The sequence below is a fragment of the Rhamphochromis longiceps genome, linkage group LG16, assembly GCF_057381845.1.
Source record: "Rhamphochromis longiceps isolate RC_006_pf linkage group LG16, R_longiceps_female_GT1.1, whole genome shotgun sequence".
NCBI classification, from domain to species: Eukaryota; Metazoa; Chordata; class Actinopteri; order Cichliformes; family Cichlidae; genus Rhamphochromis; species Rhamphochromis longiceps.
Window position 1 is genome coordinate 37,151,311 of NC_140572.1, and position 288,358 is coordinate 37,439,668.

The 288,358-nt window shown below is 40.5% G+C and overlaps 4 protein-coding genes and 1 long non-coding RNA gene across 6 annotated transcripts; 2 read left to right on the forward strand and 3 right to left on the reverse strand.

Moving 5' to 3' along the window:
- Positions 1 to 3,484: 3,484 nt before the first annotated feature.
- On the reverse strand, positions 3,485 to 12,098 carry acmsd (aminocarboxymuconate semialdehyde decarboxylase). Its single transcript, XM_085385443.1, has 10 exons — positions 11,960 to 12,098; positions 10,972 to 11,016; positions 7,518 to 7,614; positions 7,379 to 7,428; positions 6,970 to 7,206; positions 6,736 to 6,829; positions 6,472 to 6,567; positions 6,126 to 6,298; positions 5,810 to 5,908; positions 3,485 to 5,429 (listed from the first exon to the last, which is right to left on the reverse strand). Exons 1-10 carry the CDS (start codon positions 12,014 to 12,016, stop codon positions 5,367 to 5,369), a joined length of 1,011 nt encoding a protein of 336 aa, XP_085241569.1. The 5' UTR covers positions 12,017 to 12,098; the 3' UTR covers positions 3,485 to 5,366.
- A 764-nt stretch (positions 12,099 to 12,862) lies between these two features.
- tmem163a (transmembrane protein 163a) lies at positions 12,863 to 79,414 on the forward strand. Its single transcript, XM_085383871.1, has 8 exons — positions 12,863 to 13,364; positions 21,845 to 21,964; positions 61,124 to 61,167; positions 62,220 to 62,311; positions 66,759 to 66,855; positions 73,389 to 73,500; positions 75,881 to 76,022; positions 76,203 to 79,414. Exons 1-8 carry the CDS (start codon positions 13,163 to 13,165, stop codon positions 76,261 to 76,263), a joined length of 870 nt encoding a protein of 289 aa, XP_085239997.1. The 5' UTR covers positions 12,863 to 13,162; the 3' UTR covers positions 76,264 to 79,414.
- A 17,919-nt stretch (positions 79,415 to 97,333) lies between these two features.
- LOC146651627 (uncharacterized) lies at positions 97,334 to 119,220 on the reverse strand. The gene is made up of 3 exons (XR_014907988.1): positions 117,525 to 119,220; positions 99,878 to 100,037; positions 97,334 to 97,445 (listed from the first exon to the last, which is right to left on the reverse strand). It is a non-coding gene; the product is annotated as an uncharacterized LOC146651627 (long non-coding RNA).
- Positions 119,221 to 132,017: 12,797 nt separating this feature from the next.
- On the forward strand, positions 132,018 to 170,830 carry LOC146651628 (polycystin-1-like protein 2). Of its 2 annotated transcripts, XM_085384368.1 has the most exons (40): positions 132,018 to 132,343; positions 132,919 to 133,077; positions 133,162 to 133,347; positions 138,539 to 138,649; positions 140,982 to 141,129; positions 144,709 to 144,938; positions 145,098 to 145,288; positions 146,785 to 147,001; positions 147,630 to 147,772; positions 147,917 to 148,979; positions 149,761 to 149,906; positions 150,007 to 150,168; positions 150,775 to 150,912; positions 151,174 to 151,305; positions 151,483 to 151,607; positions 152,673 to 152,793; positions 152,916 to 153,047; positions 153,695 to 153,808; positions 154,352 to 154,466; positions 154,562 to 154,752; positions 154,836 to 155,066; positions 155,533 to 155,634; positions 157,868 to 158,046; positions 158,370 to 158,516; positions 159,355 to 159,554; positions 159,647 to 159,858; positions 160,049 to 160,235; positions 161,318 to 161,558; positions 163,305 to 163,545; positions 163,717 to 163,813; positions 163,905 to 164,027; positions 164,210 to 164,395; positions 165,483 to 165,813; positions 165,948 to 166,081; positions 166,286 to 166,413; positions 167,479 to 167,639; positions 167,762 to 167,972; positions 169,147 to 169,248; positions 169,371 to 169,502; positions 170,311 to 170,830. In XM_085384368.1, the coding sequence occupies exons 1-40, from the start codon at positions 132,061 to 132,063 to the stop codon at positions 170,512 to 170,514; spliced, it is 7,656 nt and encodes a 2,551-aa protein (XP_085240494.1). In that variant the 5' UTR covers positions 132,018 to 132,060; the 3' UTR covers positions 170,515 to 170,830. The 2 variants fall into 2 exon arrangements, with proteins under 2 accessions (XP_085240494.1, XP_085240493.1); XM_085384367.1 differs by lacking the exons at positions 132,018 to 132,343; positions 132,919 to 133,077; positions 133,162 to 133,347 and adding an exon at positions 135,210 to 136,112 and having other exon boundaries at positions 170,311 to 170,824.
- A 28,572-nt stretch (positions 170,831 to 199,402) lies between these two features.
- Positions 199,403 to 265,831, reverse strand: pth2ra (parathyroid hormone 2 receptor a). The gene is made up of 13 exons (XM_085385066.1): positions 265,532 to 265,831; positions 256,325 to 256,430; positions 254,386 to 254,496; positions 253,589 to 253,713; positions 249,989 to 250,086; positions 242,685 to 242,868; positions 236,796 to 236,949; positions 229,348 to 229,408; positions 227,617 to 227,683; positions 216,027 to 216,121; positions 207,809 to 207,947; positions 204,878 to 204,919; positions 199,403 to 202,478 (listed from the first exon to the last, which is right to left on the reverse strand). The coding sequence occupies exons 1-13, from the start codon at positions 265,616 to 265,618 to the stop codon at positions 202,092 to 202,094; spliced, it is 1,656 nt and encodes a 551-aa protein (XP_085241192.1). The 5' UTR covers positions 265,619 to 265,831; the 3' UTR covers positions 199,403 to 202,091.
- Positions 265,832 to 288,358: the final 22,527 nt, after the last annotated feature.

Genomic DNA, 288,358 nt, shown 5'->3' on the forward strand with positions numbered 1-288,358 from the left:
GTACATTCTATCAAACATTCACACCCCTACAAGAGCATCTTGGGGTTAGTATCTTGCCCAAGCATGTTTGGCATCCAGGGATCAAACCACCAACCTTCCAGTTAGTAGATGACCTGCTCTACCTCCTGAGCTAAAGAACAGGCTTGTGGATGTAGTGAAAAAGGACACGTGGAGGGTTGTTGTGGCAGAGAGGATGCAAGGGATACCAGATGGAGGCAGATAAAATACTTTGGCCACTGCGGCAAACCTTAAACAGACTAGCCAAAAGAAGAAGGAGTCAACAGTAGCAGTGGGTGAGTGTATGTCTTGTTCAGGAGTCTGATTGCTTGTGGAAGAATATTCTGGGGTCTTTTAGTCCTGAATTTCAGACTCTTTTAACTTCTGCTCAAGAGAAGAAGCATAAACAGACTGTGTTATGGGTGTGTATTGTCCTTAATGTTGTTGTGGGTTCTCCTAACAACCCTTGTGGCTTAGCTGTCCTGTACTGATGAGAAGGCTGCTCAAGTGATATATTGGAGCTTTTGAACAGTCCAGCTTCCATGCCACACTGTGACTGAGGACCTGAAGACACTCTAACACTAACTGTATCTGTAGAAGCTGCTGAGGATTGTAGTTGACATGCCAAATGTCCTCCGTCATCTCAAGTCTTTCCTCAAGTACAGTCTTTGTCGTGTTTTCTTGAGTAACCTCTAGGTGTTATGAGATCAGGTGAGATCCTCACTGATGTGTTTCCAAATAAATTAAAGGTTTTCAACCTCTCTCCCTGGGTACACCAATGTATATTGGAGTTATATTGAGGTCTTATCACGGCCTGTTGCTCCTAAAGTCAAAAAAGATGCTTTAAAACTACATTGTAATTTACATTTATTAATGTTTTAAAGACTGCTAATGATTTAAAATTGAAGTTAATACATTTATCTTCTATTCCTCAGAGGCCGGAACCACTGATTGCCTACAATAATCTCCGCTTTGGATGGCTAGATGTCCTACTTTTTATGGAACTAAACAGGATTTTATCTCTCGTTCCTTTGTCTCACACACCTGGACAGTGTCCCACATTTCGTAAAAATGAACATGTCAGGAATGCGTGGCTCACAAACTACTGATATGCTCATCTATGAATGGCTCACTGATGAGATCCAGAAAAATGAAGAGACAGAAAGCAGTTAAAATAACAGTCCTTCTGAGAGAAAGGGGAAATACACTGAACAAAAATATAAACGCAACACTTTTGTTTTTGCTCCCATTCCCCATGGGATGGACGTAGAGACCTAAAATTCATTCCAGATACACAATATAACCATCCCTCCCAGACAGTGGTCACAAATCAGTCCAAATGTGTGGTAGTGGGCACATCTGCTATATTGAGATAATCCATCCCACCTCACAGGTGTGCCACATCAGGATGCTGATCTGACATCATGAGTAGTGCACAGGTGTACCTCAGACTGCCCACAACAAAAGGCCACCCTGGAATGTGCAGTTTTGTCTCACAGCAAAATGCCACAGATTCCACAAGCAATGAGGGAGCGTGCAATTGGCATGCTGACAGCAGGAATGTCAACCAGATCTGTCGCCCGTGCATTGAATGTTCATTTCTCAACCATAAGCCATCTCCACAGGCGTTTCAGAGAATATGGCAGCACATCCAACCGGCCTCACAACCGCAGACCTCGTGTAACCACACCAGCCCAGGACCTCCACATCCAGCAGGTTCACCTCCAAGATCGTCTGAGAACAGCCACCCAGACAGCTGCTGGAACAATTGGTTTGCACAACCAAACAATTTCTGCACAAACTGTCAGAAACCGTCTCAGGGACGCTCAACTGCATGCCCGTCGTCCTCATCGGGGTCTTGACCTGACTCCAGCTCGTCGCTGTAACAGACTTGTGTGGGCAAATGCTCACATTCGATGGCGTCTGGCACGTTGGAGAGGTGTGCGCTTCACGGATGAATCATGGTTCACATTGTTCAGGGCAGATGGCAGCTGAGAATGTCCCAGTTCTTGCATGGCCAGCATACTCACCGGACATGTCACCCATTGAGCATGTTCGGGATGTGCTTGACCGGCGTATACGACAGCGTGTACCAGTTCCCATGAATATCCAACAACCTCGCACAGCCATTGAAGTGGAGTGGACCAACATTCCACAGGCCACAATTGACAATCTGATAGACTCCATGCGACGATATGTTGCACTGCACGAGGCAAATGGTGGTCACACCAGATACTGACCGGTTCTGGGTCCCCAGACCCCCAATAGCGCAAAAAACTGCACATTCCAGGGTGGCCTTTTGTTGTGGGCAGTCTGAGGTACACCTGTGCACTACTCATGATGTCAGATCAGCATCCTGATGTGGCACACCTGTGAGGTGGGATGGATTATCTCAATATAGCAGATGTGCCCACTACCACACATTTGGACTGATTTGTGACCACTGTTTGGGAGGGATGTTATATTGTGTATCTGGAATGAATTTTAGGTCTCTACGTCCATCCCATGGGGAATGGGAGCAAAAACAAAAGTGTTGCGTTTATATTTTTGTTCAGTGTACATAAAGAGACACAAAGACCATTGAGCCATAAGAACAAACTTTAGCTTCCATTGAGTAAGTAAAATTGTATTTATACAGCACTTCTTAAAATGAGAACAGCCACAAATTGCTTTAGATTCAGTAAGAAACAATCAATATTATAACAATGACACAAGATGCATATAAGCAACCAAAATGAACATAAAACACAAAGCACGACCCAAATATCGTCACAATCACTTCGTTTTCTGACAGGTATGCAGAATCATAAGAAGGCCCTGATCTGTGGCCCTAAAAACCTGACTTGTAATGTAGGATGTGAAGCCATTCAATCATGTAAGTGGGGGCTTCACCCTCTAAGGCTGTAAGAGTAAAATGCAAACATTATAAATGAAATCTAAGCATGACAGGTAGCTGTTGCAAAACTTTAACAGCAGACTGTACTGTCATTTTGAGAAGTGGTCTTTCATCATAGTTCTCCAGACCTTTGAAGGTTTTCAAAGTTTTTCTTTGGACATTGGCTGCTTGTTCTGTCCTTGGTCCAGTCGTTTTACCTGACCATTTGTATCTACCCAAAGAGATGAACCAGTGTCGTGTCCACACATAACAACAAAAAGCTATTTTTAAATTGTATCTTTAGGCACTTTCGTACTTGCAGCTTTTCACAAAAACACACAATTTCTTCCCACTTTAGTTGAAGCTGTGCTAAAAAGGAAACAATAACACAGTTTGACAGAGATGGAATGATATTTTTGTATCAACAAGTGGATTCCCAAAGAGTTATTAGCTGCAGTCCAATGCAGTGTGTCCTTATAAACAATGAGGAAACTGGACAAGTAACGAACAAAAGAAGTCGCAGGCCGAAAACTCCTATCTGTATTATGTCCAGTGTTGGGCAAGTTACTTTGAAAAAGTAATTAATTATAGTTACTAGTTACTTCTTCAAAAAAGTAACTGAGTTAGTAACTGAGTTACAAGATTCTAAAAGTAATTAATTACTTGAAAAGTAACTATTGCGTTACTTAAAAAAAAAAAAGTTTAACCCTCTGGGGTCCAGGGTATAATTGGCCATTTTTAACTACTTTTGATTTTACCTTTAAAAACTATTTACTTTGCCTTGTTTGGTATCATTCTTTTCAGCACAACCTCACGTGTCTGAATTTACAGTTATGTTTTCATTTTGACATACTCTATTAACACAATTGACCTAAAATCAGACAAAAAACATAAACTCCGAGTAGAAAAAGTTATATTTTTTACTGTAACAACCACAAACATGTTTAATGAATCATATTTCATAACTTCAAATGCAAATATAAATTGTCAATTTTAAAATCATAAGCACAAGTTTTGCAAACAACAAAGTTATTTGCAGCCATTTACATTTTACCCTTATTAAATAACCATTTCAAACTATTTACAGAACAATCAGCTGTTCTGCATTCAATAAGATGCCACACAAATTATTTGTGCCACTCCAAATATTTTTGTCCACTATAAAGGAGAACATCACAGCCTGATACCTGCAGGTCTGACAGCAGCAGGTGTATCACTCCTGTTTCTACCTGGAGACAGCAGTCGCCTCATTGTTCTGACACACAACACAAAACTATCCACAACACTACACACTAACCACACAAGACAACACCTAACTACACACTCCAAACACACTAAACGTCACAAATCTCTCACATCTCAAAACTCGCTCTTTCTCTTTTTCTGCTGTCTTTATCTCTCTCTCTCGCTGTCACTCCTAAAACTTCCCCCTCTTCCTAAACAACCGAATGTCATGTTGCCATATCATTTTTTGATTGGTTGACATTTTTCACCAAAACAACGGGCTGTTTTTTGTTTTGTTTTGTTTTGTTTTTTAAATTTTTTGCTCATAAGCAGAGAGTGCTTGCTGCGCTGTCCTTAGACAGTAAACGTGACAAAACTATTGAGGAAAAAACGCTGCGTATATATTGTTTATCATGACTCTTTTATGTGGCCTATCAACACAATTTAAAAACTGGTATATATCACCTTGTTGTTTTGTCATCTTGAAGTGGTCATGTGATTGGCTTACCACGACTACTTTATTCTTCCTCAGTCAAACAGCAGCACTCATATGATTGTTTTGCCCCTTAGCTCCAGGTGTTGTGCCAAAAAGTGATGGTCGGACAGAAAGTGATTGCTGCCCGCGGGAGATTACTTACAGCTACTTCCGTGCAACTGATATAAGATGCGGTAAGCTGCGGACAGCTTCAACCACTTGTTTGCACTGCATTTTCTTGTTAGTAATGGTAACGGCGTTGTAACGATAGGAATAGTAATTAGTTAGATTACTCGTAACTGAAAAAAGTAACACCGTTAGTAACACCGTTACTTGTAACGCCGTTATTCCCATCACTGATTATGTCCATGTCAGCAAAGACCCGAGAGATGAATCTGTCCAAAGCTATTTTACTATAAGAAAGAAGAATACTGCTTCAAAACAAGTGACGAAGAAGCAAAGCAGCAGAGCGGCCTATTGCATCATATTAACATTTTTATTTAGAGCCTACTGAAATGCTGCAACTTCAAACAGATGGAAAAACCTGTTACATTTACAACATTACAATTACTATACCGTAATTACTCTAACTTAGAGTGATAACATTACATTTTTACATTCTGAAAATAGCAACATCAGCTGTCTCTTCTATGAGTACAATGCTTACCTTCTGATGATAAACATGAATAACAATGTTCCATAATTAGAATCTTTAAAAAAAATCATTCAAACACAAATATTTGCAAAAAAAAATCCTTTGTACTTAATGACCATTGGTGGTATTTCAGTATCATGTTACATAAAAAGCTCCCGTTTCAGTCCTAAGAATTCTAGTGCGTTTCCAGCAAGCAGTTTATCCTGTAACACAAAAGAGAGAGTCATTATTTTGAAGATATTAAAAAAATCTGTCATTAAAATATACAAAAAAACTGTAATGCCAAGTATATCATATTGGATACATGAGTTTTTGGGGGGCCTCTATATCATCAGTGTGATTTGTTTTTTAAATCTAAAGAAAAATACACACATACACAAATGAAAACACATATATTTGTTAAATTTGTTTTAGAGTTTTCTTTGGTTTTGTTTTCTTTGTTAAGTGTTCAATAAACATGGTTCAGGATTTACATGATGTACAATGGCTGGCTTTCCTTTCTTTCCATGTGTGGTAGAGTCCACCATGATGACAAACCCTTTCTCCTGTGCTGCTTAAGTAAATGAGAGGAAAATAATGCTACCTTTAGTGTATCATCAAACACATCCATCGACTCGATGAGTGATCCTGGCTGTAGCTCACCAAGTGGGAATGGATAATCTGTTCCCAGCATCACTTTATCCTGGAACAGGAAAATGTGAACTTAGCACATGAAGATTTGGTGAAAGCAGGAATAACTCCATCCTGAAAACATCAGTGTTTCCACACATCAGCATACACTCTCACAGTCCACATTCTCTGTGTTTAGTCAGTACTCTTCAGTGTGTTTTGAATCTATCCTCTCTCGCCACCAAAGAGGTGTGACTCGTGGAATGAATGAATGTTGGACACCAGCTCACTTTTCCAATGATGTCAATGAGCAGCTTCAGGGAGGCGGGATCGTGAACCAGGGAGTCGGTGTAAAAAGAACCGAGGTATTTCCGTGGACTGACATCGTTGTCAGCTGCACAAAGGTCAGGGCGGACTTTGTGGCCGTGTTCAATTCTGCCAACAGTGAATGGGAAAGAGCCACCTGGATACACGTGAACACAGGCACTAAACGTCAAATATCAACACACTTATTTCATCTTAAGGGAAGAGCATAAAGGAAGAATACATTGAAAATTTGGCTGCCTAATGTTTTCTATATACTGCTGTGATATTAATAGTAAACTAAATGATAAGCATGGTGTTATCTTTTTATACCTCCATGAGCAAAGCAGACTTTCAGTTTTGGAAATCTCTCAAAGATACCACCAAATATCATCGAGCAAATGGCCATGGTTGTCTCAGATGGCATACCTAAGGAAAGAAAAACATTTAAAAACATATAAACATTATTATTTTTCCATCACAATGCACTAAATAGCACATGAAAGCTGGCTTGTTTTAATATTAGTGTTGTTTTTAGTTGGCTGGACCAGATGTAATAGTCAGTATGTTCTGTTCCCACTCCAGTATCCTCCTCACCCACTAGCCAGGGTAGCCAATACTTTGCCATCCTCCCATCTGTCTGCATGTCCCATGGGTGGACAAATATGGAACAGCCCAGCTCCTCTGCTTCCTGTAGTGTTTATCAGAATAAGAAATGAATAAGAAATTAGGCCATAATTATAAAGAAAAATGATTGGAACCAATGTAGGCATAATTAAAAAACACTATCACAATAACCCCATGTTATTATGCAAGTGTGTAAAGTCTTACAGCATAGAAGGGATACAGTTCAGAGGCATTGAGGTCCCAGTTGTTGATATGCGACCCAATCTGGACCCCAGGGAAGCCTAGCTCCTTCACACAGCGCCTCATCTCCATCACAGCTAAATCAGGGGCCTGCATGGGCAGCGTGCCCAGGCCCACAAACCTCTTGGGTTGGCTACGCACTGTCTTAGCCAAGTCGTCATTCAAAAGGACACAGAGATCGAGTGTGTCGTGAGGCTTAGCCTGCAATCAAAAGACACGATGAATATACACAAATATATCTGTGAAGATCATTAAGCAGCTTGTAGTATTGCAAAGTTTAGTGGTAGGCACAACTCAGTTATCTGACACACAGTAGACACCACTTTGTCACACAGCTTTTGACCAAATCTGCTGTGACTGGCTGTGCATTTACCCAATAACTGAACATCACAGGAACGGTCGAAAGGGCCTGCAGCGTGACACCTGCAGGCCGTGAAAAGAAATGCTGCTTTTAGTCACTGATTAAAGGATGAAACTACCAAACTTTGTGTCATTTGTGTCTGCGCATGTACCGTGTTTATCCATGTCCTTTATGCGAGCATTTGGATCCCAGCAGTTTTCCTGTATTACCCGGAAAACCTTCCCATCCTTCATCATCTTTGCTTCACCCTAAAACACAACATTAAGACCACTATCAGCTCTAGTTTCTTTTAATATCTTTGGACAGATTTTCTTTGTGTTATTGGTCAGTTACAACCTTACTTTTGAAAAGCTGTGATGCTGTGAGACTTGCAAATAACTGACTGCAATGATCCCAGAAACATACAGGGAGTGCAGAATTATTAGGCAAGTTGTATTTTTGAGGAATAATTTTATTATTGAACAACAACCATGTTCTCAATGAACCCAAAAAACTCATTAATATCAAAGCTGAATGTTTTTGGAAGTAGTTTTTAGTTTTAGTTTTAGCTATTTTAGGGGGATATCTGTGTGTGCAGGTGACTATTACTGTGCATAATTATTAGGAAACTTAACAAAAAACAAATATATACCCATTTCAATTCTTTATTTTTACCAGTGAAACCAATATAACATCTCCACATTCACAAATATACATTTCTGACATTCAAAAACAAAAACAAATCAGCGACCAATATAGCCACCTTTCTTTGCAAGGACACTCAAAAGCCTGCCATCCATGGATTCTGTCAGTGTTTTGATCTGTTCACCATCAACATTGCGTGCAGCAGCAACCACAGCCTCCCAGACACTGTTCAGAGAGGTGTACTGTTTTCCCTCCTTGTAAATCTCACATTTGATGATGGACCACAGGTTCTCAATGGGGTTCAGATCAGGTGAACAAGGAGGCCATGTCATTAGTTTTTCCTCTTTTATACCCTTTCTTGCCAGCCACGCTGTGGAGTACTTGGACACGTGTGATGGAGCATTGTCCTGCATGAAAATCATGTTTTTCTTGAAGGATGCAGACTTCCTTCTGTACCACTGCTTGAAGAAGGTGTCTTCCAGAAACTGGCAGTAGGACTGGGAGTTGAGCTTGACTCCATCCTCAACCCGAAAAGGCCCCACAAGCTCATCTTTGATGATACCAGCCCAAACCAGTACTCCACCTCCACCTTGCTGGCGTCTGAGTTGGACTGGAGCTCTCTGCCCTTTACCAATCCAGCCACGGGCCCATCCATCTGGCCCATCAAGACTCACTCTCATTTCATCAGTCCATAAAACCTTAGAAAAATCAGTCTTGAGATATTTCTTGGCCCAGTCTTGACGTTTCAGCTTGTGTGTCTTGTTCAGTGGTGGTCGTCTTTCAGCCTTTCTTACCTTGGCCATGTCTCTGAGTATTGCACACCTTGTGCTTTTGGGCACTCCAGTGATGTTGCAGCTCTGAAATATGGCCAAACTGGTGGCAAGTGGCATCTTGGCAGCTGCACGCTTGACTTTTCTCAGTTCATGGGCAGTTATTTTGCGCCTTGGTTTTTCCACACGCTTCTTGCGACCCTGTTGACTATTTTGAATGAAACGCTTGATTGTTCGATGATCACGCTTCAGAAGCTTTGCAATTTTGAGACTGCTGCATCCCTCTGCAAGATATCTCACTATTTTTGACTTTTCTGTGCCCGTCAAGTCCTTCTTTTGACCCATTTTGCCAAAGGAAAGGACGTTGCCTAATAATTATGCACACCTGATATAGGGTGTTGATGTCATTAGACCACACCCCTTCTCATTACAGAGATGCACATCACCTAATATGCTTAATTGGTAGTAGGCTTTCAAGCCTATACAGCTTGGAGTAAGACAACATGCATGAAGAGGATGATGTGGACAAAATACTCATTTGCCTAATAATTCTGCACTCCCTGTATTCACATAAAATATGTGCATCTTAGACAGGAAGACCTTCTCAGAAGTCTACAAGTAGAACAATGTTCCTCAACAATAAATTCCAAAATATAAGCAGGATTCAGAGAATCTGGACAAAACAAAAAAATCTGTGCTAATGTCACTGATGTTCAGACCCTCGGGTGGCACTGCATTAAAAACAGGGGCGATTCTGTCATGGAAATCAGTGCATGTGATTTGGGCTTAGGAACACTTCTAGCCACTGTGTCATCCACAAATACAAGTTAAAGCTCTATGATACAAAGAAGAAGCCATATGTGAACATCAGCCATCAGTCCTCATTCATTTAATATAGACTGAGGCAATATGGAAAACTGTTCTGTGGTTGGATTAGTTTAAATTTTAAATTCCTTTTGGAAAAAATGGCCTTTTCCTCCTCTGGACTAATACGGAGAGGGACCATCCAGCTGGTTTTCAACACCCACTTAAAGCACCTGCATCTGTGATGGTACGGGGGTGCATTAGTTCCTGTGGCATTGCCAGCTTACACATCTGGAAAGATACCATCAATACTGAAAGCTATATACAGGTTTTAGGTGAACATATATATGCTCCTATTGATATGACGTCTTTAATCTGGGAAGTCATTGCATATTTCAGCATGACAACGCCAAACTGCATACTGTGTCTATTCCAACAGCATGGCTTTGTAGTAGAAGAGTCTGAGTCCTGAACTGCTGTACCTGCAGTCCAGACCTTCACCAGCTGAAAATATTTTGCACATGAAATCAAAATCTAAAAAGAAGACACGGGACTGCCAGAAGACCCAGCTAGAATCCTCCACCAGACAAGAATGGGACAACACTCCTCTTCCAAAAGTCCAGCAGCTCCCAGACATTTACAGACCAAATAAAGATGGGACACTTCACAGTGGAAAAGATGGCCCCATCTCCCCTTTCTTAACATTTTTGAGATGTGTTGCTGCCATCAAATTCAAAATGAATGGTACGTGTTCCTAGTTTAAGCAGTAGATATGTTTTCTATGCTCTGCTGTAAATCAAATATGGGTTTATGAGATTTTCAAATCACTGCGTTCTGTTTTTAGATACATTTCATGCTGTGTCCCAGCCTTTTTGAAATTAGGTTTGTGTTAGGTTAGGTTTTAAAGCACATGTTGTAACTTTTACATTTGCTAACAAAACTGAGCCACATGATGGCAGCAGACAGTTGATATTACTGCAAATGTTCTGGGTGAATCCAAAAGGCCTGGACTCCTCTAAGATGTTTAATACGAAGCACACAAGCACAAATTCATTGCTTATCCAAGTTTAGGCATTAATTCTGAAGAATAGACTGTTCGTTGTCAAGTATACTTTGCTGTTACTAAAATGCTCAGCCCATGTTTGGGGCTAAAAGTTGCCAAGCTGCTCTGTATCGGGCTGCGTTACGGCTGTTTGAACCGAATCACTTGACTGATGCTGTGTCACCTCGCTGAGTTCTGCAGCTGCTCACATAGCCAGGACCAGCCTGGCAGGTCTGCGGGGTGGGTGCAGTCGCCAGCTGGGATGAATCTGCTGTGTGTTCAACAAAGTAGTGCAGTGCATAAGTGCTCCTGCACCTGCACCCTGTCTGTAGCTGCACAGGAAAGCAGAGGAAATAGTGACTTACCTTGCAGTGATGGTGAAGCTGGACAAACCCATCATAGCCGTACCTCTGAAACACATAAAAAATACAGGTTTTACAAACCCAGAGTTTAAAAGCATCACATATAAATATCAGCCATATATTTGATTGCATATTTGTTGTTTCATTCTGATAGAAAATGTAGATTTTGTTATCCCATCTGTGAGGGTTTGGTCATCATCCTACAGGACTGGCCACTCCAGTGCCCTGAATACCTAAAAGATATTGCCTTTTGAGCATGCTGACACTTTTTGCATACAAATGAAGCTGCAGATGAGCTACGTGAGCAATACAGCAGAAAAGCCCCTTTTCATACCCATGCAGATCAGCTGTACTGTGTACTTGGATAATGCCACTGAGGAGCTTCTGTTTTTCCAGTTGCAAGATGGGTTTTACATCCGTGTTTGATGTGTGGATCTGTGGCCCCAAGAAGCTGTTTCAGTGAAAGGTTGCTTTAAATGAAATGTCATCATGCCAGTTTAACTGTGGACTTGATCTCAAGTTCAAATAATGTTGTGCTTAGGGCCCTTTAACCAACTCCAGCCAACGTAAATTTTTAAATATCACATTCTTTGCAAAAGATTCTTACAGACACGATTTAGCTCATGTCTTCTGTTCAGCTTTAAATGTGGGAAATGATTAGCCAGGCAGTGACAAAGACATAAGGGCAGGAACAGATAAACCAAGTCCAAGGTCTATTGATTAAAGTTTAACCATCCATAGAGGACAGATTTATGCAGTGGACTTTTAATCTCCCTGCTGACAAGCCAGCTGAAAAGTCTATATATTAAACGTTAGTAGCATTTAATAGCCCCGGTTCAAGCTCCATCTGCCAGGGAAGTGACACAAAGATGTTTTTCTCAAACCCACTGACCCACTTCACCTGAGATCTCATCTACAGACTGTGGGTTTATTTAACACTGGAGCTCCGTGACATTAAAAGTCAAATCATCTTGTCTGTGACAGTTCCTACCTGCTTCAGGTCGGGCCACTCCTTTGGTAAAATATGATTGTGAATATCAACCTTCATCCTTATGATTATTATTCACGGAAAACGTAAAGGTCTGCTGGCCGAGGTATCCTGGGAAAAACTGTGGGCACACTCACTCCCCACCCCCACCCTGAAACCAATGACCAATGTCTGCTGCTGGGACATTTATTGCCCAATCTTTGAAACAAACAGAAAACCAGAGCAGAGGCTGTAAACCTGCTCCTTTAACTGTCTGCCTTCGTTACACTGAGCCTGAATTCTGCACTCATGGCTTTAATTGATTATTTTGGTTTCACATCATGGCTGCAGCTTATTTCTGTGGCTAGCCTGCACAGTTTGAAATGTACTGAAACGACCTTCATTAGCCAACTTTATTTAATTGCTTGCACATATCGCTGCTCGAGGATGCCACCTGGTGGCTGATTAAGGTTGGTCAACCTGCCAGGGTTCAAGATCCAAAACTGGTTATTGTCAATATGCAAGCATATCGAATTTAGGGCAATAATCCCTCACATGATGCAAAACCCTTTAATAACATAAACATACTGGCACAAATATAAGTAGAAAACACAATGGTTAAATACAATTTACTAACGTGCATTAAGGACATCTGTGGCAGCAGAGTAATGTTAAGTTGCTCGGTAGCTTATTGAATGTGTAAAGGTCTGGGCTTTGGGCTACAGGTCTCCTGTGCGTATAAATCACAGCAAACTCAAAGAGAAAGTGTAAAAATGCTTGGCTAACTCGGGGCAGATGTCACTGCATGTACTGATTCTGAATTAAGAGCTGAATTATGGGAGGAGGAGAGAAAGAGGAAGGGGAGGAGGGGGGAAACTTGAAGGTACCGCCTTCTTGATTCACAGTAGATCTCTGCAATTTATCGCTTTGTCGCATCTAACCCTAAACTGTGTCTAAGTGGCTCAGCCAGCAGGGTTTTTGCACTGATCCTACAGTGCTCACTTCTCTCAGAGGGAGTTGCTTCGCTGCTGATGCTACGAAGATAAATCCGTTATCTCCCAGCTTATCTTATCGCCATCTCTTCTCTCTCCCCTCTGCGTAACTGAGTCGACACCGGTGGCATATTGGACGCGCTGGATGGCTGCTGCACTTATCGAACCGGTGTGAATCTTTTTTCCATCATCCTCATCTTCCTCTGAGACTGAAAGCAAAACAACCGCAGTAAGAATGACAGACCAGGTGACCCAAGAGTCCTACCCCGTCCCAGACCCGACTGTTGTGGATCCCTGCCCGGCAACGGTGCGGAACGGCCAGTGCGCCCCGGATGGCTTCACCAACCACAATCACCAGCAAGCCAAAACCCCCACGGAGCCTGAGTCATTCACCGTGGGCCAGGAGATGAAAATCACAGACACGGTGGAGGGAGAAGGTAACTTGACACACCTATGGCAGGTTTGGGGATGCATTGTGAAAGTTATGGATGCTCATGTGCGTGTGTGTGTGTGCGTGCCCTGTGGGGATGGGATGGTTATTTTTACTCATGTGAGATATTTTTAGTCTGCTCCTTGAATAATAAATGACAACCATTCATCAGCAGGATTCAGACCAGACCAAATGACCAAATTCGAAGTGAAGTTTAAAGCTTTAAAATCGCTTCAGCTCTTAGACTCATTCATTCATTCATTCGCAGACATTGGCCTACATTGCCTCTGGAAAAAGTTGCCTTTTTAAAAAGACATGCAACTAGAGGCTGGTTGTTTATATGTTTCACAAACCCTCCAGTGCGCCTTTGCGTTTGCTTAATCACTTTAAAAACTCTTCAGAGAATTCAAAAACAAAAAATAAACTTATTGCCTGTATTGTAATTGAGACTCTATTAAATATAAAGAATGTTTATTGGATCTGCTGACATGCTGATTAAATACTGTTTCTCCCAGTAGTCTTGCAATGTGATCAAGCATGTCTGCAATAATAATGAACTGCTGAAATGTTTTAATGTTCTGATGGATTATTTCTAAGAGCTGAAATCCATGTCTGGGATCACACTGAATGATGAGACAAGACTGATACTCCAGCTTGGAATAGCTTTTAGGATACACGTCAGGTGGCAGAAGAACAAACTGGAACTACAGACACCTTTAACATTGTGTGTATTAAAAATATTATTTGTCGTCAGTTAAATTCACCTTTTTTTTGTAGAAAACTGACCAAAAAACCTGAACAATCTTCCCAATGTCTTTGCCTCTAGTTTTTATGTTTATGGAAAGTTTAAGGTTATGGTTAGAAGACTCTTGTTTTTAGTCATTGTTAAACAGAACAGTGGCTTCCTGCTTGGAATGGAAAAAGAACAGCAGTCTTCTGTGTCTAGTGTCATTGTTGTCAACCTTAACCTCCATCCTGTGCAGACTCGATGGCTGTGCAACCACATCATTAAACTGCTGTCCCTTTGATTATAACTGCAGCCATTAGAGGGCGCTGTTGCAATGAACCCAAACAGCAGGTCTTAGATTCTTGCAAAAACGGACTATAAATTTGTGGGGATATGTTTACAATGCCGTGGTACCGCTCATGATAACAAACAAGGCGATATAAATGAAAGTAATTACTTTAGCAATATTAAAAATCTGTAAGGAGAGAAAAAATAGGACACTTCATATAAAAAAAACAAAGAAACGAGTGAAACAGATGCATGGTGGTTTAAGCACTGCTGCTGTACATCATGCACACACACTCATTCAGTATTTTTCACTTTCACAGCCTCTCGTTCACCCCCCCTCCCCCAGTCTTTTTGTCTTCACACTTCTGATTTGCATAAATGATAAATGTATCCTGTAATAATGCTGTCTATATATCTATCTTACTAATGAAGATGTACACATGACACGGTGCACATATTGATGACCGATGATAGTAAGGCTTACAGCAGGGTTACAAAAGGTTAGGAGCAGTTTTGTCACACCCCTCTCAGGAGTATCTCTCTTGTATTTCCTCATGTATGTGTTCATATGGGAGATGTGTAATCTGCTGTTTGAGCTGTGTGGCTGATGTTCATCATTTTTAGAAGAGAAAGGTGTGAAGGAGTTGAGCATTGAGAGAGAGACGTGCGCAAATGCGCACAAGCTTGTGTGTGAGTCAGAGTACGAGGAGATGTTGAGCACATGCCTCCTGTCTGATCCCCCAGCTGGAGATCATGTGAGCAAAGTGATTTACCATGCTGTCCCACTTCCCCCTCAGTATCTCTCTCTCTCTCTCTCTCTCACACACACACACACACACACACACACACACACACACACACACACACACACACACACACACACACACACACACACTGTGGGCTGCTATTTGTGGGAGGTAGGGGAAGATTATTTCAGCTGTCAAACACCAATTACTGTGATATTTTTGTAGCAAATGATAAAAAATGTTATGAGCTGAATAAAGTATTAGAGCTGTAAACGTCTCATTAAGGGTTCTCACTGTTATGCAGCCATGTGATTCAGTCGCAAAATGATGCAAATAAAAATACAATTAAAAAGACTTGAGGGGTCACTCGCCCCCTGACCCAACACTGACCCAACACTGCTTTGAATTTTAGTTTGTGCAAAAGTATTTTCTCTAAAAAACAGTGGATTATAAAAGCAGACAGGGAACTGAGGCTACAATTGTCTAAAGAGCTTGGAAAGAAAAGCTACAATTCACACAGGTTTGTGAAAACTGGAAAGTAGAAGACAAAACACTGCCAGGCGTGATGAGTTTCGATTTCTTCACTGGCACTGTCTGAATTTGGTGTAAACAGCATGAAAGCACGGATCCATCTTTTTTTCTTCCTTTTTTGTGTGTTATGTTTGATTTTTCCAACAGGTTTTAAAAGTTTCTAATGTGTTCAATTCATACAGTTGGCCAATTAAGATTTTATTTAAATCTATTGACGATTATAAGGAACTGACATACCCTGAGAGAGTATCCAAACGTCACACAAAAAGCACCCAGTTAACCTACAGATCCATATCCAGGACCTGCTTAATGGGCGGTGATAGTGCCAACCGCTGCACCACCTTTCCAATATGTCACTTCTTTGATTTAGTTAGAAACCAGTGAATTATCAAAGAGACAAAACATGGCAGCTAACAGAACAGCTCAGGAGAAATGTTGATGGAATGGTTTCAGGGTTACTTTGATCAGTATTAGTAGTGTGCTAATGCACCCTTAATCACCCTTTGAGCTTTTGGGTGCACATAAACAAGAGCCCAGACTTCGCACACATATTTAAACACAAATAGTTGAAAAATCCTTCTGAATATTTACCATTCGAAGGAAAAACCTTTCTACCCCATCTGACATGAGAAAATACTTCACTTATTTACAGGGAAATCCTTTAAGGCCAGTAGACACCAGTGAAATTGCATTTACTGTAAATTAAGGGCCCTCAAGTAAGCTGTAACCAAACCTGTGAGTCCTGATCTTGAAAGACAATCACCTACTAGTCATGTCAGTGGACAGTCTGAGAGTTATGTGCGGTTATGTGTAATTTTTCTGGTACAAAAAGTTGAGGATTACTGATTTCTGGATGCACAATGTGACAAGCAGTCCTTTCATAGCAACAGGCCTCCTGTTTCATCATCATCATTCACCGTGGTAACAACAGCACAGAAGGCGCCGATAGGCTCCTCGGCTGAAAACACTGTGTGATGAATTGGATTCAAAAGTGTGTGGCAGCTGAGGAAAGTAATTGAAGCCAGTATAACTGAAACTGGATGAAGATAGTGCAGCAGTACAGCTTGAGAAAGGATTTTAACACTTGTTGTGATGATACAACTCTTCCACACAACCACAATACTCCGTTCTCCTGAGTTTAAAACAAAGAAAAGACAGATTCTTATTATCACGGCTCTGACTTATCTCCACTACATTTGAATGTCAGTAAATGGTCCTGCTTTGATAAATTTCGTATGAATCTGCTTAAAGAATCATTTGCACTTCAGTCTACCTCACATCACAGCCCAGTTTCACTCATTCAAACAGGTCTGCACCAACACACAGTTTCATCTTGGTTAAAAATGAATGAGGTGGGAGTCATGACCAGAAACTATTTCCATCTATTCAGATTCAGAGTTGTCGCTTTCTGCGATGGATTGGAGGGGTGTATCTGACTGTGAGCTGGTCCTGTCATAACAAAGTAAAAAATACTGCACTTCTGGCATCATAAAGTATTAGAGCTGTAAATGTCTGATTAAGGGTTCTCACTGTTATGCAGATTCAGTCGCAAAAGGATGCAAATAAAAATACAATTAAAAAGACTTGAGGGTAAAAGAGTAAACTGAGATTACTCAGTTTTAACTGAGTAATCTCAGTTGAAACCTTAACTAACCAGTTAAGGTTTTAACTGAGTTTACGTTTTTCACTGTTTTACTCTTTGTCTTTAATTCAAGTATTGAAAAAACACCAGTTTCAACTTTAAATTACCAAACATCGTTCACAGAGCTACTGAAGAGCATTTCTTACTATTTTAAGTTTTGCAACGTTAGTTACAATTTTATAAATGCCATAAATCCAATGTTCATAGATGGTTTACAAACCAATTATTAACTGATTAGCAGATGTTATTATTATATTATCTTTTAACTGATAGTAAACAATAAAAAAACACATGTCATTTTTATTTGTCATTTATAAAACAGTGTATTACTTAGTAAGATTTTGCACTGAAGTATATACAGAGCCGGTGACTCTGTTATGGGTAATTTTGCCCCCTTTTTTAAAGTCACTTAAAATCAATACAAGTTATTCCTAATTACCGTGTCTATCTCAAGCTGATACATTTCCACTCAAACTCAAGAGAGGGGTCTAGTGGGTAGTCTAGAAGCAGCTCAGCACTTGACTAAGACACTTCATGTTGGTGCAATTTATGATCATTTTGAGTGCTCTAATAGAGTGGAAAGGCACTATACAATATCCATAGAAAATCACTCTTTGCACCTTGTTTACAACACATTCAGCTCAGGTTGTAAGAAAAGTTTCTTCAGAACAAATATAAAATAAAATAGGCCATATAACATGATTCATTGATATTGTAGCATTTAGCTGGTCTTTTACAACTGTTGATAAACCATGCATGTTTGGTTTAAAGTCATTTTTATGGATCTTTGTCCCAATGATATTACACAGAAACCACAGTTTGCTCTGATGGCAGTCGTCCAGATGATTTCCATCTCCCGTTTTGCACAGTCCATGTGACTCTTCTGGTTTCCTTTGATCATTTGCCTTAAAAACAAAATCTGTTGCAGCTAGAGCAAAAGATTAGTTACGATGAGTCACGGGATAATTTTTTTTCTGCGTCACAGTGTTACCAAAAAAGGTGGAGTTTTGCTGTTTTCCCCTTCATGGTGACAAATTTATACTTTGTAATTTATACTTTGCAATAACACAAACACAAGTTTGATGCTGATCAGTAACTTATTGTTGCGAGATCCATAAAAGATATCAAACACTTAATACATCAAGTTTAAGTCCTCATAAACTAATTACATGCAGACTGGGGGCTTTTTTCTGTCTTGATTAAAGATATTGAAGCTATAATGTATCTTTTGAAAGACATAGTTTTACAATCTTTATCTCTATTAGGGTCCAAACTGCTTTTGTATAGTCTGGACCAAGTTGGAAACTAAACCAAAGCTTTATTTGGAACAGTTGGTAACTTTCACTGGTGGGAATCTGGTGAGGGATTATATCTGAGTTGCTGTATGGTCTATCTGACTTGTCTCCTTCTGTCTGCACCCACGTAAGACTAACAGCCTTAGGTGGCAGCAAGAAAAGCCTGTGTGCAGGGTGAGCTGGAGACTCATAAAAGAAAAGAGGTCTCATTTAAAAAAGGAAGTCAAATAAAAGTAATGGACTTAATTTGATTTGACGTCACGGCATCGGTGGCGAAAGAGTCACTTAGCGACTCTGAAATGTGGTTGTAACAAAGACTGCTGAGCAACAAGCTTCTCTGAAAACATGATGCTGTTGTGGAAACTGAAGGGAAATTTGACAGTCTGTTGGATGTACTCAGGGTATGTGCGGCGTGATGTATTCTGTGAATCTGAAGGGATCCAATTAAGCGCCTTGACTGTTGTTGTGATTTGGTGCTATATAAATAAAATGGAATTGAGTTGAATTCATTAAAACATGGACAGATTGACAGTAAACAACATTTGGTGTTCTTCTACACATCCTGTCTTCCTCCCCTCACCTCAACCTGTCACAGCAGATGGCCCCGCCCCTCCCTGAGCCTGGTTCTGCTGAAAGTTTCTTCCTGTTGAAAGGGAGTTTTTCATTCCTACTGTCACCAATTTTTATTTCAACTTTCATTTTATTTTATTTATACAGCACCGAATCACAACAACAGTCGCCTCAAGGTGCTGTTGTAAGATAGACTCTACAATAATACATACAGAGAAAAACCCAACAATCATATGACCCCTATGAGCAAGCACTTTGGTGACAGTGGGAAGGAGAGGTCTAGTAACACATAGTGAGTGAGAAAGGTGACTGAAGAAGAAACACCCAGTGCATCATGGGAGTCCCTCAGCAGCCTACACCTATTGCAGCATAACTAAGGGAGGATTCAGGGTCACCTGGTCCAGCCCTAACTATATGCTTTAGCAAAAAGGAACGTTTGAAGCCTAATCTTGAAAGTAGAGATAGTGTCTGTCTCCTGAATCCAAACTGGAAGCTGGTTCCACAGAAGAGGGGCCTGAAAACTGAAGGCTCTGCCTCCCATTCTACTTTTAAATACTCTAGGAACAACAAGTAGGCCTGCAGAGCGAGAGCGAAGTGCTCTAATAGGGTGATATGGTACTACAAGGTCATTAAGATAAGATGGGGCCTGATTATTTAAGACCTTGTATGTGAGGAGCAGGATTTTGAATTCAGTTCTGGATTTCACCAAAGCGCTTGCTCAGTCTGACCGCATTAATGTTCATCATTCTTTCAAAGATGATTTTTTATCTTTGAGCCCCAACATAGCTCTCCTCTTTCTCTAATTTGGCACCACTGAAGACAAGTTCAGCCATCAGGCGTGTCCTTTAGTAAAACCACTTTCACTTTATGAAACGATCTTATGACTTGTCAGCTTTTTATCAGCAGATTTTCCCTCGTCTGTGACGCAGTTCTGTGTTGCCATTTAAAGGGAGTTTTGAGCTTGTGACCACTGTAACCTTTAGATTGGAGTTGACCAGAAGAATAAAGTCTCAGCTCCAATAAAGGCTAAACACAGAGCTGTGTTACTGCGTGGGAAAAATATACATTTTTCTTAATATCGCAGTAATAACTGAGAATATGAACTAATTATGCATAAACTATCATCTAATGACGATTTTAAAGCAAATCTCAAAAGCTGATTTCAAGTTGCATTCCAAACATTTGGCTCAGGGAGTTCACAGGTTGACAGTTACTCGTTTTTCCCTTTATTAATTTCTATTCTCAACTTGTTTTTGTGATGACTGTGACAGTCCCCAGGACACATTTCAGGAAAAAAAGAAAAAAGAAAACAGCCTTACAATCGCTTTTGGATGTAAAAGTTCAGACTTATAAATAATGCATGACTCTGCAGAGCCATCCTCACATTTCATGACAATGAAAACGCTTCAGGCAGTCCAGAATCTGGGCTGTTTAGTCTGTGACTTCAGGCGAGGAAGTCTCAGACCACAGCAGGGCTGAAATTCATGTGAATGTCTAGACCAAGAGTTATTCTCTTTTTCTTTAACACCACATCTCTGTAGTCTGTGGGCTGCCTGATAAATCCGTCCAATAAAGCTGTAAAATATCACAGTTTGATTTATTTAAAATACATGAATTATTTATTCCATTTCTATGAAACTAATAAATACTAAAGCTAACAAATGCCGCTACAATATTTTAGTTTAGTTAGTTTTTTCAAATTAAGAAAATTGTCTCAGTAAGTTTACATTTTTTTCACAAGTGTAGTTGTTGTTTTCATGTCTAAATGTAGTTTTAGTTTAGTTTTAGTTATTTACAATAACACAATAACAATGATATTAACACTAAAAGTCAGGAGCTACTTTACTGCGTCCGTACGCTTTGAATTTGTGAGTGCTGGTGGCGGAGTGATACGGGTGCTGTTGAGGTTCAAAAGAAAGGTGAATATCAGACACTGTTGATGTGTTTCATACACGAGCTGCAGTACCGTTCAGTGTTTCCAGATTATTCCATGAACCTCTAATGCTCTCTTGGAAGGTGATAGAATGAGAAGACAATAATAATTACCCACGAAGACGTCTGCCGGGCCATTTGGAGTTGAGTCATTATAAATGGTGTTGCACTGAAACTTTTTAAATGGATCTTCACAGTGACCTTCCTTCACACTGAAGGAAATCTGAGATTCTTCTTATACAAGGATGTACTGGAAAAGTAGGGCACATCAGTGGTCCCAGGAGTTTTTTCCACCGGACACCCTTTTGAAAGTGTACCTGAAACAAAGCGGGTAGTTTTGTGGAAAACTCCAGCATACTGTGCTATAGCTGCTCTGTTTTATTCTTTTTTTCTACTGATCACAGTAAACCTTTATTACATTGAGCGCTCTGTACTAAACACCCCGAGTCCAGTTATTTGCGCAAAATGTTGAATTAAACTATATTAGAATATCTTTCTGTATCTTCAAGATTTCATCTTAACACTTCTTCTCTGTGGGACTCAGAGACACATGATTGCCTTTAGGCTTTTTTTCAGTAGACTAAACTAATTACTCAGGGTTAAAGAGAGTTGAATGCCTTTTTAAGTGTATTAATAACTCAGATTGCCACCTACTTTACCTTTGATCACAAAGTGTTTCATTAAATGAACCTTGCAAACCAGAGACAAAAAAAGAGAGAGTTGTCCTTGTAACAGAGTTTATGTGTCTGACTGCAGGTCTCCTGGAGAGCAGCATGCGCCTGAAGCCCCATGAAGCACAGAACTACAGGAAGAAGGCGCTCTGGGTGTCTTGGCTCTCCATCGTCGTCACTCTTATTCTGGCTGTGGCAGCTTTCAGTGAGACTTTGCTATTTTTTGCCATATTTAGCAACTATAGAGCTGTTTAGTTCTCACTTTACTGTCAAAACTCACATTAAAGTAAAAAAAAAAACAAAACCCTCTCATAAGGAGTTGGAAAAGACTCAGGATTGAAATACTTAGTTGTATAATGTTAAAACGTTTTTTTTTCTGGTTTAATTCATGACAAAGATCCCATTTAGCACTTTGGATTTAACCAAACCATACACAAAGGAGAAACGATGTGACTAACATACCAAGCCATAAAAAATGTGCTGATGAATGAACAGTGATTCCGTAGTTAAAGCGCTTAAACGCTAAATTCATAGCATTTCTAAAAGCTTTCCCAGTTATAAAAGTGAAGCAAATTGAAGCCCAGCACATTTCATCTGCTACTGTTTTGAAATGGACATGAACAGATCACACATGTCTGGAGTGTATGACCACAAAGAGCGCGTCTGATACCTGTGCTGACATGATAAAGTGATTGAATCTCAGAAATTGATTTTAAACGCTACATTTTGCTGTTTGTTGCTGGTGTTTTGTAGCAGTTTGTCCTTTTTTTAATTCAGAAATTCTGGTTTGATGCTGCGTGTTTGGTTCAACAAAGACTGATATTAATTCACCAGATGTGTTCTGTCAGCTGTTGTGTTGGAGAAATTCATAGCTATTGTATATAACACCAGAGTCCAAGTGACGGAGCACTGAACACATTACTGCTCCAAAGAAAACATCAGGAGTTGCTGTGAAACTGCTTGAATTTTTAGCTACAGGCTTTGATCACCGTACAAACATTTGAGTTGTTGTTTTCTGTTGTTGTCTTTTTTATGCTTCATGATTCATAAGTCAGTGTTAAATGTGTTTAACAGACAAACAAACAAACCATTTGTCTGAAATGAAAATGAGATGTTCACTCATGGAGCCAATGTCCATAGACAGTCTGGCTGTTTTGAAGCAAAATACAAAGAAATTAGGGTTGCTTGAGACTTTTTGCACAGTGCTGTAATTTCACTATAAACCTTTTTGTTTACAAAAACTGAAGTGAGGATTCGGCATAAATAGACTATTATTCTGCAAGCTCGATGTAAACAGTTTCTTCATCATAGCTAGACTGCAGAGGTTAGGTCTGTTTCTGCTGCACTTGTAGTAATTTCATAATCTCTGAATTACACGGCTTAAAACTAATTTGTCAGCATCAAATCATGTAATAAAGTCTGACAGAAGTTTACTTTTTCAAAATTCAGGTTTATCCTCGAAGCCTTTGTAAGCGATATAATGTCTAACATGGAAGTAAATATAGTCTGAGAGCTGTAATAACTATTCCACTGTCTTCATGCCTCTTTAACTACTTATTTAACTCACACTCAGCAGTTAAAACTCACTTCATCTGATTTGAACAAAAAGGCTTTTGCTTTTGGAAGTTCTTCACATTGCGTGCAACAGTTTCAACACAGTTTCTTGTCTTATGACTTACAGCATGTGTGAGGGCGCAGTCTGCAGTGACAAAGGGGTTGTTGCTTCTTCATTCTGCTAAGATTCAAGTTGTGATGTGTCCCAACCTTTTCAAGCCTTTTGTCTTTTCAAGTAAATACTGATGAAGCACAAGCTCATTTTCCAAGCAGGAGCTACATGTGTAGATGGGGTTTGCAGTAGAGAGGAGAATTAGCACCTCCACTTTGGTGGAGGCTGGCTTGTCCACTCCAGTTTGGAGTGAGCTGGTGTCTCAAGTGAATAAGCAGCAGTGTTTTGCATTCTTGCTCATGAGTGTTGGACGAACGAAGTGGGCAACAGTTGGGCCAGGGCAGGGTCTGCAGTGATTAGCTAAAACAGTGAAGCCCAAAGACAAAGCTGTTGATTTACTGGTAAAAATGTGCTTCGGTCCTTAGCTATGGATAATGATCCATTTAGCAAACAAAGTCTCCTCTAAAGAGTTTTTGGGCTCTCTTTAAAGATAATGTGAGATAACATGGAGGAGACCTGAAGACACACTCACAAGACACTGGACAGAATATTCGTGTTATGGCCAGCAGGTATCATCCCCAAAGAGGTGAAGAAGGTGGCAGGGGAGGAGGACGGTGTGGTCTGTCTTTCATGCAACATCCAGTAGTACGGGTTATTTTTGCTCTCGTTTGTGCTGTTGTTGGTCATTTAGCATAGCTCCTCAAAACATGCTGAATAGATTATTCCACACAGATTGTCCTAAAATCGCTACCTATATTTAAAAGGATATTATAATACAGATATCAACTCATAATTAAAACACAGTTTTAATTAGCTGATGAAATCTGGATACGAGTAGCACTTCTTCTTCAGACCCACAGTAATAAGCATTCAGTGCATTTTAAAAAAAAATACAACCTCTATGTGTAAAAATAAACCAAGATGAGAAAAAAATAAATATTATATTGTCAATGCTGGCATGAATTAATACAGCTCACAGAGTGAAGCTAGTGCAGGGATGAATGAGGAGAAAGAGGCGAAATGTAGAATGGTGTGTGTGTGTGTGTGTGTGTGTGTGTGTGTGTGTGTGTGTGTGTGTGTGTGTGTGTGTGTGTTTTGTTTGACTCTCAGCACAGAGAACAGAGACTTCAGCAGAAGAACAGGATGACCCACTAAAAAATGAACTTCTAAACTGAGAGAGTGAGAAAAACAAGAACAAGAGAGCAGAAGGTACCCAGATGTGTAGATGCGCTTACCTCCACGTCTCCTAAACGCAGCCCTGAGAAGACAAGTCAGGGGAACTTGGTCAGAAAATTAAAGTATGAATGCACTGCTCTCCACCTCCTCTCCTGCCACCTGCAGTACAGGGAAGAGAGGCAGATGGCTATGGACGAATGACTGAAGCTCTGGAAGGTACGATGGCGCCAGGGGACGAGGCAGGACCGGGCGTGATGAGTCCTGGCAGGCGGCGTTGGGGATTTAGTGGTTGCGATGGCTCAACTTTAAAGAATACCAGCGCGTCGTTTCCTCCTGCTTGTGCCCTAGTTTCTCCCTCTTTCAGGCCCACCATCTTCCATTTTTTATGTTTTACATCTTGTCAACGTATTTCTTTACACTCTGCTTTGTTTACTTCATCTTCATGGGTTTTCTCAGCATATATCTCCCTCCTTACTCATTTTTCCCTCTCTGTGATTTGCTGGCAAAGGCAAAAGATAGTTTGATTCTGTCACAAGCAAAATATCTACTGTCATATAGCTTTTATGAGTTTTCCTGAAGTGGACATGTTTAAACAAAACTCCGTTTTTGGATCCTGTTTTTGCCAGCCTTTTAGCTTTTGCCCTTCTAGTTTTCCTTTTCCTCTTCTTCTCTGTCTTCAGCTCTCTCTGTGGAAATCTGCAATAATCCTCTATCCTTCCGTGACCTTTAGCAGCACTTTAACATTTAGAAAGGAGAAGGGTTCACTGCAAGCCTCTTCTGCTTTACTTTCAATTGTATTGACTCTCGAATGTCTCGGTCATGATTGGCTGCTCTGGGTGAGCTTGCAACCTCTCTTGAGAAGCTGCCTTTTGTGGTTAGGTATTCACCTGTGAAAGTGGTACAAGTCTTTGAGGCTTTATCAGACATATCAGACTGAGAGAGAAAGCACAGACCACACCAGAAGAGAAAGGAGCAGGAACATCTCTGTGCTTTAAGCTGTCCAGCAGAGTGTGAGCAGGTAATTATATGAACTCGGTGACTGAGAAACACAGGAAACTAGAAGATGACGACAACATTTCCTTTATATCTTGGTAATCACACTGATAGATGGACAAGTACTTTGATATTCATATACAGGATGATGAAATCAATGAAAATTTATTTTTAAAATAAAATAAATAGATAAAATAGATAAGTATTGAAAAAATAAACAGTTTTCACAGTAGTTTGTCATTCTCCAACTTTCATTTTTTTCACTCTACACAAATATACATGACTAATATGTAAAAATATGAGTCTTTAAATAATATTAGATGCAGTTTAGTACAGTATTCATATGATGCACAGAGCATCAAATCAATTCTACTCCAGTCTTAATTTTGTTGTATTCATTGAAAATGGATGCACAATGTATGAAAACATACTGTTTAGTTTTTAGTTTTGTGGACTGAGAATTATGTTGATGTGTTGTTATGACTGGAGACAAGAACTGCAGGCTTACATGTAAAAGTCAGGTGTTTTTGCATCATGCGTGACTGTAACACACACCTTTCCTTCAAGTAGAAAACTGATTTTTCTGTGTTGCCATCAACCAGCATATAATAAACATATAAAGCCTTCAAGTGTTTTTGATTAAAGATTCTCGTGTGAATTGTTAGTATTAGAGGATTTCTGCCATATGGTACATTTTATGGTGCTTGCCAGGCAGTCCACTGAGAAGCTGTTCCACACTCAGAGTAGGGACTGAGTGCACACCAACAGGAATGATTTTCAGAGTGCCTCTAGGACATTTAGGAGCAGGCTATAGGCCTCCACACTAATAGGCAGCCACGAGATCAATCAGGCCTGTTGCCAACAGCCATTTAAATTTTGAGCAAGCAGAAGATTGTGGTAGAAATGAGTAAAAGAGGGTTAAAGCAGGAGGATGGCCAAGGGGAATAAAGCTGAGATTGAGAAGACGCCAAAGCAAGATTTAGAAAGACGGAAAAAGAAAGAAGGAAATGTGGTGGTGCGGTAGTGACAGGATGTGAAGTAGAGGACATAAAAGAGGAAGAATGTTACTAAAATACTGTGAAATTATAAATATAGCAGAGTAAGAGTAAGACAGCAGGAAACAGAAATAAATAGATTTGTCTTCAGCAGCTTCTCCTTCAGTCTTCTGTCTTCCTCTGTGCTTCTTCTTTACTTTTCCTTCTTTCTCTTCATGCAGTCGGGGCGTAATTACTGTGATTTAACCCAGATACATAAAGCAAAAGCCCAACATAGTTATAAATAATCCAGCACTTTATGGATATCTATGTGTGCCACGACTGTGTGGCTGGAGACAGAAGTAGCTGAAGCCCAGCATGCAGAAAAAAAACGTAGCTCTGTAACACAACCTCTGCACCAACTTATAATCTTTGACATGTGCTGAAGGCACAATGACACCCCTGTTTGACTGATGTCACAGATTAAACTCTGCTCGTCTCTACTCAGGCCCATTTTCTTTGACTTCATAAACTCATTCAGTGCAATACTCGATTAAATAATGCTCTCTTGACTGAATACAGGTATCACAAACTTGTTCTGCTGTGTAACTTGTTTATTGGAAATAATAGTTTTCAGTATAAATGTTTTTTTTGTCTTTAAAGGGTTTATATTGCAGATTTTTCCCTTAGTTTCACCTTGTTGGTTAAAACATACAGTTTGATGCCTCTCACACTGTTAGCATTAGCATTTATCATCTTCATAAATTCAGTTTTTTTAAAAGAAGCGGTTTGTAGCGAAGCGCCCGAGGATACGATTTAAAATGAGCTATTTTGTTATGTGTAGACACAGCTTTGGTTTATGATGCATTTTTATGCTTGAATGATTCATAGGTCAGTATTAAGGGGCTTAACGAACTAAAACAAACACGATTCTGAAAACGGTCAGGTACAAGTACGAGGACTGGACTGAAAATGAGCGAACAAGCAGCTAATGTTCATAGAAAATCTTTGAAAGACCTTCATAAAACCAGAAGACCTAGAGGAGAACGATTTTTTTTTTAAAATTCCCATGAATACAGCCTTTATATTCAAGAAAACTGTCAATATGTGTCACGTCTGAAAACAGGAAACCTAAAACATGGAAACACGGGGGGAGAAAGGCAGACAAACCAACAGACAGAGGAAGACAGAGGACTAAATACACAAGAGGGTAACGAGGACCAGGAGGGAAACACAGCGGGGACTAATGACTAGGGATGGGTATCGTTTAGGTTTTATCTGATACCGGTGCCAAATCGGTACTTTTGAAACGGTGCCGGTGCTCAAACGGTGCTCAAACCGGTGCTTAAAGAATGGAGAACACAAAATTGGTCCAAAAACCTCTCATATTCAGCTGTTTTTTGTAAAAATATAACAATGTTAGCCTTTTCTGCAGCTATGGGGCATATATGGTATCACTCTTGGCTGGAAGCAGTGCTTAAACAATGGAAAAAACACAAACTTTGTCCAAAAAGTTTCTCTCATGTTTAACTGTTTTCCACTTTTTCTTTGGTCATTTTAGCCTTTTTAGCCAGGGTGAAGGGAGTATCTGCCATCAAACAAGAGGACAGCTGCATGTAGCTATGATGATGTTTGCTAGTTCACCTTACATGCATTAATGTAATAACGTGGTTAGCCTACTCAATGTAAATTAGCTACTCACGCAGAGAAGAACGGCTGCTGCCACCATCATCCGTCATCATTTCTGCTACACTGGCAGGGCTAGGGGCCAGGACTCTCCTCTTCGTGTTTTTGGGGGATGTTGCATAACAGGCAACCCGCCCGCAGTAGATGTGCTCGGTGTGAGGTCTCGCAGCAAGCTATCAAATACGGCGCATTTCTGGGCTTTTAAAAAAAACGCTATGCATCGCCAGGTGTTTCATCGGATTTGAGGTGTTGCCTCCTTTGACAGTATCACAGTATCAGCTTAAAGCACTTGTTGCTGCTGAGTTTGCATATTTTGCTGTGAAGTACAGCCAGACTTTTGACCGCTTCGCCTTGGACATTTTTAATCTGTAGCTCTGCTCTAACAGAACGTACGTACCTGGCCCCGCCTACTATCCTCGGAAACGTAAAATGATTGGCTAGAATCTAAAGTGTATCACAGCTCAGGAAAAAAAAAGCACCGAAATAAAGCACCGAAATGTGCGCTGCTTTTCGGTCTGGTTACTACCGTTTATGTCAGATGGCACCGGACACCGGTACCCATCCCTACTAATGACACACACGAGACAGGGAGGAAACAGAATACTCTAACATAGGACATGGCACTGTCAAAGTAAAACAGGAAATACACGAACATAGAAACCAGGATAATTAGACGTAACACGGGGAACACAAGGGAGGCACAGTAACAAAACCAGAGGGCTAGAAACTACCAAAATACTAAAGAATAACTAAGAGAGCTAGAAAAAAAAGACAAAACCATTAAAAACCAATAAAATCACAGAAAATAAATGATCTAAAAGATAAACTAAAAAGATAAACTAAAAAGATAAACTAAAAAGAACCACGACATATTGTGTCGTGGTTCTTTTTAGTTTTGTGACATATTGTCGTGGTTCTACGACAATATGTCGTAGAACCACGACAATATGTGTTAAATCTATAGCTTAAGATCCTCCCTAAAAAATGTTCTCCTTTTTAAGCAAATTTGACAGCACTGTGGTGTCCAGTTTTCAGAAAATCTCTTCTTAAAAAATTCAGCAGTTAAAGTGAAACATGTGTAAGAAAAAAACAAGACTTTTGTCACGGCCAGAGAACGCCGGTGTTTTTATGGAGTGAAAACGAAAACGAAAACCTCAACTGGGAAAACTAGACTGTGAAAACTACGATGAGCGACAAGAACATGAAACTGAACGGGAACAAACGTAACTGTGAAATAATCCAAACGTGAGTTTGAGCATGAACCCGAACAGTAGGAAGCAAAAACTCTGTGACATAAAGACAAACAGAAAACCCACCAAAGAACAGAAGGAGGACTTAAATACAGAGGAGGGTAATGAGGGAAGTGGAAACACGGGGAGACACAGCTGACACAAATAAACATGATGCCACAAAGGAAAGTAAAACTAAACACAACGAACATGGAAATATAAGACTTTCAAAATAAAACAGGAAACCTGGAGAAATGTAGACATGAAACACATGACAGACGGACACAGAAGACAGGAAAAGACTCACAAACACAGGGGCATAGATGAAACCTAGACTAGACTAAACACAACACAACACAAGCCCAACTAAAAAAATAGCACAATAACTTTACAAAATAAACTCAAAATGCTGGGTCACAGACACAGCTCCTGACGACGTTGGTCTTTTAATAAAATTTATTTACACTAAAATAAACAAAGAATAATGACAACCTTTCATAGAGTGATGTGAATCACGCAGCCATCTGAACAGACGGTGCTCGACATGAATCCACATTTGTAGCTAAGGCAGAAATGTGTAACGGTGGCTGGTCACCGGATTGTAGTTATTTAAGTTGTGCTTTTTTAACACTTCTGCTGGAGTGTTACCTCCTGTAAGGATTCAGTCATAACCTCATGAGTTTCATGTTTCATTTGACGCTTTCATTAGTACCTCACTATCATTATAGATCTCATGTTACCATCACAAAGAATAAATGACTGAAAGTGTAAATCACAGACAGCAGAGTCTGTAAAAAAGTGACGTTTGTGTTGAGTTGTACGATATCTGTTTGCTATCTGCAGGACATTTATCACATCCAGGCAGTCACTGCAGAAACAGGCGTGCTAATATACATCTCTCTCCCTCCTCCCTCCTTCTCTTGCTCCAGTTTTGCCTCTCTCTGCACTTTACTCCCCCAGGCCCTCATCACCTCCTACTTTTCCTCCTCTTCCTCTCCACCCAGACCTTCTTTCTTCAGAAGCTTCCACTCGCCATGTTCTATTTCCTTTATTCTGCCTCCACCTTACTTGAAAACTCGACCCCACCCCTGTCGCCACGGAGCCTCGGGGTAGAAAACACAATCATTTATTCATTTGTTTTACCTTCGCTCCCAATTGCAGTCTGTTTCTATTGGCGTTTTCGTTGCTGTTGTTTGTTTTGCCTTCGCTCCCATTATCGTACACGCTCTGACTTGGTAGGAGTTTCTATTTTTATGTAGCCCCCCAGATGTGTATTGTTTATGTGATTACTGGATGAGTTTAGTAATTGGATGAGGCTTAATCTCCTGGTCCAAATGGTCATTGTGTGTCATTGTAGCGTCAGCCAGTCGTCTTTTTCTGTCTGTCAGTGCTAAATGTGTCAGAAATATTATGCCACACATGCCACGACAGGACAACTTCTATGGACTGTATAATCCTCGCTGCTGTCTTTTTAGGCTCAGAATAAATACTGAAAAATTCCTTGTTTGTCGTCCCGGCTTTCAGTCCCGAAAGAATAACTTTTTCCAATTCGAGTACTTGCAGACTTGCTGGACTTGCACAATGAAAAGCATGCACAGATGAACATAATGTTCAGAAAAAGCATGTCAGGGTATGAAATTGGCAGCCATCTGTGGGCTCATTCAGATCATGAATTTTGTATTGCGCAGACAGAACTAAGAAATGTGCCTGTTAGTACACCTCTGTGCACGTGTGTGTGTATATGTTTATCTAAGAACGCTTTAAACTCACCCATCAAGTTATTTTTTATTTATGTTGGTGTTCTGGGTGTTCAAGTGCCGTATATTCTACTTCTGCTGGAACTAATCTATTTTATTCACTCTGATCATATATGATCAAACAAGATCTTTACTTAAATAATTACGAAACCTTTACCTCTGCCGGCACAAAGGTGCAAATGAAAGCATTATTTGAATGTGAACAGATTGCAGGTGTTGCGTTCTGCATCTGTGTTTGAGCTCCGTTCGTTCAGTCTGTTTTTTTGTTTAACTCATAAAACATTTACAGATTCAATATGTAATTTCAAAAGAGCCATTTCAGTGATCGTTGAGTTTTTCCCCTCCAGTCACCACTTTTAGGGCTAAATCTAAACTCTCTGAGCCTTCAGCCTTCCTGTCTACTTATGAGCCAAATGCTGGAATGGAAGCTTGTTATTATGTTAAAAGATGGATTTTAGGGTTGATTGATGTACTTGGACTTTGAAGTGTGTAATTTGCCTCAAATTACTGTTTTCTAAACATTATTTTTATACCCGTGTAAATTATAAACATATCAGGTCAAATCACAGATACTCCTTTCCACAGTTAATGCTTTCAGTTCCTCCGTATCTGTGCAGTGTTTAGTGATTACACTCATCATTCCTCAGGTGCTTCTGATTATCAGACAATGGTAAAACAATGGAGAGTAGCAAACTGGGCTAAGGCCACAGATTAGCTGAAATGCTAATCTTGTTAAATGTCAAGCGTCCCATTATTTGCCGTGTCTGTGTGTTGTGTTGTGAGAAGGATAATGCTCTCTTTGCGCGTCATAATTTGATGGCATGTGCTGAGACTCTTAACCATTCACTATCAATTATACTATGAATGGAACTGCTCTGTGTAGGATTCTCTGCATTCAGCGGGTTGGTGTATCTTACTGTTGGCAGAATGGGGACGAGGGTACTTTGACTTCTCAGGGATAGAGTAAGGTTACAGGGGCGCTACGGCGGCTGTCCTGCATAGCTTCTATTGTGTGATGCATCACTTCGTGGCCCCTGCAGTGTTCTTGACTTATGAGATTCATTAAAGATTCAGATTCATAACAACTTCTTCTTATAATTGTTAAAATTGCAGATCATATAATCTGGACTAAATATTATAAATAAATAGCATAATCTAGCTTTAAATCTCCACACAGACAGAAGCTTTTTGGAGTCCATTATTATTATTATGAACTCTTGAGTAATCAAGCTTGCACAGACTTGTTTCCCGTCTTCATAAAGAGCAAATGAGGAAACATGTTTGTTGAAATACAAGCTGAAGTCAATCAGCTTTTATCTGACAGTCATTTGGCTTTTTATTAGCTTTTAAACAATATCTGTTTCTGTAAATTGCAACAGCCACGCAGAAAACTAGTCCTTTGCCCTTGATAGCTGCTGGCCATGGCCAATGGTAAGTCTTCACTAATCGCCAATGGGATCTCTGGGGTTTACTGCAGCTCGTATGAGCTCTGTTTGGTTTGTTTGCACTGGTTTGAATGGGTTACCAAGCGAGCTTAAACAGCTTGAACTGAGCAGTGAGACAGCACCTAACTAACAACAGAAACGAGAGACTCCAATGATGTAAACAAAGAAAGTGACATTAATAGCAAATATAAATACACCATTTAAAAATATTCCAGCGAGTTGGTTCTTACTAAAATATCTCTAATATTCTTTATTTCTTATCGCTTTTATTGCAGTTTCTTTAACTGCTCTTCATTACAGTTACAGATTTTTTTTATTATTATTAATTTGTGTGTTTTTTATAGAAAAAACACACAAATTAATAATAATAAAAAAAATTACTTTGGGTTAATGCACAAGGCTTTAAGAGTGAGATGCACTTGTAAGCTGCCATGTTTCTCTTTATAATGAAAACTATCATAACACAGTGCAGGGATACCGCATTATTACACCACACTGTCACAATATACAGATCCCCTGCTATCTGCACTCTTTGAAGATCCTAGACTGCAGCACTGAGGTTGTTATCAGCAGTTTCTCACACCAGATGCTTCAATCCCATTTCCCCTCCTCCTCTTCAACACCAAGCGTCTGCAGACCAATTAGGCCCACTGTACATAAGCGCGCACATATAGGTGTGACATCCCAACATGACGCCGCATGATGTAGGCTGAGGTTATTAATACATGTCTTAAAGCAGTAGAATCAGTGCAAATACTTAAAGAGTAATAATAAAGATCTCTCTTATCTCTCTTGTCCTGAAATGCTCACACTAATGTCAAGGATTTGATCATTTTAATGCTCAAAGTCGATTCTTAATCATTACTGACTGGACGTTTAGTTACATGTGCATAAATCTGTATGTATCACACTGTGGGCGGTGTATGTATTTATACTCAGGCCTTTCTGTAATTCCAAAGCCATTTATGAACTCTCTACTAGGCTGAGAATAATGTCAGAGGTATAAATCACAGTCCTACTGTTTCCCCTCCAACCAGAACAGCAGTTGTTTCTCTTTTTAAAACATTTTTCTCCTTTATGAGCCTTGGTAATTTTACTACATCTATTAGTAAATCAGGGCAAAACCCGCAGTAGTGCTTCTGTTTGTGTGCTGTCCTCACTGGAACACCCAGAAAGTCTAGTCCCTTTTTGCTTTCAGAACTATTCATGGCACTGATTCAACAAGGTGCTGGAAGCTCCTCAGAGACTTGGGCTCACGCTGACCTGAAAGCATCACACAGCAGATTTGTTGGCTGCACATACATGATGTGAATCTCGTGTTTATCTACATCCCAAAAGTGCTCTGTTGAACTGAGATCTGCTGACTGCAGAGATCATTTGAGTACAGTGAACTTATTGTTGAGATCATTTGAGTTTTGTCCTGAAAGATGGGCACACTAGAGTCACGAAGGGACAAATATGCTCAGCAGCAATACTTTGGCAGTCTGTGGCATTTAAATGTTGCTCAGCCGGTACCAAAGCCTATCCCCCAAACCGTTACACAACAATCACCAGCCTGGACCATTGATACAAGGCAGGATGGAGCCGTGCTTTCGTCCTATTTCCAATACTCTACCTTATTTTTATTATTTGCTTATTTTTTCTCTTGCAAGGTGATCTTCGGTTTCTGAAAGGCGCCCTCAAATAAAATGTATTATTATTTTATTATTATTATTCTGGTGAGCAGAAGCAAGTAGTCTCAGGCTACGTCCACATGTACCCGGGTATTTTTGAAAACGCAGATTTTTCTATGCGTTTGCACCTTTCGTCCACACGTAAACGGCGTTTTCGGTCACTGAAAACGGAGATTTTTAAAAACTCCAGCCAGGGTGGATATTTTCTAAAACTCCGTTTTTGCATTTATGTGTGGACGAGAAAAACGGAGAAAACGCAGCGTCAAAGGTGTGCGCATTTTTTGACGTCACAGTGTGCGCCACGTTATTGTTTCGGTGAAATGAATTTCTACAATACTGTTACTGTTGATTGTTCTCTCTGCAGTGTTTAAATGCTTATATATACACACACAGTTACTGTCCCTCCACACATACGACTCGGTTCTGCTTCTACGCCCCAGCTTTGTTTACTTTTTCCCACCGAGGCTTCTAGACTTCTGATTGGCCAACATTTCTGCACGGTTAGGAATATATCGCCACCTGTTGCTTTGGCATGTTCATAGCAGCGTTTTCCTTCATTTCTGCGTTTACGTGTGGACGGGATTATTTTTTAAAACGAAAACGGAAAATCTCCGTTTTCAAAAAGACCCGTGTACGTGTGGACGTAGCCTCAGTTTCCTGTTCTCAGCTATCAGAAGTCGCATCTGGTGTGGTCTTCTGCTGCAGAAGCCCATCTGCTTCATGATTTGACATGTTTTCATTCAAAGATGCTCTTCTGCATACTTTGGCTGTGAATCAAAATAAGTCAAAGTGTTTGTCAGAGTTACTTTGCCCTCAACCTGAAGCAGTCTGGCTGTTCTCTCATGGCCTCTGGCTACAGCGAGGCATTTTTGCCCAGAGAACTGCTCACTCACTGGATACATTTTGGACATTTCTCCATAAACACAAGAGTTTTATGGGGGTTTTATGCAGTTTCTGAAATTTTCCGACGTGCTTGTGTAGCACCAGCAACTATGCCACTTTCAAAGCATCTTTCTTTCTCGCTTTGATACTTTGAACTTCTGCTCGTCATTATAAAATGGTCGTCTTCCAGGATTGTTACGCACTTGTTTAGTTTCATTGTGTAACTTTATGTACGAGTCCTTTGAACAATAGCGTGTGCGTGTCTTTTTGTATGCACACCCTTGTGCTCTCCTACAAACCCTTGATGTTCAGTGGATACCATGTGGTCATGCACGGTGTATTAAACTACTTCAGTCGTCAGTTGGCTCTGAGCTAAGTTATTCTCTGTGTCTGTTATGAAAACAGACACAGAGAAATGAACTTCTCACTCTCATTCAATTCCTTTTAATGCAGAAATTTGTTTGTGGAAACATTGAGCAAATCACAAAAAAGAAAAAAAAACTAGATTAAGTAATTAGATAAATTTGATAAGTCAAACATGCCTTTTGTGTATAACTCACTGCAATCTCCTCAACTACAAATGGTGGCATTTTGTAATAACCTTTTAAACCTGTTTCCAGTGTTGTCAAGGTACTCCTGTCCATCCCAGCCTTTTAGTCACGCTGAACAGGCCTCTGTTTAGGTTTCACACTACATTAATCAGGTTTTACAACCACGCTGCCTCCTGGGTTTGATGTGGCTAATGGGACTCTATCCGCTAATGGCAAATAGAGTTTGTTGAAGTTAATTTTTAACATATTTTTCCGCTCAAATCAGGAAGTGAAGTAAGAATAAGCCTTACTCCAGTTTTTTAAGGATGTATGAAGTCTAAAAATCTGTGCAGAGAGAGGTGAAGTGTTGTGAGTGCACTAACGTCTCAGGTTTATCTTTCTGGTCGAGGTGCTGTTTCTGGATTACTTACAGGCACTGCTTTGTGCCGATATGTAAAGTTTCCTGATGCCATTTTAAAGATGAAGCCACAGAAGATATCCTACCTCACTGTAGCAACAGTGCACTATCGATCCGCGGCTCAGGAGAAATTGTTTTAACAATGCTGCAGGGCTGACGCAGAGTAAGAGGTACTTTATTTTCCAGCTGAGGCAAACTGACGTTTAGGCACACACCTTTAATATTTGAATGAGTTTGATTCCACTGTTGTCAAACACTGCAAACCAGAAAACTCCACAGTGATGGTGAACAGCTCGTTCGGGTTCGTAAAATTACCTCTCCGCCACACCTCTGCTCTCCTGTTGGTGCGTCAGGGAACTCTGGGTTGGCGTTTTTTTTTATCAGAAGCCATGGAGTGTTTTATCTGTGTATTTGCTTGGCTGTCAGAAACTCTCCATCTGCAGCATAATTATAGGACAGCCTCTCTAGGCAGCCTCACACCATCTTTTATCAGTCAGCACCACTTGACTATTTTTGCACCTCACTGATGAGCCAAAGAAGTGGGGTGGTGCAGTGTGATCAGAAAAAAGAAAGTGTCAGAAGAGACTGCGAGAGAAAGTGAAAGTGTGTTCAGGATGTTTCGTTTTAGTCACACGGTGTGGTTGCAGTACAGCATCAGGGTGTAGCATTTCACAACACGAGTAAGCAGGTATGCGCTGAAAATAAATATACAAACAGAAAACCGGTGGTTAGGATGCAGAGACTTAACAGGAGCTAATTTGTCCTTATTCGCTGCGGCGTTGTGTTTGAGGCCCACAGCTTCACCTCCTGGCTCGACGTCTTGCGTCACGTGCAGCTGCATGTGATCTAGGCATGAGAAAAGCAGTCCTGTGAATATCGTTAAATATTAATGACAGCTCAGTTAATCGGCCTGTAACACAAGTGGAGGCAGCATTGTGTTCAATCCCATGTGAGCTACTCAAGTGCTGAGCAGAGGAAGTTTGCTTTTTTTTCTTCCTAATGGTTCAAAACATCAACCACACATCTTAATGAAATACTCTGGAGTCCACGAGAGAGGATGAAGAAGAATGACAATAATTTTCTAATTAAGTTACAGGTTCACATCATAATTTTTGCATATATTTACTTTGCTCTGTAATTCTGTTTATGATTTTTTATGTGTTTATACACCACTCCACATTTAATCTTTAGTTATTACCTTGCACAGTTTTATCTCCTCCTCCTCCCCTCATCCCAAACTGGTCGCAGCACATGGCCGCCCCTCCCTTAAAAGGGAGTTTTTCCTTCCCACTTTCACCAATTGGTTACTTATAGGGGGTCGTCTGATGGAGTTGTTGGGGTTGTCTTTGTAGCAGCTTTAGCTGGCGACTGTTGTTGTGATTCGGCGCCATGTAAATAAAATTGAATTGAATTGAACTTAATATCAGTTAAATTGGTGAACTCACATTGAAACAACCCACTGTAAATGCATTTACATCCTCCTAAGTATAATGGTGCTAAATGGCTCTTAGGTTTCTGTAAGACAAGGTTTTCTTACAGGTTGGGGTTGTAACCTCTATGCCCAACCTGCAGCCTGTGGGGCCGCAGTTGGCTTTTGACTGTCCTGGACAAAAAAGTAATCAGTAACTAATTACTGATTACTTCCCCAAAAAAGTAATCCTGTTACTTTACTGATTACTTATTTTCAAAAGTAATTAATTACTTAGTTACTTTTTAAAAACACGATTTACAACCTGAAGAGGTGATAAAGTGATAGATCTTTCAGACCAATTCTACTTTTTCTGCATCATCATCATACAAAATGTAATCAAATGGAAAAGTCTCTTTTTAAAACTTGTTTTATTAGTTTTAATCTTTTAACTTTATGCATCAAGCAAAAATTAAATTATATGCAACATTCTCTGACTGGAAGAAATTAGTTTAACATGTAAACCTATTTTCTGCACATTCCAGCACATAAAATAAAATATTTTTTGTGTTTACACTCAGTCTTTCAAATAGATGCAAGTAAAACACAGCAGAAAATAAATAAAGTCAAAGACTCAGCGGTCCTGTTGCTCTATTTTCACCTGTAAAGCAGGAGTGGGGTAGGCGGATGTTTACCCTGGTGCAGGTGTGCCGCAGTCAGTGGAAGAATCCGCGAGTTTCTCTGTGAGTTTCCCATTACGTCGTAGCTACTCGGTGCTTGCTTGGAAGTTTAGGGGTTTTTTCGGTGTAAAAAGAAGTTTTCTTCCCACGCACAGCGGACACTAATGTTTTTGTCACTTTTTATGGAATCAAACTCAAAGTAAGGTCAGTACTTCCACGCTTTAAACGCTGCACGCTCATACTCTCTCCGCACTCGATATATGATCCATTGTTGATCTGCACACAGCTGTTGTCACGAACGTCGCACTCGCTTACGTCACTGTCATGAGACATTCTCGCAAAACAATCACGGTTTTAGTAACGCAGTAACGCAGCGTTCCTACGGGAAAGTAACGGTAATCTAATTACCGTTTTTGCAATAGTAATCCCTTACTTTACTCGTTACTCGAAAAAAGTAATCAAGTTACTAGTAACGCGTTTACAAGTAACGCGTTACTGCCCATCTCTGGTCCTGGAACAGCTTAGCACTTGTGATAGATGATGATAAGCCTTGTCCCACACGGAGTGAAGAGGACAAAGTCACTAAATGACTCTCAAAGTCTACTCAGCGTGCCATATCACTCATATCTCTCTGTACAGCATTTCCATGACCATCGTTAGCATTTCTTATGCAGAAAAGTTCTTTCTACCCAACAACATCTCCTAAGCATGCATCGGCATGTAATAGTTGTGACAACATGGAAAATATAACGATTAATGGTCTTAATTTTGTCTGCGCTGTGATGTTAGTAAGCTGCACGTGTCTGTTTGAATTTCTGTGTGTAATTCAATAGACAGAAAATAGTTCTTATGTGAAGCTCCTTACAATAATGCTTTTATTGAGTAACTGAGTCACGATTGCTGTTGAGATGTTCACGTTTATTTTTTTTGGTACTTTGAGCAACACCGCAAGTGCCATTCAGCGGCGTTTTATTCAGGAGGATTGTGTCTATTTAACTGGCATTGAAACAGTCTACAGTATATGGACAAAAGCAGCGGGACCTGCACACCTTACACCTACAGGATATGCTCGGCCATGCGATGAAGCTCCTGACGCACAGGTTTGTTTTCATGTTAATGCCAGAGGAGGTCTGGGACTCTGCAGTTACTGAGTCAGCAGACTGTTGGAAATCTGCCTTAAGAACCACAGTTTCTTTTGCAAAGTCAAATTGCATGACTAGCAGCTTGCTTTCATACATATATGGAAATAGGACTGAAAACATCTGAATTCAGAGAGGTGTGGCTCAATACTTTATGTCCATGTAATGTAGTTAACATCACAGGCCACAGGCAAAATTACATTTATGTCTCATATACATTGCAAAACACAGAATCTAACATTTGATATGTTTGGTACATCACTGAAAGTACATTCATAACGTTTGTGAGGACTTTACGTTTCACACTTATCACCACTGAATAACCTTCAAAAAGTTTACTGTTGTTTCCTACAGAGTGAAGGACAAACCGTTGAAGTGATCCAGGCATGTTGACATACTTCACTGGTTATGAACAAAAATCAGAAATTCAACAAATTGCTTTGATTGATCTGAGGAGAGTAAGAATAACAGTTTTCACTGTATTCAGTAGTGAGAATGAAAGCAGCAGTGCATTTTTATATGCGTTCTTATACTAGATACCCTCTTTCCTCATGCAGTGGGATAACACAGTGGAACAAACAGGAGAGCTCCAAGAACACCCAACAGCCAGGTCCAGTGTGATCAATGGTAAACTGATGCTTGCACTGGATCCATTACCAACAGGCCGGGGGTTCTTCATTCTGCAATTTGTTTCCAGGGAACAGATTATATGCTGACTTGGCTGACCTCAGGGAAAAGCGACTGGGAAAGCCTAATTTTCCCCTTAATGCATGAATGTTTTATTGAGGCTATACCACTGAGCTGGTGGAACAGGTAAATACTATTGGAGACATGAGGGAGCGAGGAAATGAATGCGAGAAAGAACGAGCAAGTCGTTTATCTTCATTCTGCAGAGTAATTTCAATTTCTTCCTTCATCATTCTGGCTTAGACCTGTTAGGGTTATGTTAGCGCAGAATACAAAGTTGTGCATGGGAGAACACACAAGGGCCAGGAAGTGCAGTCAGATAGAGAATATGAAGATAAGTAGGTGACAGGATAAAGAGGGGAAGAAGTAAAGGGCTGATAAAGTTCACAACATGTGGACAGAGATAGCTTATCTTGTTGTCCACGGAGCAGCTGGAGCAACGCTGGTGAATGTTAGTGGTACCTCCATTTCCAGGAATAAGAGTTCAGGAGTTTTATCTCTTTTGAAAAAATCTAGTTATATAAAGACTGATTTGAGCATTGATGATAGTAAGTGGTGAATTCAGAAGTAGTTTGAGTGGTTCAGGAAATGAATAGTACGTTAAAATGTTCTCTTTGCAAAGGTGCAGTTTTTAGCTACAGTATATTTATACAGTGGATGAAATGCCTGTAGATGAATACTCGACCTTCAGTTTTCCCTTTAATGTTAGCATTCAGGCTATTTATTCATCCCTTAACAAAAGACTAGATTTAGAACAGAATCCATCCATCCATCCATTTTCTTCCACTTATCCGGGGCCGGGTCATGGTCACAGCAGCCCAAGCAGAGAAGCCCAGACCTGCCTCACCCCAGCCGCCTCCTCCAGCTTGTGCCGGGGGAACACCAAGGCGTTCCCAGGCCAGCCGAGAGATATAATCTCTCCAGCGTGTCCTGGGTCTGCCCCGGGGCCTCCTCCCGGTGGGACATGCCCGGAATACCTCACCCAGGAGGCGCCCAGGGGGCATCCTTCTCTGGCTCCTTTCGATGTGGAGGAGCAGCAGCTCTACTCTGAGCCCCTCTTGAGAGGCCAGCCATTCGCGATCTCGTTCTTTCGGTCACTACCCACAGCTCGTGACCATAGGGACGTAGATCGACCGGTAAATTGAGAACAGAAGTCTCTGGAAATTAATGTACACATTCTGGTTCTTGTGGAGGAACTTTATGCAGTTTTTTCCATCAAAGGGAACTCATGCAGGCTGCAAAGCCACCTGCTAAACACACATTCCCTGGAAAATCTATAGTTAACAAAGGAACTCTATGTGTTTCTGGGATCATTTGTTTTCCCTACAGCTGAATCATAATAGCTTCTTTGTGAGTGTTGAATAGACAGTAACCCACCTCCCACTCATGGTACATGCTATCTATCTATCTATCTATCTATCTATCTATCTATCTATCTATCTATCTATCTATCTATCTATCTATCTATCTATCTATCTATCTATCTATCTATCTATCTAGGTGCCTGATTGTAGCATTTTGGAGCAGCGTCCCTGTTTCACTGGTCTGGATAGACCTGTGCCATAGTGCAACTTAAACCATTTTGCAGCATTTTTTGAGTGAGCCGTTGTTCCCTCTCCAAATTGAAGGCTAAGTTCAGTATAATAGAAGGTGTCAGAGACAGGCGGCGAAGTGGACATCCAAAGAAGAAGACCATTTCCTTGTCTTGTCGTAGGATCAAAGTATGGAGAAGACATGGAGAACGCTATGTTGATAACAGCTTTTGGTGGAGGCAGTGTGATGGTGAAGGTCATCTTCTCTCTCTCTGGAAAAACAAGGCTTGCTGTCATTGGAGGCACTCTCGGTGCAGAGATATCAAGATGAGATTCTGCAACCACTGGCAATCCCACAGCGGGGTTTTCCTGCAGTCCTGACCTCCACCCCTTTGAACAGTTATGTGATCAGCTTAAGCGTGCTGTCCGTACCAGAGTGACCAACACAATCAGCATGAGGAGGAGGTGCCAGGCTGTTGTTCCTCTTTATGTTTCTTCCACATGTCACTGAGGCCCCAGTTTGTTAAATTAAAAAATGTTTAAATTGCCAATATGTCTTGTTTCTTCAGACTTCATCCATCGAAATGACACGATATAAGAGTCCACAGCAGAATAAGCTGTTTGGCATTAGCAGCGAAGATTTGGCAAGTTTTTGATGGGTGCAACATACTCAACTCTGCTGCTCAACCTACAAATGCATTTTCCTTTTAAATAATAATAATAAACAAGCTTTCCAGAGGAGATTATCAGATTTATTGCCAAGTAGCATAGTTACAGCAAAGAAATAATCGACCAATCACAAACATCCTTTCTTTTTGTGCCAAGTTTATCTTTCATATAAAAATAATATCAGGTTGTTGGTCGATGATATCTTTGCTGCAGTTTGAACATCAAAGGTTTGAGGGCTTCATCACACACACACACACACACACACACACACACACACACACACACACACACACACATACACACAGAATAACACAGGGTAAGGCACTTACAGGCAGAATGCAAGTAGGTTTGGCTGTCTCGACAAGAGGTCCCTGAAAATTGAGTACAAATTAGTCTCCTGTTTCAAGTGTGTGTGTGTGTGTGTTTGTGTGTCTGTGTCCATGCATGTGTGTAAAAACGTAATCCTGGCCAATAAACCAAAAATAGATTTTTCTTTCACAATCTCAGGCTCAGTCTTTTATAACTGTGGCTCAGGATGTTCTAGTGAATCGACAGCCTGCACACGACGCACGACACTAAGACACTGAATGGATTTTACACTGAAGGTGGGGGTTATATCAGACATGTGGTGAGAATGAGTTGACAAAATTCTAGTGAACCCTTAACTGGAAGCACCAAAAACAACAATCACTGTCACTCAGGCTTGTAAACCTTTGCACCTCAGCCAGAAACGCTTTGAGTAAGACTTCTGTTTCATCTTGTTTCTGTTGTGCGGGGTGTGGATAATGGTGCATGCACTGCTTAAGGTATGTGTCTCTTTTTCCCCTCAGCTCACTTAATGCCAAGAAAAAAATGTAAAATAAAATGAGAAATGAAATTCGAGCTGCCAGGTGTCCCAGCTCCTGCAGCACTGAAAGTACATACTGTATATACAGCGTCTCCCTCATTCAGCTAGGACAAGCACACACTACGTGATGATACACAACTCACACGGTGCAAAAACTGCATGTTGTTATTGTCCCTGAAAGTCAGGTGTAAGAAGATGAGCACGACTGCCTGGTAGTTACTAACACCAACCTATATTTGTGCTTGTAACAGCAAAACATTTTGGTTTTTTTATTCCTCTTTTTCATCTTTCAGTCTCAGTTGTGATTGTTACAACAAATAAAATGTCGAGATAGATTCTGTTTTTTCCATTGGGTGGTTTTAACAGCTGATGGTAAACAAAATGTGAGTGAGAGATAGTGTAATGGTTTAGGAAAAGTGCCTCATCAAATTCTAATGCAGGATACCACTGAGACATGTATAAGGAGTAAATAAAAGGGATTGAATGAACTTGGACACTTAAGAATAGTTTAAGGGCCTCAAAAAAGATTACCAACTCGGTGTCACTATTTTGTATTCATTAAGGCCATTATAAGCCAAATATAGTCTATAATATAATGTATAATAAATAAAGCATTTAATATTGAGTTACTGAAAACCACAGTATCATGCCTTTGCTATATTTTCAGCATTTAAAAAAACAAGAAAATAATGCTTATAATTGAAGCAGCGCTAAAAACTGCAGTACCAGTAGTGGCCACTGGGGGCTGCCTCTGAAAGAGACTTAGTCCCAAGAGAAATAAATAACTTGTTAATCCACCAACAAATTAAAATATGGCAACACCCCAAAGACATGGTTGCAGGTTGAAAGCTATGGAACCATTTAATTAATTTAAGGAATTACAAGTGCAAATTAAAGGGAGATGTTGGACAGGGCGTGTGGTACCTTCTCAAAGATGCCAGAAGTGCAGTATTTTTTACTTTGTTATGACAGGACCAGCTCACAGTCAGATACACCCCTCCAATCCATCGCAGAAAGCGACAACTCTGAATCCGAATAGATGGAAATAGTTTCTGGTCATGACTCCCACCTCATTCATTTTTAACCAAGATGAAACTGTGTGTTGGTGCAGACCTGTTTGAATGAGTGAAACTGGGCTGTGATGTGAGGTAGACTGAAGTGCAAATGATTCTTTAAGCAGATTCATACGAAATTTATCAAAGCAGGACCATTTACTGACATTCAAATGTAGTGGAGATAAGTCAGAGCCGTGATAATAAGAATCTGTCTTTTCTTTGTTTTAAACTCAGGAGAACGGAGTATTGTGGTTGTGTGGAAGAGTTGTATCATCACAACAAGTGTTAAAATCCTTTCTCAAGCTGTACTGCTGCACTATCTTCATCCAGTTTCAGTTATACTGGCTTCAATTACTTTCCTCAGCTGCCACACACTTTTGAATCCAATTCATCACACAGTGTTTTCAGCCGAGGAGCCTATCGGCGCCTTCTGTGCTGTTGTTACCACGGTGAATGATGATGATGAAACAGGAGGCCTGTTGCTATGAAAGGACTGCTTGTCACATTGTGCATCCAGAAATCAGTAATCCTCAACTTTTTGTACCAGAAAAATTACACATAACCGCACATAACTCTCAGACTGTCCACTGACATGACTAGTAGGTGATTGTCTTTCAAGATCAGGACTCACAGGTTTGGTTACAGCTTACTTGAGGGCCCTTAATTTACAGTAAATGCAATTTCACTGGTGTCTACTGGCCTTAAAGGATTTCCCTGTAAATAAGTGAAGTATTTTCTCATGTCAGATGGGGTAGAAAGGTTTTTCCTTCGAATGGTAAATATTCAGAAGGATTTTTCAACTATTTGTGTTTAAATATGTGTGTGAAGTCTGGGCTCTTGTTTATGTGCACCCAAAAGCTCAAAGGGTGATTAAGGGTGCATTAGCACACTACTAATACTGATCAAAGTAACCCTGAAACCATTCCATCAACATTTCTCCTGAGCTGTTCTGTTAGCTGCCATGTTTTGTCTCTTTGACAATTCACTGGTTTCTAACTAAATCAAAGAAGTGACATATTGGAAAGGTGGTGCAGCGGTTGGCACTATCACCGCCCATTAAGCAGGTCCTGGATATGGATCTGTAGGTTAACTGGGTGCTTTTTGTGTGACGTTTGGATACTCTCTCAGGGTATGTCAGTTCCTTATAATCGTCAATAGATTTAAATAAAATCTTAATTGGCCAACTGTATGAATTGAACACATTAGAAACTTTTAAAACCTGTTGGAAAAATCAAACATAACACACAAAAAAGGAAGAAAAAAAGATGGATCCGTGCTTTCATGCTGTTTACACCAAATTCAGACAGTGCCAGTGAAGAAATCGAAACTCATCACGCCTGGCAGTGTTTTGTCTTCTACTTTCCAGTTTTCACAAACCTGTGTGAATTGTAGCTTTTCTTTCCAAGCTCTTTAGACAATTGTAGCCTCAGTTCCCTGTCTGCTTTTATAATCCACTGTTTTTTAGAGAAAATACTTTTGCACAAACTAAAATTCAAAGCAGTGTTGGGTCAGTGTTGGGTCAGGGGGCGAGTGACCCCTCAAGTCTTTTTAATTGTATTTTTATTTGCATCATTTTGCGACTGAATCACATGGCTGCATAACAGTGAGAACCCTTAATCAGACATTTACAGCTCTAATACTTTATTCAGCTCATAACATTTTTTATCATTTGCTACAAAAATATCACAGTAATTGGTGTTTGACAGCTGAAATAATCTTCCCCTACCTCCCACAAATAGCAGCCCACAGTGTGTGTGTGTGTGTGTGTGTGTGTGTGTGTGTGTGTGTGTGTGTGTGTGTGTGTGTGTGTGTGTGTGTGTGTGTGTGCGTGTGTGCAGTTGCTTGTGTGAGAGATTTCTGTATGTCTGCATGTCTCAATTTGATTATGTAAAACAGTCTCCACAGAGCTCATTATTTAGCTGTGGGAGATATACGCTGTGGTCAGAGGTGCACAGGAGATCAGCACTGTGGATCTGCTTAGGACTCAGTTCTTCACAAACAAAACAAAACAGCAAACCAACTTTCTCAACTTATATTCAGACGAAGTCGCACTCACAGCGTACACACAAGGATGTGACACTTTACACATGAATTATAACGAATTCAAGCAGCTCTTCATGCATTGAAACCATCCATTGAAGAATACAAGAGTCACCACTTTAACTTCTGTTAAAGTGGTGACTCGCTTAGTTCATAATAATTACAACAATATTCACTACCATTACTGTTTAGTTGTTTAACGTGAAACCACCAGTGGGTTCTCATTTATCCTTGGATGGGATAGTTTGAGTCCTCAGGCTATGCTGTTAATCAGACACATCTGTCAATCCCAACTTATCGTTTTTAAACTTTCAGTGTTGTGAATATGTGTATTTTCCCTCAAATCATAATCTTTCCCTAACTCCACGTAATTACCATGTAAGTGTCTAAAACTAACCAGCAAGTTTATAAAAAGGAAAGAAGCCAAACAACCACAGTGGTATACAAACCAACTCCAACCTCAATATATAGAAATGATGAATGGCTCAAGACCTTTGCACAATACTGTATGTTACTTGGATAGTGCGTTAAGTCATCGATGCCAAAGGCAGCCTTGTGTGTAACAGACAAAACAGCCTTATATTTCAGCTTGGAATGTGTGCTGTTGATAATGAAGACAAACATGATGAGTAACTCATAAAGCATGATTAATTACATACTTTTTTATAAAATATTCTTGTGGATCTTAACACTTATAAGACTTCAGGAGAAGAGAAAGTACAGCCCACTTCCTCCTTCACATACAGGGAGAAGCAGAGAGTGTTGAGAGGCTCTTGCCATCTAGTCTGACAACACCTGAAGCCTGGGCACAAAAGCCCAACAAGCCCAACAGAGGCTTTTATTCTTAAGGAAGCTGAAACAAGCACAGCTCCCCCAGAAACATCTGCAGCATCGTTACAAACAGCATCACGATGTGGCACAGACGCTGTGCAGCTGCCGAGCTGAAGGACCTACGTATGGAGTAAGGTTGGAGCTCCCACATGTAGAAGATGTCTACGCAAACCATCTAAGGAAGAAGGCCTGCAGCAACAATCAATTCAGACATTTCACACCCCGCTCACCCTCTATTTGAACTTTTGCCATCAAGCAAACGATCAATTCAGGTTTTCCCCCCGAGCTGGGGCCTCCATCAACCCCCACCACACCACCATCCATTAACAGTCTAATATATTTCACCCTATATAATTATTCCCTTTGGAGTGATGATGTCTAGTTTTTACTAATTTTGTTAAATTTCTTTTTAATGGGTTTAGAAGAGATACCAGTCTATAACCTCTATAACAACAATAAATTCTATTCTATTCTATTCTATTAGTTAAATGTAGGTGCTACTTTGTGAGGTTTGCATGAATGCATGCATCATCATGTTATTTTATATCATTCTATCTTCAGTTTACTTCCTCCAGTTTTTTATTGCGCTACAATGAAAACGAATCCTCACCTGAAATATCTCTGAATCAGCACCTCCTCAAGGTCAGTGACAGAGACATATGTATTGAATAGACTAGCAAGTACACACAGTGTGAACACATTGGATTTTTTGTTTGTTTGTTTGTTTGTTTGTTTGTTTGTTTTGTCCACTGGACGTCAAATAATAGGCAATGCCAAAGCAGATAATAAACATTTTGTATCTAGATTAAAAGTATAGCATACTACCTTAAACAGTGTGCTTAATATTTGCATACAAATCTACATAAAGTTGTATCTAAAGTTGCAGGCTTTCATACCATTAAATAAGCAGTACAGGGATGTGAATAATTTCCTGTCCTGTTCATGCATAAATCCAGATTGGCGGTAGAAGGCTTCTGCTTAGCTTTTTCATTTGCACAGAGGAGGGTTTTGCAACTCATTGTATCTTGTTTTACTCGAGCAGCATAGATGGAAAATGTTCTCAGGAAGAGGTGCCAGGGGAAATTGAGTAATAGTGATACAAAGAGAGGCTGGGAAATTACTGTAGCTCTCAAGTGCATGTATCTCACTGAAGAAAGAGAGGGAAAGAGTTGGCGGGAGATCAGACATTCAAGCTAGTGCAGGGGATCAGGTGTCTCCGTGCAGGGCTAAAACAGACAGTCAGACTCAGCTGAATCCATCCTGCCATATCTGAAATTTGTTAGGTTACGTGTATGTCGGTGGTTTGGTTGTAAGCGTGTTTATCTATGTGCCACAGTGTTGCTTGTCTACATGTCAGACTGTAGCAGTTGTTCCCACTCACTTCACAGTGGAACTTACGAGCCAAAGTTAACCACAGCAGCTGCCGAGTTTGGCTCTGTGATTTCCACTAATTATTACTCACTGTATCCCTGACAAGGAACTCTGAAGGCTCGAGTCTTATCAAAGCAAATAAATTAGTTAGGTAAACAGTAAGCAGTGAGGAGATTATTTAATGGGCTTGCCAGGAGTGGTAATGGGCCCACAGGAAACGCTTTCCTGTGAGTCTTTCTTGTAATTAGTGTACAGGGTGATTAGTGCATTTATTTAAAGCAAACAAAGTTTATATTGTTTTTTGTGTTAAATAAGTTAAATAACTGTATGAAAATATAGAAATTCATGCAGCTAATGCCAAACAGAAGTAAATTAGTTACACAGTGTCTGCATCAGATGCAGGTGAGCAGTATTACCTCCTTCAGTAGAGCTGTTTAATCTGGTTCTCACCCTGTTTATAACCTCCTGTCCTGTCTCCGTGTTTTTTTGTTCGGGCTTCAGTGAAAGTTATTTCCTGTTTTATTTTGGTAGTCTCTTGTCTTGTGTGCCTTGCATTGAGTTAATTTCCTTTGTCTTGTTATCCCTGATTTGTTCCCACCTGTTTTTCCCTAACCTCATTACCCTGTGTAGATATGTTAAGTCTCCGTTCGCCCTCTTTGTTTTCCTGAGATTCGTTGTTTTCGGAATGCTAACACGTTGTCAGCTACAGTTTTTTTAAAGAGTTCGGAATGAATCCTGCATTTGTGCCAACATCTTGCCCCCGACACTGCCGCACTTTGACAGCTAGATAATATTTTTGCTTTTTGACAACTGTGTTGTTCAGTTCAAGTGAAACACTATATTTGAGTTCCCACAGTTAGTCGTACTTTGTTTTGTGGTCAACTTTCTGTGGTGGATTGACAGATTTTAGCAAAGGATGTCCAAGTTGGCAACAAAAATGAAAACAATAAAAAACACACGGTTTGAACAGTTGGAATCTGCTCAGTTTGGCAAAGGTTTAGTCTCGAACAAATGCTTTCTACTGTGATGTTGTATCGGACAAACGTAGGATGTCTAATTATTTAAAGTGTCTCATTCTTAATAATAATAATAATAATAATACATTTCATTTACAGGCACCTTTAAAGGCCTTCAAGGTCGCCTTATACAACAACAAAATAAAAAACAACTATAAAAGTGAATCGAGGTAAAAATAGATCAAGTCATGATGAAGGGTGTGCAGTTCTGAATAGATGGGTATTAAAACATGATTTTAAAGCAGAGAGAGTTTGTAGCCTGGAGATCTGGTGGAAGTGCATTCCAAGGTCTCGGGAGTCTCTTAAGTAAGGTCTTAATGATGCCTCAAGGTCCCAGCGGAGACCTTGAGAGGAAATCTTGTTTGATGCCTCATAATTTGCTACAGGATGTCCCTTGGCTACCTGCAGCACAGTAATTTCCCTTGCTAAAGGAAATTAAGAGAATCTTCATTAGAAATGTCTTATGTACCAACACAATCCATTTATGACTCTGCTGGACTTTAATTTCTTTCTAAACACATTCGTGTCTAGCGTACCAGTGACACCTCTTTCTTGGCATTGAGCAGGAAAGCTGCAGAAAATCCTTGAACCCCACCTAAAAGCTTTTAAAATGGTTCCAGGATGAAGCTTTTTAAAACCTGCAGGTGTTTCGGAAGCATGAGGCCAACCAGCCGTGTGCTTGCCCTAACTTAATCTCTGCATGAAACCTCGTGAGTCCACAGCACCAAGCCGCTCGCAGATGATGCCTCCCTCGCTGTGCCCATCGACTGCAGCTCTGCCCTGCTGCAAATCAATACTGCTGGGCTACAGTGAGAGAAGAGCGCTGATGAATGAAGGGAGTAGGGGAGCCCCGCAGGGAGGTACCGAATCAAGGCAGGACGGCTTAAGATGGGGAAAGAACAAATGGACAGAGGAGTGAAGAAAGTGACAAATTAAGAAGCATGACGAAAGAGATGGAAACAGACAGGAGTGGTGGACGAGAGTAAAGGGGGGAAGGGAGGGAGTACAAAAGGGTGATTAATAGTAAAACGAAGTTGGGGTGATGTGGGGAAGGAGAATGGGAAGATGAATACAACTGCAGCAACAGAGGCAAAGAATGACTTCTCCTTTAGAAGGTAGGCAGAGACAAAGGGAGAGCAAGAGCGCCACCCACAGGGGATGAAGAGAGGAAGGAGGACAGAAAAAAGGGAGAGGTTAAAATGAGAGAGGACTGAGGGGGAGAGGCGGCGGGAGAAAGGAAGTATCCCAGCAGGGTTTTCCGCAGGGTGAACTCAGCCATAGTGCAGAGCTGAGCAGTAGGTCATGAATTATTAAACAGAATATTTTGCAGCTGAGCAAACGGCCGCAGCCATGTCGGATGTGTCTGCCGAGAAGGCAAGGGTCGTGTTTTTGTTTGTGTGCGGAGATCGAAATTTAGCTCGAGCTCTTTGGTTAAAGGTCTTAATTTTTGATACTTTATGTAGATGTGCTTTTAGAGTTTGGTGTGTGTGTGTGTGTGTGTGTGTGTGTGTGTGTGGGGGGGGGGGGGGGGGGGGGTCTGTGAATGGCCATCAGAGGGTTTGTTTGTCTGCTTAAAGCTGCTAATTAATGTGAAAGCAGCGTCCTGAGGGCTTTTGTTTTAACTTCCTGCCCCAGTGGAGAGTAACAACCACAAGGGAATACACACACAGACATAATAATAGGTGTATCTACTGAAGTCACACTCCTGTCTTCTATAAACTGTGGTTACATTTCACAAAATAGTTTTCTGAAAGGCGATATGTTTTGTAGTAAGGTTAGTAGTTTGTGTTTATTTATATCGTGACTCACAGTGACTCCCACAGAGTCTCAGAGTCAGAGGTGTGGACTCGAGTCACATGACTTGGACTCGAGTCAGACTCGAGTCATTAATTTTATGACTTTAGACTTGACTTGAAAAAATGTTCTAAGACTTGTGACTTGACTTGGACTTTTACACCAATGACTTGGAACTTGAATTGGACTTGAACCGGTTTACTTGAAAAGACTTGATATTTTACCCCAAATATAAAATTTAACATGCATATTATATAGAGATTGAAAATGTGACGTCATTCACGGGTAGAACCGCAAAGGATTCTGGGAACTCGTGGCAAGCGGTACTAGCGCACGCAGGCTTTCAATTAAAATCAGTTATACAGCGATAAAAAGAAACACAAAAATGTCAAGAAGCCGTTGTATTATTAACTGCAATAGCCGGTCACATGACAGCCACGGGAAGCCGACGGGTAAAGAGATCGGTTGTTATCGGATTACGTCGTTGAAGAGAAATTGTTCGAGCCATGTTTCCGAAGTAACAAAGACGCGACTGGATTGCAGCCATTCAAAGATCAAATATAACGTCCCAGAACCCTCCAGCTCACAGGTTAGTCTGCTCCAAGCATTTACACGAAGGTCAGTGTTTTTTAGTAGTTAATACGTCATTTTCATAACATAATTGGTGATATAGGTTACAAGCAAGTCTGGCGCTGAACAGAAATTGTCGCGCTATGCTCCTTTGTTTATTGTGCATAAATAGTGAATTGTCCTGACACAATATTGCGTTTCGCTTCTGTTATTATGGTACACTGATAAAAACACATACTTTTATTCACAGGATAAAACAGGTTTTTTGTATCACTAATTGCCCAGTACGATTACAGCATACAGTATTATTGTCACTGCTACATTTCTGTGATGGGTACCAGAAATTATTTCCACTACTAATTAATTACCGTTGAGCTCAAAGGTCCTATTAATAAACGGTTAAGGAATGTGTATTTATGACGACAATTTGTGAGACTGGTAAACTTATGATACGTACGATGGTCTTTCGTTCTACACGGTGCGTTTCAAGGTCCTGCACCCATCCGTCGGTAAACTGTACCTGGGCTTGTTGCAGTGACCTGAAGTTACTAAACTTCATGAGTGTATGCACTCACTCCAAGAGCCGTATGATTATAAATATGCATATAAATATGCTACGATGAGATAGCTGACTTCATCTAACTAGCAAATGTTGTCCAGGCTACGTTGGTGATACAGTTTTTTTTAATGTGTATGATATTTTTGTCATGCGATTTTAAAGCTGGTCCTACAACCGCATCCAAGAATAACATGCAGCTTATCTCAGAACTGTCGGTGAAAATTATTCTTGGAGCTAGGTTTAATTGAGCTGCATTTTAAAGAGGTGCAATTTCACAATTTGTGTATATTTTCTAAGTTCACTATTTTGTCATGTGTTGAGAAAAACACAGATTTTAAAATTACATGGTCTAATATTTACATTTAGCATAACTGCAACATTATTTTTTCATTTTTTTTTTTTTAAAGACTCGAAAGGACTTGAAATTCAAAGTTTCAGACTTGTGACTTGACTCGGACTTTTACACCAGTGACTTGAGACTCGACTCTGACTTGCCTGACATTACTTGAGACTTGACTTGAGACTTGAGGATAAAGACTTGAGACTTACTTGAGACTTGAAAAACAATGACTTGGTCCCACCTCTGCTCAGAGTAAACGGATGTAATCACCATAAAGTCATCCTGTGGTGATCCAGTCGCAGCTGTTAGCAAAGCTAAATCCAACCAATCACTTTGCAAACCTCAAGAGCTGTAATGAACAGGAAAACTATCAATGGAGGCTAAAATGATCAGCTTTATTACGCTGTAGGCCACTGTAGGACAAACAACTCTGGCTCCTGTCCATTTATGAATGTCAGTCCGTTGCTGTTTACCTCAGCTGTCAATGCTGGGTGAGAAGTGTCCACGTTTCTTTATCCTGGAGGAGGCCCTAGAACGAGTCAGTGAGTCAGTGAAGCTCACTCGTCTTTGCTGACAGCGATAGTGACGTTTTTGAGGATACAAGTGTCTTGGTTCGGGTTAGCAAAAACACTTTCCAGTACATTTTTTCCCTAGTTTAGCCCCACCTCCAAAAGTTTTGTTATCATTTTACATGCACGTCCTCCCAATCAGTGCAATATCTATAATGTCATATTTTGAGTGAATGTTTTGTTCAATTCTTTGATGAACTTGTGGAGTGTAAATGTAGATCTTAGCTTACTGCTATGAGCTACAAAGCTTTGAAATATTTCACTTTACATTCAATGAAATTTTATTTTCTTTTAAATTAATTTAAGACAAAAAACTATTCTACATTTTTGCATTTGCACTTTGAATTTATTTTCATCTTCAGTGCGAGTCTTTTGAATTGCCTTGCAGCAGGTCACCTTGAGCATTGTTAGTCAGAGTTTGTTTTGCTTTCCACCTCAGAGAGTAAAACAAAAATGTTCTTTTCCACTGGAACTGCAAAATTTATGCTCAGACAGGTGGATTTGCATAAAAATCTTGTTACGTCCAACTATAATGATGCATAATTCCTCCTCCCTGTCAGCTCGCCCCCTTCTGTGTTCCCTCTCCCCTCCTTCTGCTCCCTTTTTTGCTCCCCTCTCCCTCTGGCTCTTTACGTACCCGCCTCTGTTTGCTAGTTCCATCTCGTCATTACATTGTGCAAATAACAGATCTACCAGGACCATGTTTTCAAGGAATAAAATTAACTGCTCTTGAACCACATGACTACGATTCAACCACTCTGAATCTCTGTCCTCATCTTGGAACCATCTTCAACTTCAATACGAGTCTACTGGGAGTTATTTTCAAAGTACAGATGAGTCACCTCGATTAGATTAGAAGCTCAGAGATGCATTGATTGGCAGTGCAAGAGTGCCTCCTACAATCTCATCTTTCTCTCACTTTAATCTCTCACCTTTCTCTGTCTGCTGCTCTCTCACCCGTGCTGTCTCACTGTGTCACTCTATTTGTCCATCTGCTGCCTGTGCTGCTGCCTTCTCATCCCTCCTCCGCCTTTTTCTCAGTCTCCCAGATTACTCCTTTCCTCTGTGTGATGTAAAATGACTTTCACATCCCTAAATTGAGCTCTTGCCCTTGAGGAACACAGGGGAGGACATAATTATGCTTCTATTTGGTTGCAAATGATTCTGTTAATTTAATACAGAATTTCCCCCCAGTATAATCAGCAACAGAGGTGATTTGATGGATAACAAGCATTTGCTGTAGAAAGTGCCACTGTGGATATACACTGTATTTCTCAGCAGTTTGACCAGAATGAAGCAGATTCTTAGCTTTAACATTGTAGATATTTACAGATCAGCTTTAACCAATGGTACATGGTCCTGGCTCTCTCACCCAGTGTGTCCAGCTTTTTGTGAACTCACGATTTATTCATTTGCATTTAGGAGATAATTTATGTTCAAGTTCTTTATTTTGTCTTACAAGTGTAATATTTCCTAGTGCCTCTGAGTTCATCTTTATTTCTAGTCTAGTAGTATGTTAGTTTCTTTTCATGGCCTGTCTGTCCTAGTCCCGTTTCTGTGTTTTGTCCTCAGCGTCTCCTGTATGAAGTCTGCCTCTGTGCTTGTCTTTGTATCGAGTCTGCCCACCTGTTTCTTTGTTCAGTTACTACTTGTTTTATTTTGATAGTCTCTCATTTCGTGTGCATTATGTCTAGTTTTGCTTCCCTTGTCTTGTTCGTTAGATTTAGCTCAGCTGTGTTTTTTCTCCAGGTGTTTCCACTCTGGTGTAATCTGTGAGTTTGCATCTTTGTTGTGTTCTCATGGTCCGGGTCTCTCCTCGTGTGTTCTCCAGTTTTAGTCTTGTTTGTTCCTGACCTACATTATGTTTATTTTTGTGTCCAGCAATAAAGCTGTGCTTTCATTTTACATTACGTCCTCTGAGTTCTGCCCATCATGCAGAACTTCCTGACAGGGAAAATTCAGGAAGGTCACATTACTGGTGGAGCTAATGTAACTCCAGTGATTGCTACTAGAGATGGGACTTCTGGTTCAGAACCAGGCCAAAACTGTCCAATCACTAGCACCGTTTACCTCAAATACTATTAAGTTTATTTTACCAGCGCTTGTGTGAATCATGAGCAAGCCTTTTATTCTGTTTCTACACTGTGTTCACTCTGAGATAAGAAACCAGTTCCTTTGATGCTGAAAACCTGTGTAGATCTACAGTTTTGAAAACTGATCAGACATCAATAAGCAATCAATAAGGAACCACACCCAATCAATGATAGTACTGTATCAATAAAAAACATCAATACCAGTCAATTCGCAGTGAGGACTTGCTGTATATCTGCTTGCTTTATCTTTTATACAGTTATCCTTTATCAGCCTGTGTGACAAAGATAGCTCACACATTAGTTGCATTACACTCTGCAGAGCTCATTTTCACCCCAGAAAGCTCAAAACTACAATCTGTCACTCTCACTAGTTCCCCTCTGAACAATTGTCACAAAGGCCAGATGGCTTTTATTTGTTTCTTGGTGATCTGATAGAAATGTTGCCTTCTTGGATGTCTAACAAGTTCCAGAGCTCTCTTTATCAAGTAAATACCTCTGTGAGGTTCTCTGAGGTCTTGTTTTCATTTCAGTTTCTATCCAAATACAGACATGCTGTGGGCATCAGAGCAGCAGTGCCTTGGCCAGAAGAGGGTGACTCCTCTGACTGCAAAATATAATGTTATCACATAGACATCTGTAAGAGAACAGGGCATGCTTTAGTTCATGTGACTGGTATCTCAGTCAGCTGCTGAATGCAACTGACTCGGTGCTGTAGTGGGGGGATTTTACAAACCAGCGGTCGACATCACAGTGACTTCACCTTATGCACTCCACTTTATCACTCTCAACTCTTTTGCTTCTGCAGAAAACACGACTCTTCTTCTTTTGTCCAGTTATTCAAAGTCCAATATTAGCTGCATGCTATTCTCACAGAGGCAAAATCTTTAACAGGGGCGATCGTGGCTCAACAGTTGGGAGTTTGCTTTGTAATAGAAAGGTTGCCGGTTCGAGCCCCGGCTTGGACAGTCTCGGTCATTGTGTCCTTGGGCAAGACACTTCACCCGTTGCCTACTGGTGATGGTCAGAGGGCCCGGTGGCGCCAGTGTTCGGCAGCCTCGCCTCTGTCAGTGCGCCCCAGGGTGGCTGTGGCTACAATGTAGCTGCCATCACCAGTGTGTGAATATGGGTGGATGACTGGATGTGTAAAGCGCTTTGGGGTCCTTAGGGACTAGTAAAGCGCTTTACAAATACAGACCATTTACCATTTTAACAATGAAAAGTCAGAGCAGTAAGAAAAATTTGCACCAAGCAGAAACCAAAGGAAACGAGCTTTAAAGAGCACCAACAAACCATTAGAAAGGGGGAAGTCTGTCCAATATAGTCTGTAAGCTTTTATCATTTATATTTTCATTTCTGCATATTGCCTCAAGCAGAGGACAACAGAGCTCAGAAACTATTAATACCGGTAGTCATTATGAATGCTTCCACCATGTCTCGCTCGCTGGTCCTCAACACCCCCAAGAGTTCAAAGCCTGGTCTGGAAGTGATGTCTGATCAGATGCTGCTTCATCCAAGTCCTGCTTATAATCAGTGATCAGTGCCAAGGGAAGACTAGAGCCAGAGAGCCAGAGAGAGAGAATATATTGGTGCTGGCTCTGGCCCCAGTTCTTGTATAACTCACTGATAATTAGGTTTTTACTGCTGCCAAGTCATAACCATTGCTACAGCTATGAGGTATGCAGGTGTTGACAGGACATCAAAGTGGACTATTAGCAAATAGAATAGAAGATTGTCAGACTGTTAGACTGTTCTTATTAGAACTGTGTTTTCCTCAAAATAAATACTGCAACACAGAAGAATCACAATTAAGAACTTCCAAGCTATCAGGTTTTTTTCTCTGTGCAAACATTTTATGTATAAAACACACACATCTAATTGTGGGGACATCCAATTGTCATAATGCTTTCTCTAGCCCCTTAACCTAACCGTATCCATGAAAGACGAATACCTAACCCTTACCGTAAACCTAACCATGACCCAATTATAACCCTTTCACTAAAACCACATTTTGAGTCACACATATGTCTTTAAACTTGTGGGGACCAGCATTTTTGTCCCTATAAGGGCTGTTGGTCCCCACAAGTATCTAAGTAAACTTCCAATCTTTGGAAGATATGAACACACACACACACACACACACACACACACACACACACACACACACACACACACACACACACACACACACACACACACACACACATTTTTGCTCTTATTCACGTTCCCATTTTCCCCCGGACTCTATATAATCCTCACATCTGCATCTTTCTTCCAGTCCGCTGCTTCTCCTCCTTCTCTTGTAAGCACGTACCCCCTTTCTTTTAGTTGCTCCTCCTTCTCATTTATATCCTCCTTCTTCTACTCCATTTCTACCATACTCTGCTTTGCTTTCCCTCTTTGTTTCCCCAGTCTTGTTAGCACTGGTCATGCATGCTTGACTCCCTGATTAACTAACAACCCAGAGGATGTTACACAGAATCGTGTCTGCTCACCTCAAGAGAGGCATCGATTTGCTGGCAGGCGGTAACCACACAGACGGCTGGCACATCCAAATGAGCCTGAGAGCAGAAACTGGAGAAATGAATACATGCTGGGAGAGGAAAGAGGCTGCTATTTAAAAATTAGCAGCTTTATTTAGGGGAGAATTCTGTTTTTTTTTTCATCTGAGTGCATGTTTAATTAAAGGGGGGCATGAAGTGAAAGACAAATATGATGAATGAGGAATAATATCAGCAATAACAAATGAGTTAATAGATGACGAATCTGTTCTTTGAAGCACTGAATACATTTTAAATACAGCAGAAAAATCTCAGGCTCATTGTATGTATACATGTGTGAAAACTGCTTCCTCAGTGAACATGTTGTTAGCTTTACAGTTTGTATTTGAAGACAGAAGGTCAGATATTATGCAGAGAGAAGTTCCTCAAAGAGATGCAGATGTAAGCAGATTTTTTCTCTTATTCAGTGGATAATTATCCTGTGTGAACCATTTTGGCTATTTTAAAGATTGCATCATATATTACAAAAAAGTCTTTTCTTGCTTCTGAATATGCTGCAGTTTCAATAATATCTGTTTGAATTTCTGGCACCAAGCACAGAATCAATCACCACAGCTAATTTTCTAATAATGTAGAATTGCATATGATGATGCGCGATACTAGAGCATCTCCAGGATATTGAGAAAATCTTACACGTTTTCTTTTCCCCACACTGAAGTAAAAATGTAGAATATAGGCTCTCAACTGTACTGTCCAGACCAAAAACTAATGGTGATGGTGACCGGTTAAGTTATTGGAATCATGATGATGTCACATCCACATCCTGTCTGGGTCTTATCAGTGATAAAACACTATCCTCACATACCTACGGTGATTTTACCTTCTTGTGTGGGTACGTCTTTACCTTTGTTATAGCTTCCTCTGGTGATGGGCAGTACTTCTCAAACCGCATGTTTGTCAGATATTTCCCAAGATGTCCTGGACAGATGTTATTTGTATTTAAAACTGTGTAATAAAATGAAAATGGATGATTGCACCTCATAAAGTTTGTATTTGAAGCATCGGACATGGTGGCCTTTACATCCAGGAACAGATTATCTAAAAGTCTCTCCAGCCAAGCCACCATCACCTTGTAGGTAAACAGAGAGCCCAGAGGAAGAGAGGACCTTACTATCAACAACTGGGAAAAAGGATGAGCATGGACAAAGCACTGAGCTATAAAAACTAGTGAACAGTGCGGGGGAGTACTCGGCTACCCCACTGATTGTTGTTTTGACACAAGGGTAGTGAAGTCGTCACACCAAGTCACAAATATAACTGCTTAACAAAACTAAAGTTTAAAACTGATACATAGACCCTAATCATTACACACATACACGCTCGATACCATCCATCCAGCTGTGTCCGACCTGCACTTTCCTACATGCCTAACAGCGAACATGATGACGCACAATCACATGGCAATATGAAATATGCCATCATTTCTGTCTATGAAATGCAACAGAGACAGTGTAGTCACCAAATGAACCCAATGCAGCTACCTCAACTCAGACAAAATGTCCAGTCTACTGGAACTCCTTTCAAATAAAGACAAACTATGAGCTTGATGTTGGACCAGGGATAATGTATTGTATATATACATAGTAGACAGACTGTATATACAGACTGAGCAGTCACCACCTGTCCGACTTCCCTGTGTTAGCTTTCTCAAACATTCTCAGTTCGACTTTTTCTCTTGACTCAACAGATGGGTCGGAGGTCTGGTTGAGCCCCAGAGATTCATAAACTTTGTATGTGAAACAGTTTGTACGTGAGGGCACAGATAATCGTGAAAGATGGTGAACGTGACTCAGAATGAAGAGGAGAATCTGGGTGATGCTATCTGGGACAAAACCAGACACAAAGACAGCATATGTGTGAGCAACCACGTGTTATCTTCGGTCTCCTGTTCAGCTTTTCCATCCTTTCTTCTCCACAGTGTTGGCATAGCTGTAGCACAGCTAAGCCTGATCCTATCCTCATACTGGGGGCATCAAAAGAATTGAAAAGTTTGTAACACAGTTGTAGTCATTAAAGCTTGTCAAATAAGGTCACATCCTACCTGACACTGTGAAGCATCAAAGTCTCAGAAATGGCCAAAAGGCTTCCGCTACAATATATATATATATATATATATATATATATATATATATATATATATATATATAACAGGGAACATGACAAGAACACCAGAAGGAAGGAAAAGAAAAGGAGATACCAGCCAAGGGAAAGACTTGGCGAAGAGGAGATGAAAGCTTTGAGTTCAAACCAACGGCCATCTTGCCCTCAAATCTCCTGTTGCCATGGTGATTAAACTGACCATGTGCTGTCCCCTGAGAGTCTCCCTCTCTCTCACACACACATGCACTACCACACACACACACACTCACACAGAAAGAGGGGACAGCACACCAGGACAGGTAGATGAACAGCACAGGTGTGGTAGATAAAGGATGACAAAACCTTTAATCCTATTCGAGGGATACTTCATGTTGCGTTAGCCGATCATTAATGTTGTTAATAGACAGTTAATCATGCCAAGTTTACACGTATCAAACTCGGATGGCCTGGAGCATCATCAGATGGACATACATGAGCTGTGTGTTTTTCTATTAGTTTTTAATGCTTGTTGTTCTGCTTTGGATGATACTGAGTAGGATTATAGACTATAAAGGACAGTGCTGTAAAAATCTGGATCAGATGAAGGTTCAACCTGCCAAGAACTCCTTTAATTTGCTCACATGTCATAAGTGGTATCATAAATAAAAATGTAATTGTTCTTTTTTGCACTTGCATTTTCTGCTTAATCATTTGCCAAAAAGACGGAATACAATAAACAAAGATTTAGATTTCAACTCTTTATTGATTGAACTCCAGCTCAGGTTAACCCAGTGGTTTTAATTTCCTGTTTCTAGATATAGTGATATAGTGTATGCATGTGAGAGGTGCTGGTGATTTCAATAGAAAGGAAGAACATTTATGAATATCAGTGTTGATTTTTTAAGAAATAACTCATCTAATCACAGTCGCTTTTCATTTTGTTATGCTGATTTAATAAACACATTGTTTCCCACTTAGCGTCACAAACCTACTGATCGTGCATGTGACATGTGCTGAATCACATGTGCATATATGTTAGTGTGACTAAAAAGGGATAAAGACTTGTATGATGTAAACAGTCCGTCTCTCTCTCCACAGCTGTATCGTTTATGAGACACAGCGCGTCAGCATTTGGATTCGCCGTAAGTTCCCGCCCCTTTCTTCTCTCTATTTGCATTGATCAATTAGTCATAACTTGGGTGCTAGTGATTTATTAATGAATCCCAGTACCAAAGTCCTATTGGTCCTTTTGTCTCCAAGGTAACAGGGCAGAGAAGGGACTGGAGGCTGGCGCTGTGGTTGGATGTCAAAATGCTTCTTGTGTTTGCTAAACAGATCTCCACTAGAACACAGCGGAAATCTTATTAGGAGGAAATCACTGAGAATTATCATAAAAATATGACGTAATGGCAGTGAAGGTGAAAATTACAATATCCACACCCGGGCCCAGGGAGGGAGATGTGATTAGCCTAATGTGATTAAAATATTATAAACCATAATCTGCAGAGCTAGCTATCTCTTCCTTAAAGATTGGATTTTAATTAGCAGTTTAATTGCTTGGCTGCAGATGACAGTTTTAAAACAGAAGCAGGAAGAAAATAAGAGGATGTGCCCCAATGCAAAGAGGTTAGATCATAGCAGCTTATCATCGATAGCTCTGTGAGACTTTGAGTCATCCTTTTCTTACTTTTTACATTTTATGATTTGAAAATGAACTAATAACGATTTTATTTTGTGATCCGGCTTCAGGGAGAGAAGTTTGTCCCTGAGAAGTCCTGAATCCAACATGAAGCTACTGTTGTCGCGTTAATGATGTTTATGGCTTTGATTTTCCTGCCAAACATCAACACTTCGCTCTTTGTGGTGCACAGACTTGAAAGTGGTTCCTGCAGTTTTTCCACTATAAGCCTTAATGAGACTCTTAAATCCTTACATCCACTCATCCCTATTCATACATAACCTGAGTCAGTTCATGTGCCCGCTGAAATTCTGTTGTGCTGAAATAAATGCGTTATTCTCCTCCACGGGATTTCAGAATGAAGTGGTTTTATTTTCAGCACAAATAAGTTATTTAAAGCTGTCTACACGTCTTACTGGACATCTGATCATTTAAAGAGTCGTGGTATAGGTCCAATGGATAATTTTGACCTTCCTCACTTCTTTCTCTCTAATTACTTGCTTCTCGTTTCTGTAGTTTGATGCCACGCTGGATGTCATGTCATCAGCCATCGTCCTGTGGCGCTACAGCAATGCAGCAGCTGTGCACTCTGCACACAGAGAGTATATGTGAGTACAAAACTTTATCTTTTGATCAACGATACAAGGGTGGAATCATAAACAACTCTCAAACCACAGGTGTTGTATGTTTTATTTATTTGTTCATTCATCTTTACTCTTTGGCTTCTTTTACCCATGAATCCCACCTCTGCTGTGAAAGGACTTCACCCATTCCCCTGCAATCCAGTCATTTCATGCATATGATTTTATCTTTCTGTAGTAAATTACATTTTAAAAAATGATCGGATCCTATGTAATATATAAATAAAAATAGAGTGCAGTGATTTCATATTCTATTTACAATAAAACATAGAAAACATATCAAATGTTTAAAGTGAGAAATTTTACTATTTCATAAAAAATATGTTTATTAGCTCATTTTGAATTTGATGCCAGCAACTCAAACAAAGTTGGGACTGGGGAAGAAAAGGCAGGAGAAGTAAGTTGTGCTATAAAGAAACAGATGGACGAACTAATGAGGTTAATTGGCAGCCGGTCAGTAACATGATATAAAAAGAACATCTTAGAGAGGCAGAGGTTATGAGAGGTAAAGATGGGCAGAGGTTCATTAAACTGCAAATAAACTACATGTACAAATAGTAGAACAATAAGGTTCCTCAACAGAAAATTATGAAGACTATAAATATCATCTGCAGTACATAATCATCACAAGATTCTGAATATTAGAATAAATATCTGTGTGAATGGGACAAGGCTGAAAATCAATATTTTCTCTGATCTTTGGGCCCTTGGGCAGCACTGCAATAACATCAGGCGTTGTTCTTCAATAGAAATCACCGCATGGACTCAGGAGCACACTGTGCCATCCACAAATGCAGGTTAAAGCTCCAACATGGAGAGAAGGAGCCACACATGAACAGGATTTGGAAAGGCAGCTGTCTTCTCTGGACCAAAGTTCATTTAAAGTGAACTCAATCAAAATGGAAAAGTGTTCTGAGGTCCAAACAAATCCAAAGTGGAAATTATTTTTGGAAAGCATGCATGCTTGCACACCTGGAAAGGCAGATGTGCGTTTTGCACATCTGCAGGACACCGGCCCTTGAGCCCTGGAGTTCCCCCAGCCCTGTTTTAGAGGAACATGTCCTCCCATGAAGATGACATTTTTCCAGATGAGACCATATTTCAGCAAGACAATACTAAACTGTTCGGGTGTCCGGGTCCTGAACCCGCCTGCCTGCAGTCTGGACCTGGACCAGCTGAGAACATCTGGAGCATCATGACACAGAAAAATATGACAAAGAAGACTCAGGACTGCTGAGCAGCTTGAATCTCAGTTCGCAGACGTTTACACAGTTCTTCAAAGAAGAAGGGACGCTTGTTGCTCCATCAAGTTCAAAATGAGTGTCTTATTTGCTATGTTTTCTATGTTTTATTTGGGTTTATGAGATTTGCAAATTGTTGCAGTCTGTTTTTGATTTTATGTGGATTTTTTAAATGTTTTTTTATACTTGACAATTTTAAAATCCGTAGTTCCAGTAGAGAGAATATTGCCACGATAGCTTTAATTTAATCTTCCCTTTGAAGGTCTAAATAATTTTCCCCGTTAGGCTCTTTTATGTTCAGTATACCCAGATTAAACAATTTCAGAAAAGGTGCTTCTTAAATTGCAGGATGGAGAGAAGTGAATCCTTATTGATGAGCCATTAACTGTGTGTCGTTACTGTAAATGTGTCACTGCTACACGTGCGTTAATCCACCAGGTTTTAGGGCTGCTGTGGCTTAGCTGAATGAATCAATTAGCTGTCAGGCTGTATGGAGCCCTTGCAAGAACACCTCTGTGTAGCTCAGAGGTGTTACAGATAATGAAAGACCGAGCTGCCTCTCCACTGTCCATTAACTCACACGGAGTCACTCACATGCACACGCGGGATCTTTTTCTCTGTTAGTGCTGTCAGCTGGATGCAGAGACACACACAAACCACAAAAAACCCAATTTATATTATATTAATGTTCTTTCTGTAGAAAATTAAAGTGTAATGTTAGAAAAGTAGAAAAAAGTGTGAGCATATCATTGCAAATGAGGCAAGATGTTTTACTTCCTGGAGATTGGTTCATGTAAAAGATGCAAGGATAGGCTTACTACTACTGATAGTGCCACTGAGGTCATCATTCTAATCCCACCTTTATGGACTAGCTTCTAGACAGGTTTAGTGGCCTCAGGATCACCTCTCAGATTTTTGTGGTTCTTCATCAGGCACCTCCCAATATGATTCAACATAGGGACAACTTGCTGCCCTGGGTTTCTCAGGGTCAGTGGCGGTCCTAGCCTGTTTGGCGCCCTGGGCACTCCCTCTGGCACCCCTGCAATAGTTACACCCTTTTTACACACGTTCTTTTCTACTCTGATGTAATATTCTTGTCAATTTTCTTGATATTTATTTATAATCCCCTCTGTTAATCCTTGATATTTATAATTGACTGATCTGATTAGTGCTATTTCTTAAATGTGTAAAATCTGTAACATAATGTACTGTTTGGAGTTTAGTTTGTTACTGTTGCTATTTTTACCATTTCTTCTTGGAGCAACTCTAACACGCATAGTTTCCTCAGGGATTAATAAAGTATTCTGATTCTGATTGTTTCAGGATGACCTGCCATTATCCAATCACACATCTGCTTACCTGTATCGTTTCTCCTCCTCTTCTTTTCTAGTTTTTCTAAACTGAGCACCTGATGGCTTTGAACTTTTCTTGTCCATCTTCCACTGGTTTTAATTTTGCACTCCAGTATGAACACAAATCCCCCAACCCGAGGATCACCACAACATGATCTAACACACCTACACCTTAGTTCACAGATTCACTTTGTCTAAGGTGCATTTCTGAGATTTCACACAACCCAGGATTCAAATCATGAATACATGATGGGCTTGGATTTACAACATTATGAATGAAATGTGCTCTATTTGGAAGCAGCCGACAGGTTGTGTGTGAGACTTTAAATCATCAAACTGTAAATTTGAAATTTGAAATTGTTGTTGATCCCTTTACCCCGAGTCCTAAAGTGTATATTTATTTTCTTACTCTTCTTATAGATATATATTGTTTGTTTACTGCTGTAACTGCAGCCTCATCGTCTCATCTCTCTATATACTGCACTGTATGTAGCGGAGATGACAATAAAGTTTACTTTGACTTCAGCTGCGAGCAGGCGCACCGAGGGCTCTCGCGCTCACTTTTCACGTATAGAATTTCGAAAAAAACATCTGTGCAAATTATAAGTCTGTATCATGATGTCTGGTGTTTTGTGTTTGTTGGCTTGTTTTTATTTTGTTTTATTTTGTTTTATTTTGCGAGTTGGTTATTAGATGCCGCCCCGCCCTCTCCTCACTGTGCCACAAGCAGCAGGCGCACCTCGCACACGGAGGGCGCCCTTACTCCCAGCAAATGGGCGATAGAAAGCCGATCGGTGCCTCTGGCATTCCCAATATGCGCTGGCTGATGTCCGGGCAGCATGAGTACGAGCAATCTTTTTTTTTTTTTTTTTTTTTTTGCCCGTGATGCCGCCCCGGGCAAACGCCCGTGTCGCCAAAAACCGCTACTGCTCAGGGTCTTGTTCATGAAAGAAGTGAGAGTGGAACAAGTGATGGACCGGTGCAGTGTTTTCAGTAATGAGGATACTACGTTGATCTGATGGGGTGAAGAGAGATGAGTGTGAAAGCAAAGCCATCAGTCAGTCTATGTTCCAATGGCCATGAGCTCTGGGTAGTGACCAAAATAATGTCCTCATGGTTCCCAGTCTTGGCCCTTGGGTGCTGGGTTTTTGTTTATTTAGTATTCTTTATTTGTTTTTTTTTAGTTTGTTTATTGGCTCAGTTTTCATCCTAGTGCATATTGTTATATATTTTGAGTCCTTCTGCTTGTTTGTATTATTATATATTTATTTCCCTCCACGTTTTCTTTCCACTTCCTGTGTCAATTCCCGTATGTTAAGTTCGATTTGGGATTTATTTTTTATTTCCGGCTGTATTTCTGTAATAGTTGCTCCTTTACTTCCTCTATCTCATTACCTTAACTGTATGCATCTGTGTTTTTCCCAGCTGTTTACTTCCCCTAATTAGCCCTGTGTGATCAAGACATGTTAAAGTGTCTATGCAACATCTCTGCACATCCATTATTTGTTTGCTCGTTGACATTTTTCATGCATTCATACTTTACCCGTGCAGGTTCCAGTAGCTGGAACTTTTTGATTATTTGCCATGTTTTTAACAAATATCACTAAAAATAAAAGAATGTAAAGATGTTGTCAAATGTCTGTCAAACACTGAAACTATTATGTGAAAGATGTTTTTGTTGTGAAATGCAAAAGCAGCAATCATGATGGATGTAAAAATAATAAGACCTTAGGAAAGCATTGCTGCTCCCCTTTAAGCTCCTTTGGGTTATTACAACATCAGTAATCGTCATACCTTCTTCTTTTGCCTGTTTGTCTGCAGAGCATGTGTCGTCCTTGGGGTTGTGTTCGTTCTCTCCTCTATTTGTATTCTTGGAAAGGCCATCCACGATCTGGCTACCAGGATGCCCCCCAAAGTGGTGAGGCTACATGCACACACACTATATGGACACAGACGCTGGCTCACACTGCACCGACACTTTCTTTGTGTAATTTAGATAAAGGAAAGTTACAGCTTTGACTTAATTGTGATTTTTGTCTCTCCCTAACCTCCCTAAAAAGTATTTTACATAATGCAACCAGATATTACTGTTACTGTTGTCGGGTCTGACAAACCCTCAAATATATATTCTGAACACTGATTTCATAACTCTGCATAACTTTCCAATATTGACTGATACATTTTCATTGCATAGTGAGTGGGTTTAAAAAGCCTGTCTTAAATCTTGCATAGAGAACAATTTAAAGCAATGGATTCAAAGGATGCGTGGGCGAGTGATTTGGCATTTATTTGGCAGAAACTGCAAAAAGATTCAGAGTAAAACTGAAAATATATTGAAAGATAAATAGACACTCTCCACTAGTCCCATTTATGTGGTCTAATAACTGAACTCTGAAATAGTTCAGCCAATCACAGTGAAGTAAGACCAGCTCAACAAATAGAAGAACATTTCTCTGGGAAACAGCCCGCTCTGATGGCATTGTGAAAATTACTTTTTCCAATTTGGGAAGCCACAGAAGACATCATGCTCTAATATAGTGTATCTAATCTGTTTTCAGTACATGTCATGACAAGTAAACTGAGTTCAATAATGAAAAAACTGTTTACTTCAGAACTGGCTGTGGCTCTTTTCTAATGGTGATCTTTTCTGATATTATGATATATTATGAATAATGTTTTAATGTTTGGCCTTTGTGTCTTTGTGCACTGATAATACATTTTTTTAAAGAAAAAGTACATGTGACTAGAGTGTGTGGCTCACAACACATACTATACTCACACATTCACATGCATGCACCAATCTGGCATGATATTATGAGCACCTGCCTAATATTGTGTTGATCCCCTGACTGTCCAGGCGTGGACTAGACCCCTGAAGGTGTGCTGTGGTATCTGCACCAAGATGTTAGCAATAGTCCTGTTAGCTGTGAGGTGAGGCCTCCATGGATTGGACTACTTTATTCATCACATCCCAGAGATACCCAATTTGATGGAGATCTGGGGGATTTGGAGGCCAAGTCAACAACTCAAACTGGTTGTTGTGTTCCTCAAATCATTCCTGAACCATTTCTGATTGGTGGCACATTATCCTGTTGATAGAGGCCACAATTCAATTCAATTCAATTCAATTCAATTCAATTCAATTCAATTCAATTTTATTTATATAGCGCCAAATCACAACACAAGTCGCCTCAAGGCGCTTCATAGATACAGCCATCCAGCCAACCAACCATCAGGGAGTACTGTTTCCATGAAAGGATGTTTATGATTTGCAACAATGCTTAGGTAGGAGGTACACCATGGTGTGTCCTGTTCCCAGGCATTCCCCAGGTAAGTGACGCACAGTCACCCGGTAAAGAAATCATCATTCGTCAGACTGACATACCTTCTTCCATTGCTCTGTGGTCCAGTTCTGATGCTCACGTGTCCATTGTCGGCGCTTTCGGTGGTGGACGGGGGTCAGCATGGGCACCCTGACTGGTCTGCAGCTCCATACACAACAAACTCTGATGCTTTGTGTATTCTGGCTTTTATGAGAACCAGCATGAACTTTTATTGCAGCTGTAGCTCAGTGACCGTTGGCAACCCGTGACCCTGTTGCTAATAGAAACGGACTGCTGCAGACCGGGAACACCTCACAGAGCTGCAGTTCTGGAGATATAGACATAAACAGGATGTTTTTTGTGATCTGTGTATATTTGTAATGATGGATAATGATTTATTTTCTAGTGCCATACACACAAACAGAGCAGCACACACACACATCACTGTGAGTAAGGTTTCTTTTTATAGCCCTCCGCTGCTGTTCTTCTGACGTCAGAGCTTATGTCTCCCTCCACCTGACGTTTGTTTGCTTTTTGTTTTTGACACAGACATGCGCAGACACACACACACAGACACTCTTTTTCTTTAATGCCAGCTCCACCTCCCCCACCACCGCTCTCTGGAGGTGTAGGAGTATGAATAAGGTCCCAAAATAGTCTCTTCTTTCTGTTGCTGGGGTACAGCCCAGCTCTCTCACCATCAGACTGAGAATGTTTCTCACTCTCAGCTTTGAGACCCTCTTGGTGTGTAAATGATTTAACCCTAACCATGTGTCCATTTCACTAACCAGAGAAGAGGGAGAGAAATATTTTGGATATAGGGCAGGAAAAATATCACATGCAAAGACTGCAGTAGAGTTGTGCCTGTGCTGTAAAGCATCACAACTAAGTTATTAAACCACTTACATGCAAACTGCAGTTTAATTAATGCATGAATGACATGAAAAACAATACAGTGATTGCTAATGACATTCGTCCAACATCAACTCAGATGTCCATAAAGGTTACCAGCGTGTCGACGTATCTATCCAGCTCACAAAGATGCTCTGGAATCACCAGGGTGCAAGAAATGGAGTGAGGCACTTTTTGATTTTGGGGTATACACCTAGTTCTAGTGTACAAACACCCTTTTTGTCTTAGAAACATTGATTTAATAAAATTAAATAACATAAATGCAGCACAATCTAAAAGTCTTCCTTTTGGATAATAACAGATGAGAAAAGTTCTGCCAGTACCAAAATCTTTGTTTTCCAAGCTGGTGTATTTTAACATTTCTCTAAAACAACTTCCCAACACCAAAACGTTGCAAATGCTACAAAACAAGAATTTATTACAGGACTATTCTTTGGGCGTTGTTCATTTCATAATCTGTCAAGTGCATGCATGTAACTGTTCAATGTTCCAGAAGAGTCACTGCTCTTGGCATTTACTCTGTGCTTTTTCATGTGATCTCTTAATAGTTATTACGTGTATTCACCTCAGAGTTTCATCTCGTTAAGATCATTTAGACCCAGACACATTTTGGTCTTAATTTGTTCAATTCCAGGCAGAGAATCTTCTCTTTGCACCAACTGCTTCATTAGTGGCATAAATTAGCAGGACATTAAAAGCCAGCAGCAGTGGACCAATTAGAAAACTGACACATAGAGCAAAACTGTAACTGCTGTGCATATCAATAGAGTCTGAACAATGAATTAAACAACATGAGAATCAATTGTTTGAACTGGGATAAAGTGAAAAAACAAAAACATAAATAAAAAGTAAAACAAAAATTGAGTCACTGAAGCCCCTTTTAGCACAGATTGAAGTGGGTACAGCCAAGAGACGGCTGCATCTATTCTGCAGCCTGTGTGTGATGCTTCAGTGCCATTATGTTAATAGAAACTCTGTCTGTTTGGTCTCAGAGGACCTTCCTGACAGCAGCACGAGCCGATTACCGCTGCCTGTCTCTGGGACATTTCTTTGACGTGTCTCGTGTTTTCAGCATCAATCTTTGTTCCATTTCAGGCTCTATATTTATGATAAACATGCATGTACTCTATTAATATTTGGCCTCTTGGTGTATTTGACATTGTAAGAGGATAAAAAGCAATGAATGGTTCTCAGTGAATAACTCACATCTGGTTAATTATCAGTTTGTTTAAGAGTGATGTCAGCCATCTGGCTCTGTATTTTTATGTAAACACTGTCATTGGCTTCTTTCCTTGGTTAAATACAGGAGTTTGAAGGATGGAAGGATCTCATCTTCTTCTTATTTATCCAGTTTTCTCCTTACTAACACATTCAGTATAACACCCCCCCAAAAACAGTAGTAAGTAAGAACAAGTACTGGTCTGTAAATTCATATTGTGTAAATGCAGGTTGCAGAAAGGGAATCTGGATTCATGTCACGTCCTTGGTTTCGCTCTCATGGCAGGCTGTCGGTGTCTAGTGCCTGATTAAACACAGAGAGATGAGATTGGCCCCCACCAGCTCTGTGCTTGGGAGAGAGAGCAGCACATAGCCATGCAACACATACATACAGTACACACCATGCAGTCACAGACAGGCTGCTTTTTATCCACTTTACACAGAGATATAAGTGAAATTTACTTTTTAATTATGGATTTATTGGGAGATACTTGCAATGGAAAGGAAACCTCTTGTTGCCTTATGAAAGCAAACACTACAGATGCACCACAAAAAGGTCTCAGACCAAGACTGTGCTGACATTAATGTATATTAAATATATTTTATAGATATATAACTGTATGATTGTTTTTATCTCATGAAATGCAAAAATACTTCAGTGTGGTCAGATTTCTGAAAAAGGACAAAAGTGACTCCATCTATGTCAAATACGTAGGAGTAAGAAAGGCACAGATGGCTAAAAATGTAACATATCAGGACATAAAGTATGTAAAGTTATGTAAATGCAACCTGAGATTAACCTCAGATTTAAGAAAAACGAACATGGGACATATTGGTCGTTAGTTATTTATTCAAACACTGAGCCAAAATATAAAAAGCAGTGTGAAAAACGAAGTACACCCCATGAGCTTGTAGAACCACCTTTACCAGCAATAACTGGAAGAAATTATTGTTTCTACAACTTTGTCAGTCTCTCACACGGTCGTAGAGGAATGCTAGCCCACTCTTCTTTACTACCTCAGTTCACTGACGTTTGTCATTCTTCTTCTTTAAGGTCCTGCCACAGTATCTTAATCAGATGGAGATCTGGACTCTGGGCTATTGCAACATCTTAATTCTTAAATCTTTTTTTCTGACATTTTGTTGTAGATTTGCTGCTGTGCTTAGAATCACTGTCCTGTTGCATGACCCCATCTGCACCAGCATGTCAGACAGATTTGACTCTGGAACACTTGGTCACCTCAGTGGCTCCACACAAAGGCGCTCAAGTCCTTTGCAGCTTTGCAAACTTAAGCTGTGCTGCCTTGTTTTTTCACAGAGGAGAGGGTTTCTCCTGGTAACCCTTTGAAGCCATACTTGTTCAGTCTTTTTCTAATTCATAAACTTTAACCCTGAACATGCTACAGTAGCCGGTGGAGTTTTAGATGTAGCTCTTGGGGTTTTTTGCAGTTTCTCTGAGCATTGCACAATCTGACTCTTGGGTTAATCCTCACCTCAGAAGACTGTCTTCAGTGTCTGTATTACTGATGTCTCCCCTCCTTGGCACTGTGTTAACACACAGCTGAATGGTCCACACCTACAAACTCATACAAACTTCTGCTACTTCTCTTGGTTTCTATGCAAACAGTGTATTTAGTTTTCAAACACTGTTCCTCTATTTCGCTTAATCACTGTGTAATGTGTTTTGCTTGTTTTGCTGTTCATCTGAGCTTTTATTTTCCTCATTTTAATAGCTGCTAATTTTTTTTTATCATATCCTGATACATAAATTATATATAAAGCAATACATAAAGAGGGTGTACTTTACAAAAACTGTACAGTGGATAAAATGAGGACAGATCTGCTTACAATGCAATACTTCTTGTTCTTTGCAAAGGTTGCTGTTGTACGATGCTGCCCTTGTAAAAATGATTCTCTGCACACTAACTAATAAGCATCTTCTAAGGGAACAAGTGAGTGGCTTTTCCCAACAATTCTGAAACTGGATGAGGGTCTGCTGGGATTACATGGGGTCAAACTGATCATCTACTAGCATCTGTTTAGTATTGTAATAAAACAAACTGATACCAATCAGTCACTAAGACTGAAAGTATCAGTCAGCAAATGCAGCTAAATATATACAACACAAAAAACAAATTCGTTTTAGAGACCTAACTAGCAAAGACATTGATCACTGCTTCCTTACATTACATAGAGCCAACTATTGATTGTTAATTATAGTTTATTATTAATTGCAATAAAAAAACATTTGTTAGATCCACGTCTGTTTTTCACTCGCCCACAACAGCATTTTAGGCCTAATGCCTTTAATTTAACTTTGTAAATCTACTCAAAAGATTCCAGCAGGTGAGATTAACATCTGAAAATAGGAGGATGGAATCAGCCGTTTCCAAAATTTTAGTTTTCCTAAATGTTGAAGTGCAGTTACTCTGATTTGTGTGCATGTTTTTCTAATACAGTTGGGGTTTTATTAGCAGGTAGTTTATGCCGCTTTATAATATCCCGATATGTTTGATATAGCTGTGACTTTAAATCTGGTGGAGAACAGCAAAGTCAAAACAAAAACAATGTGGCTGTTTCCCCCTCAGACGTGTCCTTTAGGCTCTTCTCTTCCTCTCATCTCCGGCTCTCAGTCCCTGCTGCGGGTCAATTAAATCTGAAAGGTGGATGCTCTCGAGTCAAGCGTTTTCCTTTTTTTCTTTTGCGGAGTCTGTTTGAGACACAACCTGAAAACACCCAAAGCTCACATCACTTCATCTGTATGACCTTGGGCTGATGCACCATGGCGAGCCTGTATATATTAATAATGCTTGAGCTGACAGAAGCTTTATGGGTCACACAATCTGTTGGTTCCTGCTCTGCAGCTATACAGTAGCTCCCTCTGTGTTTTTGCTGAACTTTTGTTTGTTTTTTAGGATGAAACCTTTAATTTCACTCTGCATACTTTTACAAATATTGCCATATTCTCTTATATTTTGTCTCCCGTGTCTCACCCCAGGACGACTTCCTCTTTAGTGTGTCCATAGTGAGTGGGCTCACATGTGCTGTGCTGGCTGTGGCCAAGTTCATGCTGGGAAGAGTGCTGACTAGTCGGGCACTTATCACTGATGGTAGGACACACACACACACACACACACACACACACACACACACACACACACACACACACACACACACACACACACGCACATGCACGGACACTGATGACTATAAATAAATGAAGAACACAACAGAAGAGCACGAGGGACTAGATAACTAGATAGGTGACTTAAAGCATAAGCAACTTTCAGTTGTTTGAATTATCAAGAGGGAAGACACTGTCCCTAAAGAGGGAGACTTAGAGTGGAGTTAAAACATGTGCATTTATTTGGTATATTCATATGAATTAATAAAATCGTAATTAAGTTGTTCAAACCCAACATTTTCCATCTGGTATGATTAAATTTTTAACTACCAAGTGAAATTCTTCTAACAACAGCAAACGTATCAAAGTTCTAATGATATCACAGATAACACAAGAATGAAAAATACGAGAGTTTTACAAAATACACAACAGTTTTCATGAAGCATCGTGGCCACTTTCAGAATGACATTAATTATGAGTGGATTAGTATCACTGATGCATTAACTTGTCAGAAGTTTCCAGGGTTTTAGGTGAGCCAGAGGAAGCTAATATTCTTGGATTAAGTGTATGCACCATATTTTATCTGCTCTTTGAGCTTCTGTCATGTTGTGGTGGTGAAGTGCAGGAACCAGCACCCAAATGTAGGACGCAGGATTCAGAATCTAATTACTTAAAGACACACCTGAAACAAAAAAGTCCAAAACTAACAAAGTGTATCAAAAACAGCAATTCACAGACAGTCTGAGGATAAGCTGCACAGAATAATAACAGATTACAGGAGGACAGGGCTGAATGAGACACAGGTGCACACACATGAAAGGGCACTCAAACAGTACATAAAAAATTTGTGAAAACTTGGCACTTCCTGCAGATTTAAACCCAAAACCCATGACCTGAATCAGGTTATGTGTTCAGAAGTTACCACGTGATTTACTCACTTTTGTGACGCAGAAAAGTCTGACAAAGCTCGCTAACCCCTTAATCTCTCTTTCTATACCCCTCAAAAAAGAGAACTGACACTGGAGATTAACCTAAGCATGGACATAACCAGGTACATCAATGAGATGGAGACAACAAAAACAGAGAACTCACTATGAACTCACTCAAAATGAGGAAAAACTAAAAATCGTCACTAAAATGAAAAGTCAGAACAGAGTTATTATTCTTAGATCAATTCATAATAATTCAAACCCACAAAACGACTGTGGCATTTTAAAACATCTGCACCATCAAAGCCTTTGGAAGCAGAATATTTGTGCCAACACATTAAACCAAAGGAAATAAAACACACGCAGCTGAAACAAACATTGCAAACCAGAACATGCCTGCTTGTGTTTATTGTGTGACTTTCTAACACAAATGAACTGAAAAAAATGTCGTTTGTGATGACCTGCTGCTCGTAGGCACGTGCTCAGCTGAACAAAAGCACAGCATACACACACAAACACACACACACACACACACACACACACACACACACACACACACACACACACACACACACACACACACACACACACACACACACAGTGTCTCTGGCAAACACACACTGCTATCCCCAGGTCTCAAAACACACAGGGCATCAATCCAATAAACCTGAGGTTGCTGTTCTCTGAGCCTCTTATTTCCCACAAGACTCTACACTTACTGCAGGCAAGACAATAACCCACCGTGCTAGCTTTCACACATGTAATTATAAAGAACAACATCAGCCACTATAAAGGGTCATTCAAACACAGTATATGTAGTGTGGAGCCATTTATGTAGGACTTCAAAACAGCTGCAAAATGTTGATCCGACACCTACCAGAAGAATATACATAAGCTCAGCTGTAGCTTCAGATTTATCCTTTAAAATGGATATTGATACAACTTAAAGATCATACATACAAGTTTACATTTAGTTTGTGTTTCAAAGTGAAATGGAGATGATACATGTTCATGTTTTATCCCACCTGTTAATCCTTTCTCTGAGGGAATGCTGCTTCTCACCAGGTCCTCTAAATCAGGGGTGGGGAACTCCAGGCTTCGAGGGCCGGTGTCCTGCAGGTTTTAGATCTCACCCTGGGTCAGCACACCTGAATCAAACGATTAGTTCATTACCAGGCTTCTGGAGAACTCCAAGACATGTTAAGGCCATTTAGCCATTTAAATCAGCTGCATTGGATCAAAGACACATCTAAAACCTGCAGGACACCAGCCCTTGTGGCCCGGAGTGAGCTACCACCACCACACATAACATGTTGGTCCTTCATTTCACCGTATCTGTCCAACTAAAACAACTACATTAAGGTCAGGAAAAGACTGTCATTGTTAACAGAAATGTTGTTTTTTATTTGTCCTCACCTAAATTTGTTTGTTTTTCAGGGTTTAATTCTCTGGTTGGAGCAATCATGGGATTTTCCATTCTAATCAGCGCCGAAGTTTTCAAGCATCATACTGACGTCTGGTTTCTGGATGCCACCATTGGAGTTCTAATGGGACTTATTATTTTGGCATATGGGGTCAAGTAAGACATGAAGCAGCAGCAGTGTCTAATCTGAAATCTTTAATCTTTTATAGTTATTAAGGCATTATTTACACGATGCTAATGGCACCGATACAGCTCAGCAGCTCTGTACCTGCGCCTGCATGAACGGCCATTTTTGCTGACGTATCTTACAATTAGAATTTGTTTCTTTGCCCACAGGCTCCTGAAGGACATGGTTCCCCGTGTGAGACAGACAAGGAACTACGAGCGCTTTGAATGAGAGACCTGTGTGCCGACCAGACGAGCAGGTTCTAACATACTCACGCACCTGCACACCTGGGTGCCTCCTGCCCCGCCTCTCTCTGTATTTCATACACCTGTTCATCCACATTTCATTACACACTGACAGGGACCGTACACACTCCCATAGACATGTATACACACACACACACAATCTGTACATACTGTACATACATTTAAAGATTAATACATGTGTCAGACACACACACACACACACACACACACACACACACACACACACACACACACACACAGACCTGAGAGATTCTGAGAAGGACGTGATGGAAGAGTATCCTCCTATAAAGGAAGTATTTCTGATTATTTCTCCTCGTCTTTGCGTTTTGTACAATAAAGCACCAATAAAAAGAAGAAACGATGACACAAAACAGAAGAAATATTCAAGAACTGCTTTGGATTTGTTCAAGTTGGACATACATCACTTGCTGCTAAGAGGACATCATTGAAGCCATAGCTGAATTTTTTTTCAAACCAATAGGAAAGATTGTAGGTTTTGCTTAAGTGAAAATAATGCATGTTATCCCAAAACTCACTTCAGGAACGTGTTTTATTTGTGACCCTGTAATAAACGGAGGCTGCCGGCTAACTTATTTCGTTATTTATTTTGTAGTTTTCTGGTTATCGTAAAGCACATAGGACAGAGATGAAATGAAAACTTGTCATCACCCTCCTCATGTCAGTGCAGCCTTTCTACCTCCTAGTTTGTATCGGGAAGACAGCGAGAGAGGAAGCAGGAAGCAGGGAGAGAGACTCAGGCAGAGCATGCTGAGTCAGCAAATGCTGCTACCTCTGAACACAAAAGCACCTACGAACGCTACACCTAAAGCTAACGAGAAACAGAGAGGACTGGAGACACCAAGTACAAGCACTTGTCATAAAATGAAACATAAGAGCACAAATCTCAATGTATTTCTCCCATTTATATTACACTGCACACTCTGCTCAATATTTCAGAAAGGATCACTTTAGAAGTGAAAATTTTTTTATTTCTGTGTGCAGCAATTTGTACCAGAGCCACAGAACAACAAAGATAGCATTAATTTAGAAAGTATGGCAAAGAGTAGGAGCAGTGATGGTGGGTTCCAAAGCAGCTTGCAGCCTAAAACAATGCTACACAGACTGCTCGATGTGGAATTTGTCACTCAGCTGTGGTCTGACTAACCTTAGGCTGTGCTTTATTTAATTAACCTTTTGCTTAAAGCTTATAGTGAAGTCATTTTTAGGAAAAGCAGACATGTTTGTGTTCAGACTAACAATTAAAACTCATGAATCGTGACGACATGGGCACCAAACCCATTTGTTTATGTTGTTAATTTGGTCTGGGATTTATTAGGTTCATTAATGCCGCTTATTCTCCTCATTTTGTCTGTAAGCACGATGTTTGAACCATTAAAGCAGCGGTGGCTCTAAGCACAGTGTCAGAGATCACACAGCCTGTAAAATGTCATTGGCAGAGACAGTGTTCGTCTGTGCTTCCTCTTTGTCCTGCATGTTTCCATTCCGTTATCAGTCATTACTCCGTGCAATGAATGGAATGTAAATACGAAGCACACGGTCTGTAAATATGTTCGCCGCATTGTTTGGGTGCATCAGTATCAAAAGGTCACACATCGTCACAGTGCTGTACGGCTGACGTGAGAGTAGACAATATATAGTTAAAGTACAGACTGATCAATGTTGCGTATAATTACAAATGTTTACTCCGTAGTGTGCATATACTGTAAATGTCGTTTTACATATTACTGTAGATTATCGTTGACATAAAATGATGAGTCTTACTGTAAGTTTTTTGCACTGTAGGTGAAAATATCTGACTGGATGTAGGTGGATTCCAGCAATGCTGTCCAAGGCAAACTTCACTTATAAAAACAATTTCTTTAACATGCTGAAAAAGTTACAGGTGATCACGTCCACATATTACCTGCTAGCACAAATCGCTAATATTTTACTATAATACTGTAGGTATTACAAGCTCAGATATTAGATAACCAAGCATGTAAAAACTGGGCATTTAAAAGCAACATATAGACTCATATTCAGTATTCAGCTGGTGGAGCCATGATGTATGTGCGCCCTCTTGTGGCTGGAATTGTCACAACAGCAGTCTTAATTAATATTCAGTCGTGTAAATTTATCCCCAGCTGAAAGCCTTGGGCACTGGCTGTGGAGAGGCCTACATCCACTCTGCACTGTAATTATCAACTCTGAGTCGGCTGGACGTGGTGCAGAATTATTGGTATTATCTTTAGTTTCATTGTGTGAAGAATATGATTAAGATATAAAGTGAAGGTGTGATTCAGCTCGCACCATTTCTACTCACCAACAGCACACTGATTTGTAATGCCCCTCTCCCTCTTTAATGCATAGAAGACAATCTTTACAATGGCTTTTACTAGCAAAGCTCAGTGTTTACATGCTAAAGCCACAGTGTAAGGCACAGAACAAACTCATCATGCTTTACAGTAGCTCTGTTGCTCATTTAAAGTAAACTGCTATGTTGGATAAAGTGGACACTGTTTTGAAGTTGGCAGCAAAATCCTTTCTACCTCTCTTCTTTGCACTTGCTTTTATTTTCATGCCACATCTGTTGTGTGCATTCAAACCCCCCTAATGTTTAGTCCGGGTGCTGCGACTGAGGCCCTGGTTACTCGATTCCTCCTTAGCAACGGATAGTCTCTGAAAGTGTTGCACTCGCTGCTGCCAGTCGTGGGGATTGTGCAACAACTGAATGCCAAAAATGTCAAATGTAACTGATGATCACTGCAGTTGCGTTTAAGTCATCTAAAATGTTTTGTTTTCATTTTTCTCCATCTCTCTTAATAACAGGAACCCTGAAACATGAATATCTTGTTATGATATGTTGCACAAACCTCTCATTAATTGAAGAATGGCATGATACACGAAAACCATTTCATTATTTCATTGAAACATGTCAGAAATATGACCACTTCTGTAGCTTAATGAACTGTGCCAAATCATTCAGACCATTTGTCAGCTCTGTTGAAATGTGTGTATCTTTGGTGTGCTTGTAATGATGAATGAACTTCCCATTGACCCAAGAAAAGGCATCAAACTATCAATTCTGCAGAGTTTCATGAGATTATAATAGCAATACTAACCACTCCTCTGTTGCTATCCGATTGTTCAGTCTGACGTCACTAGCTGTGTCTGGGTCTAAACTCTGCTGCAGGTCCATATATCAAACAATCACTATGGCATTACTGAGAGTTGAAAAACTGTCTAAAGTCTTTCATCTTTAATAAAATGATCAGCGTTCTGCTCTACCAGGTGTAACAATTGAGTTTAACATCCAGGCATCCATGAAAACTGAATTTATGACATTTAACGGAGTTAGAAGTTAGCAGGAAGTTAGCTCGCTAGCTTCTATCCAAATACAATATAGCATGTCCTGACTGCGGGGTTTTGGAAACAAATTAAAACGTACAGCTCTGTTATCACTTCCAGCATAAATGAAGACAGAAAACTAAATAGCAGTGACGTTTGTAGGGTTACTGAAGTTTGGCTAGCTGGTATATAATGATGTGCTACGTGCTTGCGACACAGCTATGTTAGCATAATATAAACAAGCTAACTTTTTTTCCCACTCGATAAAAGTTAACGTGAGTGTTCTTGGTGGTCAGGAACAAATGTAATCGCATGGCAGGATGCTGTAAAAGGACCAAACTTCAGCCAGGAGAACAACTGAGATAATCCATCCACAATACGAGGTTAGTCATTCATATACTGCTGCATGGGCTGGGCTGTAGTTACATCCTAAGGTTTTAAAAACTGAGCTTAAATAAATGATTAGCGGTAATAAAAGCCGAGGGAGGTCAACAGTGATCACTGACTGTTTTAGGAGCTTTTTGAGATTAAATAGAAGAAAATACAAAACATTAAACATGTTAACAACACAAAAGCCATATTAAACGCAGACTACTTTAGACCCGGAAGTAGGATTCGTCGCGTCATCACTGAACAACCGGATAGGCTTTGCATGGGCTTGTAAAAAATCCTTACACTTTCAGTGGTTACAAATGCATTAAACACACACACACACACACACACACACACACACACACACACACACACACACAGACAACCAAATTTACAATAAATCAAGACTATGTGACATAATTGTTTGTACAATATCGACATTGGTGGTATTGCAGATGATGTAATCACTATTTATTTATGTAAACGAAACAATGAAATATCTCTTTGTCAAAGAGAAATGTTTTATTGATCAATAAAGTTTTATCCTGCCTAATCATCAACAATCCTGAGTCATTCGTTTTAAAGCAAGAAGCGAGACGTCATTGTTGAGCAGTTGAGTGCTTCTTAGGATTTTAAATGAAAAATGGACAATAATGGTAAGTACTGTATGAAAAACCTTTATCACTAATGAAATCTAAACCAAAAACATTACGGGTGATTCAAAAATAAAAACTAGACGTTTAGAAAAAAGATGAAAACAAACTGAAATAATTTTACAAAATTGGAAACTTGTAAAACAAACTAATATAAACTAAAAATATGCAGGAAATATTCTTGTTTGCCTGCTAAAATTTATAATCACAACCTGCCAGAGGAGGAGCTTTGGAGCTTTGGGAATCAACTGCTTTCAGAAAGGTTTTCTTGTACTTCCTAAAATCTTTCCTCCATGTAATATTAATTTTGTTCTTTAAAAATGACCAACATTAGCACTGGGACCATTAAAATCTAAACTGAAATGAGCAAACCCACTGTGAAAACTCACTGAACCCACAGTAAACTGAAAAAAGTCAAAATAAATTAAAATAAAATCTAATTAGAAAATGGAAAATCATAATGACTCCAGCACAGAAATGACTCTTACTTAATTTAACTACGTCACTAATGGGAATTTTTTAACAGTTTTCCTGCATACTGAGGAGTATATTTGTGTGTACTTGTTTCATTTACAAATTACAAAGTCAAGAAGATCAGGTTTGTGGTGGTTGTCACGCGGACTCGTTGAATACAAGTATTTAAGTTAAAATCACCAAATTATTATTGTCATTGTTTCCTGTCGTATGATGATTAGACTTTGATTCTTGTGTGTTTGTGTTCAGAGGCAGAGATGTTTGTCACTGTTACAGACGCACAGTCGTGTCTCTTTCAAACACTGGAAAACTAAATAAACACAAAAATAAAATAAAATAGAAACTGTGAGGATAAATCGATTAGGTTTATTGTAAAATGTCCTAATTTATGCTGTTTACCTTAAAATAAGGGAAAACCTTTTAAATTAAGTAATACTTCATGTTATATTGTCTCTTTTTAAGTGTTTATTTTTAATAAGCAGTACTTGATATTATAATAACAATTTTGTTTTTTTAAGTAAAACTATTTACCTTAACAATGTGTTAAGTTTAATAATCAAATCAGTGATCCTGCTGACTCGCTACTTGATATACTTAAAATTGTAAATATCAGACCTGTCAAGCGTTACTACAAGAAGTTTTTACTTTACTTTTGGCACTTTTGCCATGTTTGGTTTTGCTCAAGAAAGAGTTCTTAAATCTATCACACTCATTACAGAAGAGGCTTTGAAGGTCATCTGTACAATGTTTGCTTTGTTGTGAATAATTTAGACACAGTCTTACTGTGATGTAATGTCACTTTACATTTAAACTATAAATGTAAAATAACGTGTGTCTACACTGATGGTTTTACAGGTTACTTGTGTGTTTGTATCCAGTATTCATGCTGTCATTCTGAGCTGCTCTATACTGTGGATGCTGACCAGTGTGTGGGTGGTGTTGCAACAATCATATTCTTAATTTTTCATCTTTTTATTTTTTGCAGTATTTGCAGCTACTCTCTTATTTCCCAGGGTGATGCCACAGCAGTTGGATCCACATATTTGATTTGGCACAGATTTTACACCACACGCCCTTCCCTGACACAAGCCTCACATTCATCGAGGCTTGAGAAAGCCAACAGGAGTACACTAACTTGTGTTTCCCTGAGGCTGGATTCTGTGTGTTGAAGCACAGAAACAGCAAAGAGAGGGTTAAAGACTAATAGAAGTCATTTCTGTACCTCAGTGTATTTTCTCACCTCCTATGATTACATTTCACACTTTTGCATCATCATCATCTCCGACCTGCACGCACACTGTTCTGCAAAGGCTCCTGTGCATTAAGAACACCACAAAGTGACGACAGAAAAATGGGAATTTATCTCTGTGTCTGCTTTGGAGTTTATAGCAGTTGTAAAACACTTTTACATCACCAAGTAAGTGTGAATGAATTATTCTATCAGGAGTAGAACTTCACAGACTAATGTTTAATGCCTTTTAGTTGGCAGATAGGCCTCTAGGAGGAATAAATCATGGCACCGAAGCTATTCATGTAACCACTCCAGTCTAGAGCTTTGACAGCTTTCCTGCTGGGCTGGAAAGCTGACTTTACAGAAACTAGGAGTCAGTCTCTGAGCTATGAGTCTAGACTTTCATTTAAAATCTACCTCCAAACCCAACTCTTCCAAATGCAAACAATTCTGTACTGATTAACATCTAAAATTGTGTGTATGCACAAAAGGCAGCAAAGTGCAAAGGCACTCTTTTTTCAGATTTTTCCAGTCACGTCTACACACAGATCACTTTTGTAGAACTTATCATGAAATCTGGTGCACATGCACGAGTCTCATTTCTGCTCCAATCTTTAGTCAAGAAATGTAAGTAGGCAGTCACTTATGTCACCTTTTGCATATAAAATCATCGCTTGCATCTCAAGTTATTAGACATGGCAATTAAGACAACATCAAAGAAGAAGTGCTTCACTGGAGGAAGGAACGTGGGTTCTGTTTGTCTCAGTTTTGGAAACACAAACAAAAAAATAAGCACTGAAGGAAAAGTGATTCATGATCGACTGTGAAGTTCACTGCGAAGGACCCAAAGACACGAAGTGAAGGAGAATGGAAGAATCCATCTCCACCTATTTCTTTTTTTGATCTTCACTTCATGTTATTGACCTCGACCTGCCTTTTTGCATGCATGAAATCGGCACAAACCAGTTAATGGGTAGAAAAACGCATAAGCATAGCTTCATACATCCATCCCCTGGCAAAGGGAATGAAACCTGAAGACACCTGCTCAACCAGCTGGAACTGCATATGTGAGAAGCTGTTGTACTTTGATCCTAGAGCAGATCTTTATGTAGTGTGTAAAGAGATATGCATTACACTGTTTGATTTTTTTTAACATCCCTGTAACAGGTAGATTCATACTTTCCTTAAGACTATTTGGTTTTTAATGAAGTCTCTAAAGGCAGAGCTGCGAATCAGAGCGTGCTAGGATCTCACACTGCTGAAAAACTGGAGAGCCGACTGCTGGAAGCCCCAACTACATCTGTGCATCCAGTCATGAGGTCCTAATACTAAAATGGTAAGTTTCACACACAGAGAACTAAGGACGCAAAGCAGTGCTGACACACAGGTTTAATAAGCTCTGTTATTCATATCCTAGCTGGAGCATGTTGCTGTTCTCTTCCATGTACTCCATGCACTTCGAGGTATAAGGTAAATGGCGTTAATGTGAGCATGAATAGCTGTTTGCATCTACGCATGAGGCCAGAACATTGAGTGTACTCTGCTTAGAAGTGGCTGTAGGAATAAATGGATAAATAGACAAAAGCTGCTTTTGAGTCTTGCACCACATGCAACACCAAAGGGGAATTGCATCAGTAGCTGGAACGAACCTTGTGCAATCCGCCACCTCCTCGAGCTCATCTGGGAAAAACCATGACATTCCCAAGTCAGACATGATCCCTCCAGTATATCCTGGGCCTACCCTAAAACCTTGCACAGGAGGCATCCTAGTCAGATGCCTGAGCCACCTCATCTGGGTCCTTTTGAGGAGAAGCTCTATTCTACACTCTGCCTGAAGAGGTGACATGTGCCCACCCACCAGTGGGCTCACCACACGCAGGAGGCCCCAGTAGGTGATGGGTGCATGTCGGGCAGCAGTCAAGGGCAGAGGCTCTGCTGAGGCTGGCTACTGAAACTCTATTTTCTGTAGATAATCTATCATAACAAATGCCTCAATACTAAAAATAACCACTGACCTCTCTGATGTCGGACTTTACTTTGAAAAATGTGAAGGTTGCAACTTAAGGGTCAGGAAACTGTCCGGGCCCTTCCTGTGCCAATGACACCTCAAAAACACTTTAAGTTCCCGGATTAATTAATGTATGCATTAATGTGTGATACATACATTATGAACTGATGCATCATTAACCTATTCATATGTTTGAAAGGTACTGTGATGCAGTTCTTTACTATCACCACATGGTGGCCCCCAACACCAGGATAATAAATGACAAACAAATCTAGCAGCAGCTCTCCTCCTGCAGACTTTTAGATGATACAGTTCACTGTTGTCTTTGCAGCTCAGTTATACAGGTGATCAAATTTCATAATTTGTTTGAAACCTTTTTTCTTCTTGACTTTTTGTATCCTTAAATGAATGCATGTCGAATGAAGAGGTACCCTTGAACCCGGCTAAAAATATGATTATGTGATCTGTATTATCTTGACAGTAGTTTATAGCTGCCACTATCTCACAGAAATTCAGATTTCTTTGGTTATGTATTTTTTCTGTTTTCAAACTGACAGTAATTGTGTAACACCGCTCTTTCAGGGTCCACAGGACAGCAATTTCATGTTATTATGTCAGCTGTATGTCCTGTATATATGCCCCTAATTACACAGAAAAATATACAAGTGAAGCAGATAATTACATCGAATTATAAAGATGCAGTGCTGGTTTGTAATCAGTACTATCGCAACATACTCACTACAGTCAAAAGCACAATGAAAAACAACATAACATCAATTATGTTGTTTTTCATTCTATCCTTAGAATAAATAAATCTATCCTGTCATAAAAACCTTAAAGCTAAACCTCTACAGTATTTTATTATTCAAGGATTTTTCTAATATGAAACACCATTTTTTTTTCTCACTGACTGATGTAAATCACTCGTCTGAGAGAGAACGTATTGATTGTGTGTAAAACTTTAGAAATGAAACAGGATGTACTTTCTTCGTAGTCGAGGTTTGTGCTGTTTTTCATTTCAAGTCAAAGATGTGAAAGTCAAACATCTCAAAACCTGCATTAATGAACTTGAAGACTGAAATGAGCAACGCAGTCCAATCGTGAGTACTTTGGGTAAATTTTATCTCCGTGATTTTGTGTTTTCTTTTTAGACATTTAGCTTCTGATTTGGTCCTCTTTAATAAGTCTCCCTCATTAAATATTTAAGCCCAATCTGATAAATGTTACAGCTTCAGGACTTCATAATATTTTTAAAAAGGTCAGAAGAAAGAAAAATTATTTATATACATATACAGAGTTTTTCAACGACAAATAGCAAATCTGAACATTTCACATGCTTCAGTGAAGCAGTTACGAACTGATAACTTTTGAAACTCATACTTAATTTGCTCGCCTCAGATCCTTACATCAGTCGCAGAGACAATGTCGTGGTTTTCCACATAGGAATCAAAGTACTGTCCTCATCCATGGCATGAACATCCAGATAATCCTCTGTAGTCTTCCATGCAATGGCAAAGAAAGCCAGTGGAACTTTGCTGAAAAGAAGTTCAATGCAAATAATCTGGATTACACCTCTGAACTTGCAGACTACTCCATACCTGCAGCCCCATTAACGAAGATAAAAAAAAATAAAAATATAAAGAAAACATGAAGAGACAAAATATTTCCAATGCTTTAGGCTTGCAACACCTAAAGTGAGCAGTTGAAAGAAGGAAGTTTCTCAGCTGATGATGTGCCGCAAAGTCAGAAATGTCTGTGTTGGTGGTGTGTAGGCTCCTCAAAACAAGTCACAATCTTTAGCTTGAACTAAAAGCCTATCCCAGCTGTCTTAAGGTGAAAGATGGCTGTCAGTCTATTGCAGGACTGACATGTGACATTAACGAGTAAAGATATTAGGTGACACAAACATAATATTAATTTTTTTTTTTTTTGTCTTTCTTATAGCTAGACAGTCAGAGCCGTCTGGGACATGGTGTAGAACAGCGCTGGGATCAGATCAAGGCCACCAAATGGTCACGTTAGATTTGGTTTCAGGCTGAGGCTGCGTGACTGAAGTCTGGCTCATTTCCACGAGTCCAACACATGAATCATGCACCTGATTGACAGACACCAGCGCACCTGTGCACAACAATTATAAACCTAAGCAAAATCAGACTGCCTTCATACTGATCTACTCAGCTGTCAAACAATTACACAGTGATGCTATAAACTAACTAAACTGAAACAGAAGAATTATGTGGACGTCTGAGCATTGTAAACCTTCACTGCATGTTCCAGGTGGATTTGCATACATTTACTGCTATAACAGTCTCCGCTCTCCTGTGAAGGATTACTAACAGCCAGATAGTACAGACTGGGATTTCCTTCCATTCAACCAGAGCATCAGTGAGGTTGGGGGCTTGTGTTGAACATTAAGCCATCAGTCTCAGTTCAGCCCAAGGAGATTGGACGCGGTTAAGATCAGATCTGTCAAGTTCATCCAAAGGAAAGAGCAACAAAGTACACACAGCACACACAGTAGAAACACAAAAGCAAAACTTTATACTTTTCACCTTACAGTCCACAAAACTGCTGCAGTGTTACTTTCCTCTATCAGTGTGGGCACATGTCTTTAGCTTTATTTGACTCGTTGGCTCGGTGTATGCCATCTATCTGCCTTAATAATAAAAAGTGCATTCGAATTTCCATAAGAGCGAGTTAGTAAGTCCAAGTCTATATGAGGATCAGGATGCTGAAATGCACTCAAAATACAGCAAAATACAGAAATGAATGTTTGAATTTATATGCAGGCATTCAGCCATGGAGGACAAGTTTGACTTTAGTCTGGTGTATGCTGGTCCAGCAGCTCGTTGTTCCTCACCTACACATGGCTCGTTTGCAGAAAGCTGAGGACCAGGACAAGTGCAACTTTATTTAACCTGGCATCTTTAATTTTCTGTTTCTCATAATTAAAATGTTGGAGCGTTCAGCGCTTTTGGTTTTTTATTTTTATACTATCATCTTCTACTGTCTACCTATTCTTTCTCATATCCTCTGAACCTGGTTTCATGTTTCCTAAAACATGACACGATCCTTTTTAATGTCGCATTTCTGCTTTCAGTCTCTTCTTAACTGACATCAGCTTTTATCTCTGAAACGATCTTCAGCCGACTCAGACTTTCATGGTCTCAGACGCTGGCTTATTGTTATTCCCCTGTCCGAGATGACATTACACGTGGTCATCTAACTGCAGGCACTTTTTCAAAAACTTTCTTTACCCTTCAGCTTTGACCTCAGATCAATCAAGTCATCATTTTACAAGAAAATCTCTCTGTAATTGCTGCTCTCTCTGTAGACCCGACTTTTCCGCTGGCCTCGTCTCTTGAGTTTTCTCTCCAATGAATCTTTTCAACTTCAGATTCTGTCCCCTGACCTCGTACGCTGCTGGCAGTGCAACTGTGAGAAATCAAATATTTTTCAAAGGTAAAAAAGGGGCCAAAACTGGGCAACATTGTTTGTCTGTTGCTTCCTTTTTTTGGCCAAACATCCAGCTCTGTTCAATCAAATACACCAGTAATGAATTTAATCAGAATTTGGGAAACAGCATATCTTAGCATCTTCTTGATACTTTCAGACTGATGATTAATGGTAAGATAAATGGACCCAGAGTATGCAAATCACTAATCCATTCTGGGCTTTGCCAGTCAGTAGGGTTTTTTTTTAGGAGTTATCATAAATGTTGGATGTATATGTTAAATAACGCCTTGAATGAGCACTTATATGCAGACTTTTCCATATAAATCAAAATTATTTTGCATAACTGTCATGATCCGATCTTGATATTCACTCGCATTTGAACCAGGTTTTCTAAAGTACTAAATAAGTTTCTTAAGGCCAGATCAGACTCACTTCCACTTTTGAATGATGAGCCAGGAAGCTAGCTATCCTGCAAATGAATGCCAGAGGCAAAGACACAAAAGAACGAATGCACTAAAAATGTCAAACTAGAAAAATATTATGAAACAAACATTTTCCAAGTGCACAATACTAATATAATATGAAAAGGCCATGATTTGCAGTTTATATGATGCTATCATCACATTTCAATAAAGAGAGGTTGTTTGGAAATATTAAATGTGATTTGCTGAGATTCAGAATTCAATTAAAGTATCTTAAAGTATTAGACTCAGATGAATCGTCAGAATCCCAGCAGTGAGAGGAGGTGGGAGAAGACTCCTCAGAGTCTAAATACTGATGAAGAAGAAGATGAAGACTTGGGTTGGCCTCCGAGTGGTGAGGCAGAGATGTGGAGGAGGTTTGTTGCAAAGAATGACAGAAGAGCGCTGAGATTTACAGCACAAAGAATCGATTCTGTTTGGCTCGCAGAAGGCAGGCAAGAAAATGAATGGACCAGAGTAATGATGTCAGTATTGTCAGTGGAAGTGACGAGCAGTGACCCAGGAAAGCACGCAGAATGGGCCAGGATTGGGGGAACTGTTTGTTCCTGAAAAAGGAAACTCTGAATATCACTTTTTCTCTGTTGCTTTTGTTTTGTTCAGCAGCCTGCAGTGATTGCATTTGATGACTCATTTTTTCACAGACAATTATAAGTGCACTGATTGTAATGTTTGTGCAATCTGGTTAAAAAAAAAAAAGATAATGATAATAATTTGATATATCTATAATTGTCATTTCCTGGTTTCTGAATTACTTGAAAGCTTTTAAAAAAGGAAAGTGGGGCAGTCATCTCTGAAAGCATCTCCCAACAAAAGATCCAAATGTAATCACTCAACATGTCTCAGCATTAAATTGCAGATGTTGACACATATGATATGAATGCTGTGCAGTAGTGATTCAAAAAAATACAATTCTTTCTTAATCTTCCGTATGGCACATAAGAAAAATGCACACTGTAGATAAACCCCAGAGTAACACTTAAACCAAACTGGTAACAGTGTTACACTGTAACCAGGCCCTGCATGGCAAAACAGGAGAGTAGTGTGGGTGTTGACCAATATGGCTCCCTGTAAACTCTTTAAAACTGTTTTCCAAGAGTGTCAAAGAGTTTTGTGCCAAATAACTGCTCTGGGGTCACCAGATTTGTTCATGCACCAGAGTCACTGCAGACCTAGTTTTTGTTATTCTGCTAGATGGGGACTTTATTTCTGGCTGTCTCCAGAATGCAGTGAAAGTCCCTACAGCAATTTATCTGATACAGAAACTGTTTAGCGTCTGTTACTGTTGAGCATTCTTTTAATGTAAGGAACCATTTAATCACATCCTGAAAGCACAGGACACCAGTGCTATCTAAGAGAAAGGAATACGAGTAGCTACACCAGCTCAAACACCATGAAACACAACATATTTGTTTTCAGACCTGAGGGATGTCCTTTATGTGATGAGATGAACTGAGAAAACATGTGAGTTTAAAACCACTTTGGTCTCTGAAGCAGATAAAGATGGAGCACAAAGACCCAGCAAGGGTTAGTCCTCCAGATATGTTTCATTACTGGGAACAGAGTGAAGCACATTATTAAAGTTTTGCACTTTTTTCAGTTAACTACTTTTTAATCACATTTATTTTTAGTTTTTCATCTATGTTAGCCTAATATAGTTAAAGTGCACAATCAAGACCAACACAACAAGAGTCCAATTAAAAAGAACTGAAACTCCAGCGAGATTACTGCTCATTTTTTCACCCCATACAAAAAAATTTAAACAACTGATTTGTTTCGCAGTACCGACAACACGATTGACCAGACAGTCACCATATGATGATTATTATTCTACTAACTGATAGTTTACCATTAAAAGATGATAACTGTACTGGTTCTTATGTCTGTGAAGGTTCTCAGTCATCCAGGTCATCGTAGTCTAAGGAGCTTGCAAAGAAAAGCGTCTGGACTTCTTTAAGTTACTTGAAGACGTTTCACCTCTCATCCGAGAAGCTTCTTCAGTTCTAAGGTCAAATGGTGGAGAGTCCCAGATATGTACTGGTTCTTATATATCTGCACTTTCCTGCTCTAAATGAGCACTCAAAGCACTTTGAACAACTTGCCTCATTTGCCCATTTACACAAGCTATACATTTACACACATTCATGCTCCAGTGGATGCATCGAAGAGTACCTTCAGGTTAGTATGTTGCCAAAGGATATTTGGGATCCAGACTGGGGCAGACAAGGATCAAACTACCAACTTTCCGATTACTCGGTTTCCTGCTCCACCATCTGAGCTACAGATGGCATTTGTTACCTTCAGTTTCTCCACACACTGGGCATCCATCCAAATGTGGCAGCAGACAAAAGAAAGATAAGATTTGTTATATTTTACATTATTAGATTAATTTACTCATGAGTGTACTTTTATTACTTAGTATTTTAATTACTGTCAATAAGGTGATGTTTTAAACACACACACACACACACACACACACACACACACACACACACACACACACACACACACACACACACACAAACTGATGATGGACCACAGCTAATAATCCTTTGCCTGCACAGACCTGAGCTCCCAGTAGCACCAAGATTTGGTCAAATAAATGGTTGGAAACATGGCAAACTCATCTAAAAAGAAAATGCGTATTTTAAAAAAGTTTAGGTCTGAAACAATAAGAAATACCTTTACCTTAGATATCTGGTTTTATAAAGTTTCCATATTAAAACATGTCTTGTTATATATCTGGAGTTTGTTGGATTTTGTTCTCTACCTTCAGCTCCAGGAGTTCCTCTAAGTTAGCCACTTGTTCCTGCAGATGAAGAAAGCAGCTCCTTAATCATCTCAACTCTCAGCTGACCTTTTTCATTCTCTGACTCCATTTTTATCCAGAGTGCCTGTAATTCTACGTCGTACTCTTTCAAGTGGGGAGGCTGAGACTGAACGTTTAGTGTGTTAATTTGTCATATTAATCCCTTTCATTTTGCGATATCGAGAGGCACACGATTCCTCACAACAATGCTTCAGTTTATTGGGCCATTGCAGCACCTGGACTGTTTTCTTTTTCACTCATTCTTCTGTAGATTTGTTGCTGTGCTGGGAATCGTTGAACTGCAGATGTAGTTTTGTCTGAGCTTCAGCTGTCAGACAGATGGCCTCACATAAGCGTGAGAATATTTTGGTATACGGAGGACTTCATAGTCGATTCAATGACTACTACATGCTTAGCTCCTATGGTGTTTTCCTTTTGTACTGTTATGAATTGTATCTATCATTTTATCTACCATGCTAATTAGTCTTACTGAGCATTGCACAGTCTGACCTTGAGGTGTATTTGCTGTGATGTCCACTCCTAGGAAGGTTGGCAGGTGTCTTGAATGTTTTCTAGTTGTGAATACTGTCTCACTGCAGAGTGATAAACTTTAAATAGTTTGAAAATGGTCTGATTAGCCCATTCCTGATTGATGGGCAACAACAATGACTTCTCTAAGATCACTGCTGATGGTTTTCCTCCTTGGCATTGAGTTCACGCACACCCGACTGCTCCAGAGGTGCAAAAACATCTGCTTTCTATTCTATTTGTGTAGCACAAAATTGCAACGGTCACTTAGAAGCACTTTATATTGCAAGGAAAAGAGCCGACAACAATGCAGAGAAAACCCCAACAATCAGACCTATAAGCGAGTAAAGTAAACTAAAGTAAAGTCTTATTTATAGCTCCTTTCAAGACAAAGATCCCAAAGTGCTTCACAACAAACTACCAGAGCATAAAAACAGAAAAAGAGCCGACTGAATGCAAGTCTACAAAGTTGAGTTTTTAGAAGTTTCTTGAAAGAAACTACTGAGTGCACAGATCTCAAGCTCAGAGGGAGAGAGTTCCAGAGTTTGGAGGCCACTGTGACAAAAGCTCTGTCACCTTTAGTTTTCAGCCTTGTATGATGTACAACAAGTCGGCCCTGATCACATGGCCTCGCAGACCTGCTCGGGACGTATGGCAGTCCACTGATGTAAGCTGGTGCTTATCCATTTATTCCTACAGCCACTTCTAAGCAGAGTACACTCAATGTTCTGGCCTCATGCGTAGATGCAAACAGCTATTCATGCTCACATTAACGCCATTTACCTTATACCTCGAAGTGCATGGAGTACATGGAAGAGAACAGCAACATGCTCCAGCTAGGATATGAATAACAGAGCTTATTAAACCTGTGTGTCAGCACTGCTTTGCGTCCTTAGTTCTCTGTGTGTGAAACTTACCATTTTAGTATTAGGACCTCATGACTGGATGCACAGATGTAGTTGGGGCTTCCAGCAGTCGGCTCTCCAGTTTTTCAGCAGTGTGAGATCCTAGCACGCTCTGATTCGCAGCTCTGCCTTTAGAGACTTCATTAAAAACCAAATAGTCTTAAGGAAAGTATGAATCTACCTGTTACAGGGATGTTAAAAAAAATCAAACAGTGTAATGCATATCTCTTTACACACTACATAAAGATCTGCTCTAGGATCAAAGTACAACAGCTTCTCACATATGCAGTTCCAGCTGGTTGAGCAGGTGTCTTCAGGTTTCATTCCCTTTGCCAGGGGATGGATGTATGAAGCTATGCTTATGCGTTTTTCTACCCATTAACTGGTTTGTGCAGATTTCATGCATGCAAAAAGGCAGGTCGAGGTCAATAACATGAAGTGAAGATCAAAAAAAGAAATAGGTGGAGATGGATTCTTCCATTCTCCTTCACTTCGTGTCTTTGGGTCCTTCGCAGTGAACTTCACAGTCGATCATGAATCACTTTTCCTTCAGTGCTTATTTTTTTGTTTGTGTTTCCAAAACTGAGACAAACAGAACCCACGTTCCTTCCTCCAGTGAAGCACTTCTTCTTTGATGTTGTCTTAATTGCCATGTCTAATAACTTGAGATGCAAGCGATGATTTTATATGCAAAAGGTGACATAAGTGACTGCCTACTTACATTTCTTGACTAAAGATTGGAGCAGAAATGAGACTCGTGCATGTGCACCAGATTTCATGATAAGTTCTACAAAAGTGATCTGTGTGTAGACGTGACTGGAAAAATCTGAAAAAAGAGTGCCTTTGCACTTTGCTGCCTTTTGTGCATACACACAATTTTAGATGTTAATCAGTACAGAATCGTTTGCATTTGGAAGAGTTGGGTTTGGAGGTAGATTTTAAATGAAAGTCTAGACTCATAGCTCAGAGACTGACTCCTAGTTTCTGTAAAGTCAGCTTTCCAGCCCAGCAGGAAAGCTGTCAAAGCTCTAGACTGGAGTGGTTACATGAATAGCTTCGGTGCCATGATTTATTCCTCCTAGAGGCCTATCTGCCAACTAAAAGGCATTAAACATTAGTCTGTGAAGTTCTACTCCTGATAGAATAATTCATTCACACTTACTTGGTGATGTAAAAGTGTTTTACAACTGCTATAAACTCCAAAGCAGACACAGAGATAAATTCCCATTTTTCTGTCGTCACTTTGTGGTGTTCTTAATGCACAGGAGCCTTTGCAGAACAGTGTGCGTGCAGGTCGGAGATGATGATGATGCAAAAGTGTGAAATGTAATCATAGGAGGTGAGAAAATACACTGAGGTACAGAAATGACTTCTATTAGTCTTTAACCCTCTCTTTGCTGTTTCTGTGCTTCAACACACAGAATCCAGCCTCAGGGAAACACAAGTTAGTGTACTCCTGTTGGCTTTCTCAAGCCTCGATGAATGTGAGGCTTGTGTCAGGGAAGGGCGTGTGGTGTAAAATCTGTGCCAAATCAAATATGTGGATCCAACTGCTGTGGCATCACCCTGGGAAATAAGAGAGTAGCTGCAAATACTGCAAAAAATAAAAAGATGAAAAATTAAGAATATGATTGTTGCAACACCACCCACACACTGGTCAGCATCCACAGTATAGAGCAGCTCAGAATGACAGCATGAATACTGGATACAAACACACAAGTAACCTGTAAAACCATCAGTGTAGACACACGTTATTTTACATTTATAGTTTAAATGTAAAGTGACATTACATCACAGTAAGACTGTGTCTAAATTATTCACAACAAAGCAAACATTGTACAGATGACCTTCAAAGCCTCTTCTGTAATGAGTGTGATAGATTTAAGAACTCTTTCTTGAGCAAAACCAAACATGGCAAAAGTGCCAAAAGTAAAGTAAAAACTTCTTGTAGTAACGCTTGACAGGTCTGATATTTACAATTTTAAGTATATCAAGTAGCGAGTCAGCAGGATCACTGATTTGATTATTAAACTTAACACATTGTTAAGGTAAATAGTTTTACTTAAAAAAACAAAATTGTTATTATAATATCAAGTACTGCTTATTAAAAATAAACACTTAAAAAGAGACAATATAACATGAAGTATTACTTAATTTAAAAGGTTTTCCCTTATTTTAAGGTAAACAGCATAAATTAGGACATTTTACAATAAACCTAATCGATTTATCCTCACAGTTTCTATTTTATTTTATTTTTGTGTTTATTTAGTTTTCCAGTGTTTGAAAGAGACACGACTGTGCGTCTGTAACAGTGACAAACATCTCTGCCTCTGAACACAAACACACAAGAATCAAAGTCTAATCATCATACGACAGGAAACAATGACAATAATAATTTGGTGATTTTAACTTAAATACTTGTATTCAACGAGTCCGCGTGACAACCACCACAAACCTGATCTTCTTGACTTTGTAATTTGTAAATGAAACAAGTACACACAAATATACTCCTCAGTATGCAGGAAAACTGTTAAAAAATTCCCATTAGCGACGTAGTTAAATTAAGTAAGAGTCATTTCTGTGCTGGAGTCATTATGATTTTCCATTTTCTAATTAGATTTTATTTTAATTTATTTTGACTTTTTTCAGTTTACTGTGGTTTCAGTGAGTTTTCACAGTGGGTTTGCTCATTTCAGTTTAGATTTTAATGGTCCCAGTGCTAATGTTGGTCATTTTTAAAGAACAAAATTAATATTACATGGAGGAAAGATTTTAGGAAGTACAAGAAAACCTTTCTGAAAGCAGTTGATTCCCAAAGCTCCAAAGCTCCTCCTCTGGCAGGTTGTGATTATAAATTTTAGCAGGCAAACAAGAATATTTCCTGCATATTTTTAGTTTATATTAGTTTGTTTTACAAGTTTCCAATTTTGTAAAATTATTTCAGTTTGTTTTCATCTTTTTTCTAAACGTCTAGTTTTTATTTTTGAATCACCCGTAATGTTTTTGGTTTAGATTTCATTAGTGATAAAGGTTTTTCATACAGTACTTACCATTATTGTCCATTTTTCATTTAAAATCCTAAGAAGCACTCAGCTGCTCAACAATGACGTCTCGCTTCTTGCTTTAAAACGAATGACTCAGGATTGTTGATGATTAGGCAGGATAAAACTTTATTGATCAATAAAACATTTCTCTTTGACAAAGAGATATTTCATTGTTTCGTTTACATAAATAAATAGTGATTACATCATCTGCAATACCACCAATGTCGATATTGTACAAACAATTATGTCACATAGTCTTGATTTATTGTAAATTTGGTTGTCTGTGTGTGTGTGTGTGTGTGTGTGTGTGTGTGTGTGTGTGTGTGTGTGTGTGTGTGTGTGTGTGTGTGTGTGTGTGTGTGTGTGTGTGTGTGTGTGTTTAATGCATTTGTAACCACTGAAAGTGTAAGGATTTTTTACAAGCCCATGCAAAGCCTATAGCAACAGAGGAGTGGTTAGTATTGCTATTATAATCTCATGAAACTCTGCAGAATTGATAGTTTGATGCCTTTTCTTGGGTCAATGGGAAGTTCATTCATCATTACAAGCACACCAAAGATACACACATTTCAACAGAGCTGACAAATGGTCTGAATGATTTGGCACAGTTCATTAAGCTACAGAAGTGGTCATATTTCTGACATGTTTCAATGAAATAATGAAATGGTTTTCGTGTATCATGCCATTCTTCAATTAATGAGAGGTTTGTGCAACATATCATAACAAGATATTCATGTTTCAGGGTTCCTGTTATTAAGAGAGATGGAGAAAAATGAAAACAAAACATTTTAGATGACTTAAACGCAACTGCAGTGATCATCAGTTACATTTGACATTTTTGGCATTCAGTTGTTGCACAATCCCCACGACTGGCAGCAGCGAGTGCAACACTTTCAGAGACTATCCGTTGCTAAGGAGGAATCGAGTAACCAGGGCCTCAGTCGCAGCACCCGGACTAAACATTAGGGGGGTTTGAATGCACACAACAGATGTGGCATGAAAATAAAAGCAAGTGCAAAGAAGAGAGGTAGAAAGGATTTTGCTGCCAACTTCAAAACAGTGTCCACTTTATCCAACATAGCAGTTTACTTTAAATGAGCAACAGAGCTACTGTAAAGCATGATGAGTTTGTTCTGTGCCTTACACTGTGGCTTTAGCATGTAAACACTGAGCTTTGCTAGTAAAAGCCATTGTAAAGATTGTCTTCTATGCATTAAAGAGGGAGAGGGGCATTACAACTCAGACCTCCATGAAATGATAAAGTTATGTTAATCTTCCTACTATGAAGTAAAGTGTTTTATTTCTGAAACATTTTTACAACTGTCTTTGTGCTATTTGAGGTAAATAACGCTGTTTTAATAATTCTCCGTGGTTAAACAAGTGGGAGAACTTCAAATCTTTGTAAGCCATATTTTTATCTTCACACTCACCAGAAGTGAAATAAGCCACAGAGTGTGAGAGAAATTTATTGGCAATGTTTTGAGAGCTAGATTGGCAGCATTTTTTAATTGGGGTTCTAACGCCTGCATCAAGCATCATCAGCCATAGTTAATCTTATTCTAACACTTTACTGGCTCCTAACGACTCTATGTAGTACTCTAAGTGGGAAAATTAAACAGATGGGATAGAAAAGAACAGACACACGCTGCCCTTCATGGATTTAGGAAGTGTGATTCCACTTTAGAGGGAAAAAAAATGAAATTAACCTGAGCACAGAACCGTGACCTACCGTCTTTGCAGTGATAGTCCACAGACAGGTAGCTCTTCAGCTGAGGACAAGGGTCAGCAAAGGAGTTCGCAACTTCAGCAATCTGGCAGACCTGTCGGCCGTGGCAACGAGCTGGGAATCACAGAAGAATATGATTAGCTGCTGCTAGCACACACTGTCACACGCACACACATGTACGCTCCAGTGGTTTCAGCAGTGTGAAAAGTTTTGCATCTGTTCATATCTTAGTTCATGCTTTGACGACAATATGCTTCTTAGCTACCAAAATCAAAGGCAAATAAATCCCTTCAACCTCACGCACAGAGAGGGGCTTCATAATCTTGAGACGCTAAAAAATATGAAAAGAGTTGTGATAAACTTGAGATTATACTTATGGTTTGTAGAAATGAACAATATCAACATTTTAATGCAATGACTGGGCTGCAAGAGAAACAGCAGCACTGATGTGTTTATGCTGTGTTCATGTAACATTTTTTAATCATAATTATCCATCCATCCATTGTCCAATTCAAGGTTAAAGGGGTGCTGTCTCAGGGCAAAAGACAGGGTACCCTGACAGACTGTATCAGGACTAACACAGAGAGACATGCTCACATTCATGCTGAGGGCCAATTTAAAATCATCGAAAACTGCCAAATGTGTGTGTATTTACTGCAAATGTTAGTTATGCCAATTTAACAACAAGAAACAAGAATATAGCCAGTATATTTTTTGCCGTGTACACATCTACTATTTGGCTTTACCAAAGATCGATGGCCTAAAACGTTGATTCTGTATATCTGGACGTAGCGTTTTCAGCGGGAGAAACGTCACTCGCCCAGGTGACTTCTTCAGTCTCAGCTGACTGCAACTTTCCAACATTATAAACAGTACATTTGTACAATAACTGAAACCAGCACCACTGAATGAACAATGGGCTGTGAGGTCAGTTTCATGATCATTAATATGCAAATTGTCATGACCATTGATCAGCAACTACTGATCAAAGATCATTGATCCATGGCCATGAGTCCCATTCACAGAGAGTTGGGGAATGGCTGCAGTCACAGCATTGTAAGATGGTGACAGATGTACCCTTAGGCCCCCTCCTCGATTCAGAGATCGTCTTTCCCTTTTCACGTAACTGGCCTCCTTGACTCTGCGCTCAAACCAGCGTTCCTCCCTGTCCAGGATGTGCACATCCTCATTATTGAAAGAGTGTCCACTGGCGTAGGTGTAAATAGGCTGCAGAGTCCTGGCCTGACGAGGTAGCTCTTCTGTGTTGTGCCAACCGCTTCACCAGAGGTTGTTTGGTTTCCCAGATGTATAAATCCTGGCAATCCTCCTGGCACTTAACAGCGTACACTACGTTACTCACCAGATCCTTGAAGATTCATTCAGTGGTGCTGGTTTCAGTCACTGTGTAAATGTACTGTTTATAGGGTTGGAAACCTGCAGTCAGCTGAGACTGAAGAAGTCACTTGGATGAGTGATGAGAAGTTTCTCGTCACTCAAAACGCTACAAGGTTCCGCATCTTCCGGGCAAGGACAGAGAGACTCAAGAGGAGCTTCTATCCCCAAGCCATCCGTGCCCTAAACACACACACCCGCCCGCTCACATCATCTATAATTGACTGAGACAGGACTCTCTTCCAGACACTCTAAACCAAGGCACAATGTACATTTCAATTCCTTTAACTTTAAATATGTTTATATTGTCTATCCTGTAAAATAGTCAGATGTCTATTCATATTAATGTACAGAATTCACCTGCTTGCTGCTACTACTGCACATTCACCCAGTGTATATACTATATGTATGTATATATTAGGGGTGCAACGATACTCGTATCGATATTGAACCGTTCATACAGTGCTTTCGGTTCGGTACGCATATGTATCGAACAATACAAAATTTGTAATTTATTTTATCAACTTTCCTTCTGACGATGCTGTCTGTGTTGAGCGCTCAGTAAATCTGCGTTCGACTACTCAGCCTAGGCTGCACTGTCGAGCGCAGATCCACTGAGCGCTCAACACAGACAGCATCATCAGAAGGACGATCGCAGGGCAAGCTAGCGAGACAGAAGTTAAGCTCTCCTTGCAACATGGCAAATTGAACCTTCCCCACCCTCATTCAGATGTGGCGTTTGGAATTATTTTGGTTTTCATGTGACGTATGACCCTGAAGGTAAGCGCGTCATGGACTAAAGTAAAACAGTATGTTGGATGTGCCACGCAATGCTCAATTACATGGGTGGGAACTAGTGTGTTAGCGAGCAGTTAGCTCGTTAACGTGTTAGCCGTCTAGCCCCACGCAGGGGTAGCTCGATAACGGAGCACTAGTGGGAACACAACGAATATGACTGCACATTTACGCCGACATCATCCTAGTGCAAAGACAAGTGGAAGCAGACAAAAACAACAAGCATGCATGTTACAAACTTTACCCGAGTCATTTAGACAGCCGTTAGCACATGATTCTCCTTATGGGGACCTGATATGTTTAATATTGTGGCGAGCTCAGACAAGGAGGAGAGGGAGGTGTCGTTTGGTCTTGCTTACCGTGAGCTAGCCAGGGAGCACAGCCGTTTATTGACATCTGCAGAAGAACACTGCCGCTAGCTAACTCCTCAGCGCGGCAACCGCACAGCAACAACAACACACAGAGCGCCCTCTGACCCCGGAAGGACACACCGTCGCAGCGAGAAGGCGTCACCCGTCACTATGGCAACATAAACAAAACATAACTGTACAAACAGAACCCTGAACAGCCCTGACCCGCTACATAGCCCCCGCCTAAGGGGTCAGTCGTCCCCGACGACCCCATTGCCCCACACAAAGTCCTGCAAATGTCCAGGTGCCTTCTTTTGGCGCACCGGCCGGTCACGACCGGCGGGGGAAAAGTCACTCGGGTCAGAACATGGGGTGCCACCATCATCCCACTTCTGACACTAATGTGGCGAGCTCAGACAACGAGGAGACGGAGGTGTCGTTTGGTCTTGCTTCCCGTGAGCTAGCCAGGGAGCACAGCCCTTTATTGACATCTGCAGAAGAACACTGCCGCTAGCTAACTGCTCAGCGCGGCAACCGCACAGCCACAACAACAACACACAGGGCGCCCTCTGACCCCGGAAGGACACACCGTCGCAGCGAGAGGGCGTCACCCGTCACTATGGCAACATAAACAAAACATAACTGTACAAACAGAACCCCGAACAGCCCTGACCCGCTACAATATGCTGCTGAGAATATAGCCCAGAAGAAGCGTATAGTATAGCTTTTATTTTGGAAAGAGCCATTTCTCTGTAATAAACTCTCTTTTCCAAAGATGAGTGATTCCTCAATCAGATACAGGTGTTACCGCGCCAGATCCGCGGCCCCGAACCGTAGTAAGGAAACCTCTGGCAGTTACTTGAAGGTTCCGTAACTGACTCGTAGCCGGCAACAGCTTACTATACAGGTCAACTCCGCTAGCAAAAAGATCGAAGGAGGCGTAGGAAACTGCTTCACCGAACTTTATTTCTTCTCTAAGGCACGAACACAGCGTACAGTGGGCTGAAACAGTTTACTCACAGCGAGCATCGCCGACACAACTCTGGCTGTCGAGGGAGTTATTATATTCCTTTTATTTATTTTCTTTCCGTCTCTTCTGTAGCTAACCGTTACTTTTTCCCCTTCTCCGCTCTCTCTCTTCACACACACACACCAGGCAGTCCCGCTACACACATCCCGAATACATTTCCCATCAGGCTTCATCCTTAAAGGGCCATGCCTGTAACACAGGGCTTGCAAAATCGGGCTAGCGATTTTTCCAGTCGGGCTACCAAAATCTATCTCTGCCCTGCCCGTCGGGCTATTGTAGGAAGGAAAAATATATGTCAATGCTTTTGCATTCTTTCGGAAATGTAGCTGGGTAATTATGTCATTGGCATCGGTGAGCCACTGTCAATATGTGACATATTGAAATCGCGTTTGAATTTGCGCTTGTTTTTTGCTTTCACTTTGCAAATATCCAGGTGCCTTCTTTTGGCGCACCGGCCGGTCACGACAGGCGGGGGAAAAGTCACTCGGGTCAGAACATGGGGTGCCACCATCATCCCACTTCTGACACCAATGTGGCGAGCTCAGACAACGAGGAGACGGAGGTGTTGTTTGGTCTTGCTTCCCGTGAGCTAGCCAGGGAGCACAGCCGTTTATTGACATCTGCAGAAGAACACTGCCGCTAGCTAACTGCTCAGCGCGGCAACCGCACAGCAACAACAACAACACCACACAGGGCGCCCTCTGACCCCGGAAGGACACACCGTCGCAGCAAGAGGGCGTCACCCGTCACTATGGCAACATAAACAAAACATAACTGTACAAACAGAACCCCGAACAGCCCTGACCCGCTACAATATGCTGCTGAGAATATAGCCCAGAAGAAGCGTATAGTATAGCTTTTATTTTGGAAAGAGCCATTTCTCTGTAATAAACTCTCTTTTCCAAAGATGAGTGATTCCTCAATCAGATATATTTATTTTTTTAATTATTTTTGTTTCAGCAACATTAAATTTAAAAACTGTACTTTTGAGTTAAAATATATATTTATAATTTTAATAAATGACAAATTAAAAAGGCATGAACATTTTTTTTGTATCGAAAAAATATCGAACCGTGACACCAAAGTATCGAACCGAACCGAACCGTGAATTTTGTGTATCGTTGCACCCCTAGTATATATATATATATATATATATATATATATATATATATATATATATATATATATATATATATATATAATGTTCTTCCTCTACACCCCCCCCCCCCAATTTTTGCACATGTCGAGGAGCATGTCAGGCTACATTTTACTGTGTGTTATACTTGTATAACTATGCATGTGACAAATAAAGAACCTTGAACCTTGAACCTTGAACATCCAGATGAACAGAATCAACTTTTGGAATTTACTTACCTGGATGATTGAGCATGCATCAAGACAAAGACTAAAGGGTTTTTAAATCCTGCTCTTCACATACGAGGAATTGAATTTTCAGGCCCCATCTTATCTTAATGACCTTGTAGTACCATATCACCCTATTAGAGCACTTTGCTCTCGCTCTGCAGGCCTACTTGTTGTTCCTAGAGTATTTAAAAGTAGAATGGGAGGCAGAGCCTTCAGTTTTCAGGCCCCTCTTCTGTGGAACCAGCTTCCAGTTTGGATTCAGGAGACAGACACTATCTCTACTTTCAAGATTAGGCTTAAAACTTTCCTTTTTGCTAAAGCATATAGTTAGGGCTGGACCAGGTGACCCTGAATCCTCCCTTAGTTATGCTGCAATAGGTGTAGGCTGCTGGGGGACTCCCATGATGCACTGGGTGTTTCTTCTTCAGTCACCTTTGTTCACTCTCTATCTGTTTATACACTTCACTGCATTTAAATCATTAGTTGTTATTATTATTAATCTCTGGCTCTCTTCCACTGTGCGTCTTTGTCCTGCCTCTTTCCTCTCACTCCAAACTGCTTGCGTCAGTTTTTCCTTCCCACTGTTACCAAGTGCTTCCTCACTGGGGCTCATGTGATTGTTGAGGTTTTCGCTGTATACAGTTTGAGGTGGTTGTTATTGTGATTTGGTACTATAGGAATAAAACTAAATTGAATTAAATCGAACTAAATTTTCACAGATAGCTTGTTTTAAAAAGATGATTTGATTGGACCATATCTGGTTTCTGGTTGTTCTAATTTTGACAAGGAATACCAGAAGGCTTACCAGACTTATGGATGTAGAAATTATAAATAGCCAGTAAAGCCTGATAAAAGGCTTTTGTTTGCAGTTGAGTGAAAGCCATGAATATTCCAAACTGATACTTTGAATGGTGGTCTGCAGTTAGTCAGTCATTTTAGCTGAGGCACATCCGCAGCATAGTAGATAAAAGGTGGGACAGTGCCTGGTACTAATCCATATGTAGAAATGTGCTTTTTATTGTATGTGTTTAATGATTTTGTACGTCACTAAAGATGCTATAGATTGGATGTGCAGTTTAAAAAGGTGAATGCGCTCCAAACCACAATGCGTGCTGAAAAGTCCTCCCAGTGCCCGAACAGGATGAAATCGAATCAACGTTAAACGATGACAAACGGCCGCCTGCTTCAGTCATCAGTTAAATTCAAAAGTCAATATTTACTCTGATAGATGGAAATCATCTATGTATCTTTACTGACAATTAAGCTTTTAAGCCATTGTTGTTTGCGTTCTTACGTAAATGTCCCGATGGGCAATTATCTTTACAAAGAAGGGGCTCCAGTGAGACTGTGTTCTTTGTGATGTAAGAGATAAGGCTTCTACGTGGATAGAATTTCACCACAGTTTTCATTCATGCAGAACCTTTTATAAGGCGCCAGTGTTTGTTTTCCTACCCGAGTTCAGCAGGTTTAATGAGAGGGACCATTATGACGCTATGATCACTGTGCAGATTAGACCTCTCGCACATAAATTAGAATTACAAGATCAACAATGAAATAATGATGAAGTTATCTCTGTAGTTGCTACCTACACCTACACATGGCTCGTTTGCAGAAAGCTGAGGACCAGGACAAGTGCAACTTTATTTAACCTGGCATCTTTAATTTTCTGTTTGTCATAATTAAAATGTTGGAGCGTTCAGCGCTTTTGGTTTTTTATTTTTATACTATCATCTTCTACTGTCTACCTATTCTTTCTCATATCCTCTGAACCTGGTTTCATGTTTCCTAAAACATGACACGATCCTTTTTAATGTCGCATTTCTGCTTTCAGTCTCTTCTTAACTGACATCAGCTTTTATCTCTGAAACGATCTTCAGCCGACTCAGACTTTCATGGTCTCAGACGCTGGCTTATTGTTATTCCCCTGTCCGAGATGACATTACACGTGGTCATTGTGGAGCAGGGAAATTATTTTACTGCTATTGTTAAATAATTGTCATCATTACCATTGCATTAATAATATAATCTGGAGTTTATATTGCGTTTAGAGGTTTAAACAGTGTGTCTTTCAGAAAGGCTAAAAGTAACAGGACAGGAAACAGGCTTGGAGAGTTTTGCAGAAGTGAAAGTTATTTTGAGCAGCAGGCTAAGACGAGGCTTTAACAATGTAACAGATAGCTTTAAGAAGGCCTTAAGATGTTATGCATACAGTTATTATGTTGACCTTGTATTTCAGGTGCAGTTATGACTATTTTATACACAATGCATATCTGTGCTTATTAAAGAGTTGGAGCTCGGTCAATTAATTGGGGGTTGGAAGCTTTGTTCGGCGCGATGTCCGGACAATCTATTGTGCAAGTGACTTGGAGCCATAGAAGGAATTGCAGTACATGCTTACAAAACACTTATATATCAGGTCATTTCATATTAAGGTTTTAGTAGAAGTTCTTGGTTAAAACATTTATTTAGTAGAAGACATACATATAGTCTCAGTGAGCCTCTGGTCTGGTGAAAGGTCAGAAGTGCAACAGGTGAATTGAGAAAGAGCATTTGAGGACGAGACACAGACAGTTAGTAGGTGAAGAGGTGACACAAAGAGCATGTGAGGTCAACATACACACACACACGAGTTAGATTTATTTAGAGGAGAGATTAGTCATGTCTCGGCAAGAAAGAGGAACAATTCACTTTAAGACAAGAACGGAAAGTACCAGCCATGAAAATAGAAGATGATCTTCTGGGTTAAAAGTCATTGTGGTGTTGATCTGATCTATGTATAAAATGTATCTGTGACGCATGAAGGGGCGTCAGTAAATCAAACCCTGATGCTATAAAATATCTGTTCATGCTTTGATTAAGTTGAAGACTACTTGCTGTCGGCATACAGAGTTGTCTTCCCACACGTGTGTGTTCATTAAAATCATTGTTTGACCAAGACCTTCTGGACCATGGGTGGTTTGTACTCTCCTTCCTCAATTTTGAACCTTAACAACACACTGCACTTTTTCAAAAACTTTCTTTACCCTTCAGCTTTGACCTCAGATCAATCAAGTCATCATTTTACAAGAAAATCTCTCTGTAATTGCTGCTCTCTCTGTAGACCCGACTTTTCCGCTGGCCTCGTCTCTTGAGTTTTCTCTCCAATGAATCTTTTCAACTTCAGATTCTGTCCCCTGACCTCGTACGCTGCTGGCAGTGCAACTGTGAGAAATCAAATATTTTTCAAAGGTAAAAAAGGGGCCAAAACTGGGCAACATTGTTTGTCTGTTGCTTCCTTTTTTTGGCCAAACATCCAGCTCTGTTCAATCAAATACACCAGTAATGAATTTAATCAGAATTTGGGAAACAGCATATCTTAGCATCTTCTTGATACTTTCAGACTGATGATTAATGGTAAGATAAATGGACCCAGAGTATGCAAATCACTAATCCATTCTGGGCTTTGCCAGTCAGTAGGGTTTTTTTTTAGGAGTTATCATAAATGTTGGATGTATATGTTAAATAACGCCTTGAATGAGCACTTATATGCAGACTTTTCCATATAAATCAAAATTATTTTGCATAACTGTCATGATCCGATCTTGATATTCACTCGCATTTGAACCAGGTTTTCTAAAGTACTAAATAAGTTTCTTAAGGCCAGATCAGACTCACTTCCACTTTTGAATGATGAGCCAGGAAGCTAGCTATCCTGCAAATGAATGCCAGAGGCAAAGACACAAAAGAACGAATGCACTAAAAATGTCAAACTAGAAAAATATTATGAAACAAACATTTTCCAAGTGCACAATACTAATATAATATGAAAAGGCCATGATTTGCAGTTTATATGATGCTATCATCACATTTCAATAAAGAGAGGTTGTTTGGAAATATTAAATGTGATTTGCTGAGATTCAGAATTCAATTAAAGTATCTTAAAGTATTAGACTCAGATGAATCGTCAGAATCCCAGCAGTGAGAGGAGGTGGGAGAAGACTCCTCAGAGTCTAAATACTGATGAAGAAGAAGATGAAGACTTGGGTTGGCCTCCGAGTGGTGAGGCAGAGATGTGGAGGAGGTTTGTTGCAAAGAATGACAGAAGAGCGCTGAGATTTACAGCACAAAGAATCGATTCTGTTTGGCTCGCAGAAGGCAGGCAAGAAAATGAATGGACCAGAGTAATGATGTCAGTATTGTCAGTGGAAGTGACGAGCAGTGACCCAGGAAAGCACGCAGAATGGGCCAGGATTGGGGGAACTGTTTGTTCCTGAAAAAGGAAACTCTGAATATCACTTTTTCTCTGTTGCTTTTGTTTTGTTCAGCAGCCTGCAGTGATTGCATTTGATGACTCATTTTTTCACAGACAATTATAAGTGCACTGATTGTAATGTTTGTGCAATCTGGTTAAAAAAAAAAAAGATAATGATAATAATTTGATATATCTATAATTGTCATTTCCTGGTTTCTGAATTACTTGAAAGCTTTTAAAAAAGGAAAGTGGGGCAGTCATCTCTGAAAGCATCTCCCAACAAAAGATCCAAATGTAATCACTCAACATGTCTCAGCATTAAATTGCAGATGTTGACACATATGATATGAATGCTGTGCAGTAGTGATTCAAAAAAATACAATTCTTTCTTAATCTTCCGTATGGCACATAAGAAAAATGCACACTGTAGATAAACCCCAGAGTAACACTTAAACCAAACTGGTAACAGTGTTACACTGTAACCAGGCCCTGCATGGCAAAACAGGAGAGTAGTGTGGGTGTTGACCAATATGGCTCCCTGTAAACTCTTTAAAACTGTTTTCCAAGAGTGTCAAAGAGTTTTGTGCCAAATAACTGCTCTGGGGTCACCAGATTTGTTCATGCACCAGAGTCACTGCAGACCTAGTTTTTGTTATTCTGCTAGATGGGGACTTTATTTCTGGCTGTCTCCAGAATGCAGTGAAAGTCCCTACAGCAATTTATCTGATACAGAAACTGTTTAGCGTCTGTTACTGTTGAGCATTCTTTTAATGTAAGGAACCATTTAATCACATCCTGAAAGCACAGGACACCAGTGCTATCTAAGAGAAAGGAATACGAGTAGCTACACCAGCTCAAACACCATGAAACACAACATATTTGTTTTCAGACCTGAGGGATGTCCTTTATGTGATGAGATGAACTGAGAAAACATGTGAGTTTAAAACCACTTTGGTCTCTGAAGCAGATAAAGATGGAGCACAAAGACCCAGCAAGGGTTAGTCCTCCAGATATGTTTCATTACTGGGAACAGAGTGAAGCACATTATTAAAGTTTTGCACTTTTTTCAGTTAACTACTTTTTAATCACATTTATTTTTAGTTTTTCATCTATGTTAGCCTAATATAGTTAAAGTGCACAATCAAGACCAACACAACAAGAGTCCAATTAAAAAGAACTGAAACTCCAGCGAGATTACTGCTCATTTTTTCACCCCATACAAAAAAATTTAAACAACTGATTTGTTTCGCAGTACCGACAACACGATTGACCAGACAGTCACCATATGATGATTATTATTCTACTAACTGATAGTTTACCATTAAAAGATGATAACTGTACTGGTTCTTATGTCTGTGAAGGTTCTCAGTCATCCAGGTCATCGTAGTCTAAGGAGCTTGCAAAGAAAAGCGTCTGGACTTCTTTAAGTTACTTGAAGACGTTTCACCTCTCATCCGAGAAGCTTCTTCAGTTCTAAGGTCAAATGGTGGAGAGTCCCAGATATGTACTGGTTCTTATATATCTGCACTTTCCTGCTCTAAATGAGCACTCAAAGCACTTTGAACAACTTGCCTCATTTGCCCATTTACACAAGCTATACATTTACACACATTCATGCTCCAGTGGATGCATCGAAGAGTACCTTCAGGTTAGTATGTTGCCAAAGGATATTTGGGATCCAGACTGGGGCAGACAAGGATCAAACTACCAACTTTCCGATTACTCGGTTTCCTGCTCCACCATCTGAGCTACAGATGGCATTTGTTACCTTCAGTTTCTCCACACACTGGGCATCCATCCAAATGTGGCAGCAGACAAAAGAAAGATAAGATTTGTTATATTTTACATTATTAGATTAATTTACTCATGAGTGTACTTTTATTACTTAGTATTTTAATTACTGTCAATAAGGTGATGTTTTAAACACACACACACACACACACACACACACACACACACACACACACACACACACACACACACACACACACACAAACTGATGATGGACCACAGCTAATAATCCTTTGCCTGCACAGACCTGAGCTCCCAGTAGCACCAAGATTTGGTCAAATAAATGGTTGGAAACATGGCAAACTCATCTAAAAAGAAAATGCGTATTTTAAAAAAGTTTAGGTCTGAAACAATAAGAAATACCTTTACCTTAGATATCTGGTTTTATAAAGTTTCCATATTAAAACATGTCTTGTTATATATCTGGAGTTTGTTGGATTTTGTTCTCTACCTTCAGCTCCAGGAGTTCCTCTAAGTTAGCCACTTGTTCCTGCAGATGAAGAAAGCAGCTCCTTAATCATCTCAACTCTCAGCTGACCTTTTTCATTCTCTGACTCCATTTTTATCCAGAGTGCCTGTAATTCTACGTCGTACTCTTTCAAGTGGGGAGGCTGAGACTGAACGTTTAGTGTGTTAATTTGTCATATTAATCCCTTTCATTTTGCGATATCGAGAGGCACACGATTCCTCACAACAATGCTTCAGTTTATTGGGCCATTGCAGCACCTGGACTGTTTTCTTTTTCACTCATTCTTCTGTAGATTTGTTGCTGTGCTGGGAATCGTTGAACTGCAGATGTAGTTTTGTCTGAGCTTCAGCTGTCAGACAGATGGCCTCACATAAGCGTGAGAATATTTTGGTATACGGAGGACTTCATAGTCGATTCAATGACTACTACATGCTTAGCTCCTATGGTGTTTTCCTTTTGTACTGTTATGAATTGTATCTATCATTTTATCTACCATGCTAATTAGTCTTACTGAGCATTGCACAGTCTGACCTTGAGGTGTATTTGCTGTGATGTCCACTCCTAGGAAGGTTGGCAGGTGTCTTGAATGTTTTCTAGTTGTGAATACTGTCTCACTGCAGAGTGATAAACTTTAAATAGTTTGAAAATGGTCTGATTAGCCCATTCCTGATTGATGGGCAACAACAATGACTTCTCTAAGATCACTGCTGATGGTTTTCCTCCTTGGCATTGAGTTCACGCACACCCGACTGCTCCAGAGGTGCAAAAACATCTGCTTTCTATTCTATTTGTGTAGCACAAAATTGCAACGGTCACTTAGAAGCACTTTATATTGCAAGGAAAAGAGCCGACAACAATGCAGAGAAAACCCCAACAATCAGACCTATAAGCGAGTAAAGTAAACTAAAGTAAAGTCTTATTTATAGCTCCTTTCAAGACAAAGATCCCAAAGTGCTTCACAACAAACTACCAGAGCATAAAAACAGAAAAAGAGCCGACTGAATGCAAGTCTACAAAGTTGAGTTTTTAGAAGTTTCTTGAAAGAAACTACTGAGTGCACAGATCTCAAGCTCAGAGGGAGAGAGTTCCAGAGTTTGGAGGCCACTGTGACAAAAGCTCTGTCACCTTTAGTTTTCAGCCTTGTATGATGTACAACAAGTCGGCCCTGATCACATGGCCTCGCAGACCTGCTCGGGACGTATGGCAGTCCACTGATGTAAGCTGGTGCTTATCCATTTATTCCTACAGCCACTTCTAAGCAGAGTACACTCAATGTTCTGGCCTCATGCGTAGATGCAAACAGCTATTCATGCTCACATTAACGCCATTTACCTTATACCTCGAAGTGCATGGAGTACATGGAAGAGAACAGCAACATGCTCCAGCTAGGATATGAATAACAGAGCTTATTAAACCTGTGTGTCAGCACTGCTTTGCGTCCTTAGTTCTCTGTGTGTGAAACTTACCATTTTAGTATTAGGACCTCATGACTGGATGCACAGATGTAGTTGGGGCTTCCAGCAGTCGGCTCTCCAGTTTTTCAGCAGTGTGAGATCCTAGCACGCTCTGATTCGCAGCTCTGCCTTTAGAGACTTCATTAAAAACCAAATAGTCTTAAGGAAAGTATGAATCTACCTGTTACAGGGATGTTAAAAAAAATCAAACAGTGTAATGCATATCTCTTTACACACTACATAAAGATCTGCTCTAGGATCAAAGTACAACAGCTTCTCACATATGCAGTTCCAGCTGGTTGAGCAGGTGTCTTCAGGTTTCATTCCCTTTGCCAGGGGATGGATGTATGAAGCTATGCTTATGCGTTTTTCTACCCATTAACTGGTTTGTGCAGATTTCATGCATGCAAAAAGGCAGGTCGAGGTCAATAACATGAAGTGAAGATCAAAAAAAGAAATAGGTGGAGATGGATTCTTCCATTCTCCTTCACTTCGTGTCTTTGGGTCCTTCGCAGTGAACTTCACAGTCGATCATGAATCACTTTTCCTTCAGTGCTTATTTTTTTGTTTGTGTTTCCAAAACTGAGACAAACAGAACCCACGTTCCTTCCTCCAGTGAAGCACTTCTTCTTTGATGTTGTCTTAATTGCCATGTCTAATAACTTGAGATGCAAGCGATGATTTTATATGCAAAAGGTGACATAAGTGACTGCCTACTTACATTTCTTGACTAAAGATTGGAGCAGAAATGAGACTCGTGCATGTGCACCAGATTTCATGATAAGTTCTACAAAAGTGATCTGTGTGTAGACGTGACTGGAAAAATCTGAAAAAAGAGTGCCTTTGCACTTTGCTGCCTTTTGTGCATACACACAATTTTAGATGTTAATCAGTACAGAATCGTTTGCATTTGGAAGAGTTGGGTTTGGAGGTAGATTTTAAATGAAAGTCTAGACTCATAGCTCAGAGACTGACTCCTAGTTTCTGTAAAGTCAGCTTTCCAGCCCAGCAGGAAAGCTGTCAAAGCTCTAGACTGGAGTGGTTACATGAATAGCTTCGGTGCCATGATTTATTCCTCCTAGAGGCCTATCTGCCAACTAAAAGGCATTAAACATTAGTCTGTGAAGTTCTACTCCTGATAGAATAATTCATTCACACTTACTTGGTGATGTAAAAGTGTTTTACAACTGCTATAAACTCCAAAGCAGACACAGAGATAAATTCCCATTTTTCTGTCGTCACTTTGTGGTGTTCTTAATGCACAGGAGCCTTTGCAGAACAGTGTGCGTGCAGGTCGGAGATGATGATGATGCAAAAGTGTGAAATGTAATCATAGGAGGTGAGAAAATACACTGAGGTACAGAAATGACTTCTATTAGTCTTTAACCCTCTCTTTGCTGTTTCTGTGCTTCAACACACAGAATCCAGCCTCAGGGAAACACAAGTTAGTGTACTCCTGTTGGCTTTCTCAAGCCTCGATGAATGTGAGGCTTGTGTCAGGGAAGGGCGTGTGGTGTAAAATCTGTGCCAAATCAAATATGTGGATCCAACTGCTGTGGCATCACCCTGGGAAATAAGAGAGTAGCTGCAAATACTGCAAAAAATAAAAAGATGAAAAATTAAGAATATGATTGTTGCAACACCACCCACACACTGGTCAGCATCCACAGTATAGAGCAGCTCAGAATGACAGCATGAATACTGGATACAAACACACAAGTAACCTGTAAAACCATCAGTGTAGACACACGTTATTTTACATTTATAGTTTAAATGTAAAGTGACATTACATCACAGTAAGACTGTGTCTAAATTATTCACAACAAAGCAAACATTGTACAGATGACCTTCAAAGCCTCTTCTGTAATGAGTGTGATAGATTTAAGAACTCTTTCTTGAGCAAAACCAAACATGGCAAAAGTGCCAAAAGTAAAGTAAAAACTTCTTGTAGTAACGCTTGACAGGTCTGATATTTACAATTTTAAGTATATCAAGTAGCGAGTCAGCAGGATCACTGATTTGATTATTAAACTTAACACATTGTTAAGGTAAATAGTTTTACTTAAAAAAACAAAATTGTTATTATAATATCAAGTACTGCTTATTAAAAATAAACACTTAAAAAGAGACAATATAACATGAAGTATTACTTAATTTAAAAGGTTTTCCCTTATTTTAAGGTAAACAGCATAAATTAGGACATTTTACAATAAACCTAATCGATTTATCCTCACAGTTTCTATTTTATTTTATTTTTGTGTTTATTTAGTTTTCCAGTGTTTGAAAGAGACACGACTGTGCGTCTGTAACAGTGACAAACATCTCTGCCTCTGAACACAAACACACAAGAATCAAAGTCTAATCATCATACGACAGGAAACAATGACAATAATAATTTGGTGATTTTAACTTAAATACTTGTATTCAACGAGTCCGCGTGACAACCACCACAAACCTGATCTTCTTGACTTTGTAATTTGTAAATGAAACAAGTACACACAAATATACTCCTCAGTATGCAGGAAAACTGTTAAAAAATTCCCATTAGCGACGTAGTTAAATTAAGTAAGAGTCATTTCTGTGCTGGAGTCATTATGATTTTCCATTTTCTAATTAGATTTTATTTTAATTTATTTTGACTTTTTTCAGTTTACTGTGGTTTCAGTGAGTTTTCACAGTGGGTTTGCTCATTTCAGTTTAGATTTTAATGGTCCCAGTGCTAATGTTGGTCATTTTTAAAGAACAAAATTAATATTACATGGAGGAAAGATTTTAGGAAGTACAAGAAAACCTTTCTGAAAGCAGTTGATTCCCAAAGCTCCAAAGCTCCTCCTCTGGCAGGTTGTGATTATAAATTTTAGCAGGCAAACAAGAATATTTCCTGCATATTTTTAGTTTATATTAGTTTGTTTTACAAGTTTCCAATTTTGTAAAATTATTTCAGTTTGTTTTCATCTTTTTTCTAAACGTCTAGTTTTTATTTTTGAATCACCCGTAATGTTTTTGGTTTAGATTTCATTAGTGATAAAGGTTTTTCATACAGTACTTACCATTATTGTCCATTTTTCATTTAAAATCCTAAGAAGCACTCAGCTGCTCAACAATGACGTCTCGCTTCTTGCTTTAAAACGAATGACTCAGGATTGTTGATGATTAGGCAGGATAAAACTTTATTGATCAATAAAACATTTCTCTTTGACAAAGAGATATTTCATTGTTTCGTTTACATAAATAAATAGTGATTACATCATCTGCAATACCACCAATGTCGATATTGTACAAACAATTATGTCACATAGTCTTGATTTATTGTAAATTTGGTTGTCTGTGTGTGTGTGTGTGTGTGTGTGTGTGTGTGTGTGTGTGTGTGTGTGTGTGTGTGTGTGTGTGTGTGTGTGTGTGTGTGTGTGTGTGTGTGTGTGTTTAATGCATTTGTAACCACTGAAAGTGTAAGGATTTTTTACAAGCCCATGCAAAGCCTATAGCAACAGAGGAGTGGTTAGTATTGCTATTATAATCTCATGAAACTCTGCAGAATTGATAGTTTGATGCCTTTTCTTGGGTCAATGGGAAGTTCATTCATCATTACAAGCACACCAAAGATACACACATTTCAACAGAGCTGACAAATGGTCTGAATGATTTGGCACAGTTCATTAAGCTACAGAAGTGGTCATATTTCTGACATGTTTCAATGAAATAATGAAATGGTTTTCGTGTATCATGCCATTCTTCAATTAATGAGAGGTTTGTGCAACATATCATAACAAGATATTCATGTTTCAGGGTTCCTGTTATTAAGAGAGATGGAGAAAAATGAAAACAAAACATTTTAGATGACTTAAACGCAACTGCAGTGATCATCAGTTACATTTGACATTTTTGGCATTCAGTTGTTGCACAATCCCCACGACTGGCAGCAGCGAGTGCAACACTTTCAGAGACTATCCGTTGCTAAGGAGGAATCGAGTAACCAGGGCCTCAGTCGCAGCACCCGGACTAAACATTAGGGGGGTTTGAATGCACACAACAGATGTGGCATGAAAATAAAAGCAAGTGCAAAGAAGAGAGGTAGAAAGGATTTTGCTGCCAACTTCAAAACAGTGTCCACTTTATCCAACATAGCAGTTTACTTTAAATGAGCAACAGAGCTACTGTAAAGCATGATGAGTTTGTTCTGTGCCTTACACTGTGGCTTTAGCATGTAAACACTGAGCTTTGCTAGTAAAAGCCATTGTAAAGATTGTCTTCTATGCATTAAAGAGGGAGAGGGGCATTACAACTCAGACCTCCATGAAATGATAAAGTTATGTTAATCTTCCTACTATGAAGTAAAGTGTTTTATTTCTGAAACATTTTTACAACTGTCTTTGTGCTATTTGAGGTAAATAACGCTGTTTTAATAATTCTCCGTGGTTAAACAAGTGGGAGAACTTCAAATCTTTGTAAGCCATATTTTTATCTTCACACTCACCAGAAGTGAAATAAGCCACAGAGTGTGAGAGAAATTTATTGGCAATGTTTTGAGAGCTAGATTGGCAGCATTTTTTAATTGGGGTTCTAACGCCTGCATCAAGCATCATCAGCCATAGTTAATCTTATTCTAACACTTTACTGGCTCCTAACGACTCTATGTAGTACTCTAAGTGGGAAAATTAAACAGATGGGATAGAAAAGAACAGACACACGCTGCCCTTCATGGATTTAGGAAGTGTGATTCCACTTTAGAGGGAAAAAAAATGAAATTAACCTGAGCACAGAACCGTGACCTACCGTCTTTGCAGTGATAGTCCACAGACAGGTAGCTCTTCAGCTGAGGACAAGGGTCAGCAAAGGAGTTCGCAACTTCAGCAATCTGGCAGACCTGTCGGCCGTGGCAACGAGCTGGGAATCACAGAAGAATATGATTAGCTGCTGCTAGCACACACTGTCACACGCACACACATGTACGCTCCAGTGGTTTCAGCAGTGTGAAAAGTTTTGCATCTGTTCATATCTTAGTTCATGCTTTGACGACAATATGCTTCTTAGCTACCAAAATCAAAGGCAAATAAATCCCTTCAACCTCACGCACAGAGAGGGGCTTCATAATCTTGAGACGCTAAAAAATATGAAAAGAGTTGTGATAAACTTGAGATTATACTTATGGTTTGTAGAAATGAACAATATCAACATTTTAATGCAATGACTGGGCTGCAAGAGAAACAGCAGCACTGATGTGTTTATGCTGTGTTCATGTAACATTTTTTAATCATAATTATCCATCCATCCATTGTCCAATTCAAGGTTAAAGGGGTGCTGTCTCAGGGCAAAAGACAGGGTACCCTGACAGACTGTATCAGGACTAACACAGAGAGACATGCTCACATTCATGCTGAGGGCCAATTTAAAATCATCGAAAACTGCCAAATGTGTGTGTATTTACTGCAAATGTTAGTTATGCCAATTTAACAACAAGAAACAAGAATATAGCCAGTATATTTTTTGCCGTGTACACATCTACTATTTGGCTTTACCAAAGATCGATGGCCTAAAACGTTGATTCTGTATATCTGGACGTAGCGTTTTCAGCGGGAGAAACGTCACTCGCCCAGGTGACTTCTTCAGTCTCAGCTGACTGCAACTTTCCAACATTATAAACAGTACATTTGTACAATAACTGAAACCAGCACCACTGAATGAACAATGGGCTGTGAGGTCAGTTTCATGATCATTAATATGCAAATTGTCATGACCATTGATCAGCAACTACTGATCAAAGATCATTGATCCATGGCCATGAGTCCCATTCACAGAGAGTTGGGGAATGGCTGCAGTCACAGCATTGTAAGATGGTGACAGATGTACCCTTAGGCCCCCTCCTCGATTCAGAGATCGTCTTTCCCTTTTCACGTAACTGGCCTCCTTGACTCTGCGCTCAAACCAGCGTTCCTCCCTGTCCAGGATGTGCACATCCTCATTATTGAAAGAGTGTCCACTGGCGTAGGTGTAAATAGGCTGCAGAGTCCTGGCCTGACGAGGTAGCTCTTCTGTGTTGTGCCAACCGCTTCACCAGAGGTTGTTTGGTTTCCCAGATGTATAAATCCTGGCAATCCTCCTGGCACTTAACAGCGTACACTACGTTACTCACCAGATCCTTGAAGATTCATTCAGTGGTGCTGGTTTCAGTCACTGTGTAAATGTACTGTTTATAGGGTTGGAAACCTGCAGTCAGCTGAGACTGAAGAAGTCACTTGGATGAGTGATGAGAAGTTTCTCGTCACTCAAAACGCTACAAGGTTCCGCATCTTCCGGGCAAGGACAGAGAGACTCAAGAGGAGCTTCTATCCCCAAGCCATCCGTGCCCTAAACACACACACCCGCCCGCTCACATCATCTATAATTGACTGAGACAGGACTCTCTTCCAGACACTCTAAACCAAGGCACAATGTACATTTCAATTCCTTTAACTTTAAATATGTTTATATTGTCTATCCTGTAAAATAGTCAGATGTCTATTCATATTAATGTACAGAATTCACCTGCTTGCTGCTACTACTGCACATTCACCCAGTGTATATACTATATGTATGTATATATTAGGGGTGCAACGATACTCGTATCGATATTGAACCGTTCATACAGTGCTTTCGGTTCGGTACGCATATGTATCGAACAATACAAAATTTGTAATTTATTTTATCAACTTTCCTTCTGACGATGCTGTCTGTGTTGAGCGCTCAGTAAATCTGCGTTCGACTACTCAGCCTAGGCTGCACTGTCGAGCGCAGATCCACTGAGCGCTCAACACAGACAGCATCATCAGAAGGACGATCGCAGGGCAAGCTAGCGAGACAGAAGTTAAGCTCTCCTTGCAACATGGCAAATTGAACCTTCCCCACCCTCATTCAGATGTGGCGTTTGGAATTATTTTGGTTTTCATGTGACGTATGACCCTGAAGGTAAGCGCGTCATGGACTAAAGTAAAACAGTATGTTGGATGTGCCACGCAATGCTCAATTACATGGGTGGGAACTAGTGTGTTAGCGAGCAGTTAGCTCGTTAACGTGTTAGCCGTCTAGCCCCACGCAGGGGTAGCTCGATAACGGAGCACTAGTGGGAACACAACGAATATGACTGCACATTTACGCCGACATCATCCTAGTGCAAAGACAAGTGGAAGCAGACAAAAACAACAAGCATGCATGTTACAAACTTTACCCGAGTCATTTAGACAGCCGTTAGCACATGATTCTCCTTATGGGGACCTGATATGTTTAATATTGTGGCGAGCTCAGACAAGGAGGAGAGGGAGGTGTCGTTTGGTCTTGCTTACCGTGAGCTAGCCAGGGAGCACAGCCGTTTATTGACATCTGCAGAAGAACACTGCCGCTAGCTAACTCCTCAGCGCGGCAACCGCACAGCAACAACAACACACAGAGCGCCCTCTGACCCCGGAAGGACACACCGTCGCAGCGAGAAGGCGTCACCCGTCACTATGGCAACATAAACAAAACATAACTGTACAAACAGAACCCTGAACAGCCCTGACCCGCTACATAGCCCCCGCCTAAGGGGTCAGTCGTCCCCGACGACCCCATTGCCCCACACAAAGTCCTGCAAATGTCCAGGTGCCTTCTTTTGGCGCACCGGCCGGTCACGACCGGCGGGGGAAAAGTCACTCGGGTCAGAACATGGGGTGCCACCATCATCCCACTTCTGACACTAATGTGGCGAGCTCAGACAACGAGGAGACGGAGGTGTCGTTTGGTCTTGCTTCCCGTGAGCTAGCCAGGGAGCACAGCCCTTTATTGACATCTGCAGAAGAACACTGCCGCTAGCTAACTGCTCAGCGCGGCAACCGCACAGCCACAACAACAACACACAGGGCGCCCTCTGACCCCGGAAGGACACACCGTCGCAGCGAGAGGGCGTCACCCGTCACTATGGCAACATAAACAAAACATAACTGTACAAACAGAACCCCGAACAGCCCTGACCCGCTACAATATGCTGCTGAGAATATAGCCCAGAAGAAGCGTATAGTATAGCTTTTATTTTGGAAAGAGCCATTTCTCTGTAATAAACTCTCTTTTCCAAAGATGAGTGATTCCTCAATCAGATACAGGTGTTACCGCGCCAGATCCGCGGCCCCGAACCGTAGTAAGGAAACCTCTGGCAGTTACTTGAAGGTTCCGTAACTGACTCGTAGCCGGCAACAGCTTACTATACAGGTCAACTCCGCTAGCAAAAAGATCGAAGGAGGCGTAGGAAACTGCTTCACCGAACTTTATTTCTTCTCTAAGGCACGAACACAGCGTACAGTGGGCTGAAACAGTTTACTCACAGCGAGCATCGCCGACACAACTCTGGCTGTCGAGGGAGTTATTATATTCCTTTTATTTATTTTCTTTCCGTCTCTTCTGTAGCTAACCGTTACTTTTTCCCCTTCTCCGCTCTCTCTCTTCACACACACACACCAGGCAGTCCCGCTACACACATCCCGAATACATTTCCCATCAGGCTTCATCCTTAAAGGGCCATGCCTGTAACACAGGGCTTGCAAAATCGGGCTAGCGATTTTTCCAGTCGGGCTACCAAAATCTATCTCTGCCCTGCCCGTCGGGCTATTGTAGGAAGGAAAAATATATGTCAATGCTTTTGCATTCTTTCGGAAATGTAGCTGGGTAATTATGTCATTGGCATCGGTGAGCCACTGTCAATATGTGACATATTGAAATCGCGTTTGAATTTGCGCTTGTTTTTTGCTTTCACTTTGCAAATATCCAGGTGCCTTCTTTTGGCGCACCGGCCGGTCACGACAGGCGGGGGAAAAGTCACTCGGGTCAGAACATGGGGTGCCACCATCATCCCACTTCTGACACCAATGTGGCGAGCTCAGACAACGAGGAGACGGAGGTGTTGTTTGGTCTTGCTTCCCGTGAGCTAGCCAGGGAGCACAGCCGTTTATTGACATCTGCAGAAGAACACTGCCGCTAGCTAACTGCTCAGCGCGGCAACCGCACAGCAACAACAACAACACCACACAGGGCGCCCTCTGACCCCGGAAGGACACACCGTCGCAGCAAGAGGGCGTCACCCGTCACTATGGCAACATAAACAAAACATAACTGTACAAACAGAACCCCGAACAGCCCTGACCCGCTACAATATGCTGCTGAGAATATAGCCCAGAAGAAGCGTATAGTATAGCTTTTATTTTGGAAAGAGCCATTTCTCTGTAATAAACTCTCTTTTCCAAAGATGAGTGATTCCTCAATCAGATATATTTATTTTTTTAATTATTTTTGTTTCAGCAACATTAAATTTAAAAACTGTACTTTTGAGTTAAAATATATATTTATAATTTTAATAAATGACAAATTAAAAAGGCATGAACATTTTTTTTGTATCGAAAAAATATCGAACCGTGACACCAAAGTATCGAACCGAACCGAACCGTGAATTTTGTGTATCGTTGCACCCCTAGTATATATATATATATATATATATATATATATATATATATATATATATATATATAATGTTCTTCCTCTACACCCCCCCCCCCCAATTTTTGCACATGTCGAGGAGCATGTCAGGCTACATTTTACTGTGTGTTATACTTGTATAACTATGCATGTGACAAATAAAGAACCTTGAACCTTGAACCTTGAACATCCAGATGAACAGAATCAACTTTTGGAATTTACTTACCTGGATGATTGAGCATGCATCAAGACAAAGACTAAAGGGTTTTTAAATCCTGCTCTTCACATACGAGGAATTGAATTTTCAGGCCCCATCTTATCTTAATGACCTTGTAGTACCATATCACCCTATTAGAGCACTTTGCTCTCGCTCTGCAGGCCTACTTGTTGTTCCTAGAGTATTTAAAAGTAGAATGGGAGGCAGAGCCTTCAGTTTTCAGGCCCCTCTTCTGTGGAACCAGCTTCCAGTTTGGATTCAGGAGACAGACACTATCTCTACTTTCAAGATTAGGCTTAAAACTTTCCTTTTTGCTAAAGCATATAGTTAGGGCTGGACCAGGTGACCCTGAATCCTCCCTTAGTTATGCTGCAATAGGTGTAGGCTGCTGGGGGACTCCCATGATGCACTGGGTGTTTCTTCTTCAGTCACCTTTGTTCACTCTCTATCTGTTTATACACTTCACTGCATTTAAATCATTAGTTGTTATTATTATTAATCTCTGGCTCTCTTCCACTGTGCGTCTTTGTCCTGCCTCTTTCCTCTCACTCCAAACTGCTTGCGTCAGTTTTTCCTTCCCACTGTTACCAAGTGCTTCCTCACTGGGGCTCATGTGATTGTTGAGGTTTTCGCTGTATACAGTTTGAGGTGGTTGTTATTGTGATTTGGTACTATAGGAATAAAACTAAATTGAATTAAATCGAACTAAATTTTCACAGATAGCTTGTTTTAAAAAGATGATTTGATTGGACCATATCTGGTTTCTGGTTGTTCTAATTTTGACAAGGAATACCAGAAGGCTTACCAGACTTATGGATGTAGAAATTATAAATAGCCAGTAAAGCCTGATAAAAGGCTTTTGTTTGCAGTTGAGTGAAAGCCATGAATATTCCAAACTGATACTTTGAATGGTGGTCTGCAGTTAGTCAGTCATTTTAGCTGAGGCACATCCGCAGCATAGTAGATAAAAGGTGGGACAGTGCCTGGTACTAATCCATATGTAGAAATGTGCTTTTTATTGTATGTGTTTAATGATTTTGTACGTCACTAAAGATGCTATAGATTGGATGTGCAGTTTAAAAAGGTGAATGCGCTCCAAACCACAATGCGTGCTGAAAAGTCCTCCCAGTGCCCGAACAGGATGAAATCGAATCAACGTTAAACGATGACAAACGGCCGCCTGCTTCAGTCATCAGTTAAATTCAAAAGTCAATATTTACTCTGATAGATGGAAATCATCTATGTATCTTTACTGACAATTAAGCTTTTAAGCCATTGTTGTTTGCGTTCTTACGTAAATGTCCCGATGGGCAATTATCTTTACAAAGAAGGGGCTCCAGTGAGACTGTGTTCTTTGTGATGTAAGAGATAAGGCTTCTACGTGGATAGAATTTCACCACAGTTTTCATTCATGCAGAACCTTTTATAAGGCGCCAGTGTTTGTTTTCCTACCCGAGTTCAGCAGGTTTAATGAGAGGGACCATTATGACGCTATGATCACTGTGCAGATTAGACCTCTCGCACATAAATTAGAATTACAAGATCAACAATGAAATAATGATGAAGTTATCTCTGTAGTTGCTACCTACACCTACACATGGCTCGTTTGCAGAAAGCTGAGGACCAGGACAAGTGCAACTTTATTTAACCTGGCATCTTTAATTTTCTGTTTGTCATAATTAAAATGTTGGAGCGTTCAGCGCTTTTGGTTTTTTATTTTTATACTATCATCTTCTACTGTCTACCTATTCTTTCTCATATCCTCTGAACCTGGTTTCATGTTTCCTAAAACATGACACGATCCTTTTTAATGTCGCATTTCTGCTTTCAGTCTCTTCTTAACTGACATCAGCTTTTATCTCTGAAACGATCTTCAGCCGACTCAGACTTTCATGGTCTCAGACGCTGGCTTATTGTTATTCCCCTGTCCGAGATGACATTACACGTGGTCATTGTGGAGCAGGGAAATTATTTTACTGCTATTGTTAAATAATTGTCATCATTACCATTGCATTAATAATATAATCTGGAGTTTATATTGCGTTTAGAGGTTTAAACAGTGTGTCTTTCAGAAAGGCTAAAAGTAACAGGACAGGAAACAGGCTTGGAGAGTTTTGCAGAAGTGAAAGTTATTTTGAGCAGCAGGCTAAGACGAGGCTTTAACAATGTAACAGATAGCTTTAAGAAGGCCTTAAGATGTTATGCATACAGTTATTATGTTGACCTTGTATTTCAGGTGCAGTTATGACTATTTTATACACAATGCATATCTGTGCTTATTAAAGAGTTGGAGCTCGGTCAATTAATTGGGGGTTGGAAGCTTTGTTCGGCGCGATGTCCGGACAATCTATTGTGCAAGTGACTTGGAGCCATAGAAGGAATTGCAGTACATGCTTACAAAACACTTATATATCAGGTCATTTCATATTAAGGTTTTAGTAGAAGTTCTTGGTTAAAACATTTATTTAGTAGAAGACATACATATAGTCTCAGTGAGCCTCTGGTCTGGTGAAAGGTCAGAAGTGCAACAGGTGAATTGAGAAAGAGCATTTGAGGACGAGACACAGACAGTTAGTAGGTGAAGAGGTGACACAAAGAGCATGTGAGGTCAACATACACACACACACGAGTTAGATTTATTTAGAGGAGAGATTAGTCATGTCTCGGTAAGAAAGAGGAACAATTCACTTTAAGACAAGAACGGAAAGTACCAGCCATGAAAATAGAAGATGATCTTCTGGGTTAAAAGTCATTGTGGTGTTGATCTGATCTATGTATAAAATGTATCTGTGACGCATGAAGGGGCGTCAGTAAATCAAACCCTGATGCTATAAAATATCTGTTCATGCTTTGATTAAGTTGAAGACTACTTGCTGTCGGCATACAGAGTTGTCTTCCCACACGTGTGTGTTCATTAAAATCATTGTTTGACCAAGACCTTCTGGACCATGGGTGGTTTGTACTCTCCTTCCTCAATTTTGAACCTTAACAACACACTGCACTTTTTCAAAAACTTTCTTTACCCTTCAGCTTTGACCTCAGATCAATCAAGTCATCATTTTACAAGAAAATCTCTCTGTAATTGCTGCTCTCTCTGTAGACCCGACTTTTCCGCTGGCCTCGTCTCTTGAGTTTTCTCTCCAATGAATCTTTTCAACTTCAGATTCTGTCCCCTGACCTCGTACGCTGCTGGCAGTGCAACTGTGAGAAATCAAATATTTTTCAAAGGTAAAAAAGGGGCCAAAACTGGGCAACATTGTTTGTCTGTTGCTTCCTTTTTTTGGCCAAACATCCAGCTCTGTTCAATCAAATACACCAGTAATGAATTTAATCAGAATTTGGGAAACAGCATATCTTAGCATCTTCTTGATACTTTCAGACTGATGATTAATGGTAAGATAAATGGACCCAGAGTATGCAAATCACTAATCCATTCTGGGCTTTGCCAGTCAGTAGGGTTTTTTTTTAGGAGTTATCATAAATGTTGGATGTATATGTTAAATAACGCCTTGAATGAGCACTTATATGCAGACTTTTCCATATAAATCAAAATTATTTTGCATAACTGTCATGATCCGATCTTGATATTCACTCGCATTTGAACCAGGTTTTCTAAAGTACTAAATAAGTTTCTTAAGGCCAGATCAGACTCACTTCCACTTTTGAATGATGAGCCAGGAAGCTAGCTATCCTGCAAATGAATGCCAGAGGCAAAGACACAAAAGAACGAATGCACTAAAAATGTCAAACTAGAAAAATATTATGAAACAAACATTTTCCAAGTGCACAATACTAATATAATATGAAAAGGCCATGATTTGCAGTTTATATGATGCTATCATCACATTTCAATAAAGAGAGGTTGTTTGGAAATATTAAATGTGATTTGCTGAGATTCAGAATTCAATTAAAGTATCTTAAAGTATTAGACTCAGATGAATCGTCAGAATCCCAGCAGTGAGAGGAGGTGGGAGAAGACTCCTCAGAGTCTAAATACTGATGAAGAAGAAGATGAAGACTTGGGTTGGCCTCCGAGTGGTGAGGCAGAGATGTGGAGGAGGTTTGTTGCAAAGAATGACAGAAGAGCGCTGAGATTTACAGCACAAAGAATCGATTCTGTTTGGCTCGCAGAAGGCAGGCAAGAAAATGAATGGACCAGAGTAATGATGTCAGTATTGTCAGTGGAAGTGACGAGCAGTGACCCAGGAAAGCACGCAGAATGGGCCAGGATTGGGGGAACTGTTTGTTCCTGAAAAAGGAAACTCTGAATATCACTTTTTCTCTGTTGCTTTTGTTTTGTTCAGCAGCCTGCAGTGATTGCATTTGATGACTCATTTTTTCACAGACAATTATAAGTGCACTGATTGTAATGTTTGTGCAATCTGGTTAAAAAAAAAAAAGATAATGATAATAATTTGATATATCTATAATTGTCATTTCCTGGTTTCTGAATTACTTGAAAGCTTTTAAAAAAGGAAAGTGGGGCAGTCATCTCTGAAAGCATCTCCCAACAAAAGATCCAAATGTAATCACTCAACATGTCTCAGCATTAAATTGCAGATGTTGACACATATGATATGAATGCTGTGCAGTAGTGATTCAAAAAAATACAATTCTTTCTTAATCTTCCGTATGGCACATAAGAAAAATGCACACTGTAGATAAACCCCAGAGTAACACTTAAACCAAACTGGTAACAGTGTTACACTGTAACCAGGCCCTGCATGGCAAAACAGGAGAGTAGTGTGGGTGTTGACCAATATGGCTCCCTGTAAACTCTTTAAAACTGTTTTCCAAGAGTGTCAAAGAGTTTTGTGCCAAATAACTGCTCTGGGGTCACCAGATTTGTTCATGCACCAGAGTCACTGCAGACCTAGTTTTTGTTATTCTGCTAGATGGGGACTTTATTTCTGGCTGTCTCCAGAATGCAGTGAAAGTCCCTACAGCAATTTATCTGATACAGAAACTGTTTAGCGTCTGTTACTGTTGAGCATTCTTTTAATGTAAGGAACCATTTAATCACATCCTGAAAGCACAGGACACCAGTGCTATCTAAGAGAAAGGAATACGAGTAGCTACACCAGCTCAAACACCATGAAACACAACATATTTGTTTTCAGACCTGAGGGATGTCCTTTATGTGATGAGATGAACTGAGAAAACATGTGAGTTTAAAACCACTTTGGTCTCTGAAGCAGATAAAGATGGAGCACAAAGACCCAGCAAGGGTTAGTCCTCCAGATATGTTTCATTACTGGGAACAGAGTGAAGCACATTATTAAAGTTTTGCACTTTTTTCAGTTAACTACTTTTTAATCACATTTATTTTTAGTTTTTCATCTATGTTAGCCTAATATAGTTAAAGTGCACAATCAAGACCAACACAACAAGAGTCCAATTAAAAAGAACTGAAACTCCAGCGAGATTACTGCTCATTTTTTCACCCCATACAAAAAAATTTAAACAACTGATTTGTTTCGCAGTACCGACAACACGATTGACCAGACAGTCACCATATGATGATTATTATTCTACTAACTGATAGTTTACCATTAAAAGATGATAACTGTACTGGTTCTTATGTCTGTGAAGGTTCTCAGTCATCCAGGTCATCGTAGTCTAAGGAGCTTGCAAAGAAAAGCGTCTGGACTTCTTTAAGTTACTTGAAGACGTTTCACCTCTCATCCGAGAAGCTTCTTCAGTTCTAAGGTCAAATGGTGGAGAGTCCCAGATATGTACTGGTTCTTATATATCTGCACTTTCCTGCTCTAAATGAGCACTCAAAGCACTTTGAACAACTTGCCTCATTTGCCCATTTACACAAGCTATACATTTACACACATTCATGCTCCAGTGGATGCATCGAAGAGTACCTTCAGGTTAGTATGTTGCCAAAGGATATTTGGGATCCAGACTGGGGCAGACAAGGATCAAACTACCAACTTTCCGATTACTCGGTTTCCTGCTCCACCATCTGAGCTACAGATGGCATTTGTTACCTTCAGTTTCTCCACACACTGGGCATCCATCCAAATGTGGCAGCAGACAAAAGAAAGATAAGATTTGTTATATTTTACATTATTAGATTAATTTACTCATGAGTGTACTTTTATTACTTAGTATTTTAATTACTGTCAATAAGGTGATGTTTTAAACACACACACACACACACACACACACACACACACACACACACACACACACACACACACACACACACACACACAAACTGATGATGGACCACAGCTAATAATCCTTTGCCTGCACAGACCTGAGCTCCCAGTAGCACCAAGATTTGGTCAAATAAATGGTTGGAAACATGGCAAACTCATCTAAAAAGAAAATGCGTATTTTAAAAAAGTTTAGGTCTGAAACAATAAGAAATACCTTTACCTTAGATATCTGGTTTTATAAAGTTTCCATATTAAAACATGTCTTGTTATATATCTGGAGTTTGTTGGATTTTGTTCTCTACCTTCAGCTCCAGGAGTTCCTCTAAGTTAGCCACTTGTTCCTGCAGATGGAGAAAGCAGCTCCTTAATCATCTCAACTCTCAGCTGACCTTTTTCATTCTCTGACTCCATTTTTATCCAGAGTGCCTGTAATTCTACGTCGTACTCTTTCAAGTGGGGAGGCTGAGACTGAACGTTTAGTGTGTTAATTTGTCATATTAATCCCTTTCATTTTGCGATATCGAGAGGCACACGATTCCTCACAACAATGCTTCAGTTTATTGGGCCATTGCAGCACCTGGACTGTTTTCTTTTTCACTCATTCTTCTGTAGATTTGTTGCTGTGCTGGGAATCGTTGAACTGCAGATGTAGTTTTGTCTGAGCTTCAGCTGTCAGACAGATGGCCTCACATAAGCGTGAGAATATTTTGGTATACGGAGGACTTCATAGTCGATTCAATGACTACTACATGCCTAGCTCCTATGGTGTTTTCCTTTTGTACTGTTATGAATTGTATCTATCATTTTATCTACCATGCTAATTAGTCTTACTGAGCATTGCACAGTCTGACCTTGAGGTGTATTTGCTGTGATGTCCACTCCTAGGAAGGTTGGCAGGTGTCTTGAATGTTTTCTAGTTGTGAATACTGTCTCACTGCAGAGTGATAAACTTTAAATAGTTTGAAAATGGTCTGATTAGCCCATTCCTGATTGATGGGCAACAACAATGACTTCTCTAAGATCACTGCTGATGGTTTTCCTCCTTGGCATTGAGTTCACGCACACCCGACTGCTCCAGAGGTGCAAAAACATCTGCTTTCTATTCTATTTGTGTAGCACAAAATTGCAACGGTCACTTAGAAGCACTTTATATTGCAAGGAAAAGAGCCGACAACAATGCAGAGAAAACCCCAACAATCAGACCTATAAGCGAGTAAAGTAAACTAAAGTAAAGTCTTATTTATAGCTCCTTTCAAGACAAAGATCCCAAAGTGCTTCACAACAAACTACCAGAGCATAAAAACAGAAAAAGAGCCGACTGAATGCAAGTCTACAAAGTTGAGTTTTTAGAAGTTTCTTGAAAGAAACTACTGAGTGCACAGATCTCAAGCTCAGAGGGAGAGAGTTCCAGAGTTTGGAGGCCACTGTGACAAAAGCTCTGTCACCTTTAGTTTTCAGCCTTGTATGATGTACAACAAGTCGGCCCTGATCACATGGCCTCGCAGACCTGCTCGGGACGTATGGCAGTCCACTGATGTAAGCTGGTGCTTGTCCATGAAGAGCTCTGCAGATGTTCTATGCAGTTTTTTCTTAGACAAGTGAACAGTGAGTTACAGTAATGCAACATGATTAAATAAACACATGAATAATAATCTCCAGTTCAGAGCGTGACACTATGGTACTTCGTTTGGAAAAATGTTTTAAGTGAACAAGAGTGAACCTGAGATTTGACGGGAACATCGAGAGTGAAAGCAGATTTAAAATTACCCCAAGGCGCCTGAGAGACAATTTAGCAGTTGTTGCAGGGGGACCATAACTCTGTCAGGGGCTCAAACCAGGACTTCCTTTTTATAACATTTTTTCATTAAGTTGGAGAAAGTTGTGAACTATCCAACTTTTAACAGTGTTTAAATCCTGTTCAGGACTGCAGCTTAGAAACATCTGTGGGTTTAAAAGAGATATACCAAATGTCAACTGAGTGGCAGTGATAGCAGTTGTCCTTAAAGGTGCTCAAAACGTGCTGAAGAGGGAGGAGATATGACAGAAACAATAACTAATACCTAGAATAGAAATTTTCTCAAATTTCGTGACAGAAAATAGGAAAAAGTTGCACTGAATTTTTTTTTTTTTAAATATGTGAAAACATGCATGACAGTAGATGACATTAGGCATAAACACCGTTTGTATAATTCTAATGTGGATAAAGGTCAGCATTCTCTATCTTTAGTCCTCAATAAAGTAAGAAGTGTCTCAGACAAGGATCCTCGTCATTTTTTTAAGTAATCTTCAAGAATAGTTTCTTGAAAAGTTCCTTGAAGACATTCGTGGCTCTTATTTGAATGTTGGTTTCCTTTTTATCTTATCTCTGTCAAGATGATTCCACACTGCTTCAGTAATGTTGATGTCCAGGATCTGGGGACTGTCAGTGCTCCATTGCATGCTTTTCCATCCTGGTAGGCTTTTGGTTTTGTTGCACTGGCAGTGTGTTTGGAATCACTGAAAAATAATGTACTTAGTTAACATAAATTCATAACTTAAAAAGGCAAAACATTCAATTCCAAAACAATTCATTTTAACAAAATGTGCAATACAAAAGTCCAATCAGATAAACAAGGAAAAAAATAAACCGGAGAAGCCAGAAGATAATAAGAGGAAGTATTTGGGTGCAGGTGGCAGACAGATACATAAGCACTAATAAAGATAATAGGAAACAGGTCAATTAAGATAAAAGCAAGGCTGGGAAAAGAAACAAAGGAGGAAGGTTAAAACGCAGAAATGCGCATTAAAAAATACAACAGGAAGTAACCTTAAACAGGCACAAAAGTCAACAGAATCAAGCAAACAGCAGACGGTAAAAAAAGAGAGACACAAAAACATCGGAAGAAAAGGCCAAGATTAAAAAAAAGAATTACAACTGAAATCATTTCTCAAAATATTTTATTTCTCTATTTAAAAAATAATAACATCAAATCTATCATTTTTGTGATGTAGGCTTCCTCTAAAACTTCTAGTGTTTTTAACACCCAGTTGTCCTTTTGCAGTTTTTTTAAAAGGCTGAACTGAAGACATGAAATGTGAAGCAGGACATGACATTTCAGCTCATGGAATAAACCTGCTTACCTCCACACACAGATTTATGTCATCAGCTGTCGGGTGAAATGGCTTTGTTCCCGGCACAATTGGAAAAATCTTTATTATTGGCTCTTGTGCCCATTTTTACTAAAGTGTTTCATTTCCATTTCTTAGTCTACAGGTTCAAGAACGTCCACATCCATCTGTTATTGAACACGGCCTGCATTCTTAATGGCCAGGCAGTATTGAGCATTAGGCGTTGAGCTACAAAAGGAACAGCAACGCGGGGGAAGACAGAAGTTTTGACATTTAAAAAGCTAATTTTTTTAACCTCCTGACAGCCAAGTCTTTTGTTTGGAATACATTTTACATTTAATTTCTCCTAGTTATTTGAGAAAAACTTGGCCTGATTAGTTCTATTATTGTTCTACTATTCTATTATTGTTTTTTTAAATTTATTTTCTTTTTATATGGAGACAGGAGGTCTCTATATTTAAGTAAACCATAAAACTGACTGTTTAAAAGTATGAAAGGTCATTAAAGGTAAAAAACTGCAGCTGCTACGTCCCATGTTGTATACAAGAAACAACTGGTTTGTCTCAATATTTGAATTTCAACTTTAGACCCGGTCAGCTGGTTGCATTAGCTTGCTTTGGTGTGTTGCAGCTTAACGTGTTCAAAAGTTCAAAATAAACTTCCAGGTTTACCAGGTTGAATTTACCTGCCATAATTTGGTAGGAAAACTTGCTCGTGACTCATTGTGTTTCCATGTTTTCTGTTTGTGTTCTTAGAAGATGATTGCAATAATTGGGTGAATGATAAAACAATAGAACAACCTACACAGAAGACGTTCAAGTATCTCTGACTCGTGGCAGAACCAAGCTCCACAGATCGAATCACTGCAGCAGAGTTGCAGGATCTCATTCATTCTGGAAACAAAGCCGCCCTCTTTTGGTGTTCTAAGTGGCTAAAAGCCTTTTACAAAGCACAGTGGCTGCAGGTGCACATGACTACTGCTCACACATGACCAGGATGTAAAGACGGAATTTTAGCTCGCAGCAGTGAATCACTACAAACAAGCCTTTTGTAATGGTTCAGTCATGCATTTGTAATGAAAAGCCATCAAGGATTAAATGAAGCATATTAGAAGGACACATGCTAGGACAGTAACACAGATTCACAATGAAAGATGAACAGAAACGAGGGGAAAGAAAGGGGGTGAGGAAGACTCGCCGTAGGTGCAACTGTGGAGAGAAAATTATTTGTGAGGAAAGATGTTTGTGCAGCATCCCAAGTAATATATAAAAGTGACTCATAAGAACGTTTAAAAAAAGGCAGCAGCTTAAATAGAAAGGTGATATTTATTGTACCCGACCTTCTTTATAAATTGCAGTTTTACTTTCAAGACTATCTTCCTGAATAAAAAAAATTCCAATGTAAAATGTGCCTCCTTACGGGAATCAGTAACATACTTGGGAGTTACTCTAAAGTAAGCCTCAATTTAATATAAAATATTGGTGCATCTTTTCAGAAACAGTTCTCGCTTTATTACAGCTGAAGGTCTTTATTGCTCTTTAAAAGGTAACATTGATCAGCCACAATACTCAAACCAGTGGAAGGTAAACCACATAAAAGTGATTTAAGGAAAACCTTGGGTCTTGGTGTTCATGTGTCACCAGCCACAATAACAGCACTCCCCAGTGATAGTTAGAAAGATGATGTGCACCATCACACAGAAAAACCTGCCCAGAAACAGTTTTAGTAAAGGGCATTGATACCCATCCCAGGATTCAGGGACATACCAAGGCACAGAGACAGACAGACAGACAGCATTTCATTTTACATCCTGAAGGATCCGAGTGTCCTGTCATTGCAGTTCTTGAAATTACTGTAACTACAAGCCACAACAGGGCTGTGGATAGCTGGAGACTATAGGTATTATGTCCATTATTCTTGGTCATTTGGTTGAATTCACACCTGCTGTGAAATCAATGACACAATCAAAGTGCAGCGCTGCTCTTAGTCCACCCAATTGATCCAAGCTACTGTGAAAAATATCCTGTGGTTTTCTTGTGTCAAAGACATACTCAGGTTTGTAAAAAAAAAAAAAAAACTGGATGGACAGGCGCTATCAAAATGTAACATAGTTAAGTTTGTAGCTGCTAAATGCTTCAGAACATGCAACTACAGAACATACTGTAACATGGTTTTTAGAGCTATTTGCTGAAAAAGTGTGACAACAGAGTGGAAAATGACTAGAAAGTGGACGAAGAACTATGAGCTGAATGGTTTTAGGACAGATTTGGGATGAAATGTGCAGCAGGTTAATAATTATCTCTGGATTCATCACAGTGAAAAACACTTTCTTATATCAGTTGTAACTACTGCAGAGACAAATATAAAATAAGGTTGACATTTCTCTGTCTTTGTAGAGTGTGATTTTTTAAGACAAACACACACACACACACACACACACACACACACACACACTCGTGTGTACTTTAAAAAAAGTTTCATTAGTGGGTGAAAAGAAACTATTTAACTAAAAAAATGAAGTAAAACATAATTTAATTGTTCGTTTTTCTTTAACATAGCGATGACTCGTTGTGTAAACCTTCAGACTTACTAGGCTTGCATTTTTTTTGTAAGTACTGTGTAATCAGTTTCATATTCCCTTTTGTTCCTGTTTATGTAACAAACGCAAATGCATTCGTTGGTTCTGAAGCTAGTATAGTACGTCAACAGTGTTCTACAGTAACTACAAAAGGGTGTGTGAGCGGTGCTTCTGTCAGACACGCTCAGCTGTAGGATGTCACTCGGTTGTGTTTAAAAACATCAGTTCAGACCTGAAACCTCCAAGAAAAGCTAAAAGAGAACTAGTGAGACTAACTTTTGATTTCGGAGGTGAGAGCAGAACGGATGTGCCAGGCAATTTTGCACCTGCTGATCTTGATGACACTCAGCTGTCACTCTTTGGCTGAAAATGAGACAAATGTCACCTGTCCAGAACACCAAAGGGCTTTCGGGGGCTCTTGCTTTGAATTTGTGGGTATCCGGCACTCTTTCTTCAGTGCTCAAGCTTGGTGTGAGGGGAATGGAGGACACCTTGCTTTTATCCCTGACGAGGACACCCAGTACTTCCTCGAGAGACACATGGACACTAAGGAAGACTTTTGGTTTGGTGTGGCACCATCTGCTGAAGGTAAAAAGTCACACTTGTTTTTATTGTTAGTGGATATTTCCCAGCAGACCTCTAACTGATGACTTTAAATCAAACATTAACAACAAAACGTTTGCATGGACGAACTGTGCATCAGTTCCAAAACTAAACGACCAAAGACGCCTTTTTCTTACTGCACTGATAATGCTCTCTTCTCCTGTGGTTAGAAAATCAATCAGAAAATCAATTCTGTATCTCGGATGGTGGAGAATGCTCAGATTAAACACGGCACAATACAAAGAGCTAGGGAATCAGCAGTCTGACAAATTATGGTAAATTTGTTCCCACTGAGATTTTCACAGCATAGAGAGAAATGGCTTCATATAACACACTGATTGAGAATTCTGCACAAAGTAAAAATATAAAGTACACTTAAAAAAAAAAAAAAACTTACACCCACCAGGTTAGTAGTTGGAGTCAACTTGGACCACAGTTTATAATAATAAACTTTTTGTAAGCCCCAAATGGTAACAGAAACTGAATGAGCTCTGCTCTAGATGCATTATTGATGCGTGTATGTTCATCAGTGGGCTTTCATGGCTTTTTTGCATCATCAGGTCATCTCTCTTGGCTCGATGGTTCACCTGTCACATATTCAAAGTGGGTGAGCAGTCCAGAGCCTGGAGCAGCTTGTGGCTACGTCCTGAGAAACTCGGGCTTTCACTGGGAGGCCAGAAACAACTGCAGCAAAAACCGGAGTTTTATTTGCCAGTTTGGTAAGTATTCTGACGAAGACTGTGTTGCACACTGAATCACTCCATACGAAGAATTACTTTTACACTGCCTTGTAATCTTTTCAGAGTCTGGGAGAACCATTGTGTGTGAGGGTCGTAACACCACTCTGCAGTGTGGTTCGGGTCAGGTGTTGATGATAGACGGTGGCTTCTACGGTCGTAAGAGTATTCATTACTGTCGATCCAAGTTCCCTCCACCAGCATCCCCACAACATGAGTGCGGCTGGGCGGACGCTGTAGAATCAATTACAGGTAAAACACGGTCAAATGGCGTCTGAGTGCAGCAACTACAGAGATAACTTCATCATTATTTCATTGTTGATCTTGTAATTCTAATTTATGTGCGAGCGGTCTAATCTGCACAGTGATCATAGCGTCATAATGGTCCCTCTCATTAAACCTGCTGAACTCGGGTAGGAAAACAAACACTGGCGCCTTATAAAAGGTTCTGCATGAATGAAAACTGTGGTGAAATTCTATCCACGTAGAAGCCTTATCTCTTACATCACAAAGAACACACTGTCTCACTGGAGCCCCTTCTTTGTAAAGATAATTGCCCATCGGGACATTTACGTAAGAACGCAAACAACAATGGCTTAAAAGCTTAATTGTCAGTAAAGATACATAGATGATTTCCATCTATCAGAGTAAATATTGACTTTTGAATTTAACTGATGACTGAAGCAGGCGGCCGTTTGTCATCGTTTAACGTTGATTCGATTTCATCCTGTTCGGGCACTGGGAGGACTTTTCAGCACGCATTGTGGTTTGGAGCGCATTCACCTTTTTAAACTGCACATCCAATCTATAGCATCTTTAGTGACGTACAAAATCATTAAACACATACAATAAAAAGCACATTTCTACATATGGATTAGTACCAGGCACTGTCCCACCTTTTATCTACTATGCTGCGGATGTGCCTCAGCTAAAATGACTGACTAACTGCAGACCACCATTCAAAGTATCAGTTTGGAATATTCATGGCTTTCACTCAACTGCAAACAAAAGCCTTTTATCAGGCTTTACTGGCTATTTATAATTTCTACATCCATAAGTCTGGTAAGCCTTCTGGTATTCCTTGTCAAAATTAGAACAACCAGAAACCAGATATGGTCCAATCAAATCATCTTTTTAAAACAAGCTATCTGTGAAAATTTAGTTCGATTTAATTCAATTTAGTTTTATTCCTATAGTACCAAATCACAATAACAACCACCTCAAACTGTATACAGCGAAAACCTCAACAATCACATGAGCCCCAGTGAGGAAGCACTTGGTAACAGTGGGAAGGAAAAACTGACGCAAGCAGTTTGGAGTGAGAGGAAAGAGGCAGGACAAAGACGCACAGTGGAAGAGAGCCAGAGATTAATAATAATAACAACTAATGATTTAAATGCAGTGAAGTGTATAAACAGATAGAGAGTGAACAAAGGTGACTGAAGAAGAAACACCCAGTGCATCATGGGAGTCCCCCAGCAGCCTACACCTATTGCAAGCATAACTAAGGGAGGATTCAGGGTCACCTGGTCCAGCCCTAACTATATGCTTTAGCAAAAAGGAAAGTTTTAAGCCTAATCTTGAAAGTAGAGATAGTGTCTGTCTCCTGAATCCAAACTGGAAGCTGGTTCCACAGAAGAGGGGCCTGAAAACTGAAGGCTCTGCCTCCCATTCTACTTTTAAATACTCTAGGAACAACAAGTAGGCCTGCAGAGCGAGAGCAAAGTGCTCTAATAGGGTGATATGGTACTACAAGGTCATTAAGATAAGATGGGGCCTGAAAATTCAATTCCTCGTATGTGAAGAGCAGGATTTAAAAACCCTTTAGTCTTTGTCTTGATGCATGCTCAATCATCCAGGTAAGTAAATTCCAAAAGTTGATTCTGTTCATCTGGATGTTCAAGGTTCAAGGTTCAAGGTTCTTTATTTGTCACATGCATAGTTATACAAGTATAACACACAGTGAAATGTAGCCTGACATGCTCCTCGACAGGGGGGGGTGTAGAGGAAGAACATTATATATATATATATATATACTAGGGGTGCAACGATACACAAAATTCACGGTTCGGTTCGGTTCGATACTTTGGTGTCACGGTTCGATATTTTTTCGATACAAAAAAAATGTTCATGCCTTTTTAATTTGTCATTTATTAAAATTATAAATATATATTTTAACTCAAAAGTACAGTTTTTAAATTTAATGTTGCTGAAACAAAAATAATTAAAAAAATAAATATATCTGATTGAGGAATCACTCATCTTTGGAAAAGAGAGTTTATTACAGAGAAATGGCTCTTTCCAAAATAAAAGCTATACTATACGCTTCTTCTGGGCTATATTCTCAGCAGCATATTGTAGCGGGTCAGGGCTGTTCGGGGTTCTGTTTGTACAGTTATGTTTTGTTTATGTTGCCATAGTGACGGGTGACGCCCTCTCGCTGCGACGGTGTGTCCTTCCGGGGTCAGAGGGCGCCCTGTGTGTTGTTGTTGTGGCTGTGCGGTTGCCGCGCTGAGCAGTTAGCTAGCGGCAGTGTTCTTCTGCAGATGTCAATAAAGGGCTGTGCTCCCTGGCTAGCTCACGGGAAGCAAGACCAAACGACACCTCCGTCTCCTCGTTGTCTGAGCTCGCCACATTAGTGTCAGAAGTGGGATGATGGTGGCACCCCATGTTCTGACCCGAGTGACTTTTCCCCCGCCGGTCGTGACCGGCCGGTGCGCCAAAAGAAGGCACCTGGACATTTGCAGGACTTTGTGTGGGGCAATGGGGTCGTCGGGGACGACTGACCCCTTAGGCGGGGACTATGTAGCGGGTCAGGGCTGTTCAGGGTTCTGTTTGTACAGTTATGTTTTGTTTATGTTGCCATAGTGACGGGTGACGCCTTCTCGCTGCGACGGTGTGTCCTTCCGGGGTCAGAGGGCGCTCTGTGTGTTGTTGTTGCCACGCTGAGGAGTTAGCTAGCGGCAGTGTTCTTCTGCAGATGTCAATAAACAGCTGTGCTCCCTGGCTAGCTCACGGTAAGCAAGACCAAACGACACCTCCCTTTCCTCCTTGTCTGAGCTCGCCACAATATTAAACATATCAGGTCCCCATAAGGAGAATCATGTGCTAACGGCTGTCTAAATGACTGGGGTAAAGTTTGTAACATGCATGCTTGTTGTTTTTGTCTGCTTCCACTTGTCTTTGCACTAGGATGATGTCGGCGTAAATGTGCAGTCATATTCGTTGTGTTCCCACTAGTGCTCCGTTATCGAGCTACCCCTGCGTGGGGCTAGACGGCTAACACGTTAACGAGCTAACTGCTCGCTAACACACTAGTTCCCACCCATGTAATTGAGCATTGCGTGGCACATCCAACATACTGTTTTACTTTAGTCCATGACGCGCTTACCTTCAGGGTCATACGTCACATGAAAACCAAAATAATTCCAAACGCCACATCTGAATGAGGGTGGGGAAGGTTCAATTTGCCATGTTGCAAGGAGAGCTTAACTTCTGTCTCGCTAGCTTGCCCTGCGCTCGTCCTTCTGATGATGCTGTCTGTGTTGAGCGCTCAGTGGATCTGCGCTCGACAGTGCAGCCTAGGCTGAGTAGTCGAACGCAGATTTACTGAGCGCTCAACACAGACAGCATCGTCAGAAGGAAAGTTGATAAAATAAATTACAAATTTTGTATTGTTCGATACATATGCGTACCGAACCGAAAGCACTGTATCGAACGGTTCAATATCGATACGAGTATCGTTGCACCCCTAATATATACATACATATAGTATATACACTGGGTGAATGTGCAGTAGTAGCAGCAAGCAGGTGAATTCTGTACATTAATATGAATAGACATCTGACTATTTTACAGGATAGACAATATAAACATATTTAAAGTTAAAGGAATTGAAATGTACATTGTGCCTTGGTTTAGAGTGTCTGGAAGAGAGTCCTGTCTCAGTCAATTATAGATGATGTGAGCGGGCGGGTGTGTGTGTTTAGGGCACGGATGGCTTGGGGATAGAAGCTCCTCTTGAGTCTCTCTGTCCTTGCCCGGAAGATGCGGAACCTTGTAGCGTTTTGAGTGACGAGAAACTTCTCATCACTCATCCAAGTGACTTCTTCAGTCTCAGCTGACTGCAGGTTTCCAACCCTATAAACAGTACATTTACACAGTGACTGAAACCAGCACCACTGAATGAACCTTCAAGGATCTGGTGAGTAACGTAGTGTACGCTGTTAAGTGCCAGGAGGATTGCCAGGATTTATACATCTGGGAAACCAAACAACCTCTGGTGAAGCGGTTGGCACAACACAGAAGAGCTACCTCGTCAGGCCAGGACTCTGCAGCCTATTTACACCTACGCCAGTGGACACTCTTTCAATAATGAGGATGTACACATCCTGGACAGGGAGGAACGCTGGTTTGAGCGCAGAGTCAAGGAGGCCAGTTACGTGAAAAGGGAAAGACGATCTCTGAATCGAGGAGGGGGCCTAAGGGTACATCTGTCACCATCTTACAATGCTGTGACTGCAGCCATTCCCCAACTCTCTGTGAATGGGACTCATGGCCATGGATCAATGATCTTTGATCAGTAGTTGCTGATCAATGGTCATGACAATTTGCATATTAATGATCATGAAACTGACCTCACAGCCCATTGTTCATTCAGTGGTGCTGGTTTCAGTTATTGTACAAATGTACTGTTTATAATGTTGGAAAGTTGCAGTCAGCTGAGACTGAAGAAGTCACCTGGGCGAGTGACGTTTCTCCCGCTGAAAACGCTACGTCCAGATATACAGAATCAACGTTTTAGGCCATCGATCTTTGGTAAAGCCAAATAGTAGATGTGTACACGGCAAAAAATATACTGGCTATATTCTTGTTTCTTGTTGTTAAATTGGCATAACTAACATTTGCCGTAAATACACACACATTTGGCAGTTTTCGATGATTTTAAATTGGCCCTCAGCATGAATGTGAGCATGTCTCTCTGTGTTAGTCCTGATACAGACTGTCAGGGTACCCTGTCTTTTGCCCTAAGACAGCACCCCTTTAACCTTGAATTGGACAATGGATGGATGGATAATTATGATTAAAAAATGTTACATGAACACAGCATAAACACATCAGTGCTGCTGTTTCTCTTGCAGCCCAGTCATTGCATTAAAATGTTGATATTGTTCATTTCTACAAACCATAAGTATAATCTCAAGTTTATCACAACTCTTTTCATATTTTTTAGCGTCTCAAGATTATGAAGCCCCTCTCTGTGCGTGAGGTTGAAGGGATTTATTTGCCTTTGATTTTGGTAGCTAAGAAGCATATTGTCGTCAAAGCATGAACTAAGATATGAACAGATGCAAAACTTTGCTGAAACCACTGGAGCGTACATGTGTGTGCGTGTGACAGTGTGTGCTAGCAGCAGCTAATCATATTCTTCTGTGATTCCCAGCTCGTTGCCACGGCCGACAGGTCTGCCAGATTGCTGAAGTTGCGAACTCCTTTGCTGACCCTTGTCCTCAGCTGAAGAGCTACCTGTCTGTGGACTATCACTGCAAAGACGGTAGGTCACGGTTCTGTGCTCAGGTTAATTTCATTTTTTTTCCCTCTAAAGTGGAATCACACTTCCTAAATCCATGAAGGGCAGCGTGTGTCTGTTCTTTTCTATCCCATCTGTTTAATTTTCCCACTTAGAGTACTACATAGAGTCGTTAGGAGCCAGTAAAGTGTTAGAATAAGATTAACTATGGCTGATGATGCTTGATGCAGGCGTTAGAACCCCAATTAAAAAATGCTGCCAATCTAGCTCTCAAAACATTGCCAATAAATTTCTCTCACACTCTGTGGCTTATTTCACTTCTGGTGAGTGTGAAGATAAAAATATGGCTTACAAAGATTTGAAGTTCTCCCACTTGTTTAACCACGGAGAATTATTAAAACAGCGTTATTTACCTCAAATAGCACAAAGACAGTTGTAAAAATGTTTCAGAAATAAAACACTTTACTTCATAGTAGGAAGATTAACATAACTTTATCATTTCATGGAGGTCTGAGTTTGTCTCCATCGGTAGCGACGTCTCGCCTGGCAGATCCCGATGTACTAATGACTACTGAAGAAGTGAAAGAAAAAAAGGGGGGCGGGTGGGGCACGAAAATGAGAACGAACATCTTGTAGAACTGGGGGGTCATATATAGATAAGACCCAGAAGGGGTGTGTTTGGAGCCTTGGTCCCGCTCCTGAAATTCAGATAAATTATCTCCAATTGTTTCCAAATTTTTGATGAGCAATTTAAAGTTTTACTCAGAAACAGGAGCACAATCTCTTCTCATCACTCTCATACTTTACTGGAGTTCTTGGACAGAACAGATGGATTGTTAATGTTAATAGCAACGTAAAAAGGAAAAGGACTAGCTGTACTGAGGGTTTTTTTTATTTATTTGGCAGCAGCAGCTGTTCAGGTAAATGTCAAACAAACAATCCAAGCTTCACACTGAAATTCATTTTATATGTTTCACTGACAAGTTATATTATAGGTCAAACTATCAGACACGGTCTGCTTCTACAGTGACCCTTATCTCAACATCGGTAGATTCAAAATGGAAAGATTCCTCAGAGACGTCGGGCCATTTTGACACGATAGCATCGCGCAGCTGCTGCAGCTGCACATCTGTGATGTGAACATGTTGTTCACCACATCTAAAAGGTGCTCCAGTGGATTGAGATCTGGTGACTGTGGAGGTCCTGGGAGTGCAGTGAACTCGTTGTCATCCTCAGGACACAAGCTTGAGCTGATCTGACCTTTGTGGCATAGTGTGTTAACCTGCTGGAAGCCACCAGCAGTAGATGATACACTGTGGTTACAACAGGATGGTCACCAGTGATTCTCCGGTAGGCCTTGGCATTTAAAGGATGCTCAGCTGGTACCAAGGGGCCCAAAGTATGATAAGAAAATATCCCCCACAGCATTACCTGAACTGCTGACTCCATCATTTCAGGTTGTTTGCACCAAATTCTGATCCTAACATCTGAATGTCACAGCAGAAATTGAGACCTATCAGACCAGACAGTGTTTTTCCAACGATGAGCCTGTGCAAACTCTAGGCTCAGTCACGTTACCTGTACCTGACAGGAATGGCTTATACCAGGGGTGTCACAGATAAGGCTGGAGGGCCAGAATTGGCCAGGCAAAGATGACAATCTGTCCTGCTGGAAGGCTTTAGGAAATGTGACAGAGTACATAGATTTTGAACTCTTGGCTGTGTTGTCATAACGTTTCCTACTGATAAAGATGCAACTCCCATTGGCAAATACAACACCGAAGTGTTTAAGCAATAGAGAAACGATTAAATGACAAAAAGGTTCCAGTTTTCCCACTATCTACTTTAGAAAGTTGAAACTAAACCAGCCTACTGGCATCTTTGAAATAAAGTCAAACTGGGAGATTTGTGCCCCAGCAAGATCTGGAGAAGCTCACTCAGGTCTTTAATTCGTGTAGAGTTTAGTACTGGAGTGCTGTTTTTGGAAACACTACAGTTAGCTCAAAATGCGACTGAACTCCAATTCTCAGCTCCCTGCATTTTTAATTTAAAGTAATTTCGGTTGTTTATACATCATTAAATGGCATGGACCCCAGAAATATATATATGATCAGTCCCAACAAAAAAAAGTACAAACCAATCTATAGTTGACAACAAAGGCTGCATTTCCAGTTTATTTCTTTGGGCTGTCTTCTTATTTTTTTGCTCAGATCACATTAAAATCAGATCATGCTCCTGCATTAAATAACCTCTATGGTATCTGTGCTTCTATCTGTTGAGATCTTGTGCTTGTCTATTTTTTGCTTGCTGGGCTACAAGCGCTTTGTAACATTTCTGGTCATCCTCCCACACCACAGGGCTCGCACTGTCAGTTACTCCCACCGCTGTGGTTCTTGGTGACGTCAGAATCCACGTGAAGTGGCTTTTACATTCACCCCTGACAAACTTTAGCTGCAGAGTGAACACAGGAGATGGCCATGTAATTAATTTGAACAATCCAAAAGGGTGAGTATCAACATTAATAATCTTTAGGTTTTTTCAGCCATGAGTTTAAAGAACATTTTCTGCATTATTTTCCACATGAGGTTAGTTATTTTTGTGTAGGTGTCAAAGTTTTGTTTTTGCCTTCTATCCTGCTTTCTTGTTACTAAGTTTTGCACATCCTTGATTCCTTTCCTTGGCATCCTCTCAGTGCACTTAGTCCATCGTACCTGAGACACGAGCAGAGGAGATGAGGATGAAAAAGGAGGAGCAAGGAGTCAGTGCAACTGGCACTTAACATACTGAGACAGTTGCTCCAGGCTGCTATTTAAAAGCAATGGCAATACATTTATGCGGCACAGCTGCTTCCTCTGCAAAGCAGTTATTTCTTCTTCGATATGGAAAAAAACCCCTCATTTTTTGTGTAGACTCCCAGTTTGAGGATAGTTTGTATGTTACAGAGGTGTAGCACTCCTCATTCACGCATCACGGCAGGAAAAAACAAGTTTTGCAATATACAACTGTAGCTCCTTGGACAAGCCTCCTCTTCTGCTCAACAATGTGAGAGAGCCTTCAATAAAATAATCAGACTGATTTCCAAGTCACAGGCGGAAGGATAGGCTGAAATAGGCTCCACCCTGATTTGGACAAAAGGAGGAAAATGAATGGAGGGATGACAGATGAGACAAAGATGCACAAAGTAGAGAAATTAAAAATTTCCCCATCATTCCTAACACTGTGTCAAAATCACCTGCCAATTGTCTTCAGTCCATCTGGCAGGGGAATTCACCAGATGGACTGATTAATCCAATCAATCTACTCTGTTTCCAGTTTCCAGCTCGCCAACACCCAGCTCACCTCCTGTGATTCCCAAATGCATCCCATTGGCTTTTTGTGCTTTTAGATACTACATTTGTGTGGGTGGGTGTGTGGGGCTGTCATATAGAAATGAACATCTGTTAGATTCAAGCTCATTCGTAATCAGTTAATCAGTGGTGATTAAATCTGTATTTCCTGTTTTTGGAGGGCACAGTTTCAGTTTTGAATCCTGGTGTCTGTGGCGACAGTCACTGCTGTACTGGTAGTAATGCCTTTTACGTCAGCCGGCAGTAATTTGTTTACCAGAGCTGACAAGGCGCACAGCAACAGAAACATTACAGCATCTAGAAGTAGGATGCAGCCTAGGAACCATGCCAGAGAAGGTTTTGACGCTTCAGCTATAAAAGGCTCAGCACTTAGAAGAAGCAATGCAGTCTACAAAATAAATAAAAAATCAGTCAACAGTTGAGCGTGTCATGAGCCTGCGTCAGCATTGTTTGTGTAATTGGTCTCACTGCTCTGACATGTGACAACATGAGCTTGGTGAAAGTTTAACAAAGTTCACTATGAAAGTGTGAACCACAACAATCCATTATATCTTTAGCTGGATCTGCTACATCTGTTCACCACACAATCATCACCTGTATCATAGTGAATGTGCAACTTATTTCATCCTTATGTTGAATTTAACCATGAAATGTAATGATACAAACAGGCACACCGCACTTCAGTTGGACCATGCTGCTATCAAAGTCATTTGTACAAAAGCTGGAGGAAAGTTGTGTAGGCCTACCATCTCCATCAGCGTTATAAGTTACCTGAATCTGTAAACCTTAAGAACAGGTCACATATTGATAATCTGCAAGATGTCTTATTTTGCAAGGAAAGGGATGTTTTAAAAATTTAATGTTTTTATTTATAAATGTTTTTTGAATGCCTAATGGAAATTAATAAGCGAGCCACTAGATTGCATACCTGTTTTTAACTGCAGCCACTTTCAGTAAAGGTACTGGGAATAAATGCAGGAATGATCAGCAGATGTAAGTTCAGTTATTTTTGAAGAACTGCATTATTCACCCAATTTCTCCCATTTAAATCGCCAAAAAAACAAAAATTTTATTAGACGTTCTGTGTGTAATGTCCAGAAAACCATTATGATATACTCACAGGCATTAGGTGAACTTTAATTTAATTTATTTAGGACAGTGCATGTTAATGAACATAAATGTAAAATAAATTACATGAATGTAAACATGCCAGATTATAGCCAAGGGCTAATTTCCATCTGTTGTCCATAAAACATTAAAAGTACTCACACATACACACCGTTCTATTCCCAAATAAAACATTAAAACTATACAACTTATACATGATCACACACTTGATTTGTCCATAACCAGTTTTTAACCTGTGCCTTAAACAAGTTGAATGTCGAGCATTCTCTAAAGGATTGAGGACTTCTATGTTATATCCTTGCGCTTCTTTGCAGGAAAGCACTTGATTAACGATCACAAGATTGAACGTCTCTGTCAATTTACCCCAAGGAGACTGCGCAAAAATAATAAAAACATTCTACTGTAAGACTCCACAGGTCTCAGGCCACATGCTAACGTTCATAACATTAAAATTCATGACAGAATAATTCGAAGAAGCATGGCTGGCTTTGAAGGGTTGCCAGGAGAAATCATCTTCTCTCTAAAAGAACATGGCAGCACGGAGTATGTTTGTACAAACTGCAAAATTTCAGAAACAATGTTCTTTGACCAGATGAGACCAAATTGGAGATGTTTGGCTACAATGCACAGCCACCCATTTGGTAGAGCCCAAACATATATCAGCATATCAGGACCTCACACCTCCTACCAGCTGTCAAGCAAAGTGTTGGAAGGCTGATGATTTGGGCTTGTTTTGCACCCATGGGATCTGGGCACTTTGTACTCAGCGAGTAGCTGGTGAGTCGCTCCAGTCTGCAGGTAACTGTGGCGATCTGCAAGCAATCCATGGCAACCTCGAGAAGATTTTTAGTGCATCACCCTTTTTCTGACAGATTTTGACTACCAGCAAACTCACCCTGGAGTCAGGAATAGAGATCTTCCTGGAGTGACCCCTGGTTCAGTGTTGTTGTTCAGTTGTGAACAAGCACATGCAACATCTTTTGAATTTGCACTTACAACTAAAGTACCAAAGTCTTTCAGTGATATCAGACAACATTTTGTTAAAGACTTAAGAGTCAGGGAAGATTTCATTTTTCAAAATCAAATCAAATCAAATCACGTTTATTGTCACATCACATGTGCAGGCACACTGGCACAGCACATGCGAGTGAAATTCTTGTGTGCGAGCCCCACAAGCAACAGAGATGTGCAAACACAACAACACAAACGAGCAAAATACAAGAATGGCCAACCTGAAACTAATAAATATATGTACAATATATAATAGTGTATGCATTTCTGGATGTGTATACTAAATATTTTCCTACATGTGTGTGTGTGTGTGTGTGTGTGTGTGTGTGTGTGTGTGTGTGTGTGTGTGTGTGTGTGTGTGTATACACATTTTTACAAATTAAATAGTAAAAAAAATAAAATAAAATAATAATAATAATAATAATAATAATAATAATAATTTTTATGACACATTACACCATTACACTGGGATTAAAAACCATTTGATGCTAATGGCTGTTTGTTTAATTTGATTTTGATGCACTTAATGGTTGTGTGGCATATCTGAAATAGTGTTACTCAAACGAACACGCTGATTCCTGTTTTTGAATTTGCTCAGGTTGGAGAGCAGTGTGGTGCACAAATACACTCATCCAAGTACCTTTATTGTGGCAGCTGAATGCACTTGCAGTGAAATGCACATTACTGCTCAGAAAATAATTACGATTCAAGAGCCTGTTGCAGAGATCGGTGTTATCAAGTGCTATGCTGGAAACCTGTCTTTTTATGAAACCAACTGCAAAGCCCTGTGTGGAGAAGCCTTTCATATTCAAATGGAAGTAAAAGCAGGTAGGTACCAAAGTGAACCTAATATCAAATAATTAAGTTGAAATTTTGATATCTCTACATAACAGCATCGGCTTTAGTTTGAGCATATATTTGTTTTTTTCCCGAAATCATGTTTGACTTTTACTGTCACTTAAGTTTTATTTGTTTTCTATTCTTTAGGTACGAATGTGACCTACAGAATCAAAGCTGATGAAAAGCCGTTGTCCGGTTTATCTGTGGTCAGAGGAACTGAACCCCAGAACGTCACAGTAACATCAGAAATAGTGACGCAGCTCGGGTCTGGCTGCCACCATCTGACACTTTATGCGTCTAACACGGTCACATTCCTTGAAGTGTCCAAAGACCTGCAGGTACAGTAAATCAAACTAATAGTCTTCTTTTAGTACAACAGTAACAAAAATAATGATGTATCATCCCCAGGTTTCTGTTGAGCATGGTGTTCATATGAATAAAGAATTTGAGTACTGATTGAAAAATTAGACTGTTTAAAATTATTAATTAAATTTAACCTTTAATTAGGGAAATATAACTGGGAAGACGAGAACATCTCTCTCAATTTAATTCACAATTATTTCTTTTTTTTTTTTTCATACCAACTATGAATTTAAAAGTCTGCACTTTCATCCTGCTGTCCCCATTAAGGTAATCAGTCATTTTAAGTCAAGGAACATAGTGTGAAAATGTGCCTTTGATCTAAGTTTAATCAAAATTAAACCACAAGGTCTGATGTCACTCAGCTGCCAGCTAACCTCCGTAAACAGGAAGCTCAGCTCACCTGCTCTTCTTTGCATGGCACAAAAACTCTGGAAATATATTGGAAGTTTTTGTTACGGCCGAGAGGGCCAGGCGGTGAGTGTGGACTGAAATGCAGACACAGAGGGAGGCAAAACTGGAGTGAATACAGTGCTTTATTTACAGTGCGTAGTTTAATTACAGAGCAGGAAATAATGTAGGCTATGGACTGTGAAGGCTAAGAGGCCAGACTATGGAACATGGAGCTCAGACTGTGCGCTATGACTAAATGGTAAATGGCCTGTATTTGTACAGCGCTTTACTAGTCCCTAAGGACCCCAAAGCGCTTTACACGTCCAGTCATCCACCAATTCACACCCTAGACTAGATGCTAGATTTTGTGACCAGATCCTGGGGAGGGAAAAGGGGCAGCGGCCTGGGTGGAGGTACACAGAGTCACTATAACGAGAAGAGACAGGCAGTCAGTGGCAGTCTAGTGAATGTCAGTCGGTGGATTCAACTATGATGGTTATGGCTTACACATAGCAGGTGAAAGTGGCATGATAGAGGTCCAAGGAGGGTCTGGAATACACTTGTAGCAACAGGCCTGGCAGGGAGGTGGGCAGGCGAAGTGCCACGATTGAGGGGGTTACAACCAGATATCAGGAAACCAGCATCCAGACAGAGATAGGTGCAGTTCAGTTTGAGAAGCGTAACGCCCAGGCAGGTAGTGCGTTAGCTGTAGATCTGGCAGAGGTCTGTTGTGAGCGCTGGTCTTATATGCTGGTGACTTGATTGGAATCAGGTGTGAAGGCTGATTGGAGTCTCCGCCTGAACGTGGAGCCCAGCAGAGTGGAAAAACCCCGCACTCACCCAGACCATGACAGTTTTATTCTTCTCATAGACAGTCACAATTTAATATGTCAAGATTTTTCTTTATCAGACAATTTCTTACTGAATTAAAATGCTTTGTAGAGTATTTTTAATGTATCTTTAATGTATTTTCATAGTAAACACTAATTGCCAGATTAATGTGTTATCAGATTAACGTGTTATCTGCTTCTGTTATCTGATTAATGTGTTCCTCTGCTTTGTAATTCTGCTTATCCCACAGGTGTGTGTTCTGGAGAAAATAGTTGGACTTCAGGCCTCTGTGTTGACAGCGGGCGATGAATGTTTAGATTCCCCATTTATTATTTTTGATGTTTCCCTTGTACGAGGAGAGCCTGTGATGCTCTTGTTTTCTCTTTCTGGAAACAATGGCTTGTTCACTGAAACCAGACAAATGAATACCAGAAAGGAAATGTTTGAAACTGAAAACCCAATTCAAGGTGAGCTTTAAAATGTAAATGGTAAATGGACTGCTTCTTATGTAGTGCATTTTACCCCTTAGCCATAAAAGGCTAATTGAAGGTATTGTTGTCGTTCTGCCAGGTGGGCGGGCATCATGAATACCAAAGATTGTGAATGTGATAACTCAAGAACAAAGCAACATAGGATGTTCAAATTAGTGTATCTATTAAAAGTCTCAGACAAGTTTAAATCTTGGTGACCTCAACCTCAAGGTCAAAGATCAAGTTCTCCAAAAATCTTGTGAATGATAATCTAAGAATAAGGCGATATAGTATTTTGAAATTGATAACACAGGTATTCCATAGTGTTAATGCATCTCATTTTCTACTCTGCCTAGGCACTCTAAGTGCTTTACACAACTTACTTACAACTTACAACTTATGTTCATACACATTCACTCACATTGATGGATGCATTGGGTTGGTATCATGCAGACTGGAGCTGCCAGGGATCAAACCACCAACCTTCTAATTAGGACTGTAGATGACCTGCTCTACCTCCTGAGCTACAGCCACCCGAATTTGATGTCAGTCAAAATGTCTGAAACATGAATATTTACAGATTCTACTGCTGATTCATTGATTTTTTCCGTGTGTTTTTCTACAGGTTCTATAGAAGCAAAACTCAGAGTTTGGAACATCTTCTCCTCTCTTGAAGTGGTGCTGAATATATCTGCTTCTTGTGATAAAGATTTAGGCTTTAAACCCAGCGATCAAAATAACATTTTGTTTGGAATGAACAACAGACGGGTAATTACAGAAGTCCATCCAATTTATAGTTGTGTAGTTGTACTTCTAATGTAACTGTACAAAATAATATTTTAAGTAAATATTAACCCTCATCCTCACCTTTGTTCTACCTTACCTGACATTTATAAATGCTTGTGTTTTCAGAGAAAGAAGCATGTTAGAGTTGGCAGAGCTCTACTGACACTCACAGCTAACCGTTCAGCTACAATAACTCAAAGAGATGGAGGGGAAGGAGACTGCGGAAACGACGACTGTGGAAAAGGCAACTGCAAAAAAGAGGGAGGAGACTGTGGCAAATGCGACTGTGGAAAAGGCGACTGCAAAAAAGAGGGAGGAGACTGTGGCAAATGCGACTGTGGAAAAGGCGACTGCAAAAAAGGGGGAGGAGACTGTTGCAAAGGCGACTGTGGAAAAGGCAACTGCAAAAAAGAGGGAGGAGACTGTGGCAAATGCGACTGTGGAAAAGGCAACTGCAAAAAAGAGGGAGGAGACTGTGGCAAATGCGACTGTGGAAAAGGCGACTGCAAAAAAGGGGGAGGAGACTGTTGCAAAGGCGACTGTGGAAAAGGCGACTGCGAAAAAGGGGGAGGAGACTGTTGCAAAGGCGACTGTGGAAAAGGCGACTGCGAAAAAGAGGGAGGAGACTGTTGCAAAGGCGACTGTGGAAAAGGCAACTGCAAAAAAGAGGGAGGAGACTGTGGCAAATGCGACTGTGGAAAAGGCAACTGCAAAAAAGAGGGAGGAGACTGTGGCAAATGCGACTGTGGAAAAGGCGACTGCGAAAAAGGGGGAGGAGACTGTTGCAAATGCGACTGTGGAAAAGGGGGAGAAGACTGTTGCAAAGGTGACTGTGGAAAAGGGGGAGGAGACTGTTGCAAAGGCGACTGCGGAAAAGGCGACTGCAAAAAAGGGGGAGGAGACTGTTGCAAAGGCGACTGTGGAAAAGGGGGAGAAGACTGTTGCAAAGGCGACTGTGGAAAAGGCGACTGCGAAAAAGGGGGAGGAGACTGTTGCAAAGGCGACTGCGGAAAAGGCGACTGCGAAAAAGGGGGAGGGGGAGGACCTGATTGCGGAACGGATGGAGATGGCTCCAGTGGCTTGTCATGTAGCATATCTCCACAGAGTGGAACAATCCTTGATGCTTTTGATATAACTTGCAATACTGAAAATCCCTGCTCTAACTGTCAGTATTGTTTCAGCACTCAGAGTAAGTACTTCTGGATCAGCAAAATCTTTTAAGACACTGATGTAACTAAGTTTAACAGTGGCATTTATTTTCCACGTTGTTTTAACATGTGGGGCGATTTGTCCCAGCGGTAAGTTGTGTTTCTAAAGATCCATAGAAACACGGGGGTGGCACTGTAGAACAATCCAAAGTGACTGATCCCAGGGATGAGTTAGATCCTGAAATATATGTACATATTATAGAAAGAAGCATTCCTTTCAAGGCCTCACTGTAAAGTCACTCTAAGTAAAAACTGGCACAACTCACCCCACTTTCCGCTACTGATCAAACGGCGTTGCCCAATCTGCAAACGACGTGGCCAATAGGAGGCTTCTGCAGCTACAGCCTAAAAACACACGCATTTACTACCAAGTAAAACAATAAACATACGGCACAAAATAACATACCAGAAATCGATGGAAGGCTTCCGGAGAAATAATCCACAGGTGATCTCCACAAAAACACGAGTAGCACCACTCAACCAAAGTGTAGCCCATTCAGACTGAGGCAGTAGTGACATGACTCCTACCTGTAACAGCTAGGGAAGTCAGGTGACAGAGGGCTCAAATGCGTACAGCGACAGGTAAGCAAGTGAGGGATGCAGCTACTATTATCGTAGCACCATATAATGTGATTGGCTAGTAGTGTGATTAATAATCCAATACTGAAATATTCATAATATTCATTTAGCTACAAACACAATGGAGTATATTTCACTAGAAATCTAATAATGATAGAAACTCTCTTGTTTGAACCTTATCAGGTAAGACTCTGCGATGCAGTCAGAGCAATGAAGTAAAATTCATCTTCCTTCCTCTCGGAGACAGCAATTCTAACTACAAACTGAATATACTGGCAACTGCAACGGGTGAAGGCCAAACAGTACTCAGCACCACTATAACTGCACAGGTATGCCACAAATAGGATGCATGTACTGACGAGAAAAGATCCAGAGTACGGAAATGCTCTGATTTTGTAGTACTGTGAGAAAATATTTTCTTCTCATCAGGTTATGGATTCAACTTTGAGCTTAAGCTCAATAGAGAACATATTGGATCAGCTAAAGGCAGAAGGCCAGCTGTCACCAGAAGTCGCTGGACAACTCTTCAGTTCTGTGGCCAATGAACTTAACGACCAATCTGATCCTGCAGGACAAGCAGATAGGCAAAAGGTAGCAAATCTCATCCTGTTTAAGGATAGGACCAGTGAGGAGCCTTGTGCTGCCAGCAGGGCTAAGCAAGCTTTTAACTTTTAAGGCCTTTACACACCGGATGGGTTAAAATTTTTTCAGGCTCACGTATTGTTAATGCAGCTGTTAACATCAACCGTGTAATTTTGCAAAAAGAGTCTGGACAGCTCCACTGACATCCTAAAATATGTACAAAAACAGTCATAATGCAGTTATGAATCAAACCACCAAATTTTCTCTGTTGCTTCTTTGTTGTGAGATTTGGATGAACCCAGAATCTCCATTTCTTCCTTTTGTTGTTGTGTATTCAGATTGCAGTCAGTGTGTACAGGCCTTTAATAGGGCATGCTTTAGGAGCCGCCCAACAGTTGATTCATTCAAAGGAAGTTTCTATGTGTAATTTTACATCTTTTTGACAGCTTCTCAAGAAAACACAGGTCTCATTTCCAAACTTAATCAGACAGGGTGGATGGAAAGGAAAAACCATCTCTGTGAATCAGGAAATGTTTGAATCTGAATGAACAACATTGTTACTGTAAAATTCTAATATGTCACTTTTTTATGCATTTATTTTGTTGGTGTCTGAAGCTTCGACAGAAGATGCTGGACATATTGATTGCTATAGTAAATGAAAATCTCAACAAAACTCTACAAGACGTTCAGGTGTTAGCCACAGCACTTGCTTCTCTCGTCAAGAAAGGGACTGAACTCAATACATCAGCACAGGTACTGTAGAGAAGTTCAAAAAAGGAGGAATCCATCAGTAAGGACTGTAGACATCTCTCTGCAATGCGTACTGATGTACGTTGCTTTCACTGTAGCTCCCTTCTTAATGGGAAGTAAATGTTTGGTGGACAGGGCTTTTTTAAAATTAAAGGTGGGACATGAGGACCACATTTTAAAGCTTTTGACAATTCAAAAATGTTAATATCTTCATAATTTCTCCCAAATACATGTCTGTGACTGTGAGTTAATTTCCACCTTCAGGAAAGGGCCGCATCATTGTTCGCAACCCTGAGTTCATTTCTCCTCCACATGGATCTAAACGCAACTGAAGTCTTTGCCACAGCCAACATTATTGTGGAGGGCATAAGCAACATGCTCGACTATTGTCCCAGTGTGAGTCTTATGAGGCCGATACTGATTGTGTTTATTTCTCTGGGGAATCGTGGTAGCTTTTAATGTTAGATATGCAAATCAATATCACTTCCCAGCAATATCTGCTGTCTCTTCAAAAAAAACCTTTTTGTATTTAAAATCAGTTTTATTTCTTATTCTAAATGTTGTGTGTTGCAGAAAATCACCTCAGATGGCCTTCTTGGGGCCCTGTACAATATACAGAGTGCGATGTTGGTCTTTATGGAGCTCAATGAGGACTCAAGCATAATTCAGAAAACGCACGTTAAAGTATTTGTCAGAAGGTAAGTTTCACTTCGAATGCAAGACAAAGTTATCAAACAAAAATTAACCACATGTCCCAGAAATTTGAACTGGAAAAATCTCACTGATGCTGGTATACTAAAAAGCTGAAGCCTACAGTCACCTGTCTACGGATGGGTGACAAAATAAAGGAAAACCTGCATAAACCACATGGAAAATTCAGCAAATACAGATGTTTCAAATTCAAATTCAAATTTTATTTGTCACATACACAGTCATACACAGTACGATATGTAGTGAAATGCTTACACAACTGCTCGTGACCTAAAGGAAAATGAAAAAGCTATGAATAAGATAGGAAATAAATATAAAAATTAAAAAGAGCAAATTTAACTAGGAAGGAATAAAATAAAACAAAATAAAATATAAAAATTTAAGTTAAAAATGAAATAACTGTACAACACAAATTAGAATGAAGGGTAAATTTAACTGGGAAAGAATAAGATAAAATATATAAATTAAAGTTGAAAATAGAATAACTGTACAACAAAATACACAATACACAGTATAGAAATATATAAGAATGTATGAAGAAATATAAATATATATATATACACAATAACAGCAGCTGTACAAGTATTAAATGGAAATGAAGAAATATAATGTCCATCTTGTACAATCCACATTTGTAAGTGCCACATTCACATTTTCCATTTCCATTTTCCATAAAACAATGTTGTGTGGCACCTATGAAAGCGCTGAGGAGTGACTATGTCCTAAAAATATCCGTTTACTACAGTAAAGGCAGAATCTGTGACAATCCAGATTGAATCCAGTTTTGTTTTTACAGTGGCTTATTATACTGACAACATTATATAGTAAAAGGATCTCTTACTGAGCCTCTTTGAAGTGACAGTGGTTCACATTTATGTCCCCTCCAGTTGTTAACATAACTACCATAACGTGGTTACAAGTAGCCAAGTCGCAATGAAAACACATTTTACTTTGTATATTAATAGTTTATTGATTCCAGAGCTGTTAAACTTGCAAACTAATATTTAAGAGAAGCACATGTTTAATGTGGATCTCCTGATCTTTTCTTACAGAGTTTTACCAGCAGTCTTGTACACAGGCTCCGTAAATATTACCAACTGTACCTGCATCACATTTTCTCTCCCACAACTACCCACTACCATACTTCCTTCAGACAAACCAGTGGATGTGCGAGTACGTCAATACCCATGTGCCTATGAGTGTTTGTGCTGTGGATATGTACATGTGTGTAAATCAATTTTGCTCAATCATCCTAACGTCTAATGTCTGACCTGATCTTTGAATTACACTTTCAGATGCTGAACTTAGATGTAAACCCATTTTGTTGGAAGGTGGGATGGGACATCAGCAGATTCATAGGTTATTTATCCCTCACAACAAAAGAAGGGTCTGTTATCCCTGTGGAAAACTTAAGTAAGGATATTCAGGTCAGTGTAGCAACATTACAGCATCCACACTTACTGTTTTCAATCTCCTTTTGAGAGGACTTGTTTCTGGGGACTTTTGAGAAATGCATATTAAGAATAGTTTTGTGACAGAAGTGAAGATGGTGAATCTGTTGGCCAGAATTCCTATCAATGGCTAAAACACTGGCTAAAAAAGAATCACAATAAGGTCATGGAGTGGCCTAACCAATCTCCAGAATTTGATAATCTAGGGAGAGAGCTGAAACTGTGAGTCACCAAGAAGAAGCCAAGAAACCTGGAGAGTTTAGAGAGTTTCTGTAAAGGGGACTGGGCTATAATCCCTCCCTAGATGTGAGAGAAGGTGGTGACCACCTACAAGAAACATTTTACTGCTTTCAATTTCTCCACCAAGTGCTAAGTCATATTTTACTTGAGGATTAAATACTTATGCAAATACTTTCCCTCAATGACAAAAAAAATTATATAATAGAAAAGGGCCTGATGTAATTCTGGGGAGGGATTACTACTTTTAAATAGTAGTACAATTAATAGTAGTAGTAGTACTAATTAATATGTTACTTGCATGTAACTATTTTACAAGTTTAAAATATGTTAAAGTGGCTACATTTTGAAACAGTGGATAACTGCTTTCTAACATCTGACTTCAGATCATGTTTCCACGGTTTGCTGGAGAACAAGTGAACACCACTATTCTGGACTTGGGGAACTTCAGCACAACGGTTATTGATATTCCTTCAGCGAACTCTACCCTGGTTCTAAAGGTTCAGTGACTTGTTCTTTTATGTCGACTCCTGAAATTAGAAGAAGCAAACATGCTTAGTGGACAGTTATATTATGGTTACATTACATACAGAGGCTACATTCTGTTCAGCGTGACTTTTGCTTGTGACCATGCTAACATTGCTAACTGTTAGCAGAAAGTGTAGCTACAAGACGAGGCTAAAGAAAATTTTTACATGGCAGTTTTGCATTAAAAGATCAGCTATTGCAGGTCATCTCCTGGAGACCACGAATATATGTACCAGTTTCTGACACATTTCATCACCTACATCAGAAGAATCTTTATTTGATGTAAATTAATGTCATAGTGATTAACCGCTGACAGATTGTCATGTCAAATATGTAGAGCCACGCTGTTACCCTCCCTAAAACTTCATATCTTTGCTACACTGTAGCACTATGATGACTGCAGCCAATCATAGTTTTACTAATTATATTCTTTATTCTTTCATGAAGGAAATTCATGATTTTATTTTAGATTGCGCATTCATAAGATTTTGTCTTGCATGTCCAACCTTTTAAAGATGATGCCTTCAAAGGTTCCTTTACCCTTCAAAGTCCTCCTTGGTTATAATGACTACCCTACTGAGACAAATTATGTAGCGGCAACAGAGATGCCTCAGCAGGGAGCCACACAAGGTAAGAAATGCCTTTGCTTAATTGTGGTGACAAGATTTTTTCCACTTCTAATGTGACTGAAGTGAGATTTGACTGTGTCTCATGTGCCTGCACAGAGGAGAAATACACATGGCTCCTGCACCCTGAGGATTTAAAGGGCAACACTGGAGTGCATTATCTTGTTGTGAGACCCATAGTGGGCCCAGGTATAAAATCTATAAATGCCAGTTTATCAATTACGCCCATCACAACCTCATGTCAATTTTGGAATAAATCACTACTGGACTGGAGCAAATCTGGATGCAGAGTAAGTGCAACATTTCAATCTGCTACACGTACAGTGAGGCGTTGCTTAAACAATAATGGAAATATAAGCTGTTGTCTTTCAAGGTTGGTGCCAATACCACGCATTTAGAAACCCAGTGCCTCTGCAACCACCTCACCTTCTTTGGGAACTCCTTCTTTGTCACTCCCAACCTTGTCGACCCGTCACGCACTGCTGAGCTATTTGCAACCTTTGCCGATAATCCTGTGGTTGTGTGCTTCGTCGCGGCACTCTTTTTGGCATATCTCTTGGTCCTCGTGTGGGCAAGACGAAAAGATATTCAAGACACAGTCAAGGTATTGCATCTCTCGTGGACTGAAGAACAGATTAAAAATAACAAAAGGCTTGTCTGTTTCCTAGGAATATCATATATCTTAAAAAAAAAACACAACAACAACTTATATGTTAGTTGTTCTGAGGTGTTTTCTGTGGAAACAGTTGTGTTTTAGGCTCCAGGGGACGCTTGATGTTGTGAAAACCTGGAGGTGTATGAGTTAGAGAATAAAGAAAATAGCTAGAAAGACTTTGTAGCTCACTTCTCATCTGTTTGATCCTTGAAGCTTAAGGTCATTTCAGCCACTTCTAAAATACACACTTGTATCTCTCTGCATCTTCTATATTCTTACATGAACTCTCTCTCTGGATAGATAGATAGTTTCTAGATAGATAGTTGAACGCTAATATGTGAACAGCTTTTCTGTTTGGGAATAGCGTCTCCATCTCATGTCCATATAATATTTTTGCTTGTTGGCTGAATAACAGGTAAAGGTGACAGAGCTGGAGGACAATGATCCAATGGATGAGTATCGCTACCTGTTGAGTGTCTGCACCGGGCATCGTATAGGAGCCTCCACTTCCTCTCAGGTACATGTGTTCAGTGAAAGTCACACTTATCACAAAGTTACTTTAGACTTGTGGAAACATCATGAGATGCACGTTCTCTGTTTTCAGTCTGCTTATCAGCAGCTCATCTTTTTACAATTTCACCACCAGAGATGGGCAGTAGCGTTACTGTAATCCGATTACTTTTTTCAAGTAATGAGAAAAGTAAGGGATTACTATTGCCAAAAAAGCAATTAGATTACTGTTACTTCTCCCATAAGCACCCTGCGTTACTGCGTTACTAAACCGTGATTTTGTTTGTGAGCGTGTCTCACGACAAGGACGTACAAGCGTGCGACGTCCGTGGCAGCAACGTCCATGTGCAGATCAACAATGAATAATATGGAGTGCAGGAGAGAAGGTACGACCATGCGGCGTTTAAAGCTTGGAAGTACTGGCATTACTTTGAGTTTGATTCTGTAAGTGACAAAAACATTAGCGTTTGCTGTTCACTCTGCGTGGAAAAAAAAAAACTTCTTTCTACAGCGAAAAATTAAACATTAAATCTGAGCAAGCACCGAGCACACCGCCACGGGAATGTGAAATTCACAGAGAAATCCCCGGATCCTCCCACTGACATGACTGCTGAGGCACCGGGCAAACCTCCACCCGCCCCACTCCTGCTAAATAGATGAAAATAGATTTAAGAGCCACAGGACCCAGTGCCGCTGAGTCTTAGATTTTATTTGAAAGAGTGAGTGCAAACACAAAACATTATTTTATTTTATAAGCTGGAATATGCAGAAAATAGGTTTGAATGTTAAACACATTTCACAGAGAATATTGCATATAATTAAATTTTTGCTTGATGCTTAAAGTTAAAAGATTAAAACCAATAAAACACGTTTTAAAGAGAGACTTTTTCATTTGATTACATTTTACATAATGATGGATTATGCAGAAAAAGAACTGGGCTGAAAGGTCTTTCGCTTTATTATGTATTGAGGTTGTGTCTCATGTTTTTATAAACTAAGTAATAAAGTAACTAATTACTTTTGAAAACAAGTGATCAGTAAAGTAACAGGATTACATCTTGGAGAAGTAATCAGTAATTAGTAACTAATTACTATTTTCAAGTAACTTGATCAACACTGTTCACCACAAACAAGAACTTTTTCATCTGTGTTACCCAAACACACAATACGCCATTCAGCAACTCTTCATGTTTCGCTGGCAGTGAAACACCGTGAAGCACTCAATAACCAAAGACTTCTGGGGTTGCTCCATCAGCTCCATCTTAAGGGCGAGTTCTAAAATAGGCTTGTGAATACTCAGCTTTCGTTAGGTGGTGGGCTTCATACACCTGCTCTTTCTGCCGACACATTAGGCCCCATAATATATGTGTTTTTTTAGCATGTTCTGCTAACACTAAGCTACAGGCAGATTTGCACTTGGGTTTCAGCACATGCTCTGTACTGATCACTTAGGCTGCTCATCTCATCACTCGTATTTTCTGTCTGTACTAACTTTTCAGTGATTTTTTTTTCTTTCAGTAACTTTATGTGAAAAAGTACATTGTTTGTGTCTTTTCTTTTCTGTATTCCCAGACTGATGTATGCAATTACATATTAAAGAAAAGGCACATGCACATGCTTTAATATCTATCTCATCAGATAGAATAGAAGAAGAAGAAAGTTAACGAGAGTGGAGCTTAAACATGCATTTTTTAATGTCCAACCGGTGGCAACTCCTCTGGATGGAAAGTAAAGAAACTAATAAAACAGACTGTAAAGAAGTATTTTGGTAAATTCTTACTTTTCTACTTGTTGCTAACATCTTACCAGTTTTGTAAATGATGGTAAAACATTGTGTGTCTTAACGTCGGGGATGTTTTTCTTGCTGTTAACACTGACCTACGAGCTTGTTAGCATGTTAGCATGTTACGAGCTCATGTTTAATGAAATTCTGTAACCTGTTTCCTAGCAAAATATAAATACATGCACAGCACTGTGTGTATCATATGCACTGCACACAGACTCTCACACTTACACACAGTGAAATCTTAATTGTTATTTTTACAGTGGTTATTCTAACTGTATGAAACAGACAAAAATTGATCAAGTCCGTATTTCTATTACTATTTGAAGTTTTCCCTAATATATTGCCAGAAACAGTTTAAACCAGTACTAAGGCGCTACCATTGCTCTCATATATGGAATCAGAATGGTATTGTTTTCAGTTTTATACTTTTCATGCACAAAATTGATTATTTTAGGTGACAGTTACTCTGCTGGGCACAGAAGGACACAGCGAGCCTCACCACTTGACAGATTCAAAGAAACGTGTGTTTGAAAGGGGAGCAGTGGACATGTTCCTGCTAACTACGCCCTTCTCCCTGGGAGACCTGCAGGGCATCAGACTATGGCACAACAATTCAGGAAGCCATTCTGCCTGGTAGGAAAAAAAGAAATGTCACAACCACACAAAAGAAAGGCATCTCGACAATTATGGTATTTTCTGAGTCATTAGAAACATACTGTTTGACCAAGAACACCACAATGATTGGACATTAAGGTGAATACAGTGTGAATCCGGTCCCAATTACACTGATCTTAAAGATAATTATTGTTGCTTTTTTAAGGAAAACATGGTCTTTAAATGCAATTCAGCTGTCATTTTAAGTAATATGTCTTCTACTGACTTTTGTGGGTGTCACGTGGAGCAAAGCAGAGGTCACATGATTGCATCTTGCATTTACATTGTTTGCCTTTTCTCAGGTATGTAGGCAATGTCATGGTGCAGGATTTACAGACAGAGGAGAAATGGCATTTTCTATGTAATTCCTGGCTGTCGGTAGACATTGATGACTGTTCCCTCGATAAAATATTTCCTGCTGCAACAGAGATGGATCTAAAAAGGTTCAGGTAAGCGCAAAGCCTGGTGGTACGTTTGGTAGCAGAATTACACGTACAAGCACTCTGTCTAGAGGCTGAACATGAAACTCAGATTGGGAGTACTGATCAAATGCAAATTCAATCGAATTCATGGTTTGGAGTTCCATTTGGATAATGTTATGTTTGCAGCAGGCAGGGTAAACTATCATTTTTTTTTTTAATGAAATTCACTTTCACAAAGCAGCAGCCAGAATTTACTTTTCAACTCGTTGAAAAATCTACCAGTGCTTGTGGACTTTCACAAGGCTACCAGAAAGAAATTATTAGGCCCAGGTATGATTAAAATGCAAGGTGGAGGGAGAGTGGACACACTGGACAGAGGATGCTGAGCTGCCAAGCAGGAGAAAAAGAAGAAAACAACAGAGAAGATTCATGGATGATGTGATAGAGGACATACAGTGGGTTGGTGTGACAGAAGAAGCTGGGGATAGGGTGAGATAGAGGCAGATGATCTACCATGGTGACTAAGGGAACCAGCTGAAAGAATAAAAAAATGTGACTACAGAACAATTTATTGTTTTATTTGAATTTAGCTGAATTTCCAAAGACGAAATGAAACCCAGTAAAAGCTGCCACTTTCTTCTCATCCCAGTTGAGTAGCTAAATATTTGGTTTAAGCGCTGATCTGGTGATTTAGTGGGGATTATTCGCTTTTCTTTAGGCTCTAAAACCTCCAAATGCTTCAGATCTACAATAGTGTTTTACAGGAATTAGAAAAAGATTAAAATGTGATGCTAATCCATCACTAATTAGCTGTTTATGAAGGTTTAAAACATTTGATTTTTACAATGTTGCTTTTATCTTTCAGTAATTTGTTCTTCACAAAGACAACAAAGGATTTCAATGACGGACACCTCTGGATTTCGGTGATCAGTCGACCACCGAGCAGCCACTTCACCCGTGTGCAGAGAGTGTCCTGCTGTTTTTCTCTGCTGCTCTGTACCATGTTAACCAGTATCATGTTTTATGGGATCCCAAAAGATCCCTCTGACCAAGTAATGGACCTAGGTACATCAAAAATGTATTGCCATTAAATTTACTTTTAAAAAAGTGTAAAAAAGTCCAAATCTAATTAATCTATTTCCCATTTGTATTTTCAGGAACTTTTGAGTTTACTTGGCAGCAGTTCATGATTGGAGTTCAGAGCTCCCTCATCATGTTTCCCGTCAATATCCTCATAGTCAGTATTTTCAGATTCACTCGTCCTCGGGAGTTTTCTTGTTGCCAGCGCAAAAAAAAGAAAAAGAACACACAAGATTCTTCTGCCACAACGGACATGACTAACAGAGTGTCTTTAGATGTTATCATTAAGGTAGGTGTTTCCTGTTTTTGTGTTTCTGCATTTAATATTAAGGTGCTGCTAAACTGGCACCCAAGCCTTATGACAAACCTTTTTGTACGTGTTACAAATACTGATGGTTTTGTGGGTTTAGAAGAATTTCTCTAATGTGCATACACTTCATTTGGTATCAAAATTCGGTATTGAATGTGCTTCCCCTTAGGACATCACAAGAATTGCCCACTCGCTCTCTAAGACGATGAAAAGCAACGTCGCATGCAAGGAGATTAAGTTTGTACCTGGACAAGAAAATGATGTCAATGCTATACTTTCTGTGTTGAAAGACTTAATCACACAGAATAACACAGCTAGTGAAAATATCGAGACAGAAACACAGCCTCAGCTATCAGGTGAGTTCTCGTGTTAATAATTGATCATGATCAACCAAAAGTGCTGCAACACTGCCCCAAACCCCCATCTTATTTAAGTTTGCGCGACCTGCCCGTTAAGAACATATTCTTGGGTACTTCTATATCAGTTTCAACATTATACTGTTCAGAAAAACAAAACTAAAGTTGAAGCACGGACATCGTGACACACTGGAGGAGATCAAGTGGCCACTGAAGTGCAAGTAGCTTTCTAAAAACAAGAGCAAAGTTGCAGGGAGCCAAATCTGGCGCCTGCTGATGAATGATTGTGCTGCTGAGGCCAAAATCACCTGCCTCTTCAACTGTGGTGCGTGCCACTGAGTATCAGCACACACCACACTGAAGCGGTGTACAGCAAATCTTCTCGGTTTCATGGCTCTTTAGGATGTTACCTTAGAACACGCTGACTGTCTGAGCCTAGAAAATGAATTTATGGTGAATGCTGCATCTTCCTCGAGCGATGCTTTGCCATTGGGGTGAGGTCTACTGAGAAGTACTTTGGTTTGAAGCCGGGGTCAGTTGGACACAAATTTTTTACATGTTAACTCTGCACCACATACGAGTGCGTAGAATAGGATTCATGTCTTCGAGTGCCTCTGGATACAAACCAGAGGGGAGATCAGCTAACTCGACCTTTGGACTTTTCACAAGTGTAGTCAGACAACTTTATGATCACAGCTCTCGCATTAAGGGTCAAATTAGTACTTACATATCAGAAGGTCTCACAAACAGTTTGGTGTCAGTTCTTTTGCTTTTAAATAACATGCAAAGCAAATTTAAGTGGCGTGCTACAAATTTGATGGACGTTGTTTTTAATCAGCTGTTAATTCAAAGAGGCATAAAAGATGAAAATTTGCCTGAAAGGACGGACACTGCAGAGTTCTGAAATCATTCAGAAGATACTTGCTTATATGACAAAGTGGTTGTTTGAAACAAATAAAGACAGAATTTGAAAACGCTGCCAACAATCACATTTCTGCAAACAAAGCAATTTTTGCTTTCTGAACACATCATATCATGTGCTTCCTTGAGATTTCCAAGTAATAACATATGTACATTTTCAGATAGCAGCGCTTATCCAGCATCGGCAGAGGGGGTGATTCAAAAGAACAGAAACAAAAGCCAGTATCTGTACAGACAACTGTGTCGCATCGACAGTGAGTTGAGTCAGCTGGGTCCCTCAGGCTTCCCGAATCCACACAGCTACAAACAGGCGCTGCAGCAAGTCCAGAGCACGAAGGAGTTGCTTGAAGATCAACTCGTTGCATCCAACAGAGGCGTTCCAGATGAACCCACCAACAAAACGTATGAAAGTCACTCTGTAAGAGGACCGCGCTGGTGCAGTTAGATGTCACATCCATCTAGAACATTTTATTTTATCTTGGAGGAATTAACTGCAGTTATAGCTGCTGTATGTCTTTGTTTTAATTATTATAGTCACTGCAACGCTTTTAATTGATAAAATTAAAACTCAACACAAAGACGGGGGTTGTTGAGGCACTCTGAGGATAAAATCATATAACAAATTTGTTCTCGCAACAATTCAGCAAGCAAAACACACCAACGTGTATCGACTCAAAGTCTTCCTCAGGGACTGACACATGCACAGCCTAGATTAAATACCCTGGCTCGCACTCAACCAGCACCTGTGTGCAAAGTATTTTAAAAAGACAGACGTCCCTACATATCAAAGCAATAACAAAACCTCAGCAATGTTCTGTAAGAATTATCAAAGAAACTACAAAAGCAATATGAGAAAAAGGACCAACAAACACCATTTTTAAACTCACAGTAAATCAAAATAGAGCACAATTCAATCATTAAAATACGTTGAGCTAGAGCACAAAATTTCACTAGTCAAAATATGCATGAGCCTGCACAGTAAGCTATTAAAAAACTTCAAAAATAAACAATAAAATCTATGAGAGTTTCAAGATTGTGACTTTAAATTTTAAATCATCAAAATGGGTGTTCTATGAGTGAAACAACTGAAGTCTAATTGCTGATCTGCAGAGGTAGAAAAAGTGCCAAAGTACAAGTACAGGTTCTTAAAAAAATACTAGTAAAGTATTAAGTACACTCCAGAAAAAGCTGACTCAACTTCTTTACTCAAGTAAAAGATGAAAAAAAAAAAAGGCTCTGAAATGTACTCAAAGTGAGAAAGTAAAAAGTAGCTCTTTGAAGCACATTTATATCAAGTATTTTTATGCAAAGCTAAATGAACTTTGTGCTATTACTCGATCAGTTTCAGATGATGGATCTATGTGTCATCAGCTCAAATTCAAATTCATCTCTGCTACATTTCATGTAACCTAACTCTGAGCATGAACCTCTTCTTCCTGTTCTGTTTTCCTCTTTTCCCTTTATGCTCGCTCCTGCAGCCAGGAATTGTGCAATGCTTCAGCCCACTTTAACCCCTGACTGTAGCGTGATGAATGATGCAAAAAATATGAGTTATCAAAAGCTTTTGCTTCTTTGATCTCTTTGTATGTGTAAAGCCCCAGTGATAGATACAACAGTAGGATTACTTTTCTGTGTTACTGTTTCCACCATTTAGCCTCAGATCACTCAGATGTTTGAAGGCAGCTGTGAAATAAAAACTTCCCTCAGTTGTCTTAAACCTAAAGTAATGAGCCTGGTTTGAAAATGTGAGGAGTGAAAAGTATAAATATTTGGGTAAAAATGTAGAGAGTAAAAGTTAACAGCTGAACATAAATACTCAAGTACTTGACTAACAAAATAGTTGTACTTCCTACCTCTGCATTATTGAGCATATTCAATTCAATTTTTCAGTTCAGTTTTATTTATATAGAAGGAAATCACAAAAGCAGTCACCTCACGGTGCTTTATATGGTAAAGGCCCTAAAGTAGTATAATATGGAGAGCAGTACTGATTTAAACATGTATACACGATGTTAGGATAATGGCCTATTACTTTGCAAAAACATTTTTACTCGTTGCTCTGTAAAGTTACATGTTAATGCTATTGAAATTCATATTGGTGAAAGGAAATGTAATTTTACTTGCTGTTCTGTCGCTCCGTGTTTACAGGGCCAGTCCGTCAGACAGCACTGATGGCGATGGCGGTGAGAAAGAAAGGACGTGCTGTCACGGAGGTCTACCCTGGTGGTTTATTTTTTTTGGCTGGCTGCTGGTGATCGCAACCAGTGTCGTATCAGGCTATTTCACAATGCTGTCTGGCTTGAAATTTGGAAAACCGCGCTCCATAAGTTGGTTGGTATCCATGGTTATTTCCTTCTTTCAGAGTGTCCTCCTTATTCAGCCGCTGAAGGTGAGAAGAACATTTGTCTGTTATATACATACCCTTAAGATTTCCTGCACAGTTAAAATTTCAGTTACACAATTTTCTTATAATTTAACGTTTCTAATATAGATAATTTTTTGTAAATTTAAATATTTACTCGAAATAAACCACTGCATTTATTCATGCCTCTCAAAACAGGTGCTTTGTTTTGCAATCTTCTTTGCTCTTGTGATTAAAAAAGTCGACGAGGAAGATTTTCAAAATGTTCAATTTGAAAGAAACCACAGAAATATCGGTAAAATATCAAGAAAAACTCTAGAAAGCATACTTTCTTCCTCTTTTGTTTAAATACTGAACATTTCTTTGGCAACAAACTTCATCCACAGGTGAACAAATGTTTGTGCGCTATGGCAGTGTTTATGAGCCGCCGCCTCTGGCAGACGTAGAAAAAATGAGGAGGAACAGGATGCTGGAACAGAAAGCCTTTGCTCTAATCAAGGAGATACTGAGTAAGTAGACACACAAAGAACTGCGAATTAACCTGATTAAAACAAATTGAAGGAAATCTTCATCAACGACAGAAACTGCAGAAAAAATATAATAATTTTGACTACAACTTATCTTCCAGGGATGTTGTAAGTCTGACCTGAAATTAATGCTGGGTTTGACTTAATCCCCCTGTATGTTTCAGTCTACATGGGGTTCCTGTGGATGCTGCTGCTGGTGGCACATGGCCAGAGAGATCCAAATGCTTTTTACCTAAACACACACATTAAACAAAGCTTCTGTGGAAACGCCCCAGCCACCATGGCAATTCAAGATATATTCAACTGGGCCAAGACATCTCTACTCAGTAACCTCTTTGGACAATATCCAGGTAAATATTTGTTACAAAAAGGACAGTCAAACAGGACAGGGCTTCGCTTTTATCTCTGTTGTAGACGTTGCCAGTTACTGGCCACCTCCTCTAATCTGCAGGCTCAGTAGACTGTTATCAAAGGACTATGGGAGAAATGGTTTTGCAAAGAACAACAAAAGTCCATACAAGGATGTTATCAGAGTGGAAGTGGAAAGCATTTGATGACTTTCAACAAGGAGTCATGATTTCTGACCTAAAGCTGTTTATTCTGCTTCACTGTGTAGTTGTGTTCTTACTTTTAAGGGTTAGTGTTGAACCTTTTTTAGAACGTTCCAATAGCAGAACATACAGAAGGGATATAACCATATCTACACGAACAGGTGAATTCGTTCGAGGTTCGATTCGATGGTTTGTTTTGTTATTTCATAAAAGTTTTAGAAGACTTTTTTGTTTATTAAAGCAGAACACATGAACAGATTAATCCAGCTTTATGTCAAAGCAACTGTTTTGTGTCAAGTGTCATTTCATTAATATCTGTGTATTATTTTAAATATTGTGCCTTAAGTCTTCACTGAGATTGCAGTGATATCAAATCTGAACTTTGGTGCAGGAAGTACAGATTATTATTATCTATTATTCTATATTTCCTGCCTCTTTTTTACATGTGCCCTTTTATCCCTCAGCCGTTAAAGGTTGGTGGAGTACTGCTGTCACCCTGCCAGGTGGTCGGGCAGGCAGCGTGGACACCCGACTTTGTAAACACGATAACTTGAGAACAAGATAAGCTAGGACTTTCAAATAGGTGCATCAACTAAAAGGATTACACACATTCAGATCTTGAGGTGAAGGTCAGAGGTCTAGTTTTTTTTTGTAATCTTGTCAACACAAGACACATGACAGTTTTCCCAGCGTATGTTAGAGTGCTTTGACTTGAACCTTTTAGCTAAATCTATAAATATATACATGCTACACAAAGGTTTCTCATCCTGAACTGCAATGATCTTTGCAGCTGGGCAGGTGCGTGTAGGTACGACCTAAAAAGACCGTAGCCTACTCAAATGAAAAATAAATGACAATAAGAGTGAAATGTAAAATACTGTTCCAGGATTCATCACTGATGGAAACTCGAAGCTTCTGGGAAATGCACGTCTTCGTCAACTGAGAGTGAAGAAGAACTCGTGTGAGATTGCAGGCCCCATGCTAAAGATGGTGCCAGGCTGTAGCGCTCCATATTCATGGGAAGCGGAGGACATGGGCTCCTACGGACCTGGCTGGAACACGTCTGTTGGAAATAACATCTCTGCAAGCATTTCCAGTCCCTGGACGTACCAGACACACTCTCAACTCAGAGCTTACCCCGTCTGGGGAGAATTGGCGCGCTACAGAGGGGGAGGCTTTTCAGTGGAGCTCGGCCCAGATTTACAAACTGCAACCAGGTCTCTACCTTAAGAAAAATCGAAAGAATACCCAAGATGCTGTGTTGTCTGAGAGTTAATAGTCTTCTTGGTTGGTTTTAAAATGAACATATGGAATATATTAACAACATTAATTCTTTAATATTTATCCACAGCACCCTCGACTATCTGTTCAACAATATGTGGTTCGATGTTTACACGCGGGCCATCTTTGTTGAGTTCACTGTTTATAATGCAAACGTGAATCTCCTCTGCATTGTCACGCTTTTGCTGGAGTCCCCTGCTGTAGGTAAGGAGAACTGTAATGCATCTAAAGCTTTGTTAAAGAAGACTATAGAATGGATAACACATCAGACTTTATTACTTTTCATATGTAACTCCAATCTACATTTATTCCCTTTTTACACCTTCATACTGAGAACTCCGACAGCCTATGATTGAGATCACATTAAGCTGTACGCATGTAAGTGAAGTCTTCTCTCTGACTTTGCAGGAGCCTTTCAGTTAAACAGTGAAATGCAGAGTGTTCATCTCTACCTGCCAGGTGACGGCCTCCACATCTGCATTATGACCGCTGAGATCATTTATATGCTTTTCATCCTCTATTACATGTTCAATCAGGTAAATACAAACATTATTAATACATAATGGAATCTAGTTCCAAATATTGTTTTCTATGTATCCAGTTAAATAGACTAACTTCATTTAGCCAATGAGGTTTAAACAAACTTAGAATGGCATCATCATCACTTTTTGGTTTCCTGACCATTATTTTCCTGAGAGTGAGCAGTTACTGTTTGTTACTGTGATCGGCAAGAATTAGTCTAACGTGGATTAACTACGAGTGTCGTGAGGCTGAACAGTCAATGAAGCCACTCTGCATGTTTCTATTAATCATTTTTTATTAAGTCGTTACTGCCTGTTAATCCAGAAGCAATTAGCAGCTAAATCAGAGCATGTCAAATGCTGTGCAGCTCTACTGTACTGTAATTACGAGGAAATTACAAAGTTGATGCTGATATAATAGCATTAATCTTATTTGTCATTCGTAATAATCCTTTTGCTTTTTAGTGCATCACTGAGTCACATGTTAATCACGTCGTTTCACTTCATTCAGGCTCATTGTGATCGTGGGTGTCGACCATTAACTGTAATTTCTGAGCCAATAAGCTCCTATTGTGTGCCCTTTGTTGCAGTCCCTTAAGATTATTATGGTGACATAAGCACACAGCTTATTTTTCTGTATCTGTCAAGATGTCATGTAGCTACACCCCCTCTGAAATTCACCTGGAAGTCCCAAAGACTGCATGTTAAATTAACTACAGTAAGAGCTTTAGACAACATATAATCTCAATTATTAAGTAGCCTAAATATCCATAAATGTGCTATTTTTATCTATCTTTGTATTGCTCTCTCATAAAGATTTTTAGGGTTAGATAAACAGTATACAGTAAATGCTTATACTTAAAAACCTCTTATGTGAGCACTGAGACTTTCATTAAATATGATCAGATTATTTTCACATGCATTTGGACATCATGGGACAAATCAGCACTTTTATTTGTGCAAATTGTCAACATATGTTTGGTGGTGTTCCTGCTAAAACCTCAACAAATGCATGAGCATGCAGACAACCCCCTGCTGGATTACATAAGAGCTGTTGCTCTCACTTCTTTTCCTGGAAAGGGGAAATTAATGAAGCAGAAGCGCTGGCTTTACTTCAAGAACAAATGGAACCTTCTGGAGCTTTCTATCATCCTGCTGAGCTGGAGTGCCGTGGCCGCCTTTATCCAGAGGACTCTGATCACGAACCGTGATATAGCATACTACCAAAACCACAACGACAAGTGAGATTAATGTAAAACTCTGCTTTAATTTTAGCTGTTTAACTGCAAAAACATGCCTCTCCCATGCTTGGTGTTATTTGGTGGGTTGTTTTTTTTACTCCACATCTTTCCTGTTTTTATAGGTTTGTCAGTTTTTACCAGACAGGCACATCAGAATCACTTTTTCAATATCTGATGGCTTTCCTGGTCCTGCTCGCCACTGTCAAACTGTGGCACCTGCTTAGACTTAACCCAAAGATGAACATGATCACAGCTGCACTGCAGCGAGCCTGGACCAGCATAAGCGGTCTTCTTCTGATCATTGTGATCATGTTGCTGGCTTATTCCATTGCAGTAAGTATCTGGTTCCTTTGACCAAATCTTGACTCCTCGCAAATAAATAATTTTGTATTTACATGGACAAGAACAGAACGCTTTTTGGTGGCGGTCGGGAGGGTTATTAATTACAGCCTAATCTTAAAAGTAGAGACTGTGTCTTTCTCCTGAATCCAAACTGTAAGCTGGTTCCACTGAAGAGTACTCTGAGGTCTTTAAGATAAGATGGGGAATGCTTGTTCAAAACCGTGTATCTGAGGAGAAAACTATAACACTTTGGACAACTTGAAAAGAGAACTTCTCTCAGATTTAACGGTGCTGCTCAGTCAAAGCAAAAAAATGTTCTCTAAAGCCTTTAATACAAAGATTTAAAAAATATATCTATTCTGAAAATTAATTAAAAAGATTAATTTATCTTAATAATTTGAGAAAATACACTTTTTAGTAAAATAAACAATGTTTTAAAAGTCAAGAACTCAACTCTTTGGAAACACTGAAAAATCTGACTTTGTCTAATCCAGCGGTCCCCAACCCCCGGGCCTCGGACCGGTACCGGTCCGTGAGTCGTTTGGTACCGGGCCGCGAGAGTTGAGGCTCAGGTGCAAAATGTATGGTTTTCAGGGTTTTTATCGGTTTTCAGCGTTATTTTGTTATCGTTTTTATCGTTAACTTGGTTTTCCTGGGTCTTTTCACGTGTGTTATGAATAAATCTTCTTTTTTCGGTACCAGTACTAGTTTTATTTTGTTGTATTTATCCGCGACACCTTAAAGGCCGGTCCGTGAAAATATTGTCGGGCATAAACCGGTCCGTGGCGCAAAAAAGGTTGGGGACCGTTGCTCTAATCAATATAATTTAAATTAAAACCATCCAGTAGTTTGATAAATTACATAAAAGTCCAAAACAAAAGGACAGCTGATGCTAATCTTTTCCACTGTGTGCATTAGAGGACTTGAATAGTGATGAGCGTTGACTGGAGAGCCGGGGCAGGTGGTGTTCATTACATTCGTAAATTTAAACTAATTCATTCTGTTATAGTACAGTGTCATTATGCTTTAAACGGTGCGTGAAATACCAATCAAGTAACCTCACTCCATTATCGCCGAGATTATTTAATGAAAATTGAAATCCATGATGGGCAGGAATGATCTCAGCGGTCCTTCTGCTGATCTAATGGTAATTTCTCTCCTTCAGTATAACGTGATTTATGGCTGGAACCTATCCTCTTATAAAACTTTCATGGATGCTCTCATGACTCTCATCGGTTTGCAGATAGGCATCTTTAACTATGATGAGGTGAGAATGATCGTCTCAGGATTTGCACACATTAAGTCAACATTTTTCTTTTTCTGTCATTTCCAATTTGGTCAGTTAGTTTCAAAGTGGTAATAACATCTAACTGAGGCACTATCTTCTAGGTCCTGGCCAGCAATCCTGTGCTTGGTGGGTTACTCATTGGTTCCTGTATAGTTTTTGTGACATTCGTGGTGCTCAATCTCCTGCTCTCGGTGATCCTCATGGCATTCAATCAGGAGCAAAAATACCACAAGGTAACAAAAATCAGGATCATTTTTCTGTGTTTTAGTTATCCTCACCATACAATTTTAATCATTCAGTAGCAGTTGAGTTGTTCACGCATTTTAAATGTTACTGAATAACTCAGCTGATATTGTTGCTCTAGAGGAATAAAAGCTGAGCATTGGCCCAATGGACTTTTTAACCAGGTTTTTTGAGACAATATTGGCGAGTGAGAGGAAAATAGGAAAAGAAGTGTACCAGTTCTCAAAATAAATGGGATGAGAGGATCTGTTGTAACTACACAGGGATAAAGTTGATCACATAGGAGAGTTGCTGAAGCTAGGTTAAGAGGAGAAGTGATCATCGGTGAGCAGCAGTGTGGCTTCATGCCACAAAAAAGCACAGGTGCCTTTTTGTGCTTCACTGTGTCTTTGTGGATCTAAAGAAATGTATAGATAGGATAAGTGGAAGCGAATGGATGGATGGATGGATGGATGGATGGATGGATGGATGGATGGATGGATGGAACTTTGGTTCAGACTAAATCAGAGCAGCAAGGAGCTGCCATGAGGAACACCTGAAAAATAGGCCCATAGATGTGAAGGAGGATGTTCAGAGGGTTCAGTTCCAGCATGGTTTATTTATTTATTTCTAAAACATTGATGTAAGTGAGGAAGCACAGCGGTTTTATTGTTACAAAGTAACCGTAGGAGCTGAACTGTACACCCACATTTTAGGATTCGTATTTCAAACTTGCACGAATATGTGCAAATGGTCAAAAGAGCTCTCGCCATCTGCAGTACTTTATTATGGATTTTGAATCTGTGCTTCCTTACCCAGCCTTCTGAAGAGGAGGAGATTGTCGACCTGATGCTGATGAAAATCTACAGTCTTTTTGGCATCAAACGTAAACATGCAAAAGACACCCGGGAGTCCGACGTGAGCGGCGGATGTGGCTTGGCCCAAAATAACAGCAGAAATATCTTAAGCACTTCTCCTGATTCCAACATTTTTCAGATGTCTGACAAATACGTAAACCTCTAAGGACGTACTGTACTTTTATTCCACGGTGTTCTCTCCTATCCTTTTTTCCCTCTTCTCGAGAGCATGCTGCACTGTTTTGTGAATATGTGTAATAGCTTATCATAACACACAGAAATACATTATTTGTTGAGATAAATAAGATGTTTAGAGCATGTTGGATACTCAGGTTGCCAAAAACATAAGAACTATATGAGTATTTCATACATATATTGTAAGTATATAGTTTGTATGTGTCTCGTAATCATACAATCAATGTTTCAGCTTTAAAATAAAGAGAAAAATGCATTCATGTGTGTGATTCATGTGTTTGTGTCTAATAACCACTGTTATTCATTTAATATTCCCCAAACAGCTTTGATTTCTCTAAAACACGCTGTCCTTGCAGGTCGAGCTTACTGAAACTGGTTTGTTCACACAGTATCCACAGACACTGCAAAATAGATGAGAGTCCATCACCAAGCAGATCACAGCCAAACACACGCAGGCATCATTGGAGAGGCTTCGTCTTTTGCAGACTGTCAGGTTCTGACATCAGTGATGGATCTCATTTCTCACTTGTCATGTTTGGATGGTTTAAAAGACATTTTCATGCACTTTTGAGATATTTAAATTCCAACCACTTTTCATGAACCTAACCAAAAAGTTTTTGGTGCATAAAACTAACCAGTAAATTCAAGGTAACATAAATTAGGCAAATCAGAAAAGCAAAAGTCTTAAATGTAACATAAGCTGCAGGGTCAACAAGACTCAACTTCCACTCAGCCACAACAGCATTAACAAGCCAAAGTCAGGCAAAGATCATTTTAATATTCAACTCAGAGCTGCTAAACATGGTTCAGGTCCGTCTTCTCTATTCTTTTTCCATATGAGGGTGCTTTGTCACGCTGACCCAGAAAAAAGGAAGTATGTTTCTGCAGTGTCACTAAGTGAGAAACATTAACAGATGTGTGTGAGTTAAAATGTACTAGAGCGTGTGCTTTGAGCCACTGTGGACGTCAGGTTGTGTCTGAGAGACACAATGTTGGATTGTCAGCGTATAAGAGCACACTCGATCATGCAGCAGCGAACAGCGCAGAGGTCGTGACAGTTTCTGGTGGTTTTGAAAGTCAAGCATAAGAACATGCTGAGCACCCTTGAACATTATGAAAAATGAAAGTTAATAGGATTACCTTCTGACAAAAAGCTTACACAGTGTAAAGACAGCTGTTCACGAGGACTTTATAACCAACATTTTGAGAACCCCAAAGTGTACATCAAAGAACAAATCTCAGCAATTACTTTCTGAAAATAAAACTGCAATACTCTGGAAATCATGCAGGGTTGTGCAGGTCACATTCATAGATGAAGTCTAGGCCTATTATATGGCAAATTCTGCCTCTGTTGACATCCTGCAATCATCCTGGGTCCAGTAACTAAAGCAATTCAAATAGGTTCTCAACAACTTAGCAAGCAGTTTGCTGACTGTTGCATGGGAGATGGGTGGTCTCGTAGGGTGTCTTGCATTGAAATCTACTGCAATGACCCGGTTACTGCGTTCACCAGATATCAACACGATTTCGATCCACTCCTCACGTGTTAACCTCTTCGACATGTCAATGGCTGTGAACAAAGAGAAACTTGTAAATAACTCATGAAAGAATAAAGTTACGTTGAAACCAAGCACACCATTGTTTTTCTTGTGACATTACCAATAAGTTTGATGTGTCACATGGCCCTCTTCCTACTGAAAAAACAAAAGTTGGATCCAAGATGGCCGACTTCTAAATGGCCACCATGGTCACCACCCATCTTGAGGAGTTTGCCCCCTCACATATACTAATGTGCCACAAACAGGACTTTAATATCACCAACCATTCCCATGTTATTACGGTGTATCCATATAAATGGCCCACCCTGTATATTTATATGTGTTATTTCATTAAAAAACCTTAAATTTAACCCACAACACAGTAAAGTATTGTTTCCAAAGTACTTTTAAAAGCATGTCCTGCCACTCCCATGACAAAAATAACTAAAATGTTTGCTGATTTTGCCCAAAGATGTTTATTTCCCCTCAATCAAAAGACTGCAACACATATTACCTCATAGTTCTGAGGGGACTTGGACTCAGGGTTTAGAGTTTTAATTTCAACTTCACTGCACTCCGTATTTTCTCTTTGGTTCTTAACTTGTGTTACATGCAGTAAAACTTTACCCTGAGGAGCCAGGGTCAGTAATAGAAGCTTGATGTCTTGAAACACTGCTTTGAAGCGTGGTTCAAAACATCACATGACCATGGCTAATTGAGGCTTTGGTGCATTTCATGCCAGTTTCAACATTACCTGCTGCTTCTGGGCAGGTGAAGTTCCAGGAAGCCAGTGTCCATCCCATTTTAAGCACTGTAATAAGAAGTTAATGAAACTACCATTTCAATTTATTACATAGTAACACATGCATATGTATAAAAAGAAATACCTGATGTCTACCTGATTATTACCTACCTGATTATTTTTACCATGTATTGTAAAAAAATAAATAGAGATTATTCATTCACTTAAACACCAGAATCCAAAGTATAATTAAATAAATATGGACTTATTCAGTGATGATTATAGAGAAGATATAAGGAGTGAGAAAAAAACAGACTGATGATGAGCTCCTCTGACTCATTTCCGTAGAGATAAAGTGGCACTGCACTGTAAATTCATTAATTTATCTCAAGAGAAATCGCCTCTGCTTTCAGAGAGGAAAATAAAACAGGCAAATATTTTCAGCTCTAATGCCCGTCTGTTCTCTCTTCTCCATTTCTAACAGAAAATGTATGAATAATAGTGAATTCACCCTCAGGTTAACCCATTACCCACATTTTGTGTGTGTGTGTGTGTGTGTGTGTGTGTGTGTGTGTGTGTGTGTGTATATGAAAAAATTGCTTTGTCTGTCATTGTTTCACAGATTAGCATTATCAAGACCAGACAATATCAAAAGTGGCCTTTAGGTGTCACTGTGGAGAAGGTTGTCGCATTGATACAATTGTTACAAATGCTACAATATAATTCTAGCACAAATGCTTTGAATGTGTCTGTGTTTCACAACACCGGCTCGCTTTGCCCGTCACTGGCCAGCCTGCACCTGGCCGCACTCAGCAATCAGCCACCAAATAGTATAAAGGCTGTAAGAGCTGCTTGGTAAGTAAGAGTACAAACTGGCCACGAGGGTGGAGACTTGTGGCAGTGAGCCATGTTAGTTTTTGACCTTGAGTCTAGTTTTGTTGTTGGCACTACTAGTGAATAGTTTACAAGCATCAGGAGGGTTTCTTTTGTTTAACCATCCTTTTCTTTTGAGGATATTTGCATCTGCGATTGTCCTTTTCTTTAGCTGATATAGCAGCATAGGTCTCTTTTTTGTTGGGACCTTTGTAATAAGAGGATATTATTTATATAAACTACTCTGTTTGGCTTCTTTCTTTTCCTGGCACTTACTATTGTTGTTCTCCTCATCCCCAGTCAGCTTGTTGTGGTTACATTTTCATCCTTGTGTTACGACTCGCATTTCTTAATTGTTCTTTATTATTTTGAGTTTCAGTTTTTAGGATAAAATAGGATAAGTATACTTATCTTCACTATTACTGTGATTTGCTTGCCTCCACTTAATGAAAACTGTTCTGAATTTCTTCTTCTTCTTCTTTTAATTCACCAGTGCAAAACCTGTTTTTTTGTTACAGTAACACTTATACAGCTAAATTAGAATGTGTAGTGAAATGTACTACACTGTCTAATGAACTAGTAGCTCAATCATAGTCTAGTCTGATTATTGAGTAGTGATGGGGGGGTGTTATTCCGAACTTCTGAAGTGACGTGTATCAACCTTAAATGTAGTTTATTCTCTGCTGTCAAAGCCATCTTCTTCCTCACAATCCTCATTTTTGGGTAGCATAGAGCAGTGTAAAACAGGAATATCACATATATCATGATCATGCGAGTACATATTTCAGCTCTGTTTTCACAGGAATCATGGGTGTGAACCAACCTAAGGCTGAATCCAGGGGGAGCTTCGCTCCTCGTAATAAGACACGGACTCCCTTGGACACATGATTTGTGAAAGTTTGAGGGAGGTGAGGACTCTAAAGTACTGACAAATGCTATTTTTACAATGTATTTCTTGTCTTTTCTCGGTATCTTCATCATTATCATGGATATATAAATTAGGCTGTTACTGATGTATTATCCATGCATAAGTGTGATTCATCACTAATTCATTTAATAAGGATACCAACATGCATGTTGTTTTTTCCAAAGAGGCTGACTTTCCTTCTCGCCTTTGTAAAAAAAAAATAGAGATGAATGAAATGAACCTCCACATTAATATTTTAAAAGTGGTTTGAAGGTGCAGGGTTATTTATTTTACATAGGAGGATGTTTCATGTCTTCTCTTAATTATATTATTCATAATCCTAATACAAAAAAGAATGGAAACATTAAAAGACAGTTTTTCAGAAAACAGATATTAAAGGAATAAAAATAGAGTAGTGGCTCAGTTTTCATTTCAGGATCCACAAACAAAAAGACCTTTTTCTTATCATGGTCAGGATTTCATTTTCTTTCCTCTCCTTGTAAAATTATTCTTATTATTCTTATTATTTATTTATTTTTACCAAAAATACTTATGGCCAGCATAAACAGTCTCTCCCTCCTCACTGCTCTCCGTGCCTTCCTGATCCTGAAAGTAACAGTGTCTTTTTCTTTTTCTAATTTTTGTTATTCACATTCATTCCAGGCATGATGTCATTGTTATAGTGATTCAGCATTGTTATATATATATATATATATATATATAACTATAAGCTTTTCGGAAAGGAAAGTCTGAAGCCTAATCTGAAAAGCAAAGAGGATTTCTGTCTCCTGATGCTCCCAATTCTTACTACCGTTTCTGAAGCCTGTTTAAATTGAATATTTACTGCACTGTGCATATGTTTCCTTGCATTTGTCACACATAACACATTCCCTTTCTTTCTCTCATTCTTTGTGTGCTCATGTTTAATCTGGGAACGGGGCTTTAGTCCATATAAAGCGCACAATCTGAGAGAGAAAGGCCTCTCTCATCTTCACTGTGCCTTCTGTATTTTATCGCCTGTGTCAACTGCCAAGTTGCAAAACCAGGCTGAACTACCACAGCCTCTGCTCCCATTTGTTATAGAATTATGATGATTTATTTATGTATGTACAGTGCTTTTAGAGAATCTTTGCGAAAGACACCTTTGAACTGATGGATTTTAAATTCAGTCCACTGTTACCCATGAGTGCCTGTCTTCTGTGCCCAAACTGATTTTCAAGCAGTTTCACATGTTCCTGTCCATCCAATAGAGATTTATGCAGCTCTTTCCCCGGCAATTCACTCACAAATGGGTTTTTTCACCTGCTAAATGGCACTTTGGCTTATACAAGCAGTTGCTGACAAAGGCGTGTTTCATTTTAAAGATGCAATCAGAAGCAATTTCTGTTCTCTTACCCTGCAGAGAAAATAGCATCTATGAGATCTTCCACAATTGCACAGCCATAAACGTCTTTAGTGTTTGGTGCATTATAGCTGGTTGTTAAATGTAAAATCTGTTGTTGCCAAGTTTTACTTTGTTTTGTAATGGAGGGAGAAAAAGCAGGTTGGCTTTCTCCCATTGCTCCTGCTGAAAGGTTTTTCAGTGACTTTACATATGTTCATTATGCAAATCTTTTAAAATGCAGTCGAAAGGATAAATCCAACTTGCCCTGAAAGCGTAAAGCAGTTACACATGATTGGATTTTTCTTTTCAGTAATTTTTAGCTTGTAATTTCAAGAAATTGTCAGAGGATTGAGCCGGTGGGCTGAAATATTGACTAATCCATATGACTACATGTCATCTCATGTAATTTTTAAGAAAAAAGTAAAGCAAAGGGTGTGGAGAGCGGTGAGACAACATATTTTTTAGGCATTTTGAGTTTTAATATATTTTGATATTCATTGTTTATGTTTAAGTCTCATTTAGTTATCTAAAGCTCATTCTGTTTTGACGTATTTGTTCTTTGTTTATTAGATTTACCTTGTGTTTTCCCCCCTGTGTTTCATGTCTGCGAGTCTGCACTTGGGTCCACTTCACTCCACACAGTCAGCTTCGCACGATCTGATATCGTCGTGTTGGTGTTGTTCCCAGATCATCATACTAAATGTTGTTCCAGGATCAACATTGCAAGTGACAAATCAGAATGTTGTGACGTCATACTTTTGCGACTTCGGGAAAAACCGCCGTAAAACAAAAAACTGTACTTAAGCTGCGAGAAACCACCTCTGTCCGCCGATCAACGGACCCTGACCTTAACCCTAACCCTTTAATACAGCGGTCCCCAACCTTTTTTGCGCCACGGACCAGTTTATGCCCGACAATATTTTCATGGCCTTTAAGGTGTTGCGGATAAATACAACAAAATAAAACTAGTACCGGTACCGAAAAAAGAAGATTTATTCATAACAGACGTGAAAAGACCCAGGAAAACCGAGTTAACGATAAAAACGATAACAAAATAACGCTGAAAACCGATAAAACCCTGAAAACTATACATTTCACACCTGAGCCTCAACTCTCGCGGCCTGGTACCAAACGACTCACGGACCGGTACCGGTCCGAGGCCCGGGGGTTGGGGACCGCTGCTTTAATAAACAGTAAGCAGAATTGATATTGTCCTTGCAACATTGGAATTTCATAAATGCACGAATGGCTTGTTGCGCAAAAGAATAACGTCACAACAATGTGATTGGTCACTTGCAATGTTGAACCTGGAACAACATTTTCATGATGATCTGGGAACAACACCAACACGAGGATATCAGATCATCCGTCAGCTGTGACAGAATGCCTGTTTCTTTAGGCACTGGTTATAGAATTGAACATTTATCAGGCTAATCACTACAGAAAGCCAAGAAAGAACCTGCTGGTTTGGATGTTTACATATCTGACACAGGACTGGGATCCCTAAAGCCTTTTGTAAGACTGTGCTGTTCTGTGCATGTGACACTGAAGCTAAAAGCAAACATACTCACAGTGATGATCCTATCATATTGATGTTAAGTACATGTTTTTCTAATTGCTAATTAGCTTAAAACGCAAAGTAATCCTGAGGCTGCAGTGAATGCATTTAGTGTTCATAAACCAAAAGACTGTAAACATTTTATTTCTGACCAAGTGAGATGAAAAGTCATATTTGCCAGAGTTCATCCCGAGTTTGTCTTTATCTCGTCTCACTCTGACCAATGGTCATGACATTTTATTCAAATTAAAGAGGTGAAAGTCATAATAAAGCATTTTCCTTTTATGACTGATTATTGAATAGGTGCTTTTGAGACAGACAGAAAGACAGCAGGATCTTTTTCAGAACACCGCACTGTGTTGTGCAGTCATTTAAGAGTTCTTTTGTTTTTATTGTCTTTTATCTGAATTGAAATAAAAACTATTAGATTAGAAGTGCTAAACAACATATTTCTTACAGGATACACAGTATAGATATATTAAGGGCAGTGTGATGCTTCATCGAGCCCATAAAACAATCTGACACCTCCTGCATTAATTTCAAGGTAGAAGTGACACCAAAGCATGATCTAATTATTCAAAGAGAACAGAAATATAAGTACTAGAATGTTGCTCCTTATGTCAGCATTCTGTGCCACTCGTGCTATTTCTCTTTTAGCTGTGGGAAGCATAATCAGCATACTCCTACAAAGTCAACAAATGGGATCTACTCTTGAGATATATTCTAGGTAATTGTTGTTTATATTGTTGGGGCGTGAGCAGACAAAGTGCCTGTCATGGGGCTCCCATGTTGCTGTTCTATAAATAGTTCTGTTTAATCATGTTGTGGTAGAAAGGCAGAAAATATTTTATTAGGAAAACCTGCTACTAGTCTTGGTCAAGATGGCAATTATTCATTCAGGATTGTTGGAATAAGAGCAGTGAAGCAAAAAACAAAAGGGCGGAAAGAACTAAATGCTCACATTTAATGATATTGAAAATCTTTTTTACATACACTCACCACAGGCACACATTTCATGGTAATGTGAAGATTTTAATGATTTCATTTTCAGGTTCAAATGATTGTACACTGTCTTTACACCTTTAATGCTTTTTAAAGATTACGAATTGCTATTAATTACATTTTTATTTTCTCTAAACTACACACATACACTCATAAACTCACTTAAATCTTTTACTAAGTGGTGCTTAGTGCTTTAACATGACATTGACTGCAACTAGCATTTTCTCTTTGCCAGCATAAAAAAATGTATTTGTCATGTATGTGTGACCACTTTGCCAAGAGGTGGGAGACAGCCAAAACTGCCACCATCAGATATGAGATAACTGGATAGGATTATCAGGAAGAACCCAGGAACCACTAAGGCTTAAATCTGCCGAGAACTGGAAACTGCTGGAACAGCAGGGTCGCTGTCCACTGTAAGTCAGTTCATCTCCATGGACTGATATGGTGCGAATTATGCTCCAAAACTGGAACATTCAAGATCAACTGAAAGCTTGAAGCTTCCCACACTCAAAAACTTCTCCTTCCTGGGGAAAGATTTTATGGGCGACCGTGGCTCAGGGGGTTGGGAATCGCATCTGTAACCGGAAGGTCGCCAATTCGATCCCCGTACTCTGTCCTGGTCGTTGTGTCCTTGGGCAAGGCACTTCACCTACCGCCTACTGGTGATGGCCAGAGGGGCCGATGGCGCGATATGGCAGCCTCGCTTCTGTCAGTCTGCCTCAGGGCAGCTGTAGCTTCAACCGTAGCTGCCTCCACCAGTGTGTGAATGTGAGAGTGAATGAATAGTGGCATTGTAAAGCGCTTTGGGTGCCTTGAAAAGCGCTATATAAATCCAATCCATTATTATTATTATTATGGTCAGATGATTGAAATATTTGGTCACAATGATAAGATGTATGTTTTTAGGAGTAAAGGTGAGGCTTTCAAATCTTTACTGTCACTACTGAAGCTGTCAAGCATGGTGGTGGTAGCATCACGCTACAGGCGGTTTAGCCACGAGTGGTACTGGTATATTGCAGAAAGTGATATAATACATAATGTAAGTATTGTATATTAAAGGACGAGGGCTGCCTCTAAATTCTTCAACTAGATGGTTGGAACTTGGACAGAACTTGGTTTCTAACAATGATCCCAAACACACATCAGAACTGGTTTTGGACTGGATAATGCAGGGAACCATTAAGGAATGGTCATCTTAAAATCCAGAGCTTAACACTTCTGAAAATGTGTTGAAAATTTGTGGACTATATTGATTGATTGATTGGTAATTTATTTCAACATGTGAACAATATACAAGTACATTTAGAAAAGAAATAAGAGAGAAAAAAATACTATACAAATTACATACAAAAAACCATTCTGATTAATTTACATGTTGAAAGGGAGTGGGAAGAAGTATACACTTATTTAATCCCACCCCTTTGCCATAAATTATCAGTGAATATTTAGTCAGCTTCCTTACTGATATAATTTGTAATAAAAATAGTGAACAGATTTCTGATATACTATATACTATAATATCACATCATGAATTTTTTGTATTGGCACTGGTACAACCAATTTAGATAAACTCTACTGATTCTACCAAGAAGACTGATCAAATATCCAACCAGAAACTAGTTGATGGCTACCAGTCTGGTCATCTTGTAAATAGAATATCTTGAATAATTCAAAAAGGATCCTGCCTCAATGGATGAATCAGTGCTTGGTGTACAGATATCAGAAAACTTAGCAAAGTACTAATTTAAATTATATCTTTTATCACTTCATTACTAGCAGCATCTCACAAATATACTTTGTTGAATCTATGAACACTAAAGTCATGTCCTTAAGATATCAGGAAAAAAATCCAGCAAAGACGTGAAAGATGCTGGTCCTTCAGTTGATCCATGCACTGTTCACTGAAGCCTCATTAGAAACAGAGTTAAGGCTGTAAAGAAGGAAGGAAATAAGGGAGAAAAGGCTGAGGTATGCCAAATTACTCAAGAACAGCGCATGGACTGACCTTCAGGTAAAGAGACTGCAGACTGCTCCTCACCTGGATGAGTGAGTACACATTTATGATGGGATGATGAATCCGAAAGTTTAATTCTTTGTCAATATGATCAAAAGAAATCAGGAGAGGAGCTGTGAGTGTGTACAGCCAAAGACATTTGTAAAACGTTTTAGAGGTGTTGAGATGCATTTCAGCCGGTGGTGTTGGGAATCTTTGTCAAAACTGAAGGACTTACAGCATGTTAGATTTCATCCGTCGATACCATCTGGAATGCATCTGATTGTTAGTGGTTTATAATAATTAGCCCCCAATAACTGCCAGTGCAGTGAAAGCATACCGAGCCGTGGATTGGTCTCCCCAGAGCTCGGACCTCAACATTATTGAAGCGGTATGAGATTATCTGGACAGAAAAAATAACCAAAAGACAGCCAACATCCAAAGAACACCTCTGAAGCTCCTTCAGAGAGCCTGGAGAACTGTTCCTCACTGTTCCTCAAGACCACTTTAAGAAATGAAAGAGAGCTGCCTAAGAGACCTCAGTCTGTGCTGAAAAACACCAAATATTGTCTTCAAAGCTCAATCTAAATGTGCAAACTCTGTTTGCCTTATATGCTATATTTCCCTATTTTTCAAGCAAAATAAAGAGAAATGTCTAATTAGTGAGAAATGTCCTCAGTCTATATAAATATTGTTAGGATGCCTGGGTCGCTGACCCAGGGTATTTGAGTTTATTATATTATTTATACTTTTTAGTCTTTGGTTTCTTTGAGTTCTGTCTTATGGTTTATGTCTCTGTCTTCTTTAGTTGCTCTGTCTCCCCTATCACCTGTATCCCCTTGTCTAGTTTGCGTCTCTGTGTATCCTTAGTTCCTATATCCCCGTGTTCAGTCAGTGTTTGTGTCTGCCCTGGTCCCATGTCTCTGTTCCCTCTGTAGTGCCTGCATGTGAGTCTGTGTTATGTGTTTCCTGTTTTACTTTGAAGGTCTCTGTCTTATCTCAGTGTGTTCAATTTACGCTTCCTTTTGTCTCGTCAGTTCTGATTTGCCCCAGCTGTGTTTCCCTCCTGTTATTCATTCCCTGATTGCTCCTTCTGTGTATTTAAGCCCTGTGTTTCTCTGTGTCCGTGTCGCGATCTACCGTTTACCAAGCTGTGTGTTCTGTCAGTCCTCCGGTGTTAGTTTATTTTGATTGTTTCCAGTTATGTTATATTTGAGTTTAACATTAAAGCGGTTTTGAGTTCACATCTGTCTCTGGAGTCTGCACCTTGGGTCCTATTCCTGTCCGCACACAGCCGTCATCTAACAAATATGAGCAGTGACACATTTCTCCCCAACAGTCTTATTAATTTTCACATTCTACATCACTTTCTTTTTTCTGTTTCTGAAAACAGTGAATCTATGTGACATTGCTTTGAACCAGAAAAGATAAATAAAGCAATCACATTCAGTATTTCAATCTTTTTGTATTTTTTATTTCTGTATATGCATGTTTCCACATCAGACTCTCTCTGTGAGGTTTCTAAAGTGCAGAGTACTTGTAACTAAAAGAAAATCAGCAACTGTTTGTAGTGTAGGACAATCATAAGGCTGTCGTTCAAGCCAATAACGAAAACGCTTTGAAGTTTCATCAGAAAATTCTTTGGGCAGTTTCTCGCCTCTGTCATTTGTCCAAAACAAAAAGGAAAAAAAACCTGGTGCCAGGTGAAAAGTGATGAGAGACAAATGATTATTTGTAGGAAACTGAGCCACAGGATAAAAACAGACACGTAGTCACAGCTTTATTGACTCAAAGTGAAACGGTGACGTTAAAGAGAGAACGTGTGAATATGTGCGATACTGCACCTACACGCATGCCAGAATCTGAAAGTACTTCAATTGTCACAGCCTCGAAGCCGACTGAGACCAAAGTGCCCGATGATTATGCTGCATTGGAGCTTTCATCGCCCGCTATTGTTATCAGAGTTGATGGCTGTCTGTCTGTCTTTCAGTCAAGATATTTTCCTTCTTTAACTCGCTTCAGCTCGGCCTGTAGCGGCAATGACAACAGGCGTCCCTGCGGGTCAGGTAATGGCTTTTCATCTTTGCTTCCTTAAAGGCTTTATAGTGACACCACCCAAAGAAAAATCTATCTGTGCTCTCCTGTCGGTCACGTCCTTGTACACACCACTCTTCTTCTCACTTCCAAATAGTTACAGCGTTGTCAGAAAGACACAAAGATGGCTATTACTTCATTGTAGCTTGTAAAAGAAACTTGTACAAGAAACTAACCCACTTGAGTGGAATTCAGTAATAAATCCCACAAAATTATAGAGATATTATTTAGCAGTAATTTATTCATCTGTGATCTCCACCCTGCTTTTGTTCCTGTACAGAAAACCCCAAACAAACCTCTTAAAAACCACAAGACCACAGAGAAGTCTCAGACACGGTGAGAGCAGCGTGTTCTCTGTGGACTGTCCCACTCCCACAGGTAAGCAAGAGACACCTGAAAGCTTTAGCTGTCGTTTATGTGCAAATCATCATCATTTTGACCAAATCAAAACTGCATAAAAATGTTTTCTTGCAGATGAGTTTTGCATTTCTTCTACTGACTCACTCACAATGTGAAGATAAGAATATAAAACAGTTTCAGGACACTGGGGCCGCCTTGAAACCGCATCAGTGTTGTCGGGTTTGTTGACAGTGCTGCCACTGCAGGGAAAGATAAGCATACTAATTTCTTATTGTCACTAAACCTTATTAAGCTACAAACTACCTCAGACACAATTCATCACTTTAATTGCTAAAATTGTGAGATTTTGGTAATGTTTGAGGCAACATTAGCCTTTCTGGGTCATCATCCCTTCCCTGGGGATGGGGGATGAATTCTTCATCTACGTGGTCATTGAAGGAGAAAAGGGGAAACGTGTTGCCCTTTGAAGGAAATTTCCGTCCCCGGTTTCCTCCAAGGCGTGAGCGATAAGCAGAGTTTTGTCCTTTCCTTATAAGACTCCTAATTATTCAAAGTAACACTCAGGTATGCCGTTCAGCTGGGTTAGTTACGATATCAGGAGCAGTTAGGAGAACAAAGTGATACAGAGACTGTTCAGATTGCTTTCCCAGAATCAACTCAAAGGTTTATTTAGTACATAACAGCTTATATAGAGGAAAAAAAGGTTCGTGTGTCAGCAAGTTCTCAGTACAGACCAAATAAGGAAACGTCTTCCTGCCTTCTGAGCAAAGAAGTATCCTTTGTGTAGTTTATCTCTTCAGTTACAATTTATGATCATCCCAGCAAAATACACTCCTAGACATAGAATACAGAGTTCTTTCATTAGTGAATTCTGAAACAAACCACCTGGCCTTTAACGAGCCTTTTCCAGGAGATAAAGAAAAAGGGAGGATGGGAGTAAGGAAGTGGTCTCGTCTCTGTGGTGTTTTCGACCTTGGGGTACCAGCCTGTGAGTCTTACACATTAATTCTTGGGTCACAGAGAAAGAGAAAAACAACTAGTAAATGGGCCTTATTGAGTAGCAGTTTCTCTGCACAACATCACCACAAAACATTATCCTGTAAATGCATGGTATCAAAATATCACAACACCCTTGCTCCTGTAATTAAGGTTTTGATTTAAGATTTTAGCACCAGGGGATAAATTATATCGCACATGTGCCCTTTAATGAAGAAGAATGTGCTCTTTATTCATCTATTCTGAATCTGATTTAGACATGCATAACGCTGAGTGCTGCAGTCTTTTCAGCTGGGGGGGGACCAGAGGCAACGTTTCACTATTCTGGTCAGATGTAGTTTTGGGGGCTGGAAAAGTAGCAGAAACACAATGATGTTAAGGTATGAGTTTAGAACAGCACGTGTTGAATTTTGCAACCACAGATAGTACAATAGAATTAAAACTACTTAATTAATTTTAGAAACTGCAATTGAACCATTGCCTTTCATTTCAAAGATTTCTTCCTAACGGCTGCGTAGAAAGGATTAAATATTAAATACCCTTAAATAAAAAGTGATAAAAAAAAAACTTGTTGTAAGCCATATTAAATAATTATTGAATCTGATTTATTGTTTTGCTATTTTATGTTAATTTATTCTTTTAGCTCTGCAGCACTTTGGTCAACAGCTGTTGTGCTTACGTGCTTATAAAAATAATTTGACACTGACTTTTTGACTTAAAGCTCGAGGGACCCCAGATGCTAATTTTGCCTGATTTCACCACTAAGGCAATAAAATATGCTGGTGTTAAAAGTCCATTATTCTATCACTGTATTCATCTAAATACTAATTTATCTCCCATGAAAGCAGCTTAAACAAAACTCTAGTTTGCATATGTGACAAACATTATCCTCAATCTGATTTTCTCACTTTGTGTATTTAAGCTACAATCGTGCAGAGTCGGCCTCCTTGTTGCCTGTATTCTGGTTTGCTTCACCTTTTCATGTTCTCCACGTGTTTCCTATTTTCAGATCTGTGAGCTGGGCTTCCAAAAACTAATCTACATACAGTTTGATTGCACATTTGTTACCCTGACAAACTCTAGCTCACAACCTGATCAGCAGTTTCCCTGACACTATTTAACGCCTCTCACACTGACACCATTAATGATGTGAACAAAAGAAACAACGGTGGAAAATCAAGTTGAATGTAATTGTCTTTTTTAATTTATTGATAAAACTCTTATTGCCATACCCATTTTAATCTCTTTGCCTTTTGTTTTTTGTGTTATAACAACAATACCAGGTAGACGTACCCTTTTCTATAACTCTGCTCCAATTTCAAGTTGAAGGTCATCCATTCATACTCACACTGCCATAGTCTCACACTTTCTTGGTTTGTTGAGTTGGGGACTTCTCAAGCCTTCAAGCCTGAACCATGAAATAACTAAAGAAAATTCTCTTCTTTTGAAAATGTGTTTATTGAAATTAAAAAACTAATTAATTTATTATTATATATAAATGTTAATTTGTGTCAAATTTGCGACATCCAGCAATATTTTTACAATTCATTCCTTACAAATGTATTCTGGATTTATTTTAGTTTTTTTCAGCATCTCACTGATGCCACAGAAGTGAAAGCGTTTGGGTTGTGTGTAGTTTCTGTTTGATCTTCAGCCTCTTGGTGTCTTCGTATCACCTCTTTGCCTCTATTGGGCGATTCCCTATTTGGTTACTTCCTGTTTTGTTTTGTTGTTACTCTTATTTGTCTCTTAGTTTTTCTCCATGTTGTTTTCTTAATTAGCTTCAGCTGTAACCTGTTTTTTCCACTCTCCCTGATTACCTCCCGTGTTTATTAAAAGCCTCGGTTTGCATGTGTTCTTTGCTGAGTCGTGCTGTTGCTTCTCCTTGTGCCCTTGTGCGTCACGTGACCTATGCAAAGGATGGCGCCTTCAAAAAAACCTTTCTAACAAAAAAATCATCAAACTTTCCTGCTTCTTTTTTAGGAGCCCTGAAGTGCAGGGTTTGTTTTTACGCCGTCTTTGAGCATGTTCACCAGTTTTGGCTGTTTAATAAAAACTACTTTCAATCCTTTGTGTTTGCCATGTACACACTGTTCCACATGCTGCTGTGATTATAATTTAATTTTTATTTTTGTTGTTTTCAGTTCAGCTGCAGGGTTTGATTATTTTGACCAAAAAAAGTGATTTTCTCAAATATTAATGAGCCAGCGATGGCCTATCAGACGTGGGCGAACCTCCAGAAAGTTTACTGAAACTCTGAGTTTGTTAACCTTGAAATGAAGGAAACTCCAGGTTTTCTATTCCAGAAAGAAAGCTAAATGTGCACTCTCCTCTCTTCCCTGATACTGAAATATTTGGTGTACATTACTGTAGCAATCACTGTTTGATTAAAGCTTCTGTGTAAAGCTTTATGAAGCTGTAGACACTCTGATCAATGATTGGAATCAGTCACAGTGATGGATAAAAATGTGTCACAGCTGGTTGAAGATGGTGTAAATATTTGAAGTTGAGGCTGAAATGACTGTCAGTCATTCTTCACTCATTTAACATCAATGACATTATTATAGTTTTGCCCTGACACACACTGGATAAAATAAACAGGTGGAAGCTGCTTGGTTTCACAACCTCTGTTACAGAAATAAATGAATGCAATGCTTTGCAAATCTCATAAATAGAAAATAGAAAAAAATACATCTTAAAAAGATTTGGGAGCAGGCTCATGCTCACCACCCTCTACTGAGGAGAGCAGCTCCGTGACTGTTGTCATGTTCTTCTCCGACAGAGGATCGAAGCTGCTCAGTGGTCCTGACACTTTGTTATCATAGTTTTCATTTCCTGAAGATCAGTTTGTGAAAGGTTTGGACTACATGCGGGCCAGCTTAGGACCTGGGCCAGTAAAAGTTCTATTTCTCCTTGTCACAGAATACTTTTTCACTCTGCCCCAGTCCACTTTAAATCAGCTGTCAGAGAAGACAGCAGCTTTTGTTTACATTTGGCTTATTCGATGCATGAAATAGGCTGCAACCTGCAATTATGGATAGCATGTTGAACTGTGTTCAAATTATTTCTGCAAGTGTTCCCGAGCCCAGTGCAGTGATTTGCATGAAATCATGCCTGGTTTTTAAAGCAGTGCAGCCTGAGGGCCAGCAGAGATTCCTCCACTTACTTTCTATAATACGACAATAACATCATCATGTAGGTGGTTGGTACCACCAACAATGCATTTTATAATCAAGGTTTTCTATAATTCCATCTTACCTTTAGTTTACATATGTAGCTAATATGGATGCTTCATTTATTTTGGTGCTTAAATGAAGTCATGGAGGGACACAAAGATTCACTTGAGATTCAGCAGAATGTAATTAGGCCACGAGGTCAACACGACTCTGATCTCACTGCTGATTAATGGTCACATTTCTTTGTTACAAGTTTTCTGTGTTTTTGTGTTTGACTTTCTGCTTCTGTAATTGTCTGTTCCACCACAACTGTTTGTGTTATTGTTTATCATTTGTGTGCATAATTCTCTCTTGTTGTAGTCTTTGTCTTCCATTTCTGGAGTTTTAGAAGGAAAATCCATTTTTACGCATTTCAACTAGTGAAACGTATTAATTCTTTAATCAGCACTGTGGTTTTCATCTGTGCCGAGATAATTGGAAAAGGGTTTTATTGATAACCGGTTAGCCTGTTAATAAGAACAACTTTCATTTGGCAACATAAGAGTGATGAATGCTGAAAATGTGTCTGTGCACGCAGTGATTTCATTAAAAATAATCAATAATTCATGAATGATTCTGTCAGTTATCAAATGCCATTTGCAACATTTCTAATAAACAAAAAGCTAAAACAAATGTTATATTAGAGCATAAAGAGAAATGTGCTAATCCTTTCAACAACAAACTGACCCAAAACGTTTATACTGTTTGTTATAATATCCTCTATGGATCAAAGTATACACATTACATCCACAGGAGTTTCTATGACATTTTAAATCCAGACATGATTAGCTGGGTTTGTTGGCAACAATAACAAACAATGCCGCTTACAGTTGCTGATTCTGTTCATCTGGACGTTTTCAGTGCGAGAAACGTTTCGTCGCTGATCCAGGTGACGTCTTCAGTCTCAGCTGACTGCAGGTTTCCCCAATCTTATAAACACCACATTTGCATAATGACTGAAACCAGCACCACTGAATGAACAATGAGCTGGGAGATCAGTTCCTTGATCATTAATATGCAAATTGTCATGACCACTAATCAAAGACCACTGATCCATGGCCATGAGATCAAGTCAGCCGTTCCCCTACTCTCTATGAATGGTACATTCATAGAGAGTAGGGGAACGGCTGCAATCACAGCATTGTAAGATGGTGAAAGATGTACCCTTAGGCCCCCTCCTCGATTCAGAGATGGTCTTTCCCTTTTCACGTAAATGGCCTCCTTGACTCCGCGCTCAAACCAGCGTTCCTCCCTGTCCAGGATGTGTACATCCTCATCATTGAAAGAGTGTCCACTGGCCTGTAGGTGTAAATAGACTGCAGAGTCCTGGCCTGATGAGGTAGCTCTTCTGTGTTGTGCCATCCGTTTTCGCCAAAGGTTGTTTGGTTCCCCCAAAGTATAAACCCTGGCAATCCTCCCCGCACTTAACAGCGTACACTATGTTACTCTGTTGGTGTCGGGGGACCCCATCCTTGGTGCAGCGTGTTTTGGGGGTTAAAAGCCACAGAGAAGCAGTGTTTAGAAAAAATACCTCTTAACTAGAGTTATGTAAAAGGGAATGTGTGCATGAAAGGGAATCTGAGACAGGATGTTTCTAATGTTAGAGATATTGCACCAATGCAAGAAAGCAGTCCTACATTCAATCGTTTGTGTGTTTATTTGAAATGGAGCTTTTATATTTTAAGCTTATTATATTTGTCTAGTATAGATAACAAATCTGACTCCACTGTGCCTGTCACACTTTAATGGGCCAGGCTGCATTACATTGTTCTGACAAACAGTAAAAGTAATTAGCTGCAGTGTTTTTGGAAGGCAACACTGATTGGGACACAGCAGTCTATTCTTGTTACCTGTTGTGTAAAGATGAACTATTCAAATAATGATTTGAATACAATTCCACAAATATATCCAAGAAAAGCAGCATTTGACATGATTATTCACTGATGCGTCTAAAACCTTGAGATCCGCTGTTTATTTTCAGTTTTCTAATTACAACATGTATGAGTTTATAGCGCTGTGCTGACTTGAACCTTCAGATACTGTACTGAGGTTACACTGAGCTCAAGAAAACTATGCCTTCAGTTTCAAAGTAATTGTTAGTGCTGCAGTGGCTGCTACTGTCACCTCCCACCAAGAAGGGCTTTGTTTCACGTCTTTGGTCAGCTGAAGCCTCAGTGTGGATTTGAGGGTTCTCACTGTACCTGTGTGGGCTTCCTCCCACAGTTTGTTATCTTGATTGGTGATTCTTAATTGGCCACAGGTGTACTTGTTTATCACTTTGTGTTGAGCCCAGTTTTATTTATATGGTACCAAATCACAACGAGAGTTGCCTTAAGCCGCTTTTATTGCAAGGTACAGACCCAACAAGGTTCCCGTACGTATCTGTAGGTAACAATGGTGAGGTCCCTCTTGACCTAAAAAGTAAAAAATTACATCAAATTACTCAAGCCCTTAAACTAAAGCCTTTTTACAGTAACTTTACTGGCATCCAGCTGCCAGAAGTTTCTGTAGAGTTTACAGTTATGTGTTTACAGTGTAGGATTTCTTGATGTCGGCTACTTCCTCTTTCTTTTGATGCTGGAGTCTGTGCAGGTGCTTGTTCGTCCACGATAGCTCCTCTTCCTGATGCTCATCACTGTCTGTCTTCAGCTGTCAGCTTCAGCTCCATCCTCCTGATCTGTGTCTCCATGTTTCTTCATGGATTGTGGCTCTGACGCTCTCTATTTCTATATGTCCTGGCAGCATACGTTTTCTACTTTAAGCATTATAACACAACTATTAATAATGACACGTAAAGTAACTTCTCGACGTGTTATTGATTGACTGGTTTAAATACAGAGTGATGTTTCAGTAAAGCAGCTGATGAATGTCATATTTGCTGAACAGAGAGGTCACTGGCAGTGCAGTGATGCAGTAGTTAGCACTGCCACCTCAGAGCAAGAGGGCCATGGGTGTGAATCCAACGTCTTTCTGTGCTTTTCTGTGTGGAGTTTGCATGTTCTCCCCATGTCCTTACAAGTTCTCTCCAGGTCCTCTGGCTTCCTCCCACAGTCCACAGGTTTGCAGCTGGTGGGGTCAGGTTAACCTTTAGTGACCTGTCCAGGGTGTACCCCGCCGCTCGCCCTTTGGCACATGGGATAGGCTCCTGCAAACTACCCCTCCAAACTGGATAGATGGATGAAAATGGATGGATGAACAGAGATCAGACAGATGTTCATGCTGAACTGAGTTTTTATTTTAATACAAAGAAGCGGCTTGTTGCTGCAACATTTCTATCTGTGCTGGATTATGGAGATATTCTCTATATATGAATGCTTCTGCTAAATGTCTTCGAATGGTTGATACTGTGTATCATGCTTCTTTGAGGTTTATCACTAACCGTAAATTTCAGACTCACCACTGTGAGTTATACTCTCATGTATGATGGTCTGCTTTGGCCAGTCGGAGGAACTCTCGTTTATAGTTTCATGTATAAGGCAATACTGGGATTGCTGCCTTCCTATATATGTTCCCTGCTTGCAGTGAAACATCTGCATGGTTACTTGTTGCTTTCTGTTCCATTTGTCTGAATTGAACTTGGCAAAAGAGCTTTTGTCCATTTAGCACCCTCAGCTTGGAACAAACTGCAGAACCACTGGGAAATGACTGAATTCATTTCATTAAGTGCTTTTAAATCTAAACTAAGAATCCTTGAGGCCAAGTCCATAACATGCAACTGTTTCAATTAACTGAGTTAGTTTTTAATTAATGGAATTTTATTTTTATTTTATTTTTAATTTATTTTTTATTTTTCCATGTGTGTTGTGTGTTTAATTGTGTCATTTTTGTAACTGTGAGACACTTGCTGCTGCCTATGTTGGCCAGGTTTCCCTTGAAAAAGAGGTTTTTAATCTTAGTGGGATCTTCCTGATTAAATAAAGGTTAATTTAAAAAAATAAATAAATAAAACGGTGCTTTTCTGCTCTACCAGAGCTCTGAAAGTGCTTTAAACAATGAATGAATCAAATTAAATTCACTTTCATCTGGTGCCAAAGTGGTTTACAAGCCTCTTTCACTGGGTTGTGGAGTTGAAATTGTCACGCTCGCGGATACAAGCGGCGGAAATGAGCTTCCTCCGAAGGGTGGCTGGCCGCTCCCTTAGAGATAGGGTGAGAAGTTCAGCCATCCAGGAGGGGCTCAGAATAGAGCCGCTGCTCCTCCACATCGAAAGGAGCCAGCTGAGGTGGTTCGGGCATCTGACAAGGATGCCTCCTGGGCGCCTATTGGGTGAGGTGTTCCGGGCATGTCCCAACGGGAGGAGGCCCCGGGGCAGACCCAGGACACGCTGGAGAGATTATATCTCTCGGCTGGCCTGGGAACGCCTTGGTGTTCCCCTGGATAAGCTAGAGGGAGGTCTGGGCCTCTCTGCTTAGGCTGCTGCCCCCGCGACCCGGCCCCGGATAAAGCGAAAGAAAATGGATGGATGGACGTTACAGCTGAACATCAGGCAGCAAACAGCACGCTGACCTGTGAAATTAACTTGTGCTAATTTTATTATTCTGTGGAATTCTGATGACCAAATCACAACATGATGTCTGGGGTGCCATCACAAAACTCTGAACTCAAACTAGACAATCTGAATTAATACAAAGACTTTATTGACAAAGGTGAATTGTAGCAACCAGTGTGGATCAGGGAAATTATTTTACTGCTATTGTTAAATAATCATCATCATTACCATTGCATTAATAATATAATTTACAGTATTGATATTGTATTCAGATGTTTAAACAGTATGTGTCTTTCAGAAAGACTAAGTTGCAGGCTGACAGGAAGTTGCAGGCTTTGCAGAACTGAAACCGAAAGTAGTCTAAGTGCAGGTTATTTTGAGGATTACATGTGAGGATGAGCCTCTGTTCTGATGAAAGGTCAGAAGTGCAACGGGTGAATTGAGAGAGCATTTGAGGACGACATATACACACTAGAGGGGAAAAAACAGTTATTTTCATTGATCTGGGGAGGAATGTTCCAGTGATCTTAACAAATGCAAGAGAAGCTGGACAAAGTGGTTGCTTGCAAACTGGAGTGAGTAATTCCTTAGAGGAATTTGCTGGTTCAGACACGAACTGAGGAGAGGGAGTAATCAGCATGGAGAAACCAGGTGAGTCCAACAGGTGAGTAAACCTGAGCACCAGCATTTTATGTGTAATTTGTTATTTGTCTAAAATATATAAATAATATTGATGCTGTGGTTTTACGAGAACAAAGAATATGTGAAAGAAAGGAAATGGAAGCTTATTCTGAACAGCTCTGGTGTGCAGCGTTGTCTTGATGCATACAGTGCCCACTAAATTAGCAGCAGGAAAACATGCTGTGAATTCTACTGGAAAGGCCCACACTGTCACGATGGCAGGTTTCAGCTGTTTAGTTTTAAAATGAAGCACATCTTTGCTAACAAGGTTCACATACTGCACACTGCTGGCTAATCACTGTGGTGGGTTATTATTTTGTTTGAATGCCTCTTTGTTTGAGTGTGGGTGCTCTCCATTTCTTTTTCACTGGCTGTCGCTGCAGCTTAAGCACAGCTGTGTGATGCACCAAAATATGAAAGCAGCACGGCTGAAATGAAGTGGAAAATAAAGTAGATGAAAAGGGATAATTGTACAAACAGAAGTGCACATATGTTGGATCACACATGCACGCATACAGTCATTGTGTTGTGTCATAAAAAATATAAAATTTTCTATATTTTTGAGTGTCGGCGCTTTCAAAATAATGTATTTGAGTGTATTTTTGGTGGGGAAGTTATGATAAAAATGGATATTATTCGTTTTCTGACAAATAATGAAGTCTAAGGAGCGTGGAAAGAAAAGCGTCTGGATTTCTTTAAATTGCTTGAAGATGTTTCACCTCTAATCCGAGAAGCTTCTTCAAGTCCAGACGGTTTTCTTTCCAAGCTCCTTAGACTATGATGACCTGGATGACTGAGAACCTTCACAGACAGACAAATAATGAAAAGTCACATAATGTTAGAAGTGTTGCAAAACTTCAAGCAGATACATTTACTTGACAATTGTAAATGTGGTTGTTGAGGTGACTAGGACACCTCCACGAGGCATCTAGTGATGCCAGCTGAGGTTCCTGCCTAGGTGAGGTAAAGTCTGCTCCCTCTGTGACCCAAAGGCTCAAACTTAGCAAAGATGGAAAAAGATGCACAAGCTAAAAAGTGACCTGTGAAATCCAGATGAGATGTGACAAGAGCATTGACAAGTATGGCGGTACTGTGTGGTGTGAGTGAGGGACGAAGGCGGTCAATATTACGGAGATGAAAGTAGGAAGACCGAGTGATATTATTTATATGTGCTGTGAAGGACAGAGTGCTATCGAGGATGACACCAAGACTCTTAACCTGAGGGGAGGGTGTGACATCAGAGTCATCAATGGATAACAAAAGACTGGTTGGAACTGTAGTCAGTTTTGATCTGGTGCCTATTAAAATGAATTCTGTTTTATTGCCTTTAAGTTTAAGAATGTTGTGAGTAAACCAGACCTTGATTTCACTTAAACAGTCAGAAATGGATGTGGGTGGGAGAGTAGCTGTGGGTTTGGAGGATGGGGAGAGCTGGGTGTCATCTACGTAGCAGTGAAACTGGATGTTATGCTTCCTAAAAATATTACCTAGGGGTAGGAGATAGATGATGAAAGTAAAGGACCCAGGACAGAGCCTTGGGGTACACCGGAATTAACTGGAGTAGATACTGATCTGTGAGGGAGTAATTGAACAAACTGTGAGCGGCCAGAGAGATAAGAAGTAAACCAGGCGAGTACTTTACCATCGATGCCAATAGATGTTAATCTGTGAAGGAGGATGTGGTGGGAGATAGTATCGAAAGCTGCTGTAAGGTCAAGGAGAATGAGGATGGATATAAGTCCAGAATCAGCTGCAAGCAGAAGATCATTGGTGATTTTTACTAGAGCTGTTTCTGTACTGTGACATGAATAGAAGTCGGACTGAAACTGTTCGTACAAGTTATTTCCAATGAGATGATGATGAACCTGTGCAGCCACTATCTTTTCAAGAATTTTTGCTAGGAAAAGGAGATTTGAAATTGGCCTGAAATTATTTAGATTGGAGGGATCTGAACCATTCTTTTTCAGTATTGGAGTTATTATTGCAGTTTTAAGAGAAGAAGGAACAGAACCAGATGTAAGAGAGGAGTGTACGATATTAGCACTCAGTGGAGCAAGAGACGGGAATGAGAGTTTAACAAGATTTGTCAGCAGTGGATCAAGTTTACATGATGATGACTTTAAGTTAGTAATTATGGAAGGTAGCTGAGTTATTGTGGGACGTTCACAATTGGACAGAGAGGATGACAGCTGAGAAGGACAAAAAAATGCAGATAGAATAATTGACCATTTCACAGGACGAGGGCAATTGTTGATGAAGATTCTCAATCTTGGTGTAAAAAAAGTCCATAAATTTGTTGCAGAGTGTGTATGTATGGCAAAGGTATCTGGGGGTTTAACAATATTATGCAATGTAGAAAAGAAAGTGCGAGTGTTTCCTTCAGCAGATTCAATAACAGAGGTGTAGTAGGCAGATTTAGCATGATGAATAGCTTCTTTATAGTGTTGTGTATGACTGAGATACATGTCCTTGTGAATAGTAAGTCCTGTTTTCCTGGAGAGACGTTCTAGGCGGCGTCCAGTAGCTTTAAGTTGGCGAAATGCAGATGAGTACCATGGCACAGAGCGAGAGAAAGAAACAGTTTGAGTTTTTTGGGGAGCCAATGTATCTAAGAGGTTGATAAGTTCATTGTTATAGTGAGATACCAGGTCGTCTATGAAAGCTGAGGCATCAATGGTAGGTAAGTTATTAATGCCATGGGAAAGAGCTGATAGATCAATGCCCCTAATATTTCTAAAAGTAATTGAGCGGTTTTGTTTATTTTTGTATAGTGGGAGACGGAGACTAGCATTGAAGAAAACTAATTTATGGTCTGAAAAAGGTCAAAACTGTACAACAAGATCCAAAATGTGTCCTTTGGAGTGTGTGGGAACGTCCATATAAAGGTGTAAGCCAAAATTGTCCAGACAAGATATAAAATCTCTTGTGGCTGAATTTGATGTGTTGTCCATGTGGATGTTAAAATCGCCCAGCAGTAGTATATTTGGAGATAAGAGTAGGGTTTCAGCGAGAAAGTTAGAAAAATCAGTTAAAAAGTCAGAGTTGATTTTAGGTGGACGGTAAACAGCAACTAATACTGTGGGGGTTGGTCCGTTAATTTGGATCAGCATTCAAACGAGGAGTAAGCAGGAGCAGAAAGAGAGGATACCTTATACTGCATCCAAATGATGCATTTGACTTAATGAATTTTGAAGAGATTACTAAAAAATCTCTCATACATACACAAGCAGGTGCATTGTCCTTAAAGCATTCATCTCAGCATGTCATTTAAGAGGGGTGATAGTTCTGCTCCCCTTGCAAAATATGCCTGACTTGACTCTCGAAATGTGACGTCTGACGATAATTTGGTACATCTGAGCTAATGCATTAATATTTCATATTTTATAATGGTCCACTCACAGAGCATTGAGTGCAAAGCATAACCCATACACTGTACTCGAGCGACATAAGGCTAATTATAACCTTGTCCTCCAGATAATGACTATTTGAGTATATAATGCACTTGTAAAGCAAGGCAGGAGGTTGTTTAGGCCATGCTACTTCACGGTGCAATGGGTTTTAAGCAGTGTTAGATAGTTTTATGTTTTTGCTTTTTTTTTTCCAGTCCAAAAGGAGTAATCTGAACTTCATTACTCAGAACAGCTCCATTAAAAGTGGAGCACTAATGTGCTCGAGCACTAAAGCAAGTAGCAAGCCTGTGCTGACTGATGTAGAAGGACAGGGCAACAGATGTTTTGCCCAAATGACTCCATACAGCACTCGTAAGCCACTATCCACAAGCAAACTGCTAGCTTCACACATCCTCCCTTTGATTACCACTGGTTAACATTAGCGCTCTACCCAGAACAAGGCCTGGGGGCCAGAATCCGTTCAGTCCAGCACACTTGCTTTGGAAAATCTTAAGGCAAGTTGAGTAAAGTGATTTGAATGCTCAGACAGTAGAAAAGTTCTACCTCCCGCATGGCTATTCATGGTACAACAAAGTAATGAAATGAAAAAACTACTAGATGACAGAAAAGTTCCTGTTTTTTCATTTCTGCGGTCCAGCCTACTTAACATGTATGTGGCCCACGATGCAAAAATGAGTTTGACAACCCTGACCCTGAATGTCCAACTGAAGACTTTTGAAGCTCTCCAGCATGGCGTCACGACTTCCAATAACCTCTTAATCTCTTGCTAAAACCAACACGCTAACACCAACTAAACCAAAACAATCCTGTTTGACAATTTGCTAACACGCTAATATCAGCACTCCTACATGACCGAGCATACAAAACGTTTGTGATGTGCATGTGTAAGACTGCAGGAATACCAAGAACATAAAGATGTTGCTGCTGAAAACATTGAGCATTTATTAGCAGTTAACAGAGAGAAGGGAGTTGGGTTTGAAGTAGAGCAGAAGAGCAGGGAGACCCAAAAAATCACAGAGGAAAACAGTCAAATACATTAAGCACATGTACAGACAAGAATTAAAAGAATCCTTTCAAGTAAATCTTTAAGACCTTCTGCAAGAGCAGGGGAGGCACAAGCACAATAAATACTCTAGTTTTTGTGTCCAGTGACTGCATCTAATGCTGACAAACATGCAATGCATGCACAAAGAAGACACAAAACAGTTAAGCTGCCACCAAATTTAGGACATTGGTTGATTGTCCAAAAAAATATAAGTTTTTAATGTTGCATCAATTTCTGATTTGCCCTAAAAATCTGTCTGTGCTACTGGCTTTGTTTTTACAAATGGTAAACATATGCACAGAAATGTTCTATGCATGTATAATCAATAGTGAAAATCTGAGTTCAACTTAAGTTTAAAGACACAAAAATAATTCTGAATACATTCAGTTTCGCTCAACGGTAAGTTTGTTTTCACAAAATACATCACTTTTCTTTTTTTTATAAGGGGGCAGACTGCACAAGAGCACACATTATAGCAATTCACCAATGAGCAGCTCGTGCACATCACAATTCATCCTCCTCTTATACGATGTCATCTTCTGGAAGTAGAAATGAGCCAACAGCAGGTTAGAAACTCCTGTGAATGGTGACATTGGGCTCTATTGTCCTGAAACACAGTGAGAATGCAAATGGAAGCAAAATCTCTTTGTGCAAACATGACAGCGTGATGAGCAAATGTTTGCAGTTTTGAGACGACATTCACTAGCCAAGCACAGCGAGGTACAGTCTAATGCAGGGGTCGGCAACCCTAGGCACGCGTGCCACAGTTGGCACGTGAAGGGTTAAGTGATGGCACGACCATAGCTGGACTGGCCATCGGGGATTTGGTCGGTGGTCCGATGATTTTTTCTTTGTAACGGTATAAACAATGGAAGGTGGTGGATTGGCCAGATGCTGGTCGGTGTGTAAAAATAACTCAGTTGTTTGGTGGTGGCTGTGGCGGTGCTTCCACAGATTCAGTAACATTAGCAAGTGGTGGAGGCCAGCAGGTGGATGAGAGAAAGGGGAGGCAGGAGGAGAGATCCGAGGCGGCCGCTGGTCCGAGTGTCAGGTGAACTGAACTTCAGGTAAGAAGTTATGACCTGCAGTCTATCTGGGTCAGATATGAACCAAGTTTAGGTGGAGTTTATTTTCGTTGTGCTGACTTTTTACAGTCAGTTACAATAACTCGTACTGCTACTAGCTAGCATGACGGAGTTTCTATACAGCTGGGTGGGTGCTTTGATGTTGCTGATAGTGAACTTTACTAACTAACCTTATGAATAAAATAGAGTTGCCAACCATCCTGTAAAAAGGCAGAATCGTCCCGCATTCAGAAAAAATATTACGCATTTGGTGTTGAGCTGAGAAGAGACGCAGTTTGCCCCGGACTTCAGCTAGAATGGAAAAAGACACAAAAGTGGATTTATTCTGTTACACTGCACAGCTGCCTCTTCTTCTCTCATTCTCTCCCCTCTCTCTCCTGTTTCTACTTCAATCATGAAACTGATCAATGATCAGCTGATCGGCTTTTCTCTGTTGTTTGTTTATCACCCATTTTGTGCCAGAAAGAGGAAACCAGCGGATGTCGCGCTAAACAAGAGCAGCACGTTTAAGCTTGATCAGCTGTTGTTAGAATTTATTTAATATTTCTTTCTATGATGTTTGCTGATGTTAGCTGATGTTTGCTGGAGCCACAGCTGTAAAGCTGCTGGTCATGATGTCGGTTTGGATATGTGGTGAGAGGGAAACATGAAGATGAAACCAGGAGATGTCCTTACTGAATCATCAGAGCTGTGATGGAGAAACAGGTTTACCTTTTAGGTGACATGAATGAGTTGAAGGGTTGGGTTGAATAATAACAAACATGCCATATTGGCCCAGTTTATTTCTCTTATCATTGTTGTGAGGAGACCATAAATAGCAGTTGTATTTTCTGTTGTACAGTTCATTTGCTGTCATGGAGTTCTTGTTATGGATAAAAAGTGTCTTTTTTTTTCGCTATTCGCTGACAGCTGCCAACATCTGCGAGCAAATATAATTCTATAAAGTGGTTCTATATAGTGTGTAACTGTTCATATAGAGCGTTATTACATTTATTGCTAATGCAATCATATGGCACTCGTCATCAGAAAGGTTGCCTACCCCTGGTCTAATGCAATGAGGAGAAAAGGCTGAGTATATTATTAGCATGAGGCATTCAGCCTCTCATTTTCCAGGTGTCGCCGAGTCCCAGGATCCTTTTCTGTCAGCTGTAAGTAAAGTAAGCAGGATTTAAGTTACGAGTCATCTTCCATCCTCTAAGAGGCTTCTGAGTGAAAAGCACATGTCCATAATTCACCAATAGAGTGTACTTTTTATCGTGTGCTGCCTTCTCATGTGTGAAATTGTTTAAAAAATATGTTTTAACAGCACGTATCATTTGTTCAGGGAACACTGGATAGATCGTTGTGTCGCTGCTCATTATACGCCTCTACTTGAATGCACATGAGCTACAACTGCAAGTATTTATAAAGATAATTGGAAGTGGCAAAATGAAAAATAGCTGTAATAATCATCCTGACATAATTCAGAGTTTGTCTGCTCAGATTTGGACTCATTCATCATTCCTGCTGAATTTGATGGCTACAGGTATGTAAGAAATTACACAGAAAGTATACTGCATTTCACAGACTGTCCAAGTCTTTCCACTCAGCAGCCACAGGGCCAACACACGTGTGGGCAGTTATTTTTAATCCCCTATCTAAATGAATATGGACAGAGCCATAACTTCACATTCTTCTTTTCCTGGCCACCGGGACAAAACCCGGATCACTTCCCAATCCCGATTTGAATCTTACTTTGGCCAAAGTCAGCAAGACTTTTTTTTCACTATTTATGCTTTTATACAACTTTGCACTCACATGATCAGTCTGTCCAGTCCTTTCAAGACCAACTACATTTGGCTGCAAGCAGATTTCTGTACCGTCTGCAGGACAGACTGCTGGTGACCACTGCTCTACAGCTGGGAGCGCTCTGACACTGCTGTTACTGTGCGGCACGCTGGCTGTACAGTAGCTGACAGGGAAAACTGCAGAGGTGATGAGGTCAGCTGAAAAGACCATAGGATGTCCTTTAACCTCTTTGGATGAGACTCAAAGCTCTTGATGTCCCTCCAGAGCAAAGAGAATCATCCTGGGCACCACTTGTTCAGCCAACTGCCCTCTGGAAGGAGGAACATTAAAAGCAGAACAACATTAGGAAAGAGCTTCTTTCCATGGGCGGTAAAGACTTTAAATACACTTAAACTTAACACTGCCAACACTGAGCTTACATCTCAGGTGTAAAAGCTGGTTTGTGAGTGATTGTAGTAACATGTTTCCTCCTTCCTCTTTTCATGATGTCTGTTTTCATCTTGTCTTTATGCACCTTCAAATGTAGTGCTCTGAAATTTCATTGTTTACTATCTGTACAATGACAATAAAGATTAATCTTATCTACATAAATGTAAGAAAAATGGAAGTAGGCCCTGAGTTCTGTTAATGTTTCCTCATGAGCTAATCGACTCTGTCACTCACATTCACAGTGGGTAAAAAGTGACGCTGATTTTGTAAATTTTGGTGGTTTAAGGATTAGCCAGGGATTGGCTAAGAACGAGCCGATGAGCGTGCAGCCAGGCAGATCAACTCCTTTATCACATCACATCGTGTTTCAAAACAACAAGATGGTGAAAACACCGGATAACAAGACTTCACAAACCAGTGAGCGATGCCATAGCAGCTTTGTCCTTCCACCTGTTACACTGTCCATGGACACCTCACAGCTAAAACTGTGGCGGAGATGTGAGTTGGTAAAAAGCTCAGTCAAACTTACTGTATTTTGACACATCAGCATGAGGTAGATGAAAGAAAAAACGATTCAAGGTCATGTATAAGATGCATACAAGCTGACGTGTATGATACTTGAAACATACAGTTTTTGAGACTTCTACATCATCAGTGTGTTGTTGCCCCCAAAAAACTCATATATGCAAATTAGTATTCAAGCTTTTAAAAATGTGTTGATATAGCAACAAACCCAAGCTCTAAACCCAAGTAGGGTAAAATATTTGTTTTCTCAAAAAAACAAACAAAAATGAAATTATGCCAGAGATGACAAAAACGCTGTATTTAGTTATATACATTCTTTTTAAACATGCGTCAGTTTGAGGTAGAGAAAAGACTAATGCTGAACTCAGACAAGTGATTCCAAGCATAGTTATAGCTTTAGCTGGCAGGTGTGCATGTCTGTGACGTCACGCATTTCTGCAGCTGCTGTTTTTACACTTGCAGGAAAATAGAGCCCATTGTCTGTTCGATGAAGCTTGTAGCTATTTAAAGAAAACATCTACTGTATGATCAAATTGAGAGAACATGTCTGCTAGAACCAAGATTCACCAGTGCTCAGTTTGCTTTGAGATTATGGGTTTTTTATCCCTCGTTAGCTATCATGCTGCTCATGCTGTGTTTTCACCTCACCATCCAATCCGTAACGTCTATTTTTGCGTTGCTGTGCGAGTCTAGCTTGGATGTGGCACTCATGTGATATACTGTACAATCAAGGTGATGGCTGGAAAAGATGCTGAAATTTCCATAACGTCAGACGACCGCTGTTAAACATGCTACAGCGTGTTTCCAAGCTAACCTCCAGTGGCTGTGATGCAATAGAGGGCACTGTGGTGTTGCCCTCCCTGAGGAAAAAACTTGTTTTATTTTTTTACTTAATTATTTTAGTCCTTTTTTAAACTAGGTGCTCAAAAGCTTTTCACCTCCTGTCATTTGGAAATGTCTGAAGGTAATAAGCCACTGTCAGATAAAGGGTCTGGAGTAGCAGCAGTGTTGCCAACTTGTAGCACTTATCAGCCAGCCTGCTTACGCTCCAACAAATGATGTTCGTAAGTAAACAGTCTGCCATCAACAGCTTTTGCTGAAAGTGCCGGCTGTACTGTGATGTGTGGGGCTGTGACTCTGGCTCAGTGTTCATTTTTCACCGTGACCTGTGTGCGCTGTTAAAGGCTCTGTGTGTAGAAGTTTAAAAGTCAGCATTTTGGTGATCGTTGGCAGCAAAAACAGTATAGCAATGACAACAGTTAACATTTCTTCACAATTTACAGTACTGTATAAAAAGTTCACGTTAGTTCTTCTTCTTATGAATGTCCGGGACATTTTTTCCTCTTCTTGTCTGCAGAGTGACACTTTTGGTTTGTCTTTGCATCCCTCTTCAGAGTTTGAATAACACAGGAGTAAACGGTCTGATGTCTGCTACAGCGTTTCCTCCTCATCATCAGCCGTTCCGCTCATATTTAGAACAGGCAGATTTTCCCTCAGTGAGATATCATCCACCCGCTTGGGACCGCTGTCCTCAGGCTCCTCGGGTATGGATGGATCCGAGTTACTGATTACGTATCCTGGCAGGGTGGCACGCATGCTGATCGCGGTTGGACCTGTGCTCCGGTAAACGCGGCTGGAAACGAGCGTGGTGGAGCGTGTGGACGGCCCAGCACCAGCCAGGTGGGACTGGCTGCTGGTGCTGTTGTTGTTCAGACCTACGACCACAGATCCATAACGGTAGCGGCCGCACACAACTGGACCCTCCCACTCAAAGGAAAGATTCCACCGTGTCCATGTTTTCTTTATCTCTGTCTGAACCTGTGGGGGTGTGGGGGAAAAAGCCAGTAAATACACACAAAGCTGAGTTGTTTTTTGCAAAGATCAGAGTGCAGAAGAAATATTTTGAGGTGCAGAATACTTTTCTAACCAGTGGTTCCTTGTTCCTGTTTCATTTTGTTTAAAATATCAGAGCAGCCAGACTGCATGCACATCCTCGCTTCAGATCTTATTGTTGCTTACATCCCTGTGTGGAAATTACATATTTTACCACAGTTTTCTGCAGGTAGTCCTGCAAAGACATGCTCTTTAGTTTAACTGGTGATTGCAAATAAGGTGCAGGTGTGAGTGTCAATGTGGCAAGCTGCCTCTCTGTGACCGTCAAGCACACTGCTGAGGAGGCAAGAGGCATCTCGCTCAGCGCCAGCTGGGATAATCTGTGCAACCCTAACCTGAACAAGCAGCTAATTTAATCATTTAATTGTGTCACTTCCTCCTATATACACCATTTGCAAACACAGAAACCGACTTTTCCCACTCATGAAGGTATTTTGAAAGGATTGATGTCCAGTAAAACTGTGTGACCCTCGCACAGTTGGCACAGGGACACACTTTGTAAAGAAAGCAAAGCCTGAAAAGACAACATTATTTTTATCTCTGATAAGGAAGTTATGTTTTTGCGAGCACTGGCAGACATGTTTTCTGTCTGTAATGATAACATTTGAACAAATTCTGATAAAACTTTGTGAGGGTGTAGACACGTGTGGTGTGTATTGTCAACATATAAAAAGCACTGTAAGAAGTTTTAAAATGTCGTGTCATATTTGACCCTTGACCTTTCCTTCAAGGCCAATAGACCATCTAAAGATCAAAGTGATATCAGTATACAGGGAATGATATATGTTGATTCTAAATATGACAATATTTCATCATGACATTTATGTGCATGCAGTAATGAGCTTTAAGCCTTTGAATACATGAACAATGCTCCTGAATAAGGTTTAATGAATGCTACACACGCACTTTAGCCATGTCAATGAAAATAATAATAATTGTGCATCAATTACATACAAAACAAAACTGACTCGCTTTGTTTTTTTTGGGGGGGGGTTTGCCCTATAACAAACAAAACAAATTCTCCAATCCTAATTACGAGGAAAATAAACTTCTTCCTTGATGCATTCCTAATCGCCATGTCTAATAAGTTGTAGTACAAATGCTATGCACCAAATACAGAAGTGATGAAACAGGCGAGTGTCTGCACCCGGGCATGGCTGAGAATCGTAGTGGAAATGAAGCCCGAGCACATGTATAAAATTTCATGATGACTTAAAACTTCAAAAAGAGGACCCGGCGTACACGTGAGTTTATAAATCTGATGACCAGAGCGTGTATGCAGATCTCTGCCTTCCTACATGTGAATTTACTGTTTTATGGTATCAAACATTTGAGATTGTTTGCTGGACACGGCAGCCTACACTTTCCTATATGCAAGTGGATGAAAAAGATTCAGCTGTGCACGCAGCGCGTGGGCTGAATGACTAAAACAGAGCATTAGGAGCAGCTTAAAGCTCCACGGAGCAGCAGAGTAGGGTGTTAATTCCAAGTGTTGGCTGAGACCCTTTTACCTTACATGAGTCATTTGGCTCAGTGTTAATAACAAAATAACAAATTGCTTTATGGCGCTTTTATTCAACAGAATACAAAAACCTTCAGTTTAATTTGGCGTTGTTTGGTTTTCGGTGACTCTGAAAGGCTCCGGAGAATAAAAAGGAGAGCTCCGCAGGATAATGAGGATCACGAAGGGAAAGTGAACGACAGCATAAAAAAAAGAGAGAAGTTTTGTGTAAAGATCAGAGTGTCAGAAATGGAAACTTTAATTCAGCGCTCAGCACTCTCCGTGCAGAATGAGATAATAAAGAGTCAGATAATATGGCAGCAGAGATGAAGGGAGAAAAACACGCTTCATCAGCCTGACCACAGATTACATGTACCACCGGAGTAATTAAACCCTTTGTAGGAGATATCAGCAGCTGCATCAGCACGGCTGGAATTGTTTTCATGTTGTCAGTCTGTTTGCGTGTCTCTTAGTGTGTCATCACGGCAAAAAGTGATCCCAACACCAGCTGTGGGAGGAACTACAACAAAGGCAGCTTTGAGGACTTAGACAGGCGTACAAAAACCTGACACTCTGTGTGTGGACACAACAGTGTGTTGTGAAAGACGCAGACACACAACTCTGCAGCTGTGTTGTTGTGATCGAAATAAAAACTTCAAGTCAGACCCATTAGTACTGAGTTCCCATGTAATTATACAATGACGTAGTAAAAACTGAGTATATCTGAAGCATCAACAACATGTTGACAGGCACAGCAGCCATGCTCTCTAGTTATACTATCAAAGCACTTCTATCAAGTGTGAATAAATCACTGCCTACTCACCTCTCCATTGCAGTAGCAATAGATAATTGACACAAAGAAGCCCTGAAAAGAAAAATTGAAATACAAGTTATGAACCGTTTCAGACATTTAGTGCGATCATCACATTCTTTACCACTTTGATCTACATGCAATACAAAGAATGGCTATTAAGATGATAGTGATGCTGCAGGTAACCAGTTAATATCACTTTGCTTTAAATACATTTAAAAAATTAAAGTTTTCCACGTAATTTTATGGGATACCTAAAGTGTAAATTGTTTAATTTAATGAAATTGTCACGACAGTGACTGCGACCCAGTGTTTTGCATGTTTTAGTTTTATTCTTTGATTATTGTTATTTTCTCAGTGTTTCCTGGTTTATTTTGAAAGAGTGTTGTGTGTCACTGTGTTTAGTTTGACTTCCCCTGTGACGTCATTGTGCTAATTCTAGTCAGCTGTTTCCTGATCACCTCCTGTGTGTATTTAAGTCCCCTGTCTTCCGTTGTTCATTGTCAGGTCGTCTGTTTTCCTTCTACGTCGCATCGTAGTCGTTTCATTCTACAGTCTTGTCACAGTTTTTTAGTTTTTCCCAGTTTAGGTTTCTGTTTAGTTGTCGCTCCTACATGTTTACCAGCCTTAATAAAGCCTCGCTTTTGGTTTAAAAATGCAGTCCCTCGCTCCAGCGTCTGCTTTTGGGTGCATTAATAAACGTCCCTGGCATACTCTGCCATGACAGGAATCTGGTCACATTAAATGTACTTGAGTAATTGGGATAGATCCAGTTTACACCAAGCACACCACACCAAGCACTTGAATAAACAGACATTTGATTTTATATATTTCAGCTCAAAATTATGGCTTCAATTTTATCGAGGATGTAGAAGATTTTTCTTATTGTAGTGTCTAATTAAAATAAAGAAAGTGTGTCTCTGGCTCCTTCTGTTCTTGTGTTCACTGAACCAGAAAGTTTTTAACGCAGTTATGAATTATGAAGGTGTCTACAGACCATCTGTGTTTGCATGCTCATGTGTGTGTTTGTGTGCACGTTGCGATGCACAACTAGTGAGAGACATCTTGGTAGTAAATCTCTGAAAAGCCAAAACAAACCAAAGTTCTCTGGAGAGATTTTTAGTTTCTGATTTTACTAAACATTTCATCATGACAGTAACTGAAGAAGAATATACTCTGCCAAGCTGTTGAAAAACAGAAACGTTAATAATGTACAGACACCAGCGTCTCTAATTCTGATTTTGGCAGCTTGGATCTGTTCTATAAGAAAACCAGCAGCTCAGCATTGTTTCTGTCAGGTTGACAACGTCTCATTTAAGAAATATTCCCTTGTGGCTCATACTGTAGCAAATCCTCTTAATATGAAAAATTACTCATTTAATCTCTTTACACAATCATTGCCCCTAAAATCAGTATCCAAGGTTACCTATTTCACAGTCTTTGTTCATAAAAATGTTACCAAAGAGTAAAGAGATATATATTCTACAATGATGAGATTCAGGTCCTGCATTTCAAAAATAGCAGAGAAGATAATTACTTGATTTAAAAAAAAAAAAAAAAAAAAGGATTCAGAGAATCAGAGACATTTATCCAATATCAAAAGAAGAAAGAAGCACGTACTTATAACAGAATGGATTGCATTTATATAGCGCTTTTCAAGGCACCCAAAGCGCTTTACAATACCACTATTCATTCACTCTCACATTCACACACTGGTGGAGGCAGCTACAGTTGTAGCCACAGCTGCCCTGGGGCAGACTGACAGAAGCGAGGCTGCCATATCGCACCATCGGCCCCCTCTGGCCAACACCAGTAGGCAAGTAGGGTAAAGTGTCTTGCCCAAGGACACAACAACCAGGACAGTTGGGATCGGGCACCCCTGATCTAGAAGATGCTCAGTAAGTTATTGTTACTCAGATTACATCCAAGACATGAACACGGCAGTTCGATTACACTTTATTTACACTAGCAGAGGCAAATAAGATGAATTCCCTTTTGAATATTCTTTGGCGTGTCAGCAAGCTTAAAGAAATCTACTCTTCTGTGTGTGTAACAGTGCTTATTTTTATTTGGCCGGAGAAAAATCTATAATGATCTGCTTTTAAATGCTACTACAGTGCGACAGCAGTAATTAAAGGCTTTTCTAAATGCTAAATCTTTAGAGCCGCTGTGGCCGTACAAGCCTCTTGGTTCAGGGAGCACTGTAAAATCTCTACAATCCCTGTCACTCACATCGTTACTGCCGAGACACGTCTAACAGTACTGTAATTAAAAATGCAGGAGCACTGGTGTTACTGTTAATTGATTGGTTTCTATGGATTTGTGGCGAGTCGTTTGAAATGTGTCAGTACCCAAGACACCTTCTGATTTGGCTTGGAAAGAGTGGAATCATTATTAAAAGCTGCCAAACTGGATAAGCTCATGAGTAAAGTCGCTTGCTTGATGCTTTCACTACTCGCTGTGCAATTGTGGTTTTACACGTGTTTATTTAGGCAGCAGATGGAACAGATGCCTGTGACCTTGGAATAGATATAAAGAGCTTGTGTGTACCAGTGTAAATAAACGATGTTCATTGTAGGCCCCCTCTAGCTGTCGGCAACTGCACAGTTTTAAATAGTCTCTCATTAACTTGCCAAATAATGCTTGGACTGACCGGCTGAAAGTTTCCACAAACAAAAGAAAAGTGCAAAAGTTAGGAAAACAAAATGTTTTTGTTTTTTAGTTAAAGTGGCCAAAATATTATGGAGCAGGTCCAATGCTAAGCAAGTCCAAGCGACCAGGAAAAATGCATTTGCTCTGTGCACCAAAATTGCATTCCCTTCATGGATCGCCAAAAGTCTGAGCAAAATGACCTGGTGCAGGTGTGTTTGCTGCTCGGTGCATTTTTCACAGGAAGAAGCGGATGCGAAGCGCTCATAACATGTTGTGTAACACAGAAAGTACCTGAAATGAGTTGAAAAACAGCTCACAGTACATTCGGATTTCCCAGCTTGGTCCCTGATATGTATGAGGCATCCCAACGAAGATGATGTAGTGGATGCCGAACACCAGCACGAGCACAAGAGTGGACTTTGCCAGTTTCCTGCGAGGACACACACAAGACAGAGGTTCTAGTTTTCATATCGAAGTGACTGAAAGCAGCCATCGTTACAGTGTACGGCTTAACTAGCGGCAAATTAGTTTGATGTTTGCCAGGTTAATACTTTCTCTGGATGCAGAATTGGCAGTGATTTTTTTTTTAATTGCCAAGCATCTATTCTTCACACAAGCTAAGCTAATTCTCCTGGCTCGAATACAAAAGTACAGGACAGGTTTTCAAACTTGTTGCTCGGGGAATGTTAATTAAGCAAGGTAACTAGACTGCAGAACTAAAGTATACTTTTTCAGTTTATCATTTAGGCTCAGTCTTGGGAGAACGTGCAAAATAAATGATTTTAAGCAAACTCTGGGACTCAGTTTCCCAGAGCATATAACAAGCTTCAGTCTCCACTTCTGGCTTCAGTGAGAATCCCGTTAGTTACCGTTCGTCTAAATCAAAAAGTGACAGATGTTTGAATGCATCAGATAAAATTACTTCTGTTCTGTTGGGACTATTTCCTGGTGGGCATGTATTTGACCTGTTGTTTTTGAGCTCACTGACTAGAAATCAAACTGACAGCTTTATGAATGCTTTATAAAAGCGGGAAGTACCTCATAGTCTTAGCAATATGAACAAATACACGTTCCAGTCACTGCAGACGGCTAACTGCAGTCCATCATCAGCTCATCAACAACGGCACTGAAGTGTGCACAGTTTCACTCTCAAGCATTTAATAAAGTAAATGAACATCAAAACAAATACTGTGTTAAAGTTGACTTATGCCAGCAAGCTGAAACACATGTGCACACACAAATGTAGTGCCAGTGCACACGCTCATTAAACAGTACAGACCTCCAAGGAATATACTGCTCAGGGATCAGTTCCATGCTTTTAATTTATGAGACCATCTGACTTGTTTTGGATTGTACTGCCTTTGGCCTGAAAAACACACTGAAATGTCTAAACTGCCTTTAAGCTCAGATGAGAACTTCATGTAATGACTCATCCTGGAAAGTGAGGAGCAAGTTTGCAGCCTATTAAATTTCTGTTGTCCCTTGTACACCCCCGGGGGGAAATGGGCACAACAACTCCAGCAAAAGATTGCTACAGTCTGCAACAGAGGAGCAGTTTGAACGTCACAGTAAATTAGATCATGCGATGAATTTAAAACTTTCTGACAAGATGCATAAAAGGCTGGAAATACAGGAGAAATCCTTGAGCTTTGAGGATTTCTCCTAATGTGCTGTAGTGTGTTGGTGTGGCTCGTGCCAGGATCGCAGTTATAACTTCGCTTTTCATCTGTGACAGAAATATTATGCAGTAGTCGAAGTTGTCACATGCACATCATTTTGAATTTCCTGTACGAAAAAACAACAACAAAACAAAAAGCAAAAGCTAGCAAGCTAAGAGCAGCTAACATCCCTGCAGAACGAAAGTGGGTGTTCCCATATTATCCTGTAATTAATGGGGCTTAGAGGTGGTTTTTAAAATATGTTCCTGTTTCTTAATTCCAAGCATAAGGTTGTGTTTTCAGGATAACATTGGCTGTTAAAAGCCAGAGTTCAAAAGCACTCCAACGACTGTTTTCACATGACTTACACGGTGAACGTTTGCTTTGCACTTCGTGTGCATGCATCATAACAGCAGACAGTCGTTTCCTTTAATGTGACCAAAGAATAGAAATGGTTGGACCAAATGTAATTACTAAAGAGCTGAATGAATACTGATGCGCCGTCTCTGAAGAACGTTTTACTATGAATGTTTTAAAATTACCCTTTAAAAATCAACTTGTCAGTGTTTCTTAAATTTCCAATTTCGCTGCATAAATTGAAATCAAAACTTTAATTTGACTAAGGCACAAGGCTAAACATGCGTATGCATTTAAATCAAATGAAAAACAAATCTCACAATATTCTGCATGAAAACATCGATGCACCGGACATGTGAAAACAAAGAATGAACCTTCATTCATGGAGGTAAAAAGGCAGATTTGGCGTGATCAAAGACATCTGCAGCCAGTTTAATGTTTTTTTAGCAACAACTTTGTGACCTTAGAGAAAAAAAATGAAACAGATTTTTTTTTCATGTTTCATCTCATTAGTCCACCCACAGCATTCACAGGAAGACACTGCAGGCTTTTGCTCAAAATTCATCAGCACATATTTGGCATGGTTTGTTCCAGTCAAATAAACTGATTAATTCCACGTGCAGCCTCATAGCCATCCTTTGAAGTTCTGCAATTATGGTCACCAAACGTATTTATTCAACCTTATAATCTACAGTTAGACTGCACTAACACAGATACAGACAGATGGAACTGTTTCACTCGCCTTGTCAGTTCCTCAGATCTCGTCTGTATGAATAACTGAAGGGACTGTGCATTACCATGGGGGCACATACGACCCTGGCTGTGGTATGTGTTCACTGACTGATGTAAAGTGCCTTTCAGAGCCATCAGTTACATCAGAGTTGTACCAACCTAAACAACTGATGATCAGATCATGTTTCTGGTCTGCTGAGCCAGTCTTTAGTGATACTGCCACAGCAGAGTGTGGAAATAAAGAAAAAAAACCTTGATTTTCCACAGATTATGTTGCTGTGACGAGAGCGCTGAGCCTGAACGCAAAGGTGTTAATTTACTGGTCGATATAGACTCTGTTCCTGTTCTCAACTGCGGTCATGAGAATCACATCGCGGATACAAGCACTGGAAAAGGGCTTCCTCTGAAGGGTGCCTCGACTAAACTTTGGAGTGAGCGTTGCTGCTACTCCACACTGAAATGAGCCATTTGAGGCGGTCTGGGCATCTGACTTGAATTCCTCCTGGACCCCTCCTACATGACGTGTTTCAGGCACTTTCTACTGAGAGGAGGCGTCGTGATGGATCCAGGACCTGCTGGAGAGATTATATCTCTCAGTTGGATTGGGAATACCTCGCTGTCCTGGACAAGCAGAGGGAGGCATGGAAAAATTAGCTCACTTAATTTAAAGCAGAGGAAACCAGTGCACAGCTTGGTTCTAATTAGTTATAATGTTACTGTTGATCTCAGTATGTGAATCTCTCATCAGATCCCTTTTGCATTTCCATTTTCGTAACTGCTGGAACAGATTAGCAGAAAGATGACTAAGACAAAGTTTAATGGACGTGTTTGTGTCAAAATCTAAGAATCAAATCAGTTTTTTACTTGATTCTTCGATTTTGGCCGTGTGGGTTCTCATCTCCTCTTTTTTTGGAGCTGGAAAAATAAGGTGTAAACAATTTTTCCTGCTGAAAGATGAACTCCTTGTGGTCCATTAGCTTTTTTTTTTATCTCAGTGATTTTGTCTGAGTGTGTAAATGGTCTGATTCCGAGAAATAAGCTAATTGAAAGAAATCTACCAAAAGGATTAAAAAGGGAAAATTAATGGGAAAAGGGAAGAAACGGGGAAACTTAGAGAAAATAGCGAGAATGAAACAAAGATAAAGGTGAGGAGGACGAGAGAAAATGGAAACCGGAAGATGGAAGGGTAATTTGATTGCTTTATAGCACAGAAAGTAAGGAAAACATTTCTTCAGTTGAGAGTAATTGACTTTTTGATTAGTTTGTTTTTTGTCAAAACTCAAGAAGTGGTACATTTTAGATTGTGTTTTGCTTGTGTTTTCTTTCACAACATTAGAAGTGATTTTAATTTTTTTCTGCAGGTTTTTTTGTTTTGTTTTTTTACCTTTTTGGTGACTGGGATACAATGATAAGGAAAACATAAAATACAAAAGGAAAACTACAAACATAAACTGACTGGAACCTAAAGTGGCAAAAATACTGAGGCCGGAAAACACTGAGAAACACGAAGGGAACTTCAATAACTTCAGGTTCCAACAAGGGACAAAGGGAGAATGAGACAATATGGGAAGGTGATTAGGACAAGTGGAGACAGCTGGAGACACAGCAGAGACAAATCAGGAGTAACGAGACAGGGGAAGCAAAACAAAATCAAAATAAACACTGAGACAAAAACACAAACTTCACTAAGACAAAAAGGTAAACAAACAGAGACATGGCTGACTTCACAAGACAAGACAAAACCCGTGGAAGAGACAAAGGGAACAGGATAGGCAATAACTAAATGGAAAGATAACAAACAAACACATGAATAGACTAAATATAAGGATCTGACAGAGGAGGAAGGAGACACGGTGAAATTTTAAACTCAACACACAGAAAGGGAAACAACAACACAAAGACAAAACTGACTTCAAAAAGGTGGGACGCTACACAGAGACAGAGTGGACATGAAAGGGAATCAAATTACTGAGAACTGAGAAATATGATTAAACTAGCAAACAGCGGAAATACTAAACTAGGAGACTAAACATTAAAAAGTAGACTATAACTATAATAATGACTCAGATCTAGATAAACTAGATAAGAAACTCTGAATGGAGGAAAAACACTTGACCACAGGATGTAAGTGAGTTGTTTTAATGTTGATTTGTGTTCTCATGTTTGCATTGTTCAGTTTAAAAGTTTTAAAAACTCAAATAAAACAAATGTGTATGACGTGTATTCAGCTTCCAGTTTACTGGATCATTATCATCTTTTCTGACAAATCGTCTGTTCATCTACACAGAACGACCTCGCCAGCGGCATTCAGAGCTACGCTCCTGTCAGATAATACACTGTAATTATACGGTTTTTATCTGACACATTGACGCCAGCACCAGCAGGGGGGGAAATGGTGATAATTGCAAATGTGGAAGAGTGTGTGTGTGTGTGTGTGTGTGTGTGTGTGTGTGTGTGTGTGTATATAATTTTGTGGAGACACTTCAGTTCTCACAACCCGAATAATTATATTCCAGTATCACATCTTTGCTAAAGGTTAAGGTGGGGGCTTGCGTTGGGCATATAGTGCTTATGTTAGTGTGTTTACTCATCTGAGCCTGAGACAGACCAATCCCTTTGTGGACACGGGAGTACCCCAACCCCATCTATAACAGCCCCTGGCCCCACATTAAGCACTATCGCCTTCTTTTCCATGAAGATCAGCAGCCAAGGCAGTCCCCACGTTTTTATGGTTTCGGGATCAATTTTTATTGCACTGTAATTATATCTTCATTGCAAGAATAGTTTTTTCTGGTAAGCGGTTGCCGCGTTATTGCAGACCCACGCTTATCAAGCTAAGTGAGCTTGTGTTTGTTTAGCTGTTTGCTAGTGGTTGAAGCTGAGCATTGGTGGTTATCAGAGGAACAGTAAGGTTAGGAACACCAAGTCTAGCCCTTACCCAGCTGCTAATGGATTGACCGTGTTGGAGAAAAGTGGTCAAACTTTGTTAAACACGAGTGTTGGAATCCCCCTGACAGCCACCAGGATGAGGAGTACAGCTGATGGCTAGAATCAAGTTACTGTTACATATTTTGCACAGAAATCTTACAATTTCTGTCACTTTTCTCCACATTTCCTCGTCGCTTTATAAAAAATTAATTTGAACCAAACAGCTCCAGCTGTCTTCACAACAGCATCTGTTACTTCCTGTGAGGCTGTGGGAGTGTGTGGGCGTGTTGTCCTCTCCTCCTCCTTCTTTATTGCCCCTCCCCTGTCTCTCTCTGCCCCTGCCTTCTCCTTTTAGGACACACCTGCTGCTCATCTGCCCTCGTTTACCACCAGTTACCCTCAGAGGTGATATAAGCTGGAGAAGAGCAGTGTGGCTGTGGGAGAGGCTTTTGGTGGAGTTCCTCTGTGTGTGTGAGGCTGGTCGAGGTGTGGAAAAGGCCTGCTGTGTGTGACCAGCCCCACCGTGTGTGGCTCTTTGAGTAGTTCTTAACTGAGCAGTGGTTTTCCTTAAGGGACGGTGGCCTCCATTATTTTGTGTGGCCTGCCTGGTTATTGTTAATAGCAGCGTTGCTGTCTTTTTCTGTTGGAGCCTTATAGTTTTCTTTGTTTAAGTGGTCGCCATCTCTTTGGGTTGACCTGTCTGATCTACCATTAAAGCAGCGGTGCTGTGTCCTTCTGTTGTTACTATTTATGTGATTGAGTTAATTGATTATAATAAAGATTTTGTGTTAACTACCTCTGCCTGGTGTTCTTTTCATTTCAACCCGGATCCAACTGTTACTGTCCCCCACCCTCTTCGCCTAGCTTTCATGTGGGGACGTAACAGCATCAATAAGCTTGTTGATTTTTGTCTTTATTTACATCACATGGTGTGAATTTCTGTGAGTTCACCTCATTTCATAGACTTTGTACATAATTCTGCGAACCCACTATTAAAATAATCGAGATGATAGCGCATTAAAGTGAGAACTAAATCTAAATGTTTTTGGTTAACAGAAGTTTTTTGGGGGTTTTTTTTGCAGTTTTTTTTAGATGAAAGAAATAAAACCAGATGAGCTTAAGGATGTGAGGTTCAAAATTCAAAGATTTTAGCAGATGACTTGATATTGTCAAGGAGAGACCAGTTTGACGTCTTTAGTCAAACTTTTTACGGGACTGAGAGGCAGGAAATTCAGGGTAATACTAATGAAATATTCACTGAGGTAAGGGAGATTTTTGAAGTTATTAGGTCTAAACAGAAAAGCACAGCTGCATGTATAACCGTATAAAAATGTCATTATTCATTTTCACTACTGCTCTGGTCTTGATGGAAACCAAACTGGAACTTGTCAGATATTCTTGTCAACTGGCTGGCGAGCCTGATGAGAAATGGTTTCCTCAAGAATTTCAGAAATGAAGGGAAGTTTGAACATGCACTGTAATTATGTAAAACAGCCGTATCTGTGAGAGGGAGGACACTAGCTGTCTTGAAGCAATCATTTAATGCACCTGGATAAAAGAGACAGATCGCTAACTGAGAGCAGCATGGGGGGGGAAAGTGACAGGCAGAACTTTTATATGAAATTTGTCAGGATTCATTTTAGTTAGAGAAGAGACAGATGAGAAACTATGTCCAGGAGATCAGAGAAAACTCAGATGATAAAGACTTGAATTTTGATCTGAAAGAATTGAGCTTGCCAGCAAAGATATTTAGAACTTTTTTTACAGCCGTCAGTAGAAAAGATTCTATAAGTTGATCAGCTGTGGGTCAAAGCATAGACTAGAACTTCTAAATAGAAGGTTTGTGGTCTGAACCACCCTTACTTCAGCCTCGAGTCTGTTAGAAAGCTACTGAACAATGCATTTCCCCTAATGTAGATAAAGCATCATATTCATTCATTCACAGAGCGCTCTATACAACCCATCTGTCTCATACCTGTGGCCAATCATCATAAACTAATGTGCTCATCTTTGGTCTGTGGGAGTCTGTAATATTTTGGCACACTGAGAATTAAACTCAGTAAATATTTGATGCTGCATCAGTGGATCCTTCACTTGTTGCTCTGTTGAGCTGGGGTTAAGAGTTGTGCTCAGATTCACATCATTATAAGAGAATCTAGTTCCGTAGAGACCTAACACTGCAAATCAGTAAATATTGTCTGTCTGCAAAATTTTCAAAGCTTTCATCCTCACGTCCTAAGAGCTGCAATCAGAAGGCTATCAAAAAAGAAAAAAGGCATTTTTTTCCCCATTTAATTTCATGTCATACACACTGTAGTCTTACACTAGAGTAGTCCAGCCCTTGTATCTGACCATTTTCTAATATATTTCTAACTCTGGGGATGAACCAGTGGACCAGTGTTGTGTCGACACACAGCAGGCAACTTGGAGCCACTTGTAAATTGTACATTTAGGCTCTTTGTCACTAGCAGCCTGTTGCAAAGATGCATAAATTGTTTGCATTTCTTTAGCTGATTCCATGAGAAATACAAAAGATAACACAGTTTGACAGCCGTAAAATTATCTTTGACCAATTAAGTGATTTCCAAAGAGCTAGTAACTGAGAACTCCGTTATAATAACAATCTAAAGCAAACTGACAGTATCTGAACCTTATGTCCTTAAGAAACAAGACAGAAGCCTGACACAGCACCTGACTGATGCATCTGGGGAGTGAAACGGTGAGTTATCAGCACATCAGCATTCACGAGTAGTGACATACAGAGGCATTTAGAGCAAACTGCAACCCTGAGCACAGGATGAATGAGTGGCGTTACAGAAAAAGTCATTTCAAACCTGTACTGTTTCCTGGTGTCGTATCGCCCTGCGTTCGTCTCTCGTATTTTAGTGGCCAGAACTCGCACGATGTTCACAAACAAAATAAAGTTGAGCTGGAACAGAAGAAAAGCAAAGACTCTTCATATTTTGACATGCTGAAACTGTATCATATACATAAAATAAATGAAACCTTTTACAGTGGTGATTAATTCTGATCAGGACACAAAGACTTGACGGCCGTGTGGGCTGGACGTGCAGAACGTCAGCCAGAATCACGATTTGATTCGCTGTCTTTCGGTACACTGCACGAGTGTGTTTCTAATAATCCTTGTTCACCTGTACACTTGTTACAGAACTTGATTTTGTATATCATAAGGTACGGTGTGGAAGCAGGTCTATTAATCATAGCAAAATACCTTTAGAGGCTTACTAACTTCTCCTTTGGAACTTTTGTCATTTCCTCTACGAGACTTTAATGAGACTTGAGCAAAGTAATTTAAAACATGCAAATTGAGGCTTATGTTTTATGCCACCAATGACTTAGTAATACTTTCAGTCTGACACTATGCACCACCTGAATGAGCCTGAATAAGCTTCAGAATCCATATAAAACACTTTGAGACCAGCATCGCTGCACACGTAGACATAATCCAGACATTAAACAGTGAGCCAAAGCACTTTACTTAAACCCACACCTCCTGTGAGTTCATACATTTTACAGTGTTTGTGTTCACTCTTTATCTTCTGCATATTTCCTTTTTAGTATCATAAACACATTACACAGACAAACTGATACAAATGTGACTGTGCTAATTGTAATTGTTGAACATGTGCCAAGGTTTAACCCAGAAAATGAGACCATGTGATGAATTTCAGCTCTAAAACAACAAACAGCCATATTATCACATTTCCAGAAACAGTCAAAGGAGCTTGCAAAGAAAAGCGTCTGGACTTCTTTAAGTTACTTGAAAACGTTTCACCTTTCATCCGAGAAGGTGGAGGGAACTCAAAACTGGATTAGAAGAGCCACCTCCACAGGACAAGACTCAGCTGTCCATCTGCATCTTAAGGTCAAAGGTCACTCTTTCGAGGATGCCAATGTTCACATTTTGGACAGAGAGGACAGATGGTTTGAAAGAGTGAAAGAAGCCATCTATGTCCACTGTGAGCGACCATCTTTGAACAGAGGCGGGGGTTTACGACACCAACTGTCTGCCATCTATAATCCAGTTTTGAGATCCCTTCCCAGACGCCTTAACGCCCACTCACATCCTGGGCCATCTGACCTCAGGAATTCACATGATAAGGTGGGGCCAGGTTTCACAATGAACACACCCGAAACTCTGGCTGATTGGGACCCACGCCCAGTTTCACACCTTGGCTCAGGCGATTAGAGGATCATCAGGGGGTCCTTTTGTCCCTCTGTGGGGGGAAACTCCCACTAGGTTTAAATCTGGGACTCCCCCCCCCCCCCCATTTGACCTTAGAACTGAAGAAGCTTCTTGGATGAGAGGTGAAACGTCTTCAAGCAACTTAAAGAAGTCCAGACGCTTTTCTTTGCAAGCTCCTTTGACTACGATGACCTGGATGACTGAAAACCTTCACAGACATTTCCAGAAATACTGATTATTGACTGTGCTAACTATGAATGCTATCATCTGTGCACTATAAGCAATGAAAAACACTGAGATGAGATGTCTCTTCTCTTTGTGCTGGGTGTCCTTTTTACACCAACTGTATGCAATCTACTATAACTGCCTGTGTGTGTCTGCAAGCATACTCGTTTACTTATAAACTTACCAAAAAACATAAAAAATAATGTTGTATATCAATTATGTGTCCAACATTTTCAGTAAATAATTAGCTGACTGTATCATTGCAAGCTGTGTAAATATGAGGCTGCATTTTAACAGCACAGTAGTCCTGCAGACACTAGACTCATTTTCTGTTCTGCCAGTTCAGATATGAACGTTTGTGTTTAGCAGCTCATTAAACAGAGGAATTAAGAAATTAAACATTTTTGTTGTAACCAGAGAAAAAGCATAGTTGAAATTAGAGACCATTTTGTTATGCAGTCGTAGTGTTCAAAAGTAACCCAGTGTCGAACAAGCACAGATCTGTAAAATTTTGTAACTATAGTTTCCACTGACATAACCAGCAGGTACTATAATAATCAAATCTGTGTGCAGACAGACAGACAATACTCAAAATCCCCAAAGTACCAAACATTGTTGGCTGAGCTGTTAGTAACAATCAGACTTTTACCATTACCATGATGGAGAGGAGGACACCGCCACGGCCCTTCTGAGGGTGTTCGACTGACACTGACAACGAGGATTTCTTTGGTTTTGAAAGTGACAACGAAGGAGAGAAGCGGAGAGTGGATGACGAAGCCATCCTGAGCCTGTTTGTATCCGACACTGGAGAAGAGGACTTTGGTGGTTTTAGTGCGCAGGAAGAAGAGAAAGATGGTGAATGACTGACTTTTCTTCTTGTTAAAGCTGTGTCACTGCACCTGAGCCTAAAAGGTAGTCTGAATCTATTTTTCTGGTGTGCTGTAGGTTACTGTTATGTACTACATGTGTAAATATGTACCTATAACTTGTTTTTCAAAATATTAATAAAAGGGGTGTGTCTCCAAACAGCCATCTCTTTCCTGACAATTCCCTTTGTGCATATTCTCTTACATATGATAAGTCAACATTGAAACACCTGCGGCTTTTAGTCAGGTGCGGCTAATGTATGTACAAAACAGGATTTTCCCCTGATTTTAGCTTGTGCGGCTAATATTCAGGTGCGCTTTGTAGTCCGGGAAATACGGTAATCACTTAACAATGTAGCAACATGGCCTCAACTCTGTAAACACACAATGGACATTTCATTAGGTACACCTGTGCAGCCAACTGCTAACACAAACATCCAATCACATGGAAGCTGGCAACAGTGATTCAAAAAAAAAAACAAAAAAAAACAAAAAAAAAAAAACACACAATCATTACAACCAGTTTGCAGAAGAGCATCTCTGAACCTTGAAGCAGATGGTCTGCAGCAGCAGACCACACCAGGTGTCAGCTGAGAACAGGAAACTGAAGCTACAGTTCATGTGGATCACCCTAAGTGGACAACAGAAGATTGAACAAACACTTCCAGGTCTGATGGGTTTCTGTTCCTGCTGTGTCATTCAGAAGGCAGTGTCAGAACGTGAAAGCGTAGATTTATCCTGCTCTGTATCAGCCATTCAGGCTGCAGGTGGCCTGTCGTGTCAAGATGGACCTGAATATTCTGAGGAATGTTTCCAGCACTTTGCTGAATCTGTGCCACAAAGAATTAGGGAAAGAAAAGTTGGTCCAACAAATGTACACACATTAAGTCTTCATTCAGTAATTTTCTATAACCAGCAGTGAATTTGTCCTGATGAAACAACGCTGCCTCTGATTAGAGTCTGTAGGTGATTTTACCAGTGGGAGCCTGGTGTAAACTCACAGCACGCACAGACAGACACAACTCGGAAGATGTCTTTGAACAAACGTGCAGTTTTAAGTAGCTTGTTCATTAATTCAGAGGTTTTGCATAAGTGCCACTCACAGAAAAACACTGCATAAATTGTGATGTTAAAGCAAGTTTGATATTAAAAAGCCCTCAGTCCAGAGGAGTGATATTCCACGAAATTGATATTCAGTTTTCTATTGGAGAACTATAATCCTGTCATGAATCGCTGTGCGGCAGGCAGGAGTTGGACCCAAAATGCAGGACTCACAGACTCAGGGAGGTGAACTCAAAACTCAGCTTTATTTGCTGGCAGGGGAAAAAAAACATACAAACTAATCTAAACTGGGAACTTAGAAAACTCACAGAGAGACACAGGTAGATCCACACAGCATGAGGGACGACGCGACACTGACTCAGAGAAACACAGGGTTTAAATACACTGGGAAGTAACGAGGGGAATGAGACACAGAAGGAGGGCACAGCTGGGAGAAATCAGGACTGACGAGACAAGCAAAGCAGGACGCATTCACATGAGACACGGACCATCAAAGTAAAACAGGAAGTATCACACAGAGACGCGAACTTGACACAGTGGAGACAGCAACTAAGAAATACAGAGACATAAACCATAAGGCAGAGGTCTAAGAACCAAAATACACAGGGAAATACTCAGCTGGGAACACAAGAGACTAGACTAGAGAGAGTAACAAAAGACCAACCATGAGAACATAATGCACAATGCAGAGTGACAGAAAACAAGAAACTCAAACATGCAAAGACACAATTACACAGAACAGAGGGGACACAGAGAGACATGAAGGGCAAGGGATCAAAACTAGAAGCCATAGAATAAATCACACACAAGTACAATAATACAAAAATCACAAAGAACTAAAAACGCTGGGTCAGGAGACCCAGGACCGTGACAAATCCAAAAGTAATTCCAAGTATTTACTACTAAATATTGAATACAGGGTGCGTGTATTACCTGCACATGTAGTTTATGTGAAACATGGAGCACTACATCATTACCAGTGTGAGACGGGGAAAGTTGGAGCCTTTTTAATGATTTGTAGACCTTGGCCTTCTCAGTGCCTTTATAAAAATATCACAGCTCTGATTATCTATGCAGGTTTTTCTTTTTAGAAACACGGAGAGTTCATTAAAACCGTCCTGAGGTCATTTTCTCTTGGGGTTAATTGTGCTCAGATGTATCTGCCTGAGATTCTTATGCCCTGAGAAATTCATGCACACACACACCTACGTGCGCATGTGCCGCATAGTTTTATCTCCTGTGGAATCTATTATTTGTACATCAGCGGTATCATCGTTGTAAGAAGTTTCCTATTCGGTGATCTAAATTTGAGGGATGGTCAGCCCGTTCTCATCAGTGCATCGGTTAGAAAAACGACCCAACGTTGCTTTTTCTCTCTACAGCATTTTAAAGGACACGAGGAACCAGAGGATACCAAGAACACCTGTTCTTCATCCGAACAAACAGTCTGTACAGCAGTCAGTTTCACGCACGAGTATTTAAAGGAACAAACACAACCTGATTTCACTGGATTGTAGGATGAGCATGTAACAAATGTGGGGCTGTTCTCATCCAGTGATTTATTCATTTATCAGTGACCAAAATATTTCCCCCCTTTATTTTAATTTAGCATTTTAGCCCCTAGTAAGGTCTTTAGTGTACAGTGTAAACTAGCTCGCTGCACGCTGGCCTTACATGTAACCCCAGAAAACTTTCTCACTGCAGTGTTTTGAGCTTTTCATAGCCTTACATCACAATCATAACCCACCACATGTTAAAATAATGAAAAGGGGATTGTGTTACTTTGATGTCCAAATATAGAAACTATTTGTCACAGTCGTGGGTCTGTGGCCCAGTGTGTTGAGTAGTTTATTATTTATTTGTTGCATTATTGCTGTCTGTGTTTTGGTCCCCTTGCCCCTCGTGTTACTCTGTGCTCCCTCTGTTTCTGTGTCATCCCTGCCTGTGTGTTCCCTCTGTTCTAGGTTAGTCAGGTCTCTGCATCTGTGCCTTTGCATGTGTGTTGAGTTTCCTGTCTTATTGTGAAGGTCCGTGTCTTATGTCAGTGTATTCAGTTTGCATCCTCCCTGTCTCGTCATGTCGATTAGCTTCAGCCACGTCTCCCTCCTGTGTGCAGTTTCCTCATTTCCCTATGTGTATTTATAGTGTTTGTTCTCTTGTACTCGTCACTGGTCCGTCTGTGTTACCTCCCTGTGTTATTCTGTCTCACCCTAGCATTATCCTGAACATCATCCCGCGAGTCATGCTTTCAGGTTTCTTTAGTTAGTTCCTCTCAGTTTGGTTATTTCTCAGTTCCTGTCCTCACCACCTCTGTGTCACTCTGTATTTCAGAACTTATATTCAGAACTCTGCTGCTCGAGTCCTCACTAAGACCAAAAAAGTGGACCACATCAGTCCAGCTCTGAGGTCTTTACACTGGCTGCCTGTCCGTCAGAGGATAGACTTTAAAGTTCTGATGCTGGTCTATAAAGCTCTGAATGGTTTAGGACCAAAATACATCAGTGACCTCCTGACCCAGTATGAACCTTCCAGATCCCTCAGGTCATCTGGATCCGGTCTTTTATCAGTTCCCAGAGTCAGAACCAGACACGGAGAAGCTGCATTCAGCTTTTATGCTCCTTATATCTGGAACAAACTCCCAGAAAGCCTCAGATCAGCTGAAACACTCAGTTTATTTAAATCCAGGTTGAAGACTCACCTGTTCTCAGCTGCATTTGAATAAAGCACCAAATCCACACTTTTAAGCTTAAATTTCAAAACTAACATTTTAACTACTGATTTTATCTGTTTTGATTTTATATACTGTTTTGTTTGTTTGTTAATTAGTTTGTTTGTTTGCTTGTTTTAATCAATTTTAAATCTTGTTTTTGTTTCTAATGTCTCTGTAAAGCACTTTGAATCACCTTGTTGTTGAATTGTGCTATACAAATAAACTTGCCTTGCCTATTTTCACCCCATGTCAATAAAGATCACTCTTCTCATCTAAGTCATTGCCTGCATCTTTGGGTCCTTCTCTTACTCCACACGGCTTGTCTTGTTAGCCGTGATACTATTACAGAAGTTCAGAATTACACAAAAGGGGATTGATGCAAGGAACACCTAAAACCTTAGTTAAGCTTTGTATTTAACCTCTCAGGAAACAGATGTAGCTGTCCATTTGTTTTGACTTCTTTTAAAATTGCTCAGTAGATGCACATTTACACAGGCTGGTTATGGGGTGCTGGCACAGATGCGCTCAGTCAGACGGAACAACTTTCACATTTGTTCACAAGAGCCAGCTCACTGTAATCCACTAGAAAACAAAGGAATCTGCTTTTGGAATGACCTACAGCATAGAGACAGTGTGGAATAACAAGTTTAAACTCCTTCACCTCTATCCATTACATCCAAACAGTACCCACTGTTAGGGTAATCACATGAGACACGCTATTCCTCTTACAGATAATTCTTTTGGGAGAGAGAGAAGAATAATTGCTATTTCTTACCAAGGAGGACAAAGACGACTCAACCTATTGACCAGAAGCACAGTGAGCCAGCTCTCAAGTCTTTTTTTAGCACCCTTGACTTTTCCTTTGAGATAACGGGAATACACCGAGGTCTTGTACTGCCTCCCAAATTAGATAATAAGCTTCCAGGATGGCCTTGAGGCCCTGAGGAAACACCAGGTAGGAGGCATAGGAGCAAAGATTTAAGATCACCCACAGAGTCAGAAAGGTTTGTGTATGACCTCTGGAGACCTGTCCATGAAGAAATGCTTCATGGCCGCACGGAAGAGAACGGAAAATCCTTTCCTATTTCCTTCAGTAGTGCATTTTTTATATTTTATAAATAAGACCAGTTGTTTTGTTTGTTTGTTTTGCTTCCTCTCGTGGGTACGGCTGAGCTGAAGCAGTTCAGAGGAAAATAAATAAGTAAATCAAACTTCCTGCTGAGCGCTGCGTTGCAGCTACCAGGTGCACCTGTTTGAGGTTATTGCTGCCAGGCACCACTTACTAAATCCAAGGATTTACTTATTTTCCCCCCAGCACACGTTTTCTTTTACATGTTCAACAAAAACTGAAAATATTCTATTTACACGTTGCTAATTTAATTTAACATTCTGACCATTATTATCTTAACTGGCTCATCACGCCTAACCAGGCTTTTACCTGCTGTAACAATTTGCCATGCTGATAAATCATAATGACTCCAAATTATATAATGTGTCTCTGCTGGGATAATAACAATAACAATTGCTTAATAATTAGAATTAGATGGAAGATATTTTATTTATTATTCTATTTAAAATAAATAAATAAATAAATAAATATTGGAATTACAAAAACGGCCCACATACTCTATTCTTCTTTGTTTCACAGAGAGCAGCCCACCAGCCCACGGATACTTCACCACCTCCAACCCATCGACTTACACCAGCCCTCAGGACCACCACTTGTAAGTATAATGAATCGATACTCAGCTGCTGTACAACTAATGCTGAGCTATTTTAAAAGCAAGTGAAAGATTTGTCACCAGCGAGCCCCCGCTGTGAGGATACCCCGACAGATTCAGACCACAATGGAGTGCTGTCAGCGCTTCATGATGGATTTCTAACTCAATCTGATTGTATGAGCAGATTCCGCCTGCTTTAATTACAGTAAACCCTTGTTTTTCTTCTAGTTGAGGTTAATAAATACCTGGCAGCAATTTAAGGAAATATGGCACACACAAGCCAGGCATCGGTGCTTGGATGTCTCTCCTGGCTGCAGCCCATTAAGTGTAACCTGGCACGTATTTGTGAGAAAAATGTAGACTAAGCATCTGATCTCACTGGCAGTGTTTTAACTTTGTGCTGGCAGAGTCTGCTTTCTATACAGATCCTATGGCAATCACCACTGACAGCCTGACAAGTCGCTGAGCACAAAAACGCCCCGAGCACACACAGAGTGAGGTCACAGGTGCCGACCGGGCAAAAAAAAGAGCTGTCTGTGGACACAGATAAGAAGAAGCTTCTTCCAGGTGCTCCCTCATTCATCAGAGGTTAGCTTCGCTCGTGGTTCTGCATACTCGATTCAGCAGATTCTTGCGCCGGATGACCTTCCTGTTGCAATCCCAGAGGAATTTATGTCTCCTCCTGGTCTCAAACCTTCAAGTGTTCAGCGATTGTGCAAACCACTGCATCACGGAGCCACACTGTCTGTGGACAAAGGTCCTCAACCTTATCCCACACAGTGACTCATTCTTCTCTGTGCCTCACTGAAACTCACTAGCTCTGCATGTAACTAAAATGATAAACAGACTGCCTGATATGGTGTTTTTTGTAGTCTGAGGACTCAAAGCTTTTTGCACTGCAGGCCACATTCACACACTCATTTATACAAATTTCACTCGATTATTTTTAAAAGTTTCTGACCTATCACAAACAATCCTGTATTTGTGATGGGGGCAATTTGGGATTCAGGGTCTTTGACATGCAGAGTGGACCAGTCAGGGACTGAAAATGAGTGTTGGTTTTGGATATTAGCAGACAGTTTAGTTTGAATAATGCTCTGATCAGACGAAAACTAAAAGAAGCCACCCTCACTATGCGTCACATTTTTTTGATCGGTAGTACCCGCTGTTACAGGTGCATCGCCTAAAGTAATTATTTAAAATGCACAAGTCACCCTTTGCTCATTTTTACACCTAGTTATTTGCTTTCTGTTCCAGTTTCGATGTGCCGATGAGCTTATTGTGTGACAACTTTAATCAAAGGAGAACGACAGGATTGCAACAACTCAGTGTGCAGCGTGATCTGGATAATTGCTGCTCTTCCTTTGTGTTATTTTGCCTCTTCGTGCTCCCCATTGTTTTGGTTAGCCTTGTGGTTTAGCTGCTTGACTTGTCGTCTTTGTGCCTGCATCGTTAAGTCAACCGAGTTGTTTGTTTGTTTGGTGTACAATTCCCAGGAGGCTTTGGTATCTTTTCCTAATTCTTCCTTTAACTCTTTCATTCCTGCATCATAATTGATATGTAAGTTTTTCAGGCTTGTGCATATTTTTTTACCCCTGAATAAACCTAAATAGATCACCAAACATTTTAAGTGATATAATAAAAATTAAAGTTCATAAAAAATATTTAATATTTAATTCATGATCAGAAGGTTCAGTAAACATTTTCAAAAATGTGAATATTTTGGTAATTTTTTCATGGTTCAGGCATTAAAAGGTTAAAAGCAGGACGTGTCATGATCCTGGGCTCCAGCGTTTTCTGGGACTCTGTTTTCTGTTTGATAGTTTCCGCTTAACTTTGTTGCACTTTTCAGTTTAGTTATAACCTTTGCTTTGGTTAAGTTTGTATTCTGATTTTGTGTTCATCATTTTCTCTGTTATTCTCAGGTTTTTCCGGCTCTTCTATGTTCCCCACGTCTAGTATCTGTTTCCATCATATTTTCTGTTGTTAGGCAGTTTTGTCTTTGTTTACATCGTTCTGTCAATTTCATGTGTTTTAGTCTCAGTCGGGTTATTTTTGTGATAGTCTCTTCAGTTCAGTTTGCTTCCCTCGTGCTCGTTAACTGATTCGGTTCACCTGAGCCTTGTTGTCCTCAGCTGTGTCGCTTTCCCTGATTATCTCATGTCTATTTAAGTCCTCAGTTTCTCTCTGTTCTTTATCATGTCGTTGCCCCTCCCTCCTCAATTGTGCCCAGTTTGTTCTGTTATGAAATAAGTTCTAGTTTTTTGTTTCGGTCGCGTTCCTTGTTGTTTTCTATTTTGTTTCCCGGGCTGCAACAATAAAGCTGTTTAAGTTCTGTTTAGCCCGTCTGACAAGCCCTCTCTCTGCCTACCACACAAACAGCACACAACATTGCATGCACTTTACTACATCGCATTCATATGGTATAAAGGTAGTAAATGGCTTTTCCAGCCTGAGACCAATTTTCTGTGAACAACTGGTAAAAGAACAAATCCTTCTGAGTGAACTCTATTTAAATTCCATAGGTGGTGTTTGGCTTCCCGACACATGAGGGGAATAAGTGTGGAAATTGTAAGCAAAAACAAGTTAGCATTGTCCAAATGAAAGAGGATTGCTGTACACCTTCAGCCTGTTTTCCAGCTGTGGTTGGTGAGCGTGCCTGTGTGCTCCTTCAGATTTATTCCTTAGATTCAACATGTTTCAGATCCAACATATCTCCCATCAGCCACCACCGCTCCGTCTGTCCAATAACAAACACGCACCACTAAAAGTTAAGTGCAAGTGCGAAACCACAACATAAACAGTCAGAGTCACAAGTCAGAGCTGCATGATTGTTAAATATGAAGCACAGAGAAGGTGTTAGAGTGAAGGACACGCGGTGGATCCACCAATCAGAAGGTCACAGGTTGAGTTCTTCATGTGCCAGAACGGTGTGTTTGATATTATTCATGTGTGAATGGGTGAAACTGGCTCATGAAAGCACTTCAGTGGTCGATAAAACTCAACTTAAAGTATTGCAATATCACTCTATTTACTGTTTTTCATACTCCGGCACACTGAAGCCTCGAGAGAGAATAAAACGCTGCTTGCAGTTTGTATTTTTAGATTGCTCCCTGCCAAACTTTCAATCAATCTTTATTTATTTCTGATCTGTAAAGGATACTGAGTGCACACTGCTGCTGAACTGGTTACCAGCAAGATCTTAACGTGAATAGGGAACAGAGATTTTGAAAGATTTAGTTAATATTTATAATATTATTTCTCTTATGTTACAAAACTGCTAATTTTATTGGCTTTAATTGGAGAATTTCATCTTGTAGTAACAGCATCCAAAGCATAAAATCATAACTCGCGTTTAATAACTTTAAATAACCAAATATTAGAAATTCAGAGGTTATGAGAGAAAACTCTGCATTTCAGAAGACAGTCATATAGAATGAGCCACCGATGCTTCATCGTGCTCAGCAACAAGTTGTTTGTGTTCATGGAAGGAAACTTCAAACCTTTCAGGTTACAAGCAAGAAATTCAAAAGCCTGAAGTGAAATTATAGAGGACTGCCCCTTTTTACAAAAGTGTATCCTTGTGAATTTTCAAGCTGCATTTATAGGCAGCAACAAATGTAGCACTCTTACCCCAATCGCTGTCAAGATGGGAACCTGGTAGATCCATTTGATGTTCCCAGCGCTCAACTCCCAGCACCTGCAGGTGACACAGATGCAGAGGAAGGAAGAAGATTCTCAGTGAGAGAGGCAGAAGCAAAAGGTGATGGTGTCATTCAGAAAAGCAGACTGAGTAGAGAAGTGGAACTGTGTAGAGAAACTCTGAAATGCTCGAGACTGCAGTGATGGTGTGATGATCCTAGTGTTTCTATTATTTTTTCCTGTGACAATAACTGAATATGAGCTTCTTTTGGAGGTTTTCACATCTTTAAGTTATATTTTCTGGATTTAAGATGGCACTGATTTATTTTCTGTGCCATCTTTGAGTTAATGTAGGAATGAATTTCAATTATTGTTTGTCTTTGTTTCATATAACAGTAGCCTGAGGTCCCTCAGTGCTATTGCATCTGTTCCTCTCTTTAAGTATTCGCATCCTCTATTGTTCCCTGTTTTCTTGTTTCGTGCGTCCTTCAGGTTAGTTTTGGTTTTACTTCCTGTCTCCGTCTTCCCCTGGCTCTTCTAACCTGTTCCGACCTGTCTCTTGTTGTCTAATCAGCCCTTTGTGTATAAATAGTCCTGTCTCCCTTTTGTGCTTTGTCGAAGCATCTGTTTCCCTGTGTGGTGCTCTCAGTGGTCTCCTGTGACTTATCTTGGTTTCTAGACTTTATTTATGGCCTAAATGCAGGTTCTGTTATTTAACTCTGCCTCTGGTTTCCTACATTTGGGTCCAAAGCTCTACGCTCAATGCTTTTAGACACACAGAGCAAATAAAAAGGTGTATGAATAAAGTCAGAAACAGGCAGAGGTGTGACCTACTTTAGATACTGCTAAAGAAGAACAGCAAAGGAAAATTAGATATTTTCCATTTAACTTGTTAATACATTTTAAATTCAAAGGAGAATGTTAGTTTTTTCATTTTTGATTATAATTTTTTTAATTTACTGTTTGTTTGTTTTTTAATCTGGGGTTGTTTTTATTATTTTGGGTTTAATTTAATTTCCCAATTCTAGTTTAGGTCATATCACATTATCTAAATATTTTGATTAAGGATTTTAAAATGCCAAAACGTCAGCTTGTATTTCTTGCAGTAGTTTGTGGTGAATATTGTCATGTTGCACAAACCAGGATATTGACCGACTGCCTGCATTTGTTGTTCCCGTTTTGACTTATAATTCCTGCGGTCTCTCATGTTTAACTCTCTAACAACTCTTTTCATTATCCAGATTTTGCCTTGTGTACTTCAAACATTGGCAACGTCTGAAGGTGCTTGATTTGGTATCAAGCACTCCAAATCAAGCATTCTTTGCATATCAAATCCTGTATTTCACTGATTCAAATGTCACCACAATTAAGCAGTGATTACAACGTCCCGCCTCTCTTCTTATTCATTTTGAAGTTTATTTTTTCCAAACTTTTTTGGCAGATGTTTTTATAATCCTGTGAGGTCTTAGTTATCAGTGGAGATGGGCCCAATGCTTACACAGTCTCTGTGGTATCACAATATGTCATTATAGTTTTTATATCATTTTCTTAAAGATGGTTATCCTTCTGACTGGCTATCATCTACATTTTGAACACAGAAGACAGTTTTTACACAGTTTTTACAAAACACAGGGTTAGGGTTAGGTTTTGGAGGGAGGGCTGGAGGACGTCTTACACCTCGCAGGGATAATCTCGTTAGAGTCTGAGTCCTCTCTCTCTTACCTTGCATCTGCCACTGTTGCCCTGACGATCGCCCACACTGCCACAAAAACAGCTGGAACACCTGAAATTAGACATAATGCAAAATGAGATGTTTTGCAGGTGATGTCATATGTGCTGTTTACCTGGTTTATTTCCCAGACTGCACTTCACATTGTTTGTCGCTGTATCTCTGACACATCACAATACAGAAGGAGAACCAAGCTGAGGTGATCGTTACAATTTAAAAGCAGCCTGTTTGCTTTATTGACAAAAGTGTAAAACTGTTATTTTAAAATAATATTCAGTCACGACAGAGTGGATCCTGGTGAAAGGTGTTGTATTGGTGTTGTAAAAGGTCACATTACTCAAAGGTCACAAAGTAGGAGAAATAAAACCCGACACGGGCATGTTAGCTAATGCAGGCATCACACACAGAACATGACGTGAATGTAAACATCAGAGTAATCCCACATGCTGGTGACATACAGACACACTTAATTACACATTCATACTTCATGATATAACGCCCTCCGACCCAGCAGCTTTGATTCATGGCGAGTCTCAGAGCAGCACATTCAGCCTCTCCTGTCAGGCGTAATTCTTCTGTCTCTAAAGAGCTTTTGTGTGTTTTCTTATGTGTACACAAACACACATACAGGGACTTCCTAAAGAAACTTCCAACTGCACTGTTACTTTGTTCAAACTGTGTGGGTTGTTATTGATTTCCCTTCCACTCCACAGTTTCTAAACCATTTAAAAACACTTAAATGTACCAGTGTAAAAACAAGAGTAAATGCATTAACTATTCGACTAAGATTTGGTACCTTTGGGGAGTAATATGTTTAAACCTAAACTTTAGAGTGGTTTTGTAGATTAAGTTACACCACATTCTCATTCCCAGAGTGTTAAAGTCAGTTGTTTAGTCATAAATCCACAAGGACTCCTTTTGACTTCAGTGACTACAAGGTTTAAAGTTTCATCCTCCCGTGAATCTCTGGAGCACTTTAAGCTCAGCTGTTACTTCAAGATCGCTCCTTAAAATGCTTGCAGAGGGCAATTTTACCACGGCCTTCGACTTGGACAGAGTAAACATCAGCTTCTTTCAAACCTTCAGATGAAGTATCGTGGTGGTTATTGTGCAGCTGGTGCTGAGAACTGGGTCTCCATCTATGGCTTAGTAGTTTTAAACTAGAAGTATGCTTGTTGTTCATTTCAACATTCCCAGGGCAGTGCACCATTTATGTCAACTGGAGTCAAACCGTACCATGGCGAGGTGGCTGAGAGGGAATATTCAGTAACATAACCGAAACCATGGCCAAACTTCACAGTAGTGTTCTTGTGCATCTGAATGGGTGCTACTTCAAAATCACTCCCTTTAAGCATGTTTGCAAGTCTGCAGTTTCACTACTGTCCTCAAACTTGTTTCAGTCTTGTATGTTGACTGTCATAGTTGGAGCCTGAGCACTAAAAGTCCAAATGCTCTATTGCACAGGTGTCGAAGTCCAGGCCTCGAGGGCCGGTGTCCTGCAGGTTTTAGATGTGTCCTTGATCTAACACAGCTGATTTAAATGGCTAAATTACCTCCTCAACATGTCTTGAAGTTCTCCAGAGGCCTGGTAATGAACTGATCACTTGATTCAGGTGTGTTGACCCAGGGTGAGATCTAAAACCTGCAGGACACCGGCCCTCGAGGCCTGGAGTTCGACACCCCTGCTCTATTGTATCTGCTCTGTTTACTAATTCGTCAAATGAATTAGCTTTTTGGAGGCCTTAACATGCAACAGCTAAATCACAGAATTTAGCACACACATCAGGTCTGGTAAACATAATTTCCTTAGAGATTAATAAAGTATTCTGATTCCAATTCTGGAAGAAAAAAAATTACATGTTTATTGGTTTGGGGTTTTCAAAATGCCACCTTTGCAGGTTATAAATAAGTATTATGGACACACAGTTTGAGGTACATGAATGAAATTTGGTACATATGTGTAACATGCAAAGACGGACAACAAAGTCTATGGCCTCCCTGACCCAACAGGAAGTCTGCCATATTGAACTGAAAATGGCTTTTTCAAACTCCACGTAGAGATTTTATCGAATAAAACTCATATTCAGTCAGTTTAAACTACAGACTTGGGCAATATTAAACTGCTGAACTTGCATTACACGCACATTGTCTAATCTCGACCCAACTTTTCAGGTATGATAAGGATTTACCCCTGAACATATTTTAATTGTAATACTTAATAGCTGTCATAGTGCCAGGAACAGGACATGCAATGATTTCTGCTCCCAGGTTGACCAAATCCATCTCAAAAGTGGTCAGAATCAACATCAGGTAGTGATGATGCTTCAGTGTGAAACTGTAAGCAAAAAAATAGTGCGCTTGATATACGAGTCTCAAATTTGGCAGCCTTACGTAATACCTCAAGATGTAGAGAAAAATCTCTTGGAGCCATGTCCCAAAGCCAGCAGGAAGTCAGCCATACTGAATTTAAGAATTTATTGATGTGTACTTTAACAAACCCCACCAAAACATTTCGTCAGATCAACATGAACAATGGTGATCTGACAAAGTGCAAACTGAACTCCTTGGTGATATTAAACTGCGAAGATTTTGAGTTTTCATGAAAGGTCATGGTGGCATGACAAAGTTCAATTATTCATCACAGGACGCACCTTGTCCAGTCTGTCCCTAACTTCACGTGCTGGATAGGACACGCCTACGTGCTAATATTAGGTCACACAGTAGGTAATAATCATCATTTAATCTACCGTGGCTCAGGGAGTTGGGAATCGCATCTGTCACCGGAAGGTCGCCGGTTCAATCCCCGGGCTCTCTGTCCTGGTCGTTGTGTCCTTGAGCAAGACACTTTACCCTACTTGCCTACTGGTGTTGGCCAGAGGGCCCAATGGCGCGATATGGCAGCCTCGCTTCTGTCAGTCGGCCCCAGGGCAGCTGTGGCTACAACCGTAGCTGCCTCCACCAGTGTGTGAATGTGAGAGTGAATGAATAGTGGCATTGTAAAGCGCTTTGGGTGCCTTGAAAAGCGCTATATAAATCCAATCCATTATTATTATTACGTGAAATTTAAATTGTTTGTTCCACACCTGATCTACATTAGTGTGATATACGGTTAGACAACTGACAAACAGTGGGCACAGAAGGTGTTCAGTAAGTAAGTGACACAGCACCCAATTAGCTTCCTAAACTGAAAACAGCCACATGTCCGTGTGAGTCTAGTCAACCGCAGCATGCCCGAGATGTAGCTCAGCTCGACCTCAGCACGGGTCGGCTGAAGCTGGCCTGGACGTGTGGCAGGGTGCGAGGGCCCTCTCGTCGCTTTTTGCAGCTTTAATTGGTCATTAAATCTGAGTCTCCATGTATGTCGGATTCTGAATTTTTAGCAAGTTTCAATTAAAGAGTCCAGTTTCCAACCCAGAAAGCAATGAACTGGGTCAGAAATGCAATCAGCAGCATACATGTCCTGTTTATTCCCACATTCAGAGTTTTCCACTGCGAATTAATCCAAACGCTATCCCCGATGCCTGAGAAAGCACATGTGGGGTAAAAGATTTCAACTCTGGTTTCTGCCATCAACCCACAGTGCTGTCATTCTGCACGCACAAAACGGGGATTTCATTTTTTCTGATGGTTTGCAACTTTTTGCACTTTCACACAGTGAAAAAGGTGTTGAATGATTGCTGTGCTGACACACTAGCAGAGATCAGAATCAGAATCAGAATACTTTATTGATCCCTGGGGGAAATTATTTTTTGTTACAGTGCTCCATTTTAAACCAACATTAAGACAAGACAGACAATACGCTAACTAAGAATAGTACAATATATACACATACATACATACATACATACATACATACATACATACATACATACATAAGTCACTTATAAATAAATATTTGGAAAAGAAACATGTGTAGCTCCAGTGAACATCGCAGGGGCACCTGTGCAATTTGACAAAATGGGACTTCCAGTGAGCCACTAAAAACAGCCAGACTGGAAGCCATTTGAACATGACCTTAAAGGACCCCTCTGATTCATTAGATAAGCATCAGGGTTCCCAACCCTACCCATAATTCTGGTGCCTAAGCTAACCAGAGTGAATGCTGATGTAAAAAGCCAATGTTGCTTTTCTTCTCAAAACCTTGAGCCACTGCATCAAGGCGCCAACGTCAAATGTGTGACAGAATTGCACTTTTTGATGCTGTGGCGATGATAATATTTTAAATTGCTCCACCAGAGACCATAACTATCTGAGAAGCACAGATACTAGCAAATATTACTCTGAGGCAGGAAAGGAAACAACCCACACTGTCACTGTGTGAGAAGCTAAGACGACGATGTGAGATCCACTTTTGCAAAAAGAGAAATTAAATGTGACAGAACCATTTTTTCTTCCTCTGACATCATTAACAGCAGCATTTATAATGCACGTATTCTATTGCCACTGCCACTTAACTCATTAAGCAACTCCTCAAATCTGTCACACGCTCTAAATTGTATTTGGATGCATGTGGAATTACTGATGGTGTCTCCTGTTCATGCGGCTTCACAAACAGACGTGATAAGATTGTGACTGTCGTTGGCCGAGATCAGCTCCTCATACCTCTTCCCTCTATCATCACTATAAACCCCTTCTCTAAATGCAACAGCTTCAATATTGTTAGCATAATTAATCACTGGAACTTTAATCGGGTGATAAGTGGTCCCCGTCCTTCAGTATGTATATTCTGCAGACCAGACATTTGAAATGAATTCTGTATCTTATCTGCAGCTCCAAAGACAAAATGAAGAAAGAGAGAGAGAGGTTGGCAGAGCTTAAAGGGAGTGTGGGAGCAGAGAAAAGAGCAGGGATGTAATCATGATCTTGTGTTAGTCACCGAGTTTCTTCACTGGGAAAGCTAATGGCTTATAGATATTTTGCAGCGAGTGCTTGACGATAACTGCAGATGGAAACAAAACACCGTGTTGTTAAAGGAACCGTTGGGCTTTCATCTAAAACATGACAAATTAAAAATATGCTAAAAGTGTGTGTTTAGGGCAACTTTACCAATAAGACGACTTAAAAATGGTTGATAGTGAACTCTAACAGATATATCTGCAAAGTGTTTTACCCTGCTGGGGAATGCTTCCCCCTCTTATCTCTTGCTGGTGTCATGCTGTCGAGCCAAAGCAGCTCAAAAATGTGTGCTGAAAAAATAATTAGTTCAAAAGAAGGCAGGGAGTGGCGGCATCATTATGTGGATTCATCCCCTCCTGTGAATGAACACATGGATTCATAAAAGACAAACCACAAGCCAAAGAATGGCTGTAAATTATGCAAATATACAAATCAGCTTAAGAAAATGCATCGCATGCCCTTTATATTCCTCAGTCATAAATTTTAATAGTATTATTTGGTATATGGAGGAATTTTACAGTAACTTTTTGAGAATGTTTTAACGTGTCTGTAAAGCAAATTTCAGTTAATGAATCAGGCGACCCCAAAGACTTGAGCAGAAAGGCTATTTATTTTACAGAAATAGTGCTTTAATGATTTAAAAAGCAAATGAAAAAAAAATTAATAAATGTCTGATTTAAAATATGTTTAAAATAATAAAGTTTGTACATTTTTGCTTGAACTGTTAATCCATTATTTTCCAAATGTTTGTTAAAGCTCCTCCTCAAATAACCAGAAGTTCAAATTTATAAATATTTCGCTACATGATTATAGGCAGATTATATAATAATTCCCAAAAGCTTTAATAGTTCATGGATAAACAGCTGAAAAAGCAAACAGAGATGTAAACGTACAGACATGAAAATGAAAGCCTATATTAATCTTTTTAGGAGCACAGAGTTCTGTAAAGAGATCCGTCGACTCCATGCTGATAAATGATAGAAGCGCCTTTAGCAGCAGTAACAGAAGAATTCATTTTCTGTATGATTTTATTTTTCTCTCACATTGTTGGAGGAATTCTGGCCTGCTCTACTTCGCATCCCTGCTTCAGTTCATTGAGGTTTATATCTCTCTGGTGCTTTCACAGCATTTCAAACAGGTTTAGGTCTGAACTTTTGACTGAACCGCTGCAGCGCCTTCTTTCTTTTCTATTTCAGAAAATATTTTTTTATATAGAGGAGTTTATGGTTGACCCAGTGCTGGAACATCAGTAAAAACACCTCAAACTCTGCCTTCTCCTCTTTGGTCTCTTTGGTCTGGTGGCTATTGTTTCAGAAGTCTTGTGGTTTGCAAACCTCAGGCTACGTTCACACTGCAGGTCTTGATGCTCAATTCTGATTTTTTGATCAAATCCGATTTTTTTTTTTTTTATCTGCTTGTTCACACTACAAATAAAATGCGACAGCAAACGCGCTCTAGTGTGAACGCTCAAAGCGGCCGCGTGCGCAAAAGAAGACGTCACACACAACGCGCTCAGTTTAGACCCAGACCAACAGTATTGTTTGACTGATGCACCTTAATATAAAGACTTCGGTCTTTACGTTTCCCAATTTTTGCTTTAAGTTATTGTGTTATTTACATAATAATGTAAATAACCTAATAATGATCCTTATTGCTGTTTTAGAGCAGCGGTGCTTCAAAGGATAGCTGCAGATTTCTGTCAGAATCTGCAGATTATACAGTACAAAGAAAATGTTCACGTTGTCTTCCCAACAGTTTCACACACTTGCAAGTAATCAATTAAGTGCATCTGATTAGCAGCACCTGGCTGCTGCACAACCTCTTAATTCCTATAGAACCAGTAATGGTGCACATAGTTTTCACAGGACTGCATTTGATCACATTTGAACTTTCAACGCAGTTTGATGGAGGAGTCAATAAAAGGTCTATTATTATTTTATATTTTAGTATTTTATTACAGCTGATGTAATCCAACATTAGTGACTTAAAGTAACTACAAGTAAAGAAAACCAGAGGAGACGGAAAAGTAATGTGAATGCTCTTTGCTCTTTGCTTGTTCATGTGGCTTCAAAGAAACAAACGAAAAATACGTTGTGGGGAAAAAACCCTTTCATCTACTTTTCTTAACAATGTGACACACTCCTTTGCAAGGACAGAACAAAAACTTGAACAAAAACACAAGACAAATCTGTTCTGTTTCAGATGAAACAACATAATTTTATTCCAAAAGTCTTTTTTGCTGCTTTTGATGTGATGAATTACACAACTGCCATCAAAACAACAATAAACTGCAGATATAAAACTGACTTCTGTTAATCACTCACTTAACTCTGCTCGAAAGGTTTGGAAATTCCCCTACACAGCAGACATAAACTATATTAATGAGTCTCTTCTCGGAAGCATTTTGGAAAACATTAAGCGCTGTTTTACATATGGTGTCATATTGTAGTTGCAATGAAGCCATAAACTTCAGAACTGATGCTTTCGTCACGTTTTGTCCTCCTTCATAACTGCGTTATGTGTAATGTAATCTTTTAGTGCTTACCCCATCCGATGAGTATCAAACCCCAGAGGTATTTGGAATCTGATCGGAAGGCCATGAAGATGAGACTGTGGAGGTAAAGGCCTTCTACCAGAATCCAGTAGTAATTGGTAGCCAGAAAGTAGATGAAGAGCAGCACAGTCACCTTGCAGCCAATCTGAAAGCATTAACAGTTTTATCAGATCCTATTTGAAACTAGTATTATGCAGCTTATTATGCTGTTATTTTGCATGTCTGTGTGTTGACACACGCGATGATCACAGTACTTCAAAGTATTCAAAGACCACAGGTGATGATAAGAGAGGAAATGATCTCATTACAATCAGAAGCAGCTTGCTGTATAAATTTGCACAAAGATGTTATTAACTAGAACATAAACACAGAGTAAAGCAGCTTCTGCTAACTATGTCATTGTTTGTGTATGATTCCAAGATTAGTGACATGTACAGGCTATGCCCACTAAATTTTATACTGTAAAGGTTTCAGACGTAAACTGGATTGTTTTCTTTGTCATTTTTCATCTCTGAAAATCAAAATCGTATGATAGAAGTCTGCTAAACTCACTACTCAGTTGTTACAATAGAACTGACACTATATACAGTGGGGCAAAAAAGTATTTAGTCAGCCACCGATTGTGCAAGTTCCCCCACCTAAAATGATGACAGAGGTCAGTAATTTGCACCAGAGGTACACTTCAACTGTGAGAGACAGAATGTGAAAAAAAAAATCCATGAATCCACATGGTAGGATTTGTAAAGAATTTATTGGTAAATCAGGGTGGAAAATAAGTATTTGGTCAATAACAAAAATACAACTCAATACTTTGTAACATAACCTTTGTTGGCAATAACAGAGGTCAAACGTTTACTATAGGTCTTTACCAGGTTTGCACACCAGTAGCTGGTATTTTGGCCCATTCCTCCATGCAGATCTTCTCGAGAGCAGTGATGTTTTGGGGCTGTCGCCGAGCAACACGGACTTTCAACTCCCGCCACAGATTTTCTATGGGGTTGAGGTCTGGAGACTGGCTAGGCCACTCCAGGACTTTCAAATGCTTCTTACGGAGCCACTCCTTTGTTGCCCGGGCAGTGTGTTTTGGATCATTGTCATGTTGGAAGACCCAGCCTCGTTTCATCTTCAAAGTTCTCACTGATGGAAGGAGGTTTTGGCTCAAAATCTCACGATACATGGCCCCATTCATTCTGTCCTTAACACGGATCAGTCGTCCTGTCCCCTTGGCAGAAAAACGGCCCCATAGCATGATGTTTCCACCCCCATGCTTCACAGTAGGTATGGTGTTCTTGGGATGCATCTCAGTATTCTTCTTCCTCCAAACACGACGAGTTGAGTTTATACCAAAAAGTTCTACTTTGGTTTCATCTGACCACATGACATTCTCCCAATCCTCTGCTGTATCATCCATGTGCTCTCTGGCAAACTTCAGACGGGCCTGGACATGCACTGGCTTCAGCAGCGGAACACGTCTGGCACTGCGGGATTTGATTCCCTGCCGTTGTAGTGTGTTACTGATGGTGACCTTTGTTACTTTGGTCCCAGCTCTCTGCAGGTCATTCACCAGGTCCCCCCGTGTGGTTCTGGGATCTTTGCTCACCGTTCTCATGATCATTTTGACCCCACGGGATGAGATCTTGCGTGGAGCCCCAGATCGAGGGAGATTATCAGTGGTCTTGTATGTCTTCCATTTTCTGATGATTGCTCCCACAGTTGATTTTTTCACACCAAGCTGCTTGCCTATTGTAGATTCACTCTTCCCAGTCTGGTGCAGGTCTACAATACTTTTCCTGGTGTCCTTCGAAAGCTCTTTGGTCTTGGCCATGGCGGAGTTTGGAGTCTGACTGTTTGAGGCTGTGGACAGGTGTCTTTTATACAGATGATGAGTTCAAACAGGTGCCATTTGTTAGATTTGTATTGTTGATTGTAGAGGAAGAACATTTTATATATATATATATATATATATATATATATATATATATACATACATACATACATACATACATACATACATACATACATACATACATACATATAGTATATACACTGGGTGAATGTGCAGTAGTAGCAGCTAGCAGGTGAATTCTGTACATTAATATGAATAGACATCTGACTATTTTACAGGATAGACAATATAAACATATTTAAATTTAAAGGAATTGAAATGTACATTGTGCCTTGGTTTAGTGTCTGGAAGAGTCCTGTCTCAGTCAATTATAGATGATGTGAGCGGGCGGGTGTGTGTGTTTAGGGCCCGGATGGCTTGGGGATAGAAGCTCCTCTTGAGTCTCTCTGTCCTTGCCCGGAAGATGCGGAACCTTCTACCAGATTGCAGAAGTTGGAACAGTTTGTTGCCAGGATGGGACGGGTCCTTCAGTATCTGCGCTGCTCTAGTCCGGCATCTCCTGGTGTAGGTGTCCTGAAGCGGGGGGAGAGCAATCCTGCAGCAGCGTTCTGCTGTACGGATCACTCTCTGGAGAGCTTTTTGGTCCTTCACACAGCTGTTCCCAAACCACGATGTCATGTTCTGTGTGAGGATGCTCTCCACAGCGCCTGTATAGAAACTCCTGAGGATCTTTGGAGAGACCCTGAACTTCCTCAGTTGTCGTAGGTGATACAGGCGCTGCCTAGCCTTTTTGGTCTGGACCTGAATGTGGGCAGCCCATGTCAGGTCTGAGGAGATGTGAACACCAAGATACTTGAAGGACTGCACCCTCTCCACTGGAGCTCCATTGATGATAATGGGCTTGTAGTCTCTGTGCTGACCCCTTCTGAAGTCCACCACCAGCTCCTTGGTCTTGCTGACGTTCAGCTGGAGGTGGTTGTCCTGGCACCACGATGCCAGATTCTTCACTCAGTCCTGCTACAGTCCAGCCTGTGCATTCACTCGGGGACCAAACAACTCCTAAGTGTGCCACATATATGATTTGTTTACCTCCACTGTGTGGAGAATAGTTTGACACTAGAAGTCTGCTCTCACATTCAGTGGGGAAACCTTCTCACAGGGAAGAGTCACACACTGAATTAATGTTTAAAGGAAAAAGCAGTGAGACTTCTCCTGCAATGCAGTCATTGCAGGAGAAGTCTCACTTAAAACGTTACTGCCTCTTATTTTCAGTCTGGGATGTGAAAATAGGACATTTTCTGTGGAAGTGTCCTGCCAAAGGTGAGAATGTGTTTCCACCCATTTCCATATATATATACACAATCTTGCAGAACTCATGCAAGTAGATGCTTTATTATACATCACAGGCAGTATGTGATGGTATAGGTTGTGGCTCCGACTGTCTCAGACTCAAAGGCTGAGTCATTCAAGTATTCAAGTGATTATCTCAGTTTCCTGGAGCAAATATGCTCCAGCTTACAGGTAAGTGGACTCTAAACGAAAGGTTTCACCTTCAAACATGTTGCTCATCAATGAATATTCATTGTATTTCCTTCTGGAACTTTACGTTTTCTTACCAGATCACCTTATTTAATCATTTAAATTAAGAATAACTGATAATTTATGGGACAGGGGTGGGATTAAATAAGTGTATACTTCTTCCCACTCCCTTTCAACATGTAAATTAATCAGAATGTTTTTTTGTATGTAATTTGTATAGTATATTTTTTTTCTCTCATTTCTTTTCTAAATGTACTTGTATATTGTTCACATGTTGAAATAAATTACCAATCAATCAAAAAAAAAAAAAACAAGCTTATGAGGGTGGAATTGCTCCTCTGAATAATATGAATACATTTAAATAACTAAATCAGCTGGTACAGTAAGTCCAAACCAAATAATTAATACTAACAATGCTGCTTACAAGACTCTAAGCTTTAAACAGGAAAAACAAGCTCTGCTCTTGTTTGCTACAGCAAGACAAATGAAATTTAAATACCAAATACAAGGGGTCTGTAGCTGGGATAATAATGTAGTCTAAAACTGGTGACTTACACAAATTAAATACACACAAATGGAAGAAAACCCAGAATAAACAAACAAATCTAAAGTGAATGCCATTTCTCGTTGCTTACGTGTTCATGTGGCTTCAAAGAAAGGAAGAAAAAAAATCGGGACAAAAACCTTTCATCTGCTCACTTTAACAATGTCTCATCCTTCTTTTCAAGGACAGAAAAACCTGTAACACAGCCAGCAGTTCTGTTTCATGTCATCATGTTATCGGTACACATAAACACCCAAGTCACCTGTTATTAACATCATAATTAGGACTAATAGAGCTGTTTACAACATTCAAATTAACCTACGAGGGATCAACCAAAAAAAATAAATGGATAAATAAATAGAATTGTTAACCCATCCTCTGAACGTCACACAGGTTGAATGCATCTGCAGTACGGTCAAACCATTAGAAGTTTTGGCGTCACTGTCTACATCAAGCTGCTCGGGGTTATAACTGAATCAGACTCCATTTTATTAGACATTTCTCTCTGTTTTTGTTTCATAGAAAATTCTCTAAAAACATCCCATCGTTGTGTTCACTGTGTACTGTTCCGCTTCTTCATATTCAGATCCACATCTCCTGCGACATTCAGTTCATGATTATTTTGTGGGGATTTTTCATTAACGTTTTTGTTGTTATGGTGTCCACCTGTGCTCTGTGGTGCTCTCTGTCGTGTTTTATTTTGAAAGTGTCTTGTTCTGCTTCCTTTGTCTGGTTGGTTCAGTCTCAAACATCAACCCAGTGATCAAAAAAAACACAAAACCCTTGCTGACTTCAGTGACATCACCTGATTGGTCAGCAGCAGAGCTTTGACGTCAACATGTTTAAAGACTTCCTGTCTGATGTTAAGGACCTCACTTTGAATCGTGGGACTTTTGCTCAATGTTTTGGGTTTTTTGGTCTCGAGTTCTGTTTGTTTCTTTGTTTCATCTTTGTGTTTTTCTTCTTAGTTTGTTCTTATTTTATTCTCAGTTGTGATTCGGGGGGGGGTTAGCTTAATCTTGTCTTGGGTCTAAATCCTGGCTGCTGCACAGCCGTGACATTGACATTGTCAAATAACCTGTTACTCATTTTTTTAATTCTTCTGATTTTATTTAAAGTTTGGGGTGGTTGCTTTGCCCAAAGATTTTCTGTTCTTAACTTTTTTTTCTGTACTGGATTTCTTCTGAGGCAACCCATGTTTAATGTCCCAGCACTGTATTGTGTGAGTAATTCCCTCAGGCCACTCTGCAGACGTTTGGACTTGGAGAAAGTTTGTACGAAGGCTCAAAATATCCACCAAAGGGTCCTCGCGCACTTGACAAATTGACCGTGGGACACCCCTAAGCCCTCACAGACTTAGCTGGATGATGCTTCAAGTGTGTGAGGGTGGACACTGAGATTAGGTCTTTTTCTTTGTGATTTCATGATTGTTTCCACCTGATCCTCATCAGCCAATCAGCCCTGTGTGCATATTTATTCATGTGTTGCCGTCTGTTTTTGTTAGCTTGTTTGTTTACGAGCGCTTCAGCAGTTCTCACTGCTTTCCTTCCTTTGGCACGCTTTCTGATGTTTGAGTTTGTCATTTCTCTTGGATTCATTTTACCCTACTGTGCTTTTTTTGAGGATTTTTATAATTCAATCAATACTGTTTTTTTATTTGCATCTGAAAAATCAGGTTCAATTCAAAAAATAAATGCTGCAAATTCATCCTGTGAAATTATATGGTTGGTGTGAACGGCTGCATTAAGATCTGAAGTATATTAATGTGCAAAATATTTGCATGAATTTTATATGTCCAGTGAGTAAAATCTATTATTCTTAGAAATACACAGAAACAAAATCTGGCTTTGTTGTGTAATGACACCTGATGATCCTGATTAAAGTCACTCATTCCAACAAACACTGTACCACATCTCTAATTTGGATCTTATTTAATGTGCATGGTACTTACATACTGCGACTTGTCCAGTGATGCTATGCTAACAGTTTTTAAGCTGTCGAGCAGAGCAGAGTCCAAGTCCTGCAATCCCGCCCTGGAATACACAACTTTGTCCTTCACGAAGATGCTGACTGCTCGTAGCATGAAGGAAACAAAGAGGTGCATGTGGATGTAGTTTCTGGTGCAGTGAAGACGCCTGCCACACAAGCAAAGACAAAGTTATAAAAACTGCAAAGCATTTCTCATAAATGATGAAATGAGTCCAAGGCTACCCTTGTGGCACTGTTGAGCAGAAATGCAAAAAAGTATAAAAACATGATCTCATGACCACAAACACCAGTAAAGCCGGAGAGTTTAAACGATCTTCTTCCCTCCTGTGTCATCTCTGTAATGTCAGCTATAGGAGTTGAATGTGTATATGTGTGTTCCATTTAACAGAAAATAATCCACCAGTTTTATGCAACATTCAGCCTCAACAGGAAGAGGAGCTGGTGAATAGTAGATAAACAGAGCTGACAGAGGGGACGAATCCTCAGCGATCCTGTCTATTTCTGTCAGAGGAGTGAAACTGTCGATGCAGCACATGCCTGCCCTGTAAATCATCGACGTACAGAGCACCGTGACACACAGGTGTACTGAGTTTTTCCACCGTATGGCCGGTAAAGAAACTGTCAAGGATTTTCAAACTGTCTCATTGTAAGCACGGGTCTCTGGCTATATAACTGTGCAAGGATAAGAGTACGCCTCTGTTAAAGCCAGCGCAGCACTTCTATATCTCTGTTCTGTTTTGCTGCAGTAAACACAGAGAGCATTAAAAACTGTAAAACCTTGCAAACAAATATTCACTATTTAAGTATTAGTGTTGCTGTCACTGCTCCTGTTGTTCCTGCATATAATTACCATGAGCAGTACAGGAACATGAGGCAGAGAGAGGGGGGGGGGGAACAAATCCTTGCAAACTCCTGTTAAACGAGTGGCAAAGTCATTGTCTTCAGGGTTGAAGATGATGCAACTGTTTGGTGTATTTTACTCAACAGTTGGGGTTTGTTCAAACGTGTGACTGAAGCTCAGCTTATGTGTTTTATTCTTCCTTAATTGGATTTTAAGAAGTGGTAAACTGTGGTAGAGAACACCGAGGCAGCTGCGCTCCGACGGACCTTTCAAACATGTGTAGTGTTTATATTTCATGCCTTCACAGTATGATGAATTCATAATGTCTCCACCTAATTTTCAACTGCAAATGTATAAAGTAAGTTTAAATAACCAGATGTTTTTTCCATAATTTATTTTCAAGACAGCAGGGAGGAGGTTGTGGTTGTTGTTGTTGTTGTTGTTGTTGTTGTTGTTGTTGTTGTTGTTGTTGTGTTTGTGTTTTGTTTTGTTGTTTGTTTGTTTGTTTGTTTGTTTTGGGGGGGGGGATTAAGACACTTTTTGATGACCATTATCTTGTCCTGTTTTACCCAAATATGACAACACAACAGCCATACAAACATTATTTATTATTTATTTTAATGAAAGTGTAAATGACAATTTATATAACCATGTTTAACCCTTACATCAGTTAAACACTGTCCTCACTCCTATATACTACCATCTATAATTGGCAGTATTATTTCATCATCATCACTCAGACCACAAAACGTTAAAAATAATGACTGCAGACTCGTCTCTGCATTCAAATTGCTGTCAAACATCAAAACTGACTTGAAGTTTCTGATACTTCAAAACAATTAATCCCTGTGTGTTTTTGTTTTTTCCTACTCTGGAAAACACTGCACTGCTCAGCACAGCTGACTGTGGCTTGCATAGGGTTAATGTACTGCAGCTCTTTAAAGGGCGCTTTACATTTTCTAACACACATTGTGTACATTATCGCTAGAGACAAAAACTGAGGCAGACAGCAGCGGGAGCTTTGAGGGCTGATAAAGAATCAGAATCAGAGATTTGTCGGCACTTTAAGAAGTCAGAAACACTGGATTTAAGGCCTGTATTTGTCAAACGGAGCCTTGATGGCTCTTTGAAATTTCAGCTGCAAATGATCCAGAAAATGTGCTCTGTTTGAAGTTTCCCTTTTTAAACATGCATCTCTGATCACCTCGGGCACTTTAGCATCTGAAGAGTAAGAGGATGTTTACTCAACTTTCAGCTTCCATCTCTCGCAATCAAATCCAGCAACCCAGTCAAAACTTGGTGTTAAAATCAGGAGGAAGTTTACCTACACACAGAATACCCATCAGTGGTGGCACAGAGCTCATTGTTCTGGATTATTTTTATGCAGAAGGCAGGAGAGGTGCTTCTAAATGGGAACGTGTAACACTGGTGTTGCATAAATGACCAGTTCTTACACTCAGGTTTTAAATCTTAAGAAATGCCGTCTTCAGTTACCGGTAAGTGGGTTTTTGTGTGATATACAATTTCAGGTGGGCAGGGATTTCGAAAAGGTTTTTGAAGTGTTGATGGGATTATTACACCTACCGTAACACGCCATAATAAATCTGGAGAGCCCTGCCAGTGGAACTGCAAAATCAAAGGCAGTTTGAAATGATCGCCTCCTGTTTACTTGCATCTCTCTCAGGTCCATGTGAAACGAGGTTTTCATCTAGATCAAAGCTTTTATTTTCATAATTTAAAATATTTCTTTACACTTGTTTGAATCCTCTTATGTAAGGAAGCAAGCGGTTACAGTAAGTCACATAATTTGCAGAGTCTTTTTCAGATGAATGTGGTTGGCTGCTCCGTCTCCAGTTACCGGATCATTAGAGGTATCTTCCTGTTGCTTGGATATAACCTGCCTTCAAAAATACTAAAAATAACTGAGCCCATGATTCTGCAGTTTCCTTTTCAAGGTTACTTAAAATAACATCATTCAGAAGCTGTTATTCGTTAGAACTAATCAATTTAAATCGAACCAGTTAAGAAATTAATTTACCCTAATCAGTGATGGACATTGATAACTTTGATGGCCATTGTGATTTTGAAGATCAGATTCTGTATCCATTCCTTTACTGGTTTCCACAGATGTTCAGCAAACCACTTTTATTCCCAGAGTGCAGAAGCACAGCAGGAAAAAGTCCTTCATGTGGTCCAGGTGAAAAGCTCCACTGGCACCACTTTCAACATTAATAGTGTGAATGCCGTGACTGAGATCCTGTTTCTCTGTAAACTTTAATCTTCTACTTTATTCTAGTTGCTCCGTTTCTTTGCCGCTTAACTACTCCCTCAGTTTTCATTCGATTTTCACCATTCAAATTTTAAGCTCTTCTGCTCATTCTGCTAATGCCAGCTATATCTTTTGGTGCTGATAACTTTTATACTTTTTGAAATATTAAGCTTTCTATGTCATTTTTGACTCATTTGAATGAATGGGACCACATTAGCAGTGTGATCACCAGGTTAGCTTGCCGGGCTGAGCTGTGTTTTAGCTCAGTGAGATGAGCAGCCGTTTTCAGAGCAGGAGGGTTCGAATCCCGCAACATTTTTTTCAGTAAACACTTTAACTTTTTTAACACTTTTCAGAACAAATTTCAGCTTCTACACCCTTTTCAGCAGAAATTTTAGCTTTTTCACCTCTTTTCAGCACAAATTCCAGGTTGTTCAGTGGTTTTCTTCACCTATTTTCAGCAGAAACTTCAAGTTCCGCTCTTTTCAATTTCAATTCAATTTCAGCCTCTTCTGCTCTTTCAGCAGAATTTCAGCCTTTTTGCCTGTTTTGAGTATACAGTTCTGCTTCTTCACCTCTTTTCAGCACGATTCAGCTTCTTCGGGACCCTGCACATTTTTTCTCTCACCATATCTGTCTTTGGGACAAGAACTAGTTTGGCTCAGTGAGATGAGCAGCTGCCGTGAGACCTGGTGGTGCAGGTTCAAATCCTACCTGTGGCTGTTGTCACACGTCTTCTCTGCTTGCACTCAGTGTGCTTTATTGATATTGTTCAGTGTACCCTTTCAAATACAACGGTTTTCAGCAAAGACTTCAGTTTCTACAAAGTATTTTCAGCAGATAGTTCTCCTTCTGCTGTTTTCAGATTCCACTACAAGGCATTCACACTGCATTTTCGCAGGAAATGCAACTTTTTCTAGATTAATTTCTTAAAAAACTTACGTTCATCACCCTAGGGACCGTTTTCTGCCACGCCCGAAAAAGTGCTATAAAAAATTTATATATTAATATTTTATTCCACTTTAAATTAGCCAATCTTTTAGACCTACTTCTCCTTGAAATATTCATGTCAAGTTTTAATTACATTTCGCGGATTTTAACCCTTTATATCCCGGTTTCGTCACATGAGCGCACTGCTTTTTTTGCCCCAAAAACATAAGACATAAAACATAAAATATTTTCCAAAAAAAACATTTGAAGTAATATTTTATTGTTATTATAATTAGGCCTTTAGATGGACAAAAGATTGGCTCGAACATTAATTTCGATCTGGTTTTAATTTTTTTTCCAGAAGCCAAAAATGTCCCCAGGCGGCGCTGCTGCTCCTGCTCCCCCGGGGAGGAGTGCCTCTGCCGCGGGTGTGCTTCGCGCAGCGCCGGAGCATATGGTTCGGTTCCCGTGTCTGCAGCACACACTTCCGCTACCACGTGAAAACAAATACGTCATTTCCTGTTGATTAAAAAAAAAAATAAAAAAATCAAACGAACCTAAGGGTAGAAAATGGTCCGGAACGAGCAGCGGGGCAGGCTGCTGCTGTACGCGGGAAATTAGTCTGCCTTTTCCGGGTATCTGTCTCGAGCAGGCCGCTGGAGAACATGTGTATGTTCCAGCAGGCGTCACATGTGGAGCAAGGGCGCCACCCGGTGGACAAATAAAAAAATTACAACTCTAAGGCCTGTAGTCCAAAACAAAACCTAAGCTGGAGACCTGATGATCGATTTGACCGTATTTTTTTTGCCGTGAAAAATAGCGTTTATAATGGGTTTCAATGGGGCACAAAACGGTCCCTAGGGTGTTGAGTGTGAGTATTTTTGCTGCTAAGCCGTGTTAGGCTGATGTAAGAAAATCAGACTGAAAATTTGAAGATTTTACAAAAACGAAACCGGCTGGCAAGTTTGGCTATGCTACACCCAACACAGCGGAAATGGCGTTCATACGAATGAAAAAAGTGGCACAAAAAGAGCCCAGTATGACGTGAGGGTTAAAGGATGACGTGAGGGTTAATTTAAAAAAAGAAGAAGCTTGGAAACATATCCAAATAAAAACTACTACAAAACCACTATTTACAATTTCTTTTGGATGACATCTTTCTTATGTATTTGTGTTTTATCTACAAGGCCATTTATTTTTCTTTATTTGGATCACAAATGTAAAAACCTGTAGCAGTCATGGATAAATGCCGGGGTTCTGGTCAGAGTCAGTCTGACACATATTTTGTTAAAGCTAGCCATCGGTCCGATCCCTTTTTCAAGAAGAAGGCACAAGTCGATGTTTACAGTGTATTTACAACTTCAACAGTACACCGTATCAACAGAGAGATTGCCCCTTTCACACTCAGTCCCACCAAAATCTAATTCTCAGTCTTTCCAGCCAGGCTGTTTGCAACAGTTGGCATGGTATTGACTGCTTACCAGGATCCAAGCTCTGTGCAGATGGCGATGCAGGGAATGACGAACTGGAGGGGAAGTGTGCACGACTTTGTTTTGAATTCTTGGATCTGGTAATTAGGGATGTGTTTGCATGACACTACACAGGATGTGACTTGTATGCTAACCTTATAGCCAGATAAGAATGGCTCCCTGTGTCCTTGTGTATATTGTTTAGTATGTTCTCATATTTCTGGTATTTTCTGATTGATTTCTTAATGTTCTTAGTTTGTTTATGATTGTCCAGTTTTTTATTCCTGGTTTATAATAAGTGTCAGTTCCTATTTTGAGTTTTTCTTGCACCGTTCCTGTTGAGGAACACAGGATGCCTTTGTGAGTTTCATTTACCTTTGCAAAGGGGTCAAACAACATGCCAGTAGCCTGCATTTTGACCAAGAGGGACTGCAAGCCTAGAATATTTATACAGACAAGCTATCTTTCTGCCATGGTCCGAGCGCTGTGTAATAAAAGATAACTCGTACATCAACACGTGGTATTTCTGAAAGATTACATGGAGACAGAATATGACAGCATGTCAGAGCCTTTCATTCGGCACGGTCAGCTTGACCCGGAGAAGCAGGGGTCTTAAATTTTCCATTATGTTCCTTCAATCTTTCGTTCTTTGTCGTTTGTCCCTCTCATTTCCCTACGCTTATACATTTGCCCTCTCTGTTCGCCCGTGCCTCTTAATGTTTCAGTATCTGTGTCTAGTAGTTTTCTATTTCCTCTTTTATTTTCCAGCCTGATTTCCCTTCATGGCATTGATTAGTTTTACTTCCACTTTGTGTTTATCATGATTGAGCTCGCCTGTGTAATCCCCCTCACCTGTTCCTTGTGTGTATTTATAGTATTTGTCTTCTTGCAGCCTCCCTGCATGTTTCCCTCTCTGCTCTTCTTGGCTTTAGTTACTTTGCATTTTGGACTCTGTTCTCTTTTGGATTTGTTATTTTTGGGCTTTGATGAGACACGGCTCACATTTTTGTTCTGTCCATTCTGCCTCTGAAAGCTGCGTTCTGGGTACTCATATCTACGCTCCAATACGACAGGACAAAGTAAAAAATTTACATCAACTGTCGAAACTTTCAAAAATGTGGCTGTGGTTCTAAAATAATTGCTAAGGGAAAATCTTGGCTCCTGAAGGTCAGTTTTGCTACATCTACTGCTGCACTGCCGCTGAACGTCAACACTGCACATAAAATGATCTCTACTTGTCTCATGTGGACATACAGATGAGTCATTATTTATTCTGCTAATCTCTAACATGTCCAGTAGAGTGGATGTGTTTTAGTTTAGATCTGTAATGAGCACATCTTACATTTCCATATGCAGATGTGTGAGACGGCAGCGTCCCCATCACCACACTCTAAATTAGACTAATTAGCATTCTGCCATTTGAAGTATACTCAACTCTGCATCCTCTAGATGTGGTTCGAAACGGTACATGAGGCAACAGGACACAAATATTCCAGCTGACAAGGGAGCTGACAGAGGCATCACAAGAATATAAATATCCCGGCAGCTGGAGAATTTTCATAACCTGTAAAGTTCAAGTCAGTAAGGCATTAAATGTTGCTGTTATTTTTAAGTTCCTGCCACTGCTGATTTTCAGAATCCAAAGCAGGATGTGCAGCAGGAGTCCGGCTCCCACTGATGTGTTTTCTATCTGCAGAAGCTCAGATTTGACAAACTGCAGTTTATGATTTAAGCAAAAACAAAAACTGCTCTCTTACCGGAAGTATCCAATGATCATGATGGCCACTAGCAGAGAGCTGAAGGACACGGCATAGCCAATGGTATACATGACGTACAGCCGCTCAAAGAAGTCTTGCTGTGACAAGAAAGAGAGACATTTCCTATTTAGTCAACTTCTGAACAAGACTGGTACAATTTACACAATCATGACTCACAATGGTATGGTGGAAAAAATGGGGCTTCAATGAGAACATGGAAGCCCAGCACGAATGGAGTTTAATTAAAACAGAAAAATGAGTCAGCATTACATCCCTAATCTTTGATAGAGTAGAAATTACTTCAGGAGTTTTAGCAGCAAATCCATTCCCTGGAAATCTAAGATAATGTAATCTCTACGAGGAGTGGTTAGGCTCAAAGCAGCCAGAAGATCCAGCTGATACCAAAAACAAAAGATGGCTATAAGTCTCTCTTCCTGGTAATGTTTTATTTTCAGAGCAGATGACATCCCCAGGGTAGTGTGGTTGCTTAGATGAATAGGTTGAATATGAAAAGCTGTGTGGAGTGAAATTAAAAGGCTAATTTTATAAGAGAATTATTAATTTTCTTGACAAGATTTTAATTCTTTGTAAAGAAAAATGATGATGGAGGGAAATTAAGGCTGAGCTGATCCATCATTTTTAAAGCGACAGACCTGGAAGTCTTTTTGTTAAACACGCCTCAAACTAAATTTGAGATATTAAGCACATGTTAGGCTTATCGTTCAAAAGCTGTACCAGTCGCTCAAAGTCAGTTGTGATTTCACAAAAGCTGCAATCGAGCCAAGTTGGATGAAGGACTCAGAGGCTTGTAGATTTGATTCTTCTATCTAAAGCAAGTTTGTGGAGAGCTTTTAGCAGGTTGGAGAGGCAAACTTTTTTATTTATAAAGTTACTATTTTTTTATTGTTTTCATGGAAATAATTCAACGCTGAATGGAAGCTTGTTATCTGTTATCACTCGGCTGCAATTTGTCACTCCTCCAAACTCAAGTGTCTCAGTAAAGCAAAGTCTCTGCAGCAGCACGTCGACTACTTTTTGTTTCCTACTACAGTACACCCACTCCTGACATGAGGCATCCAAAGCTGGCAATTAGCCGGTGAACACAGCAGCAGTTAGCAGCTAAAAAGTCAAATATTTCCCCCTGGAGCTGTTAGAGACGCACACAAAAGACCTAAGAAAACACATGGTAACGAGTCCAAATACTAATGATTCTCCATTTATCTGTCTGCTGTGTGAATATGTGTGTGAATACACTTACAAAAGCTGCTTTAAAAGGTGACGTGAAGACATATTAATGTCACTAATGTAGTGTCAGGTTGGATAATCCATTTATTATTCATCTCTGTCTCTCTTCCACAGCATGTTTTTATCCAGTCTTCCTTCTCTCACCCCACCCAGTCGCAGCAGATGGCCCCGCCCCTCCCTGAGCCTGGTTCTGTTGGAGGTTTCTTCCTGTTAAAAGGGAGTTTTTCCTTCCCACTGTCGCCAAAGTGCTTATTCATAGGGGGTCATATGATTGTTGGGTTTGTCTCTGTATGTATTATTGTAGGGTCTGCCTTACAATATAAAGTGCCTTGAGGCGACTGTTGCTGTGATTTCGCGCTGTATAAATAAAATTGAATTGATTAACATCTTATATGTGTAGCAGGCAAAACAAGAAAAGGGGAAAAGTAACTGAAAGTAACTTTTAGATGAAATATGAGAATTTAAATGGCTGTAAACAGACGGATGGCGAGATGAAAATTTCTCCAATTATTGAGATTTTGTATCCTTTTCTGCCTTCAAATGGCTAAAATATCAAAATCTGCAGTTAAAATTGATATTTTCATGTTTTTAAATTTTATTTATTTTTTGGTTGCTTGGAGCACAGTGTCCTCATTTGTCCTGAAATAATTCTGCTATATGATTAGTCACCAGCTTCTGAGAACACTTTGTTTGGTTTCCTTATCAAATGTCTGCTTTGTATTTTATTGGGGGGGCATATCTGGGCGGACGGTACCGTAGAGGATGTAAGAAATGCTTTTTGGAGCTGATTACTGAGTAGAAAATAAGACTGTCATAATCCTGCTGTACAAAAGTTAGCAGTATTTCAGATTTCCTTTAATCATTTTTCTTCTACAACCTGAGAAGGAACACATAATGAACAGCTAACAACTCATAAATATGCAGCCTTTGATGAGAGCCTGAAAGCTGTGTTAAAGGATAACAAGTAAAAAGGGTGAGAACGTGAGCTTCGGGGGATGAGGAGCTGTTTGGTTGTTAGACACTCGAGGTAAGAATATGAAGCTCTGCACCACAAAACAGATGTTTGTGTAAGATGGAGCAGACGGGGCAGCAGATGTTTCAGAGAACATCCAGGCTTATTCACAGAGGTCTGCTCTATGTATGTTTATTGACCTGTGTGCAACACTGCGCGAGGCTTGATTCACCCCTCGTTTATTTACATTCAGATGGGAAAATGGAAGATATGGCAGCAATTTATCGAAACATGGAAACAGTATGTGAGGTGAAAGCACAGTTTGTACATTTTGAAAGAGCTTAAAAGTCAAAGAAATTGTATGGCTGCTTTTTTCTTCAGCACAGCCTGAATGCTGAAATCAGATGCTTTCCAGATAGGATTACACTGTAGATCTAAATCTAATGGTACTTTTCTGCGTTCATATTTTCAGTCGTTTTAACAAGCTCTCCAGCAACACTGGCTGAAATCCAGCTCCAACCCATCACAGAGTGTTTTACAGACAAGTGTAGATACTCGGTGTACCTCCCCAGACCTCCTACAGACAACCCGATGAAGATCTGAACCAAATATTTTCAAATTTAGATTCATCACTCCACTGACTTCCAGCCCAGTTGTCTCTTGTCTAAAGCACACATCAGGCGTTCCTCCCGCTTCCCTTCTCTAAAAATGACTTCTTGACAGCCACCCTTCCATTTCTGATGAGGCTTCGGTGAACAGCGGGTGGATCAGCTGAAGGTTCAGGTGCATCTCTCAGCTCCTGCGTCGGGTCTGTGTGGCTCTCAGACACTGTTCATCTGCAGTGGATCGTTTTTAGGCCTGTCACTTCTTCTTTTGTTCTCCACTTGTCTAGTGTCCTTAAAATTTTTAAGAGGCAACAATGCCAAGTTTTCAGCTTATAGCAGCGTGTTGGTGTAAAAATACTATTTCATGCCTGTCAAACTGTGTTATCTTTGGCATTTTTCATGGTTTCAGCTGAAGAAACAGGAAGAAATGTGTCTTTGCAACAGGCTGCTTGTAATAAAGTGTCAAAAGATACAATTTAAATTTGGTTCTTTGTTGTCTCTTGTCTGTTTTAGACACATCTAGTTGCTTCATCTCTTGATTTAGGACCTTTTTTGTTTTGTTTGAATGATTCAAAGCCAGTGTTGAGTTCCTTAATAATAGGGAAAAGGGTGGTGCAGTGGTGTGATCGTGCAGTATGCACCCGGGAAAGGTCGTCAGGCTTAAGTTAAGAGAAAGTCTGGCTGCTTGGAAGCAAAATGTACAGAATGAGGGGTAGCTGGAGACTTTTACTGTATACTCACAATGGAAAACATTTCACACATACAGCTGCAACTTTAATATTTTATAGCGATACTTACTCTCCCATCTTCGTCACTGAAGGGCTGGAGAAAGCGTAAACACTCTGAGTAATTGGTCCATGTTTTGTTCCACTGCTCCACAAAGACCCAGGAACCGTTGATGTCACACTTCCTGTAAGCATGTCCTACAAAATGCCCATTTTAAAAATAAAAAATAATTTCACTCAAACAAAAACACCTTTAAAAAGGTTTAAGTAACTAATGCATAAATGGCCCAAACACATCTATTCTTACACAGGTGATCTGAAATTATTAATCACAATGAATAATAAAAACTACACCTTAGTTCCGTGTCGTGTATAAAAGGGAAAAAAATCATTTTTAATGCCTTTAAAAACCTTTTTACCTTCAATTCATTGTGGCTTTCACATCAGGGGAAGAACGGATGTAAATCAAACTATTAATGACTGAATTTAAAACATTAATGTTGACGCTCGATGTGATGGACAGAGTTCGATCCACTTTAATTCTTTAATTTTTTTTCTTTGTGGCCTGAATATGAAGCTGAAATTATTCAAGAATCCTGCTGTAAGGACCAAAAAGTTTCACTAATTATCCACCAAATATGATGTTCCACTTTTCTGTGAAGAACACATCAGAGCAAAATTTCTCAAAAAGCAAACTTTCATCTTGTCCAAGACCTTCAAAATCCTCAAAACTCTTTTTCGGATTGTACGCGCTACCTGAGAATATAACGAGTCATGCTGAAAATGCTTGTATTAGATGTTCGCTGAACAGTTTGAGTTTTTCTTTGCATGTTAAGCTCTAATTCGGTGCTGGAAAAGAAAAGTGTTAACCTTGGTGATTGAAGTCATAGATGTACGATGGGCAGGGGACCTTGGTGATGAGCCCGGGGGAGCCGTGGGGCCAACAAATCAGACCGTCCCAGTCTGGAGGGCACACCTCATCTGCAGTGAGAAGATGAAGAAGTCAACACGTCATCGATATGATACCCTCTGTTTTTCCTATGTGTGCTAGTTTGTTTTACATGCCAAGAATATGGACTTCTATCATATATATCCATTCACATTGTGATGCGAATAGGCTTGTACGCTCACAGGCCACTTTGTTAGGTGCAGCTGTTCAACTGCTCATTAATGTCTGCTCGGCACATCATTTAGCCATGTAGACATGGTCACAACAACCTGCTGTTCAAAGTGAACATGAAAGTAGCAAAGAAAGGGGATTTAAGTGACTTTGAATGTGGCATGATTGTTGGTTCAAGAGATGCTTTTCTCAGAAAATGCCAGCAGATCAACAAAGGTCTGTCATCCAGTGAGCGGCAGTTCCTTTGCACAAATGTCTCGCAGATGTCAGGAGAATGGCCAAACTGCTTTAAGCTGACAGGAAGGCAACAGGAACTCAAATAGCCCCTATTCACACCTGAGGTATGCAGAAAAGCGTCTCTGAATATAATACACCGAACCTTGAAGCAGAAAACCACACCGGGGCCGCTCCTGACAGCTAAGAACAGGAAACGGGTTATAATTTGGTGTCGCCACAACAAGACAATAAAAGATTGGAAAACTGTCTCGATTTCTGCTGCGATATTCAGATTCAGAATTTAATTTAAAAACAAACAAGTGTGGCTCCATCCCAGGTCACCGGCTCAGGCTGGTGGTGAAACGATGTGGCGAATGTTTATTTGGACCCACTGTTTGAATCCCACAGCCTACCTGAGCGTTGTTGCTGAGCAGGTCCGTCCATTTACATCCACAGCGTTTCCATCACCTGATGGCTGGGTAACGCTCCGTGTCACAAAGATGAAATCATCTCAAACTGGTTTATGAAACATGAAAATTAGCTCTCCCCAGTTGGTCTCAGAGCTTTTATTATTGATCTCCTTTTTAGTTTTCAGAGCAGAGATTACTGCTGTGCCTTTAATCTCCTAAAACCCGAATTCTTTCATGGTGTGCACTTTTAATTTCTCTTTGTTATTTGGGCTGATTGGGACCTGATGAATGTTTTTACCTGATTTTTGTTTGAGAAAAATGAGATACACATATGAGGACATTTGTTTTAAATTTCAATAGAACAGTGGCAGTATAATGTCCTCATAAGTGGATATCAGGCCATTGTAGAGCAAAATTTTGTATTTTGGTCTAGACAACCTAAAATGTGATGTCCACATATGTGGATGCCAGGTCCTAGGAGGTTAAAACAGCAGTTTTAAAGGCCCGACTCTTTGTGGTGTCGGGCCTTTGCGGTGGTGACGACTTGGACACTCCAGAATGAGTTTCCTCATTGCCCTAAGCTTTTTGTTATGAATTCAGAATTTTAATCCACACCTCAAAGGGTTGATGATTTCAGCTTCCACTGACTGCTTCCCCTGTTACCCAACCGGGTTACAGAAGCCAGAGGGTGTGCTTTAAATCCTGGGTTTAGGTTGTAAGAATCACTTTTAGATACTCGTCAATTTTTTGCTTGCAAAAGTGGAAGCTCCATATACAAATACGACTCCCTCCTTTCTGCTCTCTGAGCACTGAGCATCCTTAATTGAGATAAGGAGTGCAGAAGAGTTTGTGGTCACATCAAATATTGATTTCCTTTTGTTTTAATTTTCCCTGTTTACTGACAGTTGGGAAAAGATGTTTAATCAAAAGTATTGATTCCATTATTTTTGGAATCGTCCTAATTTTTCCCCCATCATACAATTTAAAGTGTTGATGTTTCAGCTAAGCTCAAATGAGTTGAGTGTTGTTTTGCAGCGACTGTATCTGCGTGTATGGTTTGTACCTGTGGTTCCTGGTTCAGTGTTGGAGAGATTCTGGTAGCACTGCATTTTGATTTCATACAGGATGTACATCTGCTCCTGTGCAGAGAGCGGCCCATCAAACCCCATCTGTGGAGCACAGCAAACACGATCAGATCTTTGACCCTGTGCATACATGACTGTAAGTCACCATTTCCTGAAATTTCAACAACACTGGGAACATCTTCCTGCGTGCTGTGGGCCAGACCTGCTCTGCCCCAGGTCTTTGATTTTAATCTTGAACTGAGCATATATAAAAAATTATGTGAATTTTAAAATTAGAAACTCTTTGATGCATGTAAAGCGACTTCTTTATAGGTATTATACAGGGTGGGCCATTTATATGGATACACTGTAATAACATGGGAATGGTTGGTGATATTAAAGTCCTGTTTGTGGCACATTAGTATATGTGAGGGGGCAAACTCCTCCAGATGGGTGGTGACCATGGTGGCCATTTAGAAGTCGGCCATCTTGGATACAACTTTTGTTTTTTCAATAGGAAGAGGGCCATGTGACACATCAAACTTATTGGTAATGTCACAAGAAAAACAATGGTGTGCTTGGTTTCAGCGTAACTTTATTCTTTCATGAGTTATTTACAAGTTTCTCTTTGTTCACAGCCATTGACACGTCGAAGAGGTTAACACGTGAGGAGCGAAATTGTGTTGATATCTGGTGAACGCAGTAACCAGGTCATTGCAGCAGATTTCAATGCAAGACCCCCTACGAGACCACCCATCTCCCATGCTACAGTCAGCAAACTGCTTGCTAAGTTTCGTGAAACTGGTTCAGTGTTGGATTTGCCAAAATGTGGACGCAAGAAAACTGTCACTAATGAAGAAACATCAGTGGCTGTCCTAGCTTCATTCAGCAAGAGCCCACAGCGTAGCACTTGCCGCATGTCACTGGAGAGTGGCATTAGTCGAACATCCCTTCGGCAGATATTAGCTACTCACAGATGGCACCCTTACAAACTCCAGCTACTGCAGCATCTCAACGAGGACGACCCAAATCGGCGCACAGAATTTGCAGAATGGGCAAAACAAAAACTGGAACAGGACCCTCAGTTCACGCAGAAGATTTCGTTCAGTGATGAGGCAAACTTTTATGTGAATGGTGAAGTTAACAAACAAAACCACCGCTATTGGTCTGACACTAACCCACATTGGATGGATCCTCCAAGACTGTTGGAACAACAAAAGTGATGGTTTGGTGTGGTATATGGGGTACAACGATAGTGGGTCCATTCTTCATCAATGGAAACCTCAAGGCCTCTGGATATTTGAAATTGCTACATGATGATGTGTTTCCCTCTTTATGCACTGAAGCTGGCACGTTCCCTGAGTTTTTCCAGCAAGATGGTGCACCACCACATTATGGGTGCCATAGATGAACAGTTTCCTGGAAAGTGGATTGGTCGTCGTGGGCCAGTTGAATGGCCCCCAAGGTCTCCCGATCTGACCCCGTTAGACTTTTATCTTTGGGGTCATCTGAAGGCAATTGTCTATGGGGTGAAGATACGAGACGTGCAGCACCTGAAACTACGGATACTGGATGCCTGTGCTGGCCTATCATGTGATTTGCTGAGGTCAAATGGCCCAGGATGCGAGTGGGCATTAAGGCATCTGGGAAGGATCTCAGATTATGGCTTTCAGGCCATCCAGCTCTTAATGTTCTTAATTAATAGTTAATGAATAACTAATAGATTTAAACCACATCGATTTTATGGCAATAAAAATAAATTATATTTTCATTATTATTAAGTTAAAGAAAATTATGAGTAAACCAAACTTTAATTTTAACTAAACAATCAGAAAGAGACGTGGAGGGAGAATAGCAGTGGGTTTGGAAGATAAACAGAAATGAGTGTTATATCACCTGAAAATATTGCAGAGAGGTAGAAGATAAATATTGAAGAACAAAGCCCCCGGGACAGAGCCTCGAGGCACACCACAATAATCTGAATTATACTGATATATATATATATTTATTTGCACAAACTGAACAGCCGGAGAGGTACGAGAAAACCATGCGAGTGACTGTTTATGCCATTAGAGACTAATCTATAGCGGACGGTGTGGTGGGAGAATGTATCAAAAGCTGCAATAAGATCAATGAGATGAGATCCAACCTTGCAAAGCTAGTGTGGGGAGAATTTTGGGTGACATCTCTTCTCATGGAGAGTCCTCGATTCAATTTTTGCCTCACTTTCATCAATCAATGCAGAATTTAAAGCAGATTTTTTGTGGTGCATAAATTCTTGGAGACGAGCAATAATATAGATTCACTCTTCAGCTACTCACACGTTGCCAAAAGTTTAGGCCTTGCATATTTATACATTTAACACTTGGCATGAATGAAAATGAAAAATATATAAAGAATGTGCTGGTGAGATTATTACACTTATGACTTATGAAAAGATGATTCGCCCAAAAACTTAAATCGCCCTTTCTTAACACTGCTTTTCCTAATTTATTTAAATGATTTTTTTCTGTAGAAGTGAAAATGACTGAGATAACAAATGTATTAGAGTTTTTTAATGTAAAACATTTGCATTCCTTTTTCTTTTGCTCTCTCTTTCTGCCACAGCCTTTTTCTTTATGCAAGTCCAACATGCTTTCCATTTTGAGGCTGATACAGAAAATATACATGTGACCTGGTAAGATTGCTGTCACGATTCTTCCCCAAACGTGACCAGGATTGTTATTCAGACATCATACTCACATGTCAAACTGCTATCAGATTTGCATAACAGGGTGCATGTCTGGAAGTCGATCCAGTCGAGACTGTTTTGTTATAGTTTGGACCAAAGTGAAGAAGTGACCAAAGAGAGAGAGAGCTCTCTCTGAAGTGATGCTTCTGACATGACTAAAACAGGCATATCACTCACACATATTTCCTAAAAGCTTCTTTTAAAACCCCGACATCAGTTTTGATTGACTTCTTATACGAGTCTAAACAAAAAGAAAAATCGATTTTTGCCTTTATTTACTTTTATATTAACAGTATGCTTGCTTTATTCCTCAAAACGTAAGAAAAGGTCCAGAATCAGTGGATTCCAGTCATTCTTTCAGTGATTTTCAATCTTTTTTTGTTTGTTTCTTCTTTTCACATTGATTTCCATATACTTCACTTCCAGTTAATGTCTCATTTCTACGGAGCCCCGCAGGCGACATGGGAGAAAAAAAAATTAAGACGGACTTTTGCGAGATCTCACAAAACAAACTCGGGATCTCGCAAAACTAACTCGAGATCTCGCAAAAGTTTTAGCCGCAATCTTCGGATGCCGGCTTGAAGCCAACCGGGAGGTCGAGGCACGATGTGCCGGGAAAGCGGTGCTCCTCCCGGCTGTAGTAGGTCTCGACCTCCCGTTAGCTTCGAGCTAACGGGAGGTCGAAGGCCGAAGAATGCGGCTAAAACTTTTGCGAGATCTCGCAAAAGTCCATCTTAAGTTTTTTTCTCCCATGTCCCCTGCAGGCTCCGTACATTTCCACTCTCATAATTTGCTTCACTTCTTACAGAAATCTAAGACCTCTCAGATGTACTCCTCAAACTTTTAACATCCTTTTATGTGATTATTCCAGTTTTCCAAACCCAAGCCTGACATTCACTGAAAATCTAAAAAAAAGACGTCATTACAGCTTTAAGCCATCTCACAGCCTCTCCAGGAAAATAACAGTGTGGTTATTGTACCATGTCAAGCTTACAAACCCATGTACGATCATATATCCAACAGCCCATTAAGCAGAAGAATCAAACACGGTTAATATTCTTTGCAGATCATGTTTAAGATGTCTGTGTTTCAGATTTGAAGCCTTAACATTTCCCAGTAGAGTTAATTATAGTTAACATACTTTCAGAAATATGTTAAAGCTCCATCTGGAGTGTGGTAGGAAACTTGGACTTACTCTTAATTTATGCATGCATAAATTAAAGATACTGGAGGAGCCAACCGATCGACTCTCAGAATCGTTATAATGTTGAGCTAACACAAAGCATTTGGTAGAAGCTTAAGAAGGATTCCCACCATGTTTGTTTACTAAATTTTAACAACTTGTACATTAAGCACAAATTGGGGCAGGTTAAAAATTATTACCTAGAATATTTAAAACCTGAACAACAGTCTTGACTTTGCAGCCATTGTTCCCAGACCATTATTGTAAATCAAATCAAAAACCTCTGGAGTTCTTTGCTGTAACTGGTCATCTAAAGCATCTGGAGCATCTGGAGCCTACATAATTGATCACGTAATTGATCATTTGCATTTATATTTGTCTACTGGTGCAACTAAAACTGAGCCAATCATGTTGAACTATATCCAGCAACAGTTACTTTTACTTAAAGGCTGGAAAAGGAAGAAATTACAAGCAGCTACATGGGGAGGTCAATACAGCATAGTATTGCAATATTTTGTGCGCCAATATTGTATTGATACAGGAACATGAAATATTCAAATTTAATTAAAAAAACTGAAATACTTGAACCATGAATACCATGAACAAGAGAGCTCATGTTGCCTGATCGGAGGCAACCGAAACAGGTCTCTCGTATAAATAACACATTAAGTCATAGTGGGATTACTTTTATCAAGGTAAATTTACATAAATAAAGGTTGAATTAAAAAACATTCTGCAGGTTTGGACTGAATGCAGTCCCTCTAAGAGAGGTTGGTGAAGGTTTGCAAATAATTGCTATCTAATTTATAAATCCAGAAAGATTCAGTCTGAGTCTTTCTCAATGAGCACAACTGGAGGGGATTCAACACAGCTGGCTGCCAGTCAAACAGGAAGGTTGCTGTAGACAGAAACATGTGATTTACAATGATTTATCTCAGTTAACTGCTGTATTTTCAGAAAAATATTGCATTTAATTGCTAACTTGATCCCATTCAGATGCAGAAAGACTCCAACTTACAGCAGCATTTGTGGCATTTTCACCACATTTTTTCATTTTGCAGCAAAAAAATAACTGTAGAGACAAAACTTACAGATTTTACTGGATAAAACAGATACTGAAAAAGTTTAACTTTGAGTTCATAATTTGGTGATAAGTCATATATATATATATATATATATATATATATATATATATATAGTCCCCGTGGTAATCAGAGCACTAGGTGCGGTGACTCCCAAGCTAGGCGAGTGGCTCCAGCAGATCCCGGGAATAACATCGGAGATCTCTGTCCAGAAGAGCGCAGTCCTGGGAACAGCTAAGATACTGCAGGACCCTCAAGCTCCCAGGCCTCTGGTAGAGGACCCGAGCTTGAAGGATAAACCGCAGGCAGGGGCGTGCTGGGTGTTTGTTTTTTATATTATTTTTTATTGCAACACTCGGCATATCGTAAAATTATTAGCTGTTAGCTGTTTTGCTGTTGCACATGCTGTCCACCAGAGGGCACACCTATTTTGAACCACAAAATGATAAGGACATGTGTGTTACATCTGTTAGAAAGGGAAAATTTGTTTTTAACATCAGCAGATATCAGTATTTTATGTCATCAGACTCTACGGTCAGGGTGGGTGTTTAGCTTTCCCTTCTGGGTGCGGCCCTCCACGGCTGTCGCAGTTTCTAATGCAGCACCTTGGGGAAAATTAATTGTCTGCTCTGCCGGATATAAACAGCGCTACAAATAAAGCTTGAGTCATAGGTGTAGATAATCCCAGTATGAATGAATAACTGGTTGAAACTCTTCTAGCAGCGATAACCTCAAAAAAAGCACTTCCTGTTGTAGCAGCTTATACCTTCAAAACCTTTTAGAGCCATTTTGGACCATAATTGCTTCAACAGAGCTCAGGTGGGGATTTTTGACGTCATTTCACAGTATCTCTACATCTATTCTATTTCTTGTACAAGCAGCTCTCCTGATACTTAAAGCCCTTACCCAACCCTTCTTTTTTCACCTTGGAGAATAATATGTCCTGTGTTACAGTTGAATCATCATAACTGGGCCCCAGCTTTGTCAAAGGTAGCCACAGTACTAAATCAGCTCCCATTCATAGACAGATTTTCTAAATAGAAGGTGTCTGTGTCCCACACCTGAAGGCTTGTTCCATTAATTGGACTCCAGATTTACACCTTCCTGAGCCAAACAACCCAGCCTAAGCCCAGCCATCTCACTGAGGGTGGTTAGCTGGTACACAGCAGATGTTTGACTTTCAGTCTTGGGATAAATAATTATAGTGCCAGGCATCAGAATCAGTTCATTAAGTACATTTAAACCCCTGAAACTTCCTTCGTGGATCCTTTGTTAGATGCAGAAAGGAGCTCTCTTCTTTATTTCATACCCTAAAACTTCCCAGCGGGTCAGTGTGTTATTTTTAAAACTAAGGTAAACTGAAGCTGCTGTTTAATATGTGCACGCTTTATTTGATGTTGCAAATCAGGCTGACGTGTTCATCACTGACTCAGAGTTCAGCCAGTGAGCCTTGGTAGGCTTTACCTAATCTGACTCCAGACTCTGAATTAATCCCCACAATTTGTCCAACAATACAAAGAGATCTGACGTTGAACCCACTGATGAAACAGTTGAAGTAAAGGTTAATCTGTGGGATTAAGAGTGAAAGGTGTTATCGTCACACATCTTTGTCTTAGCCAGCTAAATATCTCTCTTCATGGAAAAAATGCATGTAAACCTGATGGCAGACATGGATGAAATTAAAGCAGCTGTACAGGAAGAAGATTGCACTTCACTTGCAAACTGAAGCAAAGACTTGAGTCTGATTAGCAGGCAACAGCCTGGAAAATGTATTTAAAAAAACACCTTTTTTTAAATACAATACTGACAAATTAAAGGAGGAGTAGCATCTGTCAGTGAAGCAAAAACCAAACAATCCCAACTTTCAATGACTCATATTTCAACATTTGAATCTATATGGCCGGCACTATTCATTATTCCATTATTGCTATTTGATATTCATATTATGAAATGATGCCTTGGCATCAGAAATGTTATTTTCTAGTTTTTATGTACACTCAGATCCTTCATCATCACAGAGGATCCAGTGCTGAAGCCGCTGTCCGTGGTGCTGTTAATGCAGGAACACTCTCCTGCCCTCGACAAGCTTATGCTTCACTATAAACAACTGGGACTCATCAGTGACTAATAGTACATCAAGTCTGGTGATTCATGTGTCAATTTTTTAGTCAGCCCAGCTTCGGGTTACATGCAAAATACTATATTCACATGCATCATCTTATTTAAAAAAAACAACAACAATTTAAGACAAATAATCTAAACTCAAACATACTGGTCTTGTTCCTAGGAGGCATTCAGTTTGGTTTTGCTTCATTACTTAAAAAAGTGAGGCTTAACAAACCCATCACAATGTGATCTGAAAGGCAGCTGATGGTTATTTTAGAACACAAAACTTATCAGATGTGGAACAAACTGCTCCTAGCAAGTTAAGCTCATAACAAATGCATCGCCTCCATCTGCTGTGCTGATATTGATATTGATTTTATGATGAAATGTGGAGTGTGCGTGCGTGCGTGCCTGTGTGGTCGCAAAAATCTACAGCACAAAATAACAAAATAAATGACTTATACACTTATACTGTTATATCTATCTATCGCTCGTTGTTGACTCCTATCGTACACACACACACACACACACATTCATTCATATATATATATATATATATATATATATATATATATATAGGGGAGACCGGGGATAGTTGTAACGTGGGTTAGTTGTAACACTTCCAATTTCTCCAATCAGGGCTACGTTTCAAATGATGTGACTCATCCTGTGCATGCCCAATTCAGTTCTGCTATCACATGTGAAAAATCAGCACATTTCGTCAAACACAGACAATTTAACACGAAAAAAAAGTAATTTGTATGCCAAAAAGTAAGTTTTTCTACTTTATTTCAATGTTTAATAGCATTATCTGCTTTGCAGTTAAACTCATCAAACTTAAATTATGTTATTTGTATGTCTATGGGGATATATTCTGTGTAGGTCTTTAGTGCTAATGTTTTAGCCGTTGGCTGTAATGTTAGCTAGTTCATGGCTATAGGAGTCTGGGTCAGTTGTAACAGCAACAGTCTGGGTTAGTTGTAACAATAATGCAGATGTTGCAACTTACCACACTATTACTTTAACTTATATTAAACAAGTTTGTGAACGACATCAGCAGAGAGAGGTTCACTGGTCACTTTTGTATATGCGGTTAATGCCATTGGCAACACAATTCCTCCACTGTTTGTGTTCCCACACATACATTATGCAGACCTCTGTGTCAGAGATGGACCAGTAGGAAGTACTGGTAGTGGAAATAAATCAGGATGGGTGCAAGAAACAGATTTCCTCATCTTTCTGAAGCACTTTGCAAACCACACCAAGGTAAGCCATGATAAAAAGTAATGGAATTGCGATGCTGGTGAACAACTACATTTTTTCAGCTTCATTGTTATGTTCAAAATTGGTGCAAGAGTTGTAGGTTATAATGCCCACTGAGCCAATGAGGCCAAACTCAAGGAAGACCAACCAAAATTAATGAAATATTTAGTTGCAGAAAATTCCAGAATTTGTCTTTTTTGGGGGGTTGGAATATGTTCAAAAGCTAGATTTCTGCATTCTGTCACACACACACACAGCTACATAAATGGCTCTAAGTGCATTCATGTGTTGAATAAACAAAGATTACATGTTAATGTTTCGTTAGTACCCTTATTTCATTGTGTTACATTTCACCCCAGGATATGTTACAACTAACCCAGACTATGGGGTTAATTGTAACATTTCACTCTTTGTGTTTGAGGCCATACCATGCAATGGGTAATTGTGCTGCAGAGAAAATAGCTGCACTATTTAATAGCAGAGACATGTAAATACTTTGCATTACATTTTGAATCCACTACCTTAAACGAGCTCCAATTTACAGACAGAAATGTCAAAAATGTTACAACTATCCCCGGTCTCCCCTATATATATAACAGAAAAATGCGCACATGCACTATACTTGCATACATGGCTGGTGTTCTTTAGATTGCCTGCTGTGTCTGCACACAGGGGAAATGATGCATGGTGCTGGTCTAACATTATATAATGACAGTTTATATTCTCATGTTTCTGTCGAGCCTCTTTGGGCTCAATGGGGGAAACAATTGCTCAAAAATATGACTTTAGCAGCACAAACATGCCGCGTGCTGTGGCGCGTGCCCAGCATAACGTTTCTTACCTGTGCGTCAACCACAAGCCAACACAGGAAAAAGTTTGGGACTAATATCCATAAGAGAAAATTCATAGTTCGTCGATCTGCCTTCATCCCCGGCAGTGTGAAGAGAACACCAGGTTAAATAGTTAATTGTAAATCCGGCTTTCTTTCTTCACACCGGAGTATTTCGGGAAAGTTTAACCCAAGTTGTGGTCAAAACCTGAGCCGTCCGCGCAGTGGAAACGACAGCGGTAGTGGACAAAATCCCACGTTTCCCCACTCGGGAAATCCTGTCGTGCACCCATGAATGTTTCCAAAAAGGACTCAGAAATCACCACGGAGTCATCCCGGGCATAATCCTGGAGGAGCGGTGCAGACACCCGAGATTCCCGTTAAGTCTGTGATGTGACGCTCAAGCACAGCACGCAGCGCCCGACGTGTGAGCCGGGGGGGGGAGAGGTGGGGTTCATGTACAAGTGGTGTCATTCTGAAACATCCTCTGTCGTAAACACGCACAGCAAGGAGATGTTTTCCTTCTCCTCGCGCACTGATTCAGTGCCCTGGGTAGGAGCAGTGCCGCTGATTGCTTACAAGGGCGTGGGTTTGGTGTCAACACTGGAGGGCATTCATTAGGCGGGCAAACTTCAGATCCTTCCCCAGGAAACACCGAGCATTAAACAGGGAATGCTCTGCGTCACTTTGTGCCAGATTTTGGTGAAAAAGCTTAAATTCTGTAAAAATGCAGAAATATGGAAAACTGTTCTAATTCAATATAACTTACTGCTATCATACAAAATCATCGTAACGCGTTTTTGGCTCGTTATTTATATTACAGATGCGCGCGCACACCAAATCCAAAAAATGTGTAAAATGTAAATAAAACATTTGCAAATATTATATCCACATTTTATTCACATTAGAACACAAAAAACAATACCAATATTGGAAGAAGAAATTTTACTGTTTCGTGAAAAATATGAGTTCAATTTCAGTTTCACGCCAGCATTACATCTCAAGCAATGTAATGCTGGCTCCAGGAAAGGCTGGAAAATAAAGTGTTGCTAGAAAGAAGCGGCTAGGTTAATCGGCAGCTACTAAATTATGAAAGAATTTCAAAATAATGTTCACGGTGTAAAAATGTTAATAATGTGTGTAATATCAGAAAATCTGGAGAAATCTCTGTGCAAAGCCACGACTGATGAATCTTTCATCAGCCTGAACCTTGACCTTAAAAAACCACATTTTCTCAGTTTAAATTTGATGTGTTTGTCATTTTCCACTGTGAAAATCATTCTTTAAATTATTTAAATTTTACACATCATGCCAACTTTTTTGGAATTACTACTAGACTGACCCCCTATGATAACTGCAGGGGTTCGGTGTGACAGGCCTTGTGTGTTCAACATAAATCATGACTGTGGGGAGGAAACAAACTAAAAACTTAATTGTATTGTTTTGCATTTATAATTAGATTGCATCATATTTTAGAGCAGAGCTACAGATTAAAAATGCCCAAGGCGAAGCGGTCAAAGTCTGGCTGTACTTCACAGCAAAAGATGCAAACTCAGCAGCAACAAGTGCTTTAAGCTGATACTGTGATGCTGTCAAAGGAGGTAACACCTCGAATCCGATGAAACACCTGGCGACGCATAGCGTTTTTTAAAAGCCGAGAAATGCACCGTATTTGATTTCTTGCTGCGAGACCTCACACCGTGCACATCTACTGCGGGTGTGGTGCCTGTTATCGGACCGGAGTTAGCAACATCCCCCAAAAACCCGAAGAGGAGAGTCCTGGCCCCTAGCCCTGCCAGTGTAGCAGAAATGATGAGGATGATGATGCAGCAGCAGCCGTTCTTCTCTGCGTGAGTAGCTTAATGTTGTTCGTGTGTAATTTACGTTGAGTAGGCTAACCACGTGATTACATTAATGCATGTAAGGTGAACTAGCAAACATCATCATAGCTACATGCGGCTGTCTTCTTGTTTGATGGCAGATACTCCCTTCACCCTGGCCAAAAAGGCTAAAATGACCAAAGAAAAAGTGGAAAACAGTTAAACATGAGAGGTTTTTGGACAAAATTGGTGTTTTTTCCATTGTTTAAGCACTGCTTCCAGCCAAGAGTGATACCATATATGCCCCATAGCTGCAGAAAAGGCTAACATTGTTATCTTTTTACAAAAAAACAGCTAAACATGAGAGGTTTTTGGACAAAGTGTGTGTTCTCCATTCTTTAAGCACCAGTTCGAGCTCCGCTTAAGCACCGGCACCGTTTCAAAAGTACCAGTTTGGTACTGGTATTGGATAAAACCTAAACGATACCCATCCCTAGTCAGGGCTGAGATCAGGTTCAAAGAGTAAGTAAATATTATATTTAACTGGCAGCAACACTTCTTTTAAAGAAACTTATTTGGATTTGAAAGGGGGAAAGAAATGCCTTTAGAGTGTGTGTGTGTGCGTGCGTGCGTGCGCACACACACACACACACACACACACACACACAATTACCACACACGCTCACACTTTTTATTCATATTTTGGGAGATAAAAACAGAACTGAAGAACAGGAGACCCACCCATGTCAAACGCATAATTTCCTTTGTGAGTCACGTTAGAGATGTTTCATCATCAAACAAACAAAAAAAAACCAAACATCTAAACAAAAGTCGTCTGTCTGAATTTGAAATGTCTGAAAATCTGGCACATCTCAGTTTTAGTTTCATCACAAACTAAAGTAGCTTTTGTGTTTTACAGTGTGAGGAAAAGTAACACATCACACCCATCCGTCTTTATTACTCGTCTTTGTCCTGTCTCCCTCCCCTCACCCAGCCGGTCGTAGCAGATGGCCCCGCCCCTCGCTGAGCCTCGTTCTGCTGAAGGGTTCTTGCTGTAAAAAGGGAGTTTTTCCTTCCCACTGTCACCAAAGCATTTGCTCAAACAGGGTCATCTGATTGTTGGGTTTTATCTGTTTTCTCTGTATTACTCCGGGTCTTTACCTTAGATTCTAAGGCTTAGAATATAAAGCACCCAAGGTGACTGGGATTTGGCACTATATAAATAAAATTAAATGCAATTTACAGACCTCCCTCTCCACAGACACCTCCTCACTCCAGGGAGTCTGGGACGGATGGTTCGGATGCCCAGACCGCCTCAGCTGGCTACTTTTGATGTTGAGGAGTAGCAGCTGTTGAGCCTTCTCACAAAAGATGGAGCTACTCATTCTGTTAGTCACCACCCACAGTTGATGGTCATAAGGTGAAGGTGGGAATCTAGATGGGCCAGTAAATGAAAAGCTTTGCTTTCATGCTCAGCTCTCTCTCAAAGCATAACAGACCCGTATAGTATGTGAATCACTCCACTCCTCTCACTCAGACTACACCCCGAGATACTTACACCCCTCCACATGTGGCAGCTCCTCCTCAGCCTTTTACATCTGAGAGCCTTAGCATCAGATTTAGAGGTGTTAGCTCCCATTTGTGTTCTGGCTACAACAGTACAGGGACTGATACTCAATACTCACAAAGCACCAGAAACTACCAAAGAAACTGCATTGATTTAAAACAATTGTATCTATAAACTCAACAAGGAAAATATTCAAGGCAGTCGCCCCATTTTCCCATAGACGTCTGAGGAGTATTACCATTTTTGGCAAGTAGAGGCGTCGGCTCCTACTGACCATAAATGCTGATTTAACTCTTACTCCTACAAAGACAGCTATAATTTGACAACTTCCACAGTAGCCTTATTGAAACCTCAGAATATATCAGTAAAGACGTGGTTTAATGACTATTGGAATAGTTTCTGGGGGTTTTAAGGGCAATTACCTTGTTAAAGACCTTCCTCACTAACTGCTGATGAACTATGACAATATGCACTCAGTTCTGAAATGAGCTTCCACGGTTGCTTCTTCTGAGAGGTAAAAAGTGGTAATGTTTGTCTTTGTACAGGGAGGGGAGGCTGTCACAGAGGTCACCGGGCTGGCCTCAGCGGAGCAGGTATGAAAAGTGAGGCACGTCAGTTTTGCTTGAAATAACAAAATGATAATATATTTGAATATGAAGGCTCCTTACAGAACACATTTGTCCTTGAACAGTATTTGGGACGTTTGACATTAAAATATCTGCCTGTTGTTGTTCTTACTGGTATTTTTAAAAGAGAAAATCTTTGCAAAGAGGATGGACAACAGAATTTTAGAGCTGTAAGAGATTTTTCTGCTCAGAGCCGGCTCTCAAGGTCTCTGTCAGGAGTCTGTCTACTTTTAGGAAGACAGACACTGGCCTTGCTTACACAACATTCCTCCTCTTTCTAATAGATTAAAGGTGAAGGAGCTGTGTTAGCCCTCTGTGAAATGATGAGAAGACGAGAATAAAATGTAGACGCGCACTCCAGTACACGACCTTCACAGCTAGTAGCCGCACATAATACGAACACATGGGGTCATCTCTGTTCTCCTCGATGATGAGCTTTCTGCAGACCTGAATCTGCCGGGTGCCGTCAGACTTCAGGAGTGAATCCAGGCTGTGCAGGATGTCTTTCTGTTATCTGGATTCACTTAGTAGCAGAGCGTTAAAGAGCTGTATGGATGTTGTTCAGCAAGACTGGAAACAACACTCTGCATTGTTAACATTTAGCTGATTTGCAGCCAGGAAAGAAAGCTGGAAGAAATGCTGACTCTAGAAGTTAGAAGTTACCAGTGAGACACAGGAGAACCTGATGGATTGTAACTGTGACTCCATTACAATGATTTTAACATAGTTAAAGGATACGGTCTCTGTAGTTTGGATAAGTTCAAGCCCTGCTCCCGTCTCCAGCCTCTGATCTGACAACATTTCTGCAACACTGAGTGTTGCACAACCAAGTGTCTGGAGATTTTTTAAGAAGTCTGTGCAACAATTTCTGTTTCATCACTTTCTAGCTCACGTTGAGCCGTGTCTGTCTTTCTGTCATAAGTTGGCTGTGTGAGCTGCTTATTATGGACCCAAATGCAAAGCACAGGAGGCAGGAGTCACATTCAATATGAGCGTTTAATGCTGATTAGTCCAAAAACACAGGAACAAACAGGAAATAGAGCAAAGAAATACTAAACACTGGAAATCCCCAGGGAATACAGATTCACCGGAAAACTTAGAGCAAGGAAACACAGAGCTTTATGAGGGATGATGTAACAATGAGCTCGGGGAGACAGAGACAGCATATACCGGGGGTGTCAAACCTCAGTCCTTGAGTGCCCTGAAACTTTTCCATGTGTCCCTGCTGCAAGGCACTTGAATAAAATTTGTAAGTCATTAGCAAGACTTGACTGCATGCCGAGGTGGCAACCCCTAACCCCTAACAACCCCTAACCCTACTCACATAAATGCAAATAAAAGCGTACGTTTAAAAACAAAAAAGTACTTCTAAAACTACTTTTATTGTGCCACGCTCATTCACTCTTGAGCTGCTGTAACATGAATCAAATAGCTGAATTGCCACCTCAGCATGTCTTGCTAATGACCTACTGAACTTGATTCAGGTGTGTTGCAGCAGGCACACATGGAAAAGTTTCAGGACACCGGCCCTCGAGGACTGGAGTTTGACACCCGTGGCATATACACTCACAGCAGAACAAGGGGTGAGATACCAGGCGGTTGCACAAGTGGAGACAACAGACATAATGGCAGGGAGAAATAAACTCAAAACAGGAAGACACAACCGAACAGGAAACTAAGAATCAACTCGACACAGAGGAGGACAAAGGACGAGCAGAGATGGGACAGAAGAGAAGGAAATGCAAAAGAGTATCAGGGGCTGAGTCTGTGACCCAGCATTTTCAGTTTGTTTTGATCTATTTGTGATATTTTGAAGATGACGTCAAGTTTTAGGATTATTATTAGTTTGCCTCAAGTTTTAGTCTCGGTTATGTTTCGCCCAGGCCTTCTGTGTTGTCATTTCTACGTCTCTCCATGTTTCCTGTTTTATTTATTTTGAAAGTCTTGTGTTTCTTTGTTCAGTGTGTTTAGTTTTACTCTTCCCCGTTATGTCCATTTGTGTCAGCTGTTTCCCCTGATCACCTGCTGTGTGTATGTAGTCTCTGTGTTTTCAGTCTTAGTCAGGTCGTCTGTTTTCCTCCCTTCATGTCACGTCTAACGTTCAGGTACTTCATGTTCTTGTTCATGTGTTTTCCCATAGTTTCCCGCATGCTCCTGCTCTGAATAATGTTCATGTCTTTTACATAGTCATCAGTCTAGTTTTTCCCAGTTTAGGTTTTAGTTTTAGTCGTTGCCATTGTTCAATGTTGCCTTATTTTGTATTCATGTTTTCCGGCCCAAATAAACAGCTCGCTTTTTGTTATACTCTATTTTTCTCCCGTGTCCGACTTCAAACACACCTGCCCGTCCAAACCAAGACAAAAAGATCTAAACGTGAACTGAAACTAACAGTAACTGAGGACTCGAAGTACGGTGGAATATCCAATTGAAGACTTACTGGATATTTATCCTCCGCCGGGAAATTTACACCGTAGTTAAGTCATGACCATAAACCTCTCTGAAACCATACGGCGGGACCTGGCGTGCACCTCTCTGGAAATGTAACTACACTTTAACTCAACGCAGCCCAAAACTATTGTGGTTAGCCCACCAACTTTTTTTTGCCACAGTTTTTGACTGAACATATCAGATAAAAGGAAACTAAGCACTGGGTATCTATGAAATACAGAAACCCAACCCAAGAACAAGCTAAAATAATGAAACATGAACATAAATCACTTCTCCAAACCCAAAAGGAATAATCCACCAACAGAAACTCGCCACACTCTCATATTTTAGCGTTGTGCTGACAGCGCAGGAAGGCGGCGTCCCCATTCACACCGTGGAACATGAATTTGAGAGACAGCTTGACAGCTTTTTCTATTTCTGTGCCATTACGTCTGCACTCTAATCAGATTGTGAATTAAGAGGGGATGAGAGTGGATGGCACCTGTTTTATCTGCACAAATTGTCTTGCTCTGCCAGAAGCAATTTTGTGTGAAAACCCAAGCCTGTTCACCTGCTCTTTAAAAGGTCTACGACTGTTTATAAAGCAAATCAAAAGTGAGGGAACAATGCACACGTGGGCAGAGCCTGCCTGGTGACTCATTAATGAGCTGATGCATTTAGCGCATACTCCAGGACATCACACTGTGAACGGCATCCTGTTCAGATGGTAACTGCTGATGGCGTGCAGCTGTCAAATTGACATTTGTTGGCCAGCATTAACCTAAACTGAAATGTCTGTAAAATAAACCACTTTACAACCTTGTGCTAGCAGTGTAACCACAGAGAGGAGGGACGGGGAGAGGCAGAGAGGGAATTAGTGTGTCATTCAAACATTTTCTGAATGTATTTTCACAGAAATAGAAATATCCTGTGTGCACTCAGTGTGTCCTCTCTGATAAACTGTTATAATAGGCTGTGATTACAGGGTGATTTTACATTGAAGCACTGATTGTTTGGGGATTTTTTTTGTTTTCTCTGCTCAATAAGTGGAAAAGGTCGTCTTTAGCCATCCTTGAAGGGGTGCTTTGACGGTGCTGGTGTCATATCCTTGTCACGACCCTTGCTGACACCTAAAGTGTCTAAATAACTCCTAGAAAACCTAAGATCTAAAGTCACTCTATGCTTTTTTCATTTTTAAAACACAGCGAGCTGTAAAAACTTATATTTGGACATTTCAGGCAAAGCTCAGTGAAGTGCTGCAACTTTTAAAAAATATTTGGAATTGATTTTTGTGCCTTAAAACTGTCAAAAATGACTTTAAATTTACAGTCAAAGCCAGTCGCTGTGTCTGAGATCACTCACTATGTATTCAAAGGTACAGCAACACTTCTGTTTCTGTTTGGTGGAGACATTTCATCCGAGAGGCTCCAAGCTGTGCAGAGTCCCAGGTATTAAACCACTCAGACCTACTGTGAAGGGAACCGTAGGTGGCAGATCTGTTAAGTAGGTCGTTCACAGGAGAGACTGATGACCTCTTTTACTCTTTCAACATCCTTGACAGAGTGATCTGTAAACCAAACGATACTTTACACAGGAGGATAAATAAAAGTACTTGAAGGCTGTGAGGAAAATTATGTTTTAAGTATCTTTGTTTTCCTGTTTCTGTTGCAGACGACATATTAAGCTGGTTAAATAAGCATTGAACTTTTTTCCAGTAGCTGTTCACGGCGTTCTCAGTTTTCCTAACAAGTGAAGAATCTCTGATTTGATCCTGGGATAGATTCAAATTCTTTTGTGGGGTGTTGGTGGTGTCAAGAAGAGCATGTGGTGTAAAAATCTGCCAAATCAACCATGTGGAGCTCCCTGCTGTGCTGACCTTTTATGAATAATCAAACTTAACTTGTACCAGGATGGTGGGAAGAAAAAGAAAATTGAGAAGCAAAGGAACAGCTCAGCATACGACATTATGTGCAACATTATGTAGTGGAGGGAGTGCTGTGGCATACACGTATGACTGCCAGTGGAACAGCTTCACTGTTGTTTATTGATGATGTGACTGATGGAAGCAGCAGGATGTACTCTGAGGTGCACATGGCTGTACTCTGCTCAGATTTCAGACAAATGCTGAGAAGATGCTGCTTCACAGTGCAAGATGTCAAGGACCCAAAGCAAACTGCAAACACTGCCTGGCAGAGCATCTTAAGGGAGGAAATGGTGCACTTCAAGTGTTAAAAACAGGGTTTCCACCTTAAATGATGCTAGTTTGTTTAGCTAATAATATAGCTATATGATAGATCCAAGAATTGATTCATGAATCTGGTGAGCAGGGTCAACTATCCCAGCTGTCATGGGGCGAGAGGCGGGGTACACCCTGACAGGTCGGCAGTCTGTTGCAGGTCTAACGCAGAGACAGACAACCATTCACACTCACATTCACACCTATTGTCATGGCTACTGAACGGACCCACGCGCAGACAGTTCTTTCAAGGAAACAAAAGGGGATTTATTTACAATAGGGATCACCTTAGTGCAAAATATATGTACAGTGAGTTGGGAGGGGGTCCAGGGCTCCAGGGAGAGAAGGGGGGGGGAATCCACACACACACACACACACACACACACACACACACGCTTCCTCTTCCACTCAGTCACCGCCACCGCTCCTCCGCACACACGCACTCCTCTTCAGCTGCACTCGCTCCAACACTCCACACACTGCCCCACTTGGACAGGTCCGGTGATTCGGTCCAGAATCTACAGACAGAAGGTCAAAGGTTAGTTCCACAACATAAAACATGTGTAAGCGATTCTTCTTTGAATATGCCGCGAGCACGAACTCAGGTGGTTCGACGTTCCAGCGGTGAGCTGCTCTGTGCCACTGCCTTAAATAGCAGCTGGGGAAATCAGCCAGATCAGCCGCAGGTGGACACCATCCACAGGGGTGCGTGGGCCAAGAGTGAGAGCCCGTAATGAGCTCCACCCAGGCAGAGAGGAGGAGGAGAGACAAAAAACTAAAACTAACAACAACAAAACCTGTAGCCAGCGTGGGCCAACCAGAGAGACACGGGGACCGTGACAGTACCCCCCCCCTTAACGGGAGCCTCCCGGCGACCCACCAGGCTTATCCGGATGAAGGCGATGAAAGTCGGCAACCATCCCGGGATCCAACACAGCGGAGCGGGGAACCCAGCAACGTTCCTCAAGGCCATAACCCTCCCAGTCCACCAGATAGTGAAGACCCCTCCCGCGACGGCGAGAGTCCATGATGCGGGAGATCGTGTAGGCAGGGAGGCCACCAATGACCCGAGCAGGCGGAGGGGGCCTGGAAGGAGGGCACAATGGACTGGAGAGACACGGCTTAATCTGAGACACATGGAAGACATTGTGTATCTTCATGTTGCGCGGCAACTTAAGGCGAACAGAAACAGGGTTTATCAAAGCAGCAATTTCAAAAGGCCCGATGAAGGTTGAGGTGAGCTTCTTCGATTCGGCATGAACAGGAACGAAGCGTGTGGACAACCAAACCTTTTGACCGATGGTGTACTCAGGAGCGTGAGTGCGGCGCCGGTCAGCCAGACGTTTGTAGCGTTCTTTCGTGCGCAGCAAGGCCGCACGGGTGGCCCTCCAAACCCGGCGACACCTACGAAGGTGAAACTGGACCGAAGGGACAAAGTGCTCACCTTCCAGAGCAGGGAACAGAGGAGGCTGATACCCCAGGGAGGCCTCAAACGGAGATTGCCCTGTAGCTGAAGACGTCAGGCTGTTGTGGGCATATTCCACCCAGGGCAGTTGGTCGCTCCAGATGGTTTGGTTGGAAGCAACTATGCAGCGCAGAGCGGTCTCCAGCTCCTGGTTAGTGCGCTCAGTTTGTCCGTTGCTCTGTGGGTGGTAACCAGAGGAGAGACTGACCTTGGCTCCTAGCGCCGAGCAGAACTCCTTCCACACACGAGAGGTGAATTGCGGCCCACGATCCGAGACCATGTCCTCCGGGATGCCATGGAGGCGGAACACATGATGCGTGAGATGCCGAGCCGTCTCCAGGGCCGTCGGGAGCGCAACAAAATGCGCAGCCTTTGAAAAGCGGTCAACAATAGTCATTATAGTGGTGTTACCTGCTGACTGTGGGAGGCCGGTAACAAAATCCACCGCGATATGGGAGCACGGCCGAGACGGTGTGGGTAAAGGTAGCAGCAAGCCGGCCGGAGGTTGATGTCCCAGCTTGTTGCAGGCGCAGGTTGAACAGGCAGAGACGTACTCCCGAACGTCTCGTGATAATGTGGGCCACCAGAAGTAGCGCTGAAGGAAGGTGATCATTCTGTGTACTCCTGGGTGACATGTGAAGCGGGCAGTGTGAGCCCAATGCAGTACCTGAGACCGAGTGGCCGATGGAACAAAGAGCCGCCCCGCTGGTCCTCCTCCTGGATCTGGTTCAGCCCGCTGAGCCTCACGAATGGCCGACTCGATTTCCCATGTTATTGTACCAACGGCACAAGTCGCTGGCAGGATGGGCTCAGGGTCCTGCCTCTCCTCAGGCACCGAGAACTGCCGTGATAGGGCATCCAGCTTCACATTCCGCGAGCCCGGTCTGTAAGAGATTGAAAAGTTGAAACGGGTGAAAAAAAGAGCCCACCTGGCCTGTCGAGCGTTGAGACGTTTTGCTGTTTGCAGGTAAGCCAGGTTTTTGTGGTCCGTCCATACAATGAATGGCTGAGCCGTGCCCTCCAACCAGTGCCTCCATTCCTCCAAGGCCAGTTTTATAGCCAAGAGCTCCCGGTCTCCCACGTCATAGTTGCGTTCGGCTGGGGAGAGGCGGCGAGAGAAGAAGGCACAGGGCCGTAGCTTACCCTCTCGCTGTTGTGAGAGCACCGCGCCGACCCCTGAGTCGGAGGCATCCACCTCCACAATGAATTGGAGTCGCAAGTCAGGCTGAGCCAGGATGGGTGCGGTGGTGAATCGGTCCTTGAGCTGTGTGAAGGCCTTTTGGGCCGCCTGATCCCACTGAAAAGAGAACTTAGGAGAGGTTAAGCGGGTCAAAGGCAGAGCGATTTTACTGAAGTCCCTAATGAACCGGCGATAAAAGTTGGCAAAGCCGAGGAACTGCTGAAGCTGACGGCGATCAGTTGGTTCCGGCCATTCCACAACAGCTTTGATCTTGGCCGGATCCGGTTTGAGGTTACCCTGGTCAATTATGTAACCCAGGAACGCCACTGTTTGAACGTGGAATTCACATTTCTCCCCCTTTACAAAGAGTCTGTTCTCCAGCAGCCGCTGCAGGACCTGTTTTACATGGGTTACATGTTCGGTTTCAGTCTTAGAGAAAATCAGGATGTCGTCCAGATAGACGAAAACGAACCGATCTAGGAAATCACGGAGCACGTCGTTAACCAACGCTTGGAAGATGGCTGGGGCGTTGGTTAGCCCGAAAGGCATCACCAGGTACTCGAAATGACCACCTCGGTGTTAAAAGCGGTTTTCCACTCATCGCCGTCTCGGAGTCTGACCAGGTGATATGCATTTCGGAGGTCCAGTTTGCTGAACATGGTGGCCCCGTGAAGGAGTTCGAATGCAGATGAGAGAAGCGGGAGAGGATATTTATTCCTGACTGTAATTTTGTTCAGCCCCCGGTAATCAATGCAAGGACGTAGCGATTTGTCCTTCTTCTCAACAAAGAAAAAACCAGCCCCTACCGGGGACGAGGAAGGGCGTATTATGCCAGCAGCCAAGGATTCTGAGATGTAAGTCTCCATTGCTTCCCGCTCAGGCCGCGAGATGCTGTACAAGCGGCTCGTAGGTAACGGAGCCCCAGGAAGCAATTCAATGGCGCAGTCGTACGGCCGGTGGGGGGGGGGGGGGGGGTAACGACCTCGCCCTGTCTTTGCAAAACACCTCGGCCAAGTCGTGATAAACTGGCGGCACAGAGGAGAGGTCCGGTGGTTCCAAAGCCGGGGGCGGTTCGACAGTAGAGGCGAGGGGAGGGGCTGATCTAAGACAGTTCATATGACACTCCTCCCCCCACCCAGACACGCACCCCCTCTTCCAATTTATGCGCGGATTGTGTTGCTGCAACCAGGGGTGGCCCAAAACCAGGGGGGCGTGCGGAGCCTGAAACACAAAAAGGCTGATTGTCTCAGAATGATTGCCAGATAACGTGAGGGTAACCGGCTCCGTAACATGAGTGATGTCTGGTAGGCGCTGCCCCGACAAAGCAGAAACACGAAGGGGGTGTGGCAACGGGTCGGAGACCAAGTTTAAGCGTTTGGCGAGGTGTGAGTCAATGAAGTTTTGTTCGGCGCCAGAGTCTATTAAAGCGGAGAGAGAGTGTGTCATGGTTTGCTTAGTTATCTTGGCTGGCAGCAGAAGACGTGGAGGAGAATCTTGAGAGAGCCCGCCCACCAGTATTCCTGCCTTTACTGGCGGGCGCGTGTAGCACTTATGTGGAGTTACATAAAGTACCAATGGATAATTACTAAAGTAATAAGCAATTTGGGCTAGTGTCAGAAGACTGAGAACGACTCTTAGAGCTCTGGTACACGAATGGCAGAGAAACCAGACAAACACAGTTATGTGGCTTTAAAAGTACTTTAGTGATGTTAAGCCTTGTAAAAGAAATTTGTAAACAACACAGTATTACAACAGGTTTTAACAGAATGTCAAGTATAAAAATTTCCCCCAAAGTAGCAAAAAAAAATAGAATTAAATAAAATTGTGCACAAGTAAAAGAATTAGTCTTTTTTAAGTCCAAATGGTACCGGTGGGGCCCATAGAATTCATCTGACAAGGAGTGTGTGTGTGATTGCCTGTCCTACCGTACTACTTGTACAGTAGAGGATTGTAGTCCATCAATGTGCAAATGAGTGTGCGTGTATATGTATATCGTCTCCTAGGATCTTGGGTTGGCTCGCCATCCAGTGAACACTGGAACACTCTGGGTTCTGGAATCGCTGACCTGGTCTTTGGATTCGTCCCATATAAAAACCTGACCTATAAACAATGGCCAAATATATGTCACGTGCCCTTTAAGGATAACTCTCACAAATTAAACTAAAGTAGTGTCACAGTGCAGTAACTACTATTCAGATCAGCTATCATCAATTCAATCATCATCAGTTCAGTCATGTTGTACAACATTAAAATATCAAGTTTCAAAGGTCAAAGTATCAATATCCAAAATTTCACAGTATCAAGGTTCAATTATTTGTAACCTGCAGTAACATTAAAGATTATCTACAAGGTTTTAAACATTCAGGAATTATAGTCACCATATAATTCACTTTCATTGTAAACATTAATTACATCGATCAAAATAAACTCACTGTACATATATATCTAATCACAAATAAATAAGTATATTACCCCTTTTAAGAAATGGAATAATATGCAAATGCTTATCAGAAATTGAACAAAGTGCAAATAATCAATTTCAATAACACGTAAACACAAGGACTCAGTCCACAAAGAGGAGTATTAAAATAGACGTGCTTAATCCCGCTTGTACCATAGGCCTACCAGTACAAGTGGAAATACACTAAAAATTACCTCCAAGTGTTCAATACTGAGTATTGTAAAACAACTGATTGACATCAAAATTTAAACAGGAAACAGGATAAAGTCTGATTACAATTATCTCTCATAAAGTTATTTTTAGCTGCTTTAACCATTTACAGCTTTTCACATGTTAATGACTTAGTTAACGATCTAACTAGCATAACAACAGCGTTTCAGAGACATCGAACAACTGTACCCACACTCCGCACATCACGTGTCTGATTAGCCACATTTAGCTTACCGCCGTCGAGTGGATGCTCAGCATTTACATGGAGCCACAGCTCAGTAAACCCTCCGGTTTCGCTCTGCCCTTGACAACAACAAGTGCAAATACATAATTTGTGAAAAATATCAGTTTAGATGGTATTTCTTTTAACTCGTTAGAGGTTAATTTCTCCAGCTTACCGATAACAAAAGTTTTAGTCCGTCTGCTCTGTTCGGCTGTAGAAGCAAGAGACTGAAAACTTGGGAGCTGGTACTAAGGAGGGACAAGAGCTGCCTAGAGCTTCACCGATTGGCTGACATGTGAGTGGAGTAAAACAATAGGCTCTCATCAGAGCTCATCAACCCTCTGAGAAACTTAACCCTTGTTTGACCAGAGCATATCATATATAATCTGCATCCCTTCTATGTTTAAATAATTATTTTGATCTCATTTCACTTTCATTAACCGGGACAGTAAGAACAGAACAATGAACATTAAATGTTTTAATTTCTCTTCTCTTTCTGTTTGAGATGATTTTAGGAACTGGGTTACACGCGCCCTTTTGATCGCAACGGGCAGGTTGCCACGAAATGGCCTGTCTTGCCACAAAACAAGCACTCACCCGAAACCAAACGGCGATGGCGCTCAGTGGCGCTAACCCGGGAGTGCCCCAACTGCATGGGTTCCTCCTGGTCCAACTCCTCCCTTCGCTCACGGAGCTCTGCCTGGGCTCCTCCGGGCACCGTCTTGGGCTGCCCCGAAGGCTCATGAAAGGGGTGGAGCCGGGAACTCCGTCGTGCACGCAGGCGGCCGTCTACTTTCACACACAAACTCATTAAAGCATCTAGCGAGGAGGGCAATTCCCGCATGGCTAATTCATCTTTTAACTCCTCACAAAGGTTATTTAGCAGGGTACAACATAATGCATCCTCACCCCAGCCGGTCTCCTCAGCCAGAATCTGGAAGTCAATGGAGTAGTCTGCCATACTCCGCTTCCCCTGCTTCAGGTTCAGCAACCGATGAGCTGCTGCTTCGGCGCCGGATCCCTTCTCAAAAACATTTTTAAATTTCGAGAGAAAAACAGCATAGGTTATGTCTGGATTGGCTTTAAGCGCTGCCTGTGCCCACAGCAGCGCGCGGTCACGTAACAGCTGTACAAAGAATGCGATTCTTGCTCCATCATCTTCAAACAAACGTCTCTGTTGGCGGAAAACCAAAGAGCACTGCGTCAAAAATCCTGCACATTTTGACAGCTCACCAGAGAAGGGCTCAGGGGCAGGTAGACTGAGTCCTGCGGTGCCTGGCTCCAGAGCAGAGGGGGCTGTTACTTCAGCTGCTGCCGGCTCCACAGCTTGGGCTTCGGCGCCTTGCGGGGCGGGGTGAGCCGCCGAGGGCGTTCCTTCCAGCGGTGTAAGCCGAGCCACTGCCTGGGTGAGGGACGCAATCTGGCCAAGCAGGTGTGAGAACATCGCCTCGTGGCGGACCAGCACCGTCTCCTGTGACGCAAGGGCTCGCTGGACTGGGTCAAGGTCTGCTGGGTCCATATTCTGGCTGGAACGTTCTGTCATGGCTACTGAACGGACCCACGCGCAGACAGTTCTTTCAAGGAAACAAAAGGGGATTTATTTACAATAGGGATCACCTTAGTGCAAAATATATGTACAGTGAGTTGGGAGGGGGTCCAGGGCTCCAGGGAGAGAAGGGGGGGGGGGAATCCACACACACACACACGCTTCCTCTTCCACTCAGTCACCGCCACCGCTCCTCCGCACACACGCACTCCTCTTCAGCCGCACTCGCTCCAACACTCCACACACTGCCCCACTTGGACAGGTCCGGTGATTCGGTCCAGAATCTACAGACAGAAGGTCAAAGGTTAGTTCCACAACATAAAACACGTGTAAGCGATTCTTCTTTGAATATGCCGCGAGCACGAACTCAGGTGGTTCGACGTTCCAGCGGTGAGCTGCTCTGTGCCACTGCCTTAAATAGCAGCTGGGGAAATCAGCCAGATCAGCCGCAGGTGGACACCATCCACAGGGGTGCGTGGGCCAAGAGTGAGAGCCCGTAATGAGCTCCACCCAGGCAGAGAGGAGGAGGAGAGACAAAAAACTAAAACTAACAACAACAAAACCTGTAGCCAGCGTGGGCCAACCAGAGAGACACGGGGACCGTGACACCTATGGGCAATTCAGACTCACCAGTCACCCTAACCCCACTAACTGCACGTCTTTGGACTCTGGGAGGAAGCCAAAGAAGCTGGAGAGAACTCACACAGAGGGGAGAACACGTAACGCTAAAGTCTTGAAGCTCTGCACTTCTCGTCTTTGTTCAGAAACCGATGGACCCAACCATGGATCAGCACTTTGCTCTACATGGGATGAAACATCCGTGACTACCAGCAGCTCTTGACAGCTCTGATGCTTTGATGTCAAGGGGTCAGGGTTCAGGAGACAACTTGACTTCCTTTAATGATGACTTCCCCTCCTCCCCTAAGAGGATCGCAGCCTTCATCCATACTCGTGCATTGTTTTTTCTAATGGTGACTTGTGCAGTGATCCTTTGTGTTGCTGGAGCTTTAATAAATTAATATATAACCTTTGCGCAGACTGTTTTTCACTTGCTGGTTTAGTTGTGTCACCTCCCACTCCAGCTTCAATCAAATGCATTTACGTTATTGTTCGTTTCAAAGGCCTGTCTGGCTCAAAGGATGCTGCTTCTCTAATGCTAATTTTGGACTTTGCTTTCATATTGGAGAGCACAGCGCTGATTGATTGACTCTCCAAAAAAGGACACACATGACTCAGGATGTGAGTCATTTTGAAATGTGGGGAAGTGTAAGGTGCCTTTTAATGTGAGTATTTTGTTTCTAAAATAATAACATAAAGTTCTCCTGGTATTTGGTTCAACACGGGAACACATTCTTGACTTGTGTGGTTTGTTTTGCACTCTCACTGATATGTATTTTTTCTTTCTGTCTTTTTCCATTTCCAGCTCTAACTGCTGTTGAGGACATTGTAATTTTACAGTGACTCGCTGAGCTGCTCTGAAAGGGAGAAATACATTTGAGGCTCTTAGCTCACCTTCAATTTAAGGCTGCTGCTTCTGATCTGAGGAACGATGGAACATTTGAGACCAACAGAAGCATTTTAAAACATACACTCACATGAATTATATTTTTAAAGTAAAAGCTTGCTCACAGTGAAGATTTTTTCCTCTTTGTTTGTTTGCAGAGATCGTTTTATTCTGAGGAAACTAAGTTTAAGATGCTCTCTCTTTGGGCCTTAGTTTATTATTAACCTTGATTTTTCTATATTGTTAGTCGTTACTTCAAAGTTCCAGTTTTTCTTTTGACTCTGTGTTTCCTGTCTCATTTTCTTGCGTCAGCTCCTGTATGTTAAATTCATTCATGCGTTTTAGTTACAGTTCTCACTTCCTGTTTAATTTTAGCAGCATTCAGTTTTGCATCCCTCTCCTGCCTCATTGTCTTTGATTATTTTCAGCTGCATCTTGTTGCCCTGCTGTGTCCAATTTCATGATTACCCTTTTAAATACTGAGGCTTCAAAGACACACGACCGCTGACTGTGCTATAACTCGTGTGCCATTTTGGAAGTGTGAGGATTTGGTGGCAGCGAAGGATCAGAATCAGTCAGAATCAGAATACTTTATTGATCCCTGGGGGAAATTATTTTTTGTTACAGTGCTCCATTTTAAACCAACATTAAGACAAGACAGACAATACGCTAACTAAGAATAGTACAATATATACATATATATACATACATACATACATAAGTCACTCATAAATAAATAGTTGGAAAAGAAACATGTGTAGCTGTAGCAGCAAACAGTGTGTTAAGTGGATGCGTTGTACAGGGAGATGGCCACAGGCAGGAATGATTTCCTGTGTCGTTCAGTGGTGCTTTTCGGTAATCTCAGTCTCTCACTGAACGAGCTCCTGTGACTGACCAGCATGTCATGGAGTGGGTGGGAGGTGTTATCCAACATTGTCTTTATCTTGGACAGCATCCGCCTCTCCGACACCACCTTGAGGGAGTCCAGCTCCATCCCCACAACATTGCTGGCCTTACGGATCAGTTTATTAAGTCTGTTGGCATCTGCGACCCTCAGCCTGCTCCCCCAGCATGCAACAGCATAGAGGATCGCACTGGCCACAACAGACTCATAGAAAATCCTCAGCATTTTCTGGCAGACGTTGAAGGACCTCAGTCGCCTCAAAAAATAGAGACGACTCTGGCCCTTCCTGTAAAGTGCTGTGGTGTTTTTAGCCCAGTCCAGTTTATTGTCAATGTGTACTCCAAGGTATTTATAGTCCTCCACAATGTCAACACTGACCCCCTGGATTGAAACAGGGGTCAAGTGTTTCCTGGTCTTCCTGAAGTCCACGATCAGTTCCTTGGTCTTTGCCACGTTGAGCTGCAGATGATTCTGCTCACACCACGTGACAAAGGAGTCGACCACAGCCCGGTACTCTGTCTCATCATCCCTGCTGATGCATCCAACCACCGCAGAGTCATCAGAAAACTTCTGAAGATGGCAGGTCTCTGTGCAGTGGCTGAAGTCTGTGGTGTAGAGGGTGAAGAGGAAGGGGGAGAGGACAGTCCCCTGTGGTGCCCCTGTGTTGCTAATCACCTTGTCAGACACACACTGTGGGAGACGTACATATTGTGGTCTTCCTGTCAGGTAATCAACAATCCAGGACACCAGAGAAGCATCCACCTGCATCGCTGCTAACTTATCACCCAGGAGGGTCGGCCTGATGGTGTTGAAAGCACTGGAAAAGTCAAAAAACATGACCCTCACAGTGCTCGCCGGCTGGTCCAGATGGGTGTAGACACGATTGAGCAGGTAGATGATGGCGTCCTCTGTTCCGAGACGAGGCTGATAAGCGAACTGAAGGGGATCCAGATGTGGTCTTACTATGGGTCGCAGCTGGTCCAGGATGAGCCTTTCCAGGGTCTTCATGATGTGGGAGGTCAGTGCCACGGGCCTGTAATCCTGGGGGCCACTGGGACGAGGCGTCTTTGGTACAGGGACGAGGCATGATGTCTTCCACATCACCGGGACCCTCTGCAGACTCAGACTCAGCATAAACAGTTTATGAAAGACTCCACACAGCTGGGGGGCACAGGCCTTGAGGACAAGGGGACTCACTCCGTCTGGTCCAGCAGACTTGCCTGAGTGAAGTCTCCTCATTTGCATCTCAACCTGGTATTGAGTGAAGGTGATGGGTGGGGGAGGGGTGTCAGGAATCTCACAGGAGGCAACATGTGAAGAGAGAGGCTGGCACAGTGGTGTGGCTCTGGATTCCAGGCTGACTGCAGGTGAGGTTGTGGGGGTGGGAGCAGACACTGTGGTGTCGAATCTATTGAAAAACAGATTCAACTCGTCGGCTCTATTCTCACCTCCCTCAGCTCCCCTGCTGTTGGTTGGCCTGAATCCAGTGATGGTCTTCATGCCCCTCCACACCTCTCTCATGCTGTTCTGCTGGAGTTTCCACTCCAGCTTCCTCCTGTAATTGTCCTTAGCCTCTCTGATCTTGTCCTTTAGTAACACCTGGACCTTCCTCACCTCCTCTTTGTTGCCCCCTCTGAAAGCCCTCTTCTTGTTGTTGAGGAGGGCTTTGATGTCCTTAGTCACCCACGGCTTGTTCAGCTAAATCAATCAATCAATCAATATTTATAAAGCACTTTTCATACAAAAAATGTAGCACAAAGTGCTTTACATAGTTAAAGGCAGCCCACCCCACCCTCCAACTCACTCCCCACACTCTCATTAACATAAATGATGTGAATACACACATATCCCCCCCCCCCACACACACACACGCGCACACACACACACACACACGCACACTTAAAGAGTAAAAATTGGGCTGGGTTCGCATGAGCCAAGTGAGGAAACACTATAACAGGGAGCCGTCTGCACCGGGAGCCAGTCACAGACCGCAGCCTCCAGGCTGGGCACACAGCAGGAGGGAGGCAAAGGAGCCCCCCAGCCAGGCTGAGAGGACCCCCAGAGACCCAGCAGCCACGGTCGATCACAACCCCGGTGCAGAGAGCGCCCTCCGAGGAAACACTGGAGATATAAGTATAAATATAAATAGAGTAAGAAGATTAAAAAATGAATAAGAATAAAATCAAAAAATATTAGGTAAAACCTAAATTAATAATAGAATAACAGGATAGAATAAATAAGCATAAAATAAATAAACGCTAAGTAAAAGCTAAATTAAAAAGGTGGGTCTTGAGCCTGTTCTTAAAAACATGTACGTTCTCTGCGGCCCTGAGCTCCTCCGGCAGGCTGTTCCACAGACGAGGACCATACCACTGAAAAGCTGCCTCTCCGTGAGTATGTGTCCTGACTTTAGGGACAATCAAAAGGCCAGTACCAGAGGACCTCAGGGTCCGCTGGACCATTAAGACATTTAAAAACCAATAAAAGAACTTTAAAATCGATCCTGAAACACACGGGGAGCCAGTGCAGCGATTCTAAAACCGGTGTAATGTGGGCCCGCCCTCTGGTCTTCGTCAGCACACGAGCTGCCGAGTTTTGCAAAAGTTGTAAAGGTGAAATATTCTTCTTAGGAAGACCAGAGAGCAGGGCATTACAGTAATCAATGCGACTGGTAATAAAAGCATGCATCAGCATCTCCGTGTTGGCCCGAGAGAGAATAGGGCGGACTCTGGCTATATTTTTTAGATGATAAAATCCAATTTTGGTTACATGTTTAATATGTGGGATAAAACCAAGCTCAGAGTCAAAAATAACACCCAGGTTTTTCACTTGTAGCGAAGGACATAGTGAAAATGCCTCTAATTTAGACAAGAGTTTCTCTCTCTGAGCCTCGGGACCGACGATTAAAACATCAGTTTTGTCCTGGTTAAGCTGTAAAAAGTTTTCTGCCATCCAAGATTTTATATCTAGAATACAGTTAAAAAGGGCATCCATTGGTCTGGTGTCATCAGGAGACACAGAGATGTACAGCTGAGTGTCATCCGCGTTAACTGTGAAAGTTCACTCCATGCCTCCTGATGACACTGCCGAGAGGGAGCATATACAAATTAAAAAGTACAGGGCCTAGAACCGACCCTTGAGGCACACCACATGTCATTTTATGGATCTTAGAGGAGCATGTATCCATACCATAAAAGTTCTGTCAGAGAGATAGGAAGTGAACCAGTTGTGTACAGCACCAGAGAGGCCCACCATGTGTTTCAGTCTGTTTAAAAGAATAGCGTGGTCTACTGTATCAAAGGCTGCGCTTAGATCCAGTAGCACCAGGACAGAGCTTTTGGGAGTCCCAGTTATATCTAAGATCATTTAAAACCTTTAGGAGAGCCGTCTCTGTGCTGTGGTTCACCCTAAATCCAGACTGGAATATCTCCAGGATCTGTCTATCATTCAGAAAATCAGTAATCTGAGTAAAAACAAGTTTTTCTAAGATTTTACTTAAAAATGGTGAGTTGGATACAGGTCTGTAGTTATTAAAATCATTACAATCCAAACTGCTCTTCTTCAGAAGGGGCCTCACCACTGCCGCAGGCAGCAGGGAAGACACCCAACTGAAGAGAGCAATTCATCATATATAAAAGCTCAGCTTCAAAGAATCCATAAAGTGTTTTAAAGAGTAAAGAAGGGATTGGATCTAAAAGACATGTGGTGGGTCTCACTGTGGAGAAAACTTTCTGAAGGTTCTCAGCATTAACCAGGACAAAGCTGTCCAGTGTCTCCTCAGGTACAATCGAGCCCTCAGATGTGTTTACAAACATATCGCGATTAGATAAAATATCAGATCTGATGGCGCTGATTTTTCCCCTGAAGTGGTCTGCAAACTGCTCACAGAGCGAGTCTGTGGGGGTTCTTTGGGAGCTGTTAAAATCAGGGTTAAATAAATGATCTATGGTGGAAAAGAGGACCTTGGGATTATTTTTGTTATTACTGATTATTTTGGCGAAGTATGAATTTCTTGAGTTCCTTAGTATATTATTGTACATTTTAAGTTGCTCGCAAAATATTTGATGGTTGATAGTATTTTTATTTTTCCTCCATCTCCTTTCTGCTGCCCTGCAATTTCTTTTGAGTGTTTTGACTTCTTCGTTTCTCCAGGGTGATGCATGTTTTACGTTAATCTTTTTGGTGGTGAGTGGAGCAACGGAGTCAAGGCTTTTCTTCAGTTTGCTGTTGAAATGATTAAAAATCAAATCGCAGGGTGCAGGTAAAATCACAGGGGGGCATTCGTCTAAAACCCTGGTAAAATTTGCAGCCACTTCAGAGGTTAGATAGCGCCTCCTCACAGTTCGCACCGAGGTCTCTGAATAAAAATATCAGTGTGTCCCATTCGAGGTTGGAATTTTAAACTGGAACTCTCATTCAAGTTAGACTTCCAACTTGTCAAGTCAGAGCAGCCTGGACCAACCCCAGCAGAACAATCCAATGGCAGCTATACACATAAACAGCCACTGTTGAGTATTTGTTACTCACTGAATAAGCAATATAGATTTACAGTATAGAGAAACATTGTATTTGTGTTACTGTTTTAGCCTAGCTTACCACTTCCATTTGTGGATGCTTGCGTTTGGTAAGACATGTTAAAAACTAAAGCTGTGAACTATCTTCCCAGTACA

Excerpts from the sequence above, each read along its gene's own strand:
- acmsd (XM_085385443.1), bottom strand. The coding sequence starts at position 12,016 with ATGAAGGTTGATATTCACAATCATATTTTACCAAAGGAGTGGCCCGAC. Across the intron at positions 6,830-6,969 it reads AACTGTATCCCTTCTATGCT|GAAGCAGAGGAGCTGGGCTG; the intron begins GTAAGACTTTAC and ends TAAACACTACAG. Across the intron at positions 6,299-6,471 it reads AGTCTGCTTTGCTCATGGAG|GTGGCTCTTTCCCATTCACT; the intron begins GTATAAAAAGAT and ends ACGTGTATCCAG.
- tmem163a (XM_085383871.1), top strand. The coding sequence starts at position 13,163 with ATGACAGACCAGGTGACCCAAGAGTCCTACCCCGTCCCAGACCCGACT. Across the intron at positions 61,168-62,219 it reads CGTCAGCATTTGGATTCGCC|TTTGATGCCACGCTGGATGT; the intron begins GTAAGTTCCCGC and ends TCGTTTCTGTAG. Across the intron at positions 62,312-66,758 it reads TCTGCACACAGAGAGTATAT|AGCATGTGTCGTCCTTGGGG; the intron begins GTGAGTACAAAA and ends GTTTGTCTGCAG.
- LOC146651628 (XM_085384368.1), top strand. The coding sequence starts at position 132,061 with ATGTGCCAGGCAATTTTGCACCTGCTGATCTTGATGACACTCAGCTGT. Across the intron at positions 132,344-132,918 it reads TGTGGCACCATCTGCTGAAG|GTCATCTCTCTTGGCTCGAT; the intron begins GTAAAAAGTCAC and ends TTGCATCATCAG. Across the intron at positions 163,546-163,716 it reads TCCTTATTCAGCCGCTGAAG|GTGCTTTGTTTTGCAATCTT; the intron begins GTGAGAAGAACA and ends CTCTCAAAACAG.
- pth2ra (XM_085385066.1), bottom strand. The coding sequence starts at position 265,618 with ATGAAGGCAGATCGACGAACTATGAATTTTCTCTTATGGATATTAGTC. Across the intron at positions 229,409-236,795 it reads TTTGATACTCATCGGATGGG|GTGTTCCAGCTGTTTTTGTG; the intron begins GTAAGCACTAAA and ends GTCTAATTTCAG. Across the intron at positions 204,920-207,808 it reads TGTTTTTCAACTCATTTCAG|GGCTTCTTTGTGTCAATTAT; the intron begins GTACTTTCTGTG and ends TTTTCTTTTCAG.